Source organism: Ursus arctos, unplaced genomic scaffold (assembly GCF_023065955.2).
Source record: "Ursus arctos isolate Adak ecotype North America unplaced genomic scaffold, UrsArc2.0 scaffold_24, whole genome shotgun sequence".
Lineage (NCBI taxonomy): Eukaryota > Metazoa > Chordata > Mammalia > Carnivora > Ursidae > Ursus > Ursus arctos.
The window spans coordinates 13,062,341-13,300,282 of NW_026622919.1; the positions used below are offsets into that span (position 1 = coordinate 13,062,341).

The 237,942-nt window shown below is 41.9% G+C and overlaps 2 protein-coding genes and 4 long non-coding RNA genes across 11 annotated transcripts; 2 read left to right on the plus strand and 4 right to left on the minus strand.

Moving 5' to 3' along the window:
• Positions 1-6,379: 6,379 nt before the first annotated feature.
• On the minus strand, positions 6,380-22,281 carry LOC130544742 (uncharacterized). The gene is made up of 4 exons (XR_008961284.1): positions 21,825-22,281; positions 18,709-20,080; positions 12,742-16,593; positions 6,380-12,190 (listed from the first exon to the last, which is right to left on the minus strand). It is a non-coding gene; the product is annotated as an uncharacterized LOC130544742 (long non-coding RNA).
• CACNG1 (calcium voltage-gated channel auxiliary subunit gamma 1) lies at positions 13,029-24,098 on the plus strand. The gene is made up of 4 exons (XM_026512418.4): positions 13,029-13,385; positions 21,899-21,973; positions 22,925-23,062; positions 23,361-24,098. Exons 1-4 carry the CDS (start codon positions 13,151-13,153, stop codon positions 23,585-23,587), a joined length of 675 nt encoding a protein of 224 aa, XP_026368203.1. The 5' UTR covers positions 13,029-13,150; the 3' UTR covers positions 23,588-24,098.
• A 10,599-nt stretch (positions 24,099-34,697) lies between these two features.
• Positions 34,698-194,014, minus strand: HELZ (helicase with zinc finger). Of its 4 annotated transcripts, none has more exons than XM_048225749.2 (35): positions 193,945-194,014; positions 192,536-192,591; positions 191,517-191,609; positions 187,982-188,038; positions 187,714-187,782; positions 167,615-167,842; positions 165,031-165,067; positions 154,496-154,620; positions 151,990-152,046; positions 146,833-146,884; positions 145,388-145,463; positions 143,110-143,308; positions 142,558-142,665; positions 141,201-141,498; positions 132,439-132,706; positions 121,605-121,938; positions 120,613-120,743; positions 115,232-115,411; positions 114,607-114,708; positions 108,505-108,683; positions 105,586-105,704; positions 104,288-104,433; positions 102,865-103,012; positions 99,612-99,795; positions 94,709-94,937; positions 87,699-87,903; positions 81,306-81,357; positions 80,286-80,476; positions 78,353-78,560; positions 72,349-72,428; positions 66,854-67,424; positions 66,190-66,430; positions 64,431-64,947; positions 47,659-47,911; positions 34,698-42,382 (listed from the first exon to the last, which is right to left on the minus strand). In XM_048225749.2, the coding sequence occupies exons 6-35, from the start codon at positions 167,822-167,824 to the stop codon at positions 42,048-42,050; spliced, it is 5,835 nt and encodes a 1,944-aa protein (XP_048081706.1). In that variant the 5' UTR covers positions 167,825-167,842; positions 187,714-187,782; positions 187,982-188,038; positions 191,517-191,609; positions 192,536-192,591; positions 193,945-194,014; the 3' UTR covers positions 34,698-42,047. The 4 variants fall into 4 exon arrangements, with proteins under 4 accessions (XP_048081706.1, XP_026368205.1, XP_026368209.1 ...); XM_026512420.4 differs by having other exon boundaries at positions 114,607-114,711; XM_026512424.4 differs by lacking the exon at positions 187,714-187,782.
• A 4,032-nt stretch (positions 194,015-198,046) lies between these two features.
• LOC130544757 (uncharacterized) lies at positions 198,047-200,521 on the plus strand. Of its 2 annotated transcripts, none has more exons than XR_008961304.1 (2): positions 198,047-198,135; positions 199,351-200,521. It is a non-coding gene; the product is annotated as an uncharacterized LOC130544757 (long non-coding RNA). The 2 variants fall into 2 exon arrangements; XR_008961303.1 differs by having other exon boundaries at positions 198,054-198,135; positions 199,282-200,521.
• On the minus strand, positions 198,129-212,042 carry LOC130544756 (uncharacterized). Its single transcript, XR_008961302.1, has 3 exons — positions 211,983-212,042; positions 208,804-209,096; positions 198,129-198,280 (listed from the first exon to the last, which is right to left on the minus strand). It is a non-coding gene; the product is annotated as an uncharacterized LOC130544756 (long non-coding RNA).
• Positions 212,043-220,075: 8,033 nt separating this feature from the next.
• On the minus strand, positions 220,076-223,626 carry LOC113265255 (uncharacterized). Of its 2 annotated transcripts, XR_003319974.4 has the most exons (4): positions 223,419-223,626; positions 223,027-223,196; positions 221,141-221,628; positions 220,076-220,202 (listed from the first exon to the last, which is right to left on the minus strand). It is a non-coding gene; the product is annotated as an uncharacterized LOC113265255 (long non-coding RNA). The 2 variants fall into 2 exon arrangements; XR_008961237.1 differs by lacking the exon at positions 220,076-220,202 and having other exon boundaries at positions 220,234-221,628; positions 223,419-223,621.
• Positions 223,627-237,942: the final 14,316 nt, after the last annotated feature.

The following is a 237,942-nucleotide window of genomic DNA, read 5'->3' on the forward strand; positions in this document are numbered from 1 at the left end:
GTCTGTTCGCCCTCTCTCTCTCCCCCTCTCTCTCTGGCAGTGGCCGTGGTTGACATAACTGATCCTGAGGAGAACGCCCTGCGGCCAACTGGTGCTTTGGCCTTTGCGCTGTCCTGGGGCCGGCTTCCCTCGACCTGAGGAGACCAAGGCCTGTGGAAGAATCCGCAGAGGGGGAAGCCTTCGCGGGCCAGGGGGTGAAGTAAAGGCCGGAGTCTGTTGCTGGCATTCCTACCCGCTTTTAGAAGTTTCTGCCTCACACGGAAAGGGCAGAACACATGGACGATACTTGAGAGTACTGGAAGATTCCACGGGTCCGAGGAAGGGTGGCCGTATGGCCTCTTGCTGGGTCGCTCCCCACTGACCCGAGGAGCCGCTCCGTCCCTCCTCGGGGAGAGGAAAGGGCAGACGCCCCCCGCCCCGCCGCCCCCACTGGTATTTGGCAACAGGAGCCTGAACTTCTGAGCAAGAAAGGGAGACCCAAGGGTGAACGGCGACCAAAAAATCAGATCAAACGTGCATTTCCTAAGCGGTCATTAATCATGATTTATTGCCAATAAATGCCAGGAGAGCAAGGGACATACATTTCTTCATCTTAAAAAGGCAGCAGCAGCCCCGCCCCGACTCCCAGGATTGTGATTCATTCTGCCACCACCTGAATGGCTCAGCCGAGAACGTTTGGACGTAAGGGTCGCACCGTGCTGTCTTTCCTCCTCGCAAGGGGGACATCCCAGCACCGGGGGGGCCTGGGAGGCGGCTCGGTGTTTGACCTTCTTTCCGTCCACAACCATTCCTCCCCCTCCCGAAGCAAGCAGAGAACGTGGAAGCGTGTGTGGGTTCAGAAGCCAAACTTTCTGGAACAGGGAGCTCACCCTCTTTTATATCAAACACGTGCTTTCTAAAGACCGATCCTTTCTTACTTTTTGAGACTTGGTAATCCGATCTCGAGCGGTCGTCTGTGGTCCCACTAGCTGTCATCCTTAGAAGTGACAAGCAAATTCTTACCTCAGCCACCTGCTCAGTGACCCCACCCCCACCCCCTGGGTGGACTCAGGCCCTAAGAGTTCAGACCTGGGTCATGGTCGTCGCCATCCTCCTTCGCCCCCCCAGAGAGGAGATCTCCACAGGGACCCCTCACCTGACCGCCCTGGAGCGTGGGCCAGTGCAGGCACGGTGCGCGGGGGCCCCTTTGCGCTTGCTCGAAACCCCTTCCTCCCGTTGAGGTTGGCTTTGTGTGGTGGTTTGTCCAAGCATGTGCAGCAGTGAATGCTGGAGGGTCAGGGCTCGTGGCCTGCCCTGCGGGGGGCCAACCCCGTCCCTGCCCTGCCCCTGCCCCGACCGCCCTCGGCGTTCCCCCATGGAGGACACCCTCGCACCAGGGGGCAAAATCTGGGAACCCATCCCCCAGCGAGGTCCCCAGGCTCTTCTGTCACTTCCCAAAGCCAGGCAGCCGTGCTGTTTCTACCACGTAAGTCACTTCCACACCTGCTGCCCTGGAAGTTTCTATCATTTCACGGAGAAAGCTGTGTTCCAATGAATCCTACCTCTTGCCCAGTCCCAGGCAGAGAATGTGGGGCCCAACTCTAGGGACCAGGAAAGAGTAGAAAAGAAGCCACAAAGGAGGACAGAAGAGCAGGGAGCAGAACCACCTCAGCGCCCCTGGTCTTCATAGCTTTGCTCCCCGCCGCGCCCCGGGCTCCTGGCCCCTCCACCCCGGTTCACCGTCCTGCTCACCGCCTCTCTGCCAGGGCTGCCCGGGGGCGCGGGCAGAGCTGGCTCCCTGCCACCTGTCAGTCCGAGACCTTGCGTCCATGGGGGGACGCGGTGGCCTGCGCCCGCCCCTCCCATCCCACTGCCCTCTCCAACCAGCCCCTGTGTGTGTCGCCAGTTAAGCATCTGTGACTCCTGTACCTACTACTGGTTTCGGGTTGTTAGTTCTGTCTTTTTTTTAATTAAATAAAAACATTTTTAAAATGTTCTCTTCTTGATGTGGGGAGGGAGAGGGTAGAGCTCCCCTTAAGCCTTGGTGGGCACACGGGCAAACAGTGTCCCTGAGTCTGGGGAACACGGTGGGCCCTCCGGGAGAAGAGGGAGGCAGGGTGGGTCCCGTGCTGGTCAAGGTGGGTTTCTCTGGCTTTCATCTGGTTTCAGACCGCTGGGTGGTGCCGTCCAGGTGCCTTTGCACAGATGGGCTGGAAGGAGGGCAGCCACCCCGGGCTGTGGTGTGGGCATCCGGTCAGGGCAGCAAGCCTGGCCTGACTTCAGAACCTGCAGGGTGGGGGGCCAGACAGACGGAACCATAGCCCCGGGGGCCCTAAGTTGCCTGGGTTTCTAAAGCGTCCAGCCTCCATTGCCCTCCTAATTCTGAAATGATTAAGAAATAAAAGAAGGCCAAGTACCAAAATGACTGGTAAAGCCGGACAGGAGAATGTGGCTCCAACCAGAGGCCAGATGGGACCATGCCACCTCATCTCAGGCACAGCAGCTGGCCACCACCGCCCCCAGCCCCCAAGGAGCAGTGAGGACAGGGTCAGAGAAAGGGACAGTGTGACCCTCTGATCAGAGCGATGATGACATACTGTCACAGGCCCCGGCCGGTCACAGCAAACACCCGCTGTAACCCAGCACCTTCACCCCTGCAGACGGGCACTGGCAGGCTGTCAGCCCTACCCTCCTGGGAGGCATGACGAGGGGATGATTGGTGTTCTCCCCTGGTTCTCCCCGAGCGGCAGCCCAGGGGGCGTTAAACGTCCAAGTACACGTTCCCCTATCTTCCAGGAACCAGGCTGCGGGCTTTCCTCCTACAGCCCCAGGCTTTGCTGCTCCTCCTGGAACCTAGAGGCACTAAACTCTGGGCCTCAAGAAGGCCTTTCTCGGGGCGCCTGGGTGGCACAGCGGTTGAGCCTCTGCCTTCGGCTCAGGGCGTGATCCTGGAGTTCTGGGATCAGGCCCCGTGTCAGGCTCTTCCTCTGGGGGCCTGCTTCTTCCTCTCCCACTCCCCCTGCTTGTGTTCCCTCTCTCGCTGGCTGTCTCTCTGTGTCAAATAAATAAATAAAATCTTTGAAGGAAAAAAAAAAAAAAAAGAAGGCCTTTCTCACCCTGGTCCCAGCAAAGGGTGCGACGGTGCCCCGTCCCCACTCTGGTGGCTGCAGGAACCACTCCCAGCGCATCTGAACTTTCAACCCTGGCTTTTTGATGGGTTTTCCTCCTGCCTGAGATGGGTATGTGGGGAAACTGAGGTCCCGGACAGGCTGAGCCACCAGGTACCGGGGCCAGGGGAGTTCAGCCCCCTACCCCCACCAACTGAGCCCCTGCCAAGCTCCAGGCCGACGGCTCTGCCAGCCTGAGCCAATGCCGCCCAGCACGAGCCCCATGTGCCAAAACTTCCCTGCCTCCTACTTATTCTTAGCTCTCAGGAAACTCTGGCTCAGCACGAGCTTTGCAGTCGTTCTGGTGGAATCCCACGGCGGTCTCTGAACGCCGTGGCAGGGTAGGGCCAACAACGTGGGGCTCATGTGGTCACAAGTTCCTGCCAACTAAAAACTCTGCCACCCTAGTTTGCAGCGTCAGAGCCAGAAACGTGGCCCCGCATTCTTCCCTTCGCTTGCAGCACTGAGAGCCGGCTACGAGTGTAACCAAACCCTCCACTCGTAGAATGGCTTCACGCACCAGAAACTGCCTTCTCACTCGCGTCAAGTCCAACCAACAGGGCGGGTGGGGCGTGCTGTGCTCCACACGGTCATTCAGAGGGAAAGGCTCCTTCATCTTCGACAGAGGCTTCCGACGTTGCCCTGGCATCAACATCCAGCAGCCAAAGGAGAAGACAGTGGGCAGGTGATCTTGGGAATAGGGGAGTCTTGTGGGGAAGTTTAATGGACCAGGAAGCTGTGACGTCCCCCCTGCGCAGGTGCCGTTGGCCAGAACTCAATAACAAAGTCACATCTCTAAGGGCCAGGGAAGATGGGAGATGTAGTCCAGCCCCCGGGGGAAAGGAAGCCGGGTAGGGGAACAGCTGGCCAGTCTCAGCTCCCTGGTCTGTGCCCTTCAGTACCTCCCTCTTTTGCCTCCCCCACCACCAATCTTTGGGGGAATGCCCCCTCGACACTGACACTTCCTCTGGGACTGCATCCACCTCCATGTGACCTGGGCCCTCCTTCAGCCCAGGTGGGATGTCCGGCCTCTTCTCTGCCCCGGATGCCCCATCTGTAAAATGGACTCAGGCTCCCCCCTCCCAAGGTTTGGAGGAATAGGCTTGCGCTTGGGCCTTGACCCAAACAAGAACCGCAGTCACTGGACATCACGCCCGGCAGGAAAGGTAGGTACTTTAGGAATCATCTCATCTGATGTAGTCATCCGAGAAGAGGAAATAAGCCCAAAGAGGGAGGAGGGATCAAGGAAGAATAAAAAGAAGGAAGGAAATCCTTTTTGAGGATGTTCACAATGACCATGAAAGGGAGATGCCACTAGCCCAGTGGTTCTCAAGCAGGGGTGATTTTGTTCTCCGAGGGACACCTGCCAGTGCCTAGAGACATTCTTGGCTGTCACACCTAGGAAGGGGGGGGTGCTCCTGGCATCTAGTGCGTGGAGGCTGGGGGTGTTACTCAACATACTACGCCTACACCTCACCTACCAGGAATGATCTGGTCCAAAATGTCCATAATGCCAAAAACCATGCACTGGCCTGATTCTACAGCGAGGGAGACTAAGGCACTGCGGGTGAGTGAGGGGGAGGTCCCTGGCGCAGGATCGCATGGTATTTGCATGGACGCTGTGGACATACTAGGAAAACTCATTTATTTCCAGGATTTCCTTTCCCTGTGACACTCTCTGATCTTTGCCTTTTTCCTCTTTGCTTCTGAGCCAGCAGTTCAGGTAACAGATAGGTTGTAGCAGAAGGAAATGGGGAAACGGCCACCTGTCCTGGGTGGGAGTGGGGGCGCCTGGGTTTGGGGGCAAAAGGCTGACTGAATCCAACCACAGAGACCACCAGAGAACAAGCCCAGAAACCCAGCCCAGCTCGAGGCTGGGACGGAACAGCTGCGGAGCCCTCCCCTGCCCACACCCACCAGACAGCTGCAGGGATGGGGCCCGGAGCCAGAAAGACCGACTCACCGGCAGGCAGCACTGGGCAGGGCCCCCAACATCTCAGGGCCCCCCCACCCCATTCCCTCCTCCTGGAGGTGGCCTTCCCTCCCGGGGTTATTGGGAGAATGAATAAAACTGAAACAAGGAAACATACCCCATAAATACCCCAGCTCAGCAATGAGCATTAAGAGTGAGCTTTCAGGGGTGTTTGTTGACTGACAACACACAAGGAGTTTCTCCAGATGGACTGTTCTAGAACAGCCCTAAGTGGTGGTACTCTGAAAGCCAGGCCCGTAGGGCGCCGTGCCCATGGCACTTTGGCTTGGGAGACACCCGTCAGCCAGCCGATCCAATACGGGGCAGCGCCCCCCACAGCTCCTGCCCAGCTGCTTCTCTGGCTGAAGCCCGTTCGTTTCTCCCCCAGTGCTCTCTGGGCCACCAAGTGGTAGTGGTCACAGCTGCCGCGGGACTCCTGCCTCCGGCCCCCAAACCTTACCGGGGCCTTCCCAGTTCCTCCCAGGCCATGTAGGCTGCAAGAGCCCAGCCCTGACCACTGGGAGCCGGGCTGCACAAGAAGGTCTGGGGCCCTTGTGTGAGGCTGGCACAGAGGAGAGGCTTGGGTTGGGGGGAGGGGGAGGGGCAAGTGGGTGAGGGGAGGCCTCCCTGCAGGGAGCTCAGAGCCAGCACGTGACTTCAGCTCCCTGCACCGGTTCCTAATATAGCACCCTGGCTGCCCAGCCCTAGACAGGAGGGGTGGGGTGAGGGACTGAAGGTAGGAGAGGCGCTCAGGGACCTTAGAATCCAAAGAGGGAGATGGGGCCCATACACCTGATACAGATATTTTTAAACTTGCAGCTTCCAACAAAACCACTGGTATAACCTCAGGAACAGAAGTCTGCCGCGGAAGTCTTGCCGTGGTTACGAGTGCTTTTCCTTGTGCTTACAACTGCAGGACGGGGACCTTGGAAGGACCTGCTTCCTGACCTTTGTCCCCTGATAAGTTTTCTCCGTGATACATTAAACCCTGTGGGAGCTTCAGGATCCACAAATTAAATTGCAAAGAATTAGGTCCTTTTTAAAACAAATACTATGTTTTCCTAATCCTAAGACTATTCGCTTTTACCTTTAAAAATCTGAAAAATACAGAGAAATTGAAGAAAACAATTATCAGCCAAAATCCCACTACCCAAGACATAAACACAGGTATAACCTTTCAGTGCACCCCAGTGCATGTTGGGGTGTGGCTTAATACGCTGCCTCTGGTCACTGTTTTTCGTCAGGGGAATCTTCCCAGGTCTTTTTTTTTTTTTTTAAGATTTATTTTAGAGAGAGCGAGAGTGAGCACGCATGTGTGCAAGTGGGGGGGAGGGGCAGAGGGAGAGAGAGAATCTCAAGCAGACGCCCCACTGAGCAAGGAACCTGACCAAGGCTCCACACAGGGCTCCATCTCACAACCCTGAGATCATGACTTGAGCCGAAATCAAGAGTCAGATGCTTAACCCACTGAGCCACTCAGGGGCCCCTTCCTGTGTCTTTAAATACTCCTTGAAACCACCATCTTTAATGGCTGCACAAAACAGAGATGTTGCTATTTATCTGACTCGTGTCCTATTGTTGGACATGGCTTGTTTGCTCCCTAGATCTTAAATGGTGTCTGAATGGGGCCAAAGTGCTGGGATTCTCAGGAGGCATTTGGTTAAGATCTGGTGACTTCTCACTATGAACTTCTGGCTTAGCTTTGTCCTAGAGGCTGATGAAAAGATCAGACTCCTCATCCACCCCGAAATACACTCAGGATCTTGTCTACACACACACACCTGGGTGTCTGGGCTGGGGGGATAACAGCCTGCCCTCCCCAGTAGCTGGCATGCAGCTTCATGCCAAGTTTCTCTTGGAAGGCTGGGCTGCTTCGTTCCTCCAGGCCTCACATTCAGCCATCCTTGGCCAGGCCAACTGTAATTCCTTCCTCTCTTTCCGAGCGTATCAGTTAGTAGGGCCATGTAACAAATTTCACCAGAACTTAGTGGCATTAAACAACCATTAAACATGGTCATGGATTCTTATCTCTGCTTGACAGAGAGTATCAGGATGGCTTATTTCTGCTCTGCCATGTCTGAGGCCTTGGCTGGAAGACTCGATGGTTGGGGGCTGGAAACATCTGGAAGCTTATTTGCTCATGTGTCTGGCACTTGACGCTGGCTATTGGCAAAGACTTTAGCTGCTGTTTTCAGCCTGAATGTCTACACATGGCCTCTCTTTGTGGCTGGAGGTCCCTCACAACATAGGGACTGGGTCCAAGGGCCAGTGTCCCCAGAGCGAGAGAGAAAGGTAGGAGTCTCAGAAGTCACTTCCACTGCACTTTAAGGGTGAAGACAGTCAAAAGTCTGCTTGAGTTGAAGGAGAGGAAATAGTCTATACTTTTGATGAGGAGTGACAAGGTTCTGGAAGAACATGTGGGCTCAGATATACTTCTGTGGTCATTTTTGGAAGATGCAATCTCCCCTCCCCTACCCCCGTCTCTCTAGTACCCTGCTGGTTCTAGGCTTCTTCTCCATGCACCAGTCCTCCCTTCCATTCTCTGCCTCCACTGTGCATTCTGGAACTCCCTGCAGCTCCACCTCCATGGACACATGAAACCATCCTCTCTCCTAAGAACATGACTCCCCCAACACACACCGTCCTCCTGGTGAAAGCTGTCCCTTCTTCTGCTGGGGTTCCCTGCCCACGTTCCCAACATGACGTTCCTGGCTGCTCAGCCCCATACTCAGTCCCGAGAGATGTGGGGCTGCAAAGGCAGAAAGGGAATCCAAGGGACCTCAGGGTCCAGGGGAAGATGGGCTCAGACACCTGATACAGATATTTTTAAACTTGCAGCTTCCAACAAAACTGCCAGTACAACCTCAGGAACAGAAGTCTGTGGTCAGAGAAGGCTATGAACTCATGTTCTTGGACTCGTAATAGCAAGAGAGGGAAGTGAGGGGGCCTTCTCTGAAGGCCTGGGGTAGACCACCCCGAGCCACTTCTCATCACTGTCATCTCTCAAACACCTTCCTGGCCACTCCTTCACATTCATCAGAGGTTTCACCTCTGCACCCCATGTCCTGCCACCATCAACATCCATGGGGCCAACCACCCCAACTTCCTGGTCTCACAGTTCTCCTTCTTTCTCACCTCCAATGACCTTTGTCTCCAACCTGGATCTTGGCAGCACGCCTTACCGTCCTCCTGCCCCCTGGAATCTTCTGGGACACTGTCCTCCTCTCTGACCACAGCTGCCAATACTCCACTCCTCCTCTCCCTTACCACCACTCTACCTGTTCTCCAACCTCCCTTGCAGGGCCATCAAGAGACATCATTTAAACTCATCCTTGCCAGTGCCCTCCATTCCCTTGGCCCTTTTCCTTCTAGCTTTTCCCTCCTGGAAGACCCCAACCCTCCTAATCTCACCTTCCATCTTCTCCTGCACCCGAGCTGCAAGGTGATGCCAGAGAAAATCAAGCAAATTGTAAATCAACACGCGTGTAGGCAGATAGTGGCCTCCAAGGCCTCCAAGGATGTCCAAGTCCTAATCCCTGGAACCTGCAAGTATGTCAGTTTATGTGGCAAAAGGGACTTTGCAGATGTGATTAAAGTAAGGATCTTGAGAAGGGGAGCTGTTCCTGGGTTATCTGAGTGGGCCCAGTGTCATCATAACGTCCATCTAAGGGAAAGAGGGAGGCAGCAGAGTCAGAGGAGGAGACATGATGACAGTAGCAGAGGTCAGCGTGGCACCATCGTGAGCCTCAAAGATGGAAGAGTTCCTGATCCCCTGGGCTCGCAGGACGGAATTGGGGGCAGCAAGCCCGATGCAACAGAGGGTCTGAGTTGAACAGTGCAGGGGGCGGATGAAGTGGTGTAAAGAGGTTGGACCAACCGGGTGGCACCGTGCTTTTTTATGGTATCTTAAGATCAAACGCCCAAGGCCATGGCTCAGCCTAATTAAGGCTGAGCTCAAAATTAGATCAGCAGGTTGCCGAGGAAGACTTCCTCAGCCCCTCCCAGGTGTGCCCTGGTCCCAGCTCCGAACGAGGTCCACCCCTGGGAGATGTTTTCCTTCCTTCCCCTAGTTATGTCTGGTCCTTCTTGGGAAAAGAGCAGTCATTTGGGACAAATGAAAACTAGTTCATCTGGAGGAGTAAAATACAGACAATTCCTGCTTAGCCGAGTGTGGCATATCTAAAGATTGTAGAAAATGTTGGCTCTCAGGAGGCTGCTTCCTTTTGAACTTGACCACAGAGGTAACAATGATGCCCTCCTGGAGTGTCCCTCAGCACCTCGAGGCAAATTAGCCATTGGTCCAAGCCGTCCCAGATCTGCCCCAACTGCCATTTCTAATGTCCCTATGTCCTCAAACCACATAAAAAGGTCCTTAGGATCATCTGGTGGGGTAAATTATTTGAGTTTCTGTCCCCTTTTTTAATCCATCTGTCCACCCAGCCATCCATCAGTCATTCAACAAACATCTATGGAGATCCCACCCTGGGCACAGAACTGGGGGTGTTCTCAGAGGGCACCCAGAACGAGTATGTGATACAGACTCATTGTCTCTACCCTCCAGAAGCTTACCACCCATCAGAGAAAGCCGATCCATCTGTGGTCTGTAAGTAATAATAATATCACTAGCCATCCTGGGTATGACTGCCTATTAGCTCAGATAACGAAATACCATAGACTGAAACAACAGAAATGTACTTTCTCATGGTTCTGGAGGCTGGAAGTCTTAGATCAGGGTGCCAGCGCCGTTGGGTTCCGGTAAGAGCCCTCTTCCTGGGTTTCACCTCACTGAGTCCTCACGTGGCAGAGACAAAGAGAGAACAAGCTGTCCGGTATCTCTTCCTGTAAGGACACTAATCCCATCATGGGGTCCCATTCTCCTGACCTCGGCTAAACTAATCACCTCCCAAAGACCCCCTACCTCCAAATACCATCACACTGGGGTCTGGGCTTCAACGTCTGAATTGAGGGGGGACAGAATTCTGTCCACAACACCTACACGGGCTAAGCAGGTAACGAGCATTGTCCCTGATGCCCGCCAGCAGACCGGCCAGCGTCTCCGCCCTCATTTAAGATGCAGGAGGGCAGCTGAGAGAGGCTCCATGGCTGGCCGCTCCTTCCCTAGCAGGCTGGTTCCCCAGGACACCCTCCTTCCCCCTGCCCTGCAAAGGGGAGGCCCCGGCCGCAGGTGCACATATCTCCCAGCCCGGCTCCCGGCTCCCGGCAAACGCTGGCATCCACGGAGCCCCTTCCCCGGCCCCGCGAGGTTCTGGAGAGCTGCGCAGGAGGCCTGGCAGGGGCCCCCATGAGCAGAAAAGGTCTGTTTGGAGGAGTTTTAGGAAACGGGGCTGGGGCAGGGCTGGGGGTGGGAGATGACTCACCTGCAGCCCCTGGAGTTGCCCACATGGGGCAGATTTACGCAAAGACGACTTCAAAAGGAAGAGGCCATCCATCTTTAAGGCTCGGCTCCCTGGGGTGGAGGACTTAGGACCGCCCCCCCCCCATGCTGCACAAGCCTGCCCCCCACTGAGGCAGGAGGTTTGGGGCAGGGAGAGAAGCATAGCGGAGATGAGGAAGGTTGAGGGAGGAGCTCTCGGCAGATTTACCACCTGGATGGGGAGGCTGGTTTGCAACACGAAGGGTGAGCGGTAACTGGCCTCAGCTGGCCTGTGGCTGCAGACGAGAGGCCTCAGCTCAGCGCTGGTGCTTGGTCCCTGCACAGGCCTGGCTCGGCACGTCCTCTCTCTAGGCTGCAGCTTCCTTTTCTTGGTCACGACAGGGTGCAGGGCACATTACTCCAAACTATGGCACCTTGGCATACTGAATAGTTTCGGTGGAAGGAGTTCGAGGAACGGCAGCTGCCAGGCCCCCTGCCCCGCCCGTCTGCCCTGAAGCAGGCCCCGAGACCCTCGGGTGGGAGGTTCCTCCCTGTACCAGAGGAAAGGAGCTCCTGCATCTGCAGGACCCCAAGAGGGATCTAAACCGACCTCGCTGTTTCCCCAGTTCATGAACTTAGTTCACGGCCTCTTGTTTTCCAATATTTTTCACCAACTTTCCATTCTTCATCCCACTATGCATCCCAGTGCATAAAAACACTCAGATTGAACCTTTCCTTTAGGTCTTCGTTTCCCGTGCCAAGGCTCTCATGTCATGGAAAACTTAGAGCGAATAAATGTGTATGCCTTTCTCTTGTGACGGGAGCCTGAGATGAGAACTTAGAAGGGTAGAGGAAAAGGATAGTTTTACCCCCCTATGCAATAGATCCTGACCTCTCCTCCCAGCTCCAACCACTGCTTCAGAGTGTGGGCTCTGGGTTCTGAAACCTGGCTTCACCATTTCCCTGCTGTGTGACCTTGGACAAGTTGCTCGGTGTCTCTGAGCCTCTGTATCCTTATCTGTAAAAAGGATGTCATAGTCGCACTCACCTCATGGGTTGGTGTGAAGTTTCAGGGCAATGAAGTGGAAAGGCTTAGTACAGCAAATGATATATTACAGTAAACACTCAAGATGTTATCATTATTATGAACAGTCTGTGGTTCCAAGGCTGGACACCTGAGTGTGCTTCCGCACACAGGAAGAGTATTTCTGGAAGCTGTGGCAACCCGAGGCCAGGATCTTGAAGCTCAAAACCCTGCCCAGCTCGGGGGTCTATTCCTGGGGACACATCAGCCTCTTGGACAGATCCCCAAAAAGGCAACTGGTCAACTGATAAGGAAGAGATGCAGAGTGCAGGAGGGGTGCAGGGGCTCGAGCCCCGGGGCCCACAGGCAGGCAGGACTCTCTGGGGTCCGTCCCAAACGGTCTTCTCTCCTCTGCTGTGTCCACATACCATCAGCCTCTTCATAGTCCCCTGCAGATCAACCCACTTCCGTTCTTTTTTACTTAAATATATTTTGTAAATGAAAAGATAACTGGCAAATCTTGAACAGAAGTAAAACTGAAGCAGTAAAATGAAACCAGAACGACAGTCAGGTCCAGCTGGATTCCTTGTCCTCTCCAGGCTATTCTTTGATTTGCAAGCATCGGAAATGTTTCCAAGACTTACTAACCCCACACGGAGCTTTCCTTCCAGACCCTGTTGGAGGGATGGGAGGAGAATTGAAAAGGAAAAAGCAGGGGTGCCTGGGTGGCTCAGTGGGTTAAGTGTCTGCCTTCGGCTCAGGTCATGATCTCGGGGTCCTGGGATTGAGCCTGGGGCATTGTGGGGGGGGGGTCCCTGCTCAGCAGGAAGTCTGCTTCTCCCTCTCGCTCTGCCTCTCCAAATCCCCCTTGAGCTCTCTCAAATAAATAAATAAATAAAATTAAATTAAAAAAGAAAACAAGGAAGGAGGAAAAGAAAAATGCCTTCCCACACCAGGCACAGTGCTGGGTAATGCCAGGCCCAGGAACCACCGGAAATCTTCCTGCAGTTTGGGGACAGGCTAGGGCTGCAGAGGTTCTGGAAGGGGGAATCCCCAAGATATCCCTAGGCAGGATCCTGAGTCCCCCAAACCTCCGGGACAAGGACCCACTCACACCTGCCCCACTCGTGACTGGCCTATGGCACCTGTGTCCTCCAGGGTCCCCTGCCCCCACCCAGCAGTGCCCCTTTCTCCCGCAGCCCAGAGCAAGCAGATTCCCACACACCTAGAGTCCCTGGGGCCTACCCCTCGGTGCCTCCAACCACTGAGCTGCCACTCGTGGGGATCTCAAGCCACCATCTAGAGCCTTCTGTCCTGGCCCCTCCTTGAGGTATTTCAGGTCCCAAGAGGAAAAGAAAGCCCTGAAACCTGAGGAGAAGCTATCCTTGGTGACACGCCTGAGATGTGCATTAATAGAAGCCTCCCTCAGGCCCCTGACACGTCTGGGCAGCTGCTCAGCCCCGTCTGGTGTCCCTCAGCCCCGAGGCCAGCCCCCTCTGGCTCAGCCGGACACACTAAACTTAGCTTCCACCCCCAGCTCGATCACCGCCGCCACCTCCCCAGCCTGGCGGCCACCTGCCCCAGACACACTGCCACAGGACCGTGCCCAGGGCACCCACTCCTCCGCCACCGCCATGTCCCAGACCAAAGCGCCGAAGGTCCGCATGACCCTCTTCTGCATCCTGGTGGGCGTCGTGCTGGCGCTGGTGGCCGTGGTGACCGACCACTGGGCCGTGCTGAGCCCCGAGCTGGACCACCACAACGCCACCTGCGAGGCGGCCCACTTCGGCCTCTGGCGGATTTGCACCAAGCGTATTGTCATGACTGACAGCAAGGACAAGACCTGCGGACCCATCACCCTGCCCGGGGGTAACGTACCCGCTCCTTGATCCCGTCCCCGCCTCCTGCCCGTCCTCGTTCCCCCCGGAAAAGGGGCCCGTGGGAAAGAGGGCAGGTGTCCCTGCCTCAGAACAGAAATACCGCCCAGCCCTCTGTGCCCGGGGAAGAGGATCCGAATTGCAGGTGTCACACCGGAGGCTGGAGCCGCCTGGTAAACTGAGGGCGTTTGTCTCTCACTATTTCTGTCCTGCTGAGGCTTCCGGCTTTTCACCCCGAGCACAGGGCCGCACAGGTGGGACCAGAGGCTCGGGAAAGAATCCAAGGCTCTCCCAGACGAGAGGCTTCTGGCCCCCGCGGGCGCCACTCTTCCGCTCTCTCCCCGCACGGACGGGCTCGGCGGCCCCAAGTGCTCAGGCTGCAGGGACACGTGTGGCGGGCACGCTCCCTCCAGGGCCTCCCGGCTGGGCGTGAGACAGGATGGGCCCCCAAATTCATATGGCCTAGTGCAAAACGGAAACGCAGGGCTCCTTGTGATTTTTTACACGAGTTTCAAGGTGGCAACAGGGAAGCCCGGAGCCAAGCATGGGGCCCTTCTGTGTGCGGGGGGCCTTGACAGCCGGCGGAGGCCACACACCTGGGAAGCAGGACCTGGTTGTAGTCGAGCCACCTGCTTTTTGTCAGACCATCACTCCTGTCCGAACCGTGGCCTCTTGGCTCAGACCCCTTCAGAGCTGGGAAGCATGTCCTCCTGCTCAGATTTAAGTGTGTGCCTCGATTCCGTCCCGTGGGACAGAAGCACACATCAAAGGTGAGCTCCTGTCGAGAACACCCGGTATGAGGGTGACCAGTCTATTCTACAGATGGGGAGCCTTCCACATTTGTAGCAGACAGAGCCCACGCTGAGGAAAGAGCATGGAGAGTCATAGGTCTGGGCTCCGTCATGCGTTGCCCACGACCCCCGCCGTGACTCTGGGGTCCACAAAACCCACTGCAGCCTCTGCTTCCTCCGGTAAAATACAGTGCTTGGGCTCGGCAACACCGAGTCCCTTGCAGAGCTCACCAATGTCACTGTAAGTTGTCAGTGGACCAGGGTGAGTACAGTCACCTGCCTGATTTTCAGAATCACTCCCTCTGTGGTCAGACGGGGTGTTCCTTGAACCCTGCCTTTCAAGGAAGTCAGTGCTAAGTCCCCAGAGATCTTGCAGTCTGTGGGTGGCACAAGGGAGCCCAAACCCCATGCCTCCACTTCTCTTTTTCCTCCTCCTTTCCCTCCTGCTGGCTCTAGAAAACCCCTGCCTTGCTCATTGCCCTCTAGATACCCGGAAGACTCAGAAATACCCAGCTGTCTTAGAAACACTGAGTCCCAGGGCTGAGGGTTTTAACAGACGTGGACATGTGCTTTGGAAGGGTATCGCATAGCTCACATGCCCACGCTCCTCAGCCGCGGCCCAGCACACCCGTAAACAGACGCATCATCCAGCCAGTTCCCATGGGCAGGGCAGGGGCAGGGTAAGGCGGACTCCCTCCGGACCGCGCAGGGAATGCACTCTCATGCTCCCGTCCACCTGTCCTCAGAAGCACCTACCTTTTAAAGCCTGCTGAGTTTATAGAGCAGATGCACAGGGAGGCGAGGCAAGTCCATACAAGGAAGAGACAGACAAGCAGGACGTTAGCTGCAGACGACCAGCCGGCATGGGTTGGCCTTAAGCCTGACCAGAGTCTAGCTCTATGCCTTCTTGCACTGGTCCAGAGTGAATCCTCCCTCCCACACTTGTGAGCCCTGCCCTACTCCCGACAAGCTTCTGAAGTGCGTTCCTACCTTCTCCCCTCTCCTTTCTCTGCAGATGGACACCTTTTCCCTTCCCCACCCACCTTTCTTGTGCTCTGTGGGATTACCCTTTGCCGGAGGGGGGAAGAGAGTTCATATAGGCGCTCTCGTGTATTATTAATGGCAGTAATAACCACAAACACAAATCTAGCACCATCTGCCGAATATTGTTTTCAGTGCCTTCCATATTTTAACTTCGAATGACATCAGAAGAAATGGCAGAGTAAGACTCTCCGTAAAAACAATGAGAACTCTGACAACAATGGTCAGAGCAAACTTTTTCAGGATGCTGGAAATTAACCAGTCTTGCAGGTTATTCGAGAAAAATAGGTGAATCTCAGTAAGAATGGTGAGTTTTGAGGTGTTTGAACTTGGTCTATTCCTGTTTCCCACTCCCCAACTCTGTCATAGCCTTGAAAACCAACAGCCTGAAAACCGTGAAAATTTAGCAGGCTGGCATCCCCAAAGGGGACAGATGGGGCCGGATCTCTTTCAAAGCCTCATTCCCAGAGAACTATCATTATTTGATCGGTCCGGTGGTTCCCTGGAAGTCCCCCCTTGCAAGGCTGTCTTTATTTGACCTGACGTTCAGCTCACTCAGTGGAAACAGTCTTTTTCCCAGGGGGCATTTGTCAAAAACAATTAGAAACAATTGTTTAATAGCATAGCTTCCAGAGGCTGTAGGCAACAGTTAGGGCAAACCATAGGCTAACCAAAAAAGCTAGAGAATGAGATGTCCATAGGTGGCTTTGGAAAGCTCCAACACATTCTGGAGAATTTAGAAGGCCTTGTGCACACAGAGTGCTGTATGGCACACAGGAAAGCCCTGAAAAGGCCCTAAGCTCTCACCTTGGGCTGATCTTGAGGCTGTGGGCAAGCAGAAAGTGAAGGCTAAGGCAGAAATGTAGGCTGCTAGGTGGAGTGCTTAGCTCTCTGCTTAGCACAGAGCCCTCAGTAAAGACTGGGAGACGTATTCTTTCCAAGCATTTTACAAAATGTGATCTGATTACCAACTGAGCAGAGACTGGTGGTCCCACATGACAAAGGAAACAAGACTTTCCAAAATTCATTAAGTCACTTGAGCAACAAGATCAAACCCTAGGGAAGGATGGGACTCTGATTTCCAGAGTTGCTCACTATATTGTTTAAATATTCCAACTTTAAATTTAAATTTTAAGTTAAAAAAATCAGAAGACATGCAAAGAAGTAAAACAGTATGGCCCACACATAAGGGGGATAAAACCAACCAATAGATCCTTAAGAAGGCCCAGCTATTGGACTTACAGACTTTAAATCAGCTATTTTAGATACATTCAAAGAACTAAAAAAAGTCTAAACAACTAAATATGAGAATGATGTCTCATGAAATACAGATTATCAACAAAGAGATAGAAATTTTTATAAAAGGACCTAATAGCGTGAGTTCAAGCCCCGTGTTGCGCTCTGCGCTGGCATGGAGCCACTTTAAAAAAAAAACAACTTTGGGGTGCCTGGGTGGTGCAGCTGGTTAACTGTCCAACTCTTGGTTTTGGCTCAGGTCATGATCTCAGGTCATGAGATCAAGCCCCACGTCTGGCTCCACACTCAGCACAGAGTCTGCTGGAGATTCTCTCTCCATCTCCCTCTGCCCCTCCCACTCATGCTCTCTCTCTCTGTCTCTCTCTCTCAAATAAGTAAATAAATCTTTAAAAAGAACACACACACACACACACACACACACACACACACACACAAGAAAATAAACAAAAGTACCTAACAGAAATTCTGGAATTGAGGACTACAATAATTGAAATGGAAAATTCACTAGAAGGGTTCAACAGCAGATCTGAGCAGGTGCAAAAAAGAATAAGTTAACTTGAAGACAGAACAATTGAGATTAGCTAGTGTGAGGAATAGACGGGAAAAAAAAAAAAAAGAAGAAAAATGAAGAGAGCCTCAGAGGCCTGTGGGATAGCATCAAATGTACAATATACACAGAATGGTGGTCCCAGAAGGACAGGAGAGAAAAAGGAGCAGGAAGCAGAAAAGCAGAAAAATAATGGCTGAAAAGTTTCCAAATTTGATGAAAAATATTAATCTACAAATCCATGGAGCTTGATGAACTCTAGTAGGATAAATCCACACCTAGATGCATCATGATCAAAACTGTTGAAAGATAAAGACACAGAATCTTGGAAGCAGCAGGAAATGACTCATCACATACAGGGGAATCTTACTAACATAAGATTTACAGCTGATATTTTTCCAGAAACCACAGAGGCCAGAAGGCTGTGGGATGACAAATAGAAATATATATACACTCATCTAATCCTCATAAAATCCTCTATGAGGTCCACACTGGCATCATCATCCCATCTCACAGATAAACAAAATGAGGCACAGAGAGGTTGAGTAACTTGACCGTGGCGGAGCAGCGAGGTTTCATACCCCTAAAATTTACCGTCTTTGTCACTATGCTACACTCCTTTACAACCACCCAGTAAGGAGGCTCTCGTTCTTCAGGTGGTTCTCATTCTCCATGTGGGAAAACTGGGGCTCAGAGTGGCCTTCCGAAAGCTAACCTTCTCACAAGTGCAACACCCAAGTCTCAAATCCAGAGCCCCTTTTCTCTCCAGCCCACTCCCATACAATACCCCCCACTGTACGTACAAACACAACTCCTAAAAGCTGGTAAGAGGCCAACTTTTGACATGACATGGTTTTAGAAGAAGCTCGACCACGAGCTGGTTCAATAGAGGAGACTTTTCAAGGTTCCACTCAGCCATAGAACGCTGGAGGCTCTAACTACATGAATTGTCTAATTTCGTTTTTCGCACTGACCCAAAGAGTTTTGGAAGATCAACATCTGAGGTCAATTCTAATGCCCTCCAAATAAGAGTAGGGTCTTCCCCCATTGTCAGGAAAGGCTGTCTGTCTGAAAGCCCAAGTGAATCACCCCAGAGGGGGCATCCCCTGCCCTTGGGTTGGGCGGAATATTATTGCTCTCAGGCTCTGTCTCTCTAGGCTAAGGCAACAGACTGCCCCAGTAACCCACTTCCTGTATGGCCCGTCCTCTCTTCCAGTACCTGGTGCAGGAACTGGAGCCATATGAAAGAACATCATGTTATGGACCCCAAGAATTTCAGGGTCTCCCTTTCCCATCCACATGAGCCCATGCTAGAGACCCATGCCATAACTAAACTGCCCCCCGCCCGCCCCATAGAACAGCAACTATCAGAGAAAACCTGCATTAACTCAAGTTCAGGTTGGACTTAAACATGCCTTCTGCTGTAGTTCTTTGAAACCGGCACAATTAGATATAGTTCTGTGCAGTCATTCCCTTAACCAGACTACTTGGTTAACCAGAATACTCCAACTCCAGTCAAGCTCAATGGCCGAGTCCCCCATATTATTTTTAAAGATTTATTTTTGTTTATTAGAGAGAGCAGAGGGGAGGGGCAGAGGGAGAGGGAGAGTCTTAAGCAGACTCCACGGTGAGTGCCGAGCCGGACGTGGGGCTCAGTCTCACGACCCCAAGATCATGACCTGAGCTGAAACGAGAGCTGGATGCTCAACTGACTGAGCCACCCAGATGCCCCGAGTTCACCATATTTTTAAAGAAATAACCCACTTAAGTTTTCAGACCACTGAGTCTTATGACTGCTTATGACAGACATTTCTGAAATACAAAAAAAAAAAAAAAACAACAGAAAAACAAATATTAGACTCACCATGAGCCATTTGCAGAGACAAGGGAGGCTGGAGGAACTTCCAACTTCCTGATGATTGGTCCCCGGTCGGCACCCTGACGTTGGTATCTCCACTGACTTGATCCAAAGCACCTGCCTCTTCTGCCCTGTGAAGGGGCTATAATCCATCAAGACCAAGCTCTAAGCCCTGAGCTCTGTGCAGCTGTGATGGAAGCCAGGGAAAGGCATGGAAGGACATCAGAAAGGCAGAGGCAGGAAGGCTCAGAGTCTACACAGTTGTCACAGAGTTGTCACGGCCTCTCTCCTCCAAGCCCCTCACCTGCGATGATGTGGCCCACACCCGGCCCATCTCTGATGTTCTTCAAGTTGCTCTTGATGCTCAGTGTACCCAGAACCCCCCAGACAAAGGGGCAGAAGTGGGGTCTGCCCGCCTCAACAGGACCCTGGGCAATCTTGAGTGACACAGGCAGACGTCTGGCTTGATTTTTCCTGAATAAGCATCTTGTTGGTGCTGGACATGTCCGGAATGACGCCTGGGTCTGATGTGCCCCCACCCCTGCTGGGGTCATCAGGGACCACAAAGGGGCTTGTGGTCTTCCATGGGCAGCCATGGGGTCCTAGAGCAGATGTTACCCCCCAGGTTCAGGGCAAAAGACGCTGGCCTTGCTCATGTGCCAAGTTCAAGAGAGGGGACGGAGTTGGCCCATCTATTCTCAGGGCCCAGGTCCAGCCACATCAGAGAGAAGCTGAGGCTTCCAGATGCCCTGTGTGGGAAGCCCACCCACTGGGTGACCCCCATCCCACAGAAGGTGACATCATTTAATAGGGGAGGAGAGGGAGTAGGACAGTGTCCCTGCGTCACCGAAGGGGAAAATCTCCCCCAGAAAATCCACAGGCTGGCTTCCCCAGACAGGCAGCATCCCAGTACGGTCTGAGCTAAGACGGTTTTGATGCACGCGGCGGTCTGTCGGGATGGAGCCTGCCGCTGATCTGGTCGGGCTGACAACACAAACACAATCTGTGTGAGAGCCGCTCGGCTGCCGAATCGCTGTGCTCTGGCCGGACTCTGCTGGGCCTTTATCTCAGGCCCTCTGCCCCGAAGGCTTTGAACTCACGGCTTGCGAGTCATCAGGGAGGCAGCTGACCGTGAATATACTTGAATCCAGTCAATTCTTTTCAGAGCGTTTTCATGACAACTGAAATTGGCCCTTAAAGAATGAAACAGAAATGTTCCTTTGTCCAGAGGGAGACACACACGGAGACTTACGACATAGCGCGAGCCATTCGGAAGCGGTGACTCAAGAGAATGTATAGCTAATAATCTAACAGAAGAGGGTTGCACGATGCTTTAAAATAGCACCGGAAGCTGGGAGAGAGAAAAGAGCAGCATTAACTCTGACATCACCGCCCGGCAGTCAGACACCCCAGGTAACTCTGCTCAGAAGGAAAGTAATTTAAATACAGAAGCTCAAAGAGAAGGCTGTTTACCTCGCAGAACATTCACTGCTGCTTAACCAGGCTCGGCTCCAGGGGTCCTTTCTGTCTCCATCATGCCAGCAGCAGCAACCCTGACGTGGGGGGAGGGGAAAAGAGTGGGAGGCCACAGGCTTAAGTGGCAATAAGAGGATTTAGGTCAGATAGAAGAAAGCTGGCAACCCAGTGAAAGCTAGGACTTGGGACACACCGCCGGTGCCTTTCCAAAGGAAGCCAGGCGTCCATAATCATGATAATGTAAATACAGCCTGCAAGCGAAGAAATGAACGCACGACCTAGATGCCAGCTAAACTAGGGGTGGGGGTGTCTTTTACTGAGGGTCATGGACTCACAGGAAGAAGAAAGCAATGGAGGGCCTCACCCAAATAAAAAGCAACCCAATTTAATTTTTTTTAAAGAAACATAAAATAATATATATTTTTAAAAAACCATTCGCCTACTTCCTAAAAATGGAGTAAAGTACATTAAACTGTAGTCAATAAGCAGTAAGAACATCCTCCGATTTTAAAGTATGTCAAGTTACAAGAGAAATTAAAGGAGAAAATTGGAAGAGGAATTACGCCTGAATTTGTGTTTAAAATCAGCATGACTTTCTTTATTCTTAGTCCTTCCTCTGCGCCCCATCAAATCCAGATTTTTGGTCCTCCTGTTCCCAGACCTTCTGTGGCTTTTTTGACACCAGTCTGCTAGAACAAGCAGCAGGCCAGGGCAGGTTTTTCTGGCCACAGATGTCAAGGGTCTGATGAGATGACGTGATGGTCACTCACATTTGGCCTTTGAATGGAAGTTCTCTACCCTGCACGCAAATCCAGGCATTTGGCCCACTCAGAAAAGCTCTCTGTGGGGGCATTTTAAGGGACCTGGAGCAGGACTTCCCAAACTGGGTGAATCATCTGAAAAGCTTTTGAAACACATCACTTGCTTCCCACTCACACCCAGTGCATCAGGATGGGCCCGTATACTGATAGGAAACACAGCCCTAGATTTTGGTGCAACCGGGCTTTCTCAACCTCAGCCCTATTGCTCTGCTGGGGCCGGATAATTCTATGTCGTGTGGGGCTGTCCTGTAGTTGTAGATGGTTAGCGGGAGTCCTGGCCTCTATCCACTAGACGTCAGTTACCCTGCCAAGTTGTGACACCAAACGTGTCTCCAGACCTTGCCCACCAAGCCCCAGGTGAGAACCACCGTCTGGCCCTTTGTGGACGGTGTTCCCTGCACCCCCTGCCAAACGAGTTGCTGAGCCTCAGTTACCCCATCTGCCTAATGGGCTCAGTACCCTCAGTACTCTGTGCCCTCTCGACTGAGTCAGCCTTTGCCTCCCGAAGACCTCCTAGCCTCTTAGGAAACCCCCTCATCCTACTGAAATTTTGGTCCTAGGGTCAGAGAAAGATGTTTGTTTCAGCCCAGATTCGGGGTTTAGGGAGAAGAGGGCCAGTCCAGGGGGCTGTCACACCCACCTTGTCTTGGTGGAGCCTCTGACGGGGCTGCAGGCCCTCTGGCTCAACTCACAGGCTGTCTCCCTCCTTTGCAGAGAAAAACTGTTCCTACTTCAGGCATTTTAACCCAGGCGAGACCTCGGAGATCTTCCATGTCACTACTCAGAAAGGTGAGCCGGTGGGGGAAAGCAGGGGAGGGTGAGGAAGAGTGCCTCCTGGCCAGGCTGCTGAGCCGGAAAATCACTTGGCACAAAAGCCCTGACTTGCCTGCTTGCGATGAAAAGCAGCTCCGGCGTCATGCCCTGCGCTCTGAGGCCACAGTCCTGGGTGGCCAGCCGTCCTGAGGGTCCATCAGGGCTTGAGAGAGCCTGTAACGAGAAGTTTCCTGGCAGGCCCCGCAACTGCAGAGGGAATCCTCTTCTTCCCGAGCCCAAGGGAGGCCGGAGTGATGGGGAACCCTCCTCAAACCCCTGTGTGGTTTCCAGGGCTGCTGGGTCAGAGTGGACGGGGAACTGATTCCCTCCGTCGCCTATCAGTCACCCCAGCCCCGGGGGGGGGGGGGGGGAACCAGGGGAGCCGCCCAGGGGTCTGCGAGCATCTGTGCCCCGGTGAGCCTTCCGGGAAGCACCTGGGCCGGGGTGCGGACCCTGTACAGGGTGTGGGCGCGCACGCGCACACCCCGCTCGGAGAGCGCCTCATGTGCCAGTGCACACATGAGCACGCTCACTCTGGCAGTCGCTACACGTGTGGCGCATGGGCGCGCGCACACACGATCACGCGCGGGGCCCTGAAACAAACCACGGTTGTAGCGGCTGCTCGGCGTCCCAGGACAGACCACCCTCCGCCCCAGCCCGCCCTTGGCCCCCTGGCTCGCAGGAAGCTTTCTGTTCCAGAAAGGTGTGCAGCCACGTGGTGGCTCAGGGCTGCTGCCAGGCCTCTGCCCCCGGGAGTGGGGAGAGGGTCTTGTTGCCATCCTCCCCCCCCCACCCCCCCGCTGTGTGACTGTGAGTGAGGGGCTTCATCTCGGACCCTCAGTGTGCTCCCCAGGGCCGTGGGCACAAGGACGCGCGGCACTGGCCCTGGGGCCGCCGCTGAGCCGCGCGCACCCTCCTGTCCCGCAGAGTACAGCATCTCGGCTGCCGCCATCGCCATCTTCAGCCTCGGCTTCATCATCATGGGGACCACCTGCGCGCTTCTGTCCTTCCCGAAGAAGCGGGACTACCTGCTGAGGCCCGCGTCCATGTTCTACGCCTTCGCAGGTGGCGCGGGGGGCTCCTGCCCGTGCGGCGGGGCTGGGGGGAGGGGGGTACCGCGGCACCCCGCTCTGCCGCGACCTGGGGATGGGGGGCCGGCCGGGTCAGGTTCGCAGCCCCCCGGGGACGCGCGGCGGGGCAGAGCCGGGCAGGCTGTGCATTTCGCGCGGGGATCTGGGGGCGCAGGGAGCCGGGCTGGTCGCTCCCACCGAGAGGGAGGCAAGAGACCCGCTAGCGCGCGGGGTGGGCGGCGGGCAGGGCCGGGGCTCTCGGAGAGGCCCTGAAGGTCCCGCTCGGCCCGCAGGCCTGTGCATCTTCGTGTCGGTGGAGGTGACGCGGCAGTCGGTGAAGCGCATGATCGACAGCGAGCACACCGTGTGGATCGAGTACAACTACTCCTGGTCCTTCGCCTGCGCCTGCGCCGCCTTCGTCCTCCTCTTCCTCGGCGGCCTGGCTCTCCTACTCTTCTCCCTGCCTCGAATGCCCCAGAACCCCTGGGAGTCCTGCATGGACGCCGAGCCCGAGCACTAGAACTCCCGGAGCCCCAGCCCCCCTCGGGGCTTTCCCCTCAGGAAGCCGAGCCTGGCCCAGAACGTTCTAGAGAGGAGGAGGGAGCTCCACCTGTCCCCGGTCCCACCTACCCCATGACAGCCGCTGCTGCTTCCCTCTCTGAGCCCTTCTCTGGGCTGTGACAGGCTTCCCTGGGAATCCAGCAAGTGGACACGATCCACAGCAGCCCAGGGTGGGAGGGAGACGGCAGGGCCAGCAGGTGCGCAGGCGTCTGGGGAGGACCGACCCTCCGCGGGAGCTCCAAGCGGTCCTCGCTGAGCCAGGTGTCCTCTGTGAGCCCTACAGGGACGGCCTGTGCTCCTTAACCAGTTCTGGGTGTTGCCTGTGTAAATAGCCAACCCCTCCCTCCTTCTCTGGGACAAGATACACCCTTTCCAGTGAACTGAACGGTCCCTCCTTGGTTTCCAAGACACCTGAGGAGCATTTTTTAACTGGGTAGAATCTGTGTTTGAAATAAAAGTTCTTTGAAAAACGTACTTTTTCCTTACACCTTGCACACAAATTGCTCGGATTCCTGACTTCGCCCTGCCCAGGGGCCCCATGACCCTGAAGGAGAAAGAAAACCATATCCTCCTGGCTTGTGTTGCGGACTTTGGGGGGGGGGGGGTGGTGAGTGGGTAACGGGGTCTTGCTTACCAATAAGACTTAGAGGTTCTGAATTCCAACTTGGATCGCCGGCCCTGGGATTTTCTTTGGGAGAAACCAGAGACGATCTGCCTAGGCAAGGGTGTTAAAAATAAGGAGGTGTTATTTCCAGAGCCCCACATGCTGGCCTCCAAGTGGTAACACAGCACTCAAGCAGCAGCGCCACACGGGTCTGATTTCAGATGCAGGATTTTTGTTGCAAGGAACACCAGGAAGCAGGGCTTAGCAGTCCGACACTTAGGGCCACCCGGAGTGTCGTGAGATACACCTTCTACCTTCTGAAACCCCATCCTATTCACCTAGCCCTCAGAAATGGTAAGTCAGACACAGGTGACAGAGGGGATCCCCATGCTCCTTGCCCGGAACACGGGCCACCAGTCCTGGGTAGCACCCATTCCTCTATAGCCCGGGTTGCAAACTACAGCCCGTAGGTCCAACCTGGCCCACCACCAGCTGTGATACAGTCCACAAGCTAAGAATGGCTCTTGCAATTTTAAATGGTTTTTAAAAATTGAAAGAAGAATATTTTATGATATTTGAAACGTATGTCCATTTCAGTGTCTGTAAATAAAGTTTTATTGGAGCTGTCAATGAAAAACAGTCACTCAAGGGGTAAGGGCAGATTGTAATCAGTAATATACTCTTGCCATAGGGAAAAATCCAGTATAAACTGTGACAGGCCGTCTGGCTCGCACTGCCTGGCCCTTAATGGAAAAAGCTTGCTGACCCCTGTTCTGGAGAAACCATACAGTCTTCAGTCCGCTAATTCACCCATCGCTGTTCCCATTGGTGACGGGAGAGAGAAGAGACGCATTCGTTCTGTTCAGAACAATTTAAAAGGAAGGAGCATGAGTCTGGGGGCATCTGGGTGGGGGTCGTGGTGGGGCTTGTCCGGATGTGATCTCAGGCGTTTGGCCTGGGTTTGCAGGGGTAGCTGAGGGGTGTGGGGGACAGAGAGCACAGCCCAGCCTGCTTTCCAGGCAGGGGTGGTGCAAATGGCTGGCACATGATTGTGAAAGCAGGAGGGTCCCAGAGAGCAGGGTGAGAGAAATGTCAGGAAGCCGAAGCCGGGAGCTGCAGGGAAGGGAGGGGGCAGGTGAGTCCTGGAGGAGGCTACACAGCCCCACGGGGTGCTACAGCCACTGGTGGGCCACTGTCCCAAAGAGACAGACACAGAACCCGAGAGCAAACGTTCTCCAGGTAAGAGAATGGGACAAGGAATGTCTGGGCCAGCCAGGGTGCTGGGGCCACAGTTTAGGAATAGGAAGAAAGACAGATGACTTCATCCCACAATCTCCATTTTGGAAGCCACTGTCATCATTTTTATTATTATGACTAATTTACCAGAATTAGGCCAGTATGCATTATATATTCCTACACGGGTGCCCGTGTTTTCAGCACCCACGACCCCTTCTGAGTGGATTACCAGCCGAATAGAATACGTGTGGTTTCCCAGAACTTGAACTCTGTCGAGAGAGTCCCAGGTGTGCCCAAAACTGCTTTGCACACTAACGCGTCTGAGGGTAGCTGCCAGGGAGCGACGCGTTTTCACATCTGCTCCAGCTTCTGCCATGGAAAAAAAATGCCACAATAAAGCAAAACAGAGCCTGATGCCAAAAAAGAAACAGATCTCCCAAACCAAGGAAGGAAAAGATGCTTTTCTCCCCAGCCCACTGACCTGTGCTTGCCGGGAAGGATGTCCAGAAGGGGCTGTTGGTCCATCTTGCTCCGGTTGGGTCTGGGTCAGGATGCAGGGTGTCCACTGGACCTCAGGGCAGGGTTCAGCCAGGCCTCGCTCTGAGGGCCCCAAAGCGAAGCAACCACGCACGGCTTCCAACCCCTCGCTCGGGTGTGTGTGAATTTCACGGCCATCAGATCAAGGTCTCACACACCTTCACTCCCTCAGCTCCTCAGAATTCACTGGATTCCATGAGGAGCTGGGACTAGCAATTCAGTTATCAAGATAAATATTTGAGTGTGAGATTTTTTTTTAATGTGGCAAAATATACATAGCCTAAAATGTACCATCTTAACCATTTTTTTTTTGAAGATTCTTTTATTTATTTGAGAGAGAGAGAGTAGTGGGGAGGCTTAGAAGGAGGGAGAGAATCTCAAGCAGACTCCATGCTGAGCGAGGAGCCTGACACAGGGCTCCATCTCACACCCCTGAGATCATGACCTGAGCTGAAGTCAAGAGTCAGACGCTCAACCAACTGAGCCACCCTGGTGTCCCCCCATCTTAACCATCTTTCAGTGTGCAGGTCAATAATGTTAAGTACATTCACATTGTCATGCAATGCACCTCCAGAACTCTTCCTCATCCCAAAGTGAAACTCTGCCCCCACTAAGCAACTCCCCACACCCCTGCCCAAGCCCTTGGCAACCACCGTTCTCCTTTCTGTCTCCATGAATTTGGCTACTCTAGGGACCTCATAGAAGTGGAATCATACAGTATTTATCTTTTTTGTGTGTGGTTCATCTCACTTAGCATAAATAATGTCCTCAAGTTTCATCCATGTGGTAGCCTGTGTCAAAATCTCCTTCCTCTTGAAGGCTGAGTAATATTCCATTGTATGACTGACTCTACCACCGGATTCATCCCTTGATGGACACTTGGGTGGCTGCCACCTTCTGGCTCTTGTGAATAATGCTGTTATGAACATGGGTGTTCAAGTATGTCTTTGTGACTCTGTTTGCAATTCTTTTGGATATCTACCAAGTGTGACATTTTTTAAATCAAAACAATTGCAAAAGATCCATGACGAACACGGTATCAAGATTTTACGTGAAGACAGGATCCAGATTATTGATTTTTCCTATTGTTATGCTCCTGTGGCTTGGCCTAGCTGTGGAACATAGCCACAACCGTCCCCATGGACACAGAAGAAAACTGAAGCAAGGCTGCTGCTTTTCCATTGTCTAACCAGCGCCCTTTACCAGTCAGTCCTCACCTGACCTCTGTCCAGTAACTGGAGGGTGGGGGGGTGGGGGGCCAAAGAGACATCTCACCCTCTCTTTGGCTAACACATAGAAAGTCCTGACCAAGCAGTTTGGTTCTTACTAATCCATCCTTGAGACTAAAACTTTCAAGGACCTGTGTGTACCTCTATATTTCCCGGCTGCCCAATAAAGATAGATTTTAATCACATCCTACAGCAATATTTCCCCTGCCAATGTGGCCTGTCCCATTTTGATCAAATATTTTATTTACAAAGTCATTTCTAATTTATACCCTGCCCACTTTCAGAAAAGATCTGAAGTAGAGACAGGGACTAATGAACCTGTGAGGCGGAACATATCTATTACACCAATGGCTGCTGTTCAAATTGGGATGCAGCTGCCCACAGCCCCCTCTCACCCACATTTCATGGTGTCAGTCATTTGCAGCCACTGAGGCCTTAAGTTCACCCCCACACAAGGCATGGCTCCTGCACGGTGAAGAAAGTTAATTGAGGTCATTGCCATTACAAGGGGTGACGCTCTCTCCTTTGGCTGGAACATGAAAGACCTGACCTGTTGGAAATTGTCGATTTGGGTCTAGGCTTGCCTCTCTCGTCACTCACAGAGTGGTCCTGGTAAACCCATGAAGAAATGGAGGAGGGGGATTTGCAACCACTACCTGAGAGTTCTGGGCTCTGAGCTAAGGGAGCTCAGACACCAATTCCCAAGTCACTGCTTTACGCTGTGGACGCCCTTCCCAGCCCACTCCACCAGGATGATAAACGCTGCATTTCCCAGGACCTTTTGGGCCACCAAGCGCCTGTCTCAAAGCCCTGCTGAGGCTAATGAACACAAGAATGCGGTCTTCCTAGAAATGTCCAGGAGGTAGGGAGGTGGCGATGTGTACTCCTCTCTAATGGGGAGGAAAATGAGCGAGCAAAGGGAAACACAACCACCAAGGCCAGCCCCGCCTCAGTGAGGGGCCACCGGGAACCATGATAAATGAGGCCGAAGGCGAGACAGGAGGAACAGCCGGCAGTTGTCACAAGAGATGGTGGCTGTGACAGAAGCTGAGAGGCTCATGTGCCAGCCCCCCCAAGTTCAGACAGCAAACTCTTAGCCGCCGAGAAATGGCTCCAGGAGCTCCAAAGAGCCACCATTGTGTGGGGTTCACAGAAGTGACATTTACCGCTGCAGGAGGGCGCATTAAGTCTGGCTGAAAGAAGCTTCTCCTCCTGCTCGCCTTCTTCAGAGAGACAGAGGCTCCCTGGAGACCAGGGCGTCTGGCCATGTCATGTGGGTTCAATCTTGCTGGGTGGTGGGTTTCTGGAGAGACCAGTGGTTCTCGAAGGTTCCTCATGAGCTGTCCAGAGATACTGGACTCCAGTTTTTCCAACTGGAACAGAAACCAACATGCAATGTTATGTGCATCGTTTTAACTCCGAAGAGTTAAAATTAGGCTGTAACTTTCTCCTAGGGAGACCTTAAAACCGAGTTTCTTCAGATAGTTCTCTGCATACACTCCAATTCTTGTCTGCATTTCAGGGATTAGGATTTGTTCTGCCTCCATCTTCGTATAACTCAGGCCCGTGCAAGTCTGCTCACATCAAATGGTACAAGCACATAGACCACTGTCTATCTTCATAAATCACAATGGTTGCTCCTGTGGTCTGACTGAAAAATAGGGTTGTACTGAGATATCAGACTGTATCTTCCATAAAATCTATCAAATCCTTGTGTTTTTCAGAATGTCATAACGGGGCCATTATAAATTATATTCACTAAACGAATTTATAAAAGTAAAATGCCTATTTTACATATTATATATCTAGGCCTTATATATTTCAATTCTAGTAGTAGAGACTGTTACAGAAAAGGATTCTGTTGCTTAAAATGTTTGGAAACCTGGGGCTCCCGGGTGGCTCAGTTGGTTAGGCATCTGCCTTCAGCTCGGGTCATGATCTCAGGGTCCTGGCATCGAGCTCTGCATCGGACTCCCTGCTCAGCGGGGGAGTCTGCTTCTCCCTCTCCTTCCACCCCTCCCCTCACACATGCTCTCTCTCAAATAAATAGATAAAATCTTTTAAAAATTTAAATAAAATGTTTGGAACCCTTCATTAGATGATCTTTAAGATTCCTTCTAGCTACACTTGGTGAAGCAAATCCTGCATTTGGAACGAGGACAAGTTCAAGGAAGAAAGAGAGTTAGCATTGCTTTTCTTATGCATGGCCAAGGGAAGGATTTCGAGGAAGGAAGTGGTACGATGAAGGCAAACAGAGGTGCAGATTGGGGGCTGGGGGCAGAGACAGCGGGCAGGGAGAGCAGCCAGAAAGCGTTAGGACAGTAAGTGCCCCTCCTTCTGGATCTACCACCCCACCTTCTGCGTCCTATCAGCTTACACGTGTCCCAGAATAACTCTTCGCCACCCCTGACTTACTTTGCACCCCCTTCTGCAGCCACGCAGTCTGTCTTCGACCCTCTCTGCCACCAGAACCGCTCCCCTGGAGGCCACCAATGGCCTTGCCATTGCCAACCATATTCTAATAGACCTTTCAGTCGCATTTTGAACTTCGGGCCTCTGTTCCTTCTACAAATCCCTGCGTTTTCTCTTTGTCCTCTTTCTCTTTACAGGGTTCCCGTTTTTCCCACCTGCCCCTTAAGCTTGGCTGTTTCCAAGTCTCCCATCTTCGGCCTCCTCATCCCATGTCACTGTTGCTGAGAAATGTCCCTCTTTCCCAGGCTCTCCACTCCCTGGGAGCCCACCCCAGCCTGAGTCTCCACCCCCGTCCCCACCTGCACCCCAGATGCTTCAGAGCACCCCAGACACATACGTCCAGACCCAACCTCTGACGTCTTACCCAAACCTACCCTTCCTTTTTTGTTCCTCCAGGGATGGTACCTTCCCTACCCATTCGCCCAAGCCGCAAACTGCTGCCGTTCCTTGGACGGCCACCTGACTTGCTCACTAAGCCACGCTTCGCAGATGCTCCTTCTGAAAAACTCCCAAATCCACACCCTTGCCTTGCTCCCCTGCACCGCCTGAGGCCAGGCTCTGCGACCCTGTGTCCTGAGCACTGGCCGCCAAGAGAGAGTTTTCCAGACACACCAAGCCCGTCCCCATCTCTCATACAAGGGATGTCCTTCACTTTAAACGACTGTGTGCTTACTGAGTATGTGTATTTCCTTTTGACGCTGTAGCAAATCACACGAACTCCGTGGCTAAAAATAACACGAATTTATTCTCTTATAGATCTGGGGGTCAGAAGTCTGAAATGATTCTTACACGGCTAAAATCGAGCTGCTGGCAGGGATGCCTCCTTCCGGTGGCTCCGGGTGGGAACTTCCAGCTCCTAGAGGCTGCCTACCTTCCCTGGTTTGCACGTCATTCTGACTCCTGCTTCTGCCATCACAGCTGCTCCTCTGACTTGGGCCCCTCTGCCTGCCTCTTAGTAGGACCTTTGTGATTGCCCTGGGCCCGTCCAGATAATCCAAGATAATCTCCCCATTTCAAGATCCTTAACTTAATCATATTGGTAAAGTCCCCTTTTTCTACAAAAAGTCACAGGTCCAGGGATCAGGAGGTGGGCATGGGTCACAGGTTGTGACGACTCGGGTGTGGACATCTTTGGGAGACCACGATCCCGTCCACACCACTGAATATCAACACTGCGTCCCAGGCACTGTGTTAAAGCAGGGCATAACGAGGGATCTGTTAGGGTCCTGTCCTTCAGGAGCGGACGGTTCTGTGCTGGAGGATTTAAAACTGAAGTGCCATGGGGTTTGGGCGGGTCTCGGCAGCACAGAGGGGCACGGGGCCTGCCCCTTTTCTGAACCTGCCAACGGCCTACTTATTCCGCAGGGCCCAGCTCAGACATCACAAGGTGACATGTTCTCCAACCCCTCATGCAAAATTCATGCTTCCCTCCTTCTTGTGCCCTTGACGCTGTGCTCACCATCCCACTACTTACCCCATTCTGAGCAATTTGTTGTGTCTGCACGCCTTGCCGGGTTAATAACTCTTGGAAGGGCAGGGCTGTATTTTCTTCAGAATGATCCCAGCAGCTAGAACCTTCCCCACACCAGTCCTTCTTCCAAACCCTCCGCGCAGCCCTCCGCAGATGGTGCCCTCAGGCCACGCTGGTGAACAGGAGTGTGAGCTGGAAGCCCGTGCAGGAAGATGGGCAGCGACGAATCAGGGAGTGCAGTAAGAAGGGCCCTCGAGGTGAGACAGGGGCTTGAAGGAGCTCTGGTTCCCTGGCCGTGGGGTCCGCAGCCAGAGCGGCCTGGCCCCGCGCTCCGCCCCGGTGGGGTTAATGAGACCCAGGCAGCTGGGCCGCCGCACCCCAGCGCAGGGCTGCGTGCATGTCGGGGCGAGAGCGCACCGGCCGACAGCCCGGGAGAACGGACAGGCTTCCAGAAGCGCTTTGCTGAAAGGCTCAAAACTACTTTTAATTAGGCTGGATCACACATTATTTTCAAAATAGTTTTCTCTTCCACCCTGTTGGCAGAAGTAGGAATGATGTGGGTCCTCAGAGGCTCCAGGGTCATCCGGGGGAGGAGGTTTGATTCCTCGGATCAAGCCCGTTGGCTTACCCACCTTCCACCGGTTCCTTGTTCCTTTTGTCTTGGGTTATGTAACCGGCTTTCAGCCTGGGCAGGAAGCTGAAAGGATTGAATCCTCAAAACTTTCTCTTAGAAGAGCCTCAGCCGAGAGCACCCACTTCTGTGCAGCTTTGTAAAAACACGGACACGTCTGGATTCCAAACGGATGAAAGCGCTGACCAGCAGGTGGGTCAGAAGCGCAGGCACAGAGCCACCCACTCGCAGACGTCAGCCCCTCCCCCCGTGGCTCCCTTGTGTCTTTTGTCCACAAAGGGGCAAAACCCTCGAGACTAATTAGAACATTGCCGAGTTCCCCTTGCAAGGTCTCCAGACTGCCAGGCACTCCGCTCCTTTCTAGAGGGCTCGTCATCAGATGCCTCAGATCTACATTTCTGTTCAAGGAGTGAGCAGACCGCGTCGCACCACCTTCTCCTCCGGTCTCCTTTGCGGGGGAGCCCAGGGCCCGCCAGCCACGCCCACCTTCCAGAGACCTTTGCTGGCTCCTCTGAGCACCTCACCAGAGCCACGTTCTTCTCGGGGATTAGCAGCTCGGGCTCCCGAAACAGGGGTCCAAACCAACGTGCAGAGCACCGTTTTAATGAGCTAAGAGTGGGATAACACCACGGACTTTGCAAGCTGCAGCTTCGCTTCAATTTAATTACCTCCCTCTGGGGCTTTACAGTCAACCAGAGCTGGCTTCCGACAAAAGGGCATGTCATCGCTTTCCCCAAACTCACATGGCAGGTATATGCCTGCAGACGGGGACATGCAAAAGTGGGCAGCATCGATCAAAGTCGACATAGCATGGTGAAGCTGTCAAACCGAGGGTTCCAACAGGGTAGCTGGTAAGACGCCACAGACTGGTGAATGCTAATGCTCTGTCACCGCTCGGGGAACTGTTTGGAGTGGGTGGGGACGTCAGTGCCCAAGACAGCTCACTCCTCCCAGGCCATCCCTCCGGCCCAGTGGTCACCTGGTCGTGCTGCATTGGCAAAGGACATCAGCAGGGAGGGGACAGGGTCTTGAAGTTCTTGAATCTAAGTCTGTGAGCCGGCCAGCTCAGTGAGCGTTCGAGGGCCTGCCGTGCAAAAGGCGTAGGGCCCATAGGCTGAGAGGTTATAGGGTACGATCTCTGCCCCCCACAAACTCACAAACCCCTGCCTGTGAAACACAAACTATGAGAGCAGAGGTAGAAGGCTCAATCGCATGCAGAGAGAAAAGGGGCTAATTCCAACTGCTGGAGTTTACAGAGCCTTGAACACCAAGTAGAGCTCCCCAAAGGGGTTGGAGGTAGGAGTGCTGAAGGCATCTCCAAAGTAAAGAGGCAGGAAAGTCAGGGGCTCATGGCTGGGGGCGGGGGGGGCATGGCAAGTGGTCTGATTTAGTCTGCTACATGCGATGCTTGGGAACAAAACCTGGGGACGGGATGGGGGCGGGGGGGGGTGCCTCCAAAGTCCAGTTAAGAAATTCAGGATGTGAAGAGAAACTGCCGGGGGTTTCTCAGAAAAAGAGGGGCACGGAGAGATCTGTTTCAGAAAAGTAACTCTGGCCGCGGTTGGCAGGATGCACTGGGGCCGTGCGGTCGGGACGGGTTCTTCAAGCCGCGAGGACTTCCTCCCACCAGGGAGTTGGTTTGTTTGGACAACACTGTGTGAGGCGAGCAGCAAAGGCCATTTCAGACTGGGGGGGGACCCTCGGCTGCTTAAAAGCACGCACGCGGGGGTTTGGATGCTGCAGTTCAACCAAGTGCAAACGACTCTCCATTCCAGCACCGAGCCTCCACCAGCCCAACCTCGCTTCCATCTTTGTGCTTGACCTGCTCTCCGCGCGCCACGCTCCCACCTTGCCGTTCCGACGAAACTGTCTTTTCCCACTACCTTTCACACTAATATCATTCTCAGAAAAATGCTCCAAAGAGCGCCGAAGTGACACGGGGATTAACACCTGAGCGTGTCTTTGCATTTTCCCACTGAAGATGGGGCCCGGCTTTCTTCATGTGGGCAGACAGCCGCTCAGGGAGTCCTCCAGATCCATCCGATTTGTATGTAAAGAAGGGTTTCTCTTTCCCAAATCCAGAGATGATTTATGTCACATCACATCAGTTCAACTCAAAGAAAGCAAGAGACCTAGCTTAAAAACTGATTCGCTGCAATGAGTAAGGATTATAAATTGTCCTTAGGAAAGGCTGAGGGTCCTATCCACTTACGTTTACAAACTTCAAGCACAGTGTATTCAAGTTAGATTTATGGGGCCAAGCTAATTGGATGGTGAAAATAAAATAGCTACAGCACACAGAGCGTTCTGTGACCCACTAATGCTTCTCAAAACCGCATCATGGCAGATCCGAAGAATTATTCCCCCAACAAAAAGAAGACCCTGACTCAGTGATTTTCTGCACAGCCAGCATTTGGGGGTTTGGGGGATAGTTGAATTAACGCTTGTCACACCACTGTGTTGTGTCTTATTAATACCCCCATACGGTATATTGACATAAACTAGGTCTGCGGGTTCTGAAATTAATTCTGGGCGCACAAACGCAGCATTAAGTGGCTTTGGTGACTTTCCCCCATTCTTCAGGTCTGTGTGGAATGGCAACTTCTCTGAGATGGGTACATCTTCTCGCTGCCCACTTAAAGGTCCCAGCTTAAGCCTTCCTAAAGAAAGGCCTTTGCTACCGCTGAGGTTCAGAGATTTAAGTCGAGTCAGAAATTTCCAGAAACTAGTTAGAGTTTTACAAATGAACACTGAGTTGCTCTGGGTAGTTTCACGGCTGGTATCATGAATAAAAGTCAAGGTGCGTGCCTAACTTCTGTCAGACCTTGGGTCATGAAAGTAAAAGGAAACAGAGAATTGTGGTTCACACATAATAAACCAATCTCCAAATTATTAAAAAGGCATTTTATTATAAATACATTTTAGTCGTAGCAGTAAAATACATTTTGTGTTACCATGAATCTCTTAAGACAAAAGAACTTCACTGAGACAATGATCACAACGTAAGAACTGCAGACCCTGCCCCCCGCCAATGGAAAAGTTGTTCGTAGGAACCAAAGCAGCTGAAGTAATTCCGAAACCTGGTTAAAAAAAGAAAGTGACCCCCAAAAAAGGAAGAAAATAAAGACCCTGGAGAGTGGCTTTGGGGTTATTTTATGGTACAAAGTCATTTTTATTTTGAGGGATAAACTCCTTAGGTATTAGAACCTCTCAGATGAGGTATCATTCACCGCAAAGAAAAAAGTAATTGTTATAATTTTGCCAGAAATTAAGATTCTTAGATGGCTGCGCAACTGGCCCAGAAGAGGTGGAGACAGACCATCTCAGTTTTATGAAGCCTCCCTTTGGAAGACTTGCCAAAATGAGACCCCGTATGGATTTGCTAAGTAACTGATTGTATGAAGTTAGCTGAACAAGTTTAGATAAGAACTTTATTTCTGAAGCATTAAAAAAAAAAAAAAAACCACACACACACACACACACACACACACTCACAAAAACCTGTCACTAATAACAGGACCCATTCCAAAATGCACAACCCATTACCTTTATAATTTAGAGGAGAGGTATTTTCATCACCGTGTTTACCTAGGATACAACCACTACATATAACCAGTACCTTCATGGGTTCCAAAGAGTCAGGTCAGATGGTGGGCACAGAAAAAGCGGATACAGTACAGTGTCATACACATGGATTGACGGGAAGCAGGCATGGTCTGGACGGGAGGGGGGACTGAGAAACATTCTCAGGTGGAATCCACACGTTGGGACATCGACCTGGACAACAGAGCCCCCTGACGCACTGAAAGACAGCAAGAGGTCTCTGTACACAAGGCATCGTGCAAAGCCAAATGTTAATCAACCGAAGCTCCCTGTGGGTTGGCCACGGACAGAGGAACCCGTGCTGAACTTGGAGACAATCCCCACAGAAGGGTAATCAAGCCTTTCAAGGAGGAAGTGCTGTGTTTGAAGAATTGCAAAGCTGTGCATTCTCTGATGCTTATCATGGGTACTTCTACACCTAAGTCATTCTAGAATCTATTGCCTGCAAAAGATTCTCTTTCTAATATCTCAGTAAATTCAAAGCCAAACTAAAAACCAGAGGCAGACCCCAATACCCCTCAAGCTGCAGTCTGGGGGAAACATTACCAACAACGACAGTAATATATAAATTTTAAAATATCCGAAGACTTTCTCAGTTTCCTTCTCAAAAATACCTTGCTCATACATGTGCACCTATGGTTTACGAATAACTCATGCTGCGTAGATGGTGGATTCCCCTAGACTGTTTCTGCAAACATATATAAAGTAGGAAAGTAATCAGAGACAATTACCCATTTTCTGCCATATACAACACCTCAGGCTCCCCTAACACTTGCCGGCATGGCAGAGAATCCAACGTAACTTTGTTAACCTGAGAAACGCACCATTTGAAAAGCAAATCCTCTGCCTTCATCCCCACCGCCCACCCCACCCCCCAAAAAAGCTGTAAAAACTACGAACACGTTATTTGGGGATTCCCTATTGTTTTCAAAGCTCCGTGTCACTGCCGTCTTAGGACCCGGCCTCCTGTACTTAATGCGAAGTGCATTCTCGTGACATTCCGATGGCTCCCTTTCCCAATTCTCATCACCACGTGTAGGGACCAAGACCAACTCTAAGCACACCGAACAAATGCACAGCTTCCAGAACAAAGCCCAGGCTGCAGCGTACACAAAACCGACCTCGTCCTAGAAATGAATGAGCTCCTGCACCCTAAGGTGGGAGAGTAGCACAGACCTTAACGGGGGTGGGCAATGGGGCTGGGCGGCAGCCAATCCGGAGGCTCTCGTCACTCCGTAGAGATCTTTCTCCATGAATGTTCCGTAACTGTTGGAAAGACCTTTGGACTTTCTCTAGACCAGCAGTTCTCGAAGTGTGGTTCCTGGACCAGCAGCATCAGCATCACCTGAGAACTTGTTACAAAATGCAAATGGTCAAGCTTCAGCCTGGGATCAGAAACTTCAGGGCGGGGGTCCAGCGGTCTGTGTTTCAACAAGACCACCAGATAATTCCGATGCTGGCTAAAGTTTGAGAACCACTGCTCTAACCTGATGCTCAAACTTCTAAAATCTTAAAATAGGGCAGATTTTAAAACAGATACTACTGGGTGACTTCTGTGTTCAAGATATGTAAGTTGCTACCCCTCCCTTCCCCGTTACTTCTCAAACACCAAAAAAGTTAATATTAATGAAAAATTTTATTTGAAAAAACCAAATATTTTTAAAAGTAAAATTGATTTCCCCTCGTAGACATAGTTCTAAGGCAGGCAGTCACATGCTAGTATGCAAAATAAAATACAGAAGAGGCCCCCTATATGAGGTGTAGAAATAGCTAAAAAGACACCCCAAGAACATAATGAAAGTTTCATAATATCAATGAACTCATAGAATTATATAAAACTTACTATGCTTTATGCTTAATATTTGTATCAAAATAAAATCTCTCTGTTGAACAAATTGCAAATAAAGTCTGGTCTAATACTGATTACTGAAACAATATGTGTATGAATGTCTCTGGGTTTCCTTCACGCTCCAGTTCTAGAAGCTTTAGACAACTGTATCACTGGGTTTAGGACTTAACCACAGCTCACATTACGAAGTCTAGATTCTCCTATCAGGTACCTCCCTTCAAAAAAATTTAGAAACTCCTGTGACTGTTTCCTTAAAGTTTATTCCAAAGTAGATATTTTCCATCATTTCAAAAATTTCAAATGTTACATTAAAAATGTCTTATTTTTAATGTTTGATATTCTAGTTTAAAGTAGTAACAATACATTTTCTGAATGTGTCTTATAAGAAGGTTAAACGTTAGATAGATTCACTCCTTTTAACAATGGTCTTGCAATTGCTAATTAAACAGATGTATGAAAGTAGTAAGTGTGAATTTAGCGGCTTTACAGTAAAATCTCAGCAAATAAATATCCAGCTTCAAGTAGAAGGGAAATGCGAGACGCCTAATAAAAGGAGAACTCTGAACACCAGCATGCCACTTACTCTTTCGTGACGGCATCTTTATGACGGACATCGGTACGTGATATTTTGAACAAGAAATCATAGAACATTATCCATTATTTCTAACTGCTGGGTAGTTTGTGGATCAGATGGCAAAGAGGGGAAAGCAAAATCAGATTGACACATTTACTTCCGAGATTTAGGAAGACACATAGGGTGGTGGTAGAAATTAAGGGTTTTTGTATGTTGGGGGGACAGCTCGCAAGCAATAATGTCTCGTAAATCATAAAGGACAAATTACCACCTTTGTGGAGCTAGAAGAAGAAAACAAAAATGGATGGTAGCCTAAATTACATTTTAAGGCAGCAATCTGTATCTTTCAATATATTTAAAGTTTTAATCTTGTATTTTTATACTTTTTCTGGGATTCCCTTTTTAGAGACAACTCCGATATGAAACAATGCTATCTAACAGGTGTCTCTTCTTAAATGACTAGTTCAGTCAATCTAATGTTCTTAATAACAATAGCTGAAACCTAAAATTTCACTTGAAATTGTTTCTTCACGCCCCTGGCTCTTAGGCAAGGGTGGCTCTCTCTAGCCAAGGTAGCTAGAGATACAGTCCTCTATGTGTAGAGTTTTGCTCTTGAGATGTATACACATGAAAAATATTAAACATGTCAGGTAACTACAACAGAGCAAGATAATACTATATATGAACGATCTCAAAGTGAGGAAATTCAGTTAGCTTTCTCAGCAATTTCAATGCCTCCATAAACAAGGAAACTATTTTCGCAAATAGGTCTTGGAGATTGCTATGTTTAATTAGGTCATGCTTATTCAGTGGGAATTCTGCTTGTTTTACTTATTCTGCAATTCTTTGAACTGAGAAGACCAATTGATGTTTACACTGAACCTGAACTTATTCTAGAATCTCTCATGAAAAAAAACCACACAAAGCAGCTTGTTATTTCAAATATACAAGATGACCTGGATAGAGAGCCTACCTGTCTGAGGAAAGGAAAATTAAGGTCATGTTAGTTTAAATGGTCAATAATTAACTACTGATTAATCAAAAACAAAGCTCTGCTATGACAATTTGGCAAAGTGGGTGCCAAAAGGGCAGCCAAAACCCCTTTTAAAAACACACCAGAAAATATTCCACGTTACACTGAATGAGGTTCTTCAAATCTTAACAAGAATTCATTTTTAGATCAGGAGAAAAACCTTAGCATAGATACTCTACAAATGCTATCACCCAGAAGAATTTAAGGTAAAAAAAAGAAAATCTCAAGTAGCCCTGAAATGAAAAAGTGAGATGAATTAAAAAAAAAAAAAATCAAACAGTTCTGGCAAGAAAAAGGAAAAACCTCAGAGTGATACGAAGAACAAAGAAGTAGAAAGACATCATGTGAACAATTAACTTCACTTAAAAGAAATCTATTCTGGAAGAAAAGGAAGCTGGTAATACTTGGTATCATCCAAGAGCTAACATCAAGGTTTCTTTGAAAAAAAAAAAAAAAAAAAAAAAGGACCAAAAAAAAAAGTTCCGTCTCAACTCTAAGGTTGAACCCAGCATGTAAATTGTTTGCTAAGTCCGCTTTGTGGGTACTTGCTAACACTACCCGAGTAATACCCAGACAGCACGAACGTCCTCAGAAGCCATGTCCCATTTCAAGAGAAACGTACAGTGATTCCTGCTGTAAGACTCGCTCAGAACCATTATTTATGGTTGGAAAGACAGCATTAAGTAATGCTGAGGAAGAGTAAGTGTGTTAGAACACGCATTCAACGAAAACAATGTTCGAATCCTTGGCCAGCTGCAGGAAGAGTAGGGAAATGAGGGACACGTGCGCGCAGCAGAGCAGGGGACTGGTAAGTAGCTATTATTTCTAGTTATTTGGAAATAACTGCTGAGAACACGGCTGTCACAACAACTTAGCGGCTTCCTTATCCAAAGCTTCCAGCATCGGTTGTATTTATATAAAAAGTGGTGGGGTGCGCACTTGACCCCTAAAATATAAATACAAATAATTTCAAACTGTTTTTTTAAAGGTTCAAGTGCGGAAAACAGAAAATTAGGCAATCACTCCACGACAAGGGATTAACTGAAAGCCCTGACAGGCCAGGTCTGCCTTCCTGTTCTCAAATGCTCTTGAACATTTGTGTTGTGGGGGAGGAGAATCAACACTGGTGAAAAACTATTTTTCACAGACACCCTCACATCAGGGAGCTCTAACTTACATTTGGGCTCTGTCTTGAGTTTCGTCACAGAGTCAGAATACATAGCTATGTGGCAAAAAATTTTCTTCTTTTCTTGTGACTAAAGTTATGCCCAGCAAAATCTGACCTAGTTAAATGTGATGGTCTGACATCATGCAGAGAAAACGTGGTGCTGGAACTTGCTGGCTCTGTCTTCCACCTGTGATTTATACTAACCATGAGCGCGTCTGCAGTCGACAGGTCTCCATCTGCGGCCTCACATGGAGACACGCGGCCCCTAACGGAAAGCCACAGGCAAACGACGGGCACCCACTCTGAGCAGAAAGACAGAACGGAAGAACAGAGGTGCTCTTTCTTTGTCCTGCAGGCTCGCTAACCTTGAACTAAAGGCATTCTCTTCTCCTAAGTTGTCTGAGGATGATGGGGGGGCGGGGGTCGTAGCTGGCCAACAGCAACTAAACTCGGGTCACAGAAGAGCTGTAAGGAGCTTTCTTTAGCCCTGCTTCTTTTCAACCCCACTGTAAAAATGTACTGTGATACAGGATGGCCTATTCAAAAGCAGTCCTCTGAAAAACTATTTTTGAATGGATCATTAGGATCCATTGGCTCATCAGCCATGTTTTCCAACCTTATCTTATTAAAAAAAAAAAAAAGTTATATTGTAAGCTTCAAGGTATCTCTGAAGTATAAAAGTAGTACTACCAAATCAGGAAAACAATAAGGACATGCATTGTTTCAAATGTGTTACAAGACCACAAGTTTTAAGAGGGTAAATGTTTTCCTTTGGATTTTACCAAAGTTCATTCAAAAACAATTTTTAGACTGTAGAATATTTTAAGATAGCTATTTAAATTTTATATTTTTATACAAGTTCAGTGGGGTTATTTTATAAGAATCAAAAGACATGAAAAACAAGGGTAGTTTTTTGCCCCAGGTTTTGATGAATTTTGATATATCTTGGACAAACATTTTTAATGATGTTCCTCAAACAAAACAGTTAGCAAAATATCTGAATTGCCACATATAATGTCACATTTTAATGTAAACATCAAATAAGGTACCAAAATTTTTACTGGAGGGGGGAAAAAAACCTTAAAGCGGCACAATTCTTTATACCACTGGAGAGGGGGGGAAAGCCAGATTACAAACATTTACACATGCATAGTGAGAAAAAAAGGATTTTACTAAATTCACGCATTTTTAAAATAGTTATCAAGTCTACTAAGCACCAACAATCCTAAAAATTTTTCAGCTTCATGATTTGTTTAAAAAAAAACACACACTATCAAATTAACGTTAAAAACAAGCTTGAAGTATAGCTTGTCCAAAAAATAACTAAATATGCCAATGTTTTTTCATGTTACAAAAAACAGTGGCATACAAAATACACCTGCAAAGAATGCCTTTAACTCTATCCTACAGTGGATGGAGATTACAACAGCACATCTTACATAGTCTAAAACTATAAAAGTTTTAGAATGCAGCATCTTGTCACAAAAAAAAAAAAAGCTGATAAAACTTAAAGTATTTAGAAGATGCTGCCCCTTTATTTTAAAAAATTTTAAATGAATTTAAGCAAAAATAACATACATTTGTACATCAACTGGCCATTTCTGGTACAGAAACCCAGCATATGGTAATATTATTGAATAAATGTAAATGCTACTTACAATTTTTTTTCTTTTTAAATACATTTTAGACAAAGTTTTTTTCTCTTTTTTTTTATAGTTGCACAATTAACCTCTTAGCTGCTAGCTTGATGCAAACATATGTAACAATACACAAATTTAAAAATATTTTTTATTCTACATAAAAGCTGTCAAAAGACTCACGTCAAAAATGCAAAATAATGGAATATACTTTTAAAAAATTAGTTGCAAGTCTAGCAGCAAAGCAATTAAGTGAGAACATATTTAATATTAAAACAAAGGGAACTGTGCATCTATAGATGAAGTCCGACTATCTTAATTCTACTGATACAAACAGAAATTAAAACATTCTCCCTTGAGGGGAAAAAAAAGTGATTATTTAAAATAGGAGTAAAAGCCATTGCTGCCTGATGAGCTCCCCAGGCTCAGTTCCTGGAACAGAGACAGAGGGTCGCTACTCTTCTTGGCCTGCTCAGGCTGGGGCCTGGGCTTGGGAGGGGCCCGCAAAGCGCTGGCATAGGACATGGCGGGCTTGCTGCCCCCAGAGCTCTGCTGGCTACTGCTGTTGGCCGACTCCACGATCTGCTTGTTGGGCATGAGAGGGGGGAACTGGCCGAGATGCTGCAGCACATTATAGTTGAAGGAACTGGACACCTCGAGGTTCTCAGACTTCAGTTGATCCTCAGGGGGTTTGACGGTCTTGGGTGGAACTAAAAAGCAGAGAACAGTAATACGGATTTAAGGGCACACCCAGCAATATCTATGCATCTCATCAGCTCACGGTGTCACAACTGGTTCTCATCTCCAGGAACTCAGGGACAGGAGAGCCACGAGGACGGACCACTTCTGCCACAGAATGTTGAAATCACAACACATCTAATCAAACATCTCAATCTCATTAATAACACTTGCAAAAGAATTAACTGTGTAATCTGAACAGCTAACATATAAAACCTAGAGGTCAAAGCCGAAGGTTTGCTTCAAAAAGCTAATTTTACATGTATACATTGCGGTATTTATTATATTAACTGCTCAACTTTGAAAATGGGAACCTACATGTTCTCTCTTAAATAGAAAGGAGCTTTATATGCGGACTTCTGGTCAGACAGCTCTTATGATTAACCTAAATAATAATAACATTGGATTCCTTCTTAAAAATGCTCCCCTTTTTTGTAACATATAAGTAAACACAGAATGTGGTGGAGGAAAAACGGCTGTAAATTTTTCTTCACATTTCCTATATGTAATTTGCCTGATTCTTAACAACATCCTTTAAGATTCGACTCCACTCTTCCTAAAAATTTTATTGTCCACTAAACCATGACTTGTTTTCAAACACTGTTTTCAACCTTTTAAATGTTTAACTAAAGTGGGGGGAGGAAAAATAATTCTCCTTCTCCTCTTGTAGGTTCTTGGCTGAGACACTCCCTATAGTAAGACAAATTAATAGGAGAAAAACAAACAAAAGTTTAACAAACATGTATACCTTCTGTATACATGAGGGAGATCCAGGAAACCTGGATAACTCCCCGAAATGGCCCAAGCCACCAACTAAAATAACATCTCCAGCTAAAGGCAAAAGAAGATGTTGGGGGTGAGGGCAGTTATGCAAGGTTACCAGGAAAAGCACAGTGAACAAGGGTAAGGTTGTCATGCAGGGTTAAGTTAACTTAAGGATAAATTGTTGTCTTCTCCACATATGGTTTCCAGAAATTTAGAATCATCCTCCTCTTGCTGGTACAGAGAGGGAGATACTCTTACAGAGATTTCCCTTGTAAATGTAAATCTCTCTTACAAAAGGGTAACTTTCACCCAGTTTTCAGAGCTTCTGTGTCTATAGTTTCTTAAAAATAATCAGCCTAAAATAATCTTTATGCAAAAAAGCCTATTTGACGGTGGCAAATTCTGCTCCCCTTCACTAACATTCTATTGGAATATAATCATAATATATATTCATTGAGAATAATTTGGAAATTACAGAAAAGGTCCAAGAGGAAAATAAGTCATTCACATTCTCATATACCAGAGATCAGCATTAACTTTTTGGTGGGCTTCTTCCTAAAGAAATCATATAACACGGATACTTCAAAAGTTATTTAAGTAACCTCTCATTTTTAGAAATTTGGATTATAATCAATTTTTCACCTTTAAATACTGTGATAAATGTTATTATAGACAAATATTTTTAAATATGCACGACTGCTTCCTTACAATAAACGCCTAGAAGTATAATGCCTGAGTCCTAAGGCAGATACACAATTAAAGCTTTCCGTAACTACAGCCAAACTTCCCTGCGGACAGATACTACCTACATACGCTCTGCCAAAACGCTTGCCCATTTCGCTACCCAATCACAACACTGGTGTTTCTCCCCCCCTCAGCCTTAGCCTATTTTATAAATAAATATCTTGTAGCTCTAATTTGCATGTCTTTGATTACTGGTGTTTATGGATTTTTTCCCCCATGTTTATTATCTATTTGTGCACTGGGATGTTAAAATGCAAATATTTCGTTTTTTAGTCTTTGCATTTCATTGATTCAATATGCTAACTTCATAATACTATTTTAAAACCTTAAAAATTCATAAAATTGTTCAGGGGTGCCTGTGTGGCTCAATTGGTTAAGCATCTGACTCTTGATTTCAGCTCAGGTCATGATCTGAGTGGTAGGATCGAGCCCCACATTGGGCTCTGTGCTCAGTTCGAGTCTGCTTTAGATTCTCTCTCTCCCTTTCCCTCTGCCCCTCCCCCTGCTCACGAGCTTGCTTGCTCTCTCTCTCTCTCTTTAAAAATAAATAAAAGCTTTTATTAAAAATTCATTAAATTGTTCAAAATTAGTTTAGTGGCACCTGGGTGGCTCAGTCAGTTAAGCGTCTGCCTTCGGCCCAGGTCATGATCTCAGGGTCCTGGGATTGAGCCCCACATCAGGCTCCCTGCTCAGCAGGGAAATCGGCTTCTCCCTCTCCCTCCACCGCTCATGCTCTCTCTCGCCCTCTCCCCACCAAATAAATAAATAACATCTTTTAAAAAATTAGTATAAACCACCTAACATATTTTTAGAACATTTCTCACTGTCCATCTAGATGTCACTGATTTTACAAAACAATTACTTTTAAAAGCATTAGTTTAACAAACATTTCATGACGAATCACTAAATTCTACTCCTGAAACGAGTATTAATTACACTGTATGTTAACTAATGAGAATTTAAATAAAAACCTGAAACATAAAAAAAAACCCGAACATTTCAATATGTAACAGTGGCCTGTACTACCCAATATAACACATAAACATTTTACTGGTTGTTCAAAAACTTACTGCTTTTATTTACTTTACTAAGATTTATTATTTAACCATGCTCTCATTTTCATGACAATATAATCAGAGTTTAAAATATTTTCAACTAAACAATCAATACTACAAACAACTCCAGAGGCAGTTTAACCTAATGCCTACATTCTTACTGAACCACAAATTCGAAATCTCTATTAATGTGACTTACCACATATTCTCCAGATAAGAGAAACTATCCTTTAAAACTATTACTAATTTGATACCCAGTGATCTTTTTCAAAGTGTGTATCTCTACCTAATCTTAAATTTTCATCCGTGCATTACTGGAGAGTGTCTGATGAAGTACATGTCGTCACCAGTGGTCATCACCAGGCTGAGCAGTGTGACCGGACTGCCCACCCGCCCCCTCACGCACGGGACCTATTTGCATTATCTTCTTACTCAGCAGTCATTCCCCAAGAGCTTGAAGTGTGATCAGTGACAACACAGGAAATTCAAAGTTCAAAAAGACACAATTCTCTGCTCTCAGGCTTTCAATTGTAGAGAAAATAGGACCACATCAGACGCAATGACCACTTTTAAATTCCAAACCAGTATGATACAAACAGTTTTCTTCAACTCAAGAAGCCTCAAACTTCAGAAAGAAGTTTCCCATGTGGTGACTATTTTCCTTCTGATTCCCACTGGCAATGGCTGCATTCCTCTATAACTAACTAACTAAATACATACATACTAATGGACAGGAAGTTGTGCTTCAGGATACTCGTGGCCTTGAGTTCATTTTTTTTTTAACACTTAACTGTTACTTTCAACTAAAGAATACTACAATTTGTCTGCTAGTAATGACAAAATAATAACTGTGTATTTGTGGAAAAGATACCATAAAATGACATGTGTTTTGGACAGTTATTTAGAAACTTTCTGCCTTATCAGCTCAAGTCAGGTTTTTACTGATTTGGGCCAAAAGTTATCCTAAAATTTAAGGTGGGGAAAAAAAAGAGAGAAAGGATGTTGTTTCTTTAAAATAAATTATAATAATTACTCAGCCATCAAAAAGATTGAAATCTTGCCATTTACAACGACATGGATAAAACTAGAGGGTATTATGGTAAGAGAAATAAGTCAGTCAGAGAAAGACAAATACCATATGATTTCACTCATATATGGAATTTAAGAAACAAAACAGATGATCATAGGGGAAGGGAAGGAAAAATAAAATAAGAGAAAAACAGAGAGGGAGGTAAACCCTAAGAGACTCTTACCTCTAGGAAACAAACTGAGGGTTGCTGGGGGCGGGGGGGATGGGTAACTGGGTGATGGGCATTAGGGAGGGCATGTGATGTAATGAGCACTGGGTGTTCTATGCCACTGATGAATCACTGAATTCTATCCCTGAAACTAATAATACAGTAGATGTTAACTAAATTGAATTTAAATTTAAAAAAATTTTAAATAAAAATAAATTTAAAAATAAAAGATGAATTGTAATTAAAAATAAAATAAATTATAATAAACAAAACAACTAAAAATTAAAAAATCCTTATCACTGATTTGTAATTGAGATGTTTCTCAAGAAATTCAGGTATGACAATGTAAGTGTATGTATGTCAGACCTTTAAAATGACAAAGCAACCCCAGGAAAAATGCAGCAGATCATACACCGTAGGTATTAAGGAATGTTTAAAAATTAAAATGACAATGTCTCTTGCCAGGAAATAAAAGCAAAATATTTTTAATGCTTTTGTCCTACTATGTCTATTGTTCTAAAAATATGCTTACCTGGCACATATTCAAAAATGGGCCAGTTACAGAAACAATAGATTCACATTCTAAAGATGAACAAAATTAAATCCAAATACAAAGGTTGATGCCACCAGGGCAGAAATTCATCCAACAAAGATCACAGGCGTGTTGACAAAGATCAATGTCTACAGCCTACAAAGAGAAAGCTACAGGTTGGAGAACTCAAATAGTATCATTTGTTTCCTTACATTTAATATATATTAAAAAAAAAAAAAAAAAGAGGGAACAGAGGCAAGATAAAAGTGCATTTTTTTGCACTGAACGCTAAAGATTTTAGACTTCCTTTAACAATACAGTATAGGGCCTTGTCCATTCGAATGCCTTCCTGTGCCTTTTTTTTTTTTTTTCCTCTTTAGCCTTAGATTTCTGAGCTCATTAGAATATAAGGAATAAACACAGGATTTTTAAATCTCAAAATGTTGGACTTTATTATTAGTTTCTCTCCTGGCCAAACTCTATTGTGTAGCAAACTGTCAACAACTTTATTGACAATAAATCCTTGAAAACTGATGCTGACCCAACCAATTCCTCCCACCCCTAATCCTGGGGAATCAAAAGCCAGAAAACAAACTTTTCCCAAGCAAAGGTGATTCTAATTAGAAATACACTTCAAATTCCCCTACTTCTCTCATTCATTCACAGGTCAAAATGATCAAATTGGTGAGCTCCCAGAACAGACAGATCTACATCCCTTCCAGACCATAAATATGGACTCAATATAGTCCTAAATTAACACTGTATGCCTGAGACACACGTACGAGCTATGAGCATTAAATATTATTCCAAGACAATAATGTAAACGGGGGCCCGGGGAGTAGGAGAAAAACTTCAATATCCAGGAGCTGAGTCGTTAAAATTGCAATTTTAACAACCCACCGACTCTGTCTTACCTATCAACTCTCTGGGCTGAGCTGTCCTGCTGGATCCATTACACGGAATGTTCTGATAGGGGGTAGATGAGGTGGTGTTTACCCAGGACTCCGGGGATGCAAAGTTGAAAGAAGATTGGTTATTATGGTCCTGAAGCTCTTTACACTGAGCAAGACTGTCTTGAGGAGTGCTTACTTCTTCAGAACAAGGCTGGACTGAGCTAGATGAGATTCTTCTTTGGTACAAGGGCCGACCAGGTCCTCTGGGTTCATACTACACAAAGAAAAAGGACATCTCATCAATCAATGAAACTTACATCCCCCCCCCCTTTGGTACACAGCAATCTCATTGTATTAAACAGCAATTCTCAAAATACTCTCCTCTGTGACCATGACCCCTCCCCACCACCTGGCCCCAAAAAGCAGCCTGAGCTCTGGACACAGTGTTCAGCAGAGCTGGGTTCAAAACTCAGTTCTGGCCCTTAGCAGGCAGCCCTATGACAACACACATCTAATTTCTGATTCTGTTTTCTTGTCTGTAAGATATGGAGCTGAAAACTACCTGTCTTTGGTTCTAAAACTCTATTGCCATCTTAGGTAACATTAGATTAAGAATGAAGAAACGTATCCGCTCAAAATTAAATGGAGGAAATTACAGTCGCAGTCAACTGAACCACAGCCACCTTGAACAGTAACCCACTCTAGACTTCTCTCTTGTGCCGAATCTTCACAGCCTCCCTATTTATTATTCCTTAGACTTGATGGCAAGACATGACTTGCTCAGTGGGGAGTCTGCTTCTCCCTCTCCCTCTGCCCCTCTCCTCTGCTCATGTGTGCTCTCTCTCTCTCTCAAATGAATAAATATAATTTTTAAAAACAAATCCTTTAGGGCGCCTGGGTGGCTCAGTCAGTTAAACATCTGACTCTTGGTTTCGGCTCAGGTCGTCATCTCAGGGTCGTGAGATCAAGCCCCGCACTGGGTGAGAGAATCTCTTTCTCTTGTCCCCCACTTGTGTTCTTATGCTCTCAAAAAAAACCATCCTTTATACATTTGAAACCCAACTAATTTACTCCTTGTATTTTCTCCTCCCTAAACTACACACCCCAGATCCCTTTAACCCTCACAACAAGAGCCATCAACCAGCTATTTCAAGATTTTCTACTGCTCCCCACATACTCTCCATTTCTTCCCACCTGACCGCTGTGACCAATACTCAGTCTCCCTTTTGGTGGCAAGGCAGTACACATAGCAGTTGGGTATGCAGCCTCAGTCTAGAGCCAGACTATCCAGGTTAGACTTCAGGCTGTCTTTACCAGCCAGCAGTGTCACCTGGGCAACTGGCCTAATAACCTCCTGGAAGCTTCATCTCTAAATGCAGCTTCATCACCCACAGGACCTGCCTCTTAGGACTGTGGCAAAAATTAAATGAGTTCAGCATGTACAACCTTCAGAACTCTTCCTGGCACAGAGGAAGGGTTTGTTGTCATACAAGTGTTATAATACAAAATACAAAGATAAGATTCCATGCAGATCTTACACGATGGAATGAGATGGACTTTTTATGGCACCCCTCCCCTCCCCCCCAATAGTAATACGTTGACTCTTCAGTTTGTGATCATTAGGATTCTGAGGAAGCTTTCTTTTGCCATCGCTGTTAGCAATAATTGGAAATCAAGAACTGGAGATCAGATTACAAAGAAGAGAGAGAGATGAATTAGCACAGTAATAGCAGGATGTTGGCTGGAATATAAAACAGCACAAACCGATATTCTCAGGCCAATTGAACAGAAGAAACTGTGGATATAAGCACTGTGAGGATGAAGTCATCCCAGATGAACCACTAGGTTGTAAAGCAGGGGAGGGAATGGGTCTGGACTGCATGCCCCTGCACAGAAAGGCAGGAAAGGATAGGAGGCAAGCAATTTTTCTCACTATTAAATAATGAGTGTCTGGTCATTTCTTCATTTCCAAACTTTAGTTACTGGATGAAGAAGGCAAGAGATAATACTTCCATCTGGCTAGTTCTTTTTTTCATATATTTTTATTGCTCTTCTGTCTCTAAGTATAATATCGAAATTCACCTTTAATTTTGCTCTGCTTTAAAAGAATGTTTTCAGTGATCAAAATCATTCTGAATTTGATTCTGGTTTTCTAGAATATAACTGTCAACTGTGAATTTAATCAGCACGTTTGAAAATTCTTTGTCAAGGTCATTAAATTATGGTGTTCAGTAGAATAACCAACCCTCCTAAACTGCTTCATGTTCTCTAGGGCTAGGCAACCCCTGAATGACTGATGACAATAGCTTGTGCAGTGTGTCTTTTTTATCAAGGTTTGTTATGAAGATCATCAGCTCCCAGAATCAAAATGAAGTGTTTCTTTTTATTATCATGCCTGAGTGTTTAGTAATAAGCCCAGCCACAATCTGTGAGGGAATCACATTCTAAAGTCTTTACATGTGAATATGAAAATACAAAACTAACATCTGTTAAGGCCTCAGAAAGAACGGGTTATGATAAGCAAATCCCCTGGTGATACAGAACACTAAATATACTCATATAAATTTCAGGCGTTAGCTTTGTAAGCCTTTTTTCATTAAATACTAAGCATACGTACGCTGGTAGTATAAACAAATACCTTTTTACAATGAAGAGATATCTAAACCACAAAGTTTAAATGAGGGAAACTAAAAATCAGAAAGTGACGGAAAGCTGAGATGAAAGGACACAATATTCAATTAAGCTTTTTAGAAAATGTGTATCATTTTTATCATTCATCTGAAATCCAAAAAAATCACACAGTTGACATGCATAGCAGGAACTGTGGAAGTATTGTGTAACATATTTATTATAACAGTTCCTAAGCAGCTATTGACAAACATGAATGTGCAGAGGAAATATGAAATTCAATTTCAAACCACATCATAAATATGATTGATCCTTTATGTCAGAAAAGGAACCAAAACTTGAAATTGTTTTTAAAAAGTCTATTTCATACAACATAGATGAAGGTAATCCATGAAAATATGATTTGCTACTTTGGAATCTGTCCTCAAAGGAATTTAAGTAAAGGCAGAGAAATCTTAATGACAGCTGAAAAAAATGGTTCATATTACCAAACAAACCACATTTTAGCAATTCTATAGTATCAGCAATTCTATAGCAATTCTGTTTCAGCATACAGATCTGTACAGTTTTTGCTCGATTTATACCTCTATTTCATTTTTCTTTGAGCTCTTATAAATGGTATTGACTTGTACATTTGGTTTCCAATAATACATTGCTGGTATATAGAAATGAGATTGATCTGTAAGAGTTGACCTTACATCCTGAAACCTTGCTATATTCTTATTAGTCATAGGGGTTTTGTTGGTTTGTTTTCTGGATAGATTCTTTGGGCTTTCCTACATTGATAATCATGTCATCTTTGATTAGGGAGAGTTTTATGTCTTCCTTTCCAATCCCTACGCCTTCAATTTCTTTTTCTTGCCATACTGCTTTGGCTAAGATTGCGAGTACAATGTTGAAAAGGAGTGTTGAGAGTGGATATTTTACCTTGTTCCTAGTCTTAGAGAGAAAGCATTCAGTCTCTGCCATTAAATATGATGGTAGCTATGGGATTTTTATAGGTGCTCTTTAACAGGCTGAGGAATTTCCTTTTTATTTCTAGCTTGCTAGGAGCTTTTATACGTCACACATATTGTATTATAACAGATGTATGCGGCTTTGTGGGGTTTTTTGGGGGGGTATATCTCTTGATACAATCTTGTGATTTTTCTCTTTAGACAGTATGGTGGATTACAGTGTTTTAGCTTCAAATACCGAACCAGCTTTGCATTCTGTGGCCTCCACACTCCCTGACTGGTGACTGGTGTGCATGTTCAGTAGGTGCCACATGCCGACAGGCCCAGAGCTGGAGTAAGACCTGACATAGTCATAGTGTATTACTCTTTTCTATATATTGCTGAATTCAATTTGCTAAAGTTTTGTTGAGGATATTTACATTAATGTTCACAAATATCAGTCTACAGTTTTCCCCTTTTTGTACTGTCTTTGTCTAGTTTTGGTATCAAAGTAATGCTGGCCATATACAATAAGCTGAAAAGTGTTCCCCTCTCTTCCATTTTCTTGAAGAGATTGTGTAAATTGGTGGTATTTCTTTTTTAACATGTTTGGAGGAATTCAGTAGCGAACTACTCGGGCCTGAAGATTTCTTCTTGGGAAGGTTTTTAAACTACAAACTCAGTTTCTTTGACAGTCAATAAATATTTAACAAAAGAATTAAAATGTTGAAGGTTGGATACAATATTTTCTATTTAATTTTCTCAAGATTTTAAGAAGAAATTTGTGACTATAAAGCACTCTTGGTCTCTACTAACTTATTTCAATTTAGCTGCTCATAAGGTTATCGTATTGTGTTTTAAGCAATGTGCTGTAATTTCGTAGAGAGGTACAGAGTAACTGAGAGAGAAAGAAACTAGAAAGGAGGGAAGAGAGGAGTATCCCTGTTAGATTAAAAACAATCAATATTAGCAAGCTAGGCAAATGTGATGGATAAACTATAGTTTGCAACAATAATGTCTATGGGTTCATGTGATATAATCTACTGAAAAGTACTTGATAAATTATAAAACAGTATTTTTTTAAAAAGCATAATTCCCAGTTAGTGGTGGAGACTGGCCCAAGACTCCACTAAAATAATAATAAATAAATACAAAAGATCCACAACAATCAAGACCTATGACCAGCCATTAATAAAGGACACGTTCCTGGAATATACGGAGACTCAATGGAGGAATAGTGTCTGTGAAAGAAGTCTGACATTAGGGCCACAAACTAAGATGGGAACCAATCCACCCTGCAGAATTCCAAGAGGCTCAAGCCTCAGAAACACCATCTACCATGACAAGTGAAGGGATAAAACGGGGGGGGGGGGGGGGGGGGGGGGAGGGCGCGTTAAATGAAAGTCTCTGCAGGGAACAGCTGGTCTCACTCTGCATTCTCCCCAACAACCAGAGGAATTCAAGCATTAAAAGATCCCCAGGGGAAAAGCCTCCTAGGCATAAGTCCTGAGACATATACAAAACTCCCAACTTTAGTGACATAAACAGTTAAAGGTTACTAGACATTTAAGGGGAGTTTCCAGCATAAAAGATGGTCATAGATAAACAGAAGAAAAGGGAGGCCCAGGAAAAAAAAGTGACAATGTCTAAAATATTTTTTAAATATTATTTTAGTTCTTACTAAAATTCTAAAACAAGACAACAACAAACGCTCAACTGGCTTCCTCGAAAAAGGCATTACATTTATAAAACAAAAATAAGATGTTATGAAAAAGGAAAAAATTGAGAATAAAGAACTCCTGGAAATTAAAACATCTGTGGGCTCGAATACAAAATGCAATAGAAGGGTTTGCAGATAAAATTTTTAAAAAACCTTTCAGAAAGTAGCAAAAAATACAAAGATATCAAAATATGACAGGACCAAAAAAGATATGGAGAATCCAGGAGGTCTAACAAAAGCTTTAGAAAGAGAGAGAAACAGAGAAAAGAGATGGTAGAACATTATCAAAAAAATAATGTAAGACAGTTTCAAAGAGCTGAAGGGGATGAATCTTTCTCTAGAGCAATGCTGTCTGAAAGAATTTTCTGTGATGACAGAGAAGTTCTGTAGCTTCGCTGTTCAATAAGGTGACCCCTAGCCACATGTGGCTACCGAACAATTGAAATGTGGCTAGTGGAAATAAGAAACGGATTATTTTATTTCATTTCATCTTAAATAATACCTAACCCATCAGGAACTCCTGTAGGTTTTAACTACAAATAGATCTTGACTTTATTTACGTCTCACCATTCCCACTGCTACATCATAGTCCAAGCCACCATTGTTCTCTTGTCCAGAAAACTATGACACTCTCCACTATTTCTTTTATACCATTTTAAAGGAATTATTTTAAAAATAAAATTCATTATCTTAGCAGAACTTTAAAAACAACTTTAATGTCAACATTAGGTTCATAAGATTCAATCATAACAACAGAAGCAAAATTTATCTTAATTTCTAAAACTGTGGTACATTTATCTCTGGGTTTTGTTACTGTTTTTCTTAAAAGAAAGGTATACTGAAATGAATATGACTTAGTAGCAAAGTGCATTAAAATCAATTTAGTCCTAAATAAAGAAAAATACCATCTGAAGCAGCTCACAGGCAAGGGTGCTTACAATTTGCAAATAGTGTCTTCCCACCAAGCAATATTATTTTCCTACATCCAAACACAAGGCAATGAGGAGCTATTAGAATGAATGCAATATTACATCTGAGAGAGAAATGTCAGATTCGCTGTTGTGACATTTTGAGCTACCTTAAATCTATCTGGCTCTTGTTTACTCTTCTTGAATATGAAACAGTCAAGTTATCCATTATAGACGACGATGATGCCTCTTACCATGAGAAAATGTCAGTTAGGGTAGGAAGTAAATATTACCCAGAAGTTTGCCTTCAACTCGTTAACTATTTGCATTTTCTCTGAAGAATCATAATTATCATAATTAAATAAATTTCCCAGCTTTAAAAAACAAGGCAATGCCAGAGAATTTTTGTTTTATATTTAAAGAACGTTGAGAAATGGGGACACATGGGTGGCTCAGTCAGTTAAGCATTCAACTCTGGATTTCAGCTCAGGTCGTGACCTCAGGGTCATGGGATCGAGCCCCATGTCAGGCTCTGCACTCAGCGCAGAGTCCCCTTGTCCCTCTCCCTCCTCCCGCGGCTCGCTCTCTCTCTCAAATAAATAAAGTCTAAAAATTCTGACTCTCTCTCTTTGCCCCTCCCCTCACCATCTCTCCCGCTCTTTAAAAAAAAAAAAAAAAAAAGAACATTGAGAAGTGAAGTACTTCCTTAATAGTTAATTTTCTGGTATTTGAGATTTCTGAATTAATCATTTGAACAGTCAAACATTTAGCAGCTGGAACCAGACAGCTTTTAAGAATCAAGAATTCTTTAAAAGAAAAAAAATCAAGAATTCTAAAATGAACCATTCCTCCTCCCACCCTCCCAACCAAAAAGGAAAACTTTATACATCTGAAGATTTAATTCTTTGGTCCCAGGAACATAATTTGGTATCCCCCACCCCCACCCCCATATCTACTTCATGTAATTGTAGTCACTTCTTGTTTTCCAGGCAGAAACCTTACTCATGGCATAAAAAGCTGAAGAACAGTGTGAAACAGAGTAGGACGGGGACTCCAGAGTCTCAGATCCGCTTTAATTAGTGAAACTGCTTAAGCTGCAAGTCCCTGAACACCTTGGTGCCTCAGGCTCCTTTAAAAAGGAGGAGTGAGAATAAATGATCTTCGAGGCCTCAACTACTTGCCAAGTTCTGTTTTTTAAAAGAGTCTTTGATAAATCAGAGTCTTTCTCAATGAAAATATATTTAAAATTTTTTTAAGTAGGCTCCACACCCAGCACGAAGCCCAATGTGGGGCTTGAACTCGCAACCCAGGCGCCCCTTAACTCTTTTTTTATTAAAATCTCCAAAGATAATCCATTAACAACTTTAACAATCATCAAAAATTTGCTCTACCTGCTAAAATAATTCAAATGTGATACCACATACAAGCCTATTTAAGTTATTTAAATTCAAAAACTATAAGCATGCTAATTTACTACAATAAATTGCATTCTGGGCAATGAGTTTAAAATTTCAATTTTTTCCCCACAAAGGGAAATTTCTAGGAAATTTACATTGAAAGACAAGGGCCCACAGCTATAAATTTCAGAGAAAGCTTCCTTGTCTTAAAAAAAAAAAAAAATTTCCGACAGAGAATGCCTTTTGTATTTCCCCTCTACTTCAGCCCCGTGGGCTAATTAAAAATATAAACCATACTTTTCTTCCCATTTTTGACCACGTTTTGTTTCCTGTTGTTCTGCACAGTTCTCAGTTTTTTTCATGAAGAGACTCTTCCTTCTACATCTATCTCCTGCCAATCAGAGTGTTCCTTTACTTTTAGACAGCAGCCCAATCAATGTCCAACACTCCAGTTTCATTTTAGAGTCCTCGGGTCTAAAATAATTTCATTATTTATTGCTTAAAGGCTCATTTTACTCCGTCAGAGATCCTTACTTCTAGGTTCAGGACCAACTCCATGTACGTCTGTGTTTATAAATATTCTTTATGCTAAGCTGTGAAACTGTTATGTTGCTAAACATATATATGATCCTCATTTTCTAATAAGGCTAGTGCTAATATATATCTTTCTAAATATCAAAATATAATGCTAAAATCTCAAAAGTATGCGTATAATAAATAACTGGGGGAAAGGTCACAACTAAGTTAATTAGGGCTCTATTTATAATTACACTATCAAAGCTAATCACTAAGGAAGAGCTAAATGCTCTAGTGAAAATTCCAAGTGTCATTAACTATGGTGCCAGAAACGTTCATTAAAATAGAACATCTCATTTAAATGATTGGCTTTGATAATTTAAGCATGACTAGAGGTCTAATTTATTAATCTGTTGATCCCTGTCTCTGTTATGGGCATCAGATGGTTTATTAGATACCACACATTAATGATCCCTCTGAGAAGACTGCATTATTACCACCTGGTTACACAACGTAAGTCACAAGCTATCCTCGCCACTTCTAAAGTCAGAACAGGCAGGATATGTCAATCAGCCAAGAATATAATCTTCAAGTCACATTTGTACAAGGCTTTGCGCCACAGAAGGGAATGTGGGGGGATGTGGAGTAATCAGACAACACTAAAATCGAAACTACCAACTAACTTCAAAACCAGAGTTCTTTGAAGGAAAAAACGAAAACTAATAGATGAGTCAGAGTGTCTTTGTTCAAAAACCAACACATAAGATGAGAGATTTCAAAGCAGATTCATCCCAGAGGCATACACATCACCTCTAAGATGGCATCGGTGATTGTGATTGACTGAAAGCTGGTCAAGGTGAGTGACCTATAAGCATCCGTTCTCATCGGAAGGCCATCGCAACAATACCACCGCTGCAACACAAAAGTGTGCAGTTTCAAATGCTGAGACTCTTCCAGTGAAGCTTTTAAAAAAGAATTTGCCACACGTTACTCACAAGCACTTTTAATCAAACTATTTCATGGTGAAGCACACCCTACCTGGCAACATTGGCCGGTTCTATGTTAAACGAAAGTTTTTAATGTGGTAAAACGATGCCCGCTTAGGAAGAATGAGGATTTGTCCCTCAAGATAAAGTAACTAGAAAGTATAATGGGGGGGGAAAGGCTCCATTCATAATAAAGAACAAGGAGCAATCAACATAAATTTAACCAGTAATGAAGCTGCTTCAGAATTTTACAGAGGAATATTCAGAAAATAAAAAAGAAAGGGAGGGAAAGAGGTAGTGTGTGTGTGGGGGGATTACAATACTGAAGATTATACCAATTCCTAAATGAGAGGCTTAAGAAATTTGGAAAGACAAAATTTCCCCTAATTTAAGCTACACATTTGATGTAATTAAAACAAAAAACTAAAAACAACCCAAGAAAGGTTTTTCTTTGTGTGTGGGGCGGGGGGAAGCTCTATGGGAGGAGGAAGAGTTCACAAAGGTATTCTATACTTATGGTAGAAAAGCCAACAGATAACTCTCTGCTATTCTGCACACCCTTGGGAGGAAAAAAAAACAGTGAGAGACTTTACACTATCATATTAGAATACTACAAAGCCTCAAAAATTAAAACAGTGCAATTCTGGTACAGAAACATAAATATAGCTAGATGAGAAAAAATCTCAAATCTGGAAACAGATCTGAGTGTATACTGAAGAACAGTGTCTTACTCAGAAGTTAAATTATAAAGTTGTTATACAAAGTGGAAAATCTCGTACAGAAAAAATTACCCTTGAAAAATTGTGAATCATGCCCAAATTACTAGAAACTGAACCCTTGGAAGCTCCGAAGCCAAAAATTAACTTCTATTGTTTCTCTTTACATTTCATCTCTCCCCGCCACCACAACGGTTACCTGAAATGCAAGTATGATACAGGGCTATTATAAAAGAATTAGCATTTGATAAGAAAGCTACTATTCTATTTAGTGAGAATGCAATAATTTAACAAGTATGGAGACAACTGGCTAAATATTTAGAGAAATATTAAATCATAATCCCAAGCTTACACTGACATTTGAAATCAAACTGGAGCAACTGATGACTCTATTTCTAATCAGTTATGGTCTATAACCCGGCCCAGGGTATGGGTGGCACCTTAGCCCTCTGTTCCCCTCCTTATCCCATCATCAGAAAGAACTAGAAGCGGGAGAGGGTGTTGGCACCAATGCCAGACCACAGTGTCCCGGCCTCATCCCAGCAGCCAAGGGCCAGGGCTTTGGCCGCATTTAAGCTAGGTAAGAAAACCCACGGACTGAAGTCTTGAACATCTAAATGAGAATACTCTAAAAATTTTAAATAGCAAAAAATGTTACCGAATAAGATCAGGATCCCATTTAGGCACCTCGACCTGGTGGAAAGAAAGGCTTGGATGGGTTGATAAAACTGAGCACAGAAACTAAGGGGAAAAAATGTTTCTTCAAGTCTTCCCAACAGCAAGTAATCAACCAAATATTCACATATACGAATGCTATGAAATCACATGTTCATCTCTATGAATGCTATGAAAAGCCAAATGTTACAGTAGCTATCTTTGTATAGTGAAATTAGAAGTAATATCTCAAGCTGCTACATTTTCCATGCTGACCATGTACTTCATTTGTCAAAAGAAAACTGAAATTATAAAAAAGAAAATACTAATGAAATAGAATATGAAAAACCACCTCCATTCAAGTTAACTGTTAAGCTAACATCTAGGTGTTTTCATCCCATTAAGATTAATCTAAGGTTTCTAGCAATAAAAGAATTCACAGTACAGAAGGAAATGAGACATTTTTCTACACTGTTACTGTTAGAGAAATTATTTTAAAAAGCTAGAAATAAACACCAAACACATAAGCTATTCATTCTGTGAGATGATTCATGCAAAATCATTTTGTACCACACAACACACAAAAGTTATCCCAATGCACTTGAAAACGTCAAAATCCGCAATGTGGCAGAAATAATCTTTTCCTTGTCACGGTACTTTTTCAGTGTTGCAAGTTAGTCATCATTAGAGAATCTTGTGCATCAAAATAAAGGTGACCAAGTATTTCCACAAAAGTAATTTCACTCTAAGGACCCAGTGACAATTGAGGGTACATATTCACAGACAGCTAAACAGTAATATCGAATGTTAAGAGCTTGAAGGTACAAAGAACTTAAATTCCAAAATTAAGAAATATTTAAATACATCAAAGATTAAAGTACATAAATCAGTACTGAATATTATTTAGTGAAGTACAATAAAGTACATTAATCAGTACTGAATATTATTTAGTGAAGTACAAATCTTTATAGGACCCTATAAAGCTTTTGGCACATTGTTTCCTCCACATATTATGAACTCATTTGGCAGGTTAAATAAAAAAACATCACAAGAGGGGCGCCTGGTGGCTCAGTAGGTTAAGTGTCTGCCTTTGGCTTAGATCATGATCCCAGAGTCCTGGGATGGAGCCCTGTGTCTGTCCATCGGGGGGGGGGGGGGGGGTCCCTGCTCAGCGGGAGGGCGGGGGGGATCTGCTTCTCCCTCTCCCTCTGCCCCTCCCCACTGCTTGTGTGTGTGTGTGTGTGCTCTCTCTCTCTCATAAATAAATAAAAATCTTTTTAAAAAAATCACAAGAGATATCAGTACATATGGTGGAGGTAAGTAACTAAAGTCCATCGCTCCATAAAAGCAATGAAAAAATTGGCAAAATTGTCACCATCAACCTTCTTGAAATTCAATAAATTAAAGCTTGCAGCAACCAAGGGAGCATTTCATCGAGAAAAACTGGGAAAATTCAATAAGAATAGTGAGCATCTAGTCCCAACCCCTGCTCTCCAGCTCAATGATGGCCTTGAATATAAGCAAGACCTTGCATTTCCAGCACCAGGACTGGAGGGAGCACAGCAGGCCTCATTCTCAAAGACCTGTAATTATTTGTTGTGACACCTGTCTGGTCATCCCTGGAAGACTGGCTCAAAAACAAACAAACAAAACACTTGCCCTATCTTGCCTGAGAACTCAACCCGTGCTACTAGGGCCGTATCAAAAACATTTATAGGCAGACGTTTTAGTCACTGCTCCTGAGGCAATGGTTAACAGTTGGACCAAAGAGCAGACTAACCAAAAGCTTTGGAGGAAAGGCTGAGGAATGAGACGCTTTAGGGAATAAGGGCTTTGAAGAGCTCTGACGCATTTCCTGGGAATCTAAAAGACCGCACACATGCTGGGCACGTGCTCAGAAAAGACCTGAAAAGTTCCTACCTCTGGCTGATCTGGAGGCTCTACAGAAGCAGGAAGTTAGGGCTAAGGCAGAGACGTAAACTGCCTGGCTGAGTGTGGAAGGTGAGCCCAAAGGCACATTTGGATGCCTCTGCAAAAACTGGGCTATGTTCTCAGTTCTGGGCATTTAAGGAAATCTCTGTGCAATGATTAGTTGACCATTAAGCTAACAGCATAAAGACTTCAGAGATGACACATGACAACCACAGAATTTTAAAAAGTAGTTCACAATTTCTAATTAACTTAAAATTATTTTTAATTAGATCAGAAAAGTCACTAAACAAATGATAACAAAACCACAAAGCAAAAGAAAGAGAAAAGAGATCCCATGCAAACTGAAACAAAAAGAGAGCTGTGGTGGCTACACAAACGTCAGAAAAAAACATACTCAAGACAAAATTATTTTAAGAGAGAAAGGACATCATATAACGATAAAAATGTCAATCTATCAAGAAGATGTAACAATTATAAATATATATAAACCTAACCACAGAGCCCCAATATACATGAAGCATAAACTGACAGAACTGAAAGGGAGAAACAGAAGATTCAACATTAAAGGCTGAGAGATTTCAATACCTTCAGTATTCAGTAATAGATATAAAACCTTCAGTAATAGTATATAAAACCCAGACAGAGAGCCAAAAGAAACAGAAAATTTGAACAATATAAACCAAATAGGCCTAACGTAAGTACAGAACACTCCAGCCAACAAGAACAAAATACCCATTCTTCTCCAGTGTACCTGAAACGTTCTCCAGGAAAGACCGTATGTTGGGCCACAAAACAGATCACAATAAATTTTATACAAAGTATATTCTCTAACCACAATGGAATGAAATCAGAAATCAAAAACACAAGGAAATTTGAAAAAACTCACCCTGGATATACTTGCTTTTCTCTACTTTACCAAATATGTGCCTTAAACATTATACTACAGGTTCTGGCCAGGGAAATTAGGCAAGAAAAAGAAATAAAATGCAGCAAGATAAGAAAGGAAGAACAAAAATATATTTGCAGACCACATTTTCTTCTATATAAAACAAAAATCCCAAGGTATCCACAAAAAATCTATTAGAGCTAGTTAACAGTTCAGCAAATTTGCAGATACATAAAAATAAATATATAATTAATTGCATTTCTACACACTAGTAATGAACAATGCAAAAATGAAATTAAGAAAACAATTCTGTTTACAACAGTAGGAAAAAGAATAAAATACTTAAGGATAAATTTAACAAAAGTGTGAGACTTACACTTGGCAAATTACAAAATGCTGTTAAAGAAAAATTTCAAAGGATCTAAATAAATGTAAGGATATCCACGTTCAGGTACCAGAAGGCTTAATATTGTTAAGATGACAACAGTCCTCAACTTAATCTACAGATTTAAAGCAATCTCTTAAAATCCCAGCTGGTTTTTTTGTTTGTTTTTTGCGGAAATTGGCTAACTGATCCTAAATTTCATGTGGAAATTCAAGAGATCCAGAATAGCCAAAACAATCTTGAAAAAGAACAAGTACAAAACTCATACTTACAAATGTAAGACTCAGTACAAAGATATAGTATCCAAGACAGTGTGGTAGAGCAGAAGGACATAGACAATAATGAACAGAATTGAAAGCCTACAAGTAATCCCATGCATCCATGGTCAACTGATTTTTGACAAGGTTGCCAAGACCATTCAATGGACCTTTAAAGAAGTCTTTTCAACTGGTGCTGAGAAAACTGGATAACCAACAATGCAAAATAATGAATTTGACACCATCTCATATAATACACAAAAATTGACTCAAAATGGATCAAAGAACTCAATGTAAAAACAAAAACTATATTGGGGCGCCTGGGTGGCACAGCGGTTAAGCGTCTGCCTTCGGCTCAGGGCATGATCCCGGCGTTATGGGGATCGAGCCCCGCATCAGGCTCCTCCGCTATGAGCCTGCTTCTTCTCCCACTCCCCCTGCTTGTGTTCCCTCTCTCGCTGGCTGTCTCTATCTCTGTCGAATAAATAAATAAAATCTTTAAAAAAAACAAAAAACAAAAACCAAAAACTATAAACCTGAGGAGGGCAGACATGCATCTCCATGACCTTGGATTAGGCAACAGTTTCTCAGGTATGACATCAAAAGCATAGTAACAAGAATAGCAACAATGACAAAGAACAGATAAATTGGACTTTTTCCAAGTTAAAAACTTTTGTGCATCAAAGGACACTATTAAGAAGGTGAAAAGACAACCCACTGAAGGAGAAAATACGGCAAATCATACATGTGTTAAGAATCTAGTACCCAGAATGTATTTAAAATCTCTTACTGCTCCACAACAAAAAGGCAACCAACCATTTTTTAAAATGGGCAAAGGATCTGAATGGACATTTCACCAAAGAAGATACACAAATGGCCAATAGCCACCTGAAGCGACGCACAGCATCATTGGTCATTAGAGAAATGCATATCGAAACCACAAAGAGATACCACTACACACCCACTATAATTTAAAAAAAAAAAAAAAAAGGAGACCTTGGAACTCTCATACATCACTACAGGAAAGGTAAAATGGTACAACTGTAGAAAGCACTGTGGAAAACAGCTTGGCAGCTCCTCAAAAAGTCAAACATAGAGTTACCAGATGACCCAGAAATTCCAGGTACATAATTCGACAAGAGCACAGAAAATATGCTTTCACATAAAAACCTGTTCAGCAGCATTAATCGTAATAGGAAAATAATGGAAACAACCCAAATATCCATCAATGGATGAAGAGAGAAACACACTGTGGTATCGCCATACGGTGGAATATTACTCACCTATAAAAAGGAAAGAAGTACTGACACATGCTACAAACTGCAGGAGCTTCAACAACACGCTAAAGGAAAGAAGCCAGACTTAAAAGGCCACAATTTGTATGACTCCAGTTATATGAAATGTCTCCACAGAGACAGAAAGTAGATTGTTAGTTGCTAGGGACTGGAGGCAGGGAGGATGAGGGAGCAACTACTTAACGGTTATGGTTTCTCTCAGGGTGACAAAAATGCTCTGGAATTAGAGAGCAGTGCTACACAATATATATATATATATATGTATGTTAAAATCCACTAAATAGTACTTTAAAATGGTCGAAGTGGTGAAGTTTTTGTTATATGAATTTTATCAGAAATCTATACATAGGTAAATACAGAAAACATCACTTAACTGAAAATTACATATAGCTGTTAGGCCCTTCCACTATAACTTGAAATAATGTCAGATATGTGTCAAATCTTTAAAAGTATGGTTCCAAATTTCTAGATCCCCATGATACATATATACAGATACCAATTCAACTTATGCTTATAATTTATATTAGGAGCCTAAGATGGCAATTAAGTTGTTTTCATGATGGTTATTATACGAGATGAGCCAAACAACGTCTACTGGAACAACTTGAACAAATTACCTCTAAAACTCTACAAACAAGATACAGAACCTATAAAACCTGACTTTTTAATCAGCATGTACAGCAGAAAATTTGCAAAACACGTGAATTATTTTTAAAGCCTTTAGAAATCAACGAGGAACTGCCAAAATGAAGCTAATGTCAAAAAGACATCTTTCACGTATCAAAATTTTAAATGTTTATCCTGTTTTAGTAAGAAGACATCTGCGACTGATAATGACCACAACCAGCTTTCCACATTCTCATCTTTAATCACCGCAAGCTTAAGGGGACCAGCTAGACAACATGTTTGTAGTCGACACCAACGGTACCATTTTGGAAGTCTGATAACCTGGAATTACTAAGATTTTCATATTAGTGAAGGTCCACAGAGATGCTCTTTAGAAATTAAATAAAAATCCAGTTTACCTTAAAATGTCTAGTTGAGCAGAGTCAATTCCATGTTAAATACACTGCCCATTCTGACGCTCAGTAGTCAGTATTGCTGCGTACCAACTGACCCAGGCTAAGAAAGCACCAGCATGAGTGCCAGGGAAAAGCACAGCACTAGGGATTCACCACTGGCTGAGAAAGCCAACATCTACGGAAAACTTCATTAACACATTTATAACTGACAAATGTAACTTAAGTAAAAAGACAAATCACCAGAAACCATTTGCCCGGATTAGACAGAAGAAAAAGTTACTTGAAGGAAGAGCCTCCTCAGATCAGTCAGATGTTGTATGTTCTAAAACAGCAATAAAAGACTCTAAGGGGCATGTTTCAACAATAATGACCATTCTACAAAGCCTAAAATACCACAATAAGAGGGGAAATTAAAATAAATTCCAAGAAAAGATTATTTTCATAAGACTATTAAATTCAGTAAGATCTGTCCACTGTTCTCATCAAATCAATAAATACTCGTACTTTTCACAAAAATTTAATCCCAAAAGGAAACAAGGAAAAGAAAGACATTTACCTCTTCTAAGCTAGGGAGCGAAGAAGAAGATACTGTTCGAGATGACAATGGGTGAAATGGCTCTTGACCAATAGCATGTTGATGATTCTGTATTTGTACAAAAGGGTTTTGCGGTGGCCTGTGAGGCAATGGAGGTAGGCCATAGGGAAAACCCGGCCCCATCAGGTGATTCTGTTGTAAGTTAGCAAAAGTCCATGCTCCATCAGGTGCCAGGTATTTCAAGGGAGGAGGGGCAAGGTGTTCAGATGGCAACGAGAAAGGCGAGCTGAATATCTGGGGCGGTAGGCGCTGTGGAAATGCTGGGTTGTTGGCTACTTCAATGTCTCTGCTGTTGTCATTAAAGTTAGAAAAGTGGCTACTGTGGTCTGTGCTGGATGGGGGAGATGGGACTGCTGGTGGGCTCCTAGTCTGAATTTGTCTATATTGCAAAAGTCTTGATTGAGGTGGTGGCATTTCAGCTAGTTCCCGTGTTTCACTTTGATCACGATTAGATAGTTCTCTGATTAAGTCTTGAAACCTACATAAAGACGATGAAATATGAGGAAAAGAAAACAAAAGAAAAGCTCCGTCACATCAAGGAGAGCTTTAGTCAACTACATTCTTAATTTTTACAGACAAAATCAGAATACTTCATTAGAACTAACATTAATTCATCTCAAAAGTGAGCATTAAGGGGCACCTAGGTGGCTCATTTGGTTGGGCATCCAACCCTTGGTTTTGGCTCGGGATCTCAGGGTCGAGAGATCGAGCCCCACAGCTGACTCCGCACTCAGTGTGGAGTCTGCTTGTCCCTCTCCCTCTCCTTCTTCCCCTGCTTGTACGTGTGGGCTCTCTCTCTCTCTTTCAAATAAATAAATAAAATCTTCAAAAAACAGTGAGCATTAACACTCAATAGATGCTGAGTTGAAGACACTAAATATGCCCAAGTACCTGATTTCTTACTTTTCCCTTGGCATTAAAAACTGTCCTTGTCTCTACATAGCTTTGATAACTGGTCGTTAAAAGTCACCATCATGGTGGGCCTTGTTCAGAGGGATTAGGAAACACTTCATTGCATTCACAATGACAATGGCCATAAAAACAAGTTTAGAATAAGGACTGAACACTCATAAACATTTGTAGTTAGAAGAAGATAGAATTCTGGGGTGCCTGGGGTGGCTCAGTCGTTAAGCGTCTGCCTTTGGCTCAGGGCGTGATTCCAGGGTCCTGGGATTGAGCCCCGTATCGGGCTCCCTACTTGTTGGGAGCCTGCTTCTTCCTCTCCCACTCCCCCTGCTTATGTTCCCTCTCTCGCTGTCTCTCTCTAATAAATAAATATTAAAAAAAAAAAAAAAAGGATAGAATTCTGTGCAGGTTGGGGAAAAAAACTGATGATAAATTTCAAATTTTTAACTTTCAATCACTAATTTACTTCTGTGTCCATTCATATCTTGTATTACTACTGAGTATGAAAAAAAAATGCTCACAGTGATGGTACATTTCTTTTTCAGGAGAGCCACAAAGCAAGGGGCCACATTAACTTTCAGTCCACAACAGATTGTCCGTGCCCAGATTTGTACCAGTTACTTCTAAACGGATTCTCTATATTTTAGAGTCAATCAACAGAACTGTGTAACATGTGCCTAGAAGGCCAGCATCCCGTTTCTTTGGGACAATATTCCAACTTGAGGCTAAAAGGACGACATCCAAGAAAGAAAAGTGTGTGTGGGGAGGAGAAGGGGGTCATGTTTCAGAGGCTACTTTTACTCTGCAGAAATACCTCGAGTCTGTTGTTTCTGCTTCCTCTTCGGCACTGCTGGGGAGCTTCCAGTCCGCTCTCACTGGTGGCTGATGCAATCCGACGGGCGGCTGAGGAAGATGCTGGAGGTGAGGGTGAGGATGGTGATGGTGTGGGTATGGAATACTGCCCTGACTGAGATAGGCGTGATGCTCATTCCACTGCTGTAACCGAACTTGCTGCTGCCTTAGTGTTTCTAGAGCTACACTCCCGTGCATACGATCTGCAAAATATTTGGGAAGAGTTTAAATTTTCATGCATTTGGGGTTTCCGGTTAATTTGGGGTTTCAAGTGACTCCAGAGTTTTTGCAACCAGATTTTCTTCCCAGAGACAAAGAACTGCCTAGAATTTGGGTTTTGGAGAAAGCAGTATTTCTTAAATTTGCTAGTAACTAAAGTCATGGTGATGGTGATGGTGATTCTTCCTTACCTACGTCATAATCATGTAAAGTGGCATCTCCTGGATGCTTAATATTTTATAGCATTCAGAACAAGATTCTGACTGTCACACTAAGCAACCGATTTTTGCTGCCATTATTTGAAGAAATGGATCAATCCTGACCCAAATTAACACTGCACAGTACATTGTCAATTTAAGGAAATAATCTCTGAATTTGTCACATCCAGCAGTGGCAGAAGAACTTACCTAGAGCCTCCCCTATAGGCAATCCTGGGGGGTTCTCATCAGTGAAGTTATTCAGATGTGAAGGAAGGAGGGGGCCAGGCTGCGCGATGGCTCGCAGAGGACTGGGGCCTTCTTGCAGCATGGGAGGGGGCTGCTGCTCAGGAATCACCGCCTCTGCAGGAGGGGACTGTGGTCGGTGAGAAACTGCACTATTAAAGAAAGCGCTGTTGGGTCCTGCCTGATAGGCAGGAGAAAGTTGAGGAGGTGGCTGCTGAGTCAGCTGGTTCAACGGGTTCTGTGGCGGGACTACCTGATTTGGTTGGGGTGGCATCTGATTTGGTGGCTCAGGCAAATTACTCTGCTGCTGATTCAACAAGGCGTGCTGCTGCGGAATCGGAAACGGTGGTCTGGGTAGCTGGGGGAGGGGATGAAAATGACGACTGGGGATTGCATACTGTGCATGGGGAGCAGGGAGAGGAAGATTTATGTGTCTCGGGTTGAGATTATCTTTGCGATGAAATTTGGTATTGGGATAAACAACACCAGGACGCGACTCAGGACTTCTGTTCTGTGGATTTGATTCCAAATCAATCTAGAAAAAAATAAGAAGTCTTTCTTAACTACGGAAGATCTCGGTCCTGTGGCTCTCCACCTTTTCCCACCCCTAGCACATCTACAGGGTAGGACAGATTCTTATCAGTCACAGCTGAGTGCTAGGTACCCAGGCAATCACTTTCTGACAGTCAAGTTAGAAAAGATAAAACAGAAAAAAAGCATATTAAATTTTAGTCATAAGAGGAGCTATTGCCATCTTATTAACATACCCACTTTAACTCCTTTAAAAACATTTTTAATTTCACACTTTCTTCCTTAGAAGGATAACCATTTATTTCCTTCTAATACAAATCATTAAAATGTGTCCTTTCCTTCCGATTTTGTTTGTATACATCTCTTTCTTCAAATATATCTATATTAATTTTAAAAACACTTGTCTCAATTTAAACAAGTGAACAAATAAATAAGTAGTTGATCACCTCTGTATAACCAGTTTGGTTGTCAATTCTTGCCATTAGGTACTGACACTTACTCTTTCAACAAACTTTTACGGAGAACCTACCGAGGGCACTGCATCTTGCGCTGGCGCTTAAGAAGGCCTAAGAAGACTTAGTCCGTACCCTCAAGCGCTGAGAGTGAGGGTTGGTAAACGATGGTCCCCAGGCCATTTTCAGCCCGCCAAATTTTTGCAGCTAAATTTTTCCTGGAACACAGCCACCCCCATTCACTGCCACACTGTCTATGGCTGACTTCTCACCGCAGTGGCAGTGATGAGTGACTGCCACAGGAACCATAAGGCCACAAAGCCTGAAGATGCACTATCCGGCCTCTTGCGGGAAAAGTTTGCAAAGCCCAGGCTTGGAGTCCAGTGAAGAATACCAACGAGTAAACACAAAATTAGAGGTGTTAACAAAAGGATGTGATAGGAGATCCTAGACAGTGAGAGGACAGCCTGAGACAGTGAGAGGTGACTCCACAGAGGCTATGGCGTTTGAACTGAATCTTGCACAACGAGCTGGCATTTACCAGTGAGGGAAGGACACTCTAGGTAAAGGTAACAGCTTAACCAAGGAGGGGGGAAAGGAGAAAAACCTGGCAGATTTGAGGAGCATGAGAAGCTTTGTGTACACAGAGCTACAACCTCACTTGTTTGGATGTTAGTTTTCCCCTTCCTGACATCAGATAAAACTGCGAGAGTCCAATTATTGAATGATTCAATACTGAGAATAAACATTTTTAATCCTGTATGTAAACTGTGGTAAGCTACCAAAGATTTGTAAGCTAGGGAGTGCTATCATTCTTCCACAATCCAAGTTTGATCCTAAGTGGTGACAATGTGAAAACTGAAATATAAGGTGAAAAGAAGCAATTTTTCTTTCCCATCTCTGTCAAAACACTCAGTGAGCTGCTTTGGTATATCAATCTCCTTGTAAGTTTCAATGTGGAAAGAGTCACTGAGGACTAGAGAGTACTTGCCTCACCAAAGGCTCTCAAGAGCTGAACACGGAACTGCCTGCTCTCGAGAACCCAGAACAAGCAGCTTGCTCCTGAATTGCAGCTGAGGTACTCCTGGCAACCAAGCCATCACAACAGTGGCTGCGATGTGCCAATCGTGCCTCCAGTGCATTTTCATCTCTCATCACTAGTTCACATGGAATGCCACGGAATTTGGCCAATAGGGCCTTAAGATTACTGGGTGTATATAAATTGTCCAGAAAATGAAATGAGAAGAATGACAACTTCACCCCAGTCGTCCCAAATAGCTGTAATGCCTGCTCTCTGAATGTCTCAGAGCCTATTACCCAAAACGGCATTATAAGTAAAGAGCATCTTCAATAATGAGTTGTCACTAACCGTCTACAATGAGCCAAGATTTAAGCTTTATATATTAAATCATAAACTTAATCTGCAAAATTTTTTTTAAAGTTTCAGAACCTACTTAAGGTTCTTTATAAACAAACGTTGTCCCCCACAAATCTTCATCTTTTTGATGATTAATGCTACATTCAGCTGCAATACATATTTTTCCATAAGATACCGTTGAAAAGCATACTCAGATCACATGAGGGAGGCCGTGATTAGATGTGAAGGTTGTTTGTGGATAAGCTGCCTCCTTCACTTCTGACCTTGACATGGACAAGCAGCTAGGCCAGTCATAGAAACTTAGTCAAAACTGTGCTACTCGACGGGGTGCCTGGGTGGCTAGTCGGTTAAGCAGCCAAATCTTGATTTCACTTCAGGCCATGATCTCAGGGTCCTGGGATCCAGCCCCTCCTTAGGCTCCCCGCTCATCCAGGAGTCTGCTTGTCCCTCTCCCTTTGCCCCTCCCCCCACTTCTCTCTAAAATAAATAAATAAATTTTTAAAAACAAAAAAAAGACTGTGCTACTCAGGGCACCTGAGTCGCTCAATCAGATGGCTGGGCATCTGACTCTTGCTTTCGGCTCAGGTCATAATCTCAAGTCATGGGATCAAGCCCCACTCTGCTGAGCACAGAGCCCGCTTGTCCCTCTCCCTCTGCTCTTCCCCCTGTGTGCTCTCTCTCTCCATCTCTCCCTCTAATGAACAAAATCTTTAATAAATAAATAAATACTCTGCTACTCTATGATACTACAATGGGCTAAGCAGCATAGAGGACTGTAATGTCTAAAGGTGCCTGAGAATTAGATTATTACCAGAATTAGATTATCCTCCATCACTTTCCTCTTAATACTGAGGCACTGAGTCAAGCAGAGCTAGGAATTGGCTTGCCCCGAGGCCCTAGGACAAAGCATCAGGGTGGAAAGAAAATGAAACATGTCTATCAGGTTGCCTAGTTCCTAAACAGGGAAAGATCATAAAAGAAATTTTAAAACAGGGACACGAGAGACACTTGGCTATCTCGGCTTCGGCTGCTCTCATAGCATCCAAGGCTCTTGTGGTAGGTTGTGCCCTACGCTGCCTCTGACTACAAGGGCTGCCACAGCATCCTCACTGCCACCTGTTCTCTCCCCTCATCCCTTTCCACACACACAGAACCCCCACTTGCACGGCAGCTCCCTCTTGCCACTGGCTGCCTCACTTGTACTCCTCCAGTAGGTACTAAGTCCTCTCAGTGGTAGAAACTGTGAGTCAGAGCTGCTTATGGGACGTAAGTCACTGAATATAGAGAACAGTTGCTTAAAGCAAGCTGGAGTTGGAAATACAGATTTGGAAGTCATCATCATGCAGCAGAGATTTAAAACCATGGAACTGACCTAGTTTACAGTGAAAATCATAGAATGCAGAGAGGTGTAGGACAGTGACAGAACCCTGGGAAACCCCAACATAAGGACCAGGGACAGATGGGAAGGGGGTGGGCAGGAACTTATAAAAGAGACAGGTCATGTTAGAGTTGTGGAAAGTAGAAATGTATGTCAAAGAAACCAAAAGAAACAAGATGGTCAAGAAGAAGGAAGTAGAAAATAGTAACAAATACCAGAAAAAAGACAAATAGGACTACAACTGAAGTGGGTTCATAAGAGTTGGTTGCTTGAGGGGCCCCTGGGTGGCTCAGTCGGTTAAGCATCTCCTTCAGCTCAGGTCATGATCCCAGAGTCCTGGGATTGAAACCCACATCACGCTTCTCCCTCTGCCCCTCACCCAGCTCGTGATCTTTCTCTCTCACTCTCACTTTCTCTCAAATAAATAAAAATAAAATTTAAAAAAAAAAAGGGTCGGTCACATAAAGCTCAATAGTTTCAGTGAAATGTCAAAATCTAATACAAGACTGGTTAAGGGGCAAAGAAAAGATGAGGTAGAAAGGTGAACTTAGAGAGTAGCTATAAAGGAGATGAAAGGTCATATAAAGTGGGGGTTTTGTTTGTTTGTCTTTAAAACGGTCTACCAATCAATTTACTTACCGGCTGAGGAGGAAGGACTAGTAGCTAGAAAGAATCTAAAGACAATTGAGGAACAAGGACAAAGTCTATGAGGTGATCAGAAGAGGAGAGACTAGTCTTAAACGAAACTGTCTGAGACTGAAACTCTTCTACCAGACTCTTACCTGGGTGTTCAAGGATATAGAAAAAGTGATTAAGTCTAAGGCCTTAAATTAACAGTGCGACATCCTGATGTGGTGACTCTAAGGCAAGGTCATCTCCTGATCATAAGGATAATAGAAGATGGAAGGTATCAGGCATGAGAAGAGCTGCTGAGAAATCGGGCAAAAGGAGCTAGGTCCACGTAAAAGAAATGCAGAGAAGCCCCTGAGGTTCCCTGAGATTAGAAAATATTAATTTCTAGTGGCACTAATTCAACAATGATTTGATTTTCCCTAAATGGTTCATAAGCACAGAAGCAAGGAGAGTAGATGAATGGTAGATAAGGAGTTTAGGATTAGTGATGACATGAATAAGTCGTGGGGATAAAAGGTACAGCATACGGAATGTAATCAATGGTATTGTAATAGCGCTGTACGGTGACAGATGGTAATTACACTGTGGTGAGCAAGCATAACGTATAGACTCAGTGAATCACTATGTTGTACACCTGAAATTAATGTAACATTATGTGTCAACTATACTTCAATTTAAAAAGTTAAGGATTTATACAGTAGATGTAATGAGAGAACAAGGTAAGCTAAAGCAACTTAAGGAAGTTAAATCTTCCTTCTTCACTATACCACCTCTGCATTCTGAGATTATTCAATGACACATCTACAGCTGTGTCTTCACTTAGTACTTTATCACGGAAAGGCTCTAAATTCAAGTCTATCACTGAATAACACAAATTGAGAAAATATACGAATAAACCAGATAATGTAGCCACAAAGAAAAAGTGAAGGGAGAGAGGATAACACAACCCACCAGATCCTCATGAAACAATAAACATAAAAGACATACTTAAAAAGATAGAAAATTTTCTTTAAAACGTCAAGATTCCAAGATATCAATCAGACTAAATCCATCAGGACAATGCATTCACCAAATGTAAGCTGCATACCTGTTTTGATTCTGTAGGCTTTTTCTCTGGTGTTCGAATCTTATTAATTTCAGGTCCAGGATTATTTGTATCACTTTTACCTAAGAAAATATTTAAAAATTCTTATAAATTGTCTCCAATGGATATTACATTTCCAATGACTAACGATTATTGGGCAGAAGCAGAATATTTTGAACATTTTTCACCCTTTACATTAATTTATACTACTGGATTTGCTTTTTCTAAAGTTTCAGAGTTACAGTTTCCCTGCAAGAAAGAAAATTTATACTTAAACCTCATTGTCAAAACAAAAGCTTAATAAAGGAATAACCTTAAATCATGAAATAATTTCAAAGATAATTGCCCATTCTTCAGGAATTTGTAGCCTCGTTTTCTTAAACTAGATGCACAAAAGGCATTGGCATTCTTGCCTATTTATAAAGGCTCAATGCTTTGGCCATTCACAAATTCAATTAAGCAAAAATCCAAATAATACGCCAGACCAATTTAAAGAAGGAACCTAAACAGAATAGATATTCTGAAAGGAATGTAGTTATACTACTTAAAAGTAATAGATAGCAAACTAAATATAAGTGGATGATAAATAGCAAAGGAAGCAAAATTAAGATTTTTTTTAAATCACAATTAAAATAGAATTAAATAATGCTATTCCACACATGTGAAAGGATCTTATTCTTCTTTTTTTAAGATTTTATTTATTTACTTGAGACAGAGAGAGAGCCAGGGGGAGGGGCAGAGGGAGAGGATCTCAAGCAGACTCTGAGCTGAGCATGGAGCTTGACTCCGGGCTCAATCTCACAACCCTGAGATCATAACTTGAGCCAAAATCAAGAGTCGGATGCTTAACCAACAGCCACCTAGGCGCCCCACACATTTGAAAGGATTTTAATCTGTAAGAGTTAACTGCTAGATATTTTAAATTCCTTGAAAAAATCCCTGATTTGGGCTCTTGTTTAAAAAACACTCTCTTATGGGGCACCTGGGTGGCTCAGCCAGTTAAGCATCCAACTCTTGATATCAGTTCAGGTCTTGATCTCAGGGTCATGAGTTCAAGCCCTGCATTGGCCTCCACGCTGGGTATGGAGCCTATTTACAAATAAATAAATACATATATACATACATACATCCCTCTTTTAGGAAAGCTACTGGAAAATTGCAATATGAATTTTCATGCCAGAACATGCTTACCACTAAACTTCAAGAAATGAAAACTACAATGTCTGAGATGAAAAATACACTGGATAGTTATATGCAAGTAATGAATCATGGAACTTTACATCAAGAACTAGGGATGTACTGTATGGTGACTAACATAATAAAAAATTATTATAAAAAAAAAGAGAAGAAAAATACACTAGATAGAACTAGCAGATTAAACACTGTAGAATAAAAACTTAGTGAACTTGAGGCATAGCAACAGAAACTACACAAAATGAAACACAAAAAGAGAAAGAGGAAAAAAAAAAAGGAAAGTGCATCCATGAACTATGGGGAAACTTTAATCAGCCTAATATTTGGGTAGCTGGAATTCCTGAAGAAGCCAAGAGGAGGTGAGACAAAAATATCTTTAGAAATGAAGGTCAAAAGTTTCCAAACTTGATGAAAACTATAAATCCACAGATCCAAGAAGCTCAACAAAACCCCAAACACAAGAGGCATGAAGAAAACTACACCAAGGTATATCATAAGCAATCTCCCAAAACCAGTAGAAAAAGAAACTCTTAAAAGGAGTCAGAGAAAAAAAGCCACATTATATATAGAAAAACAAAGGTAGGATGACATCAGATTTCTCACTAGAAACAATTCAACACAAGAAAACAGCAGAGTAACATCATCAAAGTACTTAAAGATTGAAAACTGTCAACCAAGAATTCTATACCCTGCAAAAATATCTTTCAAAAATGAAAGTAAAACAAAAATATTTTCAGGCATACAGATACTGAAAGAATTCATCACCAGTAGAGTCACATTACAAAGAATGTTAAGAAAAGTCCTTCAGGCAAAAGGAAAACTCTATCAAATGAAAACATGAATAGAAAGAAAGAAAAGAAAAGAAAAGAAAAGAAGAGAAAAAAAAAAAAAGAAAAGAAAAGAAAGACTGATTACCAGAAATGCTACCTACATGGATAGATACAAAAAATTATTGTTCTTATTTAAAACTCTTTAAAAAGATACTTGGCTGTTTAAACAAAAATAATGTAAAAGTAAAATGCATGACAGTAATATCATAAAAGCCAAGAGAGGAAAAATTGAAATTTTAGAAGGTTCTTTTACTGTACATGAAGTGGTAAAATATAAATTAGAAAGTAGACTGTGAGATGTTAAGATGTATACTATAAACTCTAAAGCAAATACTAAAATAATAAAGCATTATAGCTAATAACCAAAAAAAGGAGATAAAACGGAATCATAAAAAATTTTCAACTAATCCAAAAGAAGGCAGGAAAAAAGTCAAGGAGAAACAAAAACAGACTGGACAAATTAAAGAGAGCAAGATGATAAAATCAAGCCTAACTATATAACCACATTAAGTATAAATGGTCTAAACACCCCAATTAAAAGGCAGAGATTGTCACATTGGACAAAAACAAAAATCAAGAACCAACCATATGCCATCTAAAATACTTGCACTGTAGGGACACCTGGGTGGCTCAGTCGGTTGAGCACTCAACTCTTGGTTTTGGCTCAGGTCATTAACTCAGGATCTCAGGATCATGGGATTGAGCCACACACAGGGCTCCATGCTCAGCAGGGAGTCTGCTTAGGATTTTCACTCTCTTTCTATCTATCCCTGCCCATCCCCCAAACCTCTCTAAATAAATCTTTTAAAAAATAAATTCAATAAATGCACTTTAAAGATTTTATGCATTAGAGACAGAAAGAGCATACATGAGAGAAGAGGCAAATGGAGAAGGAGAAAGAGAATCTCAAACACAGCCCGAAGCAGGGCTCGATCCCATGATCCTGAGATCATGACCTGAGCCAAAATCGAGAGTCAGATGTTTAACTGACTGAGCCACCCAGCTGCCCCAAGAAATGCACTTTAAATATAAAGACACAAAGAGATTAAAAGTAATAGGTAAAAAAAAAAGAAAGAAAAGAGGAAAGGGTCAAAAAAGATACACCATGCCACCACTAGTCAAAAGAAAGCTAAAGCGATTACATTAGATATTAATGTAAGTGATTAGATTAGATATTAAGCAAAGTAGATCACAGAGCAAAGACTATTACCAGGGATAAAGGAAGTCACTCCAAAATCACAAGAATTAATTAATCAAGAGCACATAATCCTAAATGTTGATGCTCCTAATAACAGAACTTCAAAATTAATCAAGCAAAACTTAAAGGAAAAATAGACAAATGCCAATTGTACTTGGACATTTCAATATTGTCCTCGCAATACATTTTTTTTAAAAGTAGACAGAAAATCAGCAAGAATATAGTAGACCTAAGTAACATTTATAGAGCACTTCATTCTTCTCAAGTGAACATGGAACACTTGCAAAGATACACCATATTCTGGGCCATAAAATAAATCTCAATAAATTCAAAGGAGTTAGAGTCATACAAAACATGCTTTCTTACCACAATGGAATTAATGCAGAAATCAGTGACATGAAAATTCTTAGAAGACCCCTAATAACTGGAAACTAAAACTTCCCTTTCTAAATATTCTATCGACCTAATTTCAAGTGAAATTAGAAAGTGTACTCAACTGAATGAAATGAAAATACAGCATCAGAATTTGTGGGATGCACTACTGAGGAGGAAAATAGTAACACTAAATATTTATATTAATTTAAGCTTTCACTCTAACAAAATATGTGTAAGAGTCATATACTGAAAACTTAAAAAAAAAAAAAAAAAAGGCCGAAAGAAGTTAAAGATCTTTAAAAAGAGAGAAACAGAGATATTCTGTTCATGTATCAGAAGACTCAATACTGTTAAGATGTCAATCCTCCCTAAATTGACCTACAGACCAACACAATCCCAATCAAAGCCCCAGGAGGGTTTTTTGTAGAAACCGAGAAGCTGGTTCTAAAATGTATGTGGAAATGCAAAGGACCTGGAATAGACACTTTTGAAAAAGAACAAAGTTGGAAAACTCAAAGTACTTGATGTCAAGACTTTATATAAAGCTACAGGAATCAAGACAGCACATTTGGCATACACATCAACATGTGCATCAAAGGAACAGAACGAAGACTTCATATATGTGGTCAACTGACCTTCAACAAAGGCACTACGTTTAATAGAGGAAGGACAGTGTTTTCAACAAATGGTACTAGAACAAATTAAAACAAAAAAACAAAAACAAAAACAAAACCCTCAATTCTTACCTCATACCACATATAAAACTCAACTCAAAATGGACCTAATGTAAGAGCTAAAACTATGAAACTTCTAGGGGAAAAAAAAAGATCTTTGTGATCTTGGGTCAGTCGAAAAACTTCATACACCACACCAAAAACATGACTCAGAGAAGAAAAAAAAAAACTGGATAAACTGAATTTTATCAAAAGGAGAAACTTCTACTCTTTGAAAGATACTGTTAATGGAAAGGCAAGCCATATCCTGGGAGAAAATATTTTCAAAACATGTATCTACTTAAAGATTTGTATCCAGAATATATACAGAACTCTTATAACTTCATAAAACAAACTAATAAAAAAGTGGGCAAAAATACAAAGAGACACTTCATGAAAGATATACAGAGGGCAAATAAGCCCAATGAAAAAATATTCAACATTACTAGTCATTAGGAACATGCAAACTAATATTATGATCAGCTATTATCAGATACCCACTAGCAAGGGTAAAATTAAAAAGACTGACAACACTAAGTGCTGATGGGAATGTGGAACAGCTGGAAATCTCATACATTACTAGCTGAAATGAAAAGCGTATCAGCCACTGTTGGAAAACAGCATGGCAGTTTCTTATAAAGTCACCTATATATTTACAATATGCCTGGCAATCTTACTCCTGGGCATACACCCAAGAGAAATGAAAACATATGTTCACACATATGTTCATAGCAGCTTTATTCATAAGAGACAAAAATTAGAAATAACTAAGGTGCCCATCAATTGATGGGTAGATAAAAACATTGTGATGCATCCGTATAATAGAATACTAATCAACAGTAAAAGGAACAAACTACTGACACAGACAACATGAATGAATCTCAAAAGCATTAAGTTAAGTGCATGAAGCTGGACACACAAAACTATATACTCCCCAATTCCATTTACATGACACACTAAACACAAAAGAACAGAGACAAAAGTCTGATCGGTGGTTGCCCGAGGCTGGGGGTTGGAGACAAGGCAGACTACAAAGGGATATGAGGGAACATTTTGAGTTATGTAAATATCCTGTATCTTGATTCTGGTGGCAGTTAACAACTCTCCGTATTTGTCAAAACACATCAACTGTACATTTTAAAAGTGAATTTTACGGTCTATAAATTATACCTCAATAAACCTGACTTTAAAAAACAGACTGGGTAATTTTCCCTTATTTATAATTCAAGTAGACAGGAGATTGTGACTTACATAAGAACTACTTTAAATCAAGAGTAGCACTCATGTTTAGTACAGCACAAAAATAAATTTGGGTCAGTAAAAATGTTTTAACAGGAGAGGATTTTGTCTCAATTTTAAATAACTATCATTTAAAACACTCTAAATATTGGGCACCTGGGTGGCTCAGTCAGCTGAGCGTCCGACTCTTGGTTTCAGCTAAGGTTTGTGGTCTCAGTGCCGTGAGATCAAGCCCCATGTTGGGCTTCGTGCTCAGCGGGGAGTCTGCTTGAGATTCTCTCCCTCTCCCTTTGCCCCTCCCCATGCTCTCTCTCTCTCTCTCTCTCTCTCTCAATAAATACATAAATAAATAAATAAAATCTTTCAAAAAAATAATCATACTGTTAAAAGAACTTTACATGTTGATACGAACAGGCATATCACCAATTGAGGAACGTGAGAATCGTGAAGCAGCTCACCATTTCGACTTGGCTCATGTTGCTCCTTCTCCTGATGCTGGTTTTGTGGCTGCCCTATGCTGACAGGTGGGTGGTGCCCAAGGCCATACGGTATGGGAGACCCCCGTCCGTGTGTCTGTAAGAGGTTCATATTGTAGGCCATCGCTGCCTGGTGTGTAAGGATCCGAGGATCGACTGCAAATCTGCCCTGGTACCCTGTCCATGGTACCTAGGTTATTAGAAGGAATAAAATAACTGCATTAAGAACATTTCGAAAGGCAAGCTGCTATAGCGCTGCTGATTAGGAAAAAGCAAACACACACAGAGATGTTAATCTTATTAAAATGAATAACTACAAAGTCAAACAATTGGCAGAATTACTGCTACATCTTAGCTGGTCAAACACTGGCTTCCTTAAAAGAAAAAAATTGGCTTCCTGAATCTTTAGTGTGTAGGGAAAATTGATCATTTTTCAGGTTTGGAAGAAAATGAAGACTTAAAATTGATAATTATCCCCTGACACATTAAATCATTTTATAATCTTGAATCATTTCCCCTCAATATGAATGTATACATGTCACAGATTACCAAGAAAATTAACTTTTAAATTATAACGGCATAGTTATGTAGTTTAATAGACCAAATGAGAGAACAGGGGGAAAATTAAGAAGGAATTTAGGCTAAGGAGTCTCGACACAAAATATACATAACCAACTTCACATGAATAACCCAATCATTTCATGTTCATTTACTGTAGGCAAAATTCAAACAGGCTATTAGTTTAATTAATGCTTTTGATTAATTCAACTCTTCCCTTAAACCACTGAAATAGAACATTTCTTTAGGTGTATCTAAACATATCATCTCTGCATACTAACATAAAAGGATAAATACAATGACATCTAAGCTACTGCCCCTTTCTTACTGTAATATAACCGTTAAATGCAGACTCCTAAAAAAAATCTTACATAATAAAAGCCTCTTTGACCTAGTAAAATGAAATATAAATCCTAAGGGACTTACTATTTAAAGCAAATGATGTATAATGTTGCCAGGCTGTCTGGGAAGAAATAAGGGGTCAGCTAAAATTGAACATCTATGGGGAGTGGGCATGAATTACATATTTCTTACTGACAGTTATTCTCATTGGCTGCTGTAATTATAAACAATTGTGATCAATATGGCTGAGAAAGGTTTATAGCTAGGCATTTTTCCATTTTGGTGGTGTGGGGTGCCAAAAATCCTCAGCAATAATCACATATGCCTGAAATTACAATACTTGCCTTAAGTGAAAGATGTGTTTTCTAGACTAAAATTTCTGAATTTGGAAATATTATTATATCAGCAAATTAACAAAATTACCAAAATATTAAAGAATCTTAAAGGAATAAAAATGGGTTTTACACAAGATGGAAGCCCTCTAAATATCTATTGTCTTAGAAAGGATTTAATAATCTTTTTAAGTACCAGTAAGATTTCATAAGGAGTGAAATTTTTCAGATAAATACAGATCCAGAGAGCTAGACTAATCCAAGCTTCTTTGTCTCCTCCAAAAAACTATATTTCCTAGGAAGGGTTAGTGAATTATGAAGAATAAAAAAGTAAAAGATAAAATAAAACATCACTTTATAAAACAAGAGACCAATTTACCAGCTCTGTTAACTTTTGGCTCAATTTTCCCAGTAAAAATATTTTAAAAGAATACAAAGGCTTCTCAATCAAAACATCCAATTTACAGATTGCTTCATCGTCATTGACAATCTAGTAACAAATTGTAAGCAACAACTCATATTTCTTTGGTCATTTCGAAATTTGAAGGTTAAAGAAAGAGCTGCTTTAAAAGTTTATAGGCATTGAAAAAAAAATTTTTTAAAGGTAGAACACTATTTGGGATAGTTACTGATTTAGTGAAGCCTATTTTATTCAACAGAAAGTATCTCAAATGTCCACTTACAGGTAAAGGCACCGACATAACTACATTCCCTCCATAGACAGCAGGTACATAAAGAATACTTGTCCCAGTGTGAGGATCTATTCTTTGAACAGGGCTTGGAGATTTCCCCAAATTTGGGTGAGGTCCAAGAGGGGGTGGAGGAGTATATGCTCTAATAGGATTGCCAATAAGTACAGAAGGATTGGGCTGAACTGAAAAATAAACAGAGAGAAGATGCACTCAGTAGTTGTACACATTCCTCTAGACAAGAACAATTTAAATCACCAACAGCAAAATACATTTCCCAGGTTTGTCATAAGGTATCTTATAATCAAAGAAATACCAATGTGGAAGAGTAAAGCATATTAAAAAAAAAATAACCATTTTACAATGTTCCCTAAAATTAGCTTGACATATACAAAGTATTCCTTTTGTAAACCAGAATAATTGTAAATGTCTTCCAAGAAGCTAGAGGTGTGTCTTTCAAGAGAGAAAACCATACACACTCAGTAAACATTCTTCTAAGATTAGAAAATATACATATATACAATCATTGTATACAATATATACAATACATATATACAATACAAAAATATCTACAATCCTTCACAATAAAGTTTTGGCTTGCACCTGTAATACAGCCACAAACAAAATGAAGGTTAAGCAATTATTATTTTAAAAGCACAATTCTGTAATACTTTAAATCGTTTAAGTACTCTTCATCTTGAAATTTCAATGACCCAACATTTGTAGGATGTAAGTATGTTCCAAAAACTTTTGTTGCATAGGCTTAAATGTTTTTCCTCAAAACTTCTAAATATAAATCACCTGTTTTCAGAACCAGCATAACAAAGAATTCACAAGACTGGATGTGTTAAGAAAAGAGTTAAGTGAGTTCCAAGGTGTATGTGTTTGTGTGTGTGTATGTGTGTGTGTGTGTGTCCATCCCTCTCCCCATCCTCGTCTTTCCAGTGATGAAGTTTGGGGGTAAATCTCTTATATAATAAAAGCAAGCTATCACAGGACTAATTTTCCACTTACCAATTCCATCATTCTGGAAATGATCATTCTGGGTATGATGGAGGCTTTTCCCCTTTACAGAAAAAAACAGAAGTATAATAATTTAAACACATTTAATATTAGGAGAACAACAACTACTTTCCCAATCCTATGCAAATTAAATATATACATCAACAACTAAAATTCAAAGACTGCGAGTTTGTAATTAATAACCATTGGACGGCTTTGAGTCAACTTTTTAAATATTAAGTCGTTGTGGGTAGGTGCCTGGGTGGCACAGTCACGCATCTGCCTTCGGCTCAGGTCATGATCTCAGGATCCTGGGCTTGAGCTCCATGAAGGGCTCCCTGCTCAGTGGGGAGTCTGCTTCTCCCTCTCCCTCTGCCCCCCTTCCTGCTCATACTCTCACAAATAAATAAATAATACCTTTTAAAAAATGAATAAATAAATAAATATTAAGTCCTGTTGTTACGCCTCTAGTTTTCTCAGCTTCAAAGGGTATCTAAAATTCTTTGTTTAAATGATTTCTTAAATAAAAAGAAATAAGCAATCAATGTGATTGAAACCTAAATTCTATTCCTTTGCAGCTTCTCTACAAATTTTCTATTAATTAAGTGATGAAATGAAAAGTTGTTTTTTTAAGGTAAAAACATCAGTCTTCAACTCCTGAGGATGAAAACCTTTAAAACAACCATGTGAACATAAACATGGTTTGGGACTTTCGGTATTTCGAGCATGATTCATGGCATCTTAAAGTGTAAAATTTACTGAAGGAACAGGAAAAGACACTGACACAATCTGCTTAAGAGAATGTACAAATGTTCTAGAAAGCAATTTGGCAATATTACCAGAAGCACCAAAAATGTACACACACTTTAACCCAATAAGTGCACTCTGAGGAATTTATCCAAATGAAATAATACTGGATTTGGGCACAGATGTTCATCACAGCATTGTTTATATGTGTGTTAAATGTTAACAACCAAAATGTCCATCAACTGAAGATTTGTTAAACAAGCAACACTAGATTCATATACCACTAAAGGGGATGACTTTAGGCAGAAACAATATTTGAAGACACAATGGTTCTGAATTTCTGGACTTTAAAAAATGTCCTTCTCGTTCTATTAGCTAAATGTGACTTCAAAGCCATGATACAACCCAAGTAGCACATTATACAACTTACCCTTAGACACACACAAATCTGTTACTTGTACATAACATCTGAAAACTAAAGGCTCCCGGGGAGGGGGTGGGGGGCATGGGATAGATAACATCTACAGCAGGAAGAAAAATTTACTCCTGACCAAAGCAAAAGTACAGTGACGCTTCATTTATCTCCCTATCTGTCAGCAATGTTAATTATTCAGGTCAGCACTAAACATCAAAGGCGTGCGGTCAGGTAGGTTAGTTATGTGTGGACAAGGGCAATGAAGCTCCAACTCTTGGAGAGTCAAAAAGAAACACTCAAAAAAGAATCACAGTCAGTCCATAAATCTGGAGAATGTTCCCAGAGATTGGCACTAGCTATAAAAAAACAAACTTCTGAGGAATAGAGGAGCAGTAAGAAAAGCAGGGCAGAAGAAAGAAGAAACCATGAAAAGGTGAGCGTGGCAGGCAGCGGAGATGGTAGAGGTAGGCGGGAAGATCCGAAGCAGAAGCAATCAGAGGTGACATCAAGAGCAGTCGGGGCACATACACTGATGGAAGAAAGGGGATAAGACTGTTCCAAAAGGGTAGCAAACCAGTTAGATTTCTTAGCCTCTAATGAACCATCAAGCAGGGGTGATCGTGCAGCATGCAGAGAAAACAGTGATGTAGTCAGAATGTACGAACAGCCCCCCAGAGATGTCCATACCCTGATCCCCGGAATCCATGACCACACCATGTTAGGTGGCAAAAGGGACTCTGCAGATACAATTAAGTGGTGTATTTGAAGTAAGTAGATTATCCCAGATTATCTGGGTGGACCCACTCAATCACATGAGCCCTAAAAGCAGAAAAGTTTCCCCAGGTGGAGTCAGACAGATGTGGCAGAAGAGGAAGTCAGAGATTCCAAGGGAGAGAAGGATTTAATACACTGCTGGGGACTCTGAGACAACACAAGGGCGAAATGCAAGAATGGGAGGGAAGCCTCCAGAAACTAAGAACGCTCCAGCAGGCAAGGAAACAAGGACCTGGGTCCTGCAACCACAAGCACGTGCATTCTGCATGAACTCTGAAGCAGATTCTTCCCAGAGTCTCCGGATAAGAGGCCAGTCAGCCAACAGCTGGATCCTGCCCTTGTGAGACCCAACACCGAGAAACCAACCATGGCAACACGGACAGTGACCCAAAGAAATGTGAGATAACACATTTGTGTTGTTTTAAGTCACTAGATTTGGGCTAATTTGTTGCAGCAACAACAGGAAACCAATACAAAGAATACCCACAGCCTAGATTAATCCTATCCTGTAAAGCTGGAAGCAGGCCAGACAATATACACCAACACTCTGGGTGGTGGGACACACTAAATTAAAAAGCAACTTGGGGCCTATCAGGTAAAATGACAGGCATCTCTACAAGTACAACTCAGCACTCTGTACGGTTCAGCGCAGGAAAAACTTTCCTTGGATTCTTCAACTTAGCACGCAGCTGTAGGGCAGTAAGTGTACTTGGTCCATAGAAGAACCAGATGGTGTTTGGTAGCTTATAAACAAAATAATAATGTAGCAGTAGCGTTAGCACTACGTGTAAAAGTCATTCCACAGTGATAATTCCAGAAGTTTGCTAATAAATCTCAGAAAGTATGTGTACCTTTAATAGAATGTCAGGATTTTTATAAGCGTACGTAGTACATGTCAACACAGTTTGTAAGGACTTTTTACTCCACCATTTGTTTATTCAAATAATATTTTTTCGCATTGTTTGCCATTTCCGCATTCAACAAATGTTAACGAGGCCCACCACATGTTCCCCCCGGCTGGGCACTGAAGCTACTGAAGTACACAGACTGACATGTCTTCTGATGTCTGGACAGTGAGACACAACCTAAGCAGCTAGAGACAGAGGATGAAAACAACTCACAACTAGAATCTATAAAATAATGCTATGGTCTTTTCAGAGAATCCATTTCTGAGTATTATCTATGCTCTGACCGGTTTTTAGAGTGTGTGCAAATGAATCTGTTTCATTTTAGCAAAGCTTCCAAATGCTGCTCCCAGCAAATGCCCGAGGAGTAAGTGGAATGAAAACAGGCAAATTGCTTTTCTCTGTGCTAATTCTGCGGGCACCCATGAAACACGCACTTGGTAATAAATGATGCCTGCAGAGAGGGAGCCAATAAAGGGCCAGCTCGGACAACCGGCTCCTAGGGCCCTAACATCCCATACCTTCGCTAACACCATCACAGACCAGACCTCTTAGCCTAAAGTGATGTGACTGCTGCCGAACACAGCGCTGGCGAGTAGGTCCTGGCCAGGCTTCTGATGATGGCATTCACATGAAATCAGACTGGGATTTAAATCGTAGTCTAACATCAACAATACTAATTTTTAATATATCTTATGCACAGAACTATGTTAAAAGTTGAACATCAAGGAAACCTTAAGGGGAAATTGTATGGTTTAGTATCATGTTTTCAGAAATAGCATCCTTTTCTAGCAATGAAGTAAATCCTCATTCATCAAAAGACTCTAGCACGTGAAATAAAATATCTGGGATTTGTTTCAGAATTTTCCAGTGTGTAATTGGGGGGGGGGTCTGTAGATGAGACAAGATTAAGTTGGTAATTAATAAACCTAAATGACAGGGGACCGCCCAGGTGGCTCAGTCAGTTAAGCGTCTGACTCTTGGTTTTGGCTCAGGTCATGACCTTAGGGTCCTGGGCCTGAGCCCCGAGTTGGTCTCCGTCCTTAGTGGGAAGTCTCCTTTTCCCGCTGCCCCTCCCCCCCCATTAGTCTGACCCTTGGTTTTGGCTCAGGTCATGACCTTAGGGTCCTGGGCCTGAGCCCCGAGTTGGGCTCCGTCCTTAGCGGGAAGTCTCCTTTTCCCGCTGCCCCTCCCCCCCATTAGACTCTCGCATGTGCTAATAAATAAAATCATTAAAAAAAAAAAAACCTTAGATGACAGGGAATTCATTACACTATTCTACTTATGAATATGTCTGAAACTTCCTACAACAGAAAGTTAAATAAAACAAGACTCTAGTACAAGCTCAAACCTCAAAACAATTTAATGGAAGTAAAATAAAATACTGGGGAGAGAAAGGAGATAAAGTGACAAAAATAACCTCTTGCTCACTATACCTCAGTTATTTAAAAGAATTATTCTCATACATGCTATAAATAATAATTTTAAATAGCCAGGTGTATAAATAATTTGATGAATCACTGTGAAATAGACGTTATCTGTTGCATCAGTGAAGAGTATTTTCTAAAAGGAAAAAATTCGGGGCAATGGCTACTTTGGCCTTTAACTACACAATCCTCTTATTAAAAGAGAAAAGCCACACCCAAAAGTAAAAAAGAGAGAGGGAGAGGGAGAGAAAAGGCACGCTACACTCTACTGGATGCATCATAACCATTGTTCACTTATCAAATATTTACCGAGCACCCACTACATGCAAAGAGCGGGGCGAGGCGCTAGGGGCCATAAAAAAGTATATAGAACAGGATTTTTGTCTTTTGGGAGTTTATGGTTTTAGAAAAGCAAGTGGATTGAACATCTATTTACTTCACCTTTAAAACGAAAACAAAAAGCAAACTGCAGGACCCTGCTTAGGGTCAGTCCACATTTGGTACCATGGCTGGAATCTAGCTGCAGCTGGAGCACATGAACTGATGCTTACGTTCTCAAGTCGGTAACAAGGGTTTCCTCTGTTGTAGTTAGGGGCGTGCAACAGGTATATTGATTTTACAACATTTTAATTAAAAAAACAGTAAAATATAAAAATTTCTACCTGGATTCCCTACTCCCCCCACACCCTAAACTCCCTGCTGGTCCCTGCAGAGCCTATTCTCTCACACCTCTGGCCTTTTGTATACGCTCTTTCTTAAGCTTCATTCACTCATCTAAAAAATACTTTTAGGCACCTATGATGAGCCAAGTGTTGTTCCAGGCACAGAGCCTAGCGCAGTAAATAATACAGCCAAAAATCTCTGTCCTAATGGAGCTTTTATATTCTAGTTTCTGATATGTCTCCTCAGTCTAGCACTATCCCCATCCACTCCGTGGACTCCTAGACAAGAGCTCTGTGGTGGAAACTGCCTTGACTCCACCCACTCCCTGTGACCACCCTCCAACACGTGCCGTCAAGGACTCAGGGGGCCTACTTTGCTCATCTCTGCTTCTCTAGCACCTACCACAGCAGCTGGCACACAGAAGAAACTTAGCTGATAAGTTGATTATCAATTTATTAATAGTTTAAGCTTTAGAAATCTAGAAGATTCATTTATACAAGATACTTAATCCCCTGGAAATCCCAAATCACTAAAATATTACCACACATTCGGTCCATTTTTATTAAACTAATAATACACGACAGTATTATTAACATAGAAGTAGTTCTCTTCTCAGCATAATACCTATTTAGCTTAAAGATTTTCAAGATATTAAACCATTATTACTGTTTACACATCAGGTTTCACATTTTAAAAATGAAGACCCAAACTGACATGTTCTTTTACTTCATTCATGTCAATAGATTTAATACCATACTGATGACTCTGAACACACCAAAAAACCCAGAACAAATACTAAACATGCCATTCTCATAACTTTCTTTTCTAGATGCTAAGTGCAAACACATTTTTTTCAGGCACTGTAGCAAATACACCAGCTGTCCCTGCCCAAAATAACCATGGTTCAAAAGTAGACATGGCCCTGACTGACCCACCTCCACTCCTGATTGGACTACTTCTTCAACAACAAATATAGGCCAAATCAATTAAAGTAATCTTCAAGAAGTCAACCAAATTTTCCGTGTCAAATATTACTTGAAATGAATTGGTCATCAACACAGGATTAGAACGATCTATTTTCTACAAACACTATTATATAATTTTATTCCTCGTAATAATATGCTCTAAGGGCATGCTTTTAATGAGTGTTGATAGTCTTTTAAATTGCTTTGTTTTATTCACATCTTGCTAAATAAAAGCCTATCAGTAGAGAGGTCAGGGGGGTATTATACAAAGGACACCAGAAGCAATCAGGTACTTGAAAACTTTTTTGAGGATGATTATGACATTGAGCATGGCTACACACCACACTGTATTCTCACTTACAGGTCCGAACTAGACAAGCTCCTTGCAGAAACTGCTTGCCGTAACCTTCATTTCCAATACTTAAAGTAACTTGCAGCCCAATGAACCTTGGACCCTTCTGTGCTGTTCTCTCCCTCTACCCTTCTTCGATTGCATCAGCAGGCTTTACCTTGGGGGGTGACTGCTGCAGTTTGTTGGTATTTCCTGAATGCTGCAGTCTTAGAGCCCGGGGGATAAATTCAGGAGCCAGTGGATTCAACACATACGTCTTCTTGAGTTCTAAAGCCTCTAGCTGAGCTTTGATCTGTTCAAAAGTGATTCCGTGTAGGCTATTATTTTCATGACACAGGGCAATAAACCGTTCCCAAAATTTCCTACAGAAAAGATTTAGAAGATCAGTTTACAATTTCAGTGGATAAGATCACAGAAATGAACATAAGCAACTAAAGAGAGTTTTGAATTCCCTCTTCCCACCCCAAATCCTCAGATCCATCCTTCACCTGACTGTGATTCAGGTATAACTTTTCCACAAGAGCACAAGACTCCAGAAGTTTGATTCTGAAACTACTGTCATGTATAATATTGTGGAAAATACAAATTATGCTCTCAATTAATTTTGGCTGACCAATGCAAGTAATGTCGTCCATGCTCAATGAGTCACGCTAACCTAGAATGACAGTTTTATTATCCACATAATAAGTAAGGATTTCAGAACCGATGTTACCTCATTTTACAGATGATTTGTACTTCTAGACATACTCACATATACATTATATACACACACAAATGCAGACACATGTATAAATCAGACTAATTTGAATTATGGGGCCAAAGGAGCCTGGTGCTAGATGACTAAGAAAAGCCAGCTCAGGACATAAATCTGAGCCACAAAGTAGACAACGATCAGGGAAGATTCCTAAGAAATAACTAGCTATTCCTATATTTTTCTCTTACTTAACAGATGCTTCTCACAAACACAACTTATAACATTAATTGACTAAGTTAAGAGAGTTAAATTAATTATGAAAAATACAGGAAGCTGGAAAGCTAGTTTTAATGCTGATTATTCATTTCCTAATTAAATTAATAAATAGTAAAGGAAAAAATACATTCAAAAACTTGTTGCAGTTGGATAGCTGTTTTCCTACAGGTTTGAAAACTGATCTCCAAATATTAAAAATATTAAATACATATTATAAAAAACACAAAAATTTTTTAATGTTAGATGACTATTATAAATATGCATACCTATCTTTAATATGAGGTTCAAATAATGTTTTATTATACTATAAAAGACATATGATACGGTTTCTTCTCAAGTTGGTATCCTTGTGTCCAGGTGGACAAGAAGTAATCAAGATGGCTTTAAGAAGCATAAATGAAAAGGTTTATATTATAAAAATTAGTATATGAACGGGAATTGGGTTATTAATCTATTCATAAAACTTTGCAGGGTTTAATTCTGAACTATATTTCTCTTACATATGTCTACTTTTTTAAAGATAAGTTTAAGAAATGGGTCCAAAAGAAATGTCAGGCCTGTATGTCAACAATAGGAAAAGTACTACAAAATATTAAATATGCATTTCTGACGATAAGACATAAAGGCTACCAAGATAGTCATTCAGTTACAGGAAGTACATGTTGCTAAGAAATGCACACTAATACCCCTTATTTTTATTAAGAACCCTTCTGGAAGTGCCTGGGTGGCTCAGTTAGTTAAGCGTCTGACTCTTGGTTTCAGCTCAGGTCAAGATCTCAGGGTCATGATCTCAGGGTCATGAGATGGAGCCCCACGATAAGCTCCATGCTCAGTGCAGAGACTGTTTGTCTCTCTCCCTCCCCCTCCGCCCCTCCCTGCTCTCTCTCTCTCATAAATAAGTAAAATCTTAGGGGGAAAAAGAACCCTTCTGAAGGAATCAAGGCTTTTCTTCTCACAGTCTGATAGCTAAGGAAGAATTATTATTTTTTTAATTTTTTATTTATTTGAAAGAGGGTGTGTGAGAAAGAAAGCACAAGCAGGAGGAGCTGCAGAGGGAGATGGAGAAGCAGGCTCCCCACTGAGCAGGGAGATGGACGCGACCTCGATCCCCGATCCCCGGACCCTGGGATCACGACCTGAGCCGAAGGCAGACGCTTAACTGACTGAGCCACCCCGGCTCCCCAAATTATCTTTAATATAGCACTTAGGAGCTAAAATCCATAAACTTTCCTGCCCTTCTGATTTAAAAAGCCACAGTATTCAACTGTACGAATATTTATCAACATGATTCTACATGCTATATTCAGAAGAAGTATCTTTGGTCTAACTGATAAAGCATCAATTTCATAAAATGGCATTTCATATTTGGGTTGAAATTCAAGACACAGAAAAACAAGGAGAGAATGGATGGGCTTCTACTCAGTTTTAATACCAATTTTTTATCACATATTTTCATTTCCAGCACAGAACTTGTTCTATGCTCACAAACTCCTTTTTAAACCTCACACTCAGTTCCTATACCACCTTCGCTGACCTCAGCTACACTGAACAAGAGCTGAAGTAACACGGAGTTAAGCAGAACCTTCAATTAACCCCACAGTTCAGGAGAAGCTAGTTACAGTCTTTGTCTACAACAGGCTTAGAGCTAAAGGACACAATTCCAGAACAGTAAACACTTACAATAACTTAATCAAGTTAAATGAGTTCTGAAAGTAACCTGAAATCTCCATTTTAAATCTCACTTATCCTTTGCCCCACTGGTACGGTGAAGTGGTCAAGCACATGGATTCCAGAACTACACTCTGGGGTTTTGGTCCTGGCTCTGTCATTCAGCTGTGTAACTTCAGGCAATTCAGTAACGTAATCTCTCTTTGTAGCTCAATTTCCTCATGTGTAAAATAAGGCACCAACAGTATTAATATTATACTTTCTCACTTTTAAACTTTATGTATTTTTTCCTTCAAAAATTCTTGAAGTTAATTTTTTTTCCTTTTCTCTCTTTGTGAAGGCTCTTTCAAAGACTACTCACACAGCCCTTGAACTCCCCAATACTTGAAATAAAATACTATGTATGGCATTATGAGGCAATTCTGAACACAGAGTTGAGGACTCCAACTATACTCAGAATGAGAATTAGACTTCACCACTATGGTTATTTATAGCCTGCACTAATTCTCAGGCTCACCCCTAAAATTTTCACATATTATTATGATAACAATTTGGGCTAGAGAACCCAAGTATGTTTCTACATTGTAATATAATTACAACCATTTCAAAGAAGATAACCTTACTTTTAATCACCGCATGAACAAAGTTTGGTTTTGTTTTTATGCTAACCTTGCTTCTAGGATCACTGATAAAACACTGAAAAATCACTTGGCATCCTTAAGTGATAGGGAGTGTGTATGTATACACGCACGTATACTTACATCTCTACACACATATGAAATATGATTGTATCTCATTGAGTAAATGGAATTTGCTAATGAAGAAATTCATTTCAAAGGAAGACCTCCTCCAAACACACTGGTTTGGAGAAATGTATGACTCTTCTCTGGCTCTCCCCATTCAGTGTAGATTTATGCAAGCGTATTCATCACTTCCTGGGAAAGGCAGGGTAACCAAGAGAGAAGAACTTGGGTTTTGAAGTCAATGTGACATCTGTTTGAGTGAACCATTTAATAGGTATATGACCTTGGGCAGTAACTTAAACTCTTTGAACCAGGCAGCCCATTTAAAATGCAAATAAAATTCCCACATTGCAGGGTTGTTGGGATGACTGAATAAGGCTAAGTGTGCAAAGCACTTAACCAAGCACCTGGCAAGAGAAAGCTGTCAGTAAACAGCAGCTACTATATTAATGTAGTTGGTTTGGCGAGCTGGGGAGGGGGAAGTTCACTACATTCACTTCAGGTTAATAGATAAATTCTATTTAAAAATACAATAAAAAAGATTATATAATGGTTGCCTTCTAAAGTGTTATACTATACACAATAATTATTCCTTAAAAATTTAATATTTGGAAATATCATATTAGTTTTTCATAAATACTGAATGGGACACGGGGGTGGGAGGGATTAACTCAAACTACAAAGAATTCATTCCTCTGTTATTATAGTGCCTAAGAATCATAGATGTCAGGGCCCCTGGGTGGCTCAGTCGGTTGGGCGTCTGCCTTCGGCTTGGGTCATGATGCTGGAGTCCCGGGATGGAGCCCGGCGTTGGGCTCCCTGCTCAGCGGGAGGTCAGCTTCTCCCTCTGCCCTTCACCCCGCTCTCATGCTCTCTCACTCTCTCTCTCTTAAATAAATAAAATCTTTAAAAAAAATAAAGGCCATATACAACAAGTCCACAGTTAACATCATACTTAACGGCGAAAAGCTGAAAGCTTTAAAAAAAAAAAAATTATGTATGTCCCTCAAGTTTACTTGTCTTATGAGATTAAATTAATTTCTAATAAAATGAGAAAGATTAAACACAAATACCCATACACTTCAACTCTCAGCTCTTGAATTAAAGCCATGATTACACTGTCCAAATAACACAGATAATCAGCATTCCAAATTAGCTATAAGTCACATGATTTTTTTCTCCCTACATAATACAGATAACCTCTCTGAAACTATTTTGCCAGCTTATAAATTAATTTGCAGTCCTTAATACACTCCAGCTGAGTAGTAAGAAATAAGCAACCAACAGACCTGGCTACAAGTTAAAAATTAGCCCTAGATAATTCTGACAGCATGGCCTCAGAAAGAATTATTCACCTATTTGCTCTGAGAAAATAACAATTTATGTCAGAGAAGGGGTGAAAAACGCTGATCTCATGGAATTCACAGCATAATAAAACTCTACAGAAAGGGATAATGGTTTTTAAAAAAATAATATTTATATTGATAAATGTTTGATGTTATTTATAAAAAGAGTCCAAAACAAGTTTGGCTCAAGACTATTGTTATACCCACTTACTCCTGACAATTTCTAATTTGTCTTTTTTTTTCCCCTAGTTTTTTTCAGTAAATTGTCCTATTTTCTATGTGTCTTAACCCACTAAATTCTTTTTTTTTTTTTTAAGATTTTATTTATTTATTTGACACAGAGACAGCCAGTGAGAGAGAGAGACAAGCAGGGGGAGTGGGAGAGGAAGAAGCAGGCTCCCAGCAGAGGAACCTGATGTGGGGCTTGATCCCAGAACGCTGGGATCACGCCCTGAGCCGAAGGCAGACGCTTAACGACTGCGCCGCCCAGGCGCCCCTAACCCACTAAATTCTAATCAAACTGTATGTATTCTCACATTTTTCAAATGATAAATATAAACAAAAATGGTAAAATATCACAGCAATATTCTAACCAAATATACTTTCAATGAATTATAAAGTAACTAAAGTAAAATTCTTAGGAGAAAAGCCAAATAATTATTCCTAGTTTTATTCATTTGTAACTTGGAATTAATATAGTCCCTTCCCCAACTTTCTGTCATTAGTGGCTAAAAATGAACAGAAATCTACCTTTTAAATATGAAATTAAAGATATTTTGGGGGACCTGGGTGGCTCAGTCAGCTAAGTGTCTGCCTTCGGCCCAGGTCATGATCTTGGGGTCCTGGGATCAGGGCCCGTGTCGGGCTCCCTGCTCAGTGGGGAGTCTGCTTCTCCCTCTGCCTCTCTCTCTCTCAAATAAATTATACAATTTTAAAAAAAAGATATTTTACAACAGGACTGTTTAGCTATGCATAAATAAGTCTTGGACCACTCAAGTTTTGTGGATTTTTTTTTTAAGTAAAAGGTCACTTTTCATAACCTAACCATAAATTAAAACTACTTGATTCCTTTGTTAATGGCTTTCCCCTATAAAGTATATTAATTTCTTCTAGAGTCTTAAACTCTAATACATGCAGATTATTATTAAAGGTCCCAGCTGTCTCCCTTCCCATAGAATTCTTCTCCCTGCTGAAACAGAAAACAGACAATAAAATGCTGCCATATCTATATTGCAATAGAAAACCTGGTTTAGGCCACTTCCTAACAGCTCTGTCTACTTCAATTCTAACATATCGAAAAGAGGTAATTACCCAAGGCATGTTCAGGACTGTCTACATCACTTTCTACTATCTGAATTCACTTTGACAGGTCCTAGAATCCTTCCACAACTTTAAAGTCATTCCTAGTGTATTTCTTTTCCATAAAAGAATATAGATCATAAATTTCTGTTCAACTGTTTTTTGTTAATGGTAACATAATTTTCAACACTATAAAGACCAAGTCTTACATTATTGGCTTCAAACAGTTAAATTCCTATTACCTGGTATCAATCATAGTTGTATAGAGAGTAATTTTTTTATTTTGATATTTTAACTATATTTTAGCAGAAATACTTCCTTATGACTACAATCTAAGGAATACCAGCAACACTATCCCAAGACAACTAATAACCACTCCTAACCTCCATTATTTTAAGACCCTTAGATTAACCAAACATGAAGAATCATTTACACTGAGAAGCCCTGAGAGAAAGTAAGTAGAGAAGGAAATTCATCAAAAACAAGCTGACACAATAATGAAGGGGAAAAAATGAAATAATATCAATATAAAATTCACTCTCCATCAAAGATACACATATACACAAAACCACCTCAGGACTCTCGCACAAGCTGTTCCCTCTTCCTGGAGCACTTTTACCCCAGATTTCAGCAGAGCTCACTCCCTCGCTTCAAAGTCAGGTTCTCAGTGAGGGATGCTCTGACCATACTCCATAAATCACAAACCAGACCACTGCACCCCCATCACTCCTAATTCCCCTTAATGTTGTATTTCTCTTCCATTGAACTTACCACATACAAGACTACAGGGTATCTTATTTTGTTTATTCTCAGTCTTCCTCTCCTCCCCAATAAAATGTAAAGCCCACAAAGGCAGAGATTTTTATTCATTTTTGTTCACTGATATATTCTTAGTGGCTAGAATAGTGCTTAGGACATAGTAGGCACTCGGGAAATATCTGTTGAGTGATAACTAAATGAAAGAATACATAATTATGAACATAATGAATAGACCCAAAGCAATATATTTTTGTGTTCCCACTGGATATCAGGTGACTGAACCTGACTTTAATTAGCCAAGAGGTCATATAAATAAGTATATACATAGGGATGCAAATTACATTTTCCCCCTTTACCGTCTTAATCAGTAACACATAATTACCTGCATCTTCCAATAGAGCACAGAGCAATGGGATCACCCACCACAGCAACCAGGGACTGTGCTCTTGTGATGGCAGTATTGAGAAGTTTGTAGTTAGATAAAAAACCATAATCTAAATCCTCTGTGGAATCTTCCAGCAGTTGCTCTTTCTTTTTAATTGGTGTCTGTTTATGTTTACAAGTATGCCTTGTACGTACTGTGCTAAGAAACAAAACTCTGAACTGTTTTCCTATAAAAAAATAAATAAAAGACTTAAGATTGTTATTTTGAACCACTGATACAATAAAAGCATTTCACTTTTTAAACGTTACTGCTAAATACCAAGTGTCAGTGAGGATGTGGAGAAACGAAAACTCCTGTGTCCTGCAGGTGGGAATGTCAAATGGTATGTAAAACACTCTGGAAAGTAGTGTGGCAGCTCCTAAAACAATTAAACATAAAACTAAAACACAGAATTAAAATTAAGCACAGAAAGAACACAGGATCCAGCAAATTCCACCTCTGGGCATTTACCCAAAAGAACTGAAAGTAGGATCTCAAACAGATATTTACATACCCATGTTCTTAACAGCATTAGTCACAGGGTTTGCAAAAGGTAGACACAAGCCCAGTGTCCACTGACAGATGAATGGATGAACAAAATGTGGTGTATACGTACCATGGAATATCACTCAGCCTTAAAAAGGAAGGGCATTCTGACACACACTATGACATGGATGAACCCTGAAGACGTTACGCTAAATAAAATAAGCCAGTCACAAAAGAACAAATACCACGGGACCACACTTATATAAAGTACCCAGAGTAGTCAAATTCACAGAGAGAAAGCAGAATGGTGGTTGCCAGGGACTGGGGGGAGGAGGGAAATAGAACAGGGAGTTACTGTTTAATGGGTACAGAGTTTCAGCTTCACAAGATGAAAAGAGTTCTGGAGCCAGAGGGTGGTGATGGTTGCACAACAATGTGAATGTCCTTAATGCCACTGAACTGTGGCGTTTTATGTATTATTGAACTGGAGAGACACTTTCAGAACGAACACATAAAAACGGTTAAAATGACAACTTTTATTAAAATTTTAAAAATATTATTGCTGGAACCAGCCTTAATGATTATCTCATCTAAGGTCCCACTCAATACAAGGACCATTCCTTGAAGCAGGGTCATCTAGCCTCTCACTAATCAAGACAGACACAGCTGACTCCAGAAGGAAGGCTTACTGAGACTCTAATTTGCACATTTTTTCTTATGCTCTTTCTTATAGCAACACATCAATTCCCTCATTCTGTGACAAATCTACAAATTTCTGAATATAGTTTTAATATCAATCTCCAGTCTTCTCTAGCCAAACAACCCAGGTTCTTTCAATCATTTCTGACTCCCGCCATGTGGCAGTTTTTAGACCATTACCTGTCCTAGGTCTCCTTTGGGTGCTTCCTACCTTACTGGTAATATTCCTTGTAAATGCATGCCCAAATGGCCACTCTCACCATTACTATTTAACATAGTACTAAAGTCTTAGCCTCAGTCAGTCAACAAAAAGAGGAAAAAGGGGGGGTATCCAAATCGGCAAGGACAAAGTCAAACTTTCACTACTTGCAAATAACATGATAGTCTATGTAGAAAACCTGGAAGACACCACCAAAAAATTGCTAGAACTAACACATAAATTCAGCAAAGTCACAGGACATAAAATCAAAGTGCAGAAATCTGTTGCATTTTTACATACCAAAAAAGAAGCAGCAGATAAGAATCAAAAATTGATCCCACTTGCAATCACAGCAAAAGCCATAAGATACCTGGGAAGATACCTAACTAAAGAGGTAAAAGATCTGTACTCTAAACACACAGAATCCTTATGAAATACATTGAAGAGGACACGAAGAAATGGAAAAGCATTCCATGCTCATGGATTGGAAGAACAAACATTGTCAAAATGTCTATACTACCCAAAACATCTACACATTTAATGCAATCCCTATCAAAATGCTACCAACATTTTTCACAGACCTAGAACAAATAATCCTAAAATTTGTATGGAACCACAAAAGACCCCGAATAGCCAAAGCAATTCTGAAAAAGAAAAACAAAACTGGAGGCATCACAATTCTGGATTTCAAGCTACATTACAAAGCTGTAGTCATTAAGATAGTATGGTCCTGGCACAAAAACAGACACAAAGATCCATGGAACAGAAAAAACGGACCCAAAACTACATGGTCAACTAATCTTTGACAAAGCAGGAAAGAATATCCGATGGAAGAAAGACAGTCTCTTCAACAAATGGTGTTGGGAAATCTGGACAGCAACATGCAAAAGAATGAAACTGGAGACCACTTTCTTATACCATACACAAAAATAAATTCAAAATGGACGAAAGACCTAAATGTGAGACAAGAAACCATCAAAATTCTACAGGAGAACACAGGCAGCAACCTCTCTGACCTCCACTGTAGCAACTTCTTACTAGACACCCCACCCGAGGCAAGAGAAACAAAAGCAAAAATGAACTAGTGGGACTTCATCAAGATAAAAAGCTTCTGCACAATAAAGGAAACAATCAATAAAACTCAAAGGCAGCCTATGGACTGGGAGAAGTTATTTCATACTGCATATCTGATAAAGGGTTAGTATGCACTATCTATAAAGAGCTCGTCAAACTCAACACCCAAAAAAACAAATAATCCAGCTAAGAAATGAGCAGAAGACATGAATAGACACTTTCCCAAAGAAGACATCCAGATGGCTAACAGACACATGAAAAGATGCTCATCATCACTCATCATCAAGGAAATACAAATCAAAAACCACAATGACGGGGCACCGGGGTGGCTCAGTCGGTTAAATGTCCTACTCTTGGTTTCAGCTCAGGTCATGACCTCAGGGTCATGGGATTGAGCCCCACACTGGGCTCTATGCTCAGCACAGAGTCTGAGATTCTCTGCCTTTCCCTCTCCTTCCCACTCTCTCTTTCCCACTCTTGTGTGTACGCTCTCTCTCTAAAATAGATAAATAAAATCTTTAAAAAAAAAAGAAAAGAAAAAAGATCAAAACCATTTACCTCACACCTGTCAGAATGACTAAAATTAACAACACAAGAAACAACAGGTATCGGCGAGGATGTGGAGAAAGGGGAACACTCCTGAACTGCTGGTTGAGAATGCAAACTGGGGCAGCCACCCTGGAGAACAGTATGGAGGTTCCTCAAAAAAATAAAATTGAATTACCTTACAACCCAGCAATTGCACTACTAGGTATTTACCCAAAGGATACAAAAATACAAAAAAGGATTCAAAGGGGTATATGCACCCCGATGTTTACAGTAGTATTATCAACAACAGCCAAACTACAGAGAGAGCCCAAAAGCCCATCAACTGATGAATGGATAAAGAAGATGTGGTATACACACACACACACACACACACACACACACACACACACCCCTACATGTGGAATATTACTCAGCCATCCAAGAGAATGAAATCTTGCCATTTGCAATGACGTGGATGGAACCAGAATGTATTATGCTAAGGGAAATAAGTCAATCACAGAAAGACAAATACCATATGATTTCACTCATATGTGGAATTTAAGAAACAAAACAGGTGAACATATGGGAAGGGCAGGAGAGGAGAAACAAACCATAAGAGACTCTTAACGACAGAGAACAACTGAGGGTTGGTGGAGGGAGGTGGGTGGGGGATGGGCTAGATAGGTGATGGGTATTAAGGAGGGCACTTGTTGTGAGAAGCATTGGGTGTAGTATATTAAGTGATGAATCACTGAATTTTACTCCTGAAACCAGCATTACACTATATGCTAACTAAAATGTAAATAAATTTGGAAACAAATGCCCAAATTTTGAGGGATCTGCACAACACATGGTATAGTGAAATTATTTTGTCCCCATAATCTACAACTTCATTACTCTTACTATTGTATATTCCCAGGAAACCTAAAACTGAACTTTTCCAGCACTCACATGATAATGCTGCTTCATATATTTAAAGGCACAAACTCAGGGCGCCTGGGTGGCTCAGTCAGTTAAGCGTCTGAAGTCAGCTCAGGTCATGATCTCAGATCCTGGGACTGAGACCCTCACTGGTCTCCACACTCAGCAGGGAGTCTGCTGTCCCTCTCCCTCTCCCTCCACCCCTGCCCACCCCTTCTAATAAACAGAATCTTTTTTAAAAATTATAAAAAATAAACATAAAAAAATAAAAGCACAAACTCTATAGCAACTAACTACATGAAGGCAACTTAAATGAGCTGCTGGTAACTATGCGCTTAGGAACGTCTAGACATAAAACACAAACTGTGCCTTGAAAAATGCATTTAAACACAATATGCTTGACAGTTACAAGTTTTTTAAAAATCCTTATGAACAAATCAGTCTTCAGATAGGGTATACCGACAGTAGGCGTTGTACAGTACTGTGGTTATAACTACTGCATACAGATGTAGTGTGTGGCTTTCACACCATCATGGTCACTGAAAAAATCCATTTGTTCCTACTTCTTTCATTTGGATATAAAAATTTAATAAACATGTAAATGAGCTTGACCTTTAACTGCCAAATTTCCATTAAAGAACTTGGTATAAGAATATATAAGAATAAATCATCGAGCCTTACATCAAAAACCGGGGATGTACTGTATGGTGACTAACATAATATAATAAAAAATCATTATTAGTAAAAAAAATAAAATAAAAATAAAAAAAATAAAAATAAAAATCTGTTTCCTCATTTGGTAAAAAAAAAAAAAAAAAAAAAAAAAGAATATATAAGAATAAGAATACATAATTGCTTGTCCAGAAAAAAGGCCTTGAGAATTAAAAATCAAACATGCACACACTTTAAGATTTAACCATCTGAATAACTTAATTCATTTCAATTAATACTTACCTTGAACATTTAGCACCCTTTCTACATTAACATCAGATAATCTCTTTTTTCGAAGTTCAGCACGTATCCTAAACACTTGATCAGCATATGGAGTTACCACACCGATACTGCCATCATCCAACTTCCCCCACGCTACTGGCCACTTCCTTCTCAACTCTTCCACACGTTCCACCACTTCGAATACCTTTAAACAAACACACACATGCATATTAAAGATATGGTAACTGAAACAGATGTATAAAGGATGCCATTTTAGCAAACGTCATTTAAAAACTATCTCTAAATAGGAGTAATGCTTTGCTGATATGAACACAGGGAGAAAAATTTTATGTACATTTCAAACAGTAAAATTCTACCCAAGTAAAATGCACCCAGTGAAAACATGAATATCAGAGACAACATAATGGGCAACTGGCCCTCACCCTTCATCCAGCCTCCATTCTTAAATGAGGACAGGTTCAAATTCCCATGTAGGGAGGAGGACAGGGATAGGACCATGAAACTGGTAACCCCATCCAGGGAGTCAGGGAAGCAATTCCCCACCTTCCCAGGATTTCTCAGTCCACTCACTCCCTGTCAGGCCAGTGAAATGAACAGCCAACGGAAAGATTCCTAGAGTCAGTGTCACTATTAAGTCTCAGCAGTACAAGATCTAGCACTGTCACCTTCCCCCACTGATAGAACTGAGCAAAGCAGCCAACAGAGAACACCAAACCACAGCTGGGACTAAGACAAATCTGGACTGGAGAGACACTTCCACAATTCACGGTCTTGTAGTAGTACAAGTTTGCCCAAGCCATTTCATTAACCTTAAAATAAAGTAACACCATATTCTGCCCAACTGAATTTATTCAATCTATTTTAATACAATGAAATGATCGAAGTTTCAATGTTTGGCACAGTGGGGGACACAACGATCAATAAAACATGCTCCTTGTCTGCTGAGAGACTGCTGTATATTTAGAAAACAGACTCCACATATAGGTATATTCCATACATATGGAAACAGCAAGCTCAACAGAGGGTCAGGCAAGACACTAGGGGCATACAGAAGAAAGTTGTTTTGTTTTTTAAGATTTCATTTATTTACTTAATTGAGAGAGCGCGCGCATGCGCATGCAAGCAGGGGGAGAAGCAGACAGGAAGGGGAAGGAGGAGGAAAGGATTTCAAGCAGACGATGCGCAGAGTGCACAGCCCGATGTGGGGCTCAGTCTCACAACCCTGAGATCAAGCCCTGAGTTGAAACCAAAAGTCAGAAGCTCAACAAACTGAGCCACCGAGGTGCCCTGAGAATGAAGTTTTTTAAATGTATTTTAAATAACATTATTTAGTATTTGTTAATAATACGTACTTATATTTACAATGTTAAATATACTTAATAAAATTTGACAGTATTTTTATTCCTTTCAAGAACTTGAGGATTATCAGGTAGGATTCTGTTCTCACTGCCAAATAGAAACTCAATGAATGACAGAGGTATAGACTACAGTCTCCCTATTGTTACGATGATTTAAGTGCTTCAGATATACAGACTGTCCAAGGGTTCTGAAGAGTGAACTGAACTGAAGACATGGCGCTCTCACTACAAGGAACAAGAAAGGTGGCCCTGAGTCTACTGCAATAACGAATAAGAAAAACCTATCTTCACCCATTTGGTTAAATATGGGGGTAGATGAAAGATGGGGAGAGACCTCTACTGCCCACCCCACCCAAACGCACACACACAGAGTTCCTACCACTAAGCAATACACAACCATTTCTCCACCTCATCCCTCTGTGAAGGGATGCCTAAAACTGAAGTCAAAATACACAGAGTTGGAATGGTGATATAAGGAGCTTGGGGAAACTTCTCTCCCAGACAGACATCTACTACACTGGTCAAAATTAGCAGACAATCATTCAAAGTCTCTGGAGATTGATCAAAGACTTTATAAGAAATTGAGAAGGATTTATTCAACAAAGTATACAGAAACTTAGTAAGAAGAGGGAGGCCAGGGCATTCAAGCTAGGGACTGCACCCATCCGCACACAGCTCTTACAGAAAGGCTATCTCAGCAGTTGAGAGACAGTTCCCATCTCCCCTAGCTCCCTGGGTTGAAAGAGTTACTCCAGGCAGTTTTGGCAGCTGGTGAGCATCGGATCCCATTTTCCACAGCTCCATGCTGCAGAAGACCTACATTGAACAGTTAACAGCAGTTGATTTTCTTTTACTGCCTTCTAACTATAGACCTCTGATCAATTTTTAAAAGGAAAGATGAATTACTGTTACATAATAAGACCCATTTCTTTGTAAATAAAACGAGTAACGCGTGGGACTCAAGAGAAGAAAGGGAAATGGAGATCACAGACCAAGACTCATTCCTCTAACGACCAACCAAGCATACCCCCTCCTCTGGGTTTCCTGAAGTCCAGAAATCCACTCCCTTGCGACAGCCAGAACGCAACCTCAGAGTCTCTGGCCTGCTGGCCCTTAAAGACTTCACCAGGTTTTTGTCTGCTGCCTGATGTGACCACATTACCCACATTCTCTCTAAACTTAAAAAGTCAGAAACTGTAAGAGAACCATACATGTTATAGCACATACTGCCCTAGCAACACTGTCATTCGGGCCTGTGTAATCTCTCTGGAGCACAGGATTCTGCAATTCAGGTCTTACTCATTTAAAATAAGTCATCTGGGTATGTACTATGAAATATAATCATAGTCTATTTTAGTTAGCTAACAATAATAATTATATGAAAATAATACTGGCTTTTCTTTTAAACAAAGTCATGTATTCTGTATTTTGTCGTAAGAAATGTAAATCAAGGGGCGCCTGGGTGTCTCAGTTGATTAAGCATCTGCCTTCAGCTAAGGCCATGATCCCAGGGTCCTGGGGTCGAGCCCCACGTCAGACTCTCTGCTAAGTGGGAAGCCTGCTTCTCCCTTTGCCTCTGCCTGCTGCTCTGCCTACTTGTATGCACGTGCACGCGCGCTCTCTCTCGCGTGCACACTCTCTGTCAAATAAAGAAAGAAAATCTTTAAAAAAAAAAAAAAAGAAATGTAAATCAAATGTAATCATAATGTCAATCAGTTGTTTCCCGTAGGAGATTCATCTTCACAAATCAATGTTATACAAAAAGAATACATTTTACATGCTATTTTCATGTAAATGAATACAATAGGATGTCAACCCAAAATCGTAAATAAACACTCAACAAGAACAGACCACGTGACTGTGAAAAATAACAATCTCCAAAAGAATTAAGGTACCTCTGCATTATTATAAAAAGCTGTGCTATTTTTTTCTTGTACATCTTCCCCTCGTGCTGTAAAAAAAGTTAGTGGGTAGAAATCCTTGTGTGCTGGTTGCTTTCCACTGGCCATCAGTTTGCCTTCATAGAAGAGCTCAGAGGTGTAACTGCCAAAAAAGACCAAAATAAATAAATAAATAGATAGATAGTAATTTATCATCAAAATTAACTTCACCCATAAGGAAAAAAAATTATCAGTCAATTCTAATAATGCTACTTTCTGTCCTTGATTAATTTTAATTCAAACATCCAACACCTATGAAGGCAAGATTTTCCCCCAAAATTAACCACAGCAATAACAACAGAGTAGGCTCCTGGAATACCACTGCTAAATGAATTAATCTGGTCAGGTATGAAGCCAGAGTATAGAAAGAAAAGGAAAAAATGACAATAGTTCAATACCAGATGAGAATCTTGCTCTATGAGGAAACTGCTAGCTATTTTCTTGGTTAATACATATTTTGATTAATATGGATCATTTACTTACACATGCAAACACAAAGATATACAGACACTGAAACACACACAACTGAAGGACAAACAAGTCTTCAGCTACAAAAAAGAATACTTTTTACTGATGAAAATACTAAGTACTTGATCCATTATTGGCTGCAGCAAATGACTGGCAACTAATAAAGAGGATCACTTTTTAAGAGATGATAAAAGCCACAGTTAAATCTAAATTTATTTTTATATCTATCTTCCTGTTTTCAAAGAAACCTAAAAACGGTTTTCACTGACTAACATAATCAATATTATTAAATTTTACTAAACTTTCAAAAACTGTAAGTTTTTGGCAGGGTAGTGACTGGAAAGGGGCTTTCCAGAGTGCTGCTAATGTTCTGTTTCTTAATCTAGATGCAGGGTTACATAGATACATTCAATTTGTGACTGTTCACGGAGCTGTCATTTATGATATTTTTACTTTTAGAGATGCATACTATATTTAACAGAAATCTTTAAAAACTTCATGACTAAGTTTCATGGTTTTTCCTTCCTTGCTTGCTTCCTTTTTTCTTTCCTTACTTTTAAAACAGATTCCTTGTATAACACAGCCAGACATCTAAGAAACTGTGTGTTCTGTCAATATATCTGTTTATTACATCATGTAGTTTTACATATATATTATATATTTAGTCGCAGAAAAACATCATAACTGGTAGAACCTAAAATTTTAGTTTCCAGGATTGCCCTATTTTGTGAAAAATTACAGCTGACCTTTCAGGTACTCTTTTTCAGAAATAAAATTTAACATAATTTGCAATGCCAGGGACACCATATAATTGTGCAGGGAACAGCCTGTTCCTCTTACCACTGCCATACTGAGTTCCCTCCCACCAGACTGCAGAAAGTGGGATACAGAAGGGGCAGTTCACACCTACTTGATGATAGCTTCATGGGAGCGGTAGTTCTCACATAGGAGGATCCTACATGGAAATTCGGCAGGGTAATGCTCATAGAGTCGATCAAGTAATGAAACATGAAGGTTTCTCTCCCTGGCAAACTCGCTGTAAACAAAAGGACTGAGCTGTAACAGACAAACATACAGAGAAAATTTAACTAAATATGCAAGTAGTACTTTTTTAACCTGCTTATAAAAAACTCCACTATGCTGAAACCTCTGATGTACTAAATCTCAACATGCTGAATGCTGGAATAAGCAGAATCAAGAATACTTTCTCTGAACCACTTTGCCACTATAAAGAACTAGGCAAAAATTTCTAACTTTTCATTTCAGTATATCCACAGTAGCATAGAGTTTCTACACATAGGTTAACAAAGGGCTCCTCCAACATAATAATAAATAGCTATTACTTCAGTAACTTCAGGGATGCAACCCATTGCATCGTTGGGGGAGCTAACCAGTTATTGCACTAAAACTGATCAACTATTTAAAAGGGTGAGCTGGAAGGATATATAGCCTATGATGAAAAAATTTGTTTTTAATAATCAGCAAAATAATGCTTTGTATCTCATAAAGTAGAAGGAGACATTCTTCATCATACCTCTGACCACTAAAGAACAAAATTAAACTACTTTTGGAAAAGAAACAAAAACAGAATTTCTTCCTCTACATTCAACTCTTTCCTGGATGTTGTCACAGCTATAATATTACATAGGTTCAATCTCGACTGCAGCAGAAGAGAAAGAACTTCAAACTGCAACTTTATAAAACAAAGATTAATAGAAAAATTCTATTTCTCTTTCCTTATATAGGTACTGAAATACATAGAATCAGAAATGTTCTTTGAGATGTGGGCTATTAATCTGAATTAAGTGTACTCTCTTTCCTACGATGGCAAAAAAAATCAACCCTTCCTGAAAACAAATGTTAGGGACAAGAGTTGGGGAACTGTGGGAAGGATAACTTAAATTTATTTTCTAAAGAAAAGTAAAAATCAAATATTCACACTCCAGAAAGCTGATCTTCAAATTAAAAACATGAAAACTGTAACACTGACAGATTCATTCATTCCACTCTCTATCCAAAGGAAAAAAACACTAGGATAGTAATTTTCCTTCAGAAAAAGCAGTATTTTTCATTATTAGTGCAGATATATTTAAAGTACTTAAACTGTAATACATGCCAGAGTTTCATAGAACGTTTTAGAAAATCGAATATTAAACATCAAAATATAATTAGTAGTTCCTTGAATATGATGGCTCAGAGGGTGCATACCTGCATGTGGTCACCAGCCAAGACAATCCGAGTGTTCTTAGTTGCTAATGCTAGAGGCATAATGGTTTCACACTCCATGGCCTGGGCAGCTTCATCTAACAGAATGTGTGTAAAAAACCCTACAAAGTACAGTATAAACACAGTAAAGCATCTCACAGCAGCAATAAAGGTAGCAGTACTTCTTTCCTTTTCTGCTACGGAAAGAGTTCAGGGTCCTGATTTCCAAGCAATCCTCAATTTAGAAAATCATTAATTTAAATGATTATTTAAAGAACAGAGATGAAAAGAAATACCTATTTTACCCAATAATAGATTCGAAATCGCATCTGGTGCTAAGGGCCCCAAGACGAACAGCTGACTGACATATAAAAAAGATGTTTGAAGTACAAGATAGCAGCTTTTCACCAAAAAGAAGGGCTGGCAACTAAACACTGATAGTCCTTTCACTATTTATGTGGTGAAATAGCGAAAATAAAACGATGGTAGTTTACAAGTAACTTTAGCTTTATCATGCATATTAAACATTAAAGAAAATCATAGCTGAAATCTAATGTAAGGGAGAAAGTTATAATCAACCTTGACTGAAACAAAGGGGCTATCGATGAGCAGATTTACTAATTTGATTATTTAGGGGTTTGCGTGTGCGTGTGTGTACGTGCGTGTAAAATTATTTAGTCTAAGAGCCTACGCTGGCTGGAAAACAAAATCACCAGTGTGCAAAAAATGACAGACAGATGCCAACCATTTTTAGTAGGCGGCGTCCCACATCTTGAGTGCTACTGCCGCTCACACTGGGGCACAGAATGCTGTGTACAGAAGGGAGGAGAAAGCCCCTTCCCCTTAATGGGGGGGGAAGAGGCAAAAATCTCACGGTCTCCATGTGGAGAAGGAAAAAGATCTCCCCTACTGCCAACACACCGAGGTAGGAAGAAGGGGGCCTTCTTTTTACTAGCAGAGCAAAGGAACAAAACAGCTTCTCAACAGAATGACAAAGTTCTAAAACTCTCTGGATTAATTAGCCTCCTGTGAGGAGGGCCCAAGAACCAAACCTCTATTTCTATCCCTATTTCCATGACTATCAGAAAGTTCCAAACCATTTTTTATGCAACTTTCTAATGCAACTTGTTTTTAGGTTGGGAACCTTCTAAATCTTACTGACTGGCAGTAATAACCACCATCAGCATCCATTCATACAAATGGTTATGGCTGATAGCGTAAGTATCAATAACTGTTGTGTATTTCCCCAACAGTGGCCTAATCATGATAGAGGCTTGTGCATTTTTCTCCCTGTTAAGGAGACTTTGTGCTTTTTGTTTTACAAAACTAATTACTTGAAAACTACTGTTTTCATTAGATAACGTTTTAATTAAATAGAGCTAGGCTTCAATCAGGAACTGGATATATCATGTATATTTAAGCTACTGCTTAAGCTAGTAAAGGTACCTTGAATTAATCCAACTGATTTAGCCTGAGCCTTGGTTTTCGTATCTGTAAAAGAACCCTTCCTCCATAGGGCTGATATGAGAATTAAATGAAATCAAGTATAAACAACGCCCAGAACAAAGCACATGGGCAACTTCTAAGTATTCTTCTACATTCTTGCTCTTCAAAGCCATTCTTTACTTTCCCACAAAACTATACTGTTCAGGTTTGGGCATTTCATCTAAGTGGAAAATAGGTGGAGTATAACCATGAAGTAATGAGACTGATCGTTAAATAAACACACCAAAATTTACATTTCAAATAAGTGTTGTTCCGTTCAAAGAAGTCATTTGGGAGGAAACAGAACTCACTGCAATGATGCAGTCACTGTTCAAAACATTTTTGAAACTCTGCTTTTGTAACTGCCCTTACCAGCCAGCTATGAGCCGTACGCACAAGAAAATAAGTCTCATTACATGAGAGGCACGTCTGTCTCTTTTTTTTTTTTTTTACCCCTAATGGTTTTGCTCAGTTTGATCACCTACCTTATTTACCAGACATGTCTCAGAAAGATTTTGAAGCTTTTCTAAAATTAAATCTACCCTCAAAAAAGAAAGTTTGGCCACCATTCATTCATTTAAGATAAACAGAAGTTTATCAAGGGCCTCCAGGTGTTTATACCCGGGCCAGGTGCCAGGAATTCAAGGTGAAGAGAACAGTATCTACCTTCCAGGGACGTGAATGTTCAAAAGAATCTGTCACTGGCTCTGAAAGCAATTCCAAAAGGAGAGAGCAAAAAAGTGTTGAGGAATGTGAACCATTATAATATGGCAGTAATAAATGAATATTCTTCCAAAGCAAATACCTTAAAGTGGTACCACTTTTTGATGGTTAAGTTCTGCCATACTTACAGAATTACTTGTCACCTTATACTATACTTCGTATTAGTTTGGTTTTACAGATTCCTGTACTTAAATAATTTTAATAGTATGTCTAAAAAACCTATCATGATTGCTGTCTCTACATACTGTATAACACAAAAGCATTTTAAAACAAAAACTTGAGAAAATTGTAAAAACAAACAAACATCAACACTATCCAGCTGGAATTTTTCACACGAACAATAGTAAGTATATACCATCTGACAAGAGAACAAACAGAAAAGTGGTTACTCAAATGTCTAAACTAGGGGTTGACTTTTTTTTTTTTTTTTTTTTTTTGGTAAAGGGCCAAACAGTATATATTTTAGGTTTTGTTGGCCATACAATCTCTGTTGCATCTACTCAACTCAGCTACTGTGGCACAAAGGCACCCATACATAATAAATAGGTAAATAAATGGGCATGGCTGTGTTCCATCCAATAAAACTTTATTTACAAAAACAGACAACAGGCCAGATTTGGCCCAAAGGCTATAATCTGCCAACCCCTGGTCTAAACTGAATGCAGAAGCCCTATGCATTCAGAAACACCCTATCTGTGTCTTGAGTCAGCATACCAGGTTCAAGGTCCAACTGACAGAGGTACTGGGAAGTATTCAATGTAACAACCACCACTCGGTGTTTAAGAATATCTTCTTTCTGTGGCATCTGAAAGGTGGAATGTGCGCTTGAGATCAAACAGTACTGATGCACAACTGGGTGGACAGTCTTTACCCAGCGATTTCTGAAATATACCCTATAAAAGAAGATAACATTTCCTATTTATATTTATTAACATCTTAACAGCATAATCAAAAAATTAACATTATTACGTTAAGACTACCATATCTAGAAATTAACAAATAAATCTGATAACCATTAACACTCTACTGAATTAGAATTTACACACAACTGTGACTATGCCCTACCAAAAAAGGATTCAAACAGAAAGCATATGCACTATCATAAAATAAATATCTAATTATTTTTAAGTGTTCAGATTAATCTTACAACAGAATCGACACACAGTTTCATAAGCACCATAGTTTTTTAAGTTCAAAACATTCCCGTTTGGGAATTATATTTTTTCTAGAATATTCTTACAAAAATAAACTTAATTCATATTGTAGTTATCTATGCTAGTAAAAAACAATGAGTTGCACACCTACGACAGAAACATAAAAGTTATCTGCATTTCACTTCAGGATATATTCTTACACCCATGTTTAAATCTAAAGGAGGTTTATCTAAATTATCTACAGCAGATTTAAAACTAAATTCAAATTTTGGACAATCGGAAAAATCTTAAGAGCGAGCATCTCTTCCATTAATTTCAAAAGAAAAACATTAATAGGCCTCATGCACTAGACTACACAAATGGTACAGAAACAACTCCTCCATCCATCCACCTACCCACCCATCTCTCACCCACTCACATGTAACAACGATCTACTGGGTGTCTACTACGCTCCAGCACAGAGACAAATCACAGGGTTTCCAAGCTTTCATAAAGGCTTTGATTTACTCTGATTTTAATGGAAAGCCATCAGAGAGTTCGGACAGGGCAGTCACATGATCTGACTTATTTTGCTAAAGGACCACTCTGTTTCTCTGGACAGAATATATAGTTTGGGAAGGTGGACAGGGGGAGGGCTGGACAGTCGTGTGCTGGTAAATGTTAAACAACCAGTTTGGAGGGGAGGGGTGGAGCTGATCTGTAATGTTTGCTGACTTCTGTGGTATAAACTCCACTACCATGGCCAATTTCAAGCTACCAACATGATGTCACCAAACGCGAATTTGGGAAGACACGTACATGACTGGGTCTCACAAGCCACCACAAGCTAGCTGCACTATGCGCCTGACTGGAACAGAGGCAGGGGCAGAGGGGAGAGAGACAGGGAGACCAGTTCGGAGGTTGTTATGAGGATCTAGACAAGAAAAAAATGACAGCTTGGACCAGGGTGGCAACAGTAAACACGTGAAAATGGTTGGATTCGCTACACATTTTGAGAGTAATGCTGACAGGATTTAGTGAACCAGATGTGCAATTTAAGAGAAAGGATGATTCTGCGTCTTTGAAACTAGATGAATGACAGCGGTATTTACAAAGATAGTGAAACCGAGGAACAGATTTGAATTGCGAACAGAATTCAGCTGTGGACAAAATCAGTAGCCGACATCCATGTGGGGATATTCAATAAGCAGGGGGATATATAAGTCTGAAGTTCAGGAGAATGTCTGGGACAAGAAATATACAATTGGGATAATATTTAAGCCTTGGGACTAGATGAGATCAGCTAGAGAGGAAGTGCAGATAAAAAAGAAACTAGCTGGGAGAATGATTGATGGTTACCCCAACATTTAGAGGCAGGGAAAAGAAGAGGGAAACAGTAAAGGAAACAGGCAAAAAGTAGTCAAAGAAGTAAAAAAGAACTCAAGAGAGCATGGGGTCCAACCAAGGGATACAGACGTCCATGTTACTGAATCTTTTGGAAATTCTCCAGGCCCATCGCAGGACTTGACTGTTAGCAGCATCCAGCTCTGTGGCTGGTCCCTCCCTGCAACACTCTCTGGCCTCAGCCTCCATGACTCAACCTCTCCCTGCCTTCACTCTTCCTCTCTAGGTTAGGGTTCTCCCCGGCTTACTCAACACACACTCATCTTCTGTCCATCTCACCAGGCCCATGGCTTCCATCACCACCAGTACTCCAGTGACTCGTACATTTTTCTCTCTCCAGCCAAGACCTCATCTCCAGGATGCGTATCAACTTTTTATTTAACATTTGTCTACTGTAGGATATCTCAAAGGCAGCTCAAATGTAATATGCACAAAACCTAATCTCACGATCTTTTAAAATGTGTTCTCACCTTTCATGAAACATTTAAAACTGGTTATTACTTTTTAAGCACAGGGAAAAAAAAGTATTTAATAAATATAAATTAGAAAAATAAAGAAATATATTTTAAAAACACTACTCTGATAGGAAGGGCAGTAACCTTGGTAAAAGTAACCAGTATCACTTCTAAAAGCTGCAAAAATGGGTGTGCCTGGGTGGCTCAGTCAGTTAAGCGTCTGCCTTGGGCATGGGTCACAATCCCGGGGGCCTGATCCCAGGGGCCGCATCGGGCTCCCTACTCAGTGGAGAGCATGCTTCTTCCTCTCCCCCTACCACTCCCCCTGCTCGTGCTCGCACTCTCTCTCTCTCAAATAAGCAAAATCTTTTAAATAAAGAAATAAATAATAAAAGATATAAAAATGTTAAACAACATGTTTTAGGTTTTAATAAAAAATGTTTAATCAGATCAGTGAAACGGAATTTACTTTTAAAAAAATGAAAAATCACATTTTACAAATTATCTGAAAAAATCATTTATACATTTTGATTCCATTAATATTAACTAAAATAATGTGCATTTAAACATAGAAATTAATAGGAACTAAACTCCAAAATGTTAAAAGTATTTATCTCTGTGTGTTGATTATACATAATTTTACTTTCTTTCTTGTTCTTCTCTATATTTTCCATACTTTCCTAAATGAACATTTCATTGTAAGACTGGAAAAATGGTTTTCCAATTGCTCATCAATACTGATGCCAAGCACCACTTATCCCTCTAAGGAAAAACAAAAATTGAAGTTCTAAGTCTCACTACTGACTTTTTTTGCAATTACCTTGGAAAGCCACCTCAAGCTGAAGCTAGTAAGAAGACAGAGTTTGATCGTTAAGTCTATATTTCCTTAAAGGTACAATATTCTATGCGGACTTAAAAAGATTTAAGTACTTTCTTGGTCTTTCATTTTGTGCAACATTTAAGGTGCACACTCTCTATAAGATTATTTAAAACACACCCAACATTTTTCAAAACTGGAGAACAATGACAAGTGACACCTTAAAGCTGATAGTATGAAATGTGACACCAATTAAGTAATTTATATATTTCTAGGAACAAACCATCCACAGATCCCACATGAATTATGATTGTTAAAGTAGGAGATTGTCTGGTAATACGTAATTTTAATTCACTGAAATTTTATTTGTGTATTGAATTCATATACAATAAACAACCCCCCAAAATGTTATTACACAAGATACTACAGAATGAGAAAGACATGATCCCAGAATAAAATCTATTACTCTGAAGATCTGTATAAAACAAATACCATCTATCTGCCCAGAAAGCAATAAATATACACTCTCTCCATAGATAACCTCCATCTACTAAGTAATAAGTCTGCCGGAACCAGATACCGATCTTCAGAACCATACACAGAAACTGTGTTTTCCTCTCTAGCCCATCTTAAGGTCTACTAATGCTAATGAAGTAAGAAGCAAAAACCAAAATGAAATATAATCTAAAATGGTTTCTAAAACCTCCATCCCCAAATAGTTTAAGCTCAACTCCTGGCAAGTAATAGAATTTTATACATTTCAACCATAAGTGTGTATTATTTAAACATATGTACTGTACTAAACTATTTAATGTTTAGGATCATTTTCACACTTGATGGCATTTGCCACGGCCCATTCTAGACTACACGAAGCAGAAGGCAAACTCTTCAACCATCTTACACCACAGAGACAGCACATCTTCAAAGTCACACACAGACACTTAGTGCCCCCTTGTGTTCTTTCCCCTGTATCCTGGGACAGATAAAGTTAATCTCCCTGGAGTGCTCAGCCATGCTAATTTCCTCTATCCCATCTCCCATACCTCTCATGTTTGTTGTCCATCAGGATAATTACAAATTAATCTGAGTTAATGTAATAACAGATGTTACTAGTAAGTTTTAATAATTCAATGCACTATCCTCCTAGGTAACACATTCACAAGTTAACACCATTCCCAAAGAGAAAAACCATGGTGAAAATATAGGACCACAAAAAGAAAAGATTTAGGAAAAACCAAGCCTTTTCTTACTTTATTCCATTTACTAAATGAAATAACTCAAAAGTTATATTTAAATACTTTTCCAGCTTTTTGCCTGAACCACTCTTGAGACTTATGGAGAGGTGACATTTTCAGCTAAAGAGCAAGCTTCTGTATCTGTATCCAGCTTTTTGCCTGACCCACTCTTGGGACTTAACGGAAAGGTGAGATTTTCCGCTAAAGAGCAAGTTTCTGTATCTGGGCCCCTATAACTACACATATATTCAATTGAGACGTAACTTCTTATTCTACACTTTTCGATGCACAACCTATTGGATTATAACCTTCAATACATAATTTTCACGTGGGAAAAGTTAAACATAATGCTAGTCACATGGCAGACGTTAATGTTTACTAACAACTCTTCAGCCCCAACTATCAAATGACCTATCCTAGGTCAATCAAGATATGATGGGGCTTTACTCCATTGCTTCCAAGCCCAAGTACACCACGATAATTGAGGTTGTCACAGTTCCTACCTAACACATACATACACAAACATAAACACACACACCAACAATAAAAGCAAACGAAACACCTCCATTAAAGTAAGAACACTCATAGCAAAACTGCTACTAGCTACCAGCTACTGAGTTTTTACTTATGACTAAAAAAGATTAGAATCTGAAGCAAACTTACATACAAAGTTACTGATGAACTTATCCAGTGATAAATACCACATTTTCATTTACAGTGATTGTATATATGTGGTATTTTCTTATTAAATACAACTGGATTCTACTCAAAATAATTATTTCTGCTCTAATTTATCTTCCAGAGTGAAAACAAAGTACGGTATAAAAACCTGTGTTAGCAGGCCACACCACCTTTTCTCTTTTGTTCTTTTTTAATGCAATCGTAAAATCATTCAAATGGCTTTGGTTGTGGTTATTAAGAATTAAATAGCATAATGTCATTTTTCCACGCCTGGTCTCAACTAGAAATAAAAAGTTAGTGGATTATGATTCAAAAGTGTGGTTAGAAATTAATTTATAAGCAATAATTATATTCGAACAACACAGGGCATGACATATTAGTTTGTAAAATGGCAAAACTAAACATTAATTCATATAACAATGAAAGCAAATGGTGTATAAACAACCATTTAATGATTCTTTATTGTTTTCTGAAGAAAAGGATTTTATTCCCCCACAATCCATATTTAAGTACATTTCATATCTATATACATTCAAGACGACCTTTCTATATCAATGTAAACTTTTCTTTGACACTTTGTCTCTTAAATGATAGCAAAAAATTGTAAATACCAGTCAATTACACTTCATTGCAGAAATCATTTCAATATTTCATGCTTCTCTAAAATGTAGCTTCTACAATATTACCTGCATGATCACAGTCAAAATTTTGTATCTACTGCATGACTACTCTGCCATGCAAAATATGCTGGAATTTTAATTAAATTTGTTTTAAATAAATCATATTTATATTATTTCATCATAATAGCTTTTAGAGGTACACATCAAAATTTGCTCAGATTGTAACAACATTTTTACATACAAAGCTTAAAAAAGGATGTCTTTCTCTTTACTTAATGTTTAAGAAATGAATGGTGGAAGACTTTTAAATTTTTCCTTAATTTTAAATGACTGCTTCAAAAGGCATCACTTCCAAATGCCAATATACAGTTAAAAGATTTTGTGTTCTCCAAGTTACTAAAATCTTTACAGACACCTTTTCTTAAGAATAATAAAGTATGATACAGATACATAATAAGCCTTAAAAAATACCTGAGAGGTCTTGCCTGGGGATTGCCTGCTTCTACATATGGATGTAAATAATCCTTTATGTAGAGGTCAGCAGCACTATTAGAATGGGTGCAAATGAGGATCCTGCTGAAATAAATGGTGCAAATAAAAAGAATGATAAAACACAAAACTACTCAAGCAGTATAATACCAAACAAAAGCAGTGGCCATCTTAACAGCATACATTTCCCTCAACCTATTCAGCAATCTCCAACACATTATTCAATGATGTTTTCAGGAAACTATTATTCTTTAAGGTGAAAGGAAAACAAGTTCCACCAAATTATTTTTAAATCTATCACACAGAACTTTTATGCGCCCAACTCTTTCGGCTCTACCATGTATCATGATTCCTTAGCAGACTTGGGAGTTTTGATGGCTATTTGAAAGCTATCATTCTCTACGTTGCCCATTTTTAAAAACAGTATGTTTCAAAAGAATTCAAATTTTAGTCCTTTGGGGTTTTGGAGTGGGTCTTCTTTTTTTTTTTTTTTTTAATTTTTTCAAGCTGAATTAAAATGGTCTTGCTAGCCTTAGCTTTGTACTCACAGTAAGGACAGAGGCTGTGCCCTAATGATGAAATCAGAGCGCACATACCACCATCTCACCTTGTCTCCTGCTGCTGGAGTATGTGCTTGACGGCCTGAGCTAGAGTGAACGTTTTGCCTGTCCCATAGGGTCCAATGATGAGAACAGGAGGCAGCTGTATTGACAGGGGGGTTGTAATGGCCAGAACAGCCTCTTTCTGTTTTGCGTTCAGCCGAGGATCCAACTGCTCATCCCATTGTCTACAGAAAATAAGAGTTTATCTTAAACACACGCATCTTATAAATAAACAAAACGCAAGAGAATCCTAAATTTTACTGAACCGGTAAAAATACTGAAGAACCAGAGCATCTACAAAAACAAATGCTTATTCTAAAACTTCTTTTCAGAAAATTACCCAACAGAGTCAGTGCAGGGTACTTCACTACGTTGATCGAACTCACTTTAGTTACTTTGTCCTATTCCAAGTGCAAAAAGATTTTGATAACTAAAGAAATACACACACTTCTAGCGTAGCTGCTACCAAGTCTATAAATAGTAATGGCAATGTCTCAAAATTTTAATTTCCCTCTGTTACATAAAAGGATCAGAAAACTTTTTTTTCTGGAAATAAAGAAGTGTTAGTTTCTTTGCACAGCAAGTAAAATGCAAAAGGAAGACAAACCGAATTTCAAATTCTAGTCCACTGAAAGCTCTCTTTAGTGAAGTTTAAAACAAGAGGAAAAAAAAATGTGTATGTTCCTGGTTAAGAGATATTAAACATTTACAATGTTCTTAATTCAGAAAATAGCAGTTTTGTTTCTTTTTTAAAAGGTATCAAAGAGGGGTGGGTGCCTGCGTGGCTCAGTCGGATAAGCATCTGCCTTCAGCTCAGGTCACGATCCCAGGGTCCTAGGATCGAGCCCCATGGCAGGTTTCCTGCTCAGTGGGGAGCCCGCTTCTCCCTCTCCTCCCCCTTCGTGCTCTATGTCTGTTGCTATCTCTGTCTCTCTCTCTCTCTCTCTCTCTCTCAAATCAATCTTTAAAAAAAAAAAGTATCAAAGGCCAAACAATATGAAATGTTTTCTAATATTTTCCCCCATACACATAATGTACATATGTCCTATTTTTCAGGGTAGAGAACACCTGTCACAGCAGCACAAATGGTCGCTGTAATGGGATCTATCTTACGAGTGTCCTTTCTATGACTTGGCTGGGTTTCCAAGATTTAAATGGACAGCAGATGCTAAAAGGGATCAAACCAAGTGGAGAATCAACGGCATTCTTTCCCACAACGACAATTAAAATACTAAATATTGCAACAACTATGGTAAAAATGATAGGGATGTGAACAAAAATAGGAAGGGTGTGTAAAGAGATGCTTAGAAAATCTACATTCAAAGTGCCTACAAAATAATCCTGCAAGACGAGAACGTGGTTTAGACGGGAAAATTCCTTCTCTCAGAGGCTGTACTCTACAGCAATCAGAAACTAGTTATTCATGGGAAATCTTAATACTTTCAGTTTTTAAAAATTGTAACTAATGCTATATTCGGACAGATAATTTCAAACAAACAAAAGTCTCAGGGGAAATGTAAAACTTTGGAAAATACACTTCGACTATATAAACATGGCATTACTTATTTTTTTGAAACTCAAAATTTTTAAGTAAAAAACAAAAGAACTCTGACCAGTGGCACTAGATTTCCTGGAAACCATTCACTAAAGCTCAAGCTTTTTACTTCAAAGAATCTCTCATCATTAAACAGCTTATTTACTCATAATTCTGCCAGCACCCAGCAATGTTCCATTTTCTGTAAAAGAGGAAATTACTTTAGGTAATCACTAAATCCAGATCTAGTATCTGTGGAGAACTGTGGATCGGTTACCTCAAACCATTCATGGCATCTCCTCTGCTTTCCTCTACTACTGAGCCCAGAACGCTAAAACACTCCATTTCTCACCCTCCTCTGCCAGAGCTCCAACTCTGGTCAATGAGCTTAGAGGAAGAGGTCCCTCAGAAGGGCTTCTGCTACTCAATAAAAGACAAACAAAGCCTCACTAGGAGAAAGCCCTTCTTGCTCCTCTGCCTTCCTCTCTCACCTGGCTGGAATGGGATCCTGATAAACAAAACTACAGCCACCATCTTATAATCAAGAGGTAACAGACATCAAGGAAAACCAGCATGCTCTATGGTGGAGAGGAGGGGAGACCTCAGTTCTGCATGGTCCGGTGGAGCCCTTCCAAGTCCTAGACCGCCTGCCTCTGGGCTTCTATCTCTACTTGTTTAAGCCACAGTTAGTTCAGTAAACTGTTACTTGCATCCATACCTGACCCCAATGGCTCCTTTATCTATACATGGAGATAATGACATGTGCATCAGATGGGCATTCTAAGATCAAATGAGATAATACACACAAGCTGTTTAGAAAAATAATTGAGCATATAATAAGTGCTCGAATAACGTTAGTTTCTATTACTACGTTCAGTGAGGATTCAGAAAAATGACATATTACTTGACCAATACACGCTTCCAAAAACAAATAAATGAACGTTTTAAAAATACCCTAATTCTTCAAATTTGGTGACTTCAATGAACTTATAAATGAAACAAATTAGTAAGTTATATACAAAAGCATAAATCTAAGACATTCATGATGCATTTATAGGTATAGCTCTAAATTACACAATCTCTTTATTTATATAACCCACTCTACTTAGCAACTGCTTCACTGTAAATAAATGCTTCAGAGCAGATCAGAAACCATCAATGTTGGTCACCTCTGCAGTTTCTGGTCATGAATGAGGAAGGCCAATGAGCACAAGTTGTCTTTAGTGTCCCACCTGCTCAATAAAGGGAGGAGGACTTGCAATACACATGCCGGTAAGACCCATCTCGATTTTCACAGTTTAAAATAATAGAGTCTCTACAAGCTCATTCTGAATAAAAATTATTTAAACCCTGAACCACATTAATTCAAAGTCCTTTTTTCCCCTGGTCTAATGCATTTTTATAATTAATTTACAGACCACATGCTCGAGAATAATTTCGCAACTTCATTTATCTATCTATATCCCCCTTATCCCAGAGAAGATTTTAAATGCCTAATGGTTTCTCAGTATACTCCTCCACTCAGACACCTTTTAGTTACTATTTAAATTACAGTGGTATGCAATCTCTTCCTGCTCAGAAGTTTCCTGATACTTGACATTTTCTTAGTTACTGTTGTAGTTAACACTTGCAGTCAGTGGTATTTGAATATACTGTCCTATATGAAATAATTTTCAGAAGTAAACATATCAAGTACATGCCTAAAGGCTTACTGGTGTGCTCTCACATCTGAAACCCTAATCTCCTTCTTTAAACCTGAAACTCTTAGTAACTTAAAAATGTCACACATCAATAATGTGTAAGGCCCTGTTGAGGATTTACAGATAAATGAGACGTGGTCCCTTCCTTCAAAGAGCTCAGAGTATAATGAAAACAGGAGAAATGTACACAAGTGACAAAAATTAATTTGAGAGAAATTGTGCCTAAAAGCACAAAACTGACTGAATCTAGCAAACAGCAGGTACTCGAGAAATTTTTGTTGCAATAATGAAAATGCAAGGGTCAGGTTCATCTCCTTGAAGGAGAAAGCACTTGAGCTGAACTAAATCTTAAAGGACAACAGATGGATCAATAGATCAATACATCAATATTGGGCAAAGATTATTTCAGGGAGAGAAAATCATTTACAGATAAATTGGTGGAGGGGGAAACTCTGAGTTTAATGGGTATAAAGTCTCAGTTTTGCAAGATGAGAAGGGTCAGGAGAGACTGACTGCATGACAATGTGAATATACTTAACACTACTAAACTATATACTTAAAAACAGTTTAGAGGGTAAGTTTTGTGTTATGTAAATTTTACCACAACTTTTTTTTAAAATTTGTAAGAAATTAAGTGTAGGGCCAACTAAAGAAACTTCACGATAATTCAATATGGCTAGAGCATGGGGATTTAGAGGGAAAGGGGGGGGGTGTCAAGTAGAAAAAAATAAAAAAATCTGAATCTATTGTTGGAGCAACCTGTCAATGGAACCACATAATAAAAGGTTGGTGTTCAGCTGCTCAGACTATCCACGTATCAAGGACACACCTTCAGAGATTTGTAACCACTGAAATGAAATGATTGTTTTAGCAAACTAACTGTGGAAGAAATATGTGGACTGGACCAGAGAACAGAGACCAGACTGCAGGACAGAAGACTGACAAGAAGGCTACTTACATAGTCCAGCTCTAAATTACACACTGGCTGTAAGAACAGAAGGAGGGGGAAGGGTGCAAAGAAGGTAAATCAAATGGCAACTGAGAAGACTGGAGTTTTACAACTAGTAGATCACTGATTACGTTCAGAAGAGTGAAGAAGTGGAAAACAGAGATCACAGGATGAGTATAAAGAAGTGTGGAAGTACATAAACTACTCCTGCTCGAGAATTTTGGCAGTAAAAAGAAGAATGGGAAAAAAATAGTAAGGGTAAGCGAAACAAGGGAGAAATGATTTGGTTTTTCTGTTGTAAGGCGTCTTGTGCTTTGTTCTGTTTTTAGAACTGAAAGAAATGGAATGTGGGGAAGAGCTATATGCCACTTCTAGGCCTGGCCCATAAAAATTTCCTACGTGATCCCCTGTGCTCATTCTTGCCCTGCCTGCCAGCTGGATGTCAACGTGCAGGGAGAAACCGTGGAAACCACTCACTGAAGATACCAGGGCCTCCATCAGTGGTGAAGCAGGGCCACCCAACCATGACTGGATTGACACGTGATAAATATAGAAACTTCCATTGTGTACAGCCACTGAGATTAAAAAAGAAAGGAAGAAAGAAAAGGTGGAATGAGCAGGGCAGCAGCAGGCGCCAAGAACATAAAAACTCAGGGAAAAGGATGAGAAGAAAGATGCCATCTCACAGCTGTCACAGTCTGCAAACAAATCAGAAGTACCCTTACAAAGACACTTATGAAGATGTGCCAAAGTGAGTTTAAGCAGGAAAATATTTATACAACCATTAACCTGAGAGCAGTTTCTGAAATACTATCTTCTATCATACTTTTCTATTTTCTTAAATTATAAAAATGTCTTTTACATTCAAAAATCATTTTAAATTAACTGTTTGAACTACTTTAAAAGGGCCTGATTTCCCCATTCAACTTATACTCAGAAATATTCCTGAATTGCTTGGCATTCTATCAAATTAAGGCTGTTAAGAAAAGCAACAGAACTCTTAAACTGAGGAAAAGTAAAGAAAGTACATGATGAACTTCAAATGTTTCTTTTAAGGGCTCTTTCACTCTCCTTTCTCCACTAAAACACGGCTCCTGGAGAATATAGCAAATTTGCTTATAAAACTACATTGGCGTTATTTGATACAGAGATTCAATTCACAGTAACATAACTTCCTTTAGTGAGACATCTCCTTTACCGTACCTGTTGGGACTCCAAGGTATGGTTGGAGTCATAGTGGTGTCTGGAAACAAAACCCCATTGTCCTTGATTCTGTCTAGCGCATAATGCATTTCACAGAGGGGTAATCGATTTAATTGAAACTGAAGTTCAACCTGAAACACAAAATAAAATTTTTTTTTAAATGCATGAATGCAAACATCAGTGCTTTACAGCTTGCTAAAAATTTTTGTGATGATAACCTTTGAGGGAAGCCAAGTTTAGAGACTTTTTTTAAGTGCAATCCTATTTTAATAAGAATTATTATGGCTAATATTTACTTTGTTCATTTTACATAAATTATCTCATTTACTAGTACCAATGATGTATAGATCATTATTAACCTCATTTTATATCTAAAGAAAATGAAGTACTTGTGAATCACTTCATATCTAAATAAAGGTTATCTGGTTCCACCATATTTCTATGAATAATATACTTGATAAAATCAGTAGAACATTGTGAAATATCATCTCTTGAGTGATAAAAACCAGGCCTAGGATACTGCATCAATTTACTATGAATAAACAATAATCACCAAATTTTATGTTTAAAAAGAAGAAAGAAAAATAAATAAAATTTTAAAGATTGGCTTTCCAGTTAAATATGGCAGAGTAAACACACAGTTCACTTAAGAAACCATAAAGAGAGGAGAACACAAGCAGATACAATCTCAGGTGAGAAATGTCCCTGGATGTGGCTTAGTTTCCTTTAATCTGTTCTTCTATTGCTGATTTAAAATTCTAATCAGAAAGTTTGGCCTTGTATAAGACTGGAACATTGTAGATGTTATATAATTATTGAATTGGTTTCCTCCGAGAGTTACCAGAGATCTAATTCTCTATTCTCCTCTATAACACTTCCAAATCAACTGCACTTCTGGTTACAGCAGAAGATGGAAAACCAAACCGGAACTGTATCAGCTGACAAGGATACTACAGACAACCATAATTCAGTTGCCTCCCTTCAAAACACACCTGTGTGTCATAATCAGGCCGAAGATTAAGTTCTTCACAGCATTCCCTGGATATCCTTAAAAATATATATTCTTTTGTTTTTTCTTCAATAGTAGCTTCATAAACCTTCTCTTTGGTTCCCTGGGTCTGTACTAACTTCTCTTTAGGGACTGGTAATAAATAAACAGCATTGACTTTGGTCATCACCAGCCGTCCAGCCAAAGTATCTTCAGAAAGTGTTTCAGTAAGCTTAAAGCGACCAAATAGTTGTCCATTCTGAGCATACTTTGCGCCTCCAGAAACTCCAGTGAGCATGAAACTTGCTAGAATCTGCAACTGCACCTTAAGGTTGAACCTAAATCAGAAGCAGAAAAGGAGTCTGAATGTTTTACATCAAAAACAAAAAACTAGAAGAGCAGAATTAAATCAGTCAATTTAAACATACAAAAAATTAACACTTCATCATTAATTTCACTCCATTGAGCTACAAACCATATATTACCTTTCTGTCATGAATCCAAGCTGGAAACAACAAAACTTTTTAAGTCAATAAACTCTGACCTAAGTTACATAAAGACATATGCTTAGTTGAGTTGAAGAAGACGAGTATTTTTTTTTTTTACAGATTTTATTTATTCATTTGAGAGAGACTGAGCAAAAGCACGAGAGGGAGAAGGGTCAGAGGGAGAAGCAGACTCCCCACTGAGTAGGGAGCCCGACGCGGGACTCCATCCCAGGACTCCAGGATCACGACCTGAGCCAAAGGCAGTCGCTCAACCAACTGAGCTACCCAGGCACCCCGAACACGAACATTTTTAAAACCTGAACATTTAAGGGGCACCTGGGTGGCTCAGTCAGTTAAAGTGTCTACCTTCGGCCCGGGTCATGATCCCAGGGTCCTGGGATCGAGTCCTGCCTGGGGGCTCCCTGCTCAGTGAGGAGTCAAGCCTCTCCCCTCAGCTTGTGCTCTCTCTCTCTCTCTCTCGGTCACTCTCTCTCTCAAATAAATAAAAATCTTGAAAAAATAAAAACTGAACATTTAAAATAAAGCTAAGTATAGTATTTTAATAAAATGAAATATTACTACATGTTAAGTAATACAGAAGTCGGCTTGAACACACCCTGGGACCATTAAAACTTTAAAATCTCCTAAAGCCAGAAGGAAACGCAGTGTTGAAACTTCAACGGACCTTCATTAAACTGAGGCTTCTCAAGCAGATCTTACCAAAAGATTCAAACTGTGAAATTTTTCTTTCAATGCTGTTAACGAATAACAAATAACATCCAGAATAAACTTTTGTTCATGACTGCACTGAGTAGATCCCATTCAGGAATTACAAAGAGAAGAGCAGCCTGTCAACGGCGGGCACACTCACTCGCACTCCCATGCGTGCCCGTTAGTGGGAGAAAGGTGTGTGTCGAACAAGGACGGAGAATCAAGATCTACATGGTCAAGAAATAGGAGGTGGAAGAAAGATTTAAACTAATGGACATCCCTCTCCTTTGCCATTCTGAAACGGGGCTGTCAGAAGACAAAGCAGTAAAAGAGGAAAGGGAACATTTTCTACTTTTTCTCTGGAAGATTTAAAATTATGTGAATGAAAAAAATTAAGCTGTTTTAAAATCTAAATACTCATTTGTGGAAAGGGCTACTTTTTAGTGGTTCTACTAAACTGTCTTCAAATCTTCTTTTGTATACATGATGCTAAGAGTATCTTATAAATTCTTTTTAAAAACACTGTACATTTCCTTAATGGAAACATCTGCTTACAATATTAGGAAAACAAATCTAATTAAAACACCATATTAAAGGGTGCCTGGGTAGCTCAGTTGGTTAAGCGTCTGCCTTTGGTTCAGGTCATGATCTCAGGGTCCTGGGATAGAGTTCTGCATTGGCAATCCCTGCTCAGCAGGGAGTCTGCTTCTCCCTCTCCCTCTGCCTCTCCCCCCATCCTCATTCTCTAATGAATAAATAAAATCTTAAAAAAAACACACACACCATATTAAAATGCTGAAATGTCCATTTTATATACTTTTAGTTAGAAAAGTAAAAAATAAATAATAAAGTTAGAAAAGTATAAGGATAGAGAAATATCGTTACAGAAATCTTTAAGGAATATAACATCTGAATAGCTACTTATGCATGTAATAAATAAGTTGTTCACAAGTTCCATTAGTAACCTAAAAAAAGAACACTTAAACTCCAAAAACATGTATAAATACATACTAAAGTTAATAGTTAATGATCTGACTCAAATGAAGATTAAATGAATTCCAGCAGTATTAGCCATGTGTACGGAATTTTTAAAAATCATGTTATATTCTTCTCATTCTCTATGCATATTTTACTAGATCCAAAATGGAAAAGTAGGATTATAATTTAAAGAACTACAGTTTGTATGTTATCTAGTTACATTTGACTCTTTAAAGACTGAACGTGCAGTAAGATTCACATAAAAATCAGTCATGAAATGAAAATAAAAGTATACTACACTCCCCAGTTTACATATAATCTATGTTCACCTGGGTTTTTTTTCTTTTTTTGTAATAAAATACATGCTTTAAAAAAGAAGGAACCCATGGCTTATCTATGCTTTTTCAAATACAGTTAAATTTTTACTTTCCTTTACTCCACACATATGAGATTTAGGGTCATTAAAAGTTTTCTGAGAGAAAAGAAATTTCTTATAGTGCATTCTTCATTCAGAAATGGTCTCTTTGGGGGCGCCTGGGTGGCTTAGTTGGTTAAACATCTGCCTTTGATTCAGGTCATGATCCCAGGGTCCTGGGATGGAGCCCCGAGTCAAGCTCCCCACTTGGCGGGGAGTCTACTTCTCCCTCTCCCTCTGCCCCTCCCCCTGCTCGTTCGCGCTCTCCCTCTCTCTCAAGTGAATAAAATCTTAAAAAAAAAAAAAAAAGGTCCCTTTGTTGCTAAAGTTGATACGTGGTTTTCTGATTTTTTTTTTTTAAACTTTGCAACCACTTTCCACTTTTTTGAAACTCCCTTTTCTACTGACTTCAAGAAAGTCATACTCTCCTAGTTTTCTTCTTACCTTTCTAGCAGCTCCTCCATTTTCCACCCAAGCACCAGCTACCTGCTAAAAGTTCACCCTGTCCTCTTCTCACTCTGTAGGTTCTCATCAAGTGAGGTCGCCCTCTCCTAGATCTCTCAGCTCCGGGCTGGAAACCCAACTGTCAAACAGACACCTTCGCTTCTACGCTCTCAAACTCAGTACAAGCAAAACACAATCACCAGCCGATGTCCCCTCCTGTCACCCCAAACCAATCTTTCCATGTATTATACATCTCAGGCAATAGCACTCTCACCAACCTAGGTGTCCAAGACAGAAACCAGGTTACCCCTGACCTTGTATCCGTCACCATCCTTCAATCCCCATCGTACATTCACCAAGCCCTGTTGGTTCCTCTTTCTCCTATTTCATCTGCATCTTAACATTCTGAACTTGGATAACTATAACAAACTCCTAATATGACTTCTTTTCTTTTTTTTTTTTTTTTAAGATTTTATTTATTTATTCGACAGAGAGAGAGACAGCCAGAGAGAGAGGGAACACAGGCAGGGGGACTGGGAGAGGAAGAAGCAGGCTACTAGTGGAGGAGCCTGTGTGGGGCTCGATCCCGGAACGCTGGGATCACGCCCTAAGCCGAAGGCAGACGCTTAAACGACTGAGCCACCCAGGTGCCCCCTAACATGACTTCTTGTTTCAAATCTATACTCCAAACCACCACCAGAGAATCTTTACAAAATATAAGTCTGATGATAAGTAGCTTCCTCTGGCTCTAAAGGTAAGGTTTAAACAGCTTTCCCTCTCACTGCCCCACCCAACCCAACACGAGCCCTCCATTACAGCTATGATGACCAACTTGCAAATTTCTCCCAAAATTCTATGCTATTATTCTCATATCCTGTTCCAACTAAATACCTTTGTCCTATTTCTTCATCTGACAATTTTACCTGTTGCTTTTTTTTTAAATTCAGCTTCAAGAGGCACCTAGGTTGCTCAGTCGGTTAAAGGTCTGACTCTTGGTTTCGGCCCTGGTCATGAATTCATGGCTCATAGGGTAGAGCCCCACAGTGGGCTCTCTGCTCAGCAGGGAGTCTGCTTGACATTCTCTCCCTCTGCCCATCCCCCAATATGCGCACACATATACACACTCTCTCTAAAGTAAATAAAATCTTTTTAAAAATTCAGTTTAAACACCATCTGATTCCCAAAAGCCGACGTGATTCCTTCCTTGACTTGACTATCCTCCTTCTCCCCACTAATGTGGGGTAGATGCTCTCCTGTGGAGCCCTTGTATGTTTCTCTATTGTGGTGCAAATTACACTGTATTATTACTCTATATTTAAAGGTCTGTCTCCCCTTTTTTCTAAGTTTTTCTTTTAATTCCAGTTAATTAACATACAGTGTTATATTAGTTTCATGGATTACAAACTTTTGAGGAAGAAAGAAACTGTGTTTGCCTTAGAATCAGCAGTGGCTAGTCTACAACCTAACACTTTGAATACTCAATAAATTTTGTCCATTGAATTAATTTTACATTTTTGTAATAATCTGATTGTTTCCAGGCAACATATTTCCATTTCAACTACTTTATACTATTCCCCAACAAATTCTAGAAATTGTGTAATATTTTCTCAACTAAGGCAATATATTAAAATTTTACTATTACATCTACTTTAGAACCTGCCATCCCAAAACACCTGATCACAATTTAGCAAGCATGAAAAATTCACCTCAGTCTTAAAACAATAAGAGAATCCTCTTACGACATTTAGTTATGCCTCACAACAAAACTCTTGAGGTAGAGACACTAGAAAATAAAAGTACTAAGAAATATAACTTCCCCCAGAAGATATGTCATATGTTCAAGATACAGACATAACAGACTTTCTGGTAGAAGTTACAACTCGTAATATTTAATTTTCTATAAGATTAACAGCCTAGGGGCTCCTGGGTGGCTCAGTCGTTGAGCATCTGTCTTCAGCTCAGGGCGTGATCCCGACATTCTGGGATGGAGCCCCACGTCAGGCTCCTACGCTGGGAGCCTGCTTCTTCCTCTCCCACTCCCCCTGCTTGTGTTCCCTCTCTCACTGGCTGTCTCTCTCTCTCTGTCAAATAAATATTAAAAAAAAAAAAAAAAGATTAACAGCCTAAAACTAAATTACATTAGTAAGATTTCAAGTATACAAAACAACATAGGTACTTTTAAGATTTAAGAACTCAGAAACACCTAGAATACAAAATATATCCTACAATTAGCAAAGCTATTTCTTAATAAAAAGAAAAACCATCTTTCTATTATTGCTTGCCACATTTCGAAATCCGCCTTAAAGCTTACATAATTCCTAACCTTTTGGGAAATAGCAGAATAGCAGCCAAGCAAATTTTGACCAATTTAATATCATACTTAGCTGGAAGAAATATGGCTCTATCAATCTTAGCAATAGCTATATCTCTTGAGTGTAACTTTAAAGGAATTTTAAAGCTGTATAGAGAATTTCACTTCATACAATTTCTGGCTAAATGAATGATAACAAAAACCAACCAAGGTGATGAGCCAATACGTGGGTTTACTGAGGCAGAGTAACAGAGGCCTCGCCTCGCCCATCGCAGTGATGAAATGTGCATCCACACACCAGGCCCGTCGTGCCAGCTGTCAGCACTGAGAAGCCCAACAACCTGATTAGGCATGCCACTACACAGTTTAATGGACACAATAGCTTCAGCCAAAGTCAATTTCTTTTGAAAATGTGCATCGAGGAATCAAATAGATTTCGCTTCAAGGTAGAGTCATAATTGAATGCATATCAACATGCAGCTGAAGACAAGAGAAATACTTTTTTAAAAGTCTTAAAAGAACTCAGAAGCATTTTCTAAAACTTAAATGAAATGCAGTATTATCTTTAACACCCCCACACACCTCATACTAAAACTTAACATAAAAAGAAATCTTAATTTGTGGACCGCTTTCAAAAATCATCCCTTTCTTTAAAGTAAAGAAATAAAAAGATAAACTTGATTACTATATCCAAACTCACGCCAAAATATATCTTGTCTAATCTTGAGAGGCTTCATTCAATCCCATTTTCAAGGAAGGAATGCTAAGGTGACCATGTAAAAATAGAATCCAAACCTTACAATTAAGATGTAAGAACCTTGATATTACTTCCATGATTAGCAATATTCTGCTTAAATTGTCAAAGTGCTAGGGTGCCTGGGTGGCTCAGTCACTTAAACGTCTGCCTTCGGCTCAGGTCACCATCCCAGGGTCCTGGGATCAAGCCCTGAGTTCAGCTCTCTGCTCAGCAAGGGAGCCTGTTTCTCCCTCTCTCTCTGCCTCTGCCCCTCTACCCCCACCCAGCTCATGCTCTCTCTGTCAAATCAATACAATCTTTTTTTTCCCCCTAAATTGTCAAAGTTCACAAATGACCAATACATCTCTTGATCTTAGGAAATATTCTATTAATCATGGGTAAGTCTGACTACATCTCAAAAAGGCACATTCCAGTGCACACAGAATACATTATTACTGTCAATACACATCCAGGTCATTAGAGGGACGACTCTGTTTACCCAAACGTTCTTCACCATTCTAATGGTGACTTGGGTTTGCTTTGATGACTGGTACTGACTGAACAGACAAGTAAAATGATTCAATCAGACACACTAGAGCATGGCCCAAGGATCAAATCCAACCTTCAGCCGGTTTTGTATAGCTCTTAACTAAGAGTGGTTTCTACAAAAACAAAAAATAAAACAAGAAGACAAAACAAAGAAGCTATGCAACAAAGCCTGTATCAAGTCCACAGAGCCTTTAATATTTACTTGCTGGACCTTTACAGAAAAAGTTTGCTGATACCTACACTACAGCAGAGTTTAATAGATGCATACAGAGCCCCTCAACTCCATTTTTTAAATATATCTTTCATCTTATTTGTGTTTAAAGAATTAACAATCAAGTGTGAATTAAATTCAAGGCAACAATAAAATACATACAAATATTAAGTTTAAAAGGGAAAGAAAGAAAAAACAGAAAATACAATTTTTTTAAGTAGTATATAAAACTTTGTCAAAAATTTTTCAAAATCCTTCAGTTTGTCTGTTATTTGTCCCTTGTCCATCAGCTTACAGACACCCTCTGACAACTCCATCTAATAACTAAGAGGATTTGCTTCTTGGTATGTGCACAAACTCTATGCTGTACTTCCCAAAATTTTACAAGCCTGTCAAATTGAAGTGTAATTTACCAGCCTGCACATCCAGGGGGTTACCTTTGGGTGAGAGAATCACTGAAAATTTTCAGAATTTGCTGACACAATAACTATCTACTTGTCACATCAGACATGTAGCAATAAATTCTCATTTCTGTCTTTAAGATCCTTCAAACTCCTGTGTACTTAGCATAAATAACACATAACAAGTGATCCTACAGACTTATATTCAATTTGTGAACACCCTATTTGAGTCAATAACTATTCTAAAGATCTAATTTTAAAGATTAAAAAAAGAGAAAGCTCAGATGTTCCTACTATACAATCTTACTACAATCTTTCTTTTAATCTCTAAGGGCAATTTTACACCTGGATCATCAAGTGCTGCAACTGATAATGTCCTAACTTCCTTTCTATTTCTTTGTTTGCTTTTTCTTATTAAAAGAATAATATGTGGTCATTGTACAACATTTCAAAAATAGAGAAAACCACATTAGAACATAAAAAATCAGGAACGCCTGGGTGGCTCAGTCAGTTAAGCATCTGCTTTCGGCTCAGGTCATGATCCCAGGGTCCTGGAATCAAGTGCTGCATCAGGCTCCGTGCTCCGCAGGGAGTCTACTTCTCCCTCTCCCTCTGCCCTTCCCCCCTGCTTGTGCGCTTGTGCGTGCTCTCTCACTCTCTCTGACAAATACATAAAATCTTTAAAAAAATTTAAAAAATTACTCATAATTTCACCAACCAGAACACGTAATGCTTTAACCATTTCCAACATTTTTATACACAAATATATTCATGTATGTGGGTATACATACACACATACAAAATTAGAACTGCACTGGATATTTTCCCCTTTACATTATATCATCATCATCTTTACTGTTTTGAAAATTCTTCAAGAACATAATTTCAATATAGTAGTCCCCCCTTATCTGCATGGGATATAATCCAAGACCCCCAGCGACTGCACTGTGGATAATGCCAAACCCTATATATATTATATTTTTTCTTAACCATACACACCTGTGATAACATTTTACACATTAGGCGCAGTAAGAGATTAACAAAAATAATAAAATAAAAATTATAACAATATGCTGTAAAAAACACTATGTGAAGGTGGGGTGTTTCTCTCAAAACATCTTACTTCCTGTACTGTACTCACACTTTTTCTTGTGATGATATAAGATAGTAAGATGCTTGGGTGATGAGATGAGTGAGGTAAATGACATTAGTTCAGTGACGTAGCATTAAGTTATCACTGCCCTTCTGATGACAGATCTCAAGAAGGATCATTTGCTTCTGGACCACAGTTGATCTCAGGTAATTGAAACCACAGAAAGTGAAACCCCAGATAAGGGGGCACAACTGTGATTATATAACACGGGATTATATGGCTACATCATAATTTACTTAAGTCGTTCTTCACTACTCTTTGAAAGACATTTGTTTACAGGCATCTTTAACTTCACCTCTGGTTCTTTCTTCAGGATGATTCATCGTATGTAGAATTACTACACCAAAAGGTCCAAACCTTCTAAAGACCTTTAATACAAACTGCCAAACAACCTACCTTCAGAAATATACCAACTTAGTCTGCCACCAGTGTTCATTTCATGTTGCAGGTATTTTCAAGCCCCTCTTATATGGGCTCTTTTTTTTTTTTAAGATTTTATTTATTTGAGAGCGAGTGAGCGAGCAGGGTGAGGGGCAGAGGGAGAGGGAGGACTCAAGCAGTCTCCGCACTCAGCACAGAACTTGACGCAGGGCTCAACCCAACAACCCTGAGACCACCACCCAAGACGAAACCAAGAGTCAAGGCTCAACCGGACTGAGCCACCTAGGTGCCCCTTATATGGGCTTTAAAAAGCCCTTGCAAGGTGCTCTTGGAGTGAACTTTCACCCACTTAGTTTCTTGATCAGAATCTGACCTCCGCAATTTTGTAGGGTTCATTCTTTTATCTATTAAAATTTCTCTTTTTTTAAGAGAGAGAAAGAAAGAGTGAGAATCTCTAGGAGACTCCACGACACGGGGCTCAATCTCACCACCCTGAGATCATGACCTGAGCCAAAATCAAGAGTCCCAATGCTTAACCCAATGCTTAAGCCATCCAAACACCCCAAATTTCCATTTTTTAAAAATTATTTTTATTTTAATAATCCATAAGCTTATTGATCTTTAGTTATAAGTTCTGAGGCAATGTATATGGAATGATTTTTAAACCTGAACAAACAATATTTATTTGTTATATTTAAACAAATGTAAGTTAATATATAATTTTTTCTGAATTTCTATTATGGTACTCCAAAATAGTCTCTTAAGATTCTGGTAGGCTTTTAAACTATTTCATCTTAATATTTATGATTTATCAATGTTTTCTTTACTAAGAAAAAGGAACCTATGATCATGTAAATAACATATATGCATATTAATATCGTGAATATACATGATACAAGCCACTGTCCTTGTTATTTTTTTTTTCAAAGTTTACTGAGCGATACCAAAGTGATAGATAGTACAAAGATCCCAAGGAGGGAGGGGACCCGAGAGGGTTGCCTTGTCCTTGTTATTTAATAAGTGACTATTTCATTAGAACTGTATATGGACACGGTTAATAAAAGTCTTGTAAGAGACCATCAACAGCCATAATTTGAAGTCTTAAGAGTAATGAAAAATATATTCTAGCTAATTTTGTAAATTTTACAAGCACTTAATTTGAAATTAGATATGTTCCAAAAGCTACATCATATTTAATCCATAAATAGAGTAACACAAGGTATGTTTAAATTTTTACTTTTCTTTTTCTGAATATATCCCTTAATGACTGTTCAGTATCTATTAATAATATTAATGATAAGGTACCAATAAGGCACCTTAGGAAAAATATAGGTTGGTTAGGCTATGTTTAAAGGGAAAACTACTTATAAAAATGTATTTATGTCTCATAATTATGGTTCAGTATTTAAGGCTTCTGGATTTTATCTAAAAAATAGAATGCTACTACCAAATATAACAATGATTTCATTAATATCTTCCTTCACTCAAACTTTCGTTTCTTCTTTTTAATCTTTTCTTATTTATTTGAGAGAGAGAGAGAGAAAGAGCATGCGTGCGCACAAGAGGCGGGGAGGGGCAGAGGGAAAGGATCTCAAGCAGACTCCACACCAAGTACAGAGCCCAATGAGGGCTTGATCTCACAACCCTGAGATCATAATCAGAGCCAAAATCAAGAGTCAGACACTTAACCAACTAAGCCACCCAGGCATCCCAAGTCATTTCATTCTTAAAATTATATTCCAAAATATGTGGTCTCTTTCAGTTTGTCTGCATTTATTCAACAAATATTTACTGAGCACTCACTCTAACTACCATTAACAGAAACCTCCTATACAGCAGGGACCACATGTTTACACACCTAGCACGTGGCAGTCTTATGGAAATGAATTATATACCATGCACCCAGGAGGCCGACATGAACAGAACACAGCACTAAACAACAGCTATTCAGTAACAACCTATATTACCTATCTTCACTTAGGCACACCTCCATTTTAAAAATAAAAAATACCATTGAAAGGGGAGTTTTTTTAAAACAAAGTGTTTCTAAAGTAACTTACTTGCTGACTTCTTTATACTGGGCTATCTCCTCAATATAAAGAAGGTCATGCAGCCGTGACTGATAGTTGGTCTTGGTCAATGATTTGTCTAAAACGGACTGGGTAAACAGCTGGTCAGCAGAGAGAGGAATTTGGTATCTGATAAGAAGGCTCTTCTCCAAATCAGTAGTTTCATTAGGTTCAAAATCTATAATAGTCTTAGAAGAAGAATCCCAACGCTTAGCTGTGGTTACTAGCTGTTGTTTTGCATGCATCAGGTATTCAAGATCTAAATGGAAACAAAAAACACATTTATAAAGGAATACAACATTAAAATTCTCAAATAATACATTACACATTTTGGTAGAAGCATTTCATATGCTAGAGCTAATAATTCTTAAAAACAAAACAGTACAAAAACCCATTTGACAGAGACTCTTCCCCATATCAGAAATCTTTTGTCTGGCTTAACAAAATAACATAAATAGGAACCCATGCAAAAAACACCTTTTTTTTAAACATCAGGATAGAACAGAAGTAGTTATTAACATATTGAAAATACAGATTAACATTTAGAATTTAACTCTCAGTCAAAAGAAATCTGAACTGCAGGATAAGTTCCTCATAGGTAAAATCTATCAGGTGATAATCACTTTTCTCCTACTACTACCAATATCTGCCCATTATAGAAACAGAAAATCAGAAAACTATGTTTTTTCTTGTGTAGTAAAGCACAGTGAAACTCTCTGAAAGTCAACTTACAACTAACCAAAATCTTTTAGAAAATACTCATGTAAAAACACTGCTAATTCTTCATTAAAATGTGATAAGATGTACCATTAAAATGCCATTCCAGAAAAATCCAGTTTAGCCTCAGCTAAATTATACTGTAAGTAGGGCACAATGTCAAAATGAATGACTGTTCAAGTTCTGACATCTCTGGGAAAAAAATGTAGCATAGGACCAGCACAAGGTGAAATATATCGTAACATAAATTCTGAGCACTGGGTGGGCTGTTTCCACAGTGCGTATTACTTTCCTTTTGGGCGGAGCATACATATACCTATAAATATGAAGCTTAACCAAAAGGGGGGGGGGATCTTGCTTGACTGAGATCCAGTTTTAATGTAACGTAATTGAAAAGATGGCTTCACAACTCAGGTTACAATTTGGGAAGAAGTCTAAGAAGTTTAAATAGAGATCAGCTAGTCTTCAAAACACAAAAATAAGTTACCCTGTACTATATTTGCAATGAGAGAATAATGCCTAATTGCCATGTACTGCTTAGTGAGAGATTTTCCTACATTTAAATGTTATATATAAATTACAAACATATAAGTATAGTCATCCAAAAGATATTTCTCAATACTAGAAAACAGTTTACCCTAATACCTTACTAAAGATTCAAATGTAAAGGACCTAATTTCTTGTCTTTGCTCCTTGAAAAGGTATTTCTACATAACAGTTTTATTATTTCCCAAATGGTAAAATAAATACAACTATAATCATCAAGCCATAAGGATGGCCTGCATTCTTAGAATACTCTGGATGAAGCAAGGATGGTCTGTTTTTACAATAGCTTCAAAAGACGTCTCATAAAGTAAACTAATCACATTTTCTTCCTAAATCATCCTAAAATTGGGCCCTGCCCTTTCATTCCTTAAATCGTAACTACAAAAAATATTTAAATAACACAAATGCCAATATTCCTAGAAGAGAGTATACCACCACTAAAAATCAAATGATACTCATTATCAAAATAATAAAGATGTACATAAAAATTTTCCTTAATTCAGAAATCAAGAGAAACAGTAACAGTACAGTGACAAACCAAATAACCAGCTCTGTAAAAATAAAAACTAAACTCTACATACTATCAAAGAGTCACTGTCGTATGTAATAAAGGGATGTCTATTATTTGGAGTTAGGGCAATTATATTTCATAATTTTATTTTAAATAAGAAATTGAATCAGACTATGCCTAGATCAATATTATGTTCACATTCTTTAAAAAGTCATTAATTATTTCTAACTGATATTCAAGTAACTAGGATTAACAAGAAACCTAAAACAATAGAGCTTTCCTTTTAATAAGATTTTTGTATTACCTATTTAATATGCAAAGCAATTTATACAGACAGTCATTCTACTCTGGACTACAAGTATTCAGGCTTTCCAGGAAAAGTGGCATGAGAAACAGTTTTTGTTTTTCTCATCTTATCTAGACAGTGCCATGATTCCAACCCCTATTTTATGAAATTATTAAAATTAGTGTCTTCAGCAGGCAGCACGACGACTTCAAAACAATTTCCAAACAATGTTAAATTTTATTCTGTTTATTTTTTAAATGACTATAAACATACTACAGGAGAGGGGAGAGTTCAGGGAACAGTAAAAAGAATCTTGAAAAACATCCCTATGTGCCAACATCAAAAAAGTCTGCAAATTACTATCTCAGTCATTAACTCGGACATCAAAAAGGAATTGTGGCCAGTGACTACTAAGGACATATTTTGCCAAAGCTACTTCTTTTTCCCTACTTCATGTGAACTTGAGATAAGCTTCTGCCTCCAATCCTCTCATTTATAAGCAGCGGCTTACTAAGCCTATTCAAACACGTAACTTACAGTCCTCAAAGGTTGTTAGGTCTTAAGAGGCCCTGTTCAAAAGTTTTTTTCTTGCAGATTTATTTATTTTAGAGAGAGAGAGAGAAAGGGAAAAGAAAAGAGAGAGAGAATAGGGGAAGGAGCTGAGGGAGAACAAGAAACTCAAGCAGACTTCCCAGCTGAGTGCAGAGCCCAACGCGGGGCTCAATCACACAATCCTGAGATCCTGACCTGAGCCGAAATCAAGAGCTGGATGCTCAACTGACTAAACCACCCAGGCGCCCCTTACGAGTCCCTTTTCAAATAGAGGAGGGAGAGGAGGTTCCCCATGGGGAACATGACTACTACAGGCCTCATTTCAGTCGCACCTCCAGCACGTGGTAGCAGCTGCTAACGTCTAAACCACACATACGTGCTACTCGGGGCAGCTGAGCCAGTTCATCCTTGGCAAGCACTTTTCTTCAACCTAGATTAGGCTAAAATGAAAATCACTCTGCCCAGATGAAAAGTGAACAGGTTAAGGATCAACACTCAAAAAAACCATATAGGGAGAACTTAACACTGACTTAGTAACCAACTCCTACAATACTAAATCGCAAAGCAAATCTGACAGGAATGATAAACCTGTAGGATCTATTACCCTGAGATGTGGTAGGCAGAAGCTATAAATATATTTTAAGAGAAATTCACAAGAAAAAGTTAATTAGCATATACCTAATTTTTTGAAGATAACATAAAGGAAGAGCTGCTATTGCCACAAAGAGAATTCAGGGTTGGAATGACCAGTGGACACAAGATATGCTTCCCAACTTCCCTGGGCCTGCTGACTGAGAACAGCAATGCCCTCCTTGTTCAGCCACATAGTTACTATTCTAACGAAGCAGCCAAAGGGTTGGTTTGTTTTATCCTGAAGAATATAATATAGCAGACTTGAAAATTATCCTTAACAGAACCTAGAGAGTAGATAAGAAAAAGTAAGGAGAAAAAAAAATTCGAGTGTTCTATGCGTCTAGCATAAGGGTGGACGTAGAAGAACCATGCAATAAATAAATGCATGCTAAATACAGAATATATTCAAAACAGCTCTTCTCATCTAGGACTTAAAGAGAATGAGAGTCTCAACTCCAAAATCAAAGGCAAACACTCTTCCTTAGGAAACATTATGGTTCTGCCTTTACAAGTCTAGACTGCCCAAAGTAACAATAAAATTACAAATCTGAAAGCACTCCCAAACCATCATTTCAGCTCTCCATTTCAATATCATTCCTTTCCCAAAAATTGCTACACAGAAACAAGATTAGCATCTCTTAGCTTACCCATATTGTCTGTCCCCATTTTTCATCTCTTAAAGAAACCAACAAAAAGTTAAAACAGCAAAATAACAGCATCAGAGTACCTCATTACTTTTTACATGCTTCTACTCAACAATATTTATCTTCTATTGACAAATATTTTTTAAATCATTTTTCTATGACTTTTCATACTATCAGTATCTATATCGATATTGGTATAGATACATTTATATATAACCGGCCCTTAATTTACCAACAACTTTGGCATTTGGAGATAATTTTTTTTTTAAAGATTTTATTTATTTAACAGAGATAGAGACAGACAGTGAGAGAGGCAACACAAGCAGGGGAGTGGGAGAGGAAGAAGCAGGCTCATAGCAGAGAAGCTTGATGTGGGGCTCGAACCCAGAACGCCGGGATCACGCCCTGAGCCGAAGGCAGACGCTTAACCGCTGTGCCACCCAGGCGCCCTATTTGGAGATAATTTTTAAGTCATACTACATTTTAATGTAAATGTTAACATACACTGCTAGATTCAAAGTAAGAAATGTGTACTATCAAGTTTTCAAATTTAAATATCATAATTAATTTTCAACACGTCACTTCCAGATATTCAAAGCATAATTCCAAATCAGTTTGCCAAGCAAAAATGTTCCATTACTCAAAGTTGTGGGATAAAGTTGTATAATGCAGTTTGTTTTCTAAGCAAGGGGACAACCCACTTTCTTCTTTTGTAAATGGTATTTTGCCACACATTTTTGAGAGGCACATCTTTAATCCAAAACAATTTTTTCAGTGCATACAGTGTCTCTTGCTGAACCTAAATCTCACCAACAAGGGAAAAGCACTGAAAAAAGCCAAGTTAAAGTTATATCTATTGCCTGAACAGTCCGCAGAATTGCCATTTACAACTAGAAGAAAAAAAATTCACTCATGGCCTGCAAATAGAAAGGTTTGAATGCTTTAGATAGCATGAAAATAGGGGTGCCTGGCTGGCTCAGTCACTAGAGCGTGTGATATTAATCTCAGGATTGTGAGTTCAAGCCCCACCCACAGTGGGTGTGGAACCTACTTAAAAGTAAAGAAATAGATTACCATGAAAATAATATTTTAAAAAATGGGGCGCCTGGGTGGCTCAGTCGGTTAAGCATCCAACTCTTGGGTTTTGGCTCAGATCCTGATCTCAGGGTTGTGAGATGGAGCCCCCACTGGGCTCCACCTTTGCAGGGAGTCAGCTTGAGATTCCCTCTCCCTCCACCCCTCCCCCACTCATGCTTGTGCTCTAGATTGCACTCTCTCTAGCTAAAATAAATAAATGTTAAAAAAAAAAAAAAGAGTAGGGAAAATACCAAAAAACTACAAATTACCACAACAGGTCAGCTAATGTCAGTAATGGCCAAAAACAGTCAGCCAAATGTAACCTAGCTTGCCTAACCTAAATTTAAGTTTTTCTGTTTATAATTATTCAAAATATCTTATCAAAAAATACATTTTATACACTCTATATATTGCTCTATTGTAATACTTATTTTTCCTGGCCTTGAAAAACAAATTTCACTACGTGAAACTGTTTTGTTTTCAAATTCATTCAAGAAAACGCTTGGGGCGCCTGGGTGGCACAGCGGTTAAGCGTCTGTCTTTGGCTCAGGGCGTGATCCCGGCGTTATGGGATCGAGCCCCACATCAGGCTCCTCCGCTATGAGCCTGCTTCTTCCTCTCCCACTCCCCCTGCTTGTGTTCCCTCTCTCGCTGGCTGTCTCTATCTCTGTCAAATAAATAAATAAAATCTTTAAAAAAAAAAAAAAGAAAAGAAAAGAAAAGAAAATGCTTAATTTGGGGGCGCCTGGGTGGCGCAGTCGTTAAGCGTCTGCCTTCGGCTCAGGGCGTGATCCCGGCGTTCTGGGATCGAGCCCCACATCAGGCTCCTCCACTAGGAGCCTGCTTCTTCCTCTCCCACTCCCCCTGCCTGTGTTCCCTCTCTCACTGGCTGTCTCTCTCTGTCAAATAAATAAATAAAATCTATTAAAAAAAAAAGAAAATGCTTAATTTTTTTTCAATTATTTTCTACGACGTAACTACTTAGAAGTAAAACCTTGTTTGAAGAAAAATAAGCAAAGATAACAAACTGCAAAGTGGTCAGTAAAAAAGGATATAAAGTATCACAAAAAGGGTGTAAGGCATCGTATCAGTTCCAAATGGGAGGATATCCTTGACTATATTAATACCTTCCACCAAATTGAATGAAATATAAAATTCATTATATTTTCTTTTTTTTTTAATATTTTATTTATTTGAGAGAGCGCACGAGAGAGAGCAGAGAGCACAAGCAGGGAGGTAGGGAGAGGGGCAGAGAGAGGGACAGAAGCACACTCCCAGCTGAGCAGAGAGCCCGATGCAGGACTCAATCCCAGGTCCCCAGGATCATGACCCATGCAGAAGGCAGATGCTTAACCGACTGAGCCACCCAGGCGCCCCAAATTCATCATATTTTCAAGCTGATATATTAGAAACCTAAGAAATGTAACTCTATTTTCCAGTCACCACACTCAAAACGTGGGTCATCTTGGACAACTTCTCTTCCACCAACTTCTCTTGCCTTCTCTTCCCAAGATCCACAGGTGCCATGGTTTTAATGGCTTGGGTCCTTAGGCTTCTCAGCCCCTCTCCTCTGCATGCACCCTAGTCCCAGGCCTCCCTTTTCTAAAAAATTCTCCTCTCTTCCTACTTTCTTCATTCTATCTGAAGCCAGGAATTATCCTAATCATGGCTCATGATAAAACCAACAGCTACCATTTACTGAATGCCTAACGTGTGCCAGATACCACACAAAGCTTATCTTCGGTCTCACAATGATCCTCTAAGATAGATAGCTGTAGCCCCACTTTACAGAAATTTCCACATGAAGTTCAGGAATGTCAAGTACCCTGCCCAGCGTCCCACAGGTAACGAGAAAATCAAGATTCAAATCCAATTCTATTTGACTCTGGAGTCTGTTCAATGCTCTTTTTCTCCAACTAGAAAAGTACCACATACCTAAGGCAAAATACCCTTAATCTCTGAAGCCCATGGGGGTGCCCTGAAATCCTCATTATCACATCCTCCCCTCATCTGTCTTAGCAGTATCATTTTCTCTTAATTTTTAATGCAGACATGTAACATTTTCTATTATTAACTAAATAGGTTTTCATTAACAAGATACAGATTGTTAACAACACAAACTTCTATGAGAAAATGAATCATGAGTTTCAAATCACCAATCTAAAAGCGAACTTTTATCATATAACCCACATGTAAGCCAAGAACATCTTATGAGAATTACACGGGAAAAGCGGGAATACGTGTTGGTCTCTCTCCGTGATTTAAAAACGGTGCTTCCTGTCAAGTAAATAAATAAAATCTTAAAAAAAATAAATAAACAAATAAATAAATAAATAAAAATAAAAACGGTGCTTCCTAGTAGTTCTCAAGTTTAGTCTCTAAAAGTGACTTATTAATACAGGGGGAGGCAAACCACAGCATGCAAGGTAACTCCAGCCCACCGTCGTTTTGAAAATAAAGTTTTATTGGAACACTGTCACGCCCATTTGCTTACATATTTTCTATAGGTGCTTTATCATTACAGTGCAGAGCAGAATAACTGCAACAGATACCATCTGCCAGGCAACATCTAAAAGACTATCTGGCTCTTTGCAGAAAAAAATTGCCAAAGAACTCCTATACTAACAAATATAAATTAAATATTCTTATTTTGTCAACTATATCTATTTGGCTATAGGAATTAACATATTCTGATTCCAAAGAGTACTGAGAATATGAAAAAACAGAATACAACAGAATAAAAACAGGGATAAGGTATCAAAGTAAGAAATAAGGTTTAAGTGAGGTTTCAATAAGTGTGGGTAATAGTAGCACACATACTAGAAGGTAAGGCCTAATTGTTCAATCTGGGCCCAAATGTTGCTTTAACTTTACCAGCAGCTGAGGTAAAGGGGACAGAACCAGTTCCGCCTGTTCATTGTGTCCAAAAAATAAAATCCTCACATTTGCTCATGAATAAAACTTCTAGGTTCTCATAAATGGGACACAGTGGTACCTAGTGAAAAATCCTCCACAACATGGTTATAATCAATCCAATAGCAAGTTCACATGAGTGTTTGTTAAATAAATATTTAGTGTTCTTTAAAAAGAATAAAGCACCTATAATCCAACCAAGAGCCAAAGAACAGGGAAATGTGCCCTTCCCTTGTCCTGCTGGATATTGGCATAAAACTGAGGAACAGGCAGTAATGTAACAAGGAACAAAGTAATTATCATCTTCTGCAGGTGCTTACACGGTAAAAGCAGGGACCTCTTCCCAGGAACACAGAGCACATCCTAGTAAAGGCACCATGGTCTCCTTCACTAGTGAATGTACAAAACCAACTTACGAAATCTTATATTCAGGGCTTTTCATTCAAAGAGAACGTACTAATGTCAGCAAAATTAACTGGAGACTCAGTCAGACATGGAAATAGACATTGGAGGTGTACTCACGATTACCACTGAAATAACAGTCTACCCAAATTAATACTGAAAGGTTTTACTGTGCTAAAATCACCTTCCTTTAAAAACAAAGCTAGTAGACCAAAACAGACCTGATCATCTACTCAGACAAGTTTGAGGAGGCTCAAAGCAAGTCTGCCTGATGACGATATAAAGAGAACAGGGCATAATGTGAACCATTCTAATCCCATTACACAGTAAATGAGTCGATGGCTTTGGGATTTTTTTCCTTATTATTCCCTCTCTATCCATGGAATATTTAGGGGCCAATACATATCTTTTAATGCTTCCATTATAGTGCCTTTTAATACATCGTATCAGGGGAAAAAAGTCTAAATATTACCTTCTGTAGAAGCTGCATCAATCATTACTCTTTGCATGAGTACTGGTTCCAATCCAAAGTCGAAAACTATGGTTTGGCGAAAAGTTCCAAATATTTCTGTGTTAAATGCTATCCCGACTTTATACACGTAATGATCTAATCCATTTTGGGCCATCTTTCCTCCTATCCATTCTTGACAGTTTTCTGGGACTTCTTGTGATACCTGGGTAGTACTATCTCCGGCAGATATTGCAATGATACTAAAATGAGGACGATGAGCATCATAAAGCAATGCTACACGATACAGCATTCTTGCAGGCTACAAGGAAGTTAAAATAATTCATTGAGTACAAGGGGGTGAAAAATCCAATTGTAATTGGGCTCTTCAATGAAAATATTCCCATAAGGGACTTTTACTTTCCCATGCTTCTAAGAGACTATGTTAAAAACACAAATTGTGCTCATAAGCCATTTAAGAAAAAATGAGAATGGTTAAAAAAAAATCAGCTGTTAAAATTATATATTTATGATGTCATTTGTAACTCAGTAAAGCTGAAATTTTAAAAAATGATATATTTATACTACATTTCTAGCCTCCCTTCTTTTTCTAGGATATGCTCATCTTTCTTTGTGGCAAAAGCTCTATCACCCTGTTAGATCACTGACCTCCAAATTTCCATACCTTTGGCCTAAAAAAAGTTTTATCTAGCTTCGAGTAGGAAGTCTTCATAGGAGGGCAGTTACCTCTGAAGGCACTGGACTGGGTTCAAGGCCGAAGCTAAATGTTCCCAGATTTTTCATCCCAAGATGCAGATGGTACAGTGGAAGAAATGCCACCAAAAAGTACACAAAACTTTTCCACTGCACGTATTCACAGAAAAGTTTGACTCTGCTTCATTCTTAAACTTTGAATATTATATTCAAGATGGGAAGCACTGCAGAAAATGTCTCATATTAAAAACCCATTATTACAGAATCTGTGATTTCAACAAATCAAATATAAAAATAAAGCTGTTACTTGTTTAAGTATCTTAGAACTGCCAGATTAAACAATTCAATTTTTAAATAGTTAATTATAAGCCATGAACCCCATCCTATGTTCCAACTTCGGAAGACAATATATCAAAGACCTCTTTATCAAATTAATAAATTAACAAACATCTAAATATCTACAAAGACTTTCTATCTCAAAATCTAAAAATATTATACCTTTAATGAACAAAATACAGAAATACACTGTAGCACAATATAGAACCTACTTTAGAGGTACTTAGATTAAAACATTTGCAGTGCTCTAACACAGAGATTTAAAGGTCAAAAGAAGCCTTAAGAAAATCGAAAAAAAAATTACATTCTTTAATTAGCACAAAATTCATACCTTACAAGTAAGAGCAAAGGTCCATGTCTGGTGAGATTTTTTGGTGTTGACAGTAACCGACAGATCAGGATTATGCTCTACTTTTACTCCTTCTATACATTCACTAAGCTGAAAATAGAGAGCAATTAACATTGTATTTTTACTCCCAAAAGCACAAACAAAAACTTCTGGCATGGTAAATAAATATCAACGGTAAAGATGCTGATGGAACTGTTTACAAAGCAAGATACTTTTTATACATTAATTTTATAAGAACAAAATATAATAAAGCTTAGACAAGACATAAGAAAATTAACAACAACAAAATGGCAGTAAACACTCTCTGAATGAAGATTAATGTAATACCTGCAAATCTTCAAACAAATGTCTTAGTTCTGCTCTTTATTTTAGCAAAAGGGTCTACTTTTGCTACAAAAACACTTTATCAAGAATCAAGTTCTTCATATAGAGGATAAGGAAATAAACCAAAATAGCACAAAATAAAGTCAAGACTCAAACAAGGTCATCGTTTAAAACAAACAAACAAAAAAAAATGCAGTTTATTTTCCTCACCACTTTCTCAGGAGATAATGAATTCATCCACTTTTCTATCAAGGTTTCCATGTAACTGCCTGAGAGCTGTTTATTCTCATTTTGCTGTTTCAATTTTATCAAGCGTGAAGCATATCTTTTCTGCCATTCTGCTAGTTCTTCCTGGGAATGTGCTGAAGTACACTGCGCACCATACCTACAGATTCCTTGCTCTAAAAATCTAAGTAGAATAGGAAAGACTGTTTTATCATATACTTTGTTGGACCATTTAAAAGATAAACTTCCAGCATTTGCCCTCCGACTCTTCAATAACAAAAACAAAACTTCACCTCCTGAAAGGCCATATTTATCACACTGACTTGCACAGAAGAGGAGGAAGAGGTTTCCAGAACATTTGTAACAGTTAATCACTACAGCAACTTTTCGTACTCAGTGACTTCTTTTTTGGAATAAGGGAATGATAAAGCAAAGCATAATCAATCATAACCACCCCTCACCCACAAAACCGACATTGAAAAGGTAGCCTCCTTCAGGATGTAACAACTCTATTTAGACAATTCTTCTTAGAGCAGAATTTTCCTAAAGCAACACTGACATCAAGTGGATCGGTGCATCAAACACAGGTGTGCCCTACTTCTCAAAATGGTACGACCTAAAGACAATTCTCCACACACTAGGAATTTCATTCTGAAGAAAAATGTTACTATATCATTAAATTATCACCTTAAGGCTTCTACTTTTCACCTTCCAATGTAATGTCTTCAACTCTTCTCTATATTACTATTACCTATATTTCACTGAAAATACTGGACTATATTCATTTGCTTCAAGTTTCAAATAAATTAAGAATAAAGTTTTATATTAGAATCACAATTAATTCAATAGTCAGATTAAAATCTTCAATGGTAAATTCCTAAATGTTCATTTTAAAGGACAGAGTTAATGGTTTCTCAGTGTTTATGACTCAGAAAATTCAACTTAACAAATTAGTGGTCAAAACAGATAAAAATGCAAAACTATTAATTTTTTTAAGTTTTAAACATCCTACAAAATTATGGGTCTAGCCAGTTTTTAAACAACTGAAACATCAAAAAATTAATAGAAGATCTTCTGAGAGAAAAAATGAAAATTTATAAGTAGCAAAATAGAGATGAGAGGTGTTATAATATGGATAATTTCTCAACTGAAAAAACATGGACAGTGAGAAATATAAAACGAACCACAGCACAACGTGAATTACCACGTGGCTCACCCTATTTGAAAAGATGACTGTATTTAAAGCTTTTCTTAATGATACAAAGTGCTCGAACTTAAATTATACTACTTATTAAGTTCTCTTATGCTTTGTAAGACACATTTAAAAAATCATGCATTTGTTTCTCTTAAGTATGTCTTAATGAGCCAAATATTTCTTTGTCTTTCTATTGCTTTAAATTATTTCTTTAAATACTAAAGGTTTGGTATCTTCTCTGGCCTGTAAATCTTCTCACATCTCCTCCGCATAGGACTGTGTTCTGTCTCTACTCCAACATGATGCCACCAGGATTTTCGAATCTTACTACTTAGTTTCTTTATTTCTACTATAAAATCACATCTGATCTTGACCATTCAATCACCAAAACTCCATATCCAATTTCTTTCATTACCAAAAACAATCTATAGTAATGAGACTTTATACCTAAAATCCCTCTAGTCACTAGTTCTTATAAAAAGAACTGGAGTTCACCTTTCAAAATGTGACTTTAATAATTCTTTCCAGCTTAATAACGACTTAATTTTGAAAGGTTAGCCCTTCAAATAGAAATTGCTCATAAATTATATATAAAGATAACATGAAGGTAACAGATTTTCTTTTTTTAGAAAAGTTATTAAAATAGTTTAACATTTCTTCATCTATTTTATGCTCTACATCAGTTTATATAATCTCAATTAAATCACCATAAGTCAGAGGTACATTTCACATAAATAAGAGACCAGAATTAAATTCAGTCATAATAATCCAACTGGTATTATAAAAGACTTCTACACAAAGTCTTGGCAATCCCAATTTAGATCACTGTTGTTTGTAATTAAAAGAAGGCTCACTGATATGGCCTTGACTTTTATTATTTAATGATAATGACCATGAATTATGGCTTCTGTTTCAAGTCGAAAATAAACCATTTTACTCCATCATTATACGTCTTCCTTCATATATTATCTTCTTTAAATTGGAATTACTACTTTTCGAAAGTGAAGGAAAATTATCTATCCGTTGAATAAAGACATGTCAGTGGTTTAAAAAAAAAATTCACTTTACCTTTTACACAAAGTATATTCCTCGCTGCTTGTGATTCCCCTAGGTGGTGGGCGGAAATGCCAACCATTACAAGATCCTAGAGAGTAATCAGGATATAGTCTTATCATTTGAGGCTTGCTAATAATTCTGATATTTTAATGTGTAAGAAATACTATAAACCCTCCACACACATCATCCTAGATGATGTAAAAAGGACATGACATACTTGCCTCTATCAAAAAAGGAATCTACCAAAGGAGTTAAATTCAATTAAACACAGGAAACTTCGACATCACTGAAGTAGTTACCCAGCAGCTAAGTCAGGTCAATGACCCTGACTCTATCCTAGCAACTGGTGGACGTATTTCCAATGCAGTCTCTTCCCTAACAACTAAAGGGGGAATGTTGGCATGCTTGTCATTTCTTAAGTATAAGATGTATCTCTATTAGGAATTATTTCAGGAATGCGAAAATTATCATATCCTGGAAGGAAATTTTATAGAACAAATTCAATACTGTATATTGAGTGAAAAGTTCCACATTATCAACCATGTTCCTTAGGATTGTCTGGCACATGTCACTGTATCAAGTAATCCTTTTTTACAATTGAAATAAAGTTCAAAAAGTTGCATTCTGAGGTGGGAGCTAAAAAGTAACATTTGTTCATTTCTGAATACAATGAGCTTTGATTCATTTAGGTAAAAGGTTCCAAATAAACCAAGGAAAACAAGGCTTAAGAAAGAAAAGGCTAGAACAACAGAGGCTGAGCAGCACCACGTTTGCAAGAACCTCACAGCCATTCTCTATCTCCTCACAAATCATGTGCTACCACCTCCCTCCCCTGCAAAAAAAAGATATTCAGCCAGGTTGAGGTTAAAGCCGTGTCTCATCCCTTTCCAGCTGTGTAACTGGAAAAGCTACTGAACCTTAGTAAGCATCAGCTTCATCATCTATCAAAAAGACGGAGAAGACAACACATGTGTTTGTGAAAGCCGCTACCACGGTACACAGTATCCAGCAAGCACTCAATCAATATTGGTCCCTCTTCCCTTTCCTCTGACAAGAGGAGGTCATGGATTTTAATTGAGGCAGGAACAACTTAGCTTACAGATCAGGACTTCCAAAAAGGAGTAACCGGACTAGCCTGGGACAGATAAAGAGAAAGACTCCCCTCTACAATGTAGAATGTGGCAACCTGACATTGCTAACAATGAGGTTTACACTCAGAGCTACATGGAGGCAAGAAAATGATACTTCCTACCTCCATGACTCCATTATCCTACAAAAAGAGGCCAGTGAAAAAAAATGCTTTTGTCCACACCTACTTCTTAAAATTAAATTTGTGTATTTTCTCCTATACCTCCACTTACATGTACTGTAACTCAGTATATGTCCTCCCAATAATCAATAACAAAGCGATGCCTACAGTTACAGCTACCAGAAGTAACAAAGAATTTGGTACTTACCCCCTTCCAAGTCTTCCACGTGATATCCAGAGAGGACGTTACTAGTTGCTGTCTGAAATTTTTTAAATGAAAATGTTTTTATAATAAGAAATAACCAGTTGATGCTGAATTATACTCGGACATTTTCAACATTTTTTTAAAGCGTTGAGTTTGAATACTTAGACATTTTAATAAACATTAATACTGCAAACAGTATTTTTTGCATCCATCTCTGCTCTATGTTAAACTTGGTTCAAATAAAGAAAAGAGGTAACTATGTGGCCCTCATTAAGGAAACTGATAGAGATTCCCTATATAAAAATTACCTGGTAGCAAACGAAAAAGTCCATGGAGTAGCGCCTCCATCCATTTATTCATTTCACTCTCCTCTTCCTAACACCTAGAAAATGACCAGCTAGAGAACTGCCTTTTCTACTGCATTGAGTGCAATGCCACCACTGTGGGGCCTGGAGCACATCCTGCCAGGTCCCCCTCACTCTGGGATGAGCCCTTCTCCCATGATGGAGCTGAGGACCCACTCACTCTGACTTCCTGGTTTTCTTGACTCAACTCCCTTGGTGCACATAAATCTGCTCTTTTGGCTCTAATTTTATTCTAAACTCTACACAACCCATTTCAACTGAGCGCCAGCCATAGCACTTTTTCTTTTTTTTCTTAACTACTGATAGCATTTTACGTGCCAGATCACTGTCAGCCATGTACGGATCCACTGCCAACAGCCTGACTGCTTTTCTACATTCCCACAGCTCACAGAGGAACAGGCACATAATGGGTGCCCAGTAAATGCATCCAGGATGGGATGGGTGGATGGACAGATAATCAACCAAGCACTTCAAACAAATATGTCCAAAATTAAATTCATCATCTTTGTCCCAAATCTCATCCTCCTTCAGTTGCTCCTTATCTCAAGTTAATGGGTTCATGCTCCCAAAGAGAGCAAGACCAAAATTCTGAAAGCCATCTTGAACCCTCCCTCTTCTGTCCCGCTCTGAGTATTCTCCAAATCTTGCCCAAAAAGGTCTAAAATGTCCCTCATATCTGTCTCATACTCTTTACTCCCACTGCCACTACCCTGGGCAAGGCCTCATCTGCCCCTGAACCAAATGACCAGTAATGTTACTGTGTACCAAGTCACCTCTGGGTCTTTACCTAGCACCCCCATCCTTCAATCTCCCGCCTTCCTGGTCTCCCCACAGACTGTTAATCTCTCCTCTCTCTGCTTGTACTTCCACTACAGCACTTACTGACCACAGGCAGCCTGCCCCATGCGTACATTAGCTTTACGCATCTCTGACCAGCCCACCAGATTGTTTTTCACAGATATCTCAGCTTGCCAAAATCCAGAGAACCTTGAACAGCACAGGAACTCAGTAAATGTTGAACTGAATCAGAGAAAATGGTATCCCAGCATGAAATCTGGAATGTCTTGCACTGCAGAAAGAATGTCTAAATGCTAACTGGATATAACTAAAACAATAATATCACTATAATTTATATGTCATTAATTAAATTGGACTTTTCAGGTTCAGTTGGAACTAAATCACTATAATACTGTTTCTATAGGAAGATGCCTTCTGATTCTCAAACTATTTACTAAAAATTTTTAAAGACAACCCATTCTTTCTGTAAAATGAGGACTGAATATAAGAATATATATGCTAAATCAAGAGTTAACTGTTTACATTACAAGGATTCTACGCTGACAAAAAAGATAGATTTAAAAAATCTCTTTAAATTCTACAAGCACGATCTAAGTGCCATAGTCCCACACTAGTATGATCTCAGGGGCACCTGGGTGGCGCAGTCAGTTAAGCGTTCAACTCTTGGTTTCGGCTCAGGTCATGATCTCAGGGTCATGAGACTGAGCCCCACATCAGACTCCACGCTCAGCACAGAGTCTGCTTAAGTTTTTCTCTCCCTCTCCTCTGCTCCTGCCCCCCTCCTCCACACGCTAATAAATAAATCTTTAAAAAAATATATTTCATCTTCAAAATTTATAAACGTAATAGCTAAAAGCTCACTTCATGTGTGAATTTAAAGTACCTCCTCTAAAAAATTTACCAAAATAGGGGCACCTGGCTCAGTCGATGGAACATGCGGCTCTGGATCTCGTCATGAGTTTGAGCCCCACGTTAGGTGTAGAGATTACTTAAATAAACTTTAAAAAAAAAAATCTTTAAGAAGTTCACCAAAATAAATTTACAGATACGCAAGAAAAAATGGGAATATAATGTTTCAGTCCTATAATAAAGCTGAAAGCATTTCTAATTGTTAGAAGGGAAAAATACATCATGTGTTTCACGAGTAAGCATCTGCAACGATGTACAAACGAGCGGGCACGCCCGTGCTGACGCTGCAGCTCTCAGGCCGGCAGGGTCCGGAGAACAGCACATCCGCACCAGAAGGCCTCGTAAAAACGAGAAGCTCAGCCTGGGCTTAGGATTTGGCCACCACTGCTTTTAAGTTCTAAGGTATTGTGTTTTGGGTGTTTTTTTTTTTAAGTACCTTTTTATATGGTCAGACCCTAAGACAGAAGGGCAATATCAATTAGTTTATGATCCATCTTTACTTTGTACTGACACCTTCAGGAAAAGCAGCCAAATTTCATACTGCTAAAATGTCTATAAATTTACAATCAAATCTATTAATATGATATTTTAAATCTTTATATTCTAGTTTTGTTTCTATTAATCAGCCTTGAGTTCCATGTCTTTATCTTATCCACTACCACTTAAAGACCAGCTCCGTTAATCTTTAAAACAAATTGTTTCTATTTCTTAATACGTCATGTGCAATAATAAATAAGGGTATCATTGTTTATTAGCTTTTTCTAGACAGATTTTTTTTTTAATAATATCAGTTCACTAGCTAAAAAAAATACTACTTTGGTTACAGAGAAAAGTTAATTATGAACGAAACTTAAGTCACTTCTCCTAAAAGTACAGTCACAAGATAGGAGTCAAGTGATACTTGTAGCCTTACGTGTGACAGCATTATAAATATTAAAAATAAAAATTCGTGGGGTGCCTGGGTGGCACAGCGGTTAAGCGTCTGCCTTCGGCTCAGGGCGTGATCCCGGCGTTATGGGATCGAGCCCCACATCAGGCTCCTCCGCTATGAGCCTGCTTCTTCCTCTCCCACTCCCCCTGCTTGTGTTCCCTCTCTCGCTGGCTGTCTCTATCTCTGTCAAATAAATGAATAAAATCTTAAAAAAAAAAAAATTCGTATATATAAATACATAATATATATATCTGTGTGTGATTATCAGATGTAAAGCTGATAATTAAATTAAGGCAATAAAAAAGAAGCAAGCCAAAAATTTTAATAAAATGAAAGGTCATCTTATTTTACATTCCATATTAAAAGTCTAAAACATTTATAATTGTCTTCCTTTAATCCTTAGAAATTAAAAAGACTACATATATACAAGAAAGGAAATGGCTCTGAAGTTAACTAGAACTTACTGATATTCGGTTAATTCACAGTAAGACAAAGAAAACATTTTTTGTAAAGCCTATATAATTGCAGCAAAACAAATAGTATCTTTATCCAGCTCACGCAATTCACAATGACTATCCTCTTTGCTTCATGTTTGCCAGTATGTGTGACATGTTACTAGATTTAGAACGGGAAAGTAATCCACGGGAGGTCACAGTTTACGCCTGGGCCTCTGCTCTTTCTCTCCACCCATGTGGAGCACCCTCCATCTCACTCACCTGGGAACTGGCACCTTCTTAACCCTAGTTCTCTGCTTAGCTATCTCAGCCTCTGACCACCCAATCCAGTTATTTCTTCCATCACAGAAAGCTTACCTTTTCCCCTCATACCACTTTCCTCAATGTGAATTATACCTATAGTTGTCTAACTAATTTGTTTGTTTGCTATCTGCCTCTTCCCCAAGACTTTAACCTCCCAGACTGTGGGTATCTTGTAGGTGCCATAGTAGCACATAGTAGGTGCCAATTTTCTTAATAAATAAGCTAATCAGAGGCGCCTGGGTGGCTCAGCGGGTTAAACATCCGACTCTTGGTTTTGGCTCAGGTCATGATCTCAGAGTTGTGAGATCAAGCCCCGTGTCGAGCTCTGCACTCAGAGGGAAGGCTACTTGAAGATTCTCTCCCTCTGCCCTTCCCCTCCCTCATACACATCCATGTACCAGCCCCCTCAAATAAATAAATAAATCTTAAAAAAAAAAAAAAAGATTCTCTCTCTCTCCCTCTCTGCCCCTCATCCGACCGCCATTGCACTCTCTTTCAAAAACAAAAAGAAAAAAGAAAAGAAATAAACACAACAATCACTTTACATGGCTTCCGTTTGTAAAAGCTGACAAAAATGGCTGTTTTTAAAATGAGACATCTAAATAAAAATACATTTATATGCCTGTATGAGGAACAGAAATTTGAAACTTACAAAGCTACGGGCCTGTTCCATGCCACTGCTGTCCCCTGGCCTTCCATGTGCCCTTCAAGTGCTGCGCCAGAGCGTGTTTCTAGTAACCAGTTACCCTGATACACATTATTTCCATCTCCTAAACTCCATTCCTTAAAAACAGTACTTGAATCACAGACCTCTTTCAGTTGCTTTAAAAAGAAGGCTTGAGGGGTATCTCATTTTTAATGACAGTATTTTCTTTTTTCTTTTTTTTTTAAAGATTTTATTTATTTATTTGACAGAGAGAGACAGCCAGTGAGAGAGGGAACACAAGCAGGGGGAGTGGGAGAGGAAGAAGCAGGCTCATAGCGGAGGAGCCTGATGTGGGGCTTGATCCCAGAACTCTGGGATCACGCCCTGAGCCGAAGGCAGACGCTTAACGACTGCGCCACCCAGGCGCCCCAAATGACAGTATTTTCTAACAGCCAGATGTAGTTAAACACTAAAATCTCCCAATCATCTTTCCACCTGTTGGCCAGAGACTGCTAATAAGAATCAGGAACAGAACAGAAGACCTGGGGTGCAGGGGAGACGTGAGAAGAAGCAAGATTCCTGGAATGGGACCAAGATGGGTTAGAAAAGAAGGCCAGGAAGCTCCACTACCCCACCTGAACAGCCTTGCTTTCTTGGCTGATGCCCGAAGATTTTCCAACTTTAATACAGAACACTTACTATAGCCAGATTGAGTTAAACTCTTTCCAAAGAGATCCACTGAAATAGTCTTACCTCTGTTTCTGTGAGAAGTGTTTTTAGTCTTGTCAAATCTTTTGTTACCATCCCATTCTGAAAAGGGTGGATGAAAAAGGCAAAAAGCAGTTAGTATATTAGTTCTTTGCCAGGAGGACATAACTCAATTCCTCCACTGTTTCTAAGGCTTATCTGTAAAAAGACAATGCTACCTTCATCTTCCATCCCACTACTATTAATGGTGATAATAAAGCTGCCCATCTGTAAGAAAAGCTAAAAAAGTTAACAGGACAAAATATACAGTGTGGCCTAAAACGCTTTATTCACCTTGTTATAAGAGTTTAAAATCAATTCAATAAAATATTCATAACGGGTGTCACTGAAAAGCAAGACAGGATATGCAAGGAGAAAAATAAACCTACACTTTTTTTGAGCTTCCCCCCCCCAAAACAAATGGGCTTATATTTACAAAACGGTGAACTCAATCAGTTACCCATGATTCAGATTCACATAAAATGATCACTGCACTGTAAAGTAGCTCGGTAATAAGGCAGTTGAAGGAAAAGAGGAAAAATATTCATTCGCTCTTCTGAAATTCAAATTTCACTTGAGATTTAAAAGCAAATGCTTCCTCCTAGTTTTAAATTCAAAACCCAACAGGTAAAACTGTGTCATATGCTTAACTTATACTGAAAACTTCCTTAAGGATAGAATTATCTTTATAATAAAGACGAGACAGATTCTTTATCATCTATTTAGAACTAAATATTAGATATCCAATTTTGCTATATTAGTAACACAGTTTAGCTTTATATTCACTTGTAAATTTGGTGAAATCAAAAACCAACATTAAACCAGGGCGCCTGGGTGGCACAGTCAGGTAAGCATCTGACTCTTGGTTTCGGCTGGGTCACGATCTCAGGGTCGGGAGACGGAGCCCTACAGGAAGCACCTCTGCACTCAGTGGGGAGTCTGCTTGAGAATCTCTCTTTCCTCTCCCTCTGCCCCTCCCCCTGCTTTCTCTCACTCTCTCTAAAATAAATAAATCTTAAAAAAAGACACAATGTTAAACCAATTAAATAATTCCCTGTATAGTAATCCCTCAGAAAATAACTAAATTACTCTCTAAGGTGGGTCATTACATTCTACTTAGCAGTATACCAAGTACTTTCCTAATTTCTTTTTTTCTCCTAACCAAATATATTATTTGCAGTGAAAACACAACTTTGTTCCAGATTTTCACAGTTTACATCGATTCAGAAGACTAAGTGAGGTGCAGGGAATTCAAGCTGTAGAGCAAAGTATACAAATACTTTCTGGCTTTTCCTGTTTTCCACTGATTCCTCACAAATATCCACAAATTTAACAGTAACCAACTGGTGAAAAAAAAGTTTTAACATCTTTTTCTTCCCATTTCTATAGACTGCCAACTCTAAAGTTCCAAAATGTAGTCCCTCAATTATCTCAACCAAAAAGAAAACAAACAAAAACAAAAACAAAAAAAACCCTCTAGCAAATTAAATGCTACATACAAAATTATCCCAAAGTCTGAATAGAATTAGGTCATTCCATCAGAGTGGTCAGAGTGGAATATTAATTCACACACATAACATCTTCAGAAACAGAAGTAATTATTACTTAGTTTAGATAACTTTAAACATTTTATAAAATAAATGACAGGACTTAAAAACCCTATATACAATCGTACGTCCACAGGAGCATTTTAAAACCCAAACGCCTGGGTGGCTCAGTCAGTTAAGTATCTGCCTTTGGCTCAGGTCATGATCCCAGGGTCCTGGGATCGAGCCCCCCCCCACACTGCTTCTCCCTCTGCTCCTCCCTACTCCCCGGCCCCTCCGCCGCCATCCCCCCCCCCCGCCCCCACTCCTGCTCTCTTGCACCCATTTGCTCTCTCTCGCACTCGCTTGCTCTCTCTAATAAATAAATAAATAAATGATTGATAAATAATAAATAAATAAACAAACAAACAAACCCCCCCAAAAAGGAATGCACCTGGCTGGCACCTGGCTGGCTCAGTTGGTAGAGCACACAACTCTTGACTTCAGGGTTGTGAGTTCAAGCCCCACACCGGGCCTAGAGCTTGCTTAAAAAAATTAATTAAATAGGGCAACCATGTCGGGACCTCTCTCACTCTTGAAAGCTTTTTCTGTATCTTCACTTAACAAACTTCTACCGCTTTACTCACAAAAAAAATTAACTGATTAATTAAAACCCAAAAATATTCCCAGGTTCTATTAAATGACATCTTTAAAGAAATTAATCATTTAGTTATCCTAAACTCTTAAAGTTTTAAAAAGGACCTGCTACTCATATATACTTTCACAAACCATAAGAACCCAGTGATTAAACATCAGTTTGTTGAAGAGAAATGTGTATCTAAAGATACTCATGAACTTTGATTTCTAACAGAAGGAAATAAGAGGAAAAATGCAAACTTAATTACTCCCCCCCCCCACAATATGCTTAAGGAGTCAAATGAATAAATCCATTTTCACACATTCAGAATCAGAGCTCATCAACGTACCAGAGACTCTCCCGTCAGCGACTTGGCAAGAATGTTGGATACCAGTTGAAGCTTTCCTTTCAGTTGCATGCAGCAAAGCACTGCCTGAAAGGCACCATCTCCCTTGGCCAGGCCCTCTCCCAGCACTGTCCGGAAAGAAGAGCCAGCATTAACCATGTAACATTCGATGCACATTTTTTCTTGATTATAGCATTAGCACACACTCCCAAAGATGAATTCTTATACGCCAAAAGAATTAACTTCAAGTACTAGTGAAAGCAGTGATATTTCAGTCCTGTCGAAGAGATGCATGAAGACAAGAAAAAACATGGGGCAATCCATGTATCTAACCCACTACAGCCTAAAACCAGGAAGGATCACACCAAAGTCACAGGAAGAAGAGTTCACCTTAAAGCTCTCTCTCCAGTGAAAAATACCATTCAGCCTGATTCCTGGGTAAATGAGGGCTATTAAACCGCAAAGATAGTCTCTGAATAAAGTTTCCACATTTCTAACAGTGACACAAGAGACTCAGTGCCATTAAAATGCGTAAGAAAGAATAGAAACTGCAAATCTCAACATGTGGTATTCCCAAGCAGCTAAGAATTAGCTTTTATCAAAACCAGCAAGATTAACTAAGAACCTAATTGTCACATGGCCAAAGAAAAGGCTAACCTAATTGTTCGCAAGTGTTTACAGATTTAATACAATCACAGGAGCACATATTTCTAATACAGAATATACTCATTTTTATGCCATGTCATCCGAGATGATTTCTCACAGCAATTGCTAATGGCTCAACTAGTAAAACAATCTGTATCTTTCTCTTCACTGCTAAGTCCAAGATTCTATTTTTAGTTTGTAAGCACTTTAGCTTCCTTTGCAAGAAAATAATTTGCTGAAAGAAAATATTTTGGAAATTGCATTTTTTTTTCTAATTATTTCCAAGGAAATGTTTAAGTATCAGTATAATATACTACACATTTGAAGTCCACTGGGTCTGTTCATAATGTATTTATTTTGGTTGTACGGCACATATCCTTTCACTATGTTGTTCAATTTTTCCATTACACAAATAACATTACAAGAACACTAATAAAATTCTACATAAAAATTCCCCATAAGTTCAGCACTCAACTAAACAGACTGTCTTCACTTATTCATGTTATCTTCCAATTTTTATCAATATTTACATAATTTTTACATGATTGTAACTGATATAAATATAATAGTTTGTATTCTGCTTTATTTTCCCTCGGCACATTCAGGATCTTCCATGGTTCTCAGAATGTTTATGTTTATCATATTATTGCCCACATGGTGTCCCATCAATTTATTTACTCTCTGGCTCCAGAACAATCCCAATTTTTAACTATTGAAACTAACAATGCAATAAATATCTTTATGTATATATCTTTTATTGAAGCAGATTACTAAATTGAAAGTTATAGTCTCTCTGTATTTAAGAAGGTTTTATTCAATTACTTTTCGTTTGTGCCAACCTGTTGTCTCACTCCATCCACATTACAGAGCTACTCAACTGTCCCCAGATAATTCCAGTAAGTGACTAACTCCAATAGAGTATCATTAGGAATGTCTTGAACATCTTATAAAATTCCCCAGTAAGCCCACCTCTCCCTCAGCTCTTACTATTCCTAAAACTATTCAAATATGACCTTTGGCAAATCACTTTATCTCTCTGGCCCTCAGTGTGGTCATCTGTAAAATAGAAATATATATAAATTTGTTGTAAGGATCGAATAATAAAATGCTTTGAAGAAGAAATGATGGTCCTACTAAGGGCTGGACTACGTACATTCACTAAGCCTGCTTGCTCCCCTGTAAAATGGAGGTGACGGAAGCTACCTAATAAGGTTGTGGTAGAGATTAATTGTGTTAATTATGTAAAATATCTAGCACAGTCTCCTCATAAGAGTTCCCTAGATGTTACCTTCCTCTTCTAAAAATTATACAGCAGTACTGAGAACTGCTAAGGAAATATCCTAATTCCTCTGCAGTAATTGGAATATTAAGAAACTAGTTGTTGAGCATTAAAGAATATTTCAGGGAAACAAAAAAAATCTAAGAATATTTCAACCTCAGGTCATGATGTCGTGTTTAAAGAGTATTAAATCACATGATAGTTTACAAACACCTTTCACAGATCTTTGGTTTTGTACAAGGTATCTGCCAAATTTTATTTTCAAAAGTTCTTGCATTACATTGATGTTTGAAGGCCTCAATATTTGTCAAGGTGATGCATACTTTTTCTCTCTCTCTCCCTTTAGGCAAGAATCAGTACTGACGTACTTTTTGCCAACTGTTGCCCCAAAATGCAATTCAGTTTGTCTTACAGGATCCCATGTGAAGAACTATCGCAAAAAAATCGTCAACAATTATAGATAAAAAGCTCTCCTGCTATTGCATCCTATAACAAAATTAAACTGCGACATTGCCAACCTGGTCCCTTATTATCTATAATACCTTGAAAAAGCTTGAAAGAAAATAAAGTACTGCCTTATGCATTATTAAACTTGCCTTAGCTATAATAATGAACTTGCCAAAAGAGAGGACATTAAAAATATAATCTAATCTTGAGCATTGTAAAAATGTTACAACGCCTTGCAGAAAAATTCTCTTCCCACCAACTATCTGTGAGATTTTGCTGTGAGCACACAACTATTCCCAAACTGAACTTCTCCTTCCCGTCTACTGGGAGTTATTAAGGAGGAGACCTAACCCCTTACCTCTGTTGCTATATTCACGTCTCTGTCCCCTCTCATTCTTCAGTTTTTGTAGTATGTCTTACTTGAAATGTTTTAGACTAGAAACTAATAATAAAGGCATATTCATTCAACTATTTCAACAAAATAGCCTCTCTTAGGGGATGATAGCCTCTGGTTATCAAAAGGAGATAATCAACAATTAAAATGGAAAGGAGAAAGGTGGTTTAAAATAAGCCTTAAATACAGTAAATGTTGAGTATAACTATTTTTTCCATCGTATCACTATATTAGGTTATTTCTTTCATCAACTCCTTAGGTATCTCTAAAATCTTTCATTGAAAAGCTAAGCTGGAACGGACTGAGTGGCTCGGTCGGTTGGGTATATAACTCTTGGTTTTGGCTCAGATCATGATCTCAGGGTCCTGAGATCGAACCCTGAATCAGGCTCTGTGCTCAGCAAGGAGTCTACTTGCGGATTCTCTCCCCCTGCCCCTACCCCCCCCCACTTTCTACCTCTCTCTAAACTTAAAAATCTTAAAAAAAAAAAAAAAAAAAAGGAAAGAAAGAAAAGCTAAGCCTAATCAAGATACTTTTCCAAAATTTTCAATCTACAACAAAAGATGCAAGAATATACAATGGGGGTGGGGAGGCGCCTAGGTGGCTCAGTCGTTAAGCGTCTGCCTTCAGCTCAGGTCATGATCCCAGGGTCCTGGGATGGAGCCCTGCATCGGGCTCCCTGCTCAGCAGGAAGCCTGCTTCTCCATCTCCCACTCCCCCTGCTTGTGTTCCCTCTCTCGCTGTCTCTCTGTCAAATAAATAAATAAAATCTTAAAAAAAAAAAAAGAATATACAATGGGGGAAAACACAGTCTCTTCAATAAATGGTGTTGGGAAAACTAGACAGCTACATGTGAAAGAATGGAACTGGACCACTTCTTACACCATGAACAAAAATAAACTCAAAACAGAATAAATATCTAAATATAAGAACTGAAACCATAAAACTCTTGGAAGAAAACACAGGCAGTAATCTCTTTGACATCGGTCTTAGCAACATTTTTCTAGACATGTCTCCTCAAGCAAGAGAAACAAAAGCAAAAATAAACTAGGACAACACCAAAACAAAAACCTTTTGCACAGTAAGGGAAACCATCAACAAAACAAAAAGGCAAACTACAATGGGAGAAGATATTTGCAAATAATACATCCAAACAGGGATTGATAGCCAAAATATAAAAAGAACTTACACAACTCAACACCAAAAAAATAAACAATCTGATTAAAAAATGGGCAGAGGACCTGAACAGACATTTTTCCAAAGAAGACATAAAGATGGGGAGCGGACACAAGAAAAGAAGTTCAACATCACTAATCATCAGGGAAATGCAAATCAAAACTGCTGTGAAATATCACCTCATACCTGTCAGAATGGCTGCAATCAAAAAGACAAAAAACAGTAAGTGTTGGTGAGGATGTGGAGAAAAAGGAACCCTTGTGCACTGTTGGTAGAAATGCAAATTAGTGCAGCCACTGTGAGAACCAGTGCGGAGGTTACTCGAAAAACTAAGAAATACCATACAATCCAGTAATTCCACTTACTGGCTATTTACCCAAAGAAAACGAAAACACTAATTTGAGAAAATATATGCACTCCTGTGTTTACTGCAGCATTATGTACAATAGCCAAGATATGCAAGCAACCTAAGCATGTCCACTGATGGATGAATAGATTAAGTAGATGTAGGGGTGGCTGGGTGGCTCAGTGGGTTAAGAATCTGCCCTCAGCTCAGGTCATGATCTCAGGGTCCTAAGAATGAGCCCTGCATCGGGCTCCCTGGGCAGTGAGGAGTCTGCTTCTCCCTCTCCCTCCGCCTGCCATTCCCCCTGCTTGTGCTCCTTCTATCAAATAAATAAAATCTTAAAAAAAAAAAAAAAGATTAAGAAGATGCAGTACAGGGCGCCTGGGTGCTCAGCTGGTTGGGCGTCTGGCTTTGGCTCGGGTCATGATCTCAGGGTCCTGGGATTGAGCCCCATGTTGGACTCCCTGCTCAGTGGGGGGCCTGCTTCTCTCTCTCTCCCTCTGCCTCTCTCCCCTTCACTTGCTCTCTCTCTCAAATATATAAATGAAATCTTTAAAAAAAAAAAAAAAAGAAGACGAGGATGACAACGATGCAGTACAAGGGCTCCGAGATGGCTCAGTCAGTTAAGTGTCTGACTCTTGATTTCAGCTCAGGTCCTGATTTCAGGGTCGTGAGATCAAGCCCCACATTGGGATTCTTTCCCTCTTTCTCCGCCTCGGCCCCCCTCTCGCTCACATGCACTCTCTCACTCTAAAATAAATAAATAAAATCTTTGCCCCCCCCCCAAAAAAAAAAAGATGCAGCACACACACACGTGCGCACACATGCACACACTCTGGAATATTACTCAGCCATGAAAAAGAATGAGATCTTGCCATTTGCGACAACATGGATGGACCTAGACGATATTATGCTAAGTGAAATAAATCAGAGAAAGACAAATACCATACGATTTCACTTGTATGTGGAATCTAAAAAAACAAAACAAAACAAAACGAACAAAAGCAGAAACAGACCCATAAATACAGAGCACAAACTGATGGTAGCCAGAAGGTCGGGGGGAGGAGGAGGAGGGGGTCGGCCAAAACAGGTGAAGGGTTATAGGAGCTACACTACAGCTTTCTAGTTATGGAATGAATAAGTCACAGGGATGAAAGGTACAGTATAGGGAATACAGTCAATGGAACTATAATAGCGTTGTATGGTGACAGATGGTGGCTACACTTGTGGTGAGCAGAGCATAAGGTACAGACTTGTTGAATCACTATGCTATATATACCTGAAACTAACGTAACACTGTGTGTCAACTATACATCAATTAAAAAAAAATTAATGACCTGGCACCTGGCTAGCTCAGTCGGTACAGCATGCAAATCTTGATCTCAGGGTTGTCAGTTTAAGCCTCACATTGGGTACAGAGAGTACTTAAAAATAATAATAATAATAATGACATTCTCAGATAGGGTCTAAAAATCTGGCAGCCTTATGAAAAATATTCACTGATGTTTATGATGACTGAGTTTGATGTACATATTACATGTAGCACAATACTCCTTTAGTTGATAATATTTTCTTTTGATTTCACTCTTGCCATTTATCTCATTCTATTTTGTTTAAGTCTTAATTTTAATTCCAGTTCGTTAAAATACAGTGTTATTCTATTTTGTTGATATAAAAACTGTAAGTTTCCTGTATAATCAATATTTCAAAGGCAGAAAAAAAATAATTATTTCATGAACATTTTCCTGCTATGCCAAATACAACTTATGTTCAGACAATGAAAACAGACCTACCCACCTCATTTATCCAGTGCTCAGGAGTGCGGCCACTCTCACTATCCACAGCACAACACCAAACTCAGAACGAAGGTCCATGAACTTAAAGCCTATGTGGTTAATTTTTAAGATGCCCTCAAGTCCTTACTCAGAGTCTATTTACTCTTTTTGAAGTAAAATTCTGACTTTAAGTTTTTTCTAATTAGTTCCTAGCTTGAAAAAAATCAGCCATAAAAAACATTTTGGGGACAACCAAGTAAATCTGATTACAGTCTGGGTTTTAGGTAACATTAGGGAATCACTGTCAATTATTTTGGTTAATGGGGCGCCTGGGTGGCACAGCGGTTAAGCGTCTGCCTTCGGCTCAGGGCGTGATCCCAGCGTTATGGGATCGAGCCCCACAACAGGCTCCTCCGCTATGAGCCTGCTTCTTCCTCTCCCATTCCCCCTGCTTGTGTTCCCTCTCTCGCTGGCTGTCTCTATCTCTGTCAAATAAATAAATAAAATCTTTAAAAAAAAAATTATTTTGGTTAATAATAAAATTGTGATCAAGCAATTATGGCCTTATTTTTGGAGATGCGTACTAACGTATCAAGGGGTAAATACCATGATGTCTATCCTTATTTTCAAATATATCAGAAAAAAATGAATACGGTAAAATCTTACAATCTAAGTTTTGAGAATATGAATGTTTATTAAAACATCTATTTTCCTACAGGAAAATATTTTAACTTCTTCATAATAAAAAACAACTTTTAATGTTCCTAATTCTGTAACAAAGTTTGCCTGATTTCCCAACCCTGCCTGAGAAAGTGAGATCAGAAAGTCAGAAGCAGCAAATAGAAAATGGGAAAAGGTAGTTACAATGAGGCATGTTGAGAGTTGCAAGGAATGCAAACTGACAGCCTGACAGCAAGGGAACAGACGTCAAAACAATACGGTATAGAAAAGGCAAACATAAGGTTGGGGCCAGTAGGACAGGAGCTATTCCACAGCTCTCCAGCATTACAAAGCAGTATAATATTTAACAGACTGAGATTCTTGACTTGCTTTTTATTACTAACTCACTGCCTAACCATGGTATTTTCTCTTAAATGAGATTACCAAAAGTTGAAAAGAAAAAAAAAATTCACCTAATAGCAGAACTCTACAACTAGCAATACATACATATAAACTTGGCCAATATCCCCAAATATCTATTTCAAATAAACAACCATACACACTGCTTTTGCAGTTAAGTAAGCATTTTCCATGTTCTTCTATATCACATAAATGGTAACAAGGAATGCACAGAATTTAAAGAAGTCCTCCCTTACTGGAAACTAACCGATTTTTCACTTTTACACACAGCACTGCAATGAACACCATTCCACATACAATTTCTTCCTTCTTCTGGATTATTTACTTGGGACAGCATCCCAGAAATGAGATTAGTAGGTCAAAGGGTATAAACATATTACCAAGCTGCATTCTCCTTCACACTCCACCAACACAAGAGTATGCTTATTTCATTACAACGTTATCCTAGACGTTGGTTAAACTTTTTCCCCCCAACATTACAGAGGTATAATTGGTATACAAAACACTACATATAATTAGTGTATAAATTTGGTAAGTTTGCACATATGTATACAACCATGTTACTATCATCATGATACAGGTAATAAACATATCCGCCACCCCCAAAAGCTTCCTGGTTAAACATTTATTTTAGAAATTCAGTAGTTGTAAAATAGAATCTAACTTTAAAATGCTAAGTAAAACAACAGAAAAATGCAGCATTTTCCATATGCTCCTTCGCTAACAGCATTTACTCTTCTGTGATTTTTCATAAGTCATTTAACCTTCTGGGACGTTGTATGTTTCCAAAATGAGAAAACTGTACCAACCTCACTACTACTCGAGGGAGTGAAAATTAAAGAAAGAGGGTCCGTTTCTCACACATGAGATTGGCAAAATGTCAAGAATGACAGGTTCCAGTGTTACTGAGATTATGGGGCACAGGCATCTCATGTATTGCTGCTGGGTATCTGCATCAGAAACAAACCTAACAATGTCTGTTAAAACTACAAGCATGTATTGGGGCGTCTGGGTGGCTCAGTCAGTTAAGCATCTGCCTTTGGCTCAGATCATGATCCCAGGGTCTTGGGATCGAGCCCCACGTTGGGCTCCTTGCTCAGTAGGGAGCCTGCTTCTCCCTCTCCCTCTGTTGCTCCCCCTGCTTGTGCGCACACGCACGTTTTCTCTCTCTTGCTGTCACATAAATAAATAAAACCTTAAAAAAAAAAAGCTGTAAGTGTATAGGGATGCCTGGGCGGCTCAGTCGGTTAAGTGTCTGCCTTGGGCTCAGGTCATGATCCCAGGGTCCTGAGATCAAGCCCCGCACTGTGCTCCCTGCTCCACAGGGAGCCTGATTCTCCCTCTCCCTCTGCCTGCCTCTCCCCCTCCTTGTGCACACACGCTCTGTCAAATAAGTAAATAAAATATTTGGAAAAAAAAAAAAAAGACTATAAACAACATTTTAACCCAGATATCCAACTTTTAAAACTCCTTCACCCAGGAGCACCTGGGTGGCAAATTCGGTTAAGTGTCCGGCTCTTGATTTCGGCTCAGGTCATGACCTCAGGAACAGCTCCGTGCTCAAGAGGGAGTCTGCTTGAGATTCCCTCTCTCTCTCCGTCTTCCTCTGCCCCAGCCCCTACCCACCCTGCTCTCCCTCTCTCCCTCTCTCTAAAAACAAATGTCTTTTTTTCCCAAAGGTTTTTGATTTATCTACTTGACAGAGAGAAAGAGAGCATAAGCAGGGGGAGCAGCAGGCAGAGGAAGAGGGAGAAGCAGGCTCCCCACTGAACAGAGAGCCCAATGCAGGGCTCAATCCCAGGACCCTGGGATCATGACCTGAGCCAAAGGCAGACACTTAACTAAGCCACCTGAGCACCCCTAAATACGTCTTTAAAAAAAAAAAAAAAAAAAAAAAAAACTCCTCCACCCATTCATCCAACTTTTAAGACTATCCTACAAAAACAAACAACAGTAAGAAAGAATATATTTTTATTACAGAATGGATTATAATGAACAAACTAGAAAACTAGAACCACCTGAATGCCCACCAATGGGAGAATTTTTGAGTAAATATGAAATATTTATAGCCTGGAATATTAAGCAGTAATTGGAACAGGTGGAACTTAGAAAGATACCCATGATCTGTTGGTATGTAAGAAATATGCTTTGTATTGATCACAGAAATCCTTTTTAATTTTTAAAGGAAAACCTCTACCTACATTATTATAAACATTTGTTTGTCGCTACAGAGAAAGGTACTAAAGATACAGCAAACTAGTAACAATGATTTCTTCAGATGGGGTAAAAAGGGGCAATGATTCCCTTCTTCATATTCCTCTATATCATTTGACTTCTTCTTATTTGGCTTGGTCGTAACTTTAAATGCCCACAGGGAGTAAAGATTTTATTAAAGGACGTTCACATTCTTCAATGAATGGTTAAATTATGTCCAATATGCCACAGGAGTAAGATAGTTTTATAAGATTTACAACAAAAACAGTTAATACTTATTAAAAGTTCTGGGGCACCTGGGTGGCTCAGTCAGTCAAGCATCTGCCTTCGGCTCAGGTCATGATCCCAAGGTCCTGGGATGGAGCTCTGAGTCGGGCTCCCTGCTCAGGGGGAAGTCTGCTTTTCCCCTGCCCCTCTCCCTGCTCGTGCGCGGGCACATGCACGTGCGCTCTCGCTCTCTCTCAAATAAATAAATAAAATCTTGCAAAAAAAAGTTCTGATACAGTTCTGATACAAAAACGCAATAAAAAGCTTAACTTCTGTTTAACACCTCAGCACCCCTCCCCCAAATTCCGAATAAATGAAACATTACATTACTCAAACCACTGAGCTGTGCAAAAACTCCCACGAAGGGTGTGTGAGAATGCACACTGAACCCCTTCTCCCATTCACTCCTCAATTCATTCCCGTGACGAAGAAAAGGATTCCTATTCTGTGAGTACCAAAGAGCAAGAATCTTTTTAATTAATTTCTTGCCCAAAGAAAACAGGAAAAAGCACCAAGAAGCACCCTAGTCAGCCTCTGCTAAGGGTAATCTTCTACTGAAGGGGGAAAAAAAACATTTTAGGAAGGACAGGCAAGCATTTCAATTTATCCAAGCTTAACATTCAGTCAATGTGTGTTACAGTTCTTAAAATTTGGCTCTGACTGACTGAAAATACACACACTTGAAAAGGACACTACCAGTGTTCCCACTTGCGACTGAACAGTGAGTGTACCCCCATCAGGGCACGGCAAAATTGTCATCCACAACAGTTACAGGTCACCACAGGAAGGTGGAGTGTTTAAAATATTATAATCTCTCTTGAAATTAGCGTACAAAAAAAATCAAATCTTAAACACTACTCAATTTAAATAACTCAACATTTTCAAAGCAGAAAACAGTCCCATTTTTAAACATACCATGCCTACAATCTTCATCAGCTTGCCCATAGTTTTTCTGTAAAATAAAAGATACAAGATAAAATTAAGTAGTTCAAGGGCTGCTTAACACAGAGTTTATCCAAAAAAAGCTCAGCTTTGTTTCAAAGTTTAATTATTAATGTTTCAAATGTAATAGTCACAGAACAAAACCAACTTATGTGCTCTCTGAGGATGACACAGTACTCTACAAATAAACATTATAATGTACTTCCCTGTCCATTTACTCACTCCGACTTCTCACTTTCTCTAGCTCCAAATTACCAGAACCTTCTCCTTCTTGATTACCCTCAGTTAATGACTTCACTGAGAAAACCAAAACCATGAGAAGAGAATTTCTGTGGACTGTCACACCAAGTCTACCTGCTTCCCAGCACACTTTCTGCCTTCCACCTGTCACCAGACGAGCCATCCAGGTCCCTCTTCTAAAGCCTATCATCCCACTTGCGCAGTCCTGCTCTATGGCCGACTCAAGAACATCACTCTAGCAAGCTGCCTCTATTTCTCCTGTATCACTGACTTTTTTGTTTTCTATTGGTTCAGTCCTATAAACAAACACGCTGCTACTTCAACCCATCTTTTAAAAAAAATCATTCTCTTGACTTCACTTCTGCCATCAGCTACCACTCCCACTTTTTTGTGCTTCTTTGGGACAAAACTCAAGAACTGTCTTATTCACGTATTTCAATTCCTTCCCCGACTCTGTCTTAAACTCTCTTTAGTCAGACGTCCACCCATCACTCCATGGAAGCTGCTCTCACGGAGGTCTCCGGTGAGCTGTCCTGTATCCAGTTAGACACACACTACATTCCATGTTCCCAGTCAGACACACTGACACATCCCGGTCGACTCTCTACTCTCGCTACTCGGTCCACGGCAACTGACACTGCTCGACACTCCCTCACTTGGATCCACCTTCCTCACCTGGCTACTGTACACCACCCTCCCTTAGCTTTCCGTTCCATCAAGGGTTACTCTTCAGGCTGCCCTGCTGCTCCCTCCTCTTCTCCCAGTCTCCTAACACGGTAGTGCCATAAACTAAGTCCTCGGTCCTCTCCTCTTCTCTATGTACACTCATTCCCTTGGTGATCTGACGCAGGCTCAAGGCTTTACATATATATCACCTACAGGCCACCAACTCTTGAGTCAGCATCTTTGACCTAGACCTCTCTCCCAAACTCCACACCTGCATATCTGACTGCTTACTCACCATCTCCAGCTGGGTCTCTAAACGACGTCTCAGACTCGGTATGTCCAAAACTGAACTCCTCCCATCTTCCCCCACAAAACTTGCTCCCTGTCGACAGCCTTGTCATCTCAGCTGAAAGAAACTCCACTTTCCAATTGCTCAGACAAAACAACACTGAAGTAAGGAATCTGTGACTGCCCCCTCTCTCTCACTCCCTGCATTCACGTATTAAGAAATCTTACTGGTTCTATCTTCAACTTAGAACCAAAACCAAAGCACTTCTCACTCTCCCCACCGCCACCATTTTGTCTGAGCCACTATCATCTCTGGCCTGGATTATTCCAACAGCCTTCAAACTAGTTCGCCTGCCTCTACACTTACCTCTCTATAGCCTATTCTCAACACAAAAGCCAAGGAATTCCTGCCAAATCAGATCATACCACTCCTCTGCTCAAAACCCCAAAAGACGGATGCCTGGGTGGCTCAGTCAGTTAAGCATCTGCCTTCGACTCAGGTCCTGATCCCAGGGCCCTGGGATCGAGTCCCGCATCAGGCTCCTTGCTCAGCGAGCAGCCTGCTTCTCCTTCTGCCTGCCACTCTCCCTGCTTGTATTCCTCTCTCCCCGACAAATAAAATCTACAAACAAATCAAAACAAAACCACAAGAGCTCCCCCCACCTTAAGCAGAAGAAAAACAGGTCCTTATAGGGACCTGGAGGGCCCCGCAGGATCTAGCTCTGTTAACCTCTCTCTGTCACATACTTTCTCCAGCACACTGGCCTCCTAGCTACTTCTCAAACATACCAGGCAAGCTTCTGCCTCAGGATCTTTGCACTGACTGTTTCCTCTGCCTGTAATGCTCTTCCTCCAGATTTTGACATGGCTCACTCCCTTACCTCCTTCTTATCACCTGATCAGTGAAGCCGACCTTGACCACTCAATTTAAAACTGCAACCGCATCCCTAACCCTGGTATCCCCAATCTCCCTTGCCCTGTCTGTCTTTTTTTTTTCATGCAGACTGCTTACCTTCTAACAATCTAAAGTGTCTACCTATGTATAATATCTATTGCTTATTGTCTGTCCCCCTAATAGAAAAAACACCATGACGATCCTTTTCTTTTTCACCAATGCATACCAAGTACCTAAACAAGTGGCCAGCACACAGCATACACTCAATAAGTATTTGCTGAAGGAGTGAATAACCCAAAATGTTCTACGTCAGTACGATTTTCAAGGCTTAAAAATTGTTGCTGCAATTAAACATATTCAGCAATCACTCATCTCCTCAGCCCAGAATTAGACCAACAACTGTCCCCACTCAATGAAAAAGTCCCTTTTGCATGGTTCGGCACTGGCTTATCAACCGTGTTTACTCACCAGTTGCAAAAATGAGGCAATTCTGTAAAGAAGACTCTCAATTTTGATGCTTTCTATCTCCAGTGGACATGGCCCTGCGAAGTCGGCCATCGAGTACTGGCCAAGGGAAAGGAGGGCCTCTGTGCAGTGCTTGAGGGTCATTTCATAGTCCTGCCTCTTAAGAGATTCACACGCTTGTTCACATGACTTCTCAGCTCTTCTGTCTTCCATGACTCAGGGACAAAAATCCTAGAGACAGGAAGAAAGAACAAGTCAGAGGTGGTTTTAAAATCTTACTAAACTGTAGCCTCCTTCCTACCTCAGCAGGTTTAATTATCTATCTGATGAGCTGCTCTCAAGCAGCCTCCTGATCAAGCCGCAGCTGAGTGGTGGCGACTGATGCTACAAAATCTATACTTCTCTTTTAGACTTTATGAAGTCTTTACTGAAATCCGAGCAAAATGTCAACCGTAAGTCAGTATCATACAAACAACACATCGCATGTATAAATGAGGCAAATGTATAAACGAGACATGACTTTGAATATTGCAGAGAACACCAAACCATGAAGGCTTCTTTTTTTTTAAACCAGAAGGTACAGAAATGTTTCATATCCAAACCCCTCCAATGGACCAAGAAAGATTCAAATTCAATTTCAGTCTTGTAATTCTGTGACTGTGATTGCAGAGAATCGAAATCTATACCATGCAGGATTTTTCCCACCAACATAAAAAAGTGGCTAAAATCCAAGTCTGAACTGCTTATTAATTCAATTCAACAAAGATTTCCCGAGGCCAAGCCCTGTGCTGGCAGCACTGAAGTCAAAGATGGAACATGGCACTGCTGCTTTCAAGAAACTCGGATTCTAGCAAAAGAAGCAAAGCACAAATGAACAATTATAAGAAAGACTTATTCCATCTGCCGAAAGGCATGAGCTGGCCTCAAAAGGTGAACAGAAGTTCACCACGCAGAAATGATAGGGAGAGCATATGTGGGCTTTTCAGAGAGAAGATTTCAAGTGAAATGACAAGAGGAGAAACCATGTGCCTTAAACTCCAGCTGTGTCAGGGAAACAGGAGGAAAGACAATGACCTCACGTGCCACAAGAAGTGAGAGCTTTATTCCACAGGCGATGGGGCATGATAGATTTTTAAATAAGGGAGGAATCTGGGGCACCTGGGTGGCACAGTGGGTTAGGCGTCCAACTCTGGGTTTCGACTCAAGTTGTGATCTCAGGGTCTTGAGATCAAGCCCCAAATCAGGCTCCACGCTCAGTGCAGAAACTGCTTAAGACTCTCTCTCCCTCTTTCTCTGCCCCCCAATAAATAAATCTTTAAAAATGGAAATAAAAATAATTAAATAAGGAAGGACTACTCTCGTATAGAAGTCCTGTGAGAACTGGTGAGAGGCAGGCCCTGCCATTAATAAGAGACCACTACGATAGTCCAAGGAAGAGATACTGAGAATCCAAGCACAACCTCGCCCTAGCTGCATCACTCACATAGCAAGAGCACAAAACCTAGGCACAGAAGACCTAAAATCCTTTGACCTTACAATCACAATACTGCTTCAGAGGATCACTCTTGCTGACCTGTGTCTCCAGCTCCATCAAGCATGGAGACTGTTTTTCTTGCCTGCTCCCTCCTTACACATGTACACTCCCACCTGGCCTCTCCAGCTTTGATGACAACCTGGCCCCATGCTCTCCCAGATGTTCTTCAGAGGGGAGAGACACCTGTGGATGGGCACCCAGAACACAGCGGCAGTGAGTGAGGCACGACAGACATCAGCAGAGGTCCGGTAACCTTCAACTTCAAGAGACTTGTACGTCAAAAAATGTAGAAATTTCTAAGGAATGGACCAAGAAAGATTCAAAAAGGACTTCAGCCTTTGTTAGCATTTATTAAAATGGCTGGTATGCACATGGAATACAATATTCTCTACTTTTCTCAGTTTGAAATTTTTAATTAAAAAAATACCAAAACACATTTTTGTGTTTTTTTTAAGATTTTATTCATTTATTTAACAGACAGAGACAGCGAGAGAGGAACACAAGCAGGGGGAGAAGAAGGGAGAAGCAGGCTTCCCGCTGAGCAGGAAGCCCGACACGGGGTCCAATCCCAGGACTCTGGGATCATGACCTGAGCCAAAGGCAGACACCTAATGACCGAGCCACCCAGGCACCCCCAAAACATGGTTTTAAAATTACAGGATATTTCAAATATTTACATTTAGCAAATTAACTTTTAACAAGAACCACAAAAACAAAAAGAAATCTGTGTTATTCACGGGGCAGCTGGGTGGCTCGGTGGATTGAGTGTCTGACTCTTGATTTCAGCTCAGGTTGTAATCTCATCATCATGAGATCAAGCCCCATGTCCGGCTCTATGCTCAGCAGGGAATCTGCGTGAGGATCCCCTCTCTCCCTCTCCCACCCTCTCTCTAAAATAAATAAATAAATCTTTAAATAAATAAATAATCCAACAAATACATAGAGTACAGTGTCCTCAGTCTCTACATGGTCCCCCTTTCAACTTCCTCAGCTCTCCCTCAATGGGCCACAAGACCCAGTTTGACTTAGGGGAGCTTAAATATGTAAAGTATGGTTGCTATTCATGTCCCTTATACAAACATGCATCAATTTGGATGAAATCAATTACCAAACAAAAATCAAAACTAATGGTTTCTCTATTACTACAGTGACTTTGCCCCTTAAACATAAGAATGGCATTACAAGATAATCACTAACTTATTATACAGACCTCAGCTGATGCTATGGACATTATGGGCCCAATAGTTCTTTGTTTTGGGAGGCTGTCCTGTGCTTTGTAAGATGTGTAACAGCATCTCTGGCCTCTACCCACCAGATACCAGTAGTATCTCCCAACCTGTGACAACTAAAAGGGTCTCCAGACATGAGCAAATGTACCCTGGGGGGTAAAATCATTCCTGACTGAGAACTACTGATACAAACAAGCCTATAGAGTTTGCTTGCCAGATAACAGCAACAATAGATAGATAAATCCACCGATACCAAACACCCCAGAATGAGCAAATCTTTCCTATAAAACTCTCAGCCCACATCTAGAAAATATTACAAACAGAAGTAAAAAGAAAAGAAAAACTAAGACCGCACAAGCTAAAATCTTTCTTAGGGACAGAATGCAGCACAGTGATCCACAGCATAGGCTCAGAGCCAGAGGACTTGCATTCAAAACTCACCAGCCCACCCCCCCCACCACCACCAACCCCTTCACTCACCATCAGCCCTGTCACTCAGACACTGGCCAGCTGCATGGCCTGGGGCAAGTGACTTAACCTCCTGTATCTCAACTTACCTCTAAAATGGCAAGACAACTAATGCCTACCTCCTATGGTTAATGCAGGATTAAGGTAAAACAGTATGTGGAGAACACTTATACGAATGCCTGGCACACAGTAAGTGCTCAGTTGAGTGTTAGCTATTGTTATTTCCCTAAAATTCCAAATTTTCAATTTATATAAAGTAGAATCACTGCACTGATCTCAACATACAATACTGTACTTACAGAAAACAAAACAGCACTCTACATAACTACTTTACTTAGTTAACAGAGGAATTATTTTCATCTATTTTATCCATCTCAATAATAATAATAATGATTATGGAAGAACAGCCATTGGAGAAATAAGTACATTTGTATGTCACTGATCTAGACGAGATAACCCCTAAAAGTGGCTACAAAGGGAATCACAAACACTCCTGTCAACATTAGCCACCAAACATATTCTCCAGGGAAATCTCAATAACATTAACATATAAGTAGAGATTAGAGGCAGAACTATTAACATCAGGAGCTTTGTGGGTAAATGACTTAGAGAGTTAACATCTGATTCATTAGGTTCAAGCGCCTACCTCAGAAGAGGATGTGAAAGCTTCTACCACAATTACCTTCGTTAATCAGGTCCTGATAATTAGTTTCTATCTAAGTCCTACCTGAACCTCACTAGGGGTACTTTGCTGTAGTGTGGATCTCAGTACACAGCAGGTCTTATTCAACTGTTTTCTCTGGTTTTTCAGAAAACATCATGACCTTGCTACACATACCCCTGAAGAAGTTAAAGTGCCTTCTCAAACGTAAAATAAAAACTGCCAAAGTGAGATAATGCCACAGGCCATGCTAAAATGGACTACAGAACATACGTAGTAAGAGATCTAGAACTACTTCTCCTAGAAGAGGCCACCACCCACATACACCTCACTGTGGGGCTGACAGACACTCTTGTCTAGGATACAGATACAGCCATATCAATAGCATACAATCCCCATGCCTGGGCAGAACAGCCTGATCCATGGGGAGAGGGAGGTCCAGGGAAAGGAGCTGAGTCACATGAATCACATCAGTATAGGAAGAAGCACCATGGGGCACCTGGGTGGCTCAGTCGTTAAGCCTCTGCCTTCCCTCCCACTCTCCCTGCTTGTGTTCCCTCTCTCTCTGCCTCTCTCTCTGTCAAATAAATAAATAAAATCATAAAAAAAAAGGAAGAAGCACCATATCCGCCTATTGTGAGATCTACCCTCTATCAGCCTTGATTCTTTTCTCTTCCTGTTAAAAACATTCAACTTGCATAAAAAGAATATAAAACACTGTAACTTTCTACAAACTCTGACCCCTGTGGGCAACATGGGCTTGGGAGTGTGTAACTTCACAGGCAAGAAAGCGGGAATCAGAAACCAAGATTCCAATCCAAATCCATGAACTCCTACAATCTGCTGCTGACCTATAAAAGAGACTAATATCATTAGTTGTTTGGCCACCCAGTATCTATTCCTCTTCCTGGTAATAAAAGCCCATACTTTGCCTTTGAGAATTCACCTTGCCCCTACTCTCAGGCCATGTGGTTCCTGAAGAGCTGACTGTACCAGGGAAGCCAAGGCTGCCATGTGACCACAACCAACCAATCCAAGCCTCACAGCCCAGAACACAAAGACTGGCTCAGGTTGAGACATGTGACCCGATAAGAACCAATGAGACATAAGACTTTTGCTGAGGCTTCTGGGAAAGAGACAGGTGTTCTTTCCTACTAAATCTAAAATCTGAGAGGCTCCAAGGGTTGAATGTGCTGAGGCCATTTTTCTAACATACACTGCCTACAACTGAAGTCTATACATCAAAAGGCAGAGTTGATTCATGGGGAGAAACTGAGTCCTGATGTCACTACTTGAGCCCTGACTCCAGCTAGCTATGCCTGGACTTTGTAGTTAGGTGAGCCAAGAAATTTCTTTCTAGTTTAAGACAGTTCAGGGGCGCCTGGGTAGCGCAGTCGTTAAAGCGTCTGCCTTCGGCTCAGGGCGTGATCCTGGCGATCCGGGATCGAGTCCCACATCAGGCTCCTCCGCTGGGAGCCTGCTTCTTCCTCTCCCACTCCCCCTGCTGTGTTCCCTCTCTCGCTGGCTGTCTCTCTGTCACATAAATAAATAAAATCTTTAAAAAAAAAAAAAAAAAAAAAAAAAAAAAAAAAAAAAAGACAGTTCAAGTTGATGTTTCAGGCAGCTGGAACTAATTGACATATATGTATATCTAATTAGCACCTCGGAAGAAGTGAAAAACCAAAGGAGCTGATGATTGCCTTATAAAACAGTATCTACACACGATTGCTAATAACACTGACCACAGTTATTGATCACTAATAACAATAAGTATCAAGAGGGGAAAAAGTGCAGTATTTGGTTATTCTGCCTGTTGAAAATATAATTCTAAAACAGTTGTTTAAATGACTTCACCATAAAGCTACTTCAGCAATAATAAGAACCATTTACTGAATGCTTACTGTGTGCCGGATGTTGTTGAAAATACTCTATGTAATCTAATTTAATCCCCATAATGACCTTATAAGGTGGATATTATTATTTTTTCCATTCCCATTTACAGAGAAGGAAACTGAAGCACAGAAAAGTTACTTACCCACAGTTATACTGTAAACAACAGAGGCAGGATTCAAATCCAGACAGTATGACCCAGTTCATGCTTTTAGCCATGACACTGACTCTGAATCCACAATGGAGGTTCCAATGCTGTTCCAAAAGAAGGAACTCAAACCCAGGCACTTCCAAAAGCATCAAATGTGAATTTTAACTCTAAAACAGTCTTAATGACTGATTTCCTACAGTTCTACATTATAAAAGTTTCTGTATGTTAGCCATGCTAGAGATTACCATTAAAGAAAGTGGGAAAATCCTCCCAAACCTAAGCCAATCATCTCTTTTGGTTAAGCAAAAGTCCTAGGTGTCCCTAAGACTAAGGAGTATTTTAGTTACCACCACCTTTCCATAAAATGATAATATTTGCACCTTCCACAAAAGTCAACTTTATGAGAACATTCCTATCACTAAGTTAGTTTTCACTACTTTTATAGGAAAGAAACTTGTTTTAAAATCTATTCATCTTAGTACAATCCAAAAAAAGGAAAAAAATGATAAATTAGATCTAATCAAAATTAAACATTTTTGCTCTCTGAAAGACAGCATTAAAGGAAGGAAGAGAAAGCCAAAGACTAAGAGAAAATTATTTGCAAATCACATATCTAAAAAAGGATTTGTATCTGGACACAGAACTCCCAAACTCAGTAAGAAAATAACCAAATTTTTTTTAAAAATTAAAAGCTGGATAAAAGATTTCCACACACACTCCACAGAAGATATGATGATAGCAAATTAGCACATGAAAAGATGTTCAATGGCTTTAGTCATCAGAGAAATGCAAATTAAAGCCACGATCAGACACTACAACATACATATTAGAATGGCTACATTACAAATATTGATAATATCAGTGATATGGAATAACCTGAACTCTCATACATTGCTAGTGGGAATATAACACGGTATAGCCACTCCAGAAAAAGCTAAACATATACTCAATATATGACCCAGCAATCCCCTCTCCCCACAGACAGCTACCCTGGAGAACTGAAAACGTATGTTCACGCAAAAATCTGTACACGGATGTTTACAGAAGCTCTATTCATAACTGCTAAAAACTGGAAACAATCCAAATGTCCTTTAATGAGTGATGAAGGAAAACTACTCAGCAATAAAAAAAAGAATAAATTTGCAATATATGTAATACCTTAGATGAATCTGAAAGACAGAGTAAAAGAGCCCAGTCTCAAAAGCTTAATATCGTATGATTCCATCTGCATCATATTCTCAAAAGGCCAAAACTATAGGAATGGAAAAAGGCCAGTGGTTGCAGGGGTTATGGGATGGGGTGGGCAACTATACATGGAGAACATGAGGGAGTTTTTTGGGATGATGATAGGGTATCCCGACTGTGGTGATGGCTGTACATACTATACACGTATTAAGTTGAAAAAAAATTTCTTACCAAAAGAAAAAAGCCACTTTTACAGCATGAAAATTTAAAAGTAACATTTTTAAATTACTTTTAAAATATGAATCGCAATGTCACAATTAACATGTTTTTTAAAAATCGAAAAGAGATATGGAAGGATAAGTGTTGTTAATAAATGGAAAACCTATGCATTTCCCTTTCCATGTGTGGACGTTTTAGAGGCAAGAATGGAGGTTCAGAAAGAATGTCTCCAAACAGAGCAATCACTGAGTTCACTTGACACAAAATATAGGATACTTCTGAAGAATTCCATCATCGCTAGGTAATTTGTCCAGAACGAAAAGTAAATATTGGAAGAAAAATGAAATCAATAGTGCACCACAAAGGTGGTGGGTAGACAGGCCTGGACTAAGACATTTGCAGTAACAGATGATAAAAGGGAAGGTGATTTTTAAAAGCATCATTCTTTTCCCACCATGGACTTCTTTCTGTAACAGTATAAGAATAACCACCAGACCACCATGAAATCAAGTCATGAAATGTATTTTATCGTTAAAAAAAAAAAATTGGTTATCTTCCCTAAATTAACTTTTCTTGTTAATGTAGTTATGTTCCTCCTTTATTTCAAAAGAGCTAAACCTTATTTGATTACAGACAAAGAACAAAGAACAAAAATAAACTGTGAACAAACAGCAGGAGCCAAAAGTAGTAAATAAAATTTCTCCAATCTAAATTGAAGATGATTTCTGTATCTCTTATACATTTGTTTCCATCAGAAACAATAAAATTATCTTCCTCATACTTAACCTGGGTGGAATGAATCGGACTGCATTTGTCCAGGTTTGAGAAGACTGATGAGTTGTGCTGAACATTACAACTATCCACTCTGACAGGAATCACTAACAGCCATAACCGGGTCTCGATTAGATTCCACTTTGTCCTTAATTATTACGCTATATAAACAGTAAAACCATAGGAAAACTTAAAAGATGCATACAATAAAGTACATAAGTTTCTTTACATGACTAACAAAACAAAAATTTAAACAAAGGAAGAATTGCTAGGAAAAAAATTAGAGAGTCACTTTTTTTACTAAGTCAATAATTTGCCTTTAATCTGCCCCACGCATTGTTATTTTCCCTGTGGAAACTCTACTATTCTGAAAACAAGACTCTACTGGAAAGTAAATGTATTGCGACAAAAGAAGAAAATCCAGATTGATACATTATTAAAATAACCCCTATGACCTAGCCCAGTGGATTAAGGAAAGCATATCAGAGCATGCCCCCTTCTCCAGACTAAGCAGCACTGCTGTGGGGAGACAGTGAACCAGTAGAAGTGTGTCATGCTTCCTCGGGGAAACAAAAGTTAAGAACCATTACTCCAGAGGTGGCACGGTGGTTCTGAAATGCCTATAAAATAATGTCCAGGCTCACTACTAGATGCCCAGGCCACCCACAGCCTGGCTACAGTCTAACTTTCCCACCACTCCCAAAGGACAGTCAGGCTTCTGAGTCTCTGACAATGCCCTTCCCACTGCCCGAATGTCCTTTCCCTCCTCTCTCTGAACCTAACTCCTACTCAGCTTTAAATGAATGCTCCCAGACTTCACTTTCCTAAAATGTTCTCCCCCTCAAACCAGCACTACTTCCTATAGAGTGATTTGGCCTCTTAATCATCTATTATTTTGAATTAAGTATATAAGATGCTTTATCTGCCCACACAACCATCTTATAAAAAGGGGTCATATTTTATATCATTTATATCCCCAAGACAACCATTCAGTTCACTAAAGCCATTCAATAAATACTTTAATTCAATTTCCCAAAGAGATAGCCTAAAATAACCTGAATGCCAAGCATTCCAAGAACTGTCCTGTACCAAATTCAGTTCTCATTAGAATTCCAAGTCATAAAGAGGAATGTTGTGTTATCTTTAAATTTATCTGCTTTTATCCAAAACTGGAATCTGTCATGGTTCTATGGGACACATAGGCAAAATATGCTACAAACTAAAGAAAGTTTTATTCATTGTACTGTATTTAATATTCACCCAGACTCGCATTTTTCTCTAAAACTCTTATAAAAGCTCTGAGCACGCAAGAAGCATTAGAAGAGAGACTAAGCCTATTGAGAAGAAAACTAGAAACTAAGATCATCAATCATATTCCATTTTGAATAATCGCTTTCATAAAGAGGTAAATTCTCCTAATTTCCAGAATGAATGGAATTCAATAAAGCAAAATAAAATGTTTTAAATACATAAAAGAAATATCCTAATGAACCTTCTACCATCTGTCTTAGTAACTAAAATGATAAAAACAAGAAAAACTAAATTTTAAAAGTTGTATCAACAGCTAAAATTGAGGGGTTTTTTTCCATCTATTAGTTTGACTTTTCCTGACCCATATTTTAGAACTGCCAGCAATTCTGGAGACAGTCTTCTTCACCTAACATGCCTACTTATCAATTAAAATATTTATATTTAAAAACCCATATTTATGAAGCAATCAAATTACACTAGCAGACTTTCTAGAAAAGGTTGCTGTTTGCCAAGAAAATTTTATTACTAAAAAACATTTTCTATTCTTTTTATTTCTTTATTTTCCCTTTTAGATTATCTGTGGAGACTTGTAAACACATCATAATCTCAAACAGTTGAGCTTTTTAAATAAAACATAAATCAATTTAAAAAAGCCAACTGCATAATGAAAACAAAATGGTACCACCACCACCACCACCACCATCACCACCACCACCGCCACCACCGCCGCCGCCGCCACCGCCGCCGCCACCGCCACCACCACCACCATCCTTCCTAAAAGCTGTCTTTAATTTACCAACAGTCTATGTTCTAAAACTGTATTTTCAAATCAGTGTTTGAAACTCAGTACAGAGTTTCCTACTCCCATATATAAGTAGAAACGAGTTTTGGTAAGTAAAAAAAAGATTATAAAATAATACGGTATATAATCCTATTTTGTAAAACATATATGTATTGAGTATGTTACATAAAAAGCCAAGATATGAAACAAAATATTAAAAGTGAATATCTCCTTCCCTAAAACCCATACCTCCAGTCTAATCATGAGGAAAACATCAGACAAACCCAAACGAAGGAAAACTCTATGAAATAACCGATCAGGGGTGCCTGGGGGGCTAACTCAGTTAAGTGTCCAACTCTTGGGTTTGGCTCAGGTACTGATCTCAGGGTCATGAGACGGAGCCCCGCAAAGGGCGCTACGCTCAGCATGCCGTCTGAAGGAAGGAAGAGAGGAGAGAAAAAAGGAACGAAAGAGAAATACCTGACCAGGACTCTTCAAAATTGTCACAAAAGCAATTAAACTCTGAAAAACGGTCATAGTCCAGGAAACATGAAAACTACATTCAACATGGATCCTGAATGGATCTTTGAACAGAGAAAGGGCTTTAGTGGAAAAACTAGGAAAATACAAATAAAATTTGGATATTAGTTAACACTAATGTTCCAATGAAGGATTCTTAGATTTGACAAATGTACCATAGAAATGTAAGGTATTAACAATGGGGAACTACTTCTTGAGAAAATTTTGACTTGCAAAAGAGGGGGGACAGGTATGGTGACTGTGAATTAGAATATTTACCCTGCTTTTAGATAAGCTGCATAAATCAATCTCTGCTCAAGTATAAATTAAAAAAACAACAACAATAAAAAAACCAATGACGAAAACTGGGTGAAGAGTACATGAGAACTCTGGCCTATATTTACATTTACAACTCTTCTGTAAATCTAAAATTATTCCAAAATTAAGTTTATTTAAAAAATTAAAGTGGATATCTCTGAGTGGTGGATTATGGATTTTTTTTATTCATCTGCATTTTTCCACAGACAACATGCTTCACGGTCATGGAAGGCAGCTATGCTCACCACTATAATCACCAACACTGTACAATGTTTCACTGTCATGAAAAACAAAAAGGGGAGGGGTAACTATTCTAGATTTTTAAAAAACTAAGCAGGGGCGCCTGGGTGGCTTGGTCAGTTACGTGTCTCACTCTTGGTTTCAGCTCAGGTCATGATCTCAGGGTCCTGGATCGAGCCCTAGAACAGGCTCTGAGCTCTGCTTGGGATTCTCATTCCCTGTGTCTCTCTCTCTCGCTCTCTGCCTCTCCCCCAAATCTCACACACTCTCTCAAATAAATAAATAAAAACTAAAAAAAACTAAAGAGATATAATAACCTAAAGAAATAAAATACATTTTGGGGACAATGGGGAAACTTACTGAGACTTGATATTTGATAGTATAACCATTAGTATTACTGAATTCTTAAGTATGATACTGGTATTATGTTTATGAAGAAAACTGTCCGAATACGTAGGAGATACAGTTGACTCTTCCAGTGCTGAACCCCATGAAGTGAAAAATCTGTGTATAACTGACTCCCCATACACTTAACTATAACCTACTGTTGACCAGAAGCCTTACCACTAACAGTCAATTAACACATACTTTGTATGTATCTTATATAAAGTATTCTTAGAATTCAGGAAACTATAGAAAAGAGAATGTTATTAAAAGAATCACAAGAGGGACACCCGGCTGGCTCAGTCAGTAAAGCATGCAACTCTTGATCTCGACCTCCACATTGGGTGTAGAGATTACTTAAATAAATAAATCTTTAAAAAAGAAGAAGGAATCACAAGGAACAGAAAACACATTTACTGTACTGTAAAAACTCCATGTATGAATGGACCCTCACAATTCAAACCCATATGAATGAAGTACCATCTAATATGTCTGCCACTAACTTTCAACTGGCTCTGAAAAAAAAAAAAAAACTCTATTTAGACAAAGAGAGAAAGCAAATTATGGCAAATGTTAACAACTGAGTGTTGATACTAGTCTTTCAACTTTCCTATAGGCATAAATATTTTCATAATATAAATTAAACTAATGGTTTTCTGGGGGCGCCTGGGTGGCTCAGTCGTTAAGCGTCTGCCTTGGGCTCAGGGCATGATCCCAGGGTCCTGGGATCGAGCCCCACATCGGGCTCCCTGATCTACTGGGAGCCTGCTTCTTCCTCTCCTACTCTCCCTGCTTGTGTTCCCTCTCTCACTGGCTGTCTCTCTCTCTGTCGAATAAATAAATAAAATCTTTTAATAAATAAATAAATAACCAATGATTTTAACTTAAAAAAGTGACTTGAAACCCAAACTAATCCAGGGGCGCCTGGGTGCCTCGGTTGGTTAAACAACCGACTCTTCGTTTCAGCTCAGGAAATGATCTCGGGGTCCTGAGATCGACCACGTTGGGTGCTGGGCTTGGAGCCTGCTTGAGGTTCTCCCTCTCCCTCTACCCCTCCCCACCGCTACCGCTCTCACTCACATGTGCACTCTTGCTCTCTCTCTCTCTCAAAAAAAAAAAAAAAAAAAAGCCCAGAAAACAACAAGTGTTGGTGAGGATGTAGAGAAATACACTGCTAGTGGGACATAAAATGGTGCCACTACTATGGAAAACAGTATGGTGATTCCTCAAAAAATTAAACATAGAATTACCACAGGATCCAGCAATTCCACTTCTGGGTTAATATCCAAAAGAACTAAAAGCAGGGACTCAAAACACATACTTGTATACCCATGTTTGTAGCAGCATTATTCACATCAGCCAAAAGGTGGAAGTAACCCCAGTGTCTATTAACAGATGAATGGAGGGGCGCCTGGGTGGTTCAGTGGGTTAAGGGTCTGCCTTAAGGTGGTGATCAGGGTCCAGGGATGGAGCCCCATGATGGGCTTCTTGCTCGGCAGGGAGCCTGCTTCTCCCTCTCCCCTGCTCATGTGCGCACGCACTCTCTCTAAATAAATAAATAAATAAATAAATAAATAAATAAAATCTTTAAAAAAACAAACAGATGAATGGATTAAAAATGTGGTGTTACATACAATGGCATATTATTTAGCCTTAAAAAGGAAGGAAATGCTGACATATGCTATAATATAGGTGAAACCTGAAGACATTATGCTAAGTGAAAAGAACCAGGCACAAAAGGACAATGTATGATTGTACTTATATGAGGGACCTAGAATAGCCAAATTCATAGAGACAGAAAGAAGAATGCTGGTTGCCAGGGGCTTGAGGGAGGGGTAAATGGAGAGTTATTGTTTAATGGGTACAGTTTCAGTTTGGGGCAATGAAAGAGTTTTGGAGACAGATGGCGGGGACAGTCCCACAAAAATGTGAAAGTACCTACTGCCACTGAACTGTGTGGATAAAATGATACTTTTATGTTATGTCTATTTAACCAAAATTTCTAAAAAAAACAAATACACAAGCCTTGATACTCTCCTTATAAGCAGTGAGGCCCATGTCCTAATCCAGATGCAAACTTAAGAACTCCTTATTGCTTATTTCCCAGTATGCCCTACAGCTGAAGAAGAACTGAGAGCTCGCAAAGCCAAAGCCAGAGCCAGTGCCAAAGGTGGAAAATTAGTCCCACTAAATAAATTTAGAAAAGCCAATGCACAAGGCCAAGTCCAGAGTAGTTGGCGAGAGGCAGGCTAAGGAAGAAAAGGCAAGGGCAGAAAGCAGAGACTCTCTCAGGACAGGGGCAGCTGATGAGCCTGGTAAGGACAGCACAGTGGTGAGAACGGGGAAGGAAGAACAGAGAAGAACAGAAAGTAGGAGAGATCAGAGAAGGGAATTCCCCTGGGATAAGGGAGGGGACATGGAGGAAAAGGTAAGAGAGAATTTTAAGAAGGGGATTCACTCAAGAAGAGATTCTGCCCAAGGGTCAGGAGAAAAATGACCTCCTTCCATTGAGGCAAGTCATTTGCATCCAAACAAACCGAGAAAATTGATAAAGCCTAAGAAAAGTTAGGAGGAAAAATATTTTCCTATGAAAGACTACTACTATGTTGCCATCTCCAGAAAACTAATGACTTTTTTTTTATTGGTTTGTTTTTTTACAAGAAGAAAACACTTATTTGTTTACAAATAATTTCAGCATGGGCCCACCTTTTTTTCTTTTTAAGATTTATTTATTTGAGAGAGAGGGAGAGCACATGCACACGCACGTGCAGGGGAGGGGTAGAGGGAGAGAGAGAATCCCAAGCGTATTCCACACTGAGTGTGGAGCCCCGATACAGGGCTCGATCCCACAACCCTGAGATCATGACCTGAGCTGAAATCAAGAGTTAGACACTTAACCGACTGAGTCACCCAGGCGCCCCTGGGCCTACCTTTTTATTTGTATCAAACACCAATAAGCCATGAATGAGTTTTAAATGTTCTATGGGATAGTGGTTAAGAGTATACAGGCTTGAAACCAGATCTGCCTGAATTTCAATCCTGGCATTGCAACCTGAGACAATCTACATAAAAATTTGCCTCGATCTCCAAATCTGTAAAATAGGGATAATAACAGTATCAACCTCACGGCACTCTTGCGAGAATTAAACAGGTTAAATTATAAAAGTACTTAGAACAGTACCTGGCCCACTGTTATAGAAGCATTAGCTCACTATTATCCTCCAAATCTAAAATATGAGCTCCATGGGAGCTGCGATTTTGTCTGTTTTGTTCACTGCTGAAGCCCCAGGTTCCTGACATAAGTATGTGCTGAAGAATACAAAGTTGTTGAATAAGATAAACTTCAAGACAGCAACACAGAATCCCAAAGTTGAACAGCACTCTAAAATCTACATCACAGTTTAGCCTCAAAGTTTAGAGTTCACAGAAGGTTTTTACCTGTCTTGTCTCAAATGATTCTGCAAAGGCGATATCATTTATCTCCATCTCACAAACTAAGACTCAAAAGACTTAAGTGATTTGCCCAAAACACAAAGTCTGAGGCAGAACAGGATTCTGGCAGTTAAATCTACTTCTCTTCCCTCTAGACCATATACCCAGATAGCTCAAAACATACCCTATTAAACTGTTCAAATCCTCCCTACCTGCAAATGCCCCAAGTTTAAGGTCACCAACACACTTCATCTTCACATTTGCTTTAAAGCATCTGATGGGGAGGGAAGAAACAGATGACACAACACAAACAACTGTTCGAGTTGGACAATGGGTACAGAGGGACTGATGATACTCTTTGTCCACTTCCCGTATGTTTGAAAGTTTCCATAATAAAAAATTTTAACTCAGCGGCGCCTGGGTGGCTCAGTCAGTTGCATCTGCCTTTGGCTCAGGTCAGGATTCCCGAGTCCCGGGATCAAGCCCAGTGTCCGGCTCCATGCTCGGCCAAGAGTCTGCTGCTCCCTCTCCCTCTGCTCCTCCCCGCCCCCGCACGCTCGCACGCTCGCTCTGTCTCTCACATAAATAAGTAAAAGCTTTTTTAAAAAAAATTTTTAGGGGTGCCTGGGTGGCACAGTCGTTAAGCGTCTGCCTTCAGCTCAGGGAGTGATCCCGGCATTGTGGGATCGAGCCCCACATCAGGCTCATCCGCTATGAGCCTGCTTCTTCCTCTCCCACTCCCCCTGCTTGTGTTCCCTCTCTCGCTGGCTGTCTCTATCTCTGTCAAATAAATAAATAAAATCTTAAAAAATTTTTTTAGGGGTGCCTGGGTGGCACAGTCGTTAAGCGTCTGCCTTCGGCTCAGGGCGTGATCCCAGCGTTCTGGGATCGAGCCCCACATCACACTTCTCCGCTAGGAGCCTGCTTCTTCTTCTCCCATTCCCCTGCTTGTGTTCCCTCTCTCGCTGGCTGTCTCTCTCTCTCTGTCAAATAAACAAATAAAATCTTTAAATAAATAGATAAATAAAGAAATAGATAAATAAATAAAAATTTTTAATTAAAAATAAAGTCCTCATTCCCCAACATAAACTCTGCCACTTTCAGCCTTCTACTGAGCACACCACCTGGGTGTGAGGAAAACATCCCAGATGAGAACCTTCAGCACTTTGCAGTGAGAGGCAGGGAAGAGAACACTGGACTGGGAATCAGGAAGCTTCATCTGTGCTCGGCTTTACTAAGTATGAGACCTCACTGGTTCCTCTATCACCTCTAGGCCCCAAACTTCCACCTCTGTTTCTTCGAAGATTAAAATTCTGATTTCACCTTTCTACTCACTCCCTGAACTCAACAAACAAAACCAAATTCATCTTTCCTCTATTCCAAACCCCTAAGGCCTGTTCTTCCTCCTGACTTCCCTATTCTTGATGCCTATTCTGCCAGCCACTCAAGCCTGAAAACCGCAACATCACCTCTGACTTGAGACACAGAACTAACTGTTCCCTTCCCCTCCGACCTAATCAGTCACCACGTCTCTCTGCTCAACCTCCAAAATATCTCCTGAATGCACTGCCCGCCTCCTCTTCATTGCCAAGGCCATCGATTCAATTCAGGCCCTCCTCATCATACCTCACTTGGGACTACTACCATGAATGCAACTAAAGTCCCTCTCTCGCGCGCCCGGGTGGCTCAGTCGCTTAAGCATCTGCCTTTGCCTCAGGTCATGATCCTGGAGTCCCAGAATCCAGCCGCATCTTGCTCCCTGCTCAGCGGGGAGTCTGCTTCTCCCTCTGACCCTCCGCCCACTCATTCTCTCAAATAAATAAAATCTTTAAAAAAAAAAAAAAAAGGAAAGAAAGAAAAGCCCCTCTCTCTGTTTCTCCTCACTACCAATCCATCCTCAGTCTGGCATTTAAGACCCTTCAACACCCAGTCCTGACCTCTCAGCAGCCTTACCTTCCACTATGCTCCTTTATGTCTCCCAGGGTCCAAGTGGTTTGGACATGCGGTTTCCTGATGTCCACCTCATTTGTGACACCACTCCCCCACCTCTGCCCAAGCTATTCTTCCCTCTAGAATGCCCTCTTCTTTCCATTGCTTCTCATCTTCATGGTAGTGCCATTTAAATACCACTTCTTCAGTTGAAGTGTTCCCTGATATCCCCAAGGGGGCAGTATCACACGCTCCACTTAACCACTAAGCACCTCGGCTGAACCTCTTTTACAGCACCTAAGAAACTCCTATTACTCCTTTCATTTTCTGGTGCCCCTAATCTTCCTACCAGATAATTCGTTCCTTGTCAGTAGGAAATATGCCTTATTCATCTTTGTATTCCTCAGAACAGAGCCTCCCAAAGACTGCCAACGGTATAGTGGCATGCCATGAATGAGTTAAAGATGTTACAGTGATCCCCACAGTCCTCCAAGCGGTCACAAAGGGACTTCAGCAGCCAGACTCCCCACTGGTCAAGTCTCAAGCATTCTCAACTACCTGCTCCTTCAACCAGGCAGACACGGCGATAACTCGGAGGCGCTCAAAGAAAGCAAAGCGGCACACTGGACACAGTGATGCCCAATAAACATCTGCGGAACTAAATCTGACAATAATCCACCTGTTCCCCTTCAACCACTATCTCCAAGATCACTCAGCACCTAGGCCTCTTTGAACATTTCCGCTGAATATGTTCTGGTTATCTTTTTAATAATAACCAGCTTATTAGCTGGCTACACTTGCCTTACCGTCCAAAGCTCACATCAATACTGTATTGCATAAAATAGCAGAGGATATGCACAAACAATTCACCGTGAAGAGACTCAAAGAGTAAAATTCAACATTATAGAACAAAGAAGTGCAAATGCCACTTTATACTACTAAATAAGCAGAAACTTGTAAGGAAAATATGTATTTCCGTCCAGCTATGGTAAAACAGGTATATCCATTTAACTGTTAGAAGTACCAACTGGTACAACATTCCTAAACAGCTGTATGGCAATACATACAAAAACACTCATTCCAGTTTACACAATACACCCAGAAATATACCCTAAAAATACAATCAGTCAAAAACATAATACCAATAGTATCTACAATAATGTAAAGTATTAAGTGAAAACCAGGGAGCAGCATAAATACCTAACATTGAAAGATTTACGTGAATTACGGGAGCATGACTTGATGAAATATTTCGCAGCCTTTCAAAATGTAAGCATACAGGAGCGCCTGGGTGACTCAGTTGTTTGACTGTTGGACTCTTATTTTGGCTCAAGTCATGACCCCGGGTTGTGAGATGGAGCCCCACGTCAGGCTCCACGGATCAGTGGGAGTCTGCTTCTCTCCCTCTTCCTCTGCCCCTCCCCTCACTCACATGCGTGCACACGCTCTCTCTCTCAAATAAATAAATCTTTTTAAAAAAGCATATAAACTAAAATTGTGACACCTATAACATGGAAATGTTCCATGACCTAATAAGTAGAAAACGTTCAAACTGCATACACCATAATTAACCATGAGTAAAAAATATATACATGTGTATATGCACATATATATATATATATATACACACACATGTTTACCTATAAAAATACATTTTTTTAATGGAACACCAAAACAAAACCAACTATTTTGGGGTGACAATCTAAATATTTAACAATTTATTTATTATCAATTCTTCTGAACTTAAAAAAGAAAAGTTCCACCATACTGAGGAAACAAAGGGGTTCCAGGATACAAGCTTGACAGAGCCTCAAGAGCCTCAAAAAGAGGTCCACCCCTCCCTTCCACTGCTCATTTTGGCCTTAACTGAGAACTCTCATGCATTCCTTATCACAATGACCCCTATATGACACCCCCAGACCCCCGCTTTCCAAGACCAACAAGCCACCTCAACTGTTTTGAACTCCCCAATCATGCAGAACAAACATAAAGTCTAAAACAAAGAATGTCGGGGTGCCTGGGTGGCACAGCGGTTAAGCGTCTGCCTTCGGCTCGGGGCGTGATCCCGGCGTTGTGGGATCGAGTCCCACATCGGGCTCCTCCGCTGTGAGCCTGCTTCTTCCTCTCCCACTCCCCCTGCTTGTGTTCCCTCTCTCGCTGGCTGTCTCTATCTCTGTCAAATAAATAAATAAAATCTTTAAAAAAAAAAAATAAATAAAAAATAAAAAATAAAAAAAAAAATAAAACAAAGAATGTCTACAACTGTGTGTTACTTTAGCAATGAGCAAATAGCCAAGCCCAAATTCAATTATAAGCCCTGGAGTATGTAGTACTGTCACATTCAAGTTTCTGGGATTCTCAAAGCCAACTTGCTGACTCAGTAGTGGACTGTACCACAGCTAAAAAGCGGTATGGAATCGTGGACAAATCAAAGAACCAAGGGCCAGGTACAAAGACCTGAAAACTAAAAACTCCAGCCTAAAGCAGATGGGTAAAAAGTAGCTGGCCATGTCTTACAAATCTCACCCAGCCAGAGTCCGTAAGGCAGGATGGCAAGTCATTTTATTAACAGATTAAGCTTTCTTGAGCTGCTGAGGTCTAACAAAAGACTAGTATTGAAAATATATCAAAACATAATTTTCAGCACTGATGCCCCACAAGGATAATATTAAAGCAGTCTTCTAATTGTTCTTTCTGTAGTATCACCATTGTCTAAGTTTAATAATGAAAGACCAAGATACAATAATGGAACCAAAAAAATCAGTTATTGTGAATCAGAAATAATAAAGACTAAATTGCCTTTCTTAGAAGGGCATTTCAGCAAAAGATAAATTGAAGGACTAATAAATAAACATAACCACTAGGAAAAAAGTTTAACCTTTTGTTTCTATTGCTGTGTTCTCAGTATCTAGACTCTCAGAAATGCGGATATATACAATCATTCATGACAATCCATACACAGCAGATACCAGGATAAACAAACTATTCAATACTTAACCAAGTTCATCAGAGCACAGGGCGATTACCACTCCAGAATGTTGACACAAAAACTGAAGGGCCTCTCAAGCTCCAATCATATGCAGATAGGATGAGCCCCTGTGCGGTTACTCATTCAGAACATGAGTGGAAGATTAACCTACCCTCACTTCTCTTCAAACAAACTCCGACAAAGCCGCAAGCAGTCTCTTCAGAGGATGTTCATCGTCATCCTGTTACAGAAGGAGCCAGTTCAGCCTGGACCTGCATCTTCAGGATTCCACGGTCTTACTACTGCCCAACATCACTCCACCCGGTCCCACTTTACTCTTCCTGGATGGACTGGCCCTCTAGATTAAGCCTCTCCTGTCGCCTTCTCAGGCATTACCAAGCTCTTGTTTTCTAAGCAAAGCTCTCCTAAACCTTACTCACCTGCAGTTCACTGCACTGGGGATCACCCAAATAGCCCATCAGAGCTCTTTATAATTTCTGAAAGAGAGAAAAGGAAGCTTTTAAATACATAGTAGAAAACCCCATTGCTGATGTATCAGTTCTGAAGCATTTGTATCCAGTATTCACAGCATATGTTCTTTTGGTCCATAGTATTTCAGTAAAATGTAGCATACCAGGCAGGACCAAAAGTCCTGAGATAAGAGACCAGAGATAAAACTTTGGTTTATTGTTGCTATTACTTAGCTGTGTGACCTTGGGCAAGTCACTTGACTTCTGCAGGCCTAAATTTCCTCATCTGGAAAATAAAACACACTAGATAGAAGTAGCAGAGCACATTACAATGGAAAGAGCACAGGCTCTCCAAGACAGAACACCAGCACCACAACTTACCAGTCTTATGACATTTGTTAGCTAGTTCACATTTGGCCTAAATTTCCTCCTCTGCAAAACGGAAATAACAACTATCTTAGGGTTGTTATGAGAATTAAAGGAGAGATAATGAGTTGTAAAAAGCCTATAGTAAACATACTGTGCGGTTTATCATAAAATTCTATAGATGGTAATTACCATCATTACCCCCAGCCCTAAGGTTATAAGAATTCAATTCACAAATATTTATTTCCTTAAAAGATCAACAAATCAAAACTGTACCAACCTGACAAAAGAATTAACTGTTTCACTAACAATTCATTACAGTTCCCTTAAACTAATGGGAGTTAAGATTATCAATATTACTTGACATCACAGGAAATAGGAGAATAGTCCCTGTGTAACATCCAAACTGGGTTCAGTGCTCATGCCTTCCCTGACTTCTCCCTCTGCTTTCACTAGTCCTAGTGTACCCCAGCAACAGCGAGGTCTTCCAAAAGCCAAATGACACCAACTGTTTTCAATGGTCAGCTGACAGGAACACAACTAAAGATGGAGAAAGGGGAACAAAGTCTTATTATTATTATTATTATTTTTTAATCTTTTTTAGTGGGCACCTGGGTGGCTCAGCCAGTTAAGCATCTGCCTTTGGCTCAGGTCATGATCCCAGGGTCCTGGGATCGAGTCCCGCATCTGCATCTCTGCTTAATGGGGAGTCTGCTTCTCGCTCTCCCTCTGCCTGCCACTCCCCCTGCTTGTGCTCGCTGGCTCTCTCTCTCTCTCAAATAAATTAATTAAATCTTAAAAAAAAAAAAATAAATCTTTTTAACTTTATATACTTAAGTACTGTTCAATTTTGTTTACCATAGCATGCATCAGTTTTTGCATAAAAACAACTGTTTAAGGGGCGCCTGGGGGGCTCAGTAGGTTGAGTGTCTGCCTTCGGGCTCAGGTCAGGATCTCAGGGTCCTGGGATCAAGCCCTGCACTGGGCTCCCTACTCAGCGGGGAGTCTGCTTCCCCCCTCTCCCTCTGTGATCTCTCTAGCTCTCTCTCAAATAAGGAAATAAAATCTTTAAAAATAAAAAAACAACTGTTTAGAACTATATTAAATATACATATTGCCTAGTGACAGGAAGCTCGCCTTACAGGAATATTTTCACTGCAAGGAGAATTTCCACAGAAGAAAGCAAAAAGGCAAATTCAGATGTGCTGAGAACACCTAAAATATGGCACAGAAATAACAAAAATCACAAACATTCACACTTCAGAATGGTTCAGTCAAAAAATATGCCATGCATTCTTTGAAAATCTAATGATGAATCTGGGGGTTTTTGGTTCAAAAGCAAGACGAATATACAAACTCTGGTTTTACCAGACAACTTCCTGCTCTTAGAGAAAATGACCCAGTACAATTTATACAAGTAAACAAGTTGGTATGACTATCTGGCAGTATGCTGAAAAACTTTCAATTTGTTTTAGACAATTGATAGCTTTTAAAAAGTATATTATACATACTTATATATTTAATATATATAAATTAAAAGTCTTCATGTTACATCTACAGTATTATTATATTATACATACTTATATATTTAATATATATAAATTAAAAGTCTTCATGTTACATCTACAGTATTATTTTTTAAAAAGGAATATTAACTCTATTAAATTCAGTATTACTCAAAAGTATTATCTCGGCCACTCCTGAAGTGACAAACCACTGTGTTTTATGTTGCTTCTAGCCAATGCTACATAAATCCTGACTACACCCACCAATTTAAAGGAACTGTAAGCTGGTGTGGCCACATTCTCCACACATAACATAGTTCTTTCCCAGAAAACAGTTCAAAATATTACTTAGAAATCAAATTATATTTGAATGTACACTTAATCTAAGTTTATGAAAACAAACAACCAGACAATTTGCTTATAATTTTTAAGTAGCTCCTCGCCCTATCTTGTTTATCAACAAGTTGATAAACTTGACCCAAAATCCTCTATGCATTTGAAACAATAGGCAAAGGACGGTATTTCTTGTGCTGAGCCAGTATTTGGATCTTAAATATAGCCTGACAATTATAAACTAACTTTTATTTAATATTAATGCCAAGCCTACCTCTTTAACAGGGAATAAAAATGCATGTATAAGATCCGGTCTACTTATTTGTAGGTCCCTCTGCAATATTCTTAGCCTCTCATGAATATGCTGTGTATTTTTAAACTACACAAGGCCCTCTGAAGTAGGAATGATCTCTCCTGTTGTTTTGGCATCACTCCCCTTCCCAGTAAAAACACTGGACAGTCCATAAATGTATACAGACTTTATAATGTGGACTGAATATTTTTGATATTAGAAAATGAAAAATCTTCCTAACAGTGGCAAAAGTCAAAGTTTACCACCTGATGGAGAGGTACTTAATGACTCCCCAAAACGACAGCCTTACCTAAAAATAGTGTCCTAGCTTCCCAGCCAAAAGGATAGACTAAAAAAGCTATGTCTTTATTCAGCTACAAGACACCATCTTCAACTTAGCACCAACCTTTAATACTGTGGTATTTCCTATTTTATAATACTCTGTGTAACAACCTGTTTGATAACCAACCACTAACTTTGTTTTGAAGTGAATACTAATGCTTCACATGGTCTAAAAGTGTGAATATTGTGGAAAATGTTCTGACACAATTCAGGCCAAACAACACTAGCCACAAGAGATTACCAATTTCTGAATATTCAATTTTTTTAAGTTTTTATTTTATTTTTATTTTTTATTTTTTTAGTATTCTCTACACCCAAGATGGAGCTCAAACTCACAATCCAGAGATCAAGAATCTCATGCTCTTCCAACTGAGCCAGTCAGATGCCCCGTAAGTATTTCATTTTCAGACTACAAATGAATATCACCATCGGCTAAGAAGCAGTGCACTGGTTCCTTTCCACAAAGTAATCTGTCAATTTAAATAGATAAATAAAAAGAAAAGATTCTGATTGGAAGGTCTAAGGCATGAATATGCCTCCATCTGTAAGCTGAAAATAAATAAATTTTAAAATCCACATTTGCTCTGCCAAGAATAAAAATAAAACAATATATCATACACACAAGCACTGAGTTTCAAACACAAGCAAATGCGGCATATGCACTTACAAAAGGATCTTGATTTACGTCCGCCTTCCTCTCCCAAGTTTTGTTTTGTTTTTTGTTTTTTTGTAAGGCAAAATGTCAATAGAATGCCTCAATCTGGAAAAAAATAAAACACAGCTTATTTTTCTTGATCAGATGTTCTTATAGATAGGAAAAGTTTGTGAGAGGATTTCAAAATCCAAAGGCTACCCATATGTGTTGGGGAAAACACACACACACACACACACAAATCTACAATGGGCCCTAATAACTTTACATTTTCTCAATAAACCATAATAAGATATTTTTAATGAGAAAATTGCTTGTGAAAAACATAAAATTAGCAAACTTCTCTCCTCCTCCCCATTATAGAATACTAACTGTTCACTAACATTTTATCAATAATGTCCTTTAAATCCAAAGCATTAGAAGTTAAAGCAGCACTTCCAATTCATACACCACGTGACCAGAAAATGACAAACCAGTCTTATCCCCTAAAAAACTAAATAAAACTCAACACTATCGTTTTTATTACAAAATAACTATGGGAGAGACAAATACTATTCCATTTTTCAGAAAATAAAAGGAGTGACTGATGCCTAAAATCAATCTTTCCAATGTTAAGGGTGTTCCTGACAAGAGTCCCAGTAACTTGGACACACAAAATCCACATAAACAATCACTAACACTCAATGTAGAGTATGTGACAGACATCAATACACATATGAAATTAAGACATCCAATTAAAGTTACACAAGGAAATTTACATATAATTACCCCTGGTGAAGATACTGATCAAGGATAACTGCAAATAACATTTGGCTCTGTATAAACTCCACTGTGGTTGCAACAACTTACAAGTTTGGTACATTTGACACATTTTTCCTTTCTAAAGCTAGCCCTGCCTACACACCCATTTGACTGACTGAGCTATTTGGAAAATAAAGATGGTCCCATCAAATTACTTAGTTTCAGCCTCATCCTTATGCATTGATTAAAATAAAGAAGGGAAAATGGTAAATCATTCTTAACTGCAATCTCACCTTACACATCTCACCAGCACTGTAGTTCTTTAGTGATCAATTACTTCATCCAATTCCTGAGGCAAACAGAAAAGTAAAATGTGTCTGTACACCAATAACAGACGTGATCAGTAGCAAATACTTCATCAGCCCCAAGTGAGAGGGCTTCTAAATTTCAAATGGAAAAAGTTACCAAAATGGTACAGTATGCAGTTCTGTAAATGATTGTTTTGCTTTCAAATAAAAACATTTCCTTTCTGTGTGATGGAAGAGTAGACTATAAAACGCTTTTAAGATCCAAAACGTAAAACACACACACACACACACACACACACACACACACACAAACCCCATCTCTTTCAGCACTGATTGATCTTACTTTCAAAAAAAGAAGAAAAAAAGAAATGAAGGACAAGAAACCTCATTAATATAAGTTTAAGAGAGGGCAAAATTAAGAACAAACTAGCCAGGACAACTCCTCCCCCCACAACCCCACACCCCCACCCACACCCGGCATCCACTGTCTCTAGAGTTATACATATTATATTAACGATTTGCCTGAAAAGTCGAAGTTGTGAGGGAGAAGAAATAACAATTTTGAGTTTCAAACAAAACCTGAGGATCTCAATCCAAGAACCACCCTAAGACCCTGGCTTCCAGCCCTGTCTGAAGGATCCTCAGCGAAGGAGAGGGTGCAGAAAGCCCAAATAATCTGGGGGTAGAAGAACCAAAGTTCCCTAAATAAAACTGCAGTCCCTTAGCCCTGGAGAAGGGGAGTCTTAAAAGAATCTCCCAGGAAAAGCTAGTCTGTTTTTATTTTTGTTGATGTGCTTGTGGGCCAATGAGAATTTCCGAGGAGGGGGCGGAGAGAGGGGGGAAAAAAGTGAAGCTCAGGCAACAGCCCCCGGCGGGGGAGGGAGGGGGCGCACCCCTGACCCACTTTTGCCCACGCCCACCCTCGGCCCCCGCCCCACAGCCGCAAGTCCGAGCCCTGAGGGGGCGATCAAGCGGGGCGTGGGAGGCCCGCACCCTCCCCACCCCCAGCCGCGACCCGGAGGAGGGGAGCGTGCTAGGCGGCTCGACCCCCCCCCCCCCCCGCGAGTGCCCGCGGCTGCAAAAACCTCCCGCAGGCTCGCGGCCCGGGTCTGCAAAGCCCCCTCCACCGCCTGGGCCCCGGGCGCCGCGGCCCCCAGCGGAGGGGAAGGGGACCGAGGAGGGGAAGAAGCTGTAAACAGCCCCAGCGTCCGGGCCTCGCCTCGAAGAGCCCCGCTTCCCAGGCCCCGCCGCGGGCCGCCTGGGTCCCCAGCCCGTCCGAGGGCCGCCCCTCCCGGGGCCCCGGGGACCGGAGGGGAGTCAGGTCTCCTCCCCAGAGGGCTCCGGCAGCTCGCAGAGCGGTCCCAGCAGCAGAGAACGGGGAAGTCAGGACTTACCTGTCATTACTTTCTACGCCATCTTGGATCCACTTGTCAACGTCCCCACAAAGCATTATGGGTAAGAAAGAGCCTTTAAAGTGACTCCCCCCCTCGGCCCCCGACTCCCGCCTCCCGCCGCCGGCGCCGCCCCTCCGGCCGCACCTCCCGCCCGGAAAGTTGCCCCGGCTGGCGGGCCGGCCCGGGCGCCTGCGGGCCGGCCCCCTCCCCTCCTCCGGGCTGTTTGCATTTAAAATTCACCCCCATTTTAAAAAGGTGGCTTTGGGTTTTCCTCTTGGCTCCTGCCCCTGGGTTCCCTTTCCCCCCACCCCTCGCCTCCGCGACTGTTCCCTTTGCCCCGCCGCCCTCCTGCCCTGGCAGACACCCCACGTCTGCATTTAATCAGCCCGAGGTTTCCCTGCTGCTGGCAGCAGAGAGCTGCTCATTGATTTATTTATGCGCATTTATGCGTCTGTTACTGCTCTACACCCTCGGTGCCCGGCGGCGGGCTTCTGCGGCCGGCTCCCTGCCCCGGGGCAGCCGGGGGTCGCCTGCAGGGCCCGGGAGCCCGGCAGCACCGCAGACCCGTCGGCACTCTCACTCCCGCATCCGCGGGCGGAAAGGTGCCTCTATCCTGGCAAAGCGTTCCGGGGCCGTCGGGCTCCAGGACCTGGGCGGACACTGTCCCCGAGTCAACCGGCGTCAACGCGCGTTTGGGGGTTGGGGGAGAAGTAACAAGCTAAATGCAACTTTTATCCATTTGATCTCCCTCCTGCTGTCTCCTCCCCTCGACCGGTAACGTGATCCGCGACCCTCTAGGTGGGGACCCCTCCCCTAGGAATGTGGCATTGGGCACTGCCGAGTCCACCCTTTCGCATTCCAGGCAGAATGCGGACTGTGACTTCCCGGGGCAGGTAACTCGGGGGGCTCAGGCTGCGGGATCCGACACGGACAGGAGGCGCGCCAGGGCTCTGAGACAGAGTCAGCAAGAGGAGAGGGTCCGGGGCTGGGAGGAAGGTGCACCCACCTGGGTCCACCTGCCGGATCCCAGCGGGGAGGCGAGCCCTACAGGCTGGGCAAGGGGAGGATTTACCCGCGCCACTCCCGCCTGGGATTTGGGGGGGGGGGGGGACACCCGGAGTCGCCCATCTGCGACGGGGTGCGCTGTTAAGTAGGGGACCCAGAGACCACGCGGGGCGGGCAACTCCGCAGCCCACGCACGCCTCCCGGGCCTCTGCCCCCGCCTGCGGGCTGTTTGCAAGGCGCGGAGCTCTCCCCGGTACCCGCCGCGGGCTTTTCGGCTGAGCGGAGCAAGCAGAGTACTCTCCCGCACCCTCGCGCGGTGGTCCCATGCCCCCCGAAGCCGCTTGGTCTGCCCCAGCTCTCTCCCTTCCCAGGGACTCTGGTACTCTGCTTTGCAGACTTTGGGAGCCTGCTCTGGTTGCTTTTTTTTACAAAGAGGTGTCCAAGGGAAAATCCTCTAGGACATCAATGCTTGCGAAATTGTGTTCGGTACTAAATGTTGAAAGGTTCTGAAATTAAAAGAATGCCCGGGTATTAAGCCCCACTCTTCGGGTGCCTAGGGCCTGGGGTCTATCCTTGGGCTTTGCTCCCCGCCCCAGACCCTACGACAACTTCTCTCTCACCGCCTTTCTCTCCTGGAACCTGGATAGTTGCTGACACGAGCCGTGCCCCCAGGGAGCAAAAAAAAAAAAAAGGCAAAAAAAACCCCTCCACCAGGCAATTGTCCCGGCCAGATGAGTAGAGTGAGGTGTAGACTCATTAAGGGATTGGCCCGGGGTCAGCCATGAGGGAGGGAACAAGGTAATGAGTCACTCCCAGCCGGCACAGAACGGGGCGTGCTGGGGAGGGACCTCCCCTGAGTCACCCGCTTCTCCGAGCTTGGGAAACTGAAGCCTGGAGCCAGGTTCTTAGCTGTTCCAGCACAGGCAGCCACGCGGGACGTGTGGACCAGAGGGAGGGGACTCAGAGGACCTTCTGCTGCTGTCCTCTGAAAAGTGGGCTGCCCCTCCCATCTAAAGAAGGCACCAAAGTCTTCTTTTCACAGAGTACCCTAATTGTTCCTTTTCTAGTTCCCCTTGTGCACATGGTTAGACACTCCTATGTACTTATTTACTGGTTGCTTTGTGTTTTCATGGCACTTTAGGTGTGTGGTCTGAGTTAATGGGGGCAGGAGGGAGCAGCCAAGAACTATGCCTCCCAAAGGCTTCCTTAGTAGGTACCTTTCATTGCCTTGCATAGGCCTTGTTTCGGAGAAGTGGCACACTTTATCTGTGACCGCCAGCGCATTCATCTGCTCCAGTGTGCATCCTGGTTCAACCTTGTCCGAGACACCACCTGTTGCCTGAGCTAAATGGCCTCCTCACTCTTCTCCCTGCTTCCACTCTGCCCCCTGCAGTCCATTCTCCATCTGACCAGCCCTGTGACATGCTTGAAATGTTCATGCCTGAGTCCTCTGCTTAACCCCATCAGTGGTGGCCCGTTCACAACTGGAGGAAAATCCAAATTCCTCACTACGGCCTACAAGCTCTTGTGTGAGGCAGGACGAGCTGCCTTCTCCCTCGCCATGACCCAGCACGCTGGCCTTGTCTTGCCCTACAGCACCCCGAACTTCCCTACAGTGAGAACCTGGTTGCCCCACCTCTGATGAGCATCACCTTTGCGGCTCTCAGCTCAAATGTCACCTCCTCCAAGAGAACGTACCCGATCCTCTTAACCAAAAGAGGTTACTCACTATTCTCTTACCTTGCATTAGAAATGATCATGTCTGTCTATTATGGGCCCCACCCCATTACTGCGTAAGCTACACAAGGACACAGGCCTATCTGGCTTGTCCCCTCAGTGCCAAGACTAGGGCCTGGCACAGACAGAGACACTCGGCAAAATATCTGTTGAAGGCAGGACCACACATTTTTTCTTTAAGATTTTCTTTTTCTTTTTTTTTTTTTTAAGTAATCTCTGCCCCCAGAATGGGGCTCGAACTTACGACCCCAAGACCGAGTCACATGCTCTACTAACTGAGCCAGCCAGGTGCCCTTGAATGAGCAGACATTTATCAGAGCAGGGTGGTGGTGGTGAAAGTGCCGGAGCATGGAATGAGGGGCCGAGGGCCGTGCCTTCCATCTCTTAAGGCCACTGTGACCATACACAGCTAGAGATGGGCCATTGGGAATGGAATTGGGGAGGGGGGGACGGGCTCCTTCGCCAATAATAATGGCGCTCCATAAATACACTGCCTCATGTAAGTCCCCAACCACTCCCTGACCCCTTCCCCCCGCCATCCCTCCTGGCCAACCCTTCTTTTCAACCCCAAGACTCTGTCCTTCGATCTGTCTTCTTCAGCTACAAATTTGCTCCTCCACAGTCTTCCCCGGCTCCATTCTTGGCAACTCTACCCTTGAAGTTACTCAGACCACAGTCCCTCCTGTCTTTCTCTCAAACTCCACCTTCAATCCATCTGCAAATCCTGCTTTGCCTTTAAAATGTATCCTGAATCCTACCGTTTCTCATCACTACCATCACGGCCACTCTGGTCCACACCACTGTCGTCTTCTCCCCCTTCCCGCCTTCCAGTGCCTTCTCAGGGTAGCTGCCACACCTGGTCTGGATAAAATGCAAATCAGATCTTCTCTCTTGTGCACGTGACCCTCTGATTTCCACTCCTCTCATTCAGAAGAGAAGTCCCAGTCCCACACAGTCGGCTTCCTCTCCTTGACCTAATACCCCCACCTCTCCCACCCTGTTCCGCCTTAGCCTTGATGGCCTCCTTTTTGAGTGTTCCCTCCTTCAGTAATACATGCACATGGCCTATTCCCTCACCTGCTTCAAGGCCTTGCTCCCTCCAGGGAGTCTGCTTCTTACCGTCCTACTGCAAATTTCAATATTCCTCAAACACAGACTCTGTATTTCTTTCCCTGCTTTTCTTCCACGGCATTTATCACCTTCTAACATGATAGGTAATTTGCTTAGTTATTCAGTTTCTTGTCTATCTCTCTCCATGTGAGGACTCAGCTTGCTGATCACCAAAGACATCTGTCTGCTGCTGAGAACCACATTCCCCAGCCGTGTCCTTGAAGCTGGCTGCAGCCCTGCGACGACTTCTTACAGATGGAATCAGAGCAAAAGTATGACTGTGGAAATCTGCCTGATCAAACGCACATGCATCATGGGGCACCTGGGTGCCTCAGTCGGGTAAGCGTCCGACGCTTGGTTTCAACTCAGGTCATGATCTCAGGGTCCTGGGATCCAGCCCCGTGTTGGGCTCCATGCTCAGCGGGGAGTCTACTTCTCCCTCCTCCTTTGCCTGCCGCTCTGTCTTCTTGTGTGTGCGCTCTCTCTGTCAAATAAATAAAATATTTTTTAAAATAATATAAAAAGGGGGCACCTGGGTGGCTCAGTTGGTTAAGCATCTGCCTTCAGCTCAGGTCATGATTCCAGGGTTCAGGGATATGAGCAGGGTGTCTATTTCTCCCTCTGCCCCTTCCCCCACTCGCTCACTGTCTCTATTTCTCTCTCTCAAATAAATAAAATCTTATAAAAATAAATAAAATAAAAAGATTCTCCCTATCCCTCTCCCTCTGCCCCTACCCCTTCCTTGCTTACTCACACTCTCGCACTCCCTAAAAAAAAAAAAAAAAAAATGCATCCAACACTAAGCTGAACAGACAATAGACCTTTATGACAGTAATCCACTGACAAGTTCTCTATTTGCTGTAACATCTAGCATCTTAATGTCTACACCGCAGTTCCTATAGCCCGCTCGTGTGCAAGTTCAATGAAGGCAAGGATTTACCTATGTTTTGTTCATTTGTATGTTTATCCTTAGTGCCCACAACAAGACTTAGCATACAGTAAGTACTTAATAACTACTTGTTGGGTGAATGAATTCCCTTTTCCACAACCAATCATGAAAATTAGTGAATGGTTGACAAAGAAAGGACAATAGGGGGGGCGCCTGGGTGGCACAGCAGTTAAGCATCTGCCTTCGGCTCAGGGCGTGATCCCGGTGTTCTGGGATCGAGCCCCACGTCAGGCTCCTCCGCTATGAGCCTGCTTCTTCCTCTCCCACTCCCCCTGCTTGTGTTCCCTCTCTCGCTGGCTGTCTCTATCTCTGTCGAATAAATAAATAAAATCTTTAAAAGAAAAAGAAAGGACAATAGGAAAGGCATTTTAGCTTGTTTTGCTAAAGAAGCAGAAACGGTGGGTCGCGGGAGAATGGCTATAAGGCTTTGGTAAAACCACAAAGAGTTCCCTTTCATGTTGTTCCCTGTTTTCACTTTTTCCTTCTCCTTTTCTTCCTCCTACTTTTCCACCTCCTCCATCTCTATACCACCCAAGTCTTCCTTCATCCTCCCCCTCTCCTTTCTCTTTCATGAATTTCCTTCTTTCTCTTCCCACCTAATCTAGCAAGAATTTCCTACCTATTCTGAAACTTTGAAAGTCCTAGAAAAGAGCACAAGCAGGAATCTCTCTGACGTCAGCCATAGCAACATTTTTCTGATATGTCTCCTGATGCAAGGGAAATAAAAGCAAAAATAAACTATTGGGACGATATCAAAATTAAAATCTTCTGCACAGCAAAGGAAACAATCAACAAAGCTAAAAGACAACCTACTGAAGAGGCGAAAATATTTGCAAATGACATATCCAGTATAGGGATAGTATCTAAAACTTATAAAGAACTGATACAACTCAATACCAAAAAAACACAACATTCAATTTAAAACATTCAATTTAAAAACGGGCAGAAGTGGGGCCCCTGGGTGGCTTGGTCGGTTAAGCACCTGACTCTTGATTTGGGCTCAGGTCATGGTCTCAGGATTGTGGGATCAAGTTCCCACATTGGGCTCCAAGCTTTGCAGAAAGTCTGCTTGAGGTTCTTCCCCTCTCCCTCTCCTTCTACCCCTCCTCCCACTCTCTCTCTCTCTAATAAATAAATCTTAAAAGACAAATGGGCAGAAGATAGGAACAGATGTTTCTCCAAAGAAGACACAGAGGTGGCCAAGAGACATGAGAAGGTGCTCAACATCACTCATCATCAGGAAAATGCCGATCAGACCGCAGTAAGATACTACCTCACACCTGTGAATGACTAAAATAAAATTAAAAAAAAAATAAGACACCAGAAACAACAAGTGTTGGTGAGGATGTGGAGAAAAAAGGACCCTCGTGCACTGTTGGTGGGAATGCAAACTGGTGCAGCCACTGTGGAAAACAGTATTGAAGTTCCTCAAAAAAATTGCACTACTGGGTATTTACTCAAAAATTACAAGAACACTAATTCAAAGGGACATGTTTATTGCAGCGTCATTTACCACAGTCAAATGATGAAGCAGCCCAAGTGTCCGCCAATAGATAAATGTATAAAGAAGAGATGGAACTATAGAGAACATGCTGACGGTTACCAGAGTGGGGGGGATGTGGGAAATAAGGTGATGCGGATTAAGAGCACATTTAACGTGATGAGCACTGAATGACGTATAGGATTGTTGAATCACTATATCGTACACCCGGAACTAATATAACATTGCATGTTAATTATACTGAAATTAAAATTAAAAACTTCATTTAAAAAAAATAGTTTACTGTCTTTTGATTTGACCAGTGAGTGCTCAACTAGGATGTCTGTCACTTAAAATAGAGATGTGGGAGGGGTCCCTGGGTGGCTCAGTCTATTAAGCATCCAATTCTAGATTTCAGCTCAGGTCATGGTCTCAGGGTTGGGAGATCAAGCCGCAAGCTGGGCTCCACACGCACCAAAGAGTCTGCTTAAGACTCCCTCTCCCTCTGCCCCTCCCTCCTTTCTCTAAAATAAATAAATCTTTACAAATAAATATGGAGAGAGAAAAGTGAGAGGTGATTTGGAGTAAAAAAATAAATAGTAAATCCAGGGTGCCCTGGGAGGCTCATTTGATTCAGCAGCTGACTTGACTTCAGCTCAAGTCATGATCTCAAGGTCCTGGGTTTGAGTCCTGTGTGTCAGGCTCTGCACTCAGCCGAGAGTCTGCATGATGATTTCTTTCTAAATAAAAACAAATTTAAGGGGCACCTGGGTGGCTCAGTCTGTTAAGCTGCTGCCTTCGGCTCAGGTCATGATCCCAGGGTCCTGGAATCAAGCCCCACATCGGGCTCCCTGCTCAGCGGGGAGTCTGCTTCTGCCTCTCCCCTCCACCAGCTTGTTCTCTCTTTCTCTCTCAAATAAATAAATAGAATCTTTTTAAATAAATAAATAAAATAAAAACAAATTTAAAAAGACAAACCATGCAAAAACTAACCAAAGGAAAGTAGGCTTTATGGAAAGAAAGCATTACTAGAGGGACTCCTTGGTGGCTCAGTCGTTAAGTGTCTGCCTTCGGCTCAGGTCACGATCCCAGCGTTCTGGGATCCAGCCCCGCATCAGGCTCCCTGCTTAGCGGGAAGCCTGCTTCTCCCTCTCCCACTCCCCCTGCTTGTGTTCCCTCTCTCGCTGCCTCTCTCTGTCAAATAAATAAGCAAAATCTTTAAAAATAAAAAATTTTTTAAAAAAGCATTACTAGAAATCTTTCTGAGGGACAACTCATAATGGTGATATGGTTAATTCACCAAGAAAATATATACCAATTGTAAATTTCTGTGAGCCCAATACACGTATCCTCAAAATATATAAAGCAAAAGCATGGACAGAATTGCAAGAAAATAGAGACAAAGCTACAATTCTAGCAGAAGATCGGTGTATAAGCAACTGTTAGAACACAGAGATCAGAAGTAGTAAGAAATAGATTTGGACAACTGGGTAAGCAAACTTCACCTAACAGATATATATAGAATACTGTACTCGCAACTGCAGATCGCAAATCCTTTTTAAGTGAACATGGAATGTTTATGAAAATGCCAGGCAATATAGCAAGTCTCAACAAATTTCAAATGCTCTAAATTATACAGAGTACATTCTCAGACAATGATGCAATTAAGCTAGAAAATGAGAAGAAAAAAGGTAAGTAAAAAAAAAAAAAAAAACCCTACATGTTTGAAAACTGTATGCTCCTGAGTAACTTGTAGATTTTTAAAAAATCACAGTGGGAATTAGAAAGTATCTTAAACTGAAAGGTTTTTAAAATACTACATCCTAAAGATGTAGTGAAAGCTATGCTAACGTGGAAAGTTATATATATATATTTTTTAAAGATTTTATTTATTTATGTGACAGAGATAGAGACAGCCAGCGAGAGAGGGAACACAGCAGAGGAGTGGGAGAGGAAGAAGCAGGCTCACAGCGGAGGAGCCTGATGTGGGACTCGATCCCGGATCACCAGGATCACGCCCTGAGCCGAAGGCAGACGCTTTAACGACTGCGCTACCCAGGCGCCCGGAAAGTTATATTTTTTTAATGCATGTAATAGTAAGACAAGAATAAGCAGGATTTTTTGTGAGAAATTAGAAAAAACAGCTAATTAGACACAATGAAAGTGCAAATAAATGGAAACATAGTCAAAAGTTAATTCTTTGGGAAGACTAATAAAAGTAATAAACCCCTGGTGAGACTAATTTTAAAAAGCACAAATAATGCCAAGAAATTTAAAAAGGAACTTTTCCACAGATTTTTTAATCATTAAAAAGATAATGAGACAATACTGAGCAGCTTTATGCCAATAAGTCTAAAAATTTGATTAAAATGGACAAATTACTTAAAAACACAGTTTACCAAACTGGCACAGTAAGACACATAAAAGCTGAATAGTCCTATATCTACTGTTTAAAATTAAGCCTATAATTTAAAATCTTCAGGGGCGCCTGGCTGGCTCAGTCAGTCCGTAGAGGATGTGACACTTGATCTCAGGGTTGTGAGTTTGAGCCCCACATTGGGTACAGAGATGACTTTTAAATTAAAAAAAAAAAAAATCTTAAAAAAAAAAAAAGGAAAGAAAGAAATGGCACCAATCTTAGACAAACTCCTTCAGAGAATAGGAAAAGAAAAGAAAATAATCCTTAACTCATTCTGAGGCCAACAAAACCTTGATACCAAAAACTAAAAAAGACCAAAAAAGACCAAAAAAAAAAAAAAAAGGAAAATAGGCTAATCTCACGCATAAACTTTGATGCAAAACTCCCGAACAATCAGCAAAGCGAATCCAGCAATATATAAAGATAATACCGGCTAGTCAACGTGGGTGTATTGTAGGAATGTTAGTTGGCTTACCATGTCCAAAATCGTCCAGTGTAATTCACCATATTACTGGACTAAAAGGGAAGAATTTTATGATCACCTTAATAGATGTAAAAATAGATTTTTTTTTAGATTTTATTTATTTATTTGACAGAGAGGAGGGGGGAGAGAGAGAGCACGAGCAGGGGGAGCAGCAGGCAGAGGGAGAAGCAGGCTCCCCACTGAGCAGGGAGCCAGACACGGGGCTCCATCCCAGGACCCTGGGATCATGACCTGAGCCAAAGACAGTCGCTTAACTGACTGAGCCACCCAGGAGCCCCCAATTTTTTTTAAGTATGCTCTACACGAAACGTGGCACTTGAACTCACAACCCCGAGATCAAGAGTGACACGCTGCACTGACTGAGCCAGCCAGGCGTCCCTGCTTTGAGCACTCCTGTCCAGCATCATCATGAAGGACCAAGCCAGTGCAGTAAGTAGTACAAGAAAAAGTAAATGGTGTAACTCTGAAAAGGAAGAACTATCTTTTTTCACAAGATGACCTGATTATGTATGCAGAAAACCCACAAATACATAATCAGAATTAATAAGTGAGTTTAGGAAGGTTGCTAATATCAATATTAAAATGTATTTCTACATAATAGCATATACTATTTAAAGCAATAATCCGGTGAACCATATAAAGCTTAAAAAGATATCACAGGAGGCACCTGGGGGGCTCAGTCCGTGAAGTGTCTGCCTTCAGCTCAGGTCATGATCCTGGGGTCCTGGGATTGAGCCCTGCATCGGGCTCCCTACTCAGTGGGGAGCCTGCTTCTCCCACTCCCTCTGTCCCTACCCGCCCCCCACATGCTCCCTCTTGCACATGCGTGCTCTCTCTCTCAAATAAATCAATAAATAAAATTTTTAAAAATAAAATAAAAAGATACCACAGTGTCAAATTATACTGCATACATAGGAATAGATCTAATGAAACATATGCCAGACCTCTGTGAAAAACCAACCATTGTTGAAAGAAATAAAGGAAAGTCTTAATAAATTGGAGTACATGATGTGTGGCAGCCATGGAAATGTCACCTAGATGCCCTCAGGAAGGAACTTTCTGCTCAGATGTGGTCCACACACAGCCTCCAGCTTCCAGCTCCTTCAGGACCTGCCTCAGCTGCACGGCCGCTTGCCTGAGGGCACCCGGGCCCCAGAGCAGCACACATCCAGTGACCGAAGGAGACAGGCACATAAAAGCGCCATTACGACCTCATGTGGGACACGCCAAAGCCCTTGGCACTGAAGGCAATGCTGCCACATTAGCGACTGAAGCTTTGTTGGGCTGGCATCACTCTTCTGCCTGCTTCCTCTGCCTGGTCTTGCTGCCTCCCCTTCCTTCCACAAGTATCGATACCTATGAACATCTCGCACCCCACACTCTGTCTCTGGCTCTGCCTCCGGAGAATCTAACCCATGACAGCTGACGCCAGTAGTTTGCAAGAGCAGGCGACAAGATGGATTTGGAACAGGCTAGTGAGGAGGTCCCCATCACTGGTGTGAAGTCGGTGGGTCTCAAGACAGCCCTTGGCACAAGATGCTGGTTCTGTTGCTCACGGCCTTCCTATTGGTACGTGAGGAGAAGTGTGTCCAGGTGAAGCGAAAGCCCTAGCAGGTGTCAATCAGGCCCTTGGGACTTTGGAGGAGATAGCTGCTACAGAGAACACAGATTTGGATGCCGACTGATAAGCATCGTGAATGTTCTACGAGAAAACAATGAACGGTGGAGGGTAACAGGCAGTGCAAAGCCAGGTGTGAAAACCAGCCCCCTCGGCTGCATGTAAGAAACTCTCACTGCCGGGGCGAGGCAGAGAAAGCTAAGGACCAAGCCAGAGATCGTTAAACACCCAACGAAGGCCAAGTCTGTTATGTCAGGACTCGAGAGGGGATAGAGACCAACAGACGATGGCTCTGAAGATTTTGACTCTCTAGACTCGTGTGAACGTTCTGATCCTGCCGAAGTGGCCCGTCATCCCCACACCTCCCGGGAAGAGCTAGCGCTCCTACTTGCTGGAACCCCACCCTGCGAACAGCACCGCCCCCTGAGAATCGCCGCCGCTCGGCCGCTTTGACTGTAACCAGCTGAACACAGCCTATGCTGGCCAGAGACATGCGAAGGGGCCATACCCACAAAAGGGGGGCAAGACCTCACCAGTGACACTGGCAGCAGCCAGGGACTGCATTCCGAGAGTGCTTGGTCAAAGGAGCCAGAATATAAAATTGGATAAAGAGGAGTCTGTTGACTTGAGAGAGGATGTAATGTTCCGTTAAGGATCCAGAATTGCCATGTTAAAAGGTGAAGTGAATCAAAAGATTTCGGGCGGCAGGAACACTGAACAGCAAGACTCACCAGAGGTTTGTTGTGTTTCCCAGAAAGGCTCACAAGACCCACGATTTACCAGGCCACAAGCAACGTGCTGGTTAGAAGGGCACCAGCTCCACCAAGAAGTTCAACAGGGCAGGTTGTTAGAGAACCAAGAGACTGATTTTTTTTTTCATTTTATTTCATTTCAAGTAAGTCTCATTTCAATAGCCACAAGTGGCTACCATATGAGATAATTCAGAACCAGAAGATAATCCCAAGGGGCGCCCGGGTGGCTCAGCCGTTAAGCCCAAGGTCCTGGGATCAAGCCCCACATCAGGCTCCCTGCTCAGCGGGGAGCCTGCTTCTCCCTCTCCCACCCCCCATGCTTGTGTTCCCTCTCTCGGTGTGTCTCTCTCTGTCAAATAAATAAATAAAATCTTAAAAAAAAAAAAAAGATAATCCCCAAAACTCTCTTACAACTCAAGGGTAAAAAGGACTTCTTAAACAGGACACAGAAAAACACTAACCAAAAGGAAAACACTAAATTTAACTACATTAAAATTAAGAATTTATGTACATTTTAATATATATATTTAAGATTTTATTTATTTATTTGTGAGAGAGCATGAGTGGGGGGTGCAGGGTAGAGTGAGAGGGAAAAGCAGGCTCCCCAGGAAGCAGGGGACTTGATGTGGGGCTGGGATCATGACCTGAGCCGAAGGCAGACGCTTAACGACTAAGCCACCCAGGTGCCCTTAAAATTTATGTACATTTAAAGATATCATTAAAGGGGTGCCTGGGTGGCTCAGTCATTGAGCGTCTGCCTTTGGCTCAGGGCGTGATCCCAGGGTCCTGGGATCAAGCCCCACATCCGGCCCCCTCCTCCGCTGGGAGCCTGCTTCTTCCTCTCCCACTCCCCCTGCTTGTGTTCCCTCTCTCACTGGCTGTCTCTCTCCCTCTGTCAAATAAATGAATAAAATCTTTTAAAAAAATAAAAAATAAAAAAATAAAGATATCATTAAAAAAGCACAGAGGCAAGGCACAAGTGGAAAGAGATACTTGCAACACATATAAAAAAGGGCTCATATCCAGAATATATAAACAACCATAGATCAATTAAAAAAAAAAAAACCACAAACCCAAAAGAAAAGTAAATAAAAGACTTCAACAGGCAGGTCACCAGAAAGGATATCCAAGTGACCAATAAACATGTTTAAAAGTGTTCAACCAATGGCTTCCAGGTTGGAAGAGCATGAGACTCTTAATATTGGGGTCGTGAGTTCAAATCCCACATAGGGTGTAGAAATTACTAAAAATAAATAAACTTTAAAAAAAAGCTGGTTGGAGCACCTCCACACTCAGCCCAGAGTCTGCTTTCCCCTCTCCCTCTGCTCCTCACCTTGCTCATTCTCTATCTCAAAGAAATAAAATCTTAAAAAAAAAAAAAAAAAGGCGTTCAACCTCACTCTAGCCAGGGACATGCAAATGAAAATCATAATGAGACATCACCACACACCCAGCAGTACGACTAAAATCTGAAAGACTGACAGTGCAGATAGCAGTGAGAACGTGGGACAGAATCTCAAACAGAGTCGGGTGGGAGTTTAAATTGGTATGACCACTCTGAAAAACGGGCAGTATCTACTGAATTTGCCCATGCCCTATAACCCGGCAATCTCGCTTCAGGAATACGCCCAACAGAAATAAGTGAACTTGTGTATCAAAAGACATATGCAAGAGCGTTCATAGCAGCCTTATTTACAATTACCAAAAGTTGAATAAAACCTGTAAGGTGGCTCAGTAAGTGGAACGTGCAACTCTTGATCTTGGCGTTGTAAATTCAAGCCCCATAGTGGGTGTAGAGATCATTTAAAAATAAAATCCTTAGGGGCACCTGGGTGGCTCAGTCGGTGAAGCGTCTGCCTTCGGCTCAGGTCATGATCCCAGGGTCCTGGGATCGAGCCCCACATAGCATCGGGCTCCCTCTCCACAGGGAGTCGTCTTCTCCCTCTCCCTCTGCCTCTCATCCTGCTTGTGCGCTCGCTCTCTCTCTCGCTATCTGTCTCTCTCGCAAATAACTAAATCTGTAAAAAAATTAAAAATAAATAAATAAAATCTTTTTTTTTTAAAGTTAAAAAAAATAAAATCTTTTAACGAAATGTTTGGGGCACCTGGGGGGCTCACTGGGTTAAATGGCCAACTCTTGGTTTTGGCTTGGGTCATGATCTCTGGGTCTGGGATTAAACCTCATGTCAGGATCTGCTCTCAGCCCGGGGTCTGCTGGAGATTCTCTCCCTCCCTCTGCCTGTCCCCCTGTTTGTGTGCTCTCTCTCTCTCTAAAATAAATAAATACATCTTATAAACAAATAAATAGATAAATAAATAAATATTTAAAAATGGTTAATCTTATGTGAATTTTATCACAATTTTAAAATTTAAAAAAATGTAAAACTCAGGGGACATACTTAACAAACAAGCAAAAGACTGTATTTTTCCTTTGGAATAAAGGCAGAACATTCTTTCTAAAAGGAAATAAATAGACTTCTAACGTTTCTGGCAACCCTGCTGGCTCACTCAGAAGAGCATGCAACGCTTGATCTCAGGGTCACAAGTTTGAGCCCCACGTTGGGTGTAGAGATTACTTAAAAATAAAATCTTAGGGACGCCTGGGTGGCTCTGTCACTTAAGCGTCTGCCTTCAGCTCAGGTCATGATCCCAGGGTCCTGGGATCAAGTCCTGCATCAGGTTCCTTGACTGCTGCTCCCCCTGCTTGTGCTCTCTCTCCCTCGCTCACTCTCTGATAAATAAATAAAATCTTTCAAAAAAATATAGAAGTTTTTAAAAAATAAATAAATAAGTAAATAAAATCTTAAAAAATAATAAATAAGTAAATAAAAATAAAGTTATTGGCATCCCTAAACCTACCAATCAAGTTGCTTTTTCTTTTAACGTTGTACAAGGTGATTTTTTTAAAGTGTCCACTGCGACGATTTAAAATATGTATACGTTATGAAAGGAATATCATAATTAAGTTAATTAATACACCCACCACCTTACTTAGTTACCTTTTTTTGGAGGGATGGTGGTGGTGAGGACACTTAAGATCCACTCTGTTAGCAAATTTCAAGTCTACACCCGAGTCTTAGTAACTCTAGCCACACCATACAGCAGACCCCCAGACCTAGTCATCTTAGGAAACTGAGGAAAGTTTAGGTCCTTTGACAAATATCTCCCCGCTTCCCCCCACCCTGGCTGCAGTCCCTGGCAACGACCATTCCACTCTGGTTCTAGAAGTTTGACTTTTTTTAGAGTCCATATTTAAAGGAGGTCACGCAGTATCCATCTTTCTGTGTCTGGCTCCTTTCACTTACGGTCATGTCCTCCAGGCTCACCCATGTTGTTTTTGCTTTTCAGTCTTGCATCCACCACCTTTCCTTCCCTCCGCCCGGCAGGGACGTTCGGCGTGTTTGTGTGAACGTGCACGGGCTCCTCCGTGGGTCTGCGTCTGCCCCGAGTTCTCTGACCTTTCGCAGCCTCTCCCGTGGCGAGCGCCGCTCTGCTGAGTGTGCATTTCTGCAGGCCGTCCTCGAACTGATCGTGACAGGAAGCCTGGCTTCCTGGGGTCCTGGATCAGCCAAGCAGGAAGGAAATAAAGGCCACAGAGCTGTCGAAGAGGAAGAAGACAACTTGAAGGCAGAATCCATACCTCTGAGGATAGGTCGGAGAAGAACAAACTGTATTATGCCTGGAGTCCCCTCATCCGGGAAGAGAGAAACACCAAGGCTCCAGCAGCGCTATTTCCTATGATCAGATGATCCTGGTCAAGCCCTCTGCCTTTCTCGGCTGTAGTTTCCCCATCTGTAAAATGGGAATGATGAAGAAGCCTTTCCCACTGATGGTTGTGAGGGTAATGGGCATCGCAAACCAGAGCTCAATTAGAGTAAGTTTGTAACAAGGTCACCTCTTACTACTTTCAAAGGTTTAATTTTCTTTTCTTTTCTTTTTTTTAAGATTTTTAATTTATTTTTAGGAGAGAGCGCGCACGATGGTGGGGAGAGGGGCAGAGGGAGAAGCACCTCCCCACTGAGCAGGGAGCCCCATGTAAACTCCATCCCAGGACACTGGCATCATGACGTGAGCCGAAGGCAGACACTTAAGTGACAGAGCCCCCAAGGGGCTCAAAGTAAGGAATTTGAAAATACCCAGTTATTTTCTTCCTGCCTTTCATCTCTCCTGTTCCAGTTAATAATTAATATCAAATGAGCAAACAAACGAAACAAACCAGAAAAACCCTGCTGGCCTATTTTTGGCACTTGTGATGGAACCAAGATTTCTTCGATAGGAAAAGGGCACCCGAATAGGGTGAGGTCTGAGGACATTCTCATCCTCGATCCTATTACAACCGGGATTGAGGGTCACAAGCCCAAGTCCCATATTCCAGTGGTTGGTTGTTCAGTTGGAGCCTGTCCTTCAGCCAGCAAGAAATGGACAGTTCAGGGGCGCCTGGGGGGCTCGGTGGGTTAAGCAGCTGCCTTTGGCTCAGGTCATGATCTTAGGGTCCTGGGATCGAGCCCCATGTCAGACTCTCTGCTCAGTGGGGAGCCTGCTTCTCCCCCTCCCTCTGCCCCCAACTCATGTTCACGGACTTTCTGTCTCTCTGTCTCAAATAAATAAAATCTTTAAAGGAAGGAAGGAAGGAAGGAAGGAAGGAAGGAAGGAAGGAAGGAAGGAAGGAAGGAGAAAGAAAGAAAGAAAGAAAGAAAGAAAGAAAGAAAGAAAGAAAGAAAGAAAGGAAGGAAGAAAGAAAGAGTTGTGATATGAATCCTACCTGGCAAGCCTGGTCTCTAGAAGTGTTAGGAGGTTCTGGGAAAAGTGTAGACTCAGGGAGGGATGGCTTAGATCTTGAGAGGCTGTGAGACCTTGGGCTGATTACTCATTTCCCTGGGCCTTTCTGCCCATCAAATTGGGGTGTTGGAGGGGTGCCTGGCTGGCTCAGTCAGTGGAGCATGTGACTCTTGATCTCGGGGCTGTGAGTTCGAGCCCCACATGTGGTGTGGTGTTTACATAAATTAAAAAAGTTTTTTTAATTGGGGTGTTGGACTAATTGATCTTTAGGTCAATGATTAAGGATCCCACTCTTCTAATTCCTCCAACAACAACAACAACAAAAAAGAATAAAGAAAGTAGTCATGAAGGTTTTGGCTGAGAACCAACTGGAAAAAAAAGAAATAGGCCCCTAAGGTCTTTAAAAAAAAAAAAACACAGTGTGTTTTAATTATAACTCAAACTTCACTTTAAGGGAAAAAACAACCCTTAGGCTTTTTCTGTTCTAGTTAATTGTAATCTTTCTCTCCAGCAGGTAACTCTTCAGGAGAAAGGTTCAAGTTTGCTCACACTTTTTATCTAAGGCCAGTTATCTACAAAAGGCTCCCTGGAAGCTGACTTCCCATTTTTACATAAAGTCGCTGCAAAGAAAGCAAGCTCCGCGTTCCGATGTCCTAAGTAAATTTCTTCTGCCATTTCTGATGCTACAGGGTTAATCCAGTGTGAAGAGAGTGACAAAGTGCAGAGATTTTTTTTTTTATGGATTCCACATTCATAACCAAGTACTTGGCAACCTGCCCTCTCATATGTTGCGAAACAAATATATGTTGCCTTCAGTGTGTTTTTAATAGGCCAAGCAGTTTATTTGATCACAATGCTTGGGTCTAGACTCAGAGACACCAGAACTTTCCCACTGTGCTGTCACTGCTTTGGTTAGTATCTTGGTTTCCCTCTGCCTTTCTAAAGAACCATTTGGGGGACTCCGGAGAGTGATGTCCTCGGGCCCTTGACCACAACCTAAACTCTTCAAAGGACTTCGCTTCCAGCCTTGCAAAATATTTTGCAAACCTTGCAAAAATTCACCAGTTTTAGATTTTGAAATTACTGGCACAGGCAAGTGTCTACGATCGTGAAATTCTCATGAGTGGGGCAGAGCAAATTTCTATAAACAAAGCAATCTCCAATCTCTGCAGCCTTTTTTTTTTCCTGCAGCCTTTTGTAGAAATATTTATACCCAAAGAAAAGGGCCCCTTTCAGCTCTAGGATGCTATGACATAAACATTTACTATAAATGAAGTGCCTTGTGAACGCACTTGCCCAATCCCTCGGAAACTTCAAGAACCTAATTTTACCTAAACACCTCTTTTTGCCCCACAGGTTTGGCTGTAAATATCCCTTGTGATTCTTCTCACAAGAAAGGAAGCACATGTATATTGGATGTAAGACCGTTTTTTGTTTTGTTTTGTTTTAAAGGGGCCTTAAAAAAACAAAACAAAACTTATGGACCCAAAAGCCCTATGACCAGCTTTCGGGGTACTCAGCTGACCTCCAAGGAGCCACAACCATGGGCCCTCCCATAAGAGCCAGCCCTGGGGTCCCAGAAGACAGCAGCCGGGCCATGGGCTTATTTCTCAGTCATTATTAAAATTCCTGCTTGCACACAGTTGGATTTCTTTTCAGTGCGGTCTAATCTTTTTTTCCTGACCCTTGTACCAAGTCCACTCACCTGATTTAGTTCTATAAAGGCTTGATGTGAAGTCCGGAGTCTCCAGCACCACAAATGACCATTGGAAGTAGATAGTGGTTCACTGCACCAAGTAAAGCTGTCCTTGCTGGAACTCTCTGTACAGACAGGTCAGAGGCCACAGCCCCAGAGACCAAGGAGCCAGCCTCAGGCCGACTAGAGCAGCTGAACTTTCTCCCCTGTTACTCCTGACCTCTCTCCCTTGCTTGGCCCCTGTCATCCTTTCTTGCTTGCCCCCTCCCTTTTCCTGTTTTCCTTCTCCCCCTTCCTCCCCGTGCGGCCGGAGTCTTACTCCCTTACACCACAGCTCCTAACCAGAGGTCTTAGCTGTCCTTCATCCCACTTTCAGAGCATCCTTAGGGTTGTTCCCATTTTCTGCTCCTCTTTCCAAGCATCTCCTGTCTTCCCTTATGTGTCCCCATCCGCCCACCCCCAGATCTAATACCCTTTATGCCGCCAGGCGGTGCCCTAGACGACCCCTTGAGTCAGAATTGTTAGATTTTCCTTAGTGATTACTTTCTTCTTGCTTTGGAATGCAGGTTCTCAGGCACCCCGAGATCCATTCTCCTCCTCCTTGAATTTGAGTGGAACATGCCTGCCCAGACTGCGATTCGCAGCCTCTCTTGCAGCTAGAAGTTGCCCTGAACAAAGAGGTGTGGAATGTCCAGAAAACATCCTCAAGGGGTGGCATGGGGCACCCTTCTTTGCTCCTTCCTGCCTACTGACTAGAATAGGAGTGTCTTGTCCAGAGCCTGAGTAGCTTGGATCACGAGGCAGCTCGCCAAGAATCAGGGTGGTAAGACTGGGCGGGGGGGGGGGGTGGTCTTCGGTCTCCGTTGACTAGCGGGGCCTCCGTACCAGCCCTGGACTGACGGCCGAGTTCTAGAACTCAGGGAGAAGCTAAACTTCCATCGCATGTAAGCCACCATTATTTTTGAAAGCACGTGGAGCCCAGTGAGCGTCCCAACATGTGGAATATGTACGAAGTCATATCGCGTACAAATCAAATTGACTTAGACCCACGCAAACGGATGGGCCTTGCAGAGAGAACAGAGATGAAGGTAAGAAATTGTAATGACTCAACATCCTCTTCACCAATTTTCACAGGTTTATCCCTCAGTGCCACAAATGATATGCGATGATAGCATGGCCTCTGTGTCCAGAGGCAGAAGATATTTTAACATTCTGTAACTTTTCCCGGGGGGGGGGGTGCATAGTTGCAGGCATAGCAACAAATTGCAAGAATAGTACAAGGAAGGACACCTGGACTGGCTCTGTCAGGAGAGCAAGAGTCTCTTGAGTTCAAGGTCATGAGTTTATTTATTTAGTTTTTTAAAGATTTTATTTATTTATTTATTTATTATTTATTTATCTGACAGAGAGAGAGAGAGCGCGCGCACAAGCAGGGGGAGTGGGAGTGGGAGAGGAAGAAGCAGGCTCCCCACTGAGCAGGGAGCCCGACCTGACCTGGGATCATGACCTGAGCCAAAGGCAGAGGCTTAACTAACTGCATTCCCCTGCGTTCCGGGGGTCATGAGTGTAAGCCCACGTTGGGCGTGGAGCCTTTATAAATAAATAAATACGCAAACAAACAGTACAAGGAATTACCATACGACCTTTACCCACGTTCCTCAAATGTTAATGTTAACAAAAGAAAAAAAGGAAGTTAATGTTTTAGTGCATTCACTTTCTCATTCTCTGGGTATCAATTTTTTTCTCGAAATATTTGAGAGTAAGTTACAGACACACTGTCCCTTTACCAGTAAATACATTAAGTGTGTTGGGATGCCTGGGTGGCTCGGTCAGTTAAGCATCTGCCTTTGGCTCATGTCATGGGATCGAGGCCCGTATCAGGCTCCTTGTTTGGCGGGGATCCTGCTTCTCCCTCTGTCTGCCATTCCCCTTGATTGTGGTTTCTCTCTCTGACAAATAAGTGAAATCTTTAGGAAAAAAAAATAATACTTTAAGTGTGTATTTCCTAAAAATGGACTTATGTGACAACATAACCACAGAAGGATTATCAAAATCAAAAAATTAACTCTCGTGCAACACTATTACCGAACCAATAGACTTTTCTCGGCTCTTACTAGTTGCCCAGATAAAGTCTTATATGACAAAAGATAATCCCAAATCCCAGGTGGCAGTCTGTTGTGTGTCTTTTTATTCCTCTTCAGTCTGGAAAAAATTGTCTTACCCTGCCTTTCATAGCCTTGACATTTTCGAAGAGTCGGTTACTTTGTAAAATGTCCCCCTCAGATTGAATACCTCCAACGCTTTTCTTACCATTAGGTTCCGTTTGTGAGTTTTGGGCCGGAATCCTCCAGAACTAACGCTCTGTGCATCATTGTCAGGAGGCCTATGGTAGCAATTTGTCCTGTTACTGGTGATGTGAAGATTGACCATTGGTTGGTGTTGTGTCTGCCAAATTTCTCCACTGCAAAGTTATTATATTCTCTTTGAAAAAATAATCTCGTGCAGAGATACTTTGAGACTGTGTAACTATCCTGCTAATCCTCCAGCCTTTCCCCACTAAGTTTAGCATCCATTGACGATTCTCGTATGCATCAGTCATTGCTCTGATGGTTGCCTGGTAGTAATTTTTTAAGTTTTTCTTTTCAAGGAGGATCCAAAAATTTTTTATTTTATTTATTTGCTTTTGAACCCACTTGATTTATGTATAAGAACTGAAATTTAGAACATGAAAGCAAAAATCCAGGCAGGTGGTGACTGTCTCCACGAACACTGTAAATTAAAATAATTAACCCAGGGGGCGCCTGGGTGGCTCAGTCCGTTAAGCCTCCAACTCTAGATTTCAGCTCAGGTCATGATCTCAGGGTTGTGAAATCAAGCCCCAGGTCGGGCTCCAAGATCAGCATGGGGTCTGCTTAAGATTCTCTCCCTCTTCCTCTGCCCTACCCCCCACTCATTCTCTCTAAAAAAATTAATAATAGTAATAATGATAAGAAGAGGAGGAGGAGGAGGAGAATTTACCCAGGGGCGCCTGACCCGCTCAGTAGGTACAGCATGTGATTCTTGATCTCAGGGTTGTAAGTTTGAGCACCACATTGGGTGTAGAAATTACTTATAAAGAAAATCTTTTTTTTTTTTTAAGATTTTATTTATTCGACAGAGATAGAGACAGCCAGCGAGAGAGGGAACACAAGCAGGGGGAGTGGGAGAGGAAGAAGCAGGCTCCTAGCGGAGGAGCCCGATGTGGGGCTCGATCCCATAATGCCAGGATCACACCCTGAGCCGAAGGCAGATGCTTAACCGCTGTGCCACCCAGGTGCCCCTAAAGAAAATCTTTTGAAAAATAAGTAAATAATTTGCCCGTTAAGAAATCTCTTTACGCACTCGGAGCATGTGTCTGGCACTGTGTTGAGTCCTGGGATTCAAATGTAAGTGAAACAGATCCAAGTCCTCGGGGAGCACAGCATTTTTAATCGGGGACACAAGTATGAACAGATACCAGCTCTGCAACACAGGAAGGGCCGTTCCAGGGTGACTTAGAACCCAGTGCCCTGTACAGCAGGAGCTGGGGGCCTCTGTTGAGTAGAGTGAAAGGACCCACCTGGTTCTGTTGTAAAACTATTTTGCACACACTGATTTCTATGTAGGATAAGGAGATTTGGGGGGGGGGCAAAAATTCAAAGGCTGTCTATCATTGGTATGTCTGGGGAACGTGGGTGCCTAGACAGGGGCAAGACTATAGAAAAGAACTACAGAAGCCTTAAGTGAGATCTCACTTTAAGGAAAGAATGAATTGAATATAAAATAAATAAGTAAATAAATAAATAAGTACAAATGTAAATATAAATATAAAAATGAAAGAAAGAATTGGCTGGGTGTCAGTCTCCCCATCCCAAGACCTTCATGGCCCCAGCACCTACGTGGGGAGATCTTACTTGCCATTGTACCAAACATGAAATACACCCACATCCCATAATTACATCAATTGATATGATTTTACATTGGCATTACGTGAGTCAGTTTTCATTGGTTAGTTGGCATAGTTTGCCAATATTTGATTAATTTTCAGTAAGTTTTTACAGTTTCAAGCCAATACGTTTGTTTTCGGTCTCAAATCTTTTTGTAGGCTCTTACACAGCTCGTAGGACTGAGGGATGGCACCTGGAGAACCTAATGAATTTTTGTAAGCTGCAAGTTTTATTTACTTAGAGACAAATGTCCCTGAATGGATCAAACTTACTTCTTAGAAAAAAGAAGAAATTTTATTGAGATATACTTTGCATTACCATAAAATTCACCCATTTAAAGTGTACAATTCGATGGTCCTTCGTACATGTACAGAGTTGTGCAACCAGCAGCACTGTCTAATTTTAGAACATTTCATCACTTCAGAAAGAAACCTTGTGCCCACTTCAGGTCCCTCCCCATCCTTCCCCTAATCCCTGGCAACCTCATAACTACTTTCTGTCTCTATAGATTCGCCTTTTCTAGACATTTCCATAAATGGAATCATATAATAAAAATATATGGTCTTTGTGACTGGGTTCTTTCAGCTTAGCCTAATGTTTTCGGGGTTTATCCATGTTGTAGCAAGTGTCAGCGTTTCTTTATTTTTATTACCGATTAGTATGACAGAGTATGGAGAGAACACATTTCCTTTGCCCATTCACCGGTTGCTGGGCAATTGGGTCGTTTCCACTCTTTGGCTATTGTGAGCAATGCTGCCGTGAACATTTTGTGCAAGTCTTTGTGTGCCGATATATTTTTATTTGTCTAGGAATGGAATTGCTGGGTCACGTGAGAACATTTAGGGAAACTGCCAAACTGTTCTCCACGGCAGTTGCGCCATTGTACATGCCTGCACAGGGAATGAGGGTACCACTTTCTCGACACCCTTACCCACACTTGTTCTCTTTTTTATTCCAGCCAGCCTCGAGGGTATACAGTGGTAGCTCATTGTGGTTTTAATCTGCATTTCCCTAATGACTAATGATGTCAGACATCTTTTCATATGCTTTTGATCATTTGTGTATCTTCTCTGAGGAAGATTTATTCAAATCCTTTGCCCATTTTGAAAAAATATTTTATTTTTGAGGACTCTCTACATCCAATGTGGGGCTCAAATTCACAACCCCAAGATCAACAGTCACTGGCTCCACCGACTGAGCCCGCCAAGTGCCCCTGAATTCTTCCTTTTATTGTTTGTACTTTTGGTGTCATCGCTAAGAAATCATCGCCTCACCCAGGACCATGAAGATTTATTCCTATGTTTTATTCTAAGAGTTTTATCATTTTACTTCTCACATTTAGGCTTACAATCCAGTTTGAGTTATTGTTTGTGTATAGTGTAAGATAGGAGTCCAACTTAATTCTTTTAAATGTAGATATTCAGTTGTCCTGGCAACATTTGTTGAAAAGACTATTCTTTCCCCCAAAGACTTGTCTTGGCACCTGAATTTTACAATGGTCCTAAAAGTTAAATCTAATGGCAGGATCTGAACACTAGGGCAAAGTGGTTGTTTCCAGGTATGATGCCACTGCTGACACTTGAACCTGACCTGCAGACCTCTCAGACAGTCAGCCTGCGTCTTGCAAGAAGAGTAGTGGCCTTCTGCTTCCCAAGGTGGCAACAAAGATTTCTGGCTTTTTTAGAGTACCAGTGGTATTCCATTTTTCTTGGCATTGTACATATTGGTTTCCAGTTCCATCAACACCCAGGTGGTGGTCATAGCGATGGAATCTAAGAATTACCCACAGAGCAGTACTGTGTATAACTGTCAGGACTTGGAACCATTAGGTCCAAGCTCAGGTAGCCACCACGGCCACCAGAAACCACCGCTGGTTTGTGAAATGTCTAAGCACCCTGGTATTTTCTGAAGTGATTTTGCAAAAGTAGGAGAGGCTACTAGAACAGGTTGAAAAAGTGACAACTCAGAGCAACTGGGATTTGGGCACTTATTTAAATGAGCCCCTCTATGTACTCACAGGCCCTGCCTGTACTTTGTATAAGTGTACAGTGTGCAGTGGGGGCCCCGGGGACTCTTCCTGGTGACGCAACTTGTCACGACCTAGGATACAAACGGGAGGAAACCAGCTGGGTACACCAAGGTCAGGAATTTGAGCTGGAACTGGAGGCCAAAGAGCGTAGATGGGCCACAGCCAAAACCAGGAGGGAAACAAAGAGATCTATCAGGAGCCAACGGTCAGCATCCAGGAAGGCAGGATAGAACAGAGACATTGAGTGTAGACAACAGTGTAGTAAGAATGAGACACTCGAGGGGCGCCTGGGTGGCACAGCAGTTGAGCGTCTGCCTTCGGCTCAGGGCGTGATCCCGGCGTTATGGGATCGAGCCCCACATCAGGCTCCTCCGCTATGAGCCTGCTTCTTCCTCTCCCACTCCCCCTGCTTGTGTTCCCTCTCTCGCTGGCTGTCTCTATCTCTGTCGAATAAATAAATAAAATCTTTAAAAAAAAAAAGAATGAGACACTCGAGACAGAAACCAAGGATAACATCGTGATTGAGAGTCTGGGTGACCTTGTAGTTGGATTTAGAGGAAAATTGGGTGATTTTCCTGCTGACCAGCCTTTTAGAAACTGCAGAGACGCTCGTTTCTGCATCCCAGAAAGGTGGGTTCCTGCCACAGCTGGTCTGAACATTAGTGCTGGTGATAGCTCCTGACTCAAGGCACATGCGTGGTGAATGGAATGCCCGCTACGTGCCTCACGTGGCACCACGTACACTTGGAGATAGAAGCTACTGCCAGAGTATAAGACAAACCCTGCTCTCAGGAAGCTGAGAAGACAACTGGCTTAGACTGTTTCCAGGGTGAGGGCACCTGGCATGCTCATTCGATAGAGCATGAGTTCAAGCCCCATATTGGGTGCAGAGTTTACTTATTTGTTTTTTTAGTATTTTATTTATTTGAGAGAGAGAGTGAGTGAGAGAGCACAGCAGCAGGGGCAGAGGTAAAGGGAGAAGTAGACTCCCCGCTGAGCACAGAGCCCGACAGGGAGCTCGATCCCAGGACCAACCCAGGGGACCATGACCCGAGCCGAAGGCAGATGCTTAAATGATTGAGGCACTCAGGTACCCCAAGTTTACTCTCTTAAAAACTTAATAAAGAGTATTTCCAGGGTGGACACAGGTCCTGGGGCTGTGGAGTCTCCACTCAGATTAAGCACCATGGCAATCAATGTGACCAGCCCTAATTCACAGACACACGTCCAGGGCAACACAGCTAATAAAAGAAAGAGCTAGAATTAAAATGTAAATTTCTTGGGGCGCCTGGGTGGCTTAGTCGTTAAGCGTCTGCCTTCGGCTCAGGGCGTGATCCCGGTGTTCTGGGATCGAGCCCCACATCAGGCTCCTCCGCTGGGAGCCTGCTTCTTCCTCTCCCACTCCCCCTGCTTGTGTTCCCTCTGTCACTGGCTGTCTCTCTGTCAAATAAATAAATAAAATCTTTTAAAAAAAAAATAAATAAATAAAATGTAAATTTCTTTATTCTCATACGGGTTTTTTCCTTTCTTCTACACCATGGAAGACTCAGAGGGACGGCAGAAGAGAGAATTAAAAGGACTGAAACTTGATTATTTCTATATGGAAGAATGATAGAGAAGAAAGTTAAAGGGGAAGAGATAATATATGGAGAGGGTCGAAAGGAATGCAAGCAGTGAGAGAGATGGGCAGGTGTTAGGGAGCATATTGTCATGGTTCTGCAGAGAGACAAAACCAGTAGATTATATACATACGTGTGTGCGTGTATGTGTATATTATATGTAACATACACAATACAGACACACACATATATATACACACTTATAACAAGATTTATCATAAGAAATTGACTCACGCAGGGGGCACCCAGGTGGCTCAGATGGTTAAGTGTCTGCCTTCGACTCAGGTCATGATCCCAGGGTCCTAGGATCCAGCCCCATATGGGGCTCCATGCTTGACGGGGAGCCGGCTTCTCCCTCTCCTACTGCTCCCCTGCTTGTGCTCTCTCACTCTATCAAATAAATAAATAAAATCTTAAAAAAAAAAAAAGAAAGAAAGAAAGAAAGAAAGAAAGAAAGAAAGAAAGAAAGAAAGAAAGAAATTGACTCACACTATTTCCGAGGCTGAGAAATCTCGATCTGTAATCAGCACGCTGGACATCCAAAGAGCCAAGGCTACAGCGCCAGTCCAAGTTGGAAGGCCTGAGATGCCGGAGAGCTGACGGTGCAAGCTTGAGTCTGAGGGCAGGAAAGGATCAGTATTCCAGCTCATGCAGTCAGGCAGTTCTTCCATACTCAGCCTTTTTGTTCTACTCAGGTCTTCAACAGATTGGATGAGGCCCACCCACATTAGGGAGGGCAATCTGCTTTACTCAATCTACCAGTTGAAGTGTGAACCTCCCCCAGAGACATTCTCACAGACATGCCCACAGTCATGTTTGACCGCATGTCTAGGCACCCTGTGGCCCAGCACAGCTGACACATAAAATCAACTCTCACCGGGAAGGAAGTATCAATGCGTCACTTTCCAGAGGGTCCCAAAGACCCAGGCAACTGGCCTCACCCCATGTTGGGGAGCTTTGTAGGTAGAGAAGAGATTCTCTAAGAGGGTAGTACTGCTCCCCATGAGACTTTTGAAATCTGTAGGGATGTTTTCTACTTTCATAATCATTGGGGGAATGGTTGGAAAATCATTTAATAATTAGAAACCAGGGATGGTGGACATCCTGCTATACACATGGTAACGTAGGATTTTCAAATATCCCACTGGATATTCACAGAGGCAGAGATGATCATGTGGGTATTAATTATATAAGTTCTATCTCAGCCTAGAACCTGACTGTTTTACATTATAATCTCAGAGTATTTTACCATATTTTCATTAAACATAAAAGTTTGGGGAATCCAGCTGTCATATAAATTCAGGGACAACAGTGCTTGGTTTTGTACGTGTGTCTGAATCCATTTGGGCTGCTATAACAAGATACCATAGGGACGCCTGGCTGGCTCAGTCGGTAGAGCACATGACTCTTGATCTCCAGGCCGTGAGTTTGAGGCCCATGTTGAGTGTGGAGTTTACTTTATTTATTTTTATTTTGGGGGGTGTGGTGTAGAGTTTACTTTTAAAAATTACCATAAACTGGGTGGTTTATAGACAACAGAAATTTCTTTCTTACAGTTCTGAAGACTCGTAGTCCAAGATCGAGAGGCCTGTATGGCTGGGTTCTGGTGAAGGCTGCCTCTCAGGTTGCAGACTGCCAACTTCTCCTCGTATCTTCGCGGGATGGAAGGGGCAAGCTAGTTCCGTGGGCTCTCTTAAAGGAGGGCACCAATTCCATTCATGAAGTCTCCAACCATAATGACCTCATTACTTCTCAAAGGCCCCACCTCCTAATACTATCACCTTGGCCATTAGGTCTTCAACATATGAGTGGGCAGAGGGACCCATAAAGTCAGCTAGAGCAACAGGGCTCTCCAAGGGTTATTTACTCTTTCAGAAAGGGTGTCTTCAATGGCCACTTTCCTTGTGATGTATAAGTCGGTAACACCATTCCTCTATACCAACGGACCTTCACGGTGTCTCATCCGTGGTGATTCCATACAGAGATACAAGCATCTGCTTACTTCCTTCTGTCTTCTAATGTAGTCAAGCCCAAGCATTTACCTATTAAGATATTTTAGTTATATAATTTGTAAGTGACCTCAACATCCAACATGGGGCTCAAACTTACAACCCCGAGATCAAGAGTTGCATGCTCTACTGACTGAGCCAGCCAGGAGCTCCCACTGATATTATTTCATTATAAATTACTTACCATTTATTTCTCCTTTATATTGGGGCTTCTTATCGTGGGGCTTTGTTCTGGGAGTTCTGTATGTAGGTATGTTATTTTATGTATGAATTTCATTTCAGGAGAACAGAGGGCATTACAAAAGATTTGCTTAAAAGGAAGGCTCTGGGTCTGATCCAGTTGAAAATGACTAAGCCAGAGAAGGATATGGTTCCCAACTACCCACCCTCTCCCATTCAGGGGGACTTGGGTATGTTCCTAAACCCTTCACAAAAGAGGTGCTCCTACATTAATTAGCATTGAATATGTATTTGGTTTAGAGAGGGGCCAGCAAAGTTACCCAGAGCAGGCAAAGGGTAGCTCCTTTGTCCAAGATCCCCTCCAGGCATCAGCAACCCCCCTCTTCATGGATCATTAACAGCAAAGAGCATCCCCCCAAGGGTGAGCACACAACCAGGGAGACCTGCCCGATTACCAGCCACAAAGAACAGCTCGAGGCACCATTAGGAATGGAAGAGGACAGAGCCTTGGCGGGGTATGGGGTCCATGAATGCAAATAGACTTTGCCCTCCCCCTTCTCCCTGGGAAGTATCTCACAAGATTCCTTCATTCTTTCAGGCAGCCATTCTGGTTTTCCGAGGGCCACAGCAGGTCCTAGTGTCCCCAGTTCTCATCCTGATTCTTACCCCTTCTGTCCCTTCCTCTCCATAAAATTTCTTGCCTCTGTACATCTTCTTCTGACATTTTCCCAAGCTCATTCTCCCAGGCTCATCTTACCACTCAGGACTGCCAACCCACCCCTTCAAATCCTGGCTTAGGGCGTGATGTTTTCAGTCCAGACTTGCCTCCTACTTTGCTCCTTCCCAAGACGCAACCCCCGTTCCCCTTTGCACCACGAGCCAGAGAACAGGTCTGACCCGGCCCTGCCCAGGACCCAGTTTCACTCTTGTTCCATCGCCCCCCTAACTGCTGACCAAAGACACCCTCCCCCAAGCCCAGTGCTGACTCCCAAGCTCCTGGCCTGTGCCAGAATCCAAGGCCCAATTTGTCAGGGAGAGACGGATGAGGGCCTCACCTCTGCCTTTGCAGAGACCTGAGCCACCGACCCCGATTATCTGTCCCCTAGTTGCTACTGCTCTCAGAGGTGAGGATGGGCTCTCCCACCTCCACCACCTTTTTTTCACCTTTGCGAAAGAAATTAAGAACAACTAGTGCCTGGTGTCTATACCCGAGAGCAGCCCTTACTGGAGAAGCCTAAATCGGCTACTCACCCTGCAAAGTTCTCCTCACCATTTCTCTTAGGGCATTTCCGGGGTTTGTGTTGAACCAAGTATTTCCGAGGCTTGCTAGACAACACAAGATTACACCCAAGATGGATGCAGATGATCACGTCTTCCTTACACCTCCAACCCCTGATCACGAACACCTGGCCACTTGCTACCTGTGAAATACACGAAGTCTGTTAGAACCCCAAATATAATTCAGTCTCTTTCTCTTTTTTTTTTTTCTTTTGATAATTCAGAAACAGCATCTTAAGTACTCTGTGATGGAGTAGAGAATTATTTTCTTGCAAATCTTTCCCTTCTCTCTCTTCAGGCAGCCCTTGTCCTTAAACCTCCTCCCCTCCCCGCCCCCTCCTCCACCCTCTTCCCCCATCCGTCACCCTTCCTCGAAGGAAGGCTCAAGCCTCCCTCGGCTCCTTCTCTTTCTGTGTCTTGCAAATTTCACAGGCCTCTGGTGTCAAAAGATGTTGATGGCCTCTCCTCCTCGACCCAGTTCCTGCTGCTTCTGCCGAGCCGCGGGAGGGCTCCGGGAACTCAGTACTTCCCGGCTTTCCCAGGGAGACCGGAAGAGCGGGCTCTGGTTTCAAAGATGCGGGCAGATTACACTCGGAGCTGCGGCCCGTTTCTCCTCCTGTATTCAAAAGCAAACATCTCTTGCCTTGATGAGGATTAATTGTCTCCCCAAACCTTCTCCTGTCTGGACGACATAAGAAATTTGTATTCCTTCTATTAACCCAGCTTTGACTGTTTCCAGTAAACTAATCCCTTAAACCCCAAGCTTCGTGAGCTTGCACATTTGCTAGCCCACAGTTGCATGACAAAGCATCCTACCTCGGCCAACAATGATTGTCGGCAGGCCCAAATTGCTAGGAAGTTTCTCCCTCCGACCACAGGTCTGGCGCCTTGGGGATGTGGGCAAGATAAAAGTTCAGTTCGCCCAGCCTCATTACAATTACAATTGTTATTCATGCCTCTGCACCCTCCCCACCAGGCTGGGAGAGCCCGGGGAAGCGCTGTTTGCAAATTCTTTAAAAATTGAGTCAGCAAATGTCTGACCTAAATAGTAAATCTCTAATAAATAGAACTCCAATGACAAAAACAACACCAATAAAACAACAACAAATCTATATTTCCAGGCTAGAGAGTGTGATTACCTAGGTTAAGCCAGATATCCAAATTCACTGTACAAATGTTGCTGTGTTGCTTTGGGGACACAGACACACCGTAAACACCCTCTCGTTTCCCATTCCCCACTTTCTTTCTTTAAATTTTTTAAGTAAGCTCCACACCCAACGTAGGGCTTGAACTCAGGACCTTGAGTCGCGTGGTCTTCTGACTGAGTCAGCCAGACGCCCCTCCCAGGTCATCACTTTCAAACCGAAATCAGAACCCCTGTCATGAAAGCCCGTGACTGCCCTTTTGACAGGTCGGTAAAATTGAGCAAATGTCCAGGGCTACCAGGCCATTCTAACTAAATCCCATGCGGGGCGCCTGGCGGGCTCAGTCGACAGAGCGTGCAACTCTTGATTTGGGGGTTGTGAGTCCAAGCCCCACGTAAGGTGTAGGGATTACATTTTAAAAAATCTTTTTAAATAGAGAAATCATATGAAATTTTATCTAAAAACCCAATATTTTAAAGGCCATGAAATCTTTCCATTTGGTGATTTCTTCAGCTTATGACAATCAATTGTACTGACGTTTATTTATTCATGTGAGTAATCTCTTAAAATCTTTAAAAAAAATTAAATAAGTCAAAGAGAGACCCCGCTGAAGAAGTCACCTTAAAAAAAAAAAGATTTTATTTTTAAGTCATCTCTATCCGCAACATGGGGCTCAAACTCGAAACCCCAAGATCAAGAGTCACAGGCCTTCCGGGGCGCCTGGGTGGCACAGCGGTTAAGCGTCTGCCTTCGGCTCAGGGCGTGATCCCGGCGTTAGGGGATCGAGCCCCACATCAGGCTCCTCCACTGGGAGCCTGCTTCTTCCTCCCCCACTCCCCCTGCCTGTGTTCCCTCTCTCGCTGGCTGTCTCTATCTCTGTCGAATAAATAAATAAAATCTTTAAAAAAAAAAAAAAAAAGAGTCACAGGCCTTCCAACTAAGCCAGCCAGCCACCCCACGAAGTCACCTTTTAAGCCAAGCGGTTTGCTCCGGGATCTTACGGAACTGAGTTTCAGTTTCCCCAGAAGTGTTCATTCAGGTGCCGCAGGTTGTGTTGGCCAAAGCAGAGACACCTCCTTGCTCAGCTAAGAGACGCTCCAGGTCTAGCCCAGGGTGGAGAATGAGTCAGTCTCCGGGTTTTTGCTGGGCCGCTATCATCTTAGCAACCGATTTTGCAATATCTTCACGAGTGAAGGAGAGGCTTCTGATCATAGTCTCATTTATTGCCAATCAGAGAATACGGCCCCGTCAAAGGGAACGAACCTTGAGCCACGAAGGCCTTCTGGTAATTCCTTCTCTCACTCACCAATGTAAAGCCAGGGGCACCCACCAATGAGATGTTGCAGTTCATCTGTGGAGAGCTGAGCGCAGCTGGGTAACCTGAGAGAAATTGCCCAGCTGTGGCCCGGCTGCCGCGGCACTCGGAGGCCCGGGGAGAATGGCAAAGAGCACACAGATAAACCGTGTGGGGCACAAATCGCTTTCACTTAGGTGGCCTTATTAATGGATGCATTGGCAGGGATTTTATATTTGTCTATTCATGCCGGGGGTCATTTTTCCTCTGGCTTGAAATAAAAAGCTATTCTAAAAAAAAAAAAATTTTTTTTCGTTTTAAATTCCAGAGGTTACCCCCCCCCTTAGCAAGGGCCTGGGAGAGCCAGATGATGGTGTTGTCTTCCCAGGCCAGTGCCAGGGTAAAGGAAAAAGGAAAGCAAGAGAAGAAAGGGTTTCATGTTTAGTTTACGTATGAAGTCTTGGGGAGAAGCCATCGACCTCGATGTCGGCTACTTCTCCTCCGGGTCAGTTGGATTCGGATTCGGATTCGGATTCGGATTTGGATTTGGAGATCTCCAGTGTTTGTCCAGGACCACATACCAGGCAGAGCCTTCTTCAGCTGTGAGAAAGATCGTCAAGCTTCAGGTCTCTGAACTTTGGCAGCCATCTGGGTCGCGGGGAGGACCTGGTATCCTCCTTTCCAAGGAGATTCAAAGGCAGTCTTTGTTCTTAGAGACTCCAGATCAGAGGGTGGGAGACGCTTGGAAATGATAGTTTGATGAGTCACAGCCAGATATTTGAGGAAACTGAAAGAATTCAGGATCCAGTGCAATTCACAGGTAAGCAACAGAACCACCAAGAGAATTAGGATGAGGATCTCCAAAAGCACAAACGTCATTTTTCTTTCTACAACTACTCCCAATTTTTTAGTAAAGATAGTCACGGTAGGGGCGCCTGCGTGCCTCAGTCTGCTGAGCATTAAACTCTTGATTTCGGCTCACGGCGCGATCTCAGGGTCCTGGGATGGGGCCCGGCATCAGGCTCACAGGCTCAGCAGGGAGTCGGCTTAAGGATTCTCTCCCTGCCCCCACTTGAGCGTACACTTGCACGCTCTCTCTCTCTCAAATAAATAAATGGTTTTAAAAATGAATTTTAAAATAAATAAATACCAAAGGTACTCACAGTAAAACTACTTTGTTTGCATTAGACGTGGCCTCTTTATTTACATAAGGACAAAAAGAGTAGTGATTGATAATATAAGCTCTTTTTAACATTGCTTTGCTCGGGGTGGGGGGGCAGATTGCTTTGCTGGAAACTTGTAAGCAATATACTGGGCCAATTTTTCCAAAGGGCTTTATTGGTCCTGTAAAGTCAAACTTAGTTCCTTAAAACTGTCTGGTCATATCTGAGTCTATGCACGTGTCTCTCAAATAGCTTCTAGTCAAAGCTTTGGTGATATAACCAATATTTATTTATTTATTTATTTATTTATTTATTTTTAAGATTTTATTTACTTATTTGACAGAGAGAGACACAACGAGAGAGGCAACACCAGCAGGGGAGAGGGAGAGGGAGAAGCAGGCTTCCCGCCTAGCAGGGAGCCCAATGTGGGGATGTGGGGCTCTATCCCAGGACCCTGGGATCATGACCTCAGCCAAAGGCAGATGCTTAATGACTGAGCCACCCAGGCGCCCCAATATTTCCATTTCTTTTTTTTTTTTTTTAAAGATTTTATTTATTTATTTGACAGAGATAGAGACAGCCAGCGAGAGAGGGAGCACAAGCAGGGGGAGTGGGAGAGGAAGAAGCAGGCTCATAGCGGAGGAGCCTGATGTGGGGCTCGATCCCATAACACCGGGATCACGCCCTGAGCCGAAGGCAGACGCTTAACCTCTGTGCCACCCAGGCGCCCCCCAATATTTCCATTTCTGTCTTGTTACGAGGAAAAGATTCTTTTTTGAATTTATGTAAATAACTAACTATATTCCTATGAAAAGAATATTCCAGAAAAATATTTAAAAGTTTCTGAATTTGAGGGGCCCCTGGATGGCTCAGTCGGCTGCCGTCTGACACTTGATTATGGCTCGGGTTGTGATCTCAGAGTCGTGGGATCAAGCCCTGTGTGGGGCTCTGCGCTCAGCACAATCGCCTTGAGATTCTATCTCCCGCTCCCTCTGCCCCTCTCACTTGTGCTCTCGCTCAATTAAATAAATACATTAAAAAAAAAAGTCACATGCTCCACTGATGGAGTCAGCCAGGCAGCCCACAAGTTCATTTACTCTCACGTCAATGATACCTCAATTAAAAAAAAAAAATTAACTCATTTACTTAATTAAATTCATTCTAATCTTAGCCAGTCCTGACCATACACAAAATTCCTCTCTTGTACTATTTTTAGTAGTTTTAATTACATACTTTATAATTTTTAACCCTTAGAAGCCTTAATTTCTAGTGAAAAGTAAGAAGTAAGCAATTAAGAACTGTCCTTTCCGTTAGCATTCTATGGATTGGCACACAAATACTTTTTATAATTTCTAGACACGTACTATTTTTCATAGAAAATTTCCCAGCGTGCCATAAAACACGTTTACTAATAGACCTAAATATCTTTAGTTTCTCCGTAGAAGGAAGTGAAACATAGAAAAACCTAGTAATTAATGTTTCAGTAGTTTATCTTTTTGAACATGATCTGAGTATTTAGTGAATTTAACTTGACTCATCATTTAATTTAGTCTGACAAAACTTTAAGGTTTCAGGTTACCAAAAAGATTTGGGGAAACTATCTTAAAAGTTCACCTAAAAACTTTTTAATCCATAAATATATATATATATATATATATAATTTTAAAATTAAGTTAAGTTAAAAAATAAAAAGGGGCACCTGGGTGGATCAGTCAGTTAAACATCTGCCTTCAGTTCAGGTCATCATCTCAGGGTCCTGGGAATTGAGCCCAAGTCCTCAGGATGGGCCCTCTGCTCAGTGGGGAGTCTACTTCTCCTTCTCCCTCTGCCCCTCCCTGCTCCTTACTCGTGCTTTCTCTCTCTCTCTCTCTCTCTCTCTCTCAAATAAATAAATAAGTAAAAACGAAAATTTTTTATCCTACTATTTGATTTACTTGTTCTTAACAATCATATTTAGTTTTTTTTTTTAAGATTTTATTTATTTATTTGACAGACAGCGAGAGAGGGAACACAAGCAGGGGGAGGGGCAGAGGGAGAAGCAGGCTTCCTGCTGAACAGGGAGCCCAATGCGGGGCTTGATCCAAGGACCCCAGGATCATGACCTGAGCCGAAGGCAGATGCTTAACGACTGAGCCACCCTGGCGCCCCTAGATTATTTTTTGAAAATTGTATCAAACCAATTCGTTTTTCTTGCTGACAAATTTGGCATCAGAGATAGCATAAACTTATTTGATTAATAAACCCAGGTAGGATAAAAGTTGCATTACATTATTATATATTGCTATATAATATTAGAGATATTATATAGTATATACATGCATGATATTCAATGTTGATAACTCTAAAGAAATGCTATAGTTAATTAAGCCTCCCAAATTAAATTAGCTTTAATATCGGATATTTTTCCAGATCATGTGAATCTGAAAAGCATTTGGGTCAGTTTTTATTACATTTTTGAGAAGTTTTGTGAATACTCAATTTATATGTGCTTGTTTGTTTAAGCCAATTAAATATACCTCTTTTACAAATTAATGTTAGTAATACCATCCAGAGGGAGCAAATACCACTTATACACACACACACACACACACAAATATATATATATAAACCCACATAAACATGCAGACGGATGCAAACAGAAATTTTATAGCTTCAGTACACTTAAGATTTCCCATTAGGCCAAGTTCTAAATGACCTACCACAATCCCTGCCTTTTTTTTTTTTTTTTTTTTTTCTGAGAATTACCTCCCTAAAATTTTCACTGTAATATTTACATCTCAGAGGCACAGGGAAGAAGGCAAGTTATAAGACTTGTAGTAAGATAGGGGCCCCTGGGTGTCTCAGTCGGTGAAGTGTCTGACTTGGGCTCAGGTCCTCATCCCAGATTCCTGGGATGGGATCGAGCCCCTCATCCAGCTCCCTGCTCAGTGGCGAGTCTGCTTCTCCTCCCTCTGCCCCTGCCCCTGCCCCTGCTCTTTCTCTCAGGTAAATACATAAAATCTTAAAAAAAAGACTTGCAGTAACATAAATAGCGCAAGTTTGGGGATTGATGGAAAAGGAATATGTGACCTTTGAACTGCCTCTAGACCTGCATTTTTAGTTTTGCAAAGAAATGTAAATTAGGACAGTTCTCCATTGCTCCTAGAGCTGGGTTGCAAGTGAAATGACATCATAAGTTGATTCACCCATAAATCCTTTTACAATGGCTTCAGAAGACTTTTCCTTCCCTCTGGGTTCATAATTTTATTTTAACTTAAGAGAGAGGGCCTAAAAAGAATTCTATCAGGCTCCTGCAATTCGGCCAATTCCTGACCACAGGACTACACTGTAGTTTTTAGTTGGGAAAGCGGTAAATATTTCTGGCGGTATCAAATACTCCTTGGACTCCAGAGGCATCCCCAAAGAAGGTGCAGAAGCTACTTATTTCCTCCTTTCTCCCAGCCACTACATAGAAAGATCTGGAAGGGCAACTCTGGAGAGAATCCTCACCCTTAGCCAGCTTCTGCCAGCTTTCCAGGATCCCGTCTGTAGCTCTGGTATTTACCAGAGTTTGGCAAGGTTTTTCATTATTTTTAATTTTAGTTTTCCCTTGGCTGTTGAAGATAGTAACAGAAGCTTAGCAGAAAATCCTTCAGAGTTCCAGCAACTCCAGGAGCAGCCCATAAGGGGGAACCTTCTTCGAGGGAAGGTCATTAACATGGCAAACTTCTGTTTACAGGCATTTAAAGGCAATTCAGACAGGATTACTGGAATGAGTACTCAGATCAAGGGAGAGAAGGGAGCAGGGAAAGTGACATCAATCTTATTTCTTCTTGGTTTTTAGGTCCCTCTATGCCTTTAATTTTTCATTAGTCTTTTCCAACAAATCTCTCTTACTTTATTTAATTTTTTAAAGATTTTATTTATTTATTTGAGAGAGTGAGTGAGAGAGCACAAGCCGGGGGAGGGGCAGAGGGGAAGGGAGAAGCAGACTCCCCACTGAGCAAGGAGCCCAATGTGGGACTCGATCCCACGACTCTGGGATCACAACCTGAGCCAAAGGCAGACGCTGAATCGACTGACTCACCCAGGTGCCCCCTTGCTTTTAAATGCGCTTCCTAAGCGATCTTATCTGATTGGAACATTCCTCGTTACGGCCGCTGTAATTCTGGGCAGTGATTCCCGTGAGGTGTGGCATCAGTTTGGTAGGACTCGAGCCGCAGAAGAAATTTAGCTCACATTTTCTGTCCCGCTCTATCTAGTCACAAGCAGGGCGCGACCCCCATGTTTGTCAGGCCACCTGTTGGGGCCCCCAACCTAAAGGTGACCAAGGCAAATTCTCAGGACACAAAACAAGCGTAGTAAGATTTTGTCATCTTTGTAGATATTTACAGCTTCCGGGACCGAAGGTCTTGGACATAAAATAAGAAGGTGTGCCGGAAGGTGGCATGTTTAACTCCATGGATTTTAAGAATCCCATTTCTATTTCTTCTTTTTTTTTTTTTCTTTTTTTTTTTCAGCTAAGCCTTGGTGTCTCTTGGAGGCAAAATAACACCTAAAGGGGATGAGTTGCCGGGCTGGGGGTTGGGGCAGTGTAGCGCACTGCATGAAAATGTTCTTGAGCTTGGCGGGTGACCTGGTGACAATCTAACCCATCCTGTGAGCAACTCACTCTCCCTGGGAGTCTCTGAGTGATAGGGAAGCCCTCTAATAGATATTAAGTGCTTGACCCATGACCACCAATTTTTGCAGCTTTTTAGCCTCTGAGATCTGCATGAGCAATAGCTTTTATCTACGCAAAACAAGACAAACAAACACGTGCACCTTCTATACCAGCCGCAGCCAAAAGGTGTTCTGGGCACAGGCCGAGAGGAGGCTGTGCGCCCAACAGCAGTTCGCAGAGTCTCAACTTGTTAGACTCCAGGGGTGCCTGGGTGGCTCAGTCCATTGAGCGTCTGCCTTCGGCTTGGACCACAATCCTGGGGTCCTGGGATCGAGCCCTGCATGGGGCTCCCTCCTCAGTGCTCATGCTCTCAGTCTCTATCTCAAATAAATAAATAAAACCTTAAAAAAAAAAAAGGAAAGAAAGGGAAAGGTTTTTAAAGTTGGAAAGGGGTCAGAAAAAGGAAATTATTTGCAAAGAATGCATTGTTTCAGGCAAGGCTGCCTTCCCAAGGAGGGGCTATCAGGTGGATTACGTCACTGGTGCTGACGCATTCCATGTTGGCTGTAAAGGTAACATTCCTTGGGGGCTGGAAGTGCGGCTAGATTAGGTATTGAGTCTTGGTTTGCTGATGTGGAGTTTAGCGCGGGTGATTCCATTTGGGGGCCTGCTCTTTCCTTTTTAACAAGTTCATTGTTTAATTTGCTGAATTTATGCCTTGGGTGTTAAGGAGACCTACATAATGGAGTCCAAATTCATATCACGTTTTCACCCAGCAAAACAGTCGGGCCTCATTCTTGCTGTTGACGCAACTTTGTCAGAAAGTACCTATGTCCCAGGTCAACCAAAGACCCAGACAGAACAACGATTCTGAGCTAAAGCTGTGGATCCCGACCTTCTTGCCACGGCCCTGCATGCATGCAGCCAACAGCAGTCCCATGCTCCCATGCGGGCTTGCTCGCTCCTTCTCCAACAGGCCGAACCGTTCCAGTGCTCCAGCCCCACAGCACACACACACCCCCAGCCTTTTCTGCTGCAGGACCGCCTCTTCCATAGAAGCTAAAAATGCCAAGACTTGCTTCTCACCCTCCTTAGGGCTGGAGGGTGGGCTTGTGGCCTGATTCCAGCCAGCAGGACCTGTAGGAAAGCTTTTGGGGAAGAGTTCCCCTAATGCAGAGACTCATGGGAGGAAATGCCTTTCTTGGCTTCATGTGTGCATGTCTGCGATGCCTGCAACTGCTCAACCATCTGTCTCTTGACCACGAGGAAGGGATGCTGTGAACAAGCTGAGTGTGGCCAAATGGAAAGTTGGAAAGTTGGAAAGTTGGAAAGCACCCTGGGTCCTCCACGTCACGGCTGAACCACTGCATCTACCCCAGATCCCACCAGTCTGCCTTTGGACCTCCAGGGACGTGAGATACCAATATCCTAATTGGTTAAGCTAGGGGTTCTCAAACTTCTGGTCTCAGGACCGCTTCAAGCTCTTAAAAATTGTTGAGGACCCCAAAGAGCTTCATTTATGTGTGCTGTGCTTTGGGATTTACCATACTAGAAACTGAAACAGGAAAAGTTTAAATATTTATGTATTAGCTTATTGTCAAACAACAATAATAAACCCATTTCATGTTAATATAAACAATACAGTTTTATGAAAAAAATTATATTTTCAGGGCTCCTAGGTGGTTAGGCATCCGACACTTGGTTTCGGCTCAGGTCATGGTCTCAGGGTCGTGGGATTCAGCCCCACGTTGGGCTCTGCGCTCAGCCAGAGTCTGCTTAAGATTCTCTCTGCCCACCACCCCCTCCCCGCTCTTTCTCTCTAAAATAAAAATAAATCTAAATCTAAATCTAAATCTAAATCTAAATCTATATATATATATATATATTTAGGGGCGCCTGGGTGGCTCAATTGGTTAAAAGTCTACCTTCCTCTCAGTTCCTGATCCCAGGGCTGTAGAATCGAACCCCGCATCGGGCTCCTTGCTCAGCGGGGAGTCTGCTTCTTCCACTCCCACTCCCCCTGCTTGTGTTCCCTCTCTCACTGTCTCTCTCTCTGTTAAATAAATAATAAATAAAATCTTAAAAAAAAAAATTCATCTCCTTAGCAAAATTATCTTGGACCACCTGGTAATTGTTTCTTTACAAAGCATTTATTGCTAATACCCCCCCCCCACACACATGAACCCCATTTTAGTAATCTCAATACTCAATGTGGGGCTCAAACTCACAACCCTGAGATCAAGTGTTGTATGCACTTAATTCCACAGAACTGTACACTTAAAAATGGTAAAAATGGTGAACTTTATGGTAAGTATATTTTATAAGAATAATCAGTTATTTGTAAACCTTGGTTTTTTTTTTCAAGAGGTATTTTTTTTTTTCTTTAAAGATTTTATTTATTTATTCGACAGAGATAGAGACAGCCAGCGAGAGAGGGAACACAAGCAGGGGGAGAGGGAGAGGAAGAAGCAGGCTCATAGCGGAGGAGCCTGATGTGGGGCTCGATCCCAGGATGCTGGGATCATGCCCTGGGCCGAAGGCAGACGCTTAACGACTGAGCCACCCAGGCGCCCCGTAAACCTTGGTATTTTAGCTGTTATGAGGAACAAGTCACCTACAACATAGCTCACACCTGAGGAAGCAGTGCATTTACTAAACATCGATTATTTTCGGGGCGCCTGGGTGGCTCAGTGTGGGGAGCATCTAAGTCTTGGTTCTGGCTCAGGTCGTGAGCTCAGGGTTATGGGATCGAGTCCTGGGCCGGGCTCTGCACTTAGTGGGGAGTCTGCTTCTCTCTCTCTCTCTCTTTCTCTCTCTCTGTCCCCACCCCCTTAAATAAATAAATCTTAAAAAAAAAAAACCTGATTATTTTCGTCTACAAATTCTGGTCCAGCTGTTGGTTTAATTTACTTGCAAAAAATTTTCATTCATGGCCACTTAGTCTTCTTTCCCACTGAGTCAGCTGGGGGGGGCGGGCTAGACCTCCCACTTGCATGACCACAGCCGGGAAAGCAGTACAGTACTAGGCACCGAGTTGTTTCATAGTATCACAGAAATAAAATCACAGGTCGGGCTTCTCTACACACACACACACACACACACACACACACACACACACAGAGTATCAGGAAACAGCCTGTCCATTTTGGCTTCGGATTTTGGTTTCCTTGGCTTCGGAGCTGTGCTTGGAGCCGGGCCATCCAGGGAAACTGAGCAAGTCCATGGGTCCATCGAACTTGGTCTGGATCCATCAGGGACACAAAAAACAGACTATCCAGCCCTCTCCCCCGAGTGGAGCAGACAAAAGTGTCGTTGATGGTGAAGCTGTGGAAAGCTTCAGAAGGCCCCGTGGGAGGAAGCTTGGCATGAGCGGGCAAACAGCTCGGCCTGACCCTGGAAGGGAGCACCAGGCTGGGGGAAGGTCCTGGGCGTCCGCTCGGCCCTGACGGCAGACACCCTGTGCTTTCTCAGGCAGCGAAAGAGGGAGACAGCCCTTCCCTGCAGCCTCGGCCTGGTAGCTTGCCCTGACGTCTCAGGAATTCTTGCAAAAGGACGCCACCCATGGAAAAATGCTTAGATATAACGTTAAATGGAAAAATCAAGATAAAAAGATTACATACATATAACACATGTGTGAACATAATCTAAATAGACATTGCATCTTTGTTTAAAAAATGCTTAAAGCGTGCATTGAGAAACAAGACCAGGGGCGCCTGGCTGGCTCAGGTCGGAGGAACCTGAGACCCTTGACCTTGGTGTCGTCAGTTCAAGCCCCACGTTGGGGAAAAATATATATATATATTTTTTTTTAGTTAAAAAAAAAAAAAGAAAGGGGGAGAAACAACCAGGAGGAAATACATTACAATCATTATCAGTGATGTTCTCTGGGTGGTTGGAGAGAACAGGTAATTGTTTATCTCTTATTTACATTTTTCTGTGGTTTTAAATTTTTCTGCAACTCGAGCATGTTATTTAAATGGTGATAAACACAGTTTGAACTCCACCAACCCAGTAGCCCCTGGGCATGGGGGGAAGGTGTGGGCTACGGAAAAATGGGTGGGGAATGCTCTTGGAAAGATTTGGCAGTTGTAGTGAGCTTGCTGCTGGGGGTGGGGGAGAGGGGAAGCGTCTGGAAGGCTAGAGGTGGAATACACCCCCTGGCTTTTTGGCTTTATAGTGTTTCTCAAAGTCACTCCAGTTTCCCTGATCGTGGGCCTGCTGACCAAGGAAAATCCGTAGCAGATATGACTTTTCCCCGTGGAAGGCAGTCCCAACTCCCAGAGCAGAATTCGCTCCTGGCCTCTGCTCCCTGCCCCACACCCCTCACCTGACGTTCCAGGAACACTTTCCACAAAGGGCTTCCCTTTGCATCGTCCTCAGATAGCCATGTTCTGACACTTCTGAGCGTATGACCTAAGTTCCGGGCGGGAGCTGGTTGTTTTCAGGCCCGTGCTTCTTCGGCTTCCATCTAAACCATCCCTCCTGCCTCCTTAGCCATGTTGGGACCACGTTGCTAACACCAGCCGCAGCTGTGGAAAATGACATAGACAGTTTGTCCTTTGGAAATACTTGGCTTATTCCTTGGAAGGAAAAACTTAGCTCATCCCAAGGAACAGGAGAGAACTGGGGATGGTACAGTAATCTCTGGATTCTGCAGAAATCTATTTCTTTATTTCTTGGCCTTTTTTTTTTTTTTTTTTTTTTTTTTTTCCTGACTGTCCTTGGGTTTTGCGGAGGCCCTCATTTCCCCAAGAATGGAGTTTCTTCACATCCACACTGTAGTGAAGCTGGATCACGGCCACCCCAGAATAGCAGAATCATGCAAGTTGCTTTCTCAGAATTTCGGGTGGGCTGGATGGAGCCTGAGAATACAGCCCTGAGAATGTTCCAGTTGCTTTGGGAGATGGTCTAATCGTTGAGAATCCCGGGAGGAGACACGGGCGCATGTGAAGCTGGGTGAGTGCTGGAGACTGGCCCCAGCCTGAGAGAAGTGTGCGGTGAGGAGGTGAGGAGAGCTAGAAAGTTCCCCCACCCCTGCAGCTGTTACTGCCTCCAGGTGTAATACACACACTCATACACTCATACACACACACACACACACACACACACACACATCACAGCAGGTGGGAAGAGGTGGCATCTTTAGACCATCGTGCTGGGGCTGCCCAACTGCTATGATCTCTTGAAGTGTAGCTCCCCCGGAAGGAATGAAGGAAAGCAGGAGGAGGGGGAGGGTTTCAATGTTAAAGGGGGTCCTGGTTCCCCGCCCTCCTGTCAAGTCAACACCCTTTAATTAGCTTCCTGGGCAGTACAAATGTCCCTTTTCCAATGAGTTCCCTTGGACTGAACTGGACTCTGAATATGGTTCCCACTCTCTATGTCCTTCCCGCACCACACAAAGGGGCTTCATCCCAGGAGGGTGAGACCTGGTCTTCCCACCAGGATCCTCACGGAGTTCCCTACCCCCATCTCCCCTCCTTGCCTCTATCATCCCAGTGGGGAGGATATACAATCTCTGGTGGCCTCTTTAGCCGTCCTTGACATTGACGAGAACCGAGCCCCGTGAGTCACAGTGCACTGGGGCTACACTGTGTCCCCAGAGTTCCTATCGCAAAGGCCTAACCTCCAGTCCCTCAGCATGGAAGCAGATTCGGAGAGGAGTCTTGAAAGAGGTGAGGCGGTTCAAATGGGGCTGTTAGGGGGTGTCCTTGAAAGAAGAGGAGGGGTCTCTAAGGGTTCATGCCATGTCAGGACCATGTGGACAGGCAGTGAGAGGGCCGCCTTCTACAAGCCAAGGACAGAAGCCTCAGAGGAAACCAACCTGTCCACACCTTGATCTTGGACTTCCAGCCTCCTGCCGCGTCCACGGCATTTTGTTACTGCAGTCTGAGCAAATGACTACAGTCCTTGGCAGGCCCAGTGGCCTCTGGACTTTGTCTTGGGACAAGACACACACACATTCACAGGCGGACAGCCCAGGGTGGTGGTGTTCCCCTCGCCTCGGTTGACTGGACGGTCAGGGTTTGTCTGTGGAGGTGGAAGGGCCGATAAAAGGCCAATGGAAGGAAGTTCACGACATCAGTTGGGCCACCTCTGATCCCCTGCTTGGAGGGAGAGAGGGGGGACAACCTGCCCGCCTTGGGGGCAAACCCCACCTTGTGGGTGGTGGGTAAGAGGGAGAGGGCACCTGTCCCTCCATGTCACCAGGGAAAATCCCCAAGGGCTCAGCCCCTGCATCTCCTGCAGCCCCCATTCATTCTTGGGGCTGTGGGTCACGGACGGACACCAAGGCCCTGGGCGACTCCATACACTGATCACCGGGGCCACCGGCCGCCACAAAAAGGAGACAGCATCAGTCTCCTGCTGTTGTTTAGAGACCTGCGAGTGTGCCCAGCACACGCCCTGCACTTCTTGGGGGAGAACAGGAGTAGGAACGGAGCGGAAGGGGTTTCAGACCCTACTTGCGGCGTATTTACAGCCCCGTCCTGGTCGAGCGTCCGGGACCCCAGAGCAGAGCTGCCCCCTAGTGGCTTCTAAGGGCCATGCAGGCTTTTCCAGGAAGTCGTGTGTTGGAATTTTAAGAGTTCTTAAAAAAAAAAAAAAAAAAAAAAAAAAAAAAAAAAACAACTTTAAAAAAATTAAATA

Coding starts and splice junctions, on each gene's coding strand:
- CACNG1 (XM_026512418.4), top strand. CDS start 13,151: ATGTCCCAGACCAAAGCGCCGAAGGTCCGCATGACCCTCTTCTGCATC. Junction 13,386..21,898: donor ACCCATCACCCTGCCCGGGG/GTAACGTACCCG, acceptor CCTCCTTTGCAG/AGAAAAACTGTTCCTACTTC. Junction 21,974..22,924: donor CCATGTCACTACTCAGAAAG/GTGAGCCGGTGG, acceptor CCTGTCCCGCAG/AGTACAGCATCTCGGCTGCC.
- HELZ (XM_026512419.4), bottom strand. CDS start 167,824: ATGGAAGACAGAAGAGCTGAGAAGTCATGTGAACAAGCGTGTGAATCT. Junction 154,621..165,030: donor TGATGAAGATTGTAGGCATG/GTATGTTTAAAA, acceptor CTTTCCGGACAG/TGCTGGGAGAGGGCCTGGCC. Junction 120,744..121,604: donor GGCCTGATTATGACACACAG/GTGTGTTTTGAA, acceptor TTTGTGTTTCAG/GTTGAACTTCAGTTTCAATT.